This window comes from Aptenodytes patagonicus, chromosome 5 (genome assembly GCF_965638725.1).
Source record: "Aptenodytes patagonicus chromosome 5, bAptPat1.pri.cur, whole genome shotgun sequence".
Lineage (NCBI taxonomy): Eukaryota > Metazoa > Chordata > Aves > Sphenisciformes > Spheniscidae > Aptenodytes > Aptenodytes patagonicus.
This window is the reverse complement of record NC_134953.1, coordinates 15,351,139-15,563,550: the sequence shown is the minus strand read 5'-3', so window position 1 is coordinate 15,563,550 and position 212,412 is coordinate 15,351,139. Positions and strand designations below refer to the sequence as shown.

Here is a 212,412-nt window from a genome sequence, read left to right as displayed (position 1 = left end):
AATATAACAGCTAAATTGACCATGTATCTTCTTTTCATTAGTTGTTACAATAGTTACTAGATGGTAGAATTGATGCATCTTGCAGTAACACTGCCAATGCAGTTCTAGACCTATTTACATTACAGAATATACAAACAGCAGTATGTGTGACACTTACGCCTTCTACACTTACTGAGAGTAAAGCATGATGCGTTTAATAAAGATAGATGTTCTTAAGCCAAAATAATGAAAAACAAGAAAAGGCTATTGCCATGTTTCACATAAAGCTTTCAACTATATACTCAATTTTCAGTAGTACAGGAAAGCTTATTTGGCTTGCAGCTCCCACATCATCAAGCTGAGGAGACAATCAGACGAGGTAATATAAAAGAGAGGAGAAAATAAGAGTAAGTACTATAGATAATGTTGTTGCAGAGGGAAGAAAAACTTATGAATAATATTATGCTGTATGTTCCCTTGTCCTCTCAAAAGTTTATGCGAATCACACCAAGATAAGAAAGTTTACCTCACTTTCTGGCTATTGAGCAAAAGCAACAGGTAATGGCTAACAGTACGGTGAGTCCTGACAGCACTCTTTCTGCACACTCTGCCGAAATCAGCGATAGAAAAAAGTCAGAGCCAGCATCAGAGAAGCTGAAATAATTGCTGATGAGGATTACACATATCTTTGTGTTATCTCCAGAGGGAAAACAAAACAGATGTTCATCTGAGTGACGTGTTGTGAATTTTGCAGGTGAAGGAAAAATCAGTTAGAAGCCTTTTTTATTCTAGAAATTTGAGCTGAAGGAAGCTAGAAAGCACAGTGGAATGGGGCAGGATTCTCACCTCTTTGATTTACTGAGGTTCTGAGTTCCACTAATGCAGAACTAATTACAGCAGAAGTAACCTAGCTGGGTGATTAATTCATAGCAGGAAAGAGTTTGCTTTATCCAGCTGGATTTTTTTAATCTAAAACCACTCTTGACACAGTTTCCACAAAAGCATTCTTTCCATTTCTTACTGACTTCACCTATAATTTGGCAGCCGCCTAGAACATTTTTTATTTTGCAGTGTGGATTCGATGGCTCTACCTTTCACTACAATGAAAGCTAATTTTTTTCAACTGCATAAAAATTTACTTCTCAAAGCCACTGGCAATTCATTTTCCAGGCTAAATCAAAATTTGCTCCCTCGTTTCATCTTGCAGAAAATTCAATATTACTAAGTCAATTCAAAGTTGCAATAGGCCCTGCAAGGCCTGTCCCAGTGTAGCATTGCATACTTACTTAGCTGCGAACATGTTGATCGATCTTTATAAGAAAACCACACTCTCCCTAGATATATTTGAGAACACAGCCTTTAAAGCCTTTCTGACTCCTTAAATCACAGATGTAAATCTCATGCCATTATTTTATGATGCACACCTGCTTATTAGGATATTCAATCACAAGTTTTGACACATTTTTATACTATTCAAAGAGACAGTATAATTCCACCTAATTGAAGTACCTGTATTATGAGCTTTACTCCTCCTTCCCATATTTCTTACTGTAGAGAGGATTCAGTTTTAAGAAATTGAAGCTAATTTTCTGCTACATGAAAAGTCAGACTCAACGTGCTATGACAGAACTATGAATGGAGCTGGTAATTCAATAGTTAAGTGACAAATCAGAAGACCACACCATACTGAAGAACCTTCTGTCAACAAGACTCAACTTCTTTTTTCCACTAAGATTTCCTATATCCTTCTGGGTTTCTATTCCTGTGCTAAACTAATTATTATCATATATTATGAAGCATGACAGCAGGAAGGATATAAAGCAGGTAAATCTATTTGTGAATGCTGTTCTGTTACAACAGTTTACTCAAAATTTTACTACAGATACATGCTGTTTATCATTTAAAGACATTTTAATTTAGTCACTTTGCACTTCGTGATGTTATTAAAGACATAATTCAATATCATGGTTCTCTTTTGCTGTTGGCAAATCATTATAAGGCTTACAATGCCCTGGAATTCAAAATGTCATGAATACAAGCATGAGACACAGAAAAATTTAGCCTCTGTTTTGTTTAACTGTGTTGAAATATGTGGAATTACAAAGATGTAAAATCTGGCCAAGTTAGAGAAAAGAAAGGCCTAAATCCGGAGACTGTGCTAATTGTTATGGAGACCAGGTACCAGTAGACTCCAAAGTTATCACATAGCCAAGAACAATTATTTTGACAATATTACTACATATGTGTTTTCAAAACCCAGACAGCTTATTTCTAGGCTACTCTTCTACAAGCTTGATTCAAGCCCCATAGAAGTGATACCAACCTATCACCCAGCTTTCACTGTCCAAAGCAAATGAGTCAAATAGGAGGATTTAGAGAGAATCTCCTGTAGATTTTGGTAGTTAGGCCAGGCCACTGGCTTACTTGCATGAAGCACTGAGGAAAATAGTGCTTTTCCTCTCATGTAGTCTTACCCACTGGTCTGTGCTGTGCAGACTCATTGCACAGAACACCTGAATATCTCAACATAACATGCATGGTAATGGCACAATGGCCTTCAAAGAATGAAGAAGCCATGGGTATAACAACATACACAGACTACAGCTTTGACAGCTGTAAGTGAATGCATATCAAAATCATGTCAAGAAGAAAAGGTCTACAGAGGAAGATACTTCAACAGTAGTGAACTACTAAGATAAAAATAATGATGTAAGATGTAGTCATGCTTTTAAATGTATGGGAAAGTAGTCCAAGATGTCTCCCAGGTTATTAGTAAGAAAAATCTTATATAAGCAAAATAGGACATGATATAGAAACCACATATACAGGCTTTACTGAATAATTGTGACATATGTAAATGTCATAATCACTGAACCATGCAGTTAACCGATAAAATTATAATTTGCTAACAGTATGTTTTTATATCTACAGAAAATTTGGTACGTCAGTCCGTTATGTTGTGTAGGCATCTAATAAGGTACAAAATGTGCCATATTGCACAACCTGCAGAGGGAAAAATTCGTGTATATTTTCATACATCTGTAAATCCAGAAAAAAGTCTGTCACAAGTAATTATATGTAGTGTATATTTTCCCCTTTATGCAGGCTCAATGGCTTTCTGGTTACTTATTTCACAGGTATATATGTTACGTGAGTTAAAATGTCTTCTTGATCCTTTCCTCTACATTGTGCAGGTGTTGAAAACTCCAAGTGTGCGGGGGACGACTGTGGGTGACAGAGCTCAGCTTAGAGGGCTGGAAGACAAGGTTCAGACCAGCTTTGCAACAGCCCTTACTGTTCTGGTTGCATACAGCATCATGAAAGGAAACCAAACATAAATATTTCTTGATGAATACTGATAGAGGGAGGTTAAAGGAACTACCTAAATCAGACCATAAGAGCAGATGTTTCTGAGAGGGAATAAAAATTTTCACATTTGAGGGAGATAATATTAGAGGAAATATTATTCCTCACTTTGCTGCTGTGAGTGGAAAAAGATGGCTCTGTCCAGGAGAACCATTTCTGAGTAGGAAGGCTTTGATCATGGCAAGGATGTAGGCATATATCAAGCGCATATGATACAGACCATTAACAAATACCCTAAATAGCTATTGTCTGGTAGACGTTGTCAAATAAAAGTTGAAAAGTATCAAAAATATCTTCAGAGCATTTGCATTTAACTGTAAATTATGTATACATACATATATGCTGTATCTATACATACACATAATTTCTTATCTCTTAGTTCCATATAAAATTATTTTGCCAAAGTATTAAAGTTACAGTTCTAACAGTTAGATGTAGCAATTGTTGGGGCAAACACTCTAACTTTAGCAACAATTTATACATATTCTCTTCACTACTCACTGGTCAAAACCAACAGACAACAAAACGCAAACCCCACCAGCCTTTGTGGTGAGATACGAAGTTCTGGTGCGCGCTCCCTGCCGCTCCACAGCAAACCACCGCAGGATCACCTCATGCTACCTCCACAGCTGTGCTACCCACAAGCATGCTACAGCACAAATACCGGCATAAACAAATGGCAGTACAACGTAGAGGGTTGAATGTGAGGGCCAGAAATTGAGGATAACTCTTTGTTTTAAAGGACTAAGCAGGAAAGAAGAAGTAACTGACGGTACTTCTTCAGTCATACTCAGTCCTACTATATGTCTTTGGATTCATAAGATGTTCTCAAGGCTATTTTACATTGCTTGGCACAGCAATTTAGCAGATTCATTGAGTAAAAATGATTAGGAAAATAATGGAGCATTAAACTCGTAAAATTAAACTACTTTAAATATGTAGTACATATAACAGATGGAGTTACAATTTGTTACCACCTTTTCACTCACAACCCAATACTGTACATTTGACATGAAAACTTACAACTCAGCCTCTCTGAAAAATGTCTGAGCCAAAAGAAGTCGACTGCTGCACCTGACTCTATAAACCACCAAGTAAAACTAGAAAAACCTTGCTCTTGCAGAAGAATCAGCTGAGAAGGCACTTAATATGATGGTAGAGCCAGTTGCTTTATGACTTACTTTTTAGAAAAGGCTATACAGCCTCCTCAATCATCTCCAGAGCAAGCAAGAAAGATTTTAGCAATACATTAAAACAGCGATTGCTCAGGTTTTCTTTTCTTGTTAAATTTGAGAATATTTTCTCATTACAGCAATGATTGAAGGTCTGTCCTGTTGCTTTCTTTCCTGAGAAGCCACATTTTACAGGTATCCATTTAAATAGATACATTAAAAACGCTCAAACTTGTTAAGATTGCTTCAGTACTATAAATAAACTGGATACACCTGAACAGTTATATATCACTTTTCCCACTAATTCATGCTGAATATGCCTGAAAAGTAGTCGGTACTCTCCCCATTCCTCACATTTCAAAAGAGGCACATATGTAAATATAAGTGGCATATTCAGCGCTTTTCAGGTTTTTTATTTTCACAAGTGACTAGAAGCTCCAAACTCATTCACCTTCCATTTAGATCGCTGCTTCTCATTCTTTTTCAGCTGTAAGAACACATAACCGTTTTCCAGTACAGTCCTAGGACTCAAATACAGCAAGCTTAAGACCTACGCATTTAAGAAAGCCTATGTTGCAAATTATTAAACAGCAATCCTGTTACCCCCAGCTATAAGTATCTGGCCCCACAATCTTTTGAGATACTGTCTTAACTCTGTGACTGAAATGTAAACCTCAGCCCATCTGTATACAAACCTTGAACTGACGAACCGCTTTTATTCCCACTCTAAATACAGGGGAATGACCAAAGCAGTGTCAACCTGAAATCAAGGGCAATGGCTTCTACAGGATCTGATAAGGTAAGATTAGGACTGTACGTAGGCCAAATTTAGAGCTCTTAACATGAGTTTACCTCTTGGGCCATGATATTTTGGATAATAAATATTGCTTTTGCATGTTAATAGAATAGGATGATGTTTTGGATAAAGGTTACGGCGGTAGCTGAAAGACACAAGAGGGAATAAAAAGGGGTTGAGGTAGGTTCAGAAGTATATATTAGAGTTTAAGTGTGGTTTGTACTTACCCAGAAGAGGTGTTCAATATAGCTACAAACAAGGATAGTAAGAATACCTTGGACTTAGGATAGCTAAGAAAGCCTAAATTTGGGATAAGGGCTAGGGTCCAGATCAACAAGGTCAGATAATGTATACTTAGAAATCAGTATCAAAGGGGCCACCAGACTAGATTTAGTCTGGGCCAGCAGCCTCCATTTATTATGGGTGATGCAATATATCCATATCAACAGTCAGGTTAGGATAATTATTAGGTTTTGGGAAAATAGAGCTCATTTGCCTGTGTTTTAGACTAAGTCTAGAAATGAGAAAATTGATTGAGCACTGACACGAGCAAGGGTCTGAAACCTGTGCTTGGATTTTGGCTAAAAGGAATCATTTTTTAATATTAATGAACAGGTTAAATCTTTAGAGTTCAGAGTTCAGTAGAGTTAAGAGGAATTCAATAGGATCCCATGGCCTACGTCTAAAAGGACTCTTGGGCTAGCAATTCTGGGCATGCGGACAATATTAGGGTAGCAGGGGTCAGGATTGCTGGGATCATTTATCCACATTGCCAGATGGGTTTATGGTTAATGAATTCCTGTGCAAATAAAGCAACTTTCCTGTTTGTATAAGTGTGTTAGGTGTGGGGAGGTAACAGCTGTGTTTGGGCTAACAGTGCCTGACAGACAGACAGACCTGACTCAGAAGAAGCCACCTGGCTTGGTTTTGTGGTCATACAAGCAAAAATTTCCCTCTGCAGAACTCTCTACTGAGCTTTTGCACCTCTTTTCTATTTAATCTAACTCTAACTCTTTTCTTCATCCTGTAAAGTGACCCTATTAGGCCCCAGATTTAATATAGTTCTTGGGCAAATTAGCACATTCATGTTGGCAAGTGCTTTATACTGAATGCAGAGGAGCACATGTGGTGTAGGAATGCAAGCAGGTAAAGAAAATGTTTTCAGTTCATTTGCTGAACAAGTGTTGAAAGAAATATTTGTTTGATTGGAAAAGGCAGAATGTTTTCCATGAAATGAAAACAAAATGTTTCTCTGTCATTGAAAGTGTCTGTTCAACTGAAAATGAAACTTCTTGTATCGATTATCCAAAAATATCCACATTCAGTTTAGGTTGAACAGAGTGTTTAGTTTGATGTGAAGCCAGGCAACCTAAAATTATTTCAGAATACTTTTTTTCCTAATTCCTTATTTTATTTTTAAATGTAGGGTTATTTTTTTAACATCATTTTTAAATGAGGAGTAAAAAAAATCACAAAACTTAAAACCAAGGATTTAATCTATTTCCAGTTTTTTCCTCTCCCAGAACCATTTTCCAGATTTTTTCTGTAATACAGCACTGGTTTCTCTGCTCTGCAGAAGCTGGTATTATTATGTAGTTAGAATTCACTAAAAAAAAATGCCTCCATTCTTCAAAGGGTTATTAAAAGACTTAAGTCAACATAGAAGTCCCTGTCTTAATTAAACATTTCAGAGATAACTCTGCTGAATTTAGCAAAACAGTAGCACTGTTGGAGAAACATTCGTTAGATGCCATGCCAATAAGGATATGACCCCGCCGCTTTACTTCACCTCATTCTGCTGGTGACATTAACTGGTTTATCTAAGTTTTGTAAACACTGAGTCCCAAATGGGGATAAGCAACATGAACCTCAGAACAACCAGTGAGACAGAAAGAAACACTGGTAAGTTGGAGAAGCAAGCAGAAGATATCCACATATTTTATCAACATATCAACATCTCTGGCTTTTGTTAGATTTTCATAACAGCACTGAACAGTGTTTGAGGTGGGGGTTGTTTGTGGTTTGTTGGGGTTTTTTTAACATATGCTATTGTTTAAAGAAGTTGTAACCATTTCTTTCACTCTGATCTTGATTTTTAATAGTCATATTTTGGCATATCAAGACTAGCCATAATGAGATATACTTAGACTTAGATGTATTTACACCAGTATGGTGTAATATGTAGCTATCTTGATAAATTCAAGCTCTCACCAGAAATACATGGCAGATGTGATCCATTCACCTTCACCAATTTCTGTGCAGCTGGATTGTGGCAAATTTTCAAACACTGGAAACTCTTTTTATCAAAGCTGGATATTTTTTATGAACTATATGCTTTAGTTCAATCACAGTCATAAGATATAAAGCAAGAATTTATTTACATAAATCATAATTTCTGTTATGCAAAAGGTCACAGACTATAATGACTGTTAGTCACTTGTAACCTTAACACCTATGAATTTATGAATCACTATTTGAAGGCTTCATGAAAAAGAAGACTAAGATGAGTACTGTGATTTCTACACTGAGTAGTTTCCATTTTCATTCCTGGTTTAAGGCCAGCTTCTGGATTATTTCTGCTTCAGCTAGTATAACTACAACTTGAATAGATGGCAAAAAAACTTGTGTTTCAATAAGGGATTCATTTAACATTTTTCAGAAGTCTAAATAAGTAAGCAAGAGTTCAGTAAGAGCTAGGGAAGAGTGGTGCCCTTTACTCTGCAACTGGTGCAGAACAAATGTGCTTTGTACCTGCATACCGGTGTGTACACGTGTATGCACATTTCACTTCTATGAATGTTAAAAACATTTGGGTAGGTCAAATGCTTGAAGTTGAAAACATTTATGATTCAGTTGGTACTACTTCTTTGGAGACAGCAGTCCTATATTGCCAAAGATGCAGGACAGCAACTTTTTCCTGAAGGATTCAGAGATTGAAGGGGTACGTTAATCTGGGGCACATTTTGCTTTCTATTCAACTATTTATTACTATACTACCCAGGCAAGAATATTATACCATAATATCTTGCATAATGGTTGAACATGTTCCACGCTTTTTTAAGACATGACACTTGATTAAATTCCAGTCTGATTACTCGTATGACCCTTATGTGCATCACAGAAATGTTGGTACTATTCATAAATGTTTAATTTCTTTCTTCATGGGATTTGTTCTAGATGTAAATTCTTCTGGAACTAATCTCATACTTTTTATATATCTTGAAGTTTGTAAGCCAAGTCATTCTGTCCATAAGATGGAAATAAATCAAGCAAAAGACTTTTTTTTTAAAGCCAGATTCCAGAGTTAGATCTAGCAATATTTTATCCAGCAAATGTTTGAACAGTAAACTGAAATGGAGAAAGAATTGTTCAGTGAATGATTTGGATCAATTACTTCAAGACAAAGGGATGATTTTCCTATATGAGGACAATTCTGTGCTAAGAACAGGTCAGTTAAGTTCCCACATTTTTGTGATCACTGGTTTTGGTGGGAAAGGGAAGGAACGTCAAATACTCAAATAGTTCACCTGAGAAAGGAGTGTGAACTACTGACCCTGACTGGGAACACACTCCCCGTTTCCCCTAGACACAAACTCACTGGCAAGAAAAAGTAATCCTTTTAAAAAATGCAACAATTGTCTTTGGCTCATTGTTAAGAAAGAAATTTCTTTCAAGGTTTTGGTCACTTTCAGAGGTGGTTTGATGGAGATTAAGGTATCATTTCCAATATATTGTTGACAAATGTCTTTGAATTTGACTTACCAAAGCATGAAAATGTACCTGGAATGTCTGTGTTTGATATCACTTATTCCTAATTCTCTACCTCAGAAATCACTGTTTAATCAATCCAAAAGCAGAGAGAGAATCCATTAGGCTTACAATCAATGGTTGTATATCATCTTCAAATAAAGCCTTCATTTAAGATGTCATTTGAAATTGAACTAACATTAAGTCCTGAAATTATATCATCAGCAAACATCTATTCACCAGAAAGTGTATCAAAGCCAGAATTTGGCATATCATAGTACAGTTTCTATTTACAAGGTGATATATGCACATGGGGAATATCAGCCCTGGCAGACAAATGAGAAGGTGAAACTGAGCACTTTAATACTTCTCTCACTTTCATATGCTGGTCACAATAAAGAGCAGATTTTTAAAATATCTTCTAGAGTTACCACAATATTTTGCTTATGAAGGTACAGTGAGAGGTTATTGCACACCTGTACAGAGCAAAGCTCTGACATTGTATTTGTTGTATTTCCACTGCTGACAAATTGGGGAACATTAAGAATTCTGTCTAACTTCAGTAATTATGACTTGCTTAAATTGTGTGAATAGCATTTAAGAAGAACATGAAGATTCCCAAATAAAAGGCAAAGTATAAAATTTTCTTTCAATAGTGTGGCATTACTCTACTATTCTCTTCCACATAGAATTTACCAGGATAAACTAACAGCCAACTATCACGTTAAGCCCCCTCGACACCAAGTGTCAGTTAGCAAAAAAAATACAATTCTATATCTGGTCTTTAATCTGCACTGTTTTTTTATCCACAGATCTCAAAACAAGGCAATGAGCTGCCAACTCTCTGACAGCTGCGAATGTCTCCTGCATGAATGTATACTGTGGGCTAGATTCCTATCTCAGTTACAGTAGTAACAGTAAAAGGTCTCTTAGTAAACAACATCAATATAAAAGCAGTGCATCAACTATCTATGGTAAAATTACAGATAGAACCTGTGTTTAGTGCATTAATATGGGAAAGAAAATGAAACAGTAATTTTGTATATGTAACTATTCCCAATTTTACACTTAATAAATTAACCATCCAGTCAAATAAATGAAGAAACTTTCAAATTCCTTTCCAAGTGACCAAAAAACACCACTCCATTTTTGAAAACTAATTATAATGGTTCTGGTTCAGTAAGGCATTTACTATTCGATTTTATTTACACATGGAGTGACAATTATTTTGAGTCTGAAGAGCTGAAGAAGTCTTCTTTTAGGAAATTGATCGTCATTGTCAACAGGAGTTGAAGAGATTACCTGTGTTCAGCTGCCTTGCATTAAAGCTCCTGCTTTCAGTCTCTCTATTCCTGAGCTGTAACGATTCGATGCAGTTGTTAAGTACTCCCCCTTATGGTCTGTTACAACATGGCATTATAATGCTTTGTATTTCTCTTGATTAAATGCTAGCATCTCATATATGCACTGTACATATATCATCAGAGTTAAGCTAGGCCTACAGCATTAAAACTCACCTTAGAAAATGTTTCATTGAATAAATCTGTAATAACAGATATTTGCAATTGCAGATTGTCTGCAACTCCGGTTGATTGTTCATTGTTTTGCTTTGAAATGTGTTTTTGATCACCATTATTAAATTTCAGAATAAATATAAAGAACAAATATACAGAAAAATAATTTACTAAATCAGAATTGGCTGACTAGTGTCTTGCTCTTATTGGGATTTACTCTGGACTATAAATACATCTATGCATTGTAGATAAGAGATTTGCTACTGAAGTGAATTATTTGAAATTGCATTTGTAAATCCTGTCAGAAACAAATGTAGCACAGTGAAATGAAATATCATTAAAATGGTATTCAATAAATTTTCCCAAAGAAGTGGAAAAAACTACCCAGTATGTATGAGGCCACTGCCACTTTCACTCTGTTGCATGAAAGAGTATATTTGATGAGAATAATTTCCACCTCTGAGTTCACTACTCTTTCTTCAAATCAAGCAGTCTATTTCAAAATACTCATTTCATAATGTACAAAATGGATCTGCAGCTTCACGGCACTACTCTTTTAGAAGAAAGCTTTACTAGTTATCCATTATATAAGATTAGCTGCACTAGATTAAAAGCTGTTCAACATAAAATGCCTTTCACCATTCAGAAAGTCTTCTGCTGTTCCTGTCTTCACCCCAGTGCTGACTGAAAACACACCGGGCATCTCACCTGCTATAACCATCTGTAATATCTTATTCCTCATTGCAGTTTGTGCTACTGTACATTCCCTGTTCTACTATGTCCTCACCATGTTTCAGAAAGGGGGGAAAGAAAAAAGTATGTTGATATCCTTATCTGAAATATTATTCAAACAGTGAAATGCATAGTTACCATCAATCCACTTCACTTCCTTTTAGCTCCAACTCAGCTTCCCAAAATGTACTGAAAAACATTCATTAACAGTGACGTGATTTCACCACCGTTGTGCTGTGTCAGTCCAGCAAAGCGCTCTGCTCTCTTGCAAAGTCTTCAGAATTCAGTTGGTAACTTCAAAGAAAAGCAAGCACTAACTTCTCCCAGACGATCATGTAATGTTAAGCAAAGCACATTAAGGATTAAGATCCTCTCTGGAAATAAACAGCACTTTTGATTCAAGTTCTTCTCCCTGAACTTTGACTGAATAGTTCTGGGGTCATTTTGATAAAACAGTTTGCAAAAAGGCATCCTTTACTGACAGTGTTTTTATCTTTGCTTACTCAGTTTATAAAAATGAGTGGGTTTATCTGTGATGGATTTGCAATTTAGATCTCTAAACAAAATAATCAGATTAACAATTTTCTGCAGTATATTTTGTGAGAGTGAATGTAAAAAAATGATTTAGAACATTTATTAGAACACTCAAAGTGTGCGAACAGCCCAATGGATACAATCCACTGGGGAATTAGGCAAAAGCCTACTAAAATGTCCTCACCAAAAATTAAGCCTCAATACTGACATTCCCATGTAACATTTGATAAATAGTTCCCAGTACTATTTTAATCTCCTCTGGGAGCATAAGAGAGAATCTAAAGATCCATTCTCTACGAGCGCATTAAAGGATGCACAAAAATCCAACAGTGGGGGTCAGCTCCATTCAAGAAGCTCACTTGATTTTGCTTTCCAAGTTTCCAAACCAAGTCATACCCACAAAACAAATCCTTCTGTTAGGTAAAAATTTTACAACTAGGTCCTAAAGAAGGTGGATACCTTCTGAAGCAGGGAGGGTTATTCCTGTCAGCTTTTCTCCTAAATTCTTCTACTGTCATGAAGCTATCAAATATCACTGAGGCATTTTATATTAAATGCTACATTTCAACTTTGCTCTTTCTGAGATTGATTGCATTTGGACAGAGTCTACTTTTGTAGGATGGATGCTCTAGAATTCTTCTATATGCAGTTGCACAGAAATACTTTTAAGAATTTCTAAAACTGGGGGTAATAGTAGAAACTAATTGTAAAATTATTTTCTTACTAGTTACAGGTAGTACAGGCAGGGATGATTGTGTTAGAGGATTGAATGCCATAAATACAAAGGCTCTGTCTTTCAGATGGGGTGAGCAAAGCACCTTTTCCCTCCCTCCTCTCCTTAGCAGCTTGTCCACAATAGAATCTCCTTATTGTTGAGATGGTTCTAATCTTTCAAGAGGGCGACAACCCCCAACTCCCACAGGCAGTTTGCAATCTGAAATTGACAGAAACTCAGAAAAAAAGGGAAGTAGAAAGGCAATCCTTATGAATATATTGCCTCACATCAAACAGAGGGGTCTCTTTTTTTCCAGCCAGCTTTCTATCAGTAGCAGGGTGGAAGCCAGTCTTTCAGAGAGCCAGCCAAAGTTGGCCACCACATGCCTCCTAGGATGTTCCTCGCCCTCTCAGAGGTTCATAACCACACTTGTGCAGAAGAGAGGTGTTTCAGCTTACTTGTATTTCAGAGAGCCTCTTGATGAGCAAGTATCCGTGATCTCAAGTTTCCTGGGATACAGATAAGAAATCTGAAGGAGACTAATCTAAGAAAAACCCCACAAAAATATTGCATTCTTTCTAGCCTCACTCTCCTGATGTTCTGCTCTTACAGAGAGTGTTGACTCACAGGGTTTTGCGTGCTCTGAGACAGACAAGAGGTAAGAGAGCTGAGTGCAATTCATCTATTGTGAGAATGAGAAGGAAAATGAAAAAAATTATTTATAGCATCATGAACTTCCTGAGTTCAGTCCATCCAGAGCAGAACCTCTATTGACTCCTTCTCTATGCAAAGTAGTTTTCAGCACTTAAGCCTTCCAATACCTCAATTTAAGCATTGCTTCGACCTGCATTTTATCAACTTGTCCTGGTTTCGGCTGGGATAGAGTTAATTTTCTCGTTTCTGTGCCTGTAAATCAAACTAAACTAAGGTCAGCCACCCAAGTCAACAGGAAAGAGGAGAGACAAACTACGGTTAAGAGCAATTTTACAATGACATTAAATAATCTGTAATCAGCCATTCCATTTCATTTTGCTGATACAGGTATATCAGGGCCAGTGTATGCTCCCATAACTTTTGCACTCACGTGTGCCAGTCACGTATACAGCACATTGAGTGCTTTGGTTATGAACTGGGGCACAGCTGACCAAGAGGTGAGAATTCAATTGTCTGCTGTAGTCCGCCAATAATGGAGAGATGCAAAATTGCAAACAGAAATAATAGATCACGCTCTGGACAGTGGAAAAGATGTGGCAAATGAGGCATGGGATATTATGCAGAATGTGTAGGTTGCAGAGGACTAAAGTCATCACTGCTTCATCTGATTTGTAACTTCTGACCTCAGAGGATAATCACCTCATAGTTAAATCTCACTGTTCTGAAGGTCAGTGGTGAGGTTTTTATCAGCCTGACATTTATTGTCGACAATTTATTTTTTTTTTATGTTTAAGTTCTCATTTAATTTCTTTTTAATAACAAAGGAATGAGGACATGAAGGTTATGCATAAACAACTCCCACTGACTTTTCATAAAATACTTGAATCAAAATGGACTTCAATTTATCAGGAATGTAGGTAACATTATCAAGGTCTCATTCACATCATACATCCAATCAACTTTTGAAAACAGGCATGGAATTCTAAGGTAGGGCTGCTTTTGAGGTGTGTTCAAAAACATAAAACAAGCATATGGAAAAAAATTATACTCTTCACTCTAGAAGGGAAGAGAAGTTAACTTTCACCAGTTCTAGAGAAGAGAACATTTCTAGAGAAGTGAAGCATTCACCACTGAAGGAAAACAGGAAGCTTCTATTTCCACTACTGTTCAGTTTATTGTCTTGCAAAGCCCAGTAATGCAGTGCGTGGGAAATCGAAAGCAAGGGAAAATCTGACTAAAACCATAATTGAGATACTCAGTATCCACCTGAATAGCAGCTCATCCTCCTTTACATTATCTGAAAAAACAGCAGTGTTCTTAAATAAATCAACATTACATAAATCAATTATACTGGACACTGAAGAAGGCATTTTGCAACAAAAAGTCTTGCTGTAAATGAAGTTTAGCCAGTGTGTTTATTTCCCATGTTGCTTCAAAGTATATTCATCATTTCAGATATATCATTCCCATGACAATGGGATCACAAGGAATCATGGTATAACAATGGTAGACCAGGCAGACAGAATGTCAGAAGTGTCAAACTGGCAAATATATCATTTAACCAGAGATCAAGAGGGAAAATCTGAAGGTCAGAAATACAATATTTATAATACTCTCAGTAGATGGATGCATACTGAACACCTCATATCTAGATCCTTAAAAAGCTTATCAGAGGAATGTTTACAACACACAAAAGCAGCTGTTACTGGAGTTTTCTCCATTAGGTTGCAATATGCATGGATATTGAGCCCAGCATTCCCCAGTACATTCCCTAGAAACAGCAAAAATCTTGATATACTTTAACGGTACTGTTTGTCATGCAAGACACACAAGCAGCAGCCAGCTACTACCCTCATTCCCACTAATTCCAACTGGTACCACAAAACTGCCCTTTGGTACATCCCATGTCATTATTCACCCCCTACCTAATTATATTTAGTAGCCCCAACACTTTTCCAATATGCAACACATATGTCCTTGGAAATAAACTAATATGATTAGCATGGCTTCTGCCTTTGGAAGAGAGAGAAGAACAAACTGAAACAACTCTGCATTGTCAATTCATACTGCAACAGGCAAATTTGGCACTGTAAAAAGAAAATACCTTTGAGAATATTCACGGCTTTCCTTGAGTATCTCTATGACAATTGAACTGGAGATGCTAAAGCTATGGAAGAAGGGTTAACAAAAGCAAAAGCTAGTCCGCAAGAAAAATGGAAACAGAATGGACATAACCATACTAAATTCTGACTGTATTCAGCATATCACAATAGAATACTACTCCAGATTTGGTGTGGGGAAGAATCTGTCACTGAATGTTTGTTCCTTCCATACCTTTCTTAATATCATAAGTTCATTTTACCTAGATCTCATTTCACCTAATACCATGCTGATAGAGAGGTTTGATGACATTACCATTACCTAAATGATAAACAAAACCGAACTAATAAAAAGGAGCCAGAATAAAAGGTTATGAAATTATCAATGTTAAGTTGTGACTCAAATGAGAAAAATTAAAAAGTACTTTTTGTCATTTTTTTCTTGATAGTTCTTTCATTTAAGATTTATTATCATAAACATAATAACTCTTGAAATATCTTTTGAGATCTCCCCAAATACTGCAGTCAGAATAAAAAAAAAAAAAACAAACCTAGATCTCTCAGCTCTTAAGGTCTTTCTTATTTATTGAGATTTTATCATATTCTCTGTCTGCTGACTGTCAAATAAACTCCGCTCATAAAATTTTATCTATGTCAGCAGGCTAAGGACACAAGACATGTAAAAGCTCTATTTATGAGTCCAAAAACCTTGAGAAACATTCTCTATTTATACAGCTTGTCTCCCCATCACCTCCTTTCTCATTTTCTTTACTTTTTGTACCCTTCCACTTCTACACCCCCTCCCTTTGTCAATCTCTTCAATTTCTTTATCCATTTTCTAAGCCCCCCTTCCCCTTTTGAATTCCTTCCTTTCTTCTGTCTTTATTTAACAGGCTCAGAAGTTCATTTTTCCAACTTCATTTTCAGGGCTCTGTTGACTGGAAGTAGGGAGGAGGTCTGCTTATTTTTGGTCCAAACAACATCTGGACGCTGGCCAGCTGACACGTATGCTCCACCCAATTCCTCTTATCCATAAAAGTGAATAACGTGATTCCCTGAACTCTTTGGGCTCCCCAAAACCATTACTTTTAGCTTTCTTCCTTCCACGTGCTCTCTTTATGACAATAAGCAATAAACACCTTGTCCAAACAACTCTCTATCTCAGATTCTGTTCCCAGATCTTCCCTCCTTCATATGACAATTGACTGCAGTTTCCCTCAGACCTTCTGCTGACCTACAGAAAGGTCCTAGATTTTGCAGTGTCCTGTTCCCCCATCCAGTTATTTTCCCTGCCCAGTTTTATCTCAGTTGTTCTAAGTAAATAGAAGAACTAAAGCTATCACCTTTGTGAATTCACCTGGTACATGTTTTTGAATGAAACCTGCATGTCAGTAGCACAGAAACACTATATCATAATACTATACTACAGTGCTATAATACTATGCTATAGTACTATACTATATAGCATATATGCACTATATATACTATATACTATGTATACACTATAATACTGATGATACTATAACAATGGTACACTAACGCTTCACTATTGTTTTGATGCTTCTAAGTTTCCCAGCTCAGGAAGAGCATGGGAGAAATGCCATCCTTCTTCTCCAAACCTATATGTTAAGCAGGAAGAAATCCCTCTTCAAAACAGAAGCAACTCTGGTTTCCATGACGTACCTTACATTTCTTGTTAACAATGCATCCTAACAACAAATATTTCAGTTATAACTCCAAAGTCTGCTGTGACTGAAGTTTTTCTGGTTCAAGCCTCTATCAATTCAGTGAACTCGAGTAATACTAGTTCACTGTGGAAATCAACATAACTGCTGCTTGGTAGCTGGATGTACTGAAATATCAAAGGCTGTTCCAAAGGTTACAAGTGCTGTAAGGAGTACAGTGGAAGTGTGGGGCAAGTGGGGAATGGAGACATACCGCTGTGCCTGTACCTCAAAGAAATGAGTGGTATCCATAACACTTGAAATAAATGCACATCTTTGTGTATCTTTATTTAAATCTAGCCCTCTTTTGGAAGTCATACTGAGGCAGATTTCTCAGAAACATCATTTGGAATTTTCTCTAACTACAATTAGCTGGAGTTGGCCAAGTTCATAGCGATGACAGAGAACTCTGGACCTGGGAAGCAGATGCAGCAAAAACCCCCCACCACTCTTGTTCTTATACTAACTTCATGGCAGTCTTCAATACCTACAGGGTCAACCTTTTGTTGAGATATTCCACTGTAAAATACCATGAAATGATGCATTAGTACGCCCACTGGGAGTTGAAGTACTAATTTGACATTTTTCCATTTATCTCATATCAAGAGTCATGTGCATGGTGAAAGACCTTCTACACATATCAATGTACAAGCCTCAAAGAAATCAATAGCGTTTAACTAAGAATTCATTATACTAACAAAATCCATCAAAAGAACATAAACAAAATAATTTAAAATAAGCATCAGTTGCAGGTTTTCAAATTTAAGCTGCCTAGGAAGTTATTTAAATGATAGGGCAAGACACTGAAATAATAATATTTTTCTGTTTTGAAGTTTACTCACTAGATTTTAATGCGTACAAGTGTTGCCAGACAGAAATCTGTTCATACACATTTTCCTATATTTTATCAGAATAGTCAACACACAGATGAATTTCAAAGAAGGAGAGGTTCTATAAAGAAACAATATAAAATATAGTGCAAACTATACAAGCCAGCATATGAAGCTAGAGAAATAGACAGCAGGTTCTGCCAAGGTGTTCAAACGAATAAAAATCAAAGAAGTGGCTCAGTTAAACTGCAAAGAATACTGAGTACTTGCAAAGGATATCACAACCAAGCACTACGGCATCAATTCCAGCCTTCAAAAAAATCAAAGAGAATTTCTAATGAACAATGTCACTTTTGTAGCAGGTTGGGGTTTTATTACTGTTATATTTTATTGTACTAGTTAAAAACAGGAATTTTTGAAAAGATAAAGAAAACTAGGTGCAAAATTCAGGCTACAAACAAATACATATGAGAATAAGTACATTTTTAATGCATGGTTAGATGGGGGGAAATCCCTCTAGAATAATGGCTATGATTCAAAGAGAAGGTCAAACTAACAATCAAAAGCCATATAAAAAGATTTTAGAAGGCTGAGTGATAACACAAAGAGCAACTGTCCTTAAGACAACGGGTTTTATGCCACGTATCCAGTCTCTGTGACACAAAATAAGCAAACAAAAAAACCCTAGCATTTGGCAATAATTAAAATTCAGCTGAAATGACATGCCCCAGGAATGGGTTGAAGAACAAGTGAAATAAAGAAAGAGGGCATATTTATGCAGCAAACTGGATATAAAGGAAGTGATTTAAAGGTGGCAGATTTCAAATCAGCGTACAAACATAGTCTCCTTAGTATAGCAATGGTGCTAACCATTCTTAGCAAGGTTTTTTGGGTCTGGGGTTTGTTTTTTGTGGTTTCTGTTCTCTTCCATTTGAGGCTTCTTTGGGTCTGGGTCTTTTGCAATCACAAGAAGGAAGTGCATTTTAGCGTTACTGTTTAGGGATTCACAGAGAGATACTTCAATTAAGTAATGCAAATAGATGTTTTTCATTCTTTACCATGAACAGTTAATTATTCTTCAGTAACACAGTCTAGATGCCAGAATCCTCTGATAAATTTTCTGTTGATTTGTGAGATAGCTGCTTAAAGAAGTTCTAGATTATCGCTCTGTATTACAACTTAAAACAAACAGTACACAAAATGCATACAACATGCAGTTAGTAAAACTGAAAAGATACCATTTACTGAAAAAGAAAAAACAAAACAGAAGAACAGACATCTACAAAACCCACATGCTCATTTTATAACATGAAAGCTTTCATAACATTTGGGAAATCATTGATATATTAAGGCCCCCTGTGGTTCTCCCTGCTACAGTACTAAATCCTCTCACAGAAATAAGGATGGAAGAAAACACCAGGACAGAAAATAAGGTGATTTGCAAAGACCCATGAAGTATTTAGGCAGGCAGAGTTCCCTTTGGCCTCTGAAAGACTCCCTAATTGACTAATTATGATCAAAATCATAAAAAATTATCTACATCAGTCACAAAGGGAACCCAAGACTCTTGAACTCCATTTCCAGGCCTCATATAATTGGCTGGCATAGTAGGAAAAAAAAAATTAAAAATGCAATTACAACTCACAAAACAATACTACATGTTGCCACTGCTGGAGTATATGTTGTCATATGGAACCTGTTATAGCTCTTAAGCCCCACTTCTTCTGCAAAACCAGGAAAATTTTATTGAGTCTGCCATGTTCTTAGTTACAATCAAGCTCTGAGATAGGTCACACCATTACAAAAGTTGTTATGAATTTGGCATTACGGTTTTATTATTGTAAGAACAGATGTCAGTTTTAAGCAATACAGCATTGCTGTGTAAAAAGAAGTGATTTCAAATACCTCCATGTTGCATGATTTTTAGAATTTCAAGAACTTCCAAAACACAAATGTTGAAAACCAAAAAGCAATTTAATGATAAAGGCAAATGCCAGAATACAATTAAGCTAAACCTTCCTAAGTACAAAAATGTTTCTGCAGAAGGTAATTTTGCAAGAAACTCCTTCCCGTAGTACTTACCTGTGGCACCGTTGGAAAGCCTGTGACACTTCCCTCACTCACAGGTTCATCCAAAGTCCATTCAAGTCACTGTGGCTCCTGAAATATTAGGAAGAGAAAAACAGAGGGAATTACAGATCCACACCTTAGTGGGGAAAAAGAGAATAAATAACAAATATGAGAGAAAACTGAAGCATTTTATTAGTCTTCACAGAAAAGATTGTAACCAGATGCTTAATTTTGATAGGAGCCACAGCAGGATCAGAATATTTATTACCGATATTAAGGTGGATTAGAAAGTTAAATAAGAATGGCATAATGATATTCTCAATACAGATTATGTAAAGAACTAGCCAAAGCATTATCCTTGAGCTCTGAGTGCTATGAATTCAGCACATAATGTAGGTCAGTAAAATGACAGTGGCTAAAGAAGGGCAAACATCCGTCCTTTAAGATGAGGGGGGAAGGAGGACAGGGAACTACAGAACAGTCAGCCCAACTTCAATTCTCACAAATATACTAAAGCAAACATTGAGCTTCAATACACTTATAAATTGTTCTTTAATACTGCAGTAAAAACTGAGTTGTCAGGAACAAACTGTGTCAGATCAGTCTCATTTCCTTCCTCGGTATGATAGCTACCTAGTAGACAAGGGGCCCAAAGTACATATTATCATCAAGGCTTTTGATGTGGTCCCACATAAAAATCATCACACGCAAACTAGAGAAATGTGATGAAAGCACCGTATATTTTAAGTGCTCACCTGACTCACATTGAGAAGATATCTGCAAATCACTTTCAAACTTAGTGGGTATTTCAGGTAGCGTCCCACAGGAATTTGTTCTGGCCTTAATGTATTCAATATTTTGTTAATAACATGGATGTTGAATAACAAGCACACTTCTAAAGTACATTGGGATATCTCTGAGACAGAAGCAGTTACCACAGGATAAAGAACGGTATACAGGGACCAGTTTGGCCACCCTATTTTTCAATTAAGATGGAGCCAAACTGATGAGAGTGCTGAGAACAAAAAGACTAACCAAGACAATCATTACTTATGAAGAAATGCTAAGGAAACTGGGTTTGCTTCCTCGGGAAAGAGAGGAGGTCTAGGTTCAGCCCCTCCGGTGCTTAGACAGCAATTATCCTTACCAATGGGCACTTTCTCTTGCACCCTCCAGCAGTATAGCACAGAATTATTAGAGTTCTTCCTCCTGCTGTGCCACCCAAGGACACTGTGAACCTGATGCTACCCCAAGAACTCACAGTTAGAAAAAGGGGTTACCAAACTGTTTTCCAAGACTGAGGCAATTTGCTCTAATTGTATTTGATCCTGCCTCTCTGCTGAAGCCCTGCCTAGATCTCCCGAGGTCCCTTCCAGACCCTATGACTTCTGTTGATTCTGTTGTTTTTATTTCCTGTTAACTAAAAAAAAGACAAAACCAATTAGAATAATTTTATCAAACTTCTAGACAGATAGCTGTAAGTAAGCCTTCATTTTCCAATGTTCTCTGTGAACTTATTCAGACTATGACACTATTCCAGCTTTTTATGTTAAGAATGTTTTTCTCCCACCCACCATAAATGCCAAGCCTGTCAGTCACACTAACAACAACAAAATACATATGGGACAGTTTAAGGGGGAAGAGCAGACATGAGAAACTGCTCCTTTAACTTATTTGGAATCAGCTCCAACATGTGTGCCTGGGAGAAGAAAAATGAGTATATGGTAAGTCATGTTCCTTTCATTATTTTTTTATAAAATGGGGAAAGAAAATCAGTGACAATAGCTGATATTTTATATACAGTAATACTTTATTGAGCTATTTTGCTCAAGTATATTTTCCCCGAGAGCAGTATTCCAGTGTTATATCCAGTAAAACAAGTTGCATGCAGCTGCTACGGGTTTTAGCAAAGCCGAACTTGACTTTGAAAGTTTTGAAATAATTTAACACTTTTAGTGTTTATGTTCATGAAAATATATAGTTGTATTTAGTAACAAATGCCAGTGGTATGATCTAGGACTCAGTTTATACTGATTATTAACGATTTCTATGAAATTGCAAATTGAGAACTTACTTTATGAAACTCCAAGGAGCTGTAGCCTGTAAAAATACGCCTCTTATGTGGCTTGCACATTCCAGACTGTAGGAAAAAAATTCATCCAAATATCTACTGTAACGATGTGTTAACTCTGCTTTATGTACAAGTTATGTATGAGAATGACTTTCTGTTTAGAGGTCAAATTACCTGGTGTATAAAACGTACATATTAACTAAGATTCCTCTGAAATTTGGTAGTTCTCAAGTACCAGATGTCATTTTTGCTAAGGGGTCCAGAAAAATGAAATTTCTTAATATACAGAATCAGATTTCCAGCTTTTTTTGAGGAGTGAAATTGTAAACAGTACGGATGAAAAGTGTTAATGTCTCCAGTTAGAGACAAGTTTAAAATAACAAATTACACTCTGCACATGCACCCAAACACTTTTTTAAGTCTGCCAGTGTCCATGCCAGATCAAGAAGCTCCAGGGAATATTCAGTAGCAAGTGAGCATGACCTGCCCAGGGCTAGTGCTGGTTCTCATTCAAGTCTCTACAATCAGCTTGAAAGTTACGTGTAGGCACCTGGCCGTTTGGAAAGAAACAGCGTCTGCAGCCTGTCTTTATCTGGTGGATTCTGGAAGCCTCAATATTCTGCTCAAGGATCCCCCCACTGCAGCCCGTACAGCCCACATGTTCAAGTGCACATATTTACTTGGATTTCCATGAAAGGTGATATACTGCAGAGAGTAACTAGAAGTATGAGGGCACTAAGTAGAATTGGTAACCAAATCTGGAGTCCTCCTAGCCAACAATTCCTGAAATAATCCCCTTGAGGGTAATGGAAAGCAAGTGGAAGTGCATGATAACATTCTCCATTTTTGTTGCGCACACCTGAGGAAAGAAAACTACAGCATTGATCAAGCCAACATCCATATCAGCATCAAGAGACTAGCTGCAGGATCCCAGATGAGCCTCTCCATGTCCCTGTTTTTTAATTTTGTTGTTGTTCTCATCATTTTTAATCTGCCGAAAACACAAATGGCAAAATATTTCTTGGAAGCTACAGTCCCTGTGGTTCAACCACCTCTGCTACAGCCCCTTTGGGAACACAAAACTGAACATGACCTTCCCAAATAGATCTCTGTCTCACTCAGTGGAGAGAGGTGTCTCGCTCAGTGGAGAGAGGTGAACTGCATAAACATTGGCCTCTTGAGAGTACTCTCCTGAGGACCCAGAATACAAATTAAGGCAACGTCAACACAGGCAACGATAGGAGAATTAGTGAGAAGTTAAGTGTTGGGGGAGAGCAATCAGAGAGAAGCCAGGTGGGAGAAGAGGGAGGCCTGGGCACAGCAAGGTGGGTGAGCTGGCAGGGCAGAGCTTCAGCTCACACTGCAGACTAACAGGCAGTGTAGGAACGTAACAGCGGAGGGCAGCAGGCAGCAAGGAGCAGCTCCTTGCACGCCAGTACTTCTGAAAATGCTAGTGGACTAATGGGCAATCGTAGAAAAAGGAGCGGGTACTGATGGCAGCATGCACTGAATTGCAAAATCCTTAAAACACTATTTTTAATCTGCCTTTGAGATGTTCTGAACTAGAACTGCTTACACCTACTCAGTAACCAAACTCAGCCTGTACTGCAGAAATAACAGCATTGCTGCGCTTCACTTGACTCATGTTTCACACCTGATGCCATCTGTTATTTTGCTGTTTCCCCTAAGCAACAATTAAACCTGTAACTCACACATATCTCCCACCCAGCTGCTTCCCACCTCCACCATACATGAAGACCCTACTGGTGACACAATCACTCCTGCACTCAAACTAGGCAAGCAAAATTTCTTAAGGAATACATGCGCCTCTCTCTTCTGGTCCTGTACACAGTGAAAGTGAGTATCGCTCCCTCCCATCATCCAGGGGAATGCTGCCCCCCTTGGAACAACTCACAGCCAACACTACGAAACATTGAACACTATGAAACACTATGAAATTCAACATAATTTTTCTTATAGTGTGCCAGGCAGGCACTTGGAGATTGTTCTGAGGAGGCAAAGCTTAAGTTCTTAGGACTTCTATCTCAATTCTGCGTTTCTGAAATTCCAGGAGTTGAGTTTTGCCGGATTCAATGTGCTGCAAAGTCACAAGATAGCAAAGACTTAAGAGTATTCACTGGCAACAACTGACCTGTCAGTCACTCTAACAGCAAAAATACACGCAGGAAAACTTGAAGAAGGATAGCAGATGAGACATTTCAACTTAGCTGAAATCCATTTTAATCTTTGAACATGTGCCCCAAATCCATTTGACACTGGGAAATAAAACAGGAGGAGTAACTGGAAAGCAGAATATAATATTCCTTGTTCTCCAGCCTTTTATGGAAGCTTTCATATTTCTCCTGTTGTGGTGACTCAGAACTGCTGAGCAAAATAATCTGGGTTTGTTTCAGCAGCTGCAGCTGCATCTTTGCAATTTTATTGCCCATTCTACAAAGCAATGGCTCTCAAACTTTTCCCCCTTGCTCCATTTTAGAATACGCACCCCGCCCCCTTCTCCAATTTAAGAATTGCATATGCTGCTCCTCTCAAACTGGAAGTGTATTCTGTGTTAGAGGTGAAGAGGCAGAGAAGGGCTGTGAGTGGGGCAAGGATGCAGCTCAGAGGAGATGGCTGGACAGGGACAGGGGTGGGAAGGGGCAGAAGTGCCCATCCTGAGCCTCCTTGGCTCTGCTCCCTCTCGACTCCATCTGAGCCCCAGCCTCTACTAAAAACATCTGTCTCCCTCCTCCTGCAGCCCAGGAGCGATTCCTGGCTCTGCCTGCCCAGTCCATTGCGCATCTCCCTCCTTAAAGGATAACGGTCATGGCTCCAAATTTGGGAATCATTGGTGTAATATATATGATATATATGCATGCAGCATATGTAGAAACCATATCCAGACCAGTAAGCCCCTGAGTTCAAAATGGTTGGAGACTGGGAGAATACTACGGAAGTCTTACATGCTTGCCCTGTTTCTATACAGTTTCCTAGGTAGCTCACTTCTGACCACAGTCAGAAAAGAAGATGCTGGGCTGGATGAGCTTATAGTCTGACTCAGTACAGCATTTTATGTTAGGCCTACCTCTTGAAAAGATAATGTAGCACTGGAATGAATTTATTGACAATTTGTTCTTTAGCAGTGATAATAATGACGGGGGGGGGGGGGGGGGGAATCAACAAAACCAAAAAAAACCCCAAATCTTTAGATCATACATCACCTTAGAGTAATTGCATGATTTATTTAAGACCAAAAGTATGATGCCCAGACTTGCCATAAGGAATGAGATTATATGATGTGACAATATGGAAGTAAAAGTTCTGCAACTGAGCTCTATTTTTTCTGTCTAAACACCACAGCACAATATGACAAAACTCACAAGCAAGTCAAATGCAATCTGAAGGCAGATCCAAGCAGCTGGATCAAGTAGTTCAAGGTAGGCAAGAGCCAGCTATCACTAATTGTTTTTGTAATAGATATGAAAAATAGTTTCCATATTTAAACCTTTAAGATGCTGATGACTTAGAAATATTTTATACGCTGATTTTCTGCAGAATTTGTTTAACTGATTTCAGTAATGACAGATATTTGCATATGTTGTTATGAAACTTAGAGTTTCCTTATACTGGAAAGAGTCACTCACAGAAGAGTATTGGTACTTCCTAAATCACCCTTTATAGGCGTTCACTTTAAGTGAGCAAACAGGAAAAAAGTTGCAAAAAGGACTTCCTCCTAGGATTTCTACAGCAGCTCAGTAAAAACCAGTGAAGCAACAGTTCAGTGTTACTCATACAGATCAAGTCTTTCTCACTGGATAGCAACATGGCCACAAAACTACCATCTCAAGAGGAATTTGAGAACTGGACAGCTTTTCAAGTTGCAGATCTTCTAAGACAGGTACTGAATGTATATGTAACACTTTAGAAAGTCCAGTCTATATTCAGCTAGCAGAAACTCTTACTGGATTTATCTTTGAAAAACAGATATCTTATCCTAAATGTAGCACAGGTATTTAAAAGTACTGAAAATAGATGAGTTGGCAATTGTCACCCCCAAGAACTTATTCTTATTAATATTATGTGAGTTTCTTGGTGCTCTCCTGTTTTTTATAGAAATTTACTTCATGGCAGAAGCTGATAGCTAAGGTCTCCTACATGGCAAATCATAGAAAAATGTTTGCTCACAGGGATATTTCTTATAATAGAAAAGGTATTTCATGCCCCAATTTATTTCCTGCTGGGAAGAAATAACCATTTCACTGAAAGTGGGTCTAGATTTTATATTTGAATATTGCTTTAAAATTTACAGATTGTCAATAAGAATCTACTGTTCATCTTTTCTCCTCAATGCATATATAACCACAGTAGTTGCTAGATGTTGCTTAAGTTTAAGATACTTGAGCTTTTTTTTTAATCTTTCTTTTGTCTGCTTGTACCTTTCCTAGTTCTGCGATGTCCCTTCTAGTGTATGTAAAATAACCTGAATTGCACAAAATATTCCAAGCTTGTCTTCAGTCATCCTTTCATTACTTGAATAATCTCCTCCAAGATATATAAAATATATCCTCCATGATATATCCTTTTTTTGATATCAGATTTTTCTTTGTAAGTTACTGAATACTATGACTCGGGTTTTAGACTTCTACCTGTAACTTACTTACACAATAATGTCCATTCACTGCATTTTGATATATAGTGTCATTTTACATTCCTTTTGGTTTTTTTTAATGTACGTTTCTCTATATAATTTTATATATAGGATTTTTCTGTCTCGTGTTTGTCCTACTTCTAACTGTAGAAGCACCGATCTTTTCCAGCACCTGCTTTACACCAACAGTGAGAATTTATTGTCATTAAGGTTTCTCATCCTTTTCAATTGAGGGAGCATACAACCTTTCTCAAGGAAAATAATACAGTGTTTTGAAGTGTTGCTACATGTGTTCCATTTGTAGCCACATAAGAATTAGGCCAAAGTTTAAAATGTTCATTTTTTATTATTATTTTTCCATTTTGCCTTGTGCATAAATACATATGCTCATGCATGTACAATTTAAAAAAAAAAAAAACACAACGCTTTTGCAATGCAGATGTCTCACAGGTGGACCATTGTCCCCACGTTGAGAAAGCTAACCTGGTCCATGGAATCAATGCATACCATAACGGTAATGTATCAGCTAAACTGCAAACATTACTGTGAACAGCTACTCAGAGGATTAATTAGCTCAATGCCTTCCAGCTTAAAGGAAATCAGACTAATTAATAGAAGATATAATGATTTTAAAGTACCCTGTAATTCTACAGCAGAATAGAAGACAGAAAATTAATAGCAATTGTTCAACAACTCAGAGGCTTCCAGGGAAATTTCAGCAGGCATGCTGTAACTACTGGCTTCATACTTGTCAAGAGAGACTCTTCCAACCTTATAAAAAGCTGTTAATAACTATGCTTACACTCACATCACTGATTAAAGCAGCTAAGTGATCTAATTACTACAGTATAACCAGCATTAAGTGCTTGGCCATTCTGCGTATCAAAGGCTAGCACCGGGGAGTAGCAGCCATTTGCCTGCGGCCACCGTGTACAGACCTGTTCAGATCCTGCTACCAGAGCCTGAGCACCAGGTACTGCCCACAGTCAGCCAACGCACCGGGGTGCTGTGCTGGATCTCCCCCCCCGCGACTGGGCATACATGTACGTGAACCCTAAAATAATGCTGTTAAGGTTGCAGAAACAAGCACTCAATGTTAAAAGTGCCCGAAGTGGGATTACCTCTATAACCTGAATTTGCCCCCTTTTACATACACGTTATGATAGTCTGTAATTGCTTCTTTGTGTGCTACCTTTTCCATTCACAAAAAACTGCCTCTTTCAATGCAGAGAAACCTGTATGTTTTGTGCACTAATCTGGGCCGTTACAGAAATTGTAAGGTACGCAAGGCCAGGGCTTGCTGAAAGAGACAGAATTAATTCATGGTAATGTCGATTCAATTCTGCCTTGAAATACCAGATTCTGTCACTGCCCCAGCTCAGCAATTTTACCTGAAGCCATGCAAGTCACCCAGAAAATACATGACATTTCCTGAGTGCTTGACTTGAAATTCCAGGCTCTGATTTGCAGAAGTGGTGAGAGGTGAGAGTTGTACCCACAGTGGCAGCTCTGCTCAGAAGGTAAAAATGCCGAAATATTGAATATGCAAATATACACGTATATCTCACAGATCCTAAATAGCTCTAGTTAGGCATCCAAAACCACTGGATACTGTATGAGTTTTATTTCCCATGCACCTCAACTCCCCTTACTAATAGAGTTTTCATCTCAGGGTGGTCTTAGAAAATGCAGTTAATCAAATGTTTTTGAAACACTCAGACAGTAAAAAAAAATTACTATTTAGTTTCTGTCATAAAGAGATACCACTTCTGGACATTCCTGTTTCATTTTAATTTATAATCAGCACGAACTTTCTTAAAAAACACCACCACCACAACCTTGTTACAGAAAAGAAATCCTGTTTCTGAACCTAAATTCTTTCCAGCAATGCCCATCTACCATGGGAACTGCAAGACACACTTAGCCCAATCATCTGGTGCTGAAGCCAAGCAGCAGCCAGTGCGTACAGAGGATGGTAAACAGGCATGTAACAGAGCTTTCTGTTATATAGCCTTCATTTTCCAGCAGTTGGTGATATAACCATTTCCTGAGGTGATGGCACGGCTGCTGATGGTAGCTTGTGACATAAGCCCTTTTAACCTGTTTCTAATGCTGGCCTCCTATCCCATAGCAATTAAAGTTCCACAGTTTATTTCTGTCGGGCTCCTTGTTCTATTTATGTTACATTTCATGCTTCATAATTTCATCTTGTCTACTCCATTCACGATTTTATCAGCCCTTATCCCCTGTAATCTTTCTTCCTAAGAAAGAGGTAACACTGTCTTCTCTCTTACGTGGAAGTCACTACCTATTTGTAAGAATTACTGTTATTCTGTCCAATATTCTTTTTCTAATTAACCATGTCAAATACTATAAAGATTTCCACAACCCCAAGTATTTGAGCATAGAAATATCAATTAGTTGGCTTACAAATGTCAAGTTTCATACTATTGTAATAATTCTATTTTTTCTCACCTCAGTCTGGAATGCCTGAATCTGCTGTGGTTGTAGAAAAACTGGGCATGAATGGATCTCATTTCTTGGTAAGCAAATGTTTCGTAAGAGGTATCATTCAAGCATATTTCAGCATAAGGCTTGTATTCCTTACAGTGCCAGGAAATAATCTGACATTTTCCTTCTTTGTACACACTTCATCAGTTGCTCTGATTTCCCATTTTAGTGGGTTGACTTACATCTCTGACTCGAGGAACCCCCCTACACAACATAAATCCCAGCCAGCCCTTCTCCCCCTCCAGAGAAAGTGCAGGTATGTAGAATCAGCCATTAGCACACAACGGTGGCAGGGAAAGTCCCGTGAAATATCGCTTAGAGGGGGTTGGGGTTTTTTTAAGAAAAAACATGTATTTTAAAGCCATTGTTTATGTAAAAGCTTTTTCATAAAACTTGCACGATTAAGAACATTTACTAGTACAGAATTCTAAATGAATTTTACAGTAAAAGTTTACAGATTCCAGGAAAAATGTCTGAAAAATTCTGATAACTTCCTTTGTTGACGCCTGTAGATTTTTTTGCATAAGAGCGTGTTTAATTAATTGCAACTAATTAGAAGAGAGGAATAGAATAACTCCTTGAACTGGGGTGATTCCTCTGCCACTAATTCCATTTGTGTAGCTATTGAAGTAAAAGACCTTTAAGATCTATTTTAAAGGTAAAATAATTGTTATCATGTATTTATGCACTGCAGACAAATTATGTTTGCTTGGCACTTCATTGCTCAACAAAGCTGTTTCCTGGATGCATCAGGAGTTATATCTGCTGTTTATGTTAACAAGGGCTCCAATCCTGCAAAGTGATTCATTACACCACGGCTACTCAGGTGCACGCAGGTTCACTTTGTTTAAGACTACATGGCCACAGAGTAAAATTGGGTTTTACTAACAATTCATGCTAGCATAGTAGGGCTAACAAAGCTGTCAAATACAGACTGATTCCTGTCCCATTCACACATTATAAATTGAATCGCTAAAGTTGGTGTTTTCTCCATTGCTGGATGAGAGGGAGTGAAGTTAAAGCTAAGGGTGAATGCGTTGGCTTCTTGTGCCTGCTGCAAGTAAAGCTGTACAGCAGCAGTGGAAAGGGATATGAGAAATATGTTCAGACATTAGTGGTAACCTAATCAAAACACAAGTGAAAAAAGCAAGGGGAACAATGGATGATCTTTGGTGATGGTCTGCGATATGAAATTTTAAAGAAGCAGTATGATTAAAAATGAAAGCATTTACTAGTATGTTCTCCAAACTATGTATTCTCTTTAACACATCTTTAAAGATTATTTTGCACTGCAGAAAACATGGCAGTATATGTGTGATACGATGAGCAACATCCATTTTTGATAGCATTGTAGAGAAAATGAGACCGGTCTTGCACACCAGTAGTAACCTTCTTACAGCTTTCACGTGTACTTTAATTGAATTGTTCGGTAGCATTGTCAACATGATAAATCTGTAATAAGGTATGCTTGAAACAGAATTAATTATGACAATACTAAAAAAATAATGATTCAAGAACCTATATTTTGCTATCATTAATAGCAATATTTGAGTAACTACAAGATGCTGTTCTCCTATGTACAAACTAATATGTATATTAACTTGTAAGTAATTAAATCAATAGCCCACTTTTTTTATTCCAAGGTCCTAGCCTAGTATACAAGAAATCTATACTAGTCCAGGAATGAAAAGTCCCTTCTCTGTTACAAAGTGTCTGATTTAGAAAGCACACCCTTAGTAGATCTACCTTAACAATATATGGCAGAGTAACCAGATGGCTAAGGTACACACTTCCACTCAGAAAATCTGAGTTTCTGTCTACACTACTTAAAGCATGATTTCCTAACTGGATCTACTGGTTTGTGTGGAGGTGTCTGGAAATCCAGAATTCCAAAATCCTGATTCTCTTAGTGTGTCTGTTTATTAGCTTTGGCAAGAACCTTAGGTTTTGCAACTCACTTTATCATTCAGTTATTAGGGGCATACAATTTACTTCACTACGCTCTGCAAAGTCTTAACAGAAGTTCAATATCACCTTTGGACATTGATCTAAAAGTCACTAGAGAAAAGCTGGCCATCTATCACTAGACAGCAATGAACAAAAAAACCACACCACCATGAAAGAGAAAACACTTGAGCAAGTCTGATGCCATCTACTAGATAGGAGTGGCAGCTTTACCTTCACATATTAATAATTTCTAAAAAGAAAATACAAGTTTACCACTAATACGTGTGTGCATAGAGACACTATGCACATGTGTAGATCTCTTGTGACACATGTGCAGCTTTTCTATGTGTCTACCCGATGTTAGAGGCATATTTAGATACAGATCTGTTTTTGCTATGAGATCTGTTAGGTATCACTGGACAGAAAATTCCTTCTAGTCTGGCAGATAAAGAAGCAAGCAACTCTCTGTAGTGACTTCCATGTGAATTTAGTGAACTTTCCCCCACCACACATTCACACAATTTTCTGTTTTACTTTGCATGGTCTGAAAAAACCGCCCTCTGTCCTTAGGCGTTGCTGCAGAAAGCACGTAAGAGCGCCTGTGAAGGCTGAGAGCACAGCCTGAGCAGAGCCAACTCGATGCCTACCAGCCCTTCACATTTCTCAGACAAGCGCTGCTTTTCACTGTAAAACTCCTCCAGCCTGCCCCAAACCTCTGCTTCCCTGCCACGGCACTGACACCTTAAGCATATGCAGCACAGGCTTTTTGTATTAGTGAGATATGCCAAAATTTGGAGATGAAACGCCCCTCTGGGGCGGGCAGCATGCTGGTCCACTGGTGGGCCTCGCTGGAAGGTACGTTTCCTGGAAAGCAATGCGCGCAGCCAGCGTGCTGCACGTTTATGAGAGGATATAACCACCAACACACCAGATGTGCCTCTGTTTCCTGTGTGGTTTCAGCGAGGATGCTCATCTTTTTAATTTTTCCAAAGAAAGAATGTTGTCAAAAGTTGGGGAAAATAATTATCCTGCAGAAATCAATTATCCTAAAGCTCACCACTTCACTAACACAAAACTTCTTAGGGGGGCTTCCCGCACAATGTGTCCTTCATGTCAAATGCAAATTACATGTTAATTGAAAGTGAATCAGATGGATTTATCAATACTAAGGTCTTTCTGAAGTTTAAAACGTTCGAAGTCTAGTCATGCAGGCACTGTAGCCACATAATATGTGATAAGTTGGCCACAACACCTTAAATCAATTTTGACTGGTTTCAGAGCAGAAATAGAGTAATCAACATTTATATGGTCATTTCTCTGAATATTTCTTGTCTTTGAGTGGCTAAAAGACAACCACTTTTATAGAATATTATATTCTGTTTTATAAACATACTGAGTATCACACTGATCTTTTACAGGAAACAGAATTACACGCATTTTATACAAATTTAGAAGTAAAAGCTCCTCCTTTACACTTCTGTGGAATCTAAGAACGCAAAAGGGTGCTATATTAGATCTGAAGTGTACTGTGCAGTTTCATTTTGTATCAACAGTACTATACTTGTGATAGTTATTCAATATGCAGGTCACATCTGAATGATGCTAATCTAGTCCTAATGTGCAAATCAACATTTAGCCACAGCTGCTTTGCACAGAGCATATTATATTCTCTCTTGCTTTTTAATGTCTGAACTTATCATAGAATCATACAACAGTTTGGGTTGGAAGGGACCTCTAAAGGTCATCTAGCCCAACCCCCCCTGCAATAAGCAGGGGCATCTTCAACTAGATCAGGTTGCTCAGAGCCCCGTCCAGCCTGACCTTGAACATTTCCAGGGACGGGGCATCCACCACCTCTCTGGACAACCTGTGCCAGTGCTTCACCACCCTCATTATAAATAATTTCTTCCTTAAACTTGCTACACTGTACTCTGCAACCCTCTAAGAGCAGGTTGCTTGTTTGATGTTGTTTTTAAAATTCTGTTTTGAATTCCCAGTGAGAGATTGAAAAAAGATATAAAAAACAGTGAATTTTGACTTGAACTTCAGAACTGAAAAAAGGTAGACTTTCTTACTGGATCTGTATATAGAAATTTACTAAAAGAAATCTCGAACATAGCAAAATGGTAAGACATTGATTCTAAACAACTTTTGTGTGTTTCTCCTCTTTCTTGCTATTTCAAAATGTGTTTTGAATTGCATGGCTGGAGTATGAGTGCCTTGGAGAAAACCAGTCCCATTTTCTTCACCAATACACTAGTGGGGGTTTTTTGAGTAGTATTTAGAGAATGGAACCTGCGTCTTCCTGTGGGAGATTTGTGCCTCCCTGCCAGTGCAAAACACCGCCAGAGCTTGCCAGGTTCAACTCACCAAGGCTGTACTTTTGACATCCATTTATGTGAGCACTGCTACTGAGAAAAAGCAGCTATCGTCCCACTTGGATGCTCCTTCCCATCCCTGCAATGCAGAAGCAGCAGATGGGAAAGGACAGGAACCACATCTGCTTTCTCTAGTGACCACAACGACTGAACACACCACACCTAGAGCTCCCCTGTTGCTATGTGAATGCTGCCAAGTCCCACAAGACCTAAATAATTTCCCCAGTTTCAGCTAAGAGCGTGTTTCCCAATACTGCGAGTGGTATTTTAGCAGCATGGGGTAGGGGAATAGGTGGAAGGACAGATTAAAATTCGTTTTGGCTGCTTGGGTATCTGTTAGGAAAGAGCTAACCAGCATCAGGTTCTGTTCAATTGGATCTGACATCCATCCCTGTATACTTAGTTTTACAAATAAAATTTGGACCATGAATGCCTTGAGTTTCCAGAGGGAAAAAAAAAAATGTTTTCTAGGTCCTGCATAAACAACAGAAATAAGAAAATTAAACAACAGAAATTAGAAACTTCACAGAAATAAGAAGCTTGCTAAGTCCTTCTTTATACCTAATTCCTCTGGGAAAGGGCCAAAATACTCTTGCAGTGTTTTCCCCAGGTATCAAGCAAGCACAGAAAGCTTGCATATGAGTGAGATCCAGAGAAACATGATGCAAGTTGCAGGTACTGTTGAGTCACACTCTCGGGCTGGCTGTTGACAGCTAAATGCCACAATTCCATAGCCAGGGTTTAATAGTATACTGCTTATCTCAGAAAGCCGTAAATGCCACAATTCCATAGCCAGGGTTTAATAGTATACTGCTTATCTCAGAAAGCCATAAAAAAAGCTTTTTTACAATCACACAAAACCTCAGTACTAACATTTTGGGGTATCCAAGTGTTTTGTGTGAGTAGAAGTGATGTAGACATTGTTTGTCCTGCCTTTGGCAAGCACACAAGGTCCCCATGGCAAAAACCAACAATTGTTCACCACAGAAAAGTGATGTTACAAAAATACATATTTTTAGCTGCAAAACATGACCAGGCCATGTAACTGCATTAATTTAATTGCCTTTTTGCACAATTTCTATTCCTCTGACATTCCTTTCTCCTATTCACATTTATCTACTGTCTGACACGCACCCCCCCTCCTTTCCCCAATGCACTTTACAAGGGCTGAGCCCCTCTCTCTCCCCCCCTTCACCCATCCTTGCCTTCGGTGCCTTCCAGCACCTAGTGCTTTACTTCTGCTTGGCTTTTAGCCAGGCTCCTCCTTCCCTTTTCTCCTCAATTAGAATCATAGAATCATTAAGGTTGGAAAAGACCTCTAAGATCATCGAGTCCAACCGTCAACCCACCACCACCATGCCCACTAAACCACGTTCCTAAGTGCCTCATCTACACATCTTTTAAATACTTCCAGGGATGGGGACTCAACCACTTCTGTGGGCAGCCTGTTCCAATGTTTAACCACTCTTTCAGTAAAGACATTTTTCCTCATGTCCAAAATTAGGTCCTGTTGTTCATGAAAAGAAGTTTCTCCTGGTGACATTTCTCATTGATTTGCAGTCTTACGGGCTTTCCTCATTTCCATCCTTCTCAGCTGTGGTGGTTCCCCATCAGATGCAGCTGAGCTGCCTCAGATATGAAAGATATTTTTTCAGAAACACCTTCATTTCCAGGTATTTCCACAGGCTCTGGGCTCACCTTCTCGATGAAGAGCCTAGATAGTGGTAGAAGCCAGGCACCTTAAGAGCTTGAACTCTTTTGTGCAAAGACAAGCAATCCTGGCAGCTATCCCTATAGCAAGTGCTTTACAGACTTTGAAAACACTGTTAAAATAAAGCCGTTTAAAATGAAAGTTTCTCAGGGCAGGTGGAAACTGAAAATAGTTTCTCCTCAGGGGAGATGGATGCACAGCATTGAAATGGAGGGCAGAAAATGTAACAAAGAGCAGACAAGTGCAATCTTTGCCCCTTAGCAGTTCTTGCAGAGCGATGCAGGGGGGCTGCCAGCAAAGGGACAGTTAGCAACAGCTTCCTAGGTCGCCCTGAACATCATCAGCTGTCAAGTAGGGAGGGGTTTGGTTCTGTTTCTTGCTGTTTCTAACCAAATAGGAAACTGTTTCTAAAAGCAGAAGCACAGGTACTTACAGTCATTTCAAAAAGAGGAAAATTATAAGATACCACAGAAAGGAGGCAAATGTTGTTAAACATACAAGATAACTAGAATCAAAGAGTGACCTTAAAGAGACGAGGGCTAGAAAGGAGATATTTTACAGCTTAGCGCATCTGCTGCTTATCAATCATCTTCAATTAAGTAGTAAGGTACAAGGGCATTATGTATTCATGTATCTTCAACAAAGCGTAAGGCATCTGTAAAGTAAAAGGAAAAATTGCATATTTATCCTTATTCTTCAAAAACAAAACAAAAGATAAACATGAAGATAGGTTACTGAACGTAGATATAATTTCTGAAATCTAGGGCACCGTGAAGTTATACATCATTATAAGAACACATAAGAACACAAGTGATTTTAGCTATCAATTTATTTCAAAATACATTAATATTAGTAAAGAAAACACTCAAAAGAAAATATTAGACTAAGATACAAAGTCAAACATCATTATCACCAGATTTCCATGCATGTTAGCTTAGAAACTGAATTTGTATCCAATAATTTTGAATTATTTTCCTGCTAAGTACTTTCAAATATCTCCAAAGCAATTTAATAAAACTGTCTAATGCCATGATCTAGCAATGTAACCCTGTACTAAGAAATCCTGAGCCAGCGCAAAAGTATTCGTTGCAGGAGTGGCCCCTCAATTTTTTCTGTGACAGAAGAATGTTTCTATTCATATTCCAAATGCTGCTGTCAGAAATTATTGGACGTAAATTTGTTTGGTTTATGCAGTAGCTGCGAATGATGGGAAGTGCTTGTCTGCCTTCCAGTCTTTAAGCTCTGGCACACAACAATCCAATCACATTCTAAATCCCAAATTATTCATAATTACATTAAATATGGATTAAAGGAATATCTTGTGATGCAGAATTCTTTGTTCTTAAAGTTTATTGATAGTTTTAAATGTTATTAACTGATAATTTTAAATGTTATTAAAAATATTCTTCAAGTTTTGTGGACCTTTCAAATTCAAGGAACATGAAAAAGAATGTGAGATGTTGTGGAAATTTTTAAGCCACGGTGTCATAGTTTCCAACACTGACTTTGTAAGCCCTGAGCTGAAAAATAGGAAAACTCCACACAGTCTCAGGCTTTCCAGTTTTGAACTTCCTCCTGTTTCTGTTTTATTCAAACATCCCGGTTATATAAATGCACCCCCTCTGAGATCATTTTAGGAAATTGTCTTTAGAGACAATTTGTGATTTGAAGAATCTTCATTTTGGGTGCTTTTGTACTCCTTCCTTCCTGAAAAATCAGGAGCTTTTACAATGCATGCAAGTTGGAACTTCACAACACTGATGCCTAAAATCATTAGTCATTTTTAAAAATCTAGCCAGAAACTATAATCACTCTCCCATTGTTAAATACCAGCTGCTAACCATTTCAGAAATCTTCTAGAGTCCCTAAAATGTCACAGTTTAGTCCTTCTGCTTTCATATTAGCTGTTTCCAATACAGGGCTATAAATTCCTGATTCTCCACTCTTTATTTTATGCTTGAAGAGGTAGGTGAACGTGGGAAGCTGATACTAAAATGGCATTTTTTCACTGTTTATCTTCTGTACAAGACTGATCTTACAAAAAAAAAAAAAAAAAGAAAAAATCAGTAGGCAAAGGCATATTGTAAGTTACATAAAGATTATTTAATGAAGTAATTATAAGTTTCAGTGAGCAAGTCCCACAGGAAGTCAGCAAAATATCTCAAGCAGAGAAGACAGGTTTTTCTCTTCTCCCATTAGGTACTTTTCTTATTAAAAGTACTTATACATATATATGCATATATGAGTGGACCAAATTTGTCATTACATACCGATAGCTGCAGCTCTAGCAATGCAAAGCTACCAAACTAGACAATTATAGGCAGTTTTGTCTGAATGTCACTCAAGACAGAGAGCAGTTGGAAAGCATTAGCAGACTGTGGCTTGTAGAAGCTTTTGAGGAAGTTATACTTCATGCTTTTCTATTAACAAAGAACTAAACTGGAAAAATCAGTGAGAATTTCCCAGAGATACAGATTTCGATGAGGCCACATTTATGAGATGGGTACTCTACCCTTCTGGCAGAGTGGAAGGAAATAAAGCTCAGGAACACAAGTTCTGCAGGAGCACTTGGCTTTTTAAAGTTAAGTTTTTTAAAAAAGAATGAGAAAGACCTGAACTAACTGGTGGGAACATATTAATCAATTTGCAAGTAGCATTTCCTTCTGCAAATATGATTTCCTATCACCCCAAAATGACTGAAAGAGATTAGAGAATTAAAAAAAGAAAAAAAATCTTTTGCTCCTACTGTAAATCCACAGTAGTTATGTGTACAAGCCATTTTATCAACCACAGAGCCTATGCTGGTTCTCTGAAACGGTGTATTACATCAAAAATCGCAGGTACAAGAAAGCAAAGCTGAAGATAAATCAGGAGGCAACAGATGTGTCAATAAGAAGGGAAAGCCTAAGCCCATTTGATTTTTCTGGTTTCACATCTATATGACATCTCACATACACCTTTAATATAGTGAGGGAAACAGTAAAAATCTTATGTTCATTTTTGGGTTCAATTTCTCTCTCAGGAATCTTTTTTATTATTACAAATTTTAATTTATAAGAAAATTTACTCTTACAACATCAATTTATAATGGCTGTAGAGTTTCACTAGATGGTACCATTTTTTAAGAATAAAAAGAAACACTGGAAATCTAGTAATCATGTAACAGAAGAATAGCAGTGAGGACATTAGGTTATACATGTATGGACCTCACTGATCAGACTAAACTTGTAACTCTATCATTCCTTAACATTATGAAAATGAGAAAAGTTGACAATAAAGTCGAAGTAGATGCAATCTCAATCTAATTAAACCAGGAATTCCCAAGGATAATGCACTCACACGGATTTAACTGTCTTGATGAGGGGGACCATGGTGCTCTTAGCCTGGAAGATATTTCTGAAGGTTTCTGGGAAAATACTTCTTTCTGCAGCAAAGACTAAAACCAGCTGAATATTATTGATTCTCATGAGAAAGCATGAACAAGGTTAAAAATCAATGTTGTAAAGAAGTTTTTCTAAGATAGGGACAACTCTTTGGGCTCTGTCGGTTTGGAAAGGTGCATACATACAATTCCGCTGAAAACAAGGAAATCCTGTGAGAACCAGACAATATAGCAGGGAGAAAGAGCTCCTTGGGAAAAGACCAGTGAGAGCCTGAAGATGTAAGTTGTTTATTTCCATTGGGTTCAAGAAGGGAAGACTTCATCAGTTTTTTCTGCAGGATTGCATCAGATAAAATATCAGGCTTTAGCATAAGTTTCTATTCCAAATAGGGGGAACCTGGAAAGGCCCCAAATACTAACATGCTACTTGGGCCAGTGGGTGATGCTAGTGCCGAAGTGAGATACATAATTTCCAAGGAGATACATTTTGAGCTGCTTTCCTGTTGAATCAAAGCAGAACTAACTGCAGTCCTGATTGCAGAAATTAAAGATGGCTAGAAATCATTTTTTAAAGATAAATAAATTAAAGCAACTTGAATTTCCCAAAAGAGCAGAGAAAGAAGCCCATTTTTGTTGAAACACCTTCTAACTCTGTCTAGATACTGTAGTAGCTACTACAAAGCTACTAAGCGACATAAACTAAAGCAAAAGAGTACACTGTTTTTCCCAACAAGACATCCATAGGGGTGTCACATGAGGCTGATTATGCCAGGACAGTTCTGCTGGTAAATTTCTCACATAGAAGCGTGCTTGAAACTTAAGAGCTAGATGTAACCCACAATAACCTGAGCACATTTTGCTAATGCTGACTGAGCTGTTATGGCTGTATTAAAAGGCTTAACACAGCTAAAATGAAAATCCACAAAGTCTGCAATGCAAATTTATAAAAACAAGAAACACAGAGGCAGATAAAGACCAAGTTACCAAGTGTCAGGGAGTTTCCCTTAGTAAAATGAAGCCATCCTGTTTTCTTTTACATGATGCCATCTGCTCTGAATAAGCATGATGCTAGGGGCGGGGGAAAAAAAAGCAAACAAAACAGGAACAGCAAACCTGTAGATTGCTACAAATGTAGTGACTGCTAAATTTCAATGTAATATTGTCTTTAATTTAAAACGATCAGCAGATGGCTTGCACAACCTTTCAGTTATCAACATACTGTTAAGAGCAACGAAAGCCTGCAGCCATTCCTAGAATGGCTCAGAGGACACTTAAAATATTTATCAATCTTTCCATATGTAAAAACTCATGGAATTTGCCCACATTAAAAAAAAAAAACAAAAACCAAAACATACAAATACAATTGCAGAGATCTTTCATTAGTGAGTTTTCCCAGTGCCAATTCTGTGCATAAGCACAGACTTTAGCATTAGGGAATCTGGCTTCAAGTTTGGGTTGCATTGCTGAAAAACCACATCACACACTGGCACTCAGAAAGAGGCATGCTGGAAAGAAATTAGAATTCCCAGAAGTCCTACAAAACCAGTGCTTAGAAAAATAAGAATTTCAATCATTTCCTATATTTAAGGCCTCTGGAATACTGAAGGGCAAAATCTATGCAAAATTCACATTACTGTATCAAATCCAGAAGCACAGCTTCTACTTGTAGGGTACCTGGTTTTCTGTAGGTACTATTACCTGTAGTATTTGAGTTTGCATTAGTAAACAAATAGGCACAAAATTCCCACGAAAGATATTTTAAATTGCTAATTAATGTTTTTGAGACCTGCTGTAGAATGCTTTTATTTTGTTTCTATACTTTTTTTTTGTTTATTTCCTCCACCGTTCCTGTGTAGCTGGGCTTTTTGGCTTAAGAGTTTACCTATTTTGCCCCTTGCTACTTGAATGCAATCTACATTTTTAAAAGGTGTTATTGTCTGTATCCATTACAACATAGTCCTTGAAAAGCGTAAGATTGAGAACTATTAAAAATACCCAGGGCCTTACAAATGCCCTGAGTTGATTTGTCATGGTATGACCCTGATAGAGTAAAAACTTGATTTTCCATTCAACTTAATTAAAAGTCCCAGTATACTAAAAAAAGATCTGATCACCATAATACGAGTAGGCAGGGTGCTTAACCATTTGAATGTAGGATAAGATAGAAATAAATAACTATACAGGTTGTACACATTTTTTGTTATAAAAATTATACAGACACTACATTATGAATGTATATTTCATATGCATAGCTGACAACCTATTTTACTCACTCAGAACTATCCAAGGAAAATGTTGACATTTGCCCTGAATCCCTAGTTTCCTTTGAAGGGGGAAATGCAACACTTCCATTTGTGCTTTAGATTTATATACTACAGGACCCAGACAAAAGCAGGTTAGAGAAATGTCTATATGTGCCAGCACCACGTTGCAAGTGAAGGAGGCTCTTCACTGGAGCAAACCAAAAACCCTCAAAACCCCCAATTCTTACTTGAATGCTTTTGATTCAGATGGTTCACAGAGTATCTGAAATGCATCTCTACGAGCACAGCACTGAATTTTAGAGAGGCAATAGGAAGAAAAGCAAATAAAATCTGTAAGAATGAGGGTATCGTCCTCAAAGCCTTGGGTTATATTTGGTCATAGCGCATACACTCCCCCGACAGAAAGTCCTCTACCAACAAATTTTCAGTCTTTTCTAGAACTGTGCCATGCATTATTTATGGTGTTATTTCTTCCTTTTCCCTGTCCAATTAAGTATTCTTGAACTTTACAGTGTAGCACTACATTTTCTGTTGGGTCTTGAAGGATTTTGTGACTGTGCTCATGAATAAATTCAGGAACAGAAGAAACTGAGGAACTCAACAATTAGGTCGTAGGAGATTTTTTTATGTTTTCCTATGTTTTTCACCAGAACTCAAAGCACCACTTTGGTTCCAAATGGGAGAAATATCCATTTGGGCAACACAGATAAAATGGGTATAATCTGACATTTGCAGACAATAGTTGGATTTCCACAATATAACATGAAATATAGTTCCAAGGCCAACAGTTTCTTGAATATGATTTTCCCTTTGTCGAGCTTCAGTTTGAAGTAACTTATATTCATGAAATATTAGATATGAATTTTAATCAGCTAAAGCCAAATCGAGCCACTTTTGTCATGCTAAATGGTACTCAGATCCACAGATACTCCACATAAGTATGCCCATCAGTCAGAAGGTCAACAACTATTCCAACATCCATCATCTGAACGTGTGCATGCTCACATACACATCTGAATGGAGCTGCAGATTCACTCTCTCACATACAGATAATAGTGGGAAGCGGTATTCATTTTACAAATACGTAAGAATGGGAAATGCCAGGGTCTTTTACTTGACAGGTGATGCAATACCAGAAAATGAGGAAAAATAAATAATACTTTTAATTACTTTAGATGGCATCTAGTCATATTATGCAGGTATGTTACATGGTGGGTGATTAGAGTAACACGTGGAAAAAAAAGTAGAGGAAAAGAATATGGACTTTTTTTTACTTAATGTTTTATTCTCCAGGAGTAGAAATACAATATTTTTGTTTATATTTATGTAGGAGGTGCACACCATTATAGATTATTTCACTAATTTATAAGGAGAAATTTCCAAATGGATTTTGTTTATCTAAGTCTGCATGTCTGAAGTTTAAAACCTGTTCTTCCCTCCCTTCCCATACTGAGAAAAATAAGTTAATATAAAATACAGATTTAGCAACACCACCCGTTCTGTGGCCATCTTAATTTATTAAGGAGATGAGTTTTTACCTTTTAATTGCACCAGAAAGACCTACAAGTAGTTGTATCCTATAATTGAAGTGATCTGATCATTGCTAGTATCTTTAGTCACTAAAGTGAATTTGGAAAGCCATGCTGAAAAATAGTACTTACAATATTTATTGAAATATGAGGGCAATTTATGTAGTCAAAATTGACTGGTTTTATCCAATAAAGTTATTTTGTTTTGCCTGTGGTCACTTAAAGGACCGGATTCACATTGATATTGGACTCATTACAAACCTTTTAACACAGTGGTGGATTAACTTCTAATATACATGCAAAATATGTCAACATTTGATATTTAATTAATTGACCCATATCAAAACTCAAATATTTTTCTCTTTTTGTGTTCTTTTCCTGTTTTACATGTGTATGTGCCCAGTCATAAGGATGGCTGTTATATAATGTATGATCATTGTCCACTAATTGCCAGCTGACTTTCATGAATCCATCAAATCATTTAGAGAGCAGCATATGATTTTTATTAGTGCTCAATGTTCATTCAATTTCTAGTTGCTTCTGCATGTAGACAATAGTACATGACAGTAAATGGCACATAAGCAAAAAAGGAAATATTCACTCTAAGTTAAATTTCAGTATTAGTCAATGGTTGGGGGGGTGAGAAAGGGAGAGAAAAAGTCAACCGGCAGTGACTTTCTCCTACAAAGAAACTACTCCCACACACAAGGCAACTGGGGTTGGGAGACTAATATAAAATTAACGTATTAGTCTCTTTTGTGCTAGCATAAATATCATTGGCTTTCAGATACCATCATAATGACAGACTAATATTAGAGCTGGTTGCAAATACGTGTATTGTATCCCTGGGATAAGCTTATTTTTGAAGCCATGTGAATCTTCAGAAATTACTAGGATGTGAAAGGACATTTGCATGTACAGTTTTGACCTCTTCTCTTGCTCTTTGCCCATTAATGTATCTCAGCTGGTTTGTCTTTTAACATTCCAAAACTTTCAGTAGCTTTCAAAGCTTAACTTTTCTCAAAGAAAACATGCTGCTTTGCTTTTCTCCTCCCACTCTAAACTCTGCACAAGCTTGCTAATAGATTTAAAGATATACTGCTCCAAAACGGTCAGATGGTACCAGACTGAAATTCAAATTTTAATGTTTCATGAACTGCCAGGAGAGGAAACAGTGTCTGTATCTCAGTGGAAATTTGGGATTTCTTGTAAGTGTTTAATCTTGGTTGTCAACAACATGTTGGGTCATTGACTTGTAAAATCTTGAAACAAAGATATTTGTTTTTAGACATTTTAAATATATATCCTACTGTTTCTTTCACCGCAAGAACCACACTTGCTAACTACTGTAATTTAAATTTTAAAAATTGGTAGAAACAGTTTTTTTCTAAAAAAGATTAATGTATGCTTATATATACACTCTATATATAGTAATTTCAATGATATTTGGCATCATTTTTATAATCCACTTTTTAATTGCCTTGTTCACAATAACGCAGGTCACTTCAAGAAAGAGCCAAAAGAAAGTCTGTTTTATATCCATTCCCAAACAGTATCTAATGCTATAAAATTAACGCAGTACATACTAAAAGCAGGATTATACAGTCTGAATACTTAGAAGCTTTGAGAACTTCAGATGTAGATATGGACTTCATTGGCTAACATCAAGTGTCAAAGAGAAAAGACTGATATTTACATTTTTGAAGATTCATAGTGCTGAGAGGGAAGGGAATGAGGTACACACTGAATAAGTACTTGAACAAGTACTCAGATCCAGCATGAAATCCAAATAAATAAATGTTTGTGTATAAAGACCAAGCAGCAATACAGAAGTAGAAAACACACAAATACTATATTCTTTATGTACCGATATTCTGCAGAGAAATATACACGCACACAAACACCAGCAACTTTGTTTAATCTAACATGAGTCTTGTATCCCAAACCAGATTTCCTTTTTCCTACTGAAATGCAACTAATAGTTTAACATGTACTAGATATACATCACTTGACAAATGGGTCATAGAATCATAGAATCATTAAGGTTGGAAAAGACCTCTAAGATCATCGAGTCCAACCGTCGACCCAACACCACCATGCCCACTAAACCATGTCCCTGAGCGCCTCATCTACACGTCTTTTAAATACCTCCAGGGATGGGGACTCAACCACTTCCCTGGGCAGCCTCTTCCAATGTTTAACCACTCTTTCAGTAAAGACATCTTTCCTCACGTCCAATCTAAACCTCCCCTGGCGCAACTTGAGGCCATTTCCTCTAGTCCTATCGCTTGTTACTTGGGAGAAGAGACCGACAGCCACCTCGCTACAACCTCCTTTCAGGGAGTTGTAGAGAGCGATGAGGTCTCCCCTCAGCCTCCTTTTCTCCAGGCTAAACAACCCCAGTTCCCTCAGCCGCTCCCCATAAGACTTGTTCTCCAGACCCCTGGTCATTATACTGTTAAATTTCCATATAGGAACAAAGGAGATGAGAAACTTTCAACCTTTTCCTTTGCTTCTTTCTAACTGGCGTTATCTGTTCAGCTCATGACAGCTAAAGTAAAAGAAAATCAAACCTCTCAAATTAAGTTACTCTTTACCCTTGTAGCTGTCCTCACAACAATCTATCATCCAGAAGCATCATTAGCATCAGATATGTTGCATTGACAGAAGACATTGTTTATTGCATTGGACCAGAAAAGATTTTAATTAAACCATTTAAGCACACCAGCAAATCTAATGGCATCCCAGAAAGGCAGAAGATGTTGGGATGTGGGGGAGGGAGTGTTATGTTTACAGGCTATCTTTCAAATTTCCAAATTGGGAAAAATAAAGCAGATGTTTAAATCAAATGTCCTTAACCTCTTTGTAGCCAAGTACTTACCAAGAAAATTTCTAAAGCTCTTTGCATCACTGGTAAGCATTGATTAATACTGTACTAGTCTTTGGCTTTGCCCCTTCAAGAGGTGACTCTCACGATTTGGGGCTGCCCTGGCCATAAACCACTACGCAGCACTCTGCACAGCATCACGGAGCAGGAGATACGTTGCCGCTCCATGCTATACGTGTCTTCCACCGCATCTTAGAAGTCCTCATCCAACTCACCATGCTGTGACCCAACAGAGATGAGGTTCATGCTTTGAATGAAGGCATCTACTGACATAAACAACTACACGTGCCTTTCTCCAGTGGCAGAAATAGCTTCTTCTGTTAAAGTCAGTGCCACAGGCTGCATGCAGTATTGGCAGCTAGTCTCTTCAACACAAAACAGTCACGAAGGCTGAGCTGAATTTTGGTAATACTGCTGCTTACCTAAACTACCACAACTGTATATGGCATTCCTTCTTCTACTTGCCATGAACTGCCAGCACCTTAAAGCCTATCTTTTTGCAAAGTTATTTCAGCCATTGATATGGAGCAGTCATGACCTTGCTGATGGACTCAGTGATTACCCGCTATTAGTGATGTTTCTTACTGTGGCTGAGGTAACATGATTCAAGCAAATCAACTGCTCATTTTCAAGACGCCTAGAGATATACATACACAACATTTTCATGACTGTATGAATTAAAGAGTATCTATACCCGATAGCTATAACCATTGTGATTATTAAAATGAAGCTAAACAGTGGAACTAAAGCACTACCTCAAGAATATAAAGCAGTATCAAAGAAGGTACAGCAAATCTATCCCACTATCCAGGGGGTACTTTCAAAGTTAAGTAGCTCAGCAGATTTCTGGGTGGGCATATAAAATTGTTTCTTCAACTTAAATGCACAAGGAGCTTATGGTGTGGTTTATTTCCAAACAAAAGGTGGCCAGCCATCGGGGTGTTTGGAGCTGCCAGGCATGTACAAAGTCACATTTGGTTTCTGAGTCAGCAACGGCATTTATTCTTATCATTAAGATTAGCTACTCCTTGTTTCCTTGATGAAATTTAATGTGCTTACAATTACGCATATGATGTTTCTTAATCTTTCGAGAATACTCTCACATACAGGTTTTGCTTTTAAGACTGCTGTTGCAGTTTTGAGATTGCTGACCGCTTCTGCCATAGTGTTTGCTCCAAGAGGTGAGATGATTCTCACACCCCTTCTGTACAGCCTTTTCAGGCTCAGCTATTTCCCAGCACTTCTTGTTATAATTATTGTTTTTGTCCAGATGCAGGAAAGCGGAAGGCAGCTGCTTCTGCAGGCAGTGTCAGCAGGGAGCACTTCTGCACAGTTCCCAGGCCCTTGGCCAGCAGGGGAGAGCTGAAGGCCCAAGGTTCCCCCACTTTCTGGGATTCTCCAAGATTGATCCCATTGCTCCCAACAGCCTGAGAGACCTGTGGAGCCTCTCTATTCAATTATTTGTCCTGTATAGCAGCATTTAAGTAGGATTATGACTTAACTTTCCCCAAGCAACAAGGGTCCTTGCCAGTGTCACCTATCAGTGACCTGAGAATTGATTCCTGCTGTGCTATTTCCTGTTGTCATTTTCAGCCTCCCTCTTGAGAGCAGGATGGAAACTCTTAATACCCAGAAAATAGAGATAACTTTTGTTTTCCAATGTAGTGCACAGAGCGTCTTCCACCAAGACAGCCTCTGCCACTGTTCCAAGACAGTACTCCTCCTGCTAAGTCAATATTCAAATACTGAAAATGCCACCACCACAACCATTTTAGCTCCTGCCTCCCTCAATTTCCTCAGTAAGCAAATTAGATTAACTGAAGGGACAGTTTCATATCTGGTTAAAGGGGCAATGCTCCTCCTTCCACCTTTGCCACATGTTCCCATTACACACCCACACACACACTTTTGCTAGCACTGGCTCTCACTTGGCCACAAAGGTGGTGCATCAAGGTTTTAACTAGATGGAAACTTTTTTTTTTGTTGTTATTTTTCAGCCAGACCACTTCCCTAATCCAGCTCACCACACAACTGCTGGTGACAGCATGGAAGAGGTAGAGGAAGCACAGTGCCCAGAGAATACACCTCTCCAGGAGGTTTAAAGCAGCTGTGAAAAACACAGCTTCAGTGAGGGATTTCACACAAACCCAGACAACTGAAGAGGCTGCTGCCAGGGATGGGGGTGGGCCTCCTCACCAACAATTTTCCCCCCACCCACCCCTTTCTAGGCAGAAGCTTCCCTTGGTTCAAGGGAATTCCCTTGGTTTATTTGCAGCTAGTTCAACTCACAAAAAGGGCAGAGAAGCACCAGAGTCAGCACAGGAATGGAAGACATTCCTCCATGACAGGAGTCGAGGGAGAAGGGAGGGAGCAGGACCGGCCCTTCGGCAGCCACAAGCCACCGGGACGTTCAAGTGCCTCATACAGCTTCCCCCCAGCCCTGCCTGGTGGCACCTTGCTGGCTTCAGGGAGCGAGCACCAGAAGGGCTCTATGCTAGCTGTGTTTTATCAAACACCCCCCCAGAAATAGGATACGAGGTATTTAAAATAAAATTTGCTCAGGTTATCTAGGGGCAAGAGACTCTGTCAGAGGTAGGGAGGATCCTGGAAGAGCCCCTGTACTTCCACCTCAGCAAGAGCCTGGTACACAGGCCATGGTGGAGAAGTCTGCTCACTTAGGGATATACCAGGTAGCAAAACCAGATTGTTTAGGTAGGAAAAGATGAACTAGAAAGAAATTGCACATAACCACATGGCCAAGGGAGAGTCTTGTTTTCACAACAAGCTAGATGTTTTAATAAGCTAGATGCAGAGGGGCATCACTTGAGTCAAATCACCTGCATGCAGTTATTGGAAGGGGACTCAGGTAGCTGGAAGCAGCAGCTGGCCTTAGACGTGGTTCAGCCCTGTCGAAGGGCAAGATTATTAAGAGAAGCTGACAGTGTAAATCCTGTTAGATGTCACTATTAAACTGGGTCCAAAACTGGTCAACAGCCTAGTGCATTCCCCCCTTGGTCTGAGTCCTGGGGAAAGGTCAATTCCTAAAGCACCAGTTCTGCTTCCAGCAGAACCCCGTGCTGAGGACATTTCTGCAGTATGTCCTGTTTCTTGGAGATCTCAGGTCACTGGTATATGTTGGCTACAGTCTAGAAATATTTTCCAGGCCATTAATTCTTAGATGTGGCCAAAAATGGAACTTCTGACACTTCAATATTTCCCTTTGTTTTGAATCAGAATGAATAGTTGCAAGTTTCCCATAAAAGTAAAATAAAATGTTTTGGAACCACTAAAGCACTTTCATTGACACGCCTCATTTGTGCCTTCTATTAAAAACACAAAAATAAATTTATTCAACTTTGTCAAATTTTTTATACATTCTTAATCATTGATGAAGTGAAAGGAGTCCTGCAAAACAATCTGGTTTAATTGATGAAGCATTTTTAGAGGTAAATGGTTCTGCTAGAAGACTTTCAGCTGGCTCTTTTGAATTCTCTTTTCTCAAAAAAAAAAAAAGAAAAAAAATCAGACTTCCTAATCTTGCAGCCCTCAGCAGCAGCAGGCTCTGCTGGTTTTTGCTGAGGTTAAATTTCTAGTGGACATAGTTGTTACTTCTATATGTGGTGACGTGCTTCCTTTTTCAAACACTAAAACCATTTTAATTTGCTTAAGCGTATAGCAGTGCATTACTATAAAGATATGGGAAGTGGTTTTATTTTCTGTGTTCCAGTAAGTGTCCTTTCAATAAGGACATGCAAATACAGAGCTCAGCCCACAGAGCATTACACTGTCAGTGAGGAAGACAGTATAATTTTTGGAAGAACCTTGGAAGCCTCTCGTCTGTCCATCAGGTCAACCTAAGACTAATGGGGACACCCATGTTCTAGGAAAAACAACATGAACTTTCCCATTGCATGCACTAAAAAGACAGATTTATGTTGCAGATCAAGCTTTACTGTCTTAGACCAAGGCTATTTCTGCAGCCAGCTTTCAGGGAGGGGACCATTCATTCAGCATGTGAAATTGAACACGACAGGTTCAAAAAAAGTCTTGGATAGCCAAGTGTGAGCAAGCAGCTCTGGGGGTGTAGAATGGGCTGGAAACCCTAGGTTTAAACAAATAAATCATAGGCAAACCCACTCATAGCATGTACGAGAACAAAGCATCAACTAGTTTAATCTTTCATTGGAGCTCTTTCAAAGCAAAAACGGTTAACCTTAAATCTGTGCACTTTAGGTACTATTGCAAAAGGCAGTTTCCTCAAAATAATGTAAACCATAGGGATTCACTGAGCTACTATTGCAGGAAAATATCTTTCTTTCGAAGAAAAATCTAGTTTCTAACATCTCAACAGTTAAGTAAATGTGGCAGGGTATGCAGTACAGACTTCTCAGCCTTGGAGTTCTGGCAGAACCATACAGTAGTTCAATGCATATTAAGCCTAATCACATCATTCATAAAAGAACTTGGTTTTCACTTGAAATGATAGAGCAGCAACAGTACAAACAGATCTCCATCAATGGTGCTAAAGTAATCCTGATTGTCCTAAAAAATGTAAAATACTCTACCGTTCCTTCCAGCGTGACAGACATCTAGACCTCAAACTCCCATAACATGTTGAACACAGATCTTAGATAGTAACACAACATCAGATGAGCAGTTTTGTTTAACTAAAACCATGCCTGAGGACAAAATACCAGCAGCACTTCCTGATGGCTGACAAATCCACAGTGGACCAAGAAACCCATCCCCAACAGCCCTTAGCACAATTGGCCTCGTGTCATTGCAACTACTCCCACACTCAGACCTGAAAGGTCAAAAGCATATTAGAACTGTTAAGCACCTGCGCTGGATTACCAGCTCAGGACGATAAGACTGCATCGCCTAGCTCTGGCTGGCATGACTGTTAACGACTAATCTTGTCCTTTACAGAGCAGCTCTGCAACAAACAGGATTACTGCTCATCTCTGCTTTCACGTTAAAGCAGTAGGCTCGCCTATCTGAAATGACAGCAGCTGTTTCTTATACCACTTCTATAACTGTCACTTCAGTTTCATTGCAGAATATCAACATTTGTGTTCGACAAACTTTCAAAACACAGTGAATCATATAACAGAGATGGAATGATAGAGGCAGCATAGCATGATTCACCTCAGCCTTGAAACTGCATGGAGCTATGTTTCACTAGGATTATGCTATCAGCATTTTTTACCTCTGAGATATTGGCAACAGTTCTTATGAACTGAGAAGACCGTAAAATAAACATTTACAACCAAAAATTGGCCAATATAGTTTGAGAATTCTTGCCACAAACTGCCAACCCTGAAGAAATAAACTATGATTTTTTATTTTATTTTCTTCTTTTTGTCCACTTCTAATTACACTTTCACTGAAGCACATTTCCTTTCCTTCTTCCTCCAGATTTGTCTGTCTTTACCAAGCCTTCTGTTGCTGATCTCTTTCATTTATTATCTGGAAGACAGATTTGAGTGGTGCTTTTAAATTTTTCTATGTTCATTAAATTGCATCCTTTGACTATAGATATGGCAGCCCTAAGCCATTTTTAAAATATTTTTTAAAATAATTAATATTTCATTTTTGCATAACTCTGCTCTTTTTTCCTCCTTATTAGTAATTTATCCTTTATGTATATAATAGTACTGGGAGCAAAGCTAAATTAAAGCCTCATTGGGGTAGCTATCACACAGAGTTTGAGCAAGGGTTTTTTCTTCAAAGACGCTAAAATCTGAATAAGCTAGACAAAATGTGGAAGAAAATAGAAAAATATTTTTTAAAATGCTATTTGAATAAAATTATGAATGAGATATGAGGATATCAACTATGACTCAGTAAAACGCTTAAGCACAGACCCCAGCAAGCGAACATATCCTCTTGTCTTCAATGAGAAAGATTTAAGCACATGCCTATATGCTCTATTGATTCAGACCCCACACATCTTGCCTGAATTCATGTGAGATCTGAGTCTTGGCCATAAAGCCCTGCTTCTCCTCCCAGAGAAGCTTACACTTGTGAGTAATGCCACACCTGAGAGATGCATCACAGCTCTGAAGCCTGACCTCTCTTGTTTATTCATAACAGGTCTAAAATTGGTAGGTGCTCAACAATTTCCTCAGTGACTCTGCTGAGATTCTTTAGCCCTTATCCTCAGCTTTTTGGATTACAATATTTTAATCCTAATGCCCCTTCCAACCTTTTCCTCTCTAATGAAACTGTTCATCACATTGACACTGTAGTGTCATCCTACTCCTTCTGTAGTAGGAGTCCATGCATTCATAAAGATGAACAGACACCACCACCTTGCTTCACATAAGTGAGATATTACTAAAAGGAGTAAGATTTAATTTGAAAGGCTCTGTAACACAAAGAAACAGGATTTGAATTAGGCTGAATTACAGGGAATTGCAATTTCAGTATGTAATATAGTTACAACCTGTTAATCTGCTATGCAAACTGGCCTCACTATAAAGCCACTTCGCACATAAAGTGCTGTTGCTACCACTAGATGTCAGTTTTACACACTTTAAAACAGATAAATACTTTAAAAATAGTAATTCTCCGTTCACAATAGAAACATATTTCTTTATTATGCCATCCTTTCTGGACTGACCTTTAATTTTAAGGATTCCACATTTTATTTACCTTCTTCTCTTCTGCTTTTCTCCCCCTGTGGGGCACAGTTCTCCTTTATCTAAGAAAAAAAGACCTAAAAAATTTCCATTATGCATTTATTCCATGATTTACTCAGTCTGAGACACTCTGACAGTTTTTGCCAGATATCACTAGCAAAAGTCTATAGCTCAGGTTGTATTTCTAGAGGATAGCACTGACACCTTATTCTTATTCCATAAGGATATTTTTATATTCCATAAGGACATTTTTATTAAGAAATGCCATATCTTCATAGAATCATAGAATCATTAAGGTTGGAAAAGACCTCTAAGATCATCGAGTCCAACCATCAACCCAACACCACCATGCCCACTAAACCATGTCCCTAAGTGCCTCATCTACTCGTCTTTTAAATACCTCCAGGGATGGGGACTCAACCACTCCAGGGATGGTGACTCCACCACTTCCCTGGGCAGCCTCTTCCAATGCTTGACAACCCTTTCAGTAAAGAAATTTTTCCTTACATCCAATCTAAACCTCCCCTGGCGCAACTTGAGGCCATTTCCTCTCGTCCTATCGCTTGTTACTTGGGAGAAGAGACCGACACCCACCTCGCTACAACCTCCTTTCAGGTAGTTGTAGAGAGCGATGAGGTCTCCCCTCAGCCTCCTTTTCTCCAGGCTAAACAACCCCAGTTCCCTCAGCCGCTCCTCATGAGACTTGTTCTCCAGACCCTTCTCTGACTAATTACAGATAGTCTACTATGCCAGTTAATAGAGGATATCATTAACATTTATTATTACAATTCTATGATTTTTCAGATTTTTACTCGTATTGACTGCCTAAACGTAGATTATTTTTATTTACACTCCAAATTTCTGTCTCTCAGAAATGAAAGACATAGCTGTAGATTCTTCCTAATCCTGGCTTCTTGCAGGTCTTTTTGTCCATACCAAACAGATTCCATAAACATAAACAGGTCTTAAGATAAAGAAGTTGATCATACTGAATACAGAGCTTTTGTAATGTATTATGCATTTACTTTGCCATAACAACATGAAATTGCTTTACATCAAGGAAATCTGGGTCTTTACTTCCCTCCCCCCAAAAAATTGAAGAAAATTAGGAGGAAGCCAAATTCATTATACCATACCATATTCAAATATATATATATAAAAAGGTATATATATTAATAGATATGTATATATACACAGACACACACAAAAAGCAACAAACTTATTTCACAGCGAACCTCTCCAAACCGGTCCATGCTCAGAACTGGCGATGTTACAGCATTATTGTAAGGTAATGACAAGACTGTCACCTTACATGCAGCTTTACTGCTCAGATATTGACACCTTACCTAGCAACACAGTATGTTTGTTTAACATAAAGTCAAGGGAATCCCCTCATCCTCATTCACATAAAAATCTGACCTTTTCAGACTCCTACTGATCCTTCAGAGCTCTCCTGGATTATTCAGGTATTATTTACACCTGCAGCCATAACCATCTTATACAGGTGCTTACCTACAAGGAGGGGCTGAAAAGTAAGGAAGGGGAAAGAGATGTGCTTATATGAACTTCAAAATACAGTTGAAAAGACTGTATCATACAAATAACTGTATCAGCAACCTTCTTCAAAGACATCTAAAAACTTTTTTGAGGCAATAACTGTTAAAATATCCCTTAGCACAACCTCAGCTAGGAACTGTGAAAGCGTGACAAATCTCCAAAGCAAACCTGGAGGCCAAAACATGTCAGGTCCCATGACTGCTGACAGCCGCGTTTGTGACTTAGAACCCTTCCTTAGAGAAGTGCTAAACCTGGGGCAGGTGAAGGTGCCATGTAGGCTACATACTGTGTTACGTTTTATCCCATGCAAGAGCCCCATTCCCTTTACTGTCCTACCACACTTACTCAGTTTCCTCAAACCAGGACTCCATTTGCAAGCTAACTACCCCTTATCCACCTACTAGTCATCCTTTACATGTCCCCAAGTCTGCAAATGCCATTAAGTCCCACCCAGCCAAGGCTTATAAGCCACATGCACATGTGCTGGCCATTTGCGAAACACATGCCCAGAACCAGAGCTCCTCAGACATGCCAGTTCACTGTGCGTGTACTGCACAGTCCACGTGCATGAGCTGGTCTAAACTTTTCCAGACAAAAATGCATAAAACCTACTTATGGGTCTGCAGCTCCAGATTGTATAGAAATTTAGCTTCTCTCTGCTTTTGATGTCAGGCTTCCCCTTCCTCAGCACCCATGCTGGCAAGCAGCTACAGCAGGATAGGCTCAGATCCAAGACATGCCTCTGCAAGTAAAGGAGTGAGAGACACACCTCAAACATTTGCACCACTGCAGCGTTTCTCCCCTTCCATGCTGCGATCTGCAGAACAAAGCTGGCTGGCTTGATTTGCAAGCTAAGAGTTTTGGTTACTCTTAACTACTGAGCTAAGTGAGCTGCTGAGAAAGTTGATGTCAGGTAAATGAAGCAACCAGTAGAAAAGAGGAAATCAATAGCGGGTTTGAAGAGAACATAATTTTTTATATGCTTTCTAAATTGCACTCTAACATGAAACTGTAAATACAAAAAACCCAAACACTCCAATCTGTCCCTTTAGTTCCTCATTGTATATTTGGCAACTCATATCCCTCCAGGAAAGAAACTACTTTAACTTCTTCTTTATCACACATATTCATTTGCAATACATTCCATTCATGCCAATATGAATCACTAACAATGTATATCATAAGCAACAACAGGAGCAATGGATGATTAAAACCTGGAAGAATTAGTCATTTGCTTACAGAAGCTACCATGTAATTTCAAAAACGTTGGGTTTGCAAGATATTTTTGTATTGTTTCCCAAGACCAGAATTTTGTTGCTAAAATGCAGCAGCAGCTCTTAGTTGCAATCAATGGTGCAATTTACTGGGGGAAGAAAAAAAACCCACAAAATAAGAAAAGATAGCTTTCAGCTGGACCCATAGATGCCAATCTCCTCAAACTTCAGGGAGGCTTATAGCTCAGTCCCCTTAATGAAAACCATCTCAGAAGAAAAAAAAAAAAAAAGGGAATCAAGTTAGAACCCTCTATAAAAACATTCACCAGTATAGGAAGTGCTTAGATCCATAGCTTCCTCCTCTGTCAAGCTCAACTGCTAGTTAAAAAATTGCTTCATCTGACCATACACACAGCACGTGCCTGTGTAGAAAGAGCTGCCTACAGCAAAGTACTGCTTAAGCAGCAGATTACAGCAAACATCAGCTTGGAGGGGCAACGAGAATTACACAAGCTATTTGGCTGCAATCACCAAGCAATTATACCTCAGCAATCTTAATACACTCAAGAAAAGGTTTAAACAGTCTATTTTGCAAAGAAAAGGGGGTGAACAAAAATCAAATCCTTACAACAAAAAATGTAGCTACTTCCTCCTCTTATTCAGAAGGTGCAATAATAGGGGAGGAAATAGCCCTAATATTGCTGGTCTTTGATCTGCAGAGGCAATTTGGTGAGTCATCATTACAGCTGACAAAGTCTGAACGAGCCTGGATGGGTCTGTATGCCAATCAGACAACTCAATATAGTTTTAAATTTCCTTAGGAATTTGGTGATTTCTAGATCTGCTAGATCATCTGCTAATTACCATACACACTACATGTAGATATGCAGCTGCTTTTTGTTACAGTATAATTACAGGCTAAGTATTAAATGTAGGGGGTTCTCCAGTGTCTGAAATGGCATATTTTCACAACAAATATATCAAAGAACCTAAAGAAATGTAGAGATTCACTTGAATTTAAATACAGACTGAGGAAATATGTTTTCTCTGAGATCTTACATGTTCTCCACTTGATCTCCTTGTCTCATACACTCGTTATTAGTGTCTCATTTTGTATGCCTGATATAAACTCATCTATCGTGCTGATAAGACGGTGAGAGAAAAGGCAAAACAGTTTGGAATGGGACTGATGGCTGGGGGGCTATTCAGAAAAACAGATAGAGCTGGGCAAACATCAATCATATGACAATGAACTCAGTATCACTGAAGTCACTGGAAAGTGTTTCAGATATTTCACACTCATTATTATGCCTTGGAAGTCTCAGGAAACAAGAAAATTAATTTCCTCTTCCTGACACAAAAATAGAAGGACAGAATTGCCTCTATTAAATGGACACGTTTTCAGCCTGACCTATCCCCTGTTGAGATCTATGCTGAGAGAGGGCATTTTAGCGTTAGCAGGTTTCTGGACTGAAACCATGCAATCACACACTTGGTCTGGGTACAGTCCAGAGACTTGACTGGAAATTTTGCACTAAAGGAAGTGATAGATAAAAAAGGGTTTAATTTAGACTAGCTTAAAACTCTGACTTAAGAAGTTCGGCTGCAAGCTGCGCGCTAGTTTGAACATCAGAAATACTTCTGCTGCTTTAGTGCGGGGCATGGACTCTTTGGCACATTGAGGTGAAAGGTATATGGAGGTACACAAACTATTGAAATTATTTGGCTAACACTGTTTCCAGTACCCAAATTAGCTCGTGCAGCACTAGAATGGGCACTGTATGTGCCAAGGTGGCACACTAAAAATTCTATTTCTTTTTCATCTTCAGTTTTTCATGGGTTGAGGAGTCACACAGAAGTCTAGCACAAGAACAGACCAAACTGGGACTTAATAGTCTCCCAGCCATTGTTAAAGTAATCTTCCACTCAGCCACTGTTATCCTAATCTGCTGATTTCAGTAAAAAACCCCAAAGAAATTCTGTGGTGGAGCTGGAAAGAGACTGTATAAAATGGCTTATCACTTTTTGAATGATTCATTAACCAGCATAATTTAATCTGCCACATGCCCAGTTAAATTCCAGCTTAACAATGTAGTGTGTGCTACCAGCTTTCCAGAAATGTTACAACAGGCCAGTAATAAAAAGTTAAGCATTAACTAAGATGAGACAACCATGTAGCTACAAAACTAAAATCTATTTTTTAGGTCTTTGCTTATTTCACTATTAAAAATGTCATGCAATTCATGTAATGGATTGATCTTGATTAAATTGATCTTTATTTAAAATGCAAAACCTGTTTTCTCTCTTTTCAGAATGTATCAGATTATGAGCTAAGCCGATTCAAAATAATGCATCAGCCGTAAGTTTCTCATTATTTTCTGCTTCCCCATTAAATGACTAATACTCTGTTGTACTCTGACAGTTCCTCTGTTAATAAATAAGGAAAAATGAGAATTGAAACCTCCTGCTCATGTGAAGGGCATTAATTGATGGGGGTGGAACTTCCTCAGGATTAGGATCCTGGAAGGTTTACAAGAACTGTGGTTCAGATCAGCTGACAAGAAAGTCTCTTCTGCACCAGCTGCTGGGTGATATTCTTCCTCAGAACAGACAGGGACGATGTTAATATTAGGAAAAGTACAAATTCAACTTCTTCCAGAATATAAAAGCTCTTTACTTGTATAGTGTATGAGGCCAGATTTTCCGAATTGTTTCATCTGCTGCTTAGGGATCAATCTAAGTGATCAGATTAACAAAGTGCTGTGTTGAAAGTAATTTAAATAGAATTTAAATAGAGTACTGAATAAGAAAATACAGGTATAACAGTTAGGAAATACCTTCATGTAATTTGTGACAAATCAAGTTCATTTAGAAGGATATCCTTAATGTTCAAGTATATTATTTCTCTTGTATTACTGCACAGAAATAATATTACGGAGTTTTCTCTATAAGCCAATGAAACCAAGAAGAGTTCAGTTTCATATGGAGTGAGTTGCTCTGCTTCACCTAATGGTTGTTATTATTCCATGTAGCATTTCTTTTTTCCCTAGCTGGGAAAACACTGTATCTATTTACGAAACCAGAATTGTTTTTCGAATCCCATTCTATTGGTAAGAACCTGGAGGAACTTGGAGGCATTTTTACCCATTAAAATCCTATTCCTGTTGATAAGAATTTGATGAGAGCATAAGTTAACATTCTTTGGGGTTTGTTTTAATAATTAACTAGATGAGTAAGGAAAATATCAAAGGACTTTCTTGCAAAGTAATTAAGTCTAATGGGACATCATTTTGAGAGAAAATGTAGAGAGCATGAATATAAAGTTAATCAAGGGTGTGATCTCTGTTTCTGTGATATACATGAATCTGATCTTCTACAATATTGGGGCAAACAGAAATCTACTGAACTGAGACCAAGATTTGCACTTTTACTGATGTGGGCATTCAAGCTTTGGATTCTCAAATTGTAAATTCAAATAACAAAGGTGTTTTGTAATATGAATTCTGTTGTCAAGTATAAAACAAAAGACCAGAGTAGATCAAGTCCAAAGTAGTAAAATTCCTGAAATGCACAGTGTGGATGTCACATCCCTAGCACCAACTTTCATTCTAAAATCTGTTGTACTGTATCTGTAAGTACATCTTACTACTTGCTATTGCAAAAATTGCCTGAGTTTCTAGCACTTGAACAGTTTGCATGTTTTAACCGGGAAAGATTTACATTGATCCGCCTAAGCCAGATGCACAGGCCTGTTCAAGCCTGTTCATACAGCAGGTAATCCCCAATAGACCAAAACACTAAGGACAGATAAATGGAAAAATAGTAATTGCCAGACAAGGTGAGACCAAAATCCTGTGTTTCTCCTGGCAGTGGCCAGTGCTTCAGGTCTCTGCCTGTTACGGAAGTTTCTTCATGGGGCTTCATTAGACAGAAGCTAGTTCCCCTGACGTGCCACCATCAGAAGCTCTTTGCCTTTCCTACTCTAGTTCTCACTAGTGCAACAGTTGGTGTTCTTTTCCACAACAGAGATTTTGAGTCTAGAAGACTATAAATGCTCTGTGAACTAAAACACACAGTTATGCTACATTCTGCTAGGAAATCCCATTACAGATATACCAGGAGCAATCTGCAGCCATGCATAGGTATACTTCCCTGACTTCTGCACCAAATGTCTCCACTAACTCAATGGAAGGCTCTTTTCCCTCTAGTCAATGCTATACCCATTCTCTAAGGCAATTATCAAAGGTAGTTTATTATAGTAATTCTGTTTTGATACTCTGAAATAAACTTTCTTTGCCCTACACTTTTCATGAAGACTCTTATTATATTCTGTTAATACAATTAGCATTGGCTTTCACAGCCTAATGACAGCCTGATGTAAACTAGTTCTCATCAACACTTAAAGCCACAGGTCTACCTAGATTGCTTTTGAGCAGCTACTGAATATAGTAGTCAAATTATCAAGTTGCAATCTCTATTAGTGTCCTATCCTATCCCTGAAATGCAATAATGAAAGATTTCCTTCCCCACTTCCCAAAACAATAACAGAAGAGAGGTGCTACTGTCAAACATGGGACAGCAGAGTACTGAGGCACAAGTCCAAATGCTCTCTGGAGCTGGCTGCCAGGGTTGTGCAACAAACTGCTCTCACAGGTTTATATGTTTTCAACAGTCCTGACATCATGTTGAAATCTTGAGCTTTGCTTAAAGCCCTTCCTCCTGCAGAAGCACCATTGTATTTTTCACTCCACGCAGCAGACTCAGTTGATACACTCCCACCCTGAAAGCCTCGGGTCACCCAAAACACAGAACAAGTTCGCTCTGAAGAATGGCAGTACAACAGCACCTTCCAGATACTTCCGATCAGAGAAGTCTCAAACATCCCACTGATTACAGTCATGGGCTCATTTATTCAGTGTTAAAATTTATGCCAGGAAGAACACTATATAGAACATCACACTACATTCAGGAGCACTCTTTAAGAGAGCACAGATATCAAAATCAACCTCATATCACAGATATTTCAGAATACTGGAACTTCAGTGCTTTCCAAACAAGCTGTCTTGCTATCTTCACTTAACATTTTAATAAGCAGTGCAAATAAGATTGGTATTTATAACTGTATTCAGCAAAACTGGCATATAAGCTATAACTCAATTATAAACATCCATAATTTGGAAGCACGTCTTGAGAAAGAAATGTAATTACAGCTCAATCACCTCAGTGTAGCTAGTCCAAGGCTTACAGTATCAGATGTTTATGCAGAAGTTGTTTCACAATGCTTTCCGCTTACTCAAGTTTCACTTTCCCAGGGACCGTGAAATTAAAGGCCGCCTTTATAGCAAATGTGATTAGAAATTCATCCTAAATCAAACTCAGAATAAATTTTGCTCTCAACTCATGAACTCTAGGGACTGTTTTCCAAAATCAGGACTGGAATCTTTCCTCACAACATCAGCGCTCTCTGTCCCATGTACAAATTCAGAAGCCTGTTCTGGCTGTGTCGGATTGCTAGGTAAACGAGAAGTCTTCACCCGCCAATCAGATATGAGATGTCAAGTCTTGCGTTTATCATTTGTATATAGCAACACGCAGTTATGGAAGATCCTGGATAATAAGTGAGCTGTGATAAGGAACACATAATTACAAGCTTTGTCTAATTATGGTGTGGGCAGCATTTGATCTCCTTTTCTTGAAATAAACTTCTACCAATTTTCACTGCTGTGAAAAATGTTACTAGTTTATTTTACCAGGAATTTATAGTATATGCAGAAAAATTTGCTATTCATAAATCAAGTAAGTGTCCTGTAATTAAGATTGATTTCTAGATTAGTTTCTAACGTCTTTTTTTTCATTTGTTCATAATTTTTAATAACTCCAGACTGAAATTTTTCATCCTTGCTTTCCAAGCAAAGGAGATGTCTTTTCCTGAGACATGTGAATAAATTCCCAGTTGTAAGAGATGTTACATAACAGGAAAGTACCTTTGTAATGCTGAGATGTTCCACTTGAAATGTCTGCACTTGCATAATTCAAACTGCAAAAACTAGAAACATTATACATTAAGTCCTTTTTCATCCTCCCCCCTCCACTCGCATTTTTTCTTTTATTTCTTCATTAAGGAAGGTAAACAACCTAATGTGGAAAATTCATTTTTCAGCTTTTTCACAGCTATCAACATTTAAATCCACAGACAAGTTGTCCATACACCGCGTGCAAAGGCCTGGATCCCCTCTTAGCCCCTTTGTAGCTGGGTCACGAGAGAGTTCATAAGGCAAAATCTTTTGGAGTGATGGTGTCCAATAATCACTAAACCTGGATTTCATAAATGTGGATTTGAGACCTTGCTTTGCCTAAGTAAACTCAGCTAAATTATTTTAGCATTCCCTGCTTCCTTTCCCACCTGCAGTGTGGAAATAATAGTATTTCCCTATCTCACAGGGGTGTTATAATGGAAAAGCATCAGGAATTGCGATGTCTTTACTTAAAATAGTAAGGAAAACTGTACAACTGCTCTGCAGGTGAAAACTGTAACTTGCTTCCCAAGGTCCCATTCACCAGCTGTGATGCCACAGGGCCACGGGAGTTACATACATTGGGGACATCTGAATATTGTGGGGACTAGTGGCCAAGCAGTGGCCCATACTGCCATCACTGCAGCTGCCAGACCGACCTCTGTGCTGCCAGGGGCCGTTCCAGGCTTGCAGGCAACGAAAGAGGATGATGGTTCAAAGGGCAAACAGGCCTCCGCTGGCAAAATTAATTCTAGTCTACTCGTGACAGAGATTTACACCCATCTTTTCTCTACAATTTAGTCAGACACTTCAGTGCATTTTAACTCATTGTCCATTATTCTAGAGAGAATCAGTGTCTCAAACACTGGCACGCATAATGCATTTTCTTCCATTACATTTTTACTTCTCATTAAAAAGACAGGAAAATTGGAGCCATAAACATTAAGGCAATAGTTAAAATTAAGAATAACATAAAAGAGAAGTCAAAAAATAAATCAGTAGACTTCTAACAGGCTACAATGACGTTCAAATTTCACATGCAGAGAATTTTCTAATCCTGTTTGGAGGGGGGATTACATAGGCATTATTATTAAGTTTATTCTTAGGGTGTGCAACATGATACTTTCAGTTTCACTTTGAAATGTTTTAATTTCTTGCTCCTATATTTTTATTTCAGTAGATTACTTTGCCTAACCAAAGACAAATCCTAATAAAAATACTACTAAAATCAATGCGATTTCAATGAGAACTAGACTGTTTCCTTAAGAAATAATAAAGACAAAGAGCTTTTGCTTTCTCTTTAAGCAAGATGCAGCAGTACAGAAATCTTGTGACAATCTGCATTTGGACTTTCCCCACTCCAGAGAAAGCTCCAAGCTGAAAAAGCAAAGGTGGTAGATGACTTCTATCCCAATACTTAGAAAGCAGGAAAGGTTTTCCCCTCTCCTTGAGATATACCATAGTGGATTTTTAATTACCCTATGTCCTTTAAATACCAGTGCTGACTCAGGTTGAATGTTTTATGTCTAAATATGTAGATTTAGTTCCTTGCTCTCCTTAGTTTTTGATGTAGCTTAAAAACCACTTTAAAAATCTCCACTTATTCCCGAAACTGGAAAAGGCCAGGGCTGCAAATTCAGAAGATACCTCTCCATACAGTGACCTCCCAATAAAAATGATACCTAAAAGAGAGCAAAAAGAGGTTTCCAGTACATAAGCACTCTAGTGTCACAGAAATATACTACAGGACACTTCCTTGGTAGCTATATACACTCCAAAGGAAAAAAAAAACAGTATCTGAATTTGACTTTAAATCACATTTTTATATATTATTTACTCATTTTTAGCATAGAAAAGCTATGACAAAAGTCTACTCAGACATCAAATATTTACAGAGGCAGCCATTGCCTGCTGATTAGAATTAATTCTGGATATTCTCCTGTTCACAGGAGGATCTAGGAAATATTTGCTCAGCAAAGCAACACCATCTTGCCTCCTTTTACAGCAGCAGAGAATATTACACTCCTGCAGCAGAAAGGGGGCAACAGACACTTGCATTGCAGCAGTTTCTCTTCCATCCTGCCATCAGCAATCTAGACTTTTGCAATGACACCAGTTACTTGAGAAGGAGGAAAGACTCCCTCACAGCTCAGGAGAACATTGTGTTCCAAGTTCTCGTAGGAAGCTCACTTCTGCTCTTGTAACTAGACTGTTCACCGTGCTATCTTGGATCTAAAGCCAGGCAAAACTGGTATTCCAAAATAATTTTTGAAGTGTTTTGCCAAAGCTTAACAATGAAAGAATGGAAAGATCACAGCATTAAAAGCCTTGTGGCACCACCATAGACGGCATGGATTTGAACCCGAGACCACAGTTTAATCATAGCACCTTCCCCATCTCAGCTCCATGTCAAAAGAAGTACCTAGTCAGGCGAACACAGACAGACACATTCCAATACTATGAATCTATAACTGGGCATTTTTCTTAGTACTAAGGAAATCCAATCCAATCTTCTAACCAAGCTTTGCCATATTTTTGAGATTTGCCAAAAATTTATGATAGTCTATCTTAGCAAAATATGCTGTCCACTATTTAAGTCCAATAATATTTTATACTTTTCCATAGATAAACAGTGAATTTGTATTTTATGCATTGTTTTATACTGAAAATAATGCATAAAGAAAATGGTACAAGGGAGAAACTATTTCTGTACATCACATTCCTTTATGACTGCAACCACACTGAAGACATTTTCAAACAAACTATCTTTCTAAACTGGACATGGAGATGCAAGGTGGAATTACATTAATGGTGTTCTAGGTGGGATGAAAACCAAACCCAATATAGAAGCCATTCGAGCTAGCAATATGTGCTGCTGAAGAGCAACGTATATCACCTTATGTTCAGTCCTGTGCAGTATGGCTTTTAGATCATGAGCGACTCGCCTCCTGTCAGCCCACCATCTGCTTATAGTTCACAATTAAGACAAATTCAGAGATGCAGTACTTAGGCAACAGCCTTACCTGTCTTGCAGCATCCCTTAATATTTTAAATGAAGGATATTTTAAACAAACACAATGCCTAAAAAGCCCCTACTTCAGTGGCCTTTCTCACTAAACAATTTCTTCAACTGCAGTTGTATAAAGATACTAAGTGAAGTTGACAGGAAATAACCATGATTACAAGCCTGTCTTTGTTACCAAAAATAAAGATGTAGCTAGAAACTACATTTGGTAGAGCTTATAGAGAGAAAACAGACACCTGTATACAAAAATCATTGGAAGTTACTAGAGATTGTAAATAAAACAGCATTCAGTCTTTGAAAAAGATACTACAAATAGTAGCAATACAGTTCTCTCAAAAGTTGAAAATATACAAAAATACACAAAATATACAGGTTTGTATTTCCTGATCAAGTCCCGACATCCAGATATTTGCTGGGGTCTTACTACGTTCCAAATAGCAATGGTGGCAGTTCAGATGTTACCGTGCTACAGTACTGCAGCTGTGGTTAACGTGGAAACTAACTTGGCAATGTTTTAGTTCTTGTGGTTCTGTGGACTATATTCCTGCCCCTAGGCTGAGTAGAAAGAATATATAACAAAAGGCTTTCTTTACGCACATAATACTGTTAGACTGAATTATCACTATTGCAATGATGATGAATGCCTCAGGGTTACAGATATATGGTCAGAGTTGGAGGGGGGTTTCCATTTTAATGAAAATTACATCCAGAAACTCCAATGAAATAAAATAATTTTGTCCTTTTTCCCATCCTTTCTTACTGAAAATAATCCCATACTCAAACAGTTGAAATACCTGTTGATCTTATCTGGAGGTCACCAAAGAACTGATAGGATATGAAGATGTCAGAGGAAATCCCAATTTTTCTTCCCAACACCCTTGATGCCTGCAATGGAAACCAGTTTCAAGATGTCTGAGTATCTTCCATGGCACATTTTATCTTCCCTATCCCAGTTAGGAAAATACAGAGAGAGGCGCAGAGGTTGCAGTCTTAGCTGGCTTATGTCTATATATAATATATAAATCAGTACAAGCCTAGAACTGTCTCCAGAGTCTCCTCCTCTTCTTCAGCCCCATGATTTTCCATTACTCTGTGTTCTGGAGCCTGTTCAGGGCAAATTCTAAATTAGAAAATTTTAGAATTAGTCAACCTTGCCCAATCTCCTTTCATGGTACCCTACCATGCTCAGCCATCTATGGAATGCCATTTGGCAGGGGTTTAACGGTATAATTATAGAAGTGTTTCTTTAATACTGGAAACACTATGCTCATTTTTTTGGAGGTTAAGCAAGATAAATCACAGACTCTTTCTGATAACAGTGTGACAGACTAGCGCTAAATAATATTAGATGTCTATTAACCCTCTTTGAAGAGCAAGAGTGGATCAGCCTCTGAGAAAAAAGCATATGCTGGTCCAGCTGTAGGGAGAGCCAGGTCTGTAACAGTCAGCTTAATCTCACTAAGTTTTAGTGAAAGTAGAAACATTTATCTTTGTTAGTATTCTAGACCAGCCTACATAGTAATGGAATATCAGTTGCGGAGCAAAGTTGGGTACGAAAAATCAAAGAAACAAGTCACCTTTTTAAGACACAGACCCAAATGACCTCCTTATGTCTGTACACAAAGCCAGAAGCAGATCCAGAAATGAAAGCTGTTGCCCAAATCACAAACCGGTTCTTCACCATCATCATATCTGGATAGGATCTTTTTACTCCACCCTGTCAGTTGATGTGCTTTCCTTTTCTCTATTACATGGCTGTACTCATACCACAGAGAAGAGGTTGTTGTAGTTTCGATTCACTGGTTTTTCTTCCCTTTTAGAAAATCATATTTAGTAGTCAGAAAGTGCTGCACCTGGGACTCAAAACTCAGAAGAAAATAACTTCTGGCTCATTCAAGCAATAAAGTGTGAAGGACTATTAATTTATAATCTCATTTTAGCGGAATTCCACATGTGCCCCAGCTCAAGTACACACTGGGCAGAAAACAGAGCTGATGTCTTGGCTCATTTTGCTCCAAGCCTCCAAACTGGTGTCCTCTCAGTTTTTGAAAGAAATACAATATTTAATTTACAGCGTGTTTCAACACATATTTATGCTCTCTGCAGGAGAGACATTTCATTCTTCTCGCTTTAGACTAGCCTCTGTGAAAACGAGTGAAAACATAACCTCTTTTTGCTTTTGTATAAGCATGCAGAGCTTCATTCATTAGTTCATACATTTGTGCTGTGATGGCAGGTGAGCTATGCAGTATTTCTAAGATAATGAAGGACAGTATTAAACCTTTTCATTCAAACTTTCTTGAATTCAGAAATGAGAAGAGAACAGGTAAACGGTTGAGATACGATACTAAGCCATGAAAACTGCAGTGCTTAAAAATGGGGTCAGCTAGACGAGCAGGGTAGAGAAGTTACAAGATGAGCTGCAAGAAGTTAAGGGACTGTGGCAGGAGGGCCTGTTGCAGCTGCAAGCCAGACAGTTGGTGCTGTAGCAGCCAGTCACTTGAAACAGCTTCAGGAGAGGCTGTTCAGCGCAGCTGGCCTGGCAAAAGATGAAGTGCAGTTGGTAGGAATGCCACAGCAGCCCTTTGTGCAACAGAATTCAAGACCTGAAACCCAACAGCCTTGCACAGCTACAAGTGGCAACCCACAGAATTAATAAATTTGCCAAAAATATATATTTCAAAGATTTGCCCCAAACAAATGCAGGAATTGCATTCAGCATGCAAATAAATACCTCTTTACTAGCACCTTCCTCATAAACTCCCTTTCCAAGAGCAACAGCAATGTGAGGAACGTAGAACTACCTTAGTAACACCACGGACACTGGCATGATGGTACTTGTGCATATCTACATGACAGATGGCATTAACGCTCATCGACACATGATTCAGAACATCGGAGAGCCTTTCTGGATAGATCATCTGTAACCACCTAAACACAGACAGTATCATAATGCACATATTTATGAAATTAAGAGTCACAGGCAACCTCCATGCTAGCTTTCTCTAATTTTCAGTGCTTCAGAGCATCTGTACACTTGCAGTGGGTGCAGCATAGGGACTGAGGAGCTAGCAGCAAGCACAGGAGCTGCTCAGCTGCCAGAAGCAGGAAAGCTGCACTACTGGATGCTGCACGTGACCTGAAATGCCTTGCCTCAAGGTGCAGCTCCGCTACGTCTTGTTCCAGAGACTGCTCAGTTGTCACCAGCTCTGGCATCGTGCTCCACCGCACAGTGTAAACACACTTTGACTGTACAATCTTGATGTTTATTTACAATTCTTAGAAGTAAAATTCAGATATGCTCTGAATTCTTGAAGAGGTAAAGTGTTTTCAGGCCAGACTATGGCCAATCTCTTGCCACGCTAACAGCGGCGCATGCAGCTTCCCTGCAACATGCTACAGTTTAGCACTACACAGACCATCTCTCGCAGGTTATTTTATCAACCTTCTGGAGGACTGAGGGATGAAAGGACATTCTCCAGAGTAGGGAGGCATTTCAGTCTCCCTGCCCAAAGCTGTCTTGGTCTGGGCTGAGACTGCTGTTAAAAATTATAATGGAACAGTATTGCCTGATCTGTTTTTAAAAATATTTTATTTTATTCTTCCATAAGCTACGCCTGATTTTTCAAAGTCTATCTCCTTCTGTTCCTAATAGTCAAGAGTTCTGAGGGGAAAAAAAGAGATTTTATGTATTTTACAGTTCTTATACTAGCTTTCCTGTTTTCCATTCTCCTCCACCCACTGCCATTGCACATTTTAGGTACTCTCCAATGATATCCTTGACAGAGCATTAAGTTTCAGTTTCTTCTTCACAATTCTGGCACTTCAGTTTCCCCAGACACCTGCTACCACAGCTCTGTCATTTCTCCTATTTAGTTCCTCACTGCCCAGTTTCATGGCTTTTTATTATTTTACAAAGCTCTCAGAATATAGACAATAACCTAAAAATATCTTACCATTTCAGTTAATCTGCCTTACCATACATTTCATAAAAGCAATCAGATCCTTTTCTAAATCCCTGATCTGGCTGATAAAATTAATTACCTTTATCAGTATATATCTTCCTTATCTCTTTCCTCAGGCTCAAGCAATAATATTCTGAAGAAATACACGGGAATATAAGGCATATCCATGCTCTTGCTTTAATGAATAGATATTACAGTTCAAGATCACAGAAGTAAAAGGATTGTTTGTACTGCTTGAAATGTCATCATGAACTACCAGCCATATTCCTTTTACATTACTGGTACAAATAATGTTTAAGAAATTATTCATAACTAGATGGTTTTTGTCCACATATAGCCCACAAATAGATAGATTTAAACATACTCTGAAAAAAAATCCAAAGTCAAATATTTTCTGTCATTATTTTGTCTTTTTAAAGAAATAGAAGTATGATTCACATGTTCAGTCTTACAGGTATTCTCTGCTAGCTAATCCCTTTCCAGGGATTTATTGAAAATTACAGATAAAACCAAAATTTGAACAATTTCAGCTTTTAACCAAAAGCAGTACTAAACATGTATGATATACCTCCATCACATTGATACTTTGTTGTTTTTTAGCTTTAAAAAAAAAATCCGCTCTAAGAAAACACTGAAAAATAACAAACATAGCCAATTTCAGATCACAGACCAGAGCCCTTACAGATGATGTCTTTCCAGCAACACTCCTCTACCATCATCAAGTTGACTATAGTATCAGATCCTCTGTTAGCCACAATGAATAATGGGAATAAATTCTTCAGGATTAAAGATGTAAATGGTCCAGAACCAGCCTAAGTCAAAAGCAACATATCAGTACATATCTATACCTATCATGTACCTCGCAGAGTCCACAGGATGGAACACCAGTTCCTGGGAAAGCCCCACTTTCTGTACAGATTTGAAATGTTGTTCATTCACAACCAATGCACCAAGAATGTTTTGAAACGCAGCCCCATGGCATAGCTCCAGCAGATACCTGGGCAGGCTTAGGGTCTATGCTATACCAAGCTCAAAATTTCGCTGCTTTATTGTGGCATTTCTTTCTACTCTTAATATTCTTGAGTATTGGCTTACTTAAAGTAAAGCAATCCTGGATCAGATCAAAGGTCTAATTCATATGACATTCGTGACATTAGCCTTCATCAGGTGCCTAAGGAAGACAAGAACGAACAAATGGGTGTGGGTGGGTGCCTCCGTATGCATGCGTACAAACAGTACGTCACTTGCTGAGCTGGTATAACACCACAATGGACCATGCTGAAACAAATAAATTTACGCTGTGAATTCAGGAAAGTGTTGGTGGTATCAGTTCCACCAGGAATAAGAATAATAATAATAGAAATCTATAATTTCTTTAGAAGGTCATGATACTTTGAGGAGTCTTTTTCATAAAAGGGGAAATTTTCCTGTGAACAGAATGATGAAAATTAACCGACCTCGAGGAACGCTTAAGCTTGAAAGAAATCACAACCCCTAAGGAAGAGATACCTTAAAAACCAATAATTTCTCCCTGGAAGACTCTATTGTATCATTATTGTCTTCCTATATGCTAACTAATATGAACATTTTATAGCAAAAGCCATACGAATAATATATACCTTGTCAACAGTTTCAAATTACAAATAGTACATAGCAATCTAGTCTTCACTCATCAGTCTGTTTATAAACATATTCCCGACTCAACAGTATTGTGGCAATAACAAACAGGACAATTTCAAATGTGTAACATAACCCCAGGCAGATCTCTACAACATGGAGAAGGTTTAAGTACCCAAGTCCATGCTGCAGATGTTGGTAAAATCCACTAGTGTCCACTAGAAATTAAAAATCTCATAAGACTATCATCTGTGTATGTTATTTCTAAACTACCAGTCAGAAACTTTCTTTAATCCCAAAATACTTTAGATTGTAATTTCCTGAACACAGTGACCTTCTTCTTGTTCTCTATTAGAACAACATATAGTGAGCAGGGATAACTGTTTATGAATAAGATTACTGTGTGCTACTGCAATACAATGAATATTCAAATTTGCATATATGCGTTTCTTTACACGTAGATTTCTATCAAGTTTTCTTTCTTCTTTCACTTCTCCACAAGTTCCCTTTATATTTTAAATCTGAAGGGATGACCAAAAAAGTAGAAACAGTTACTCTGTTTCTACAGAATATGTAGAAACAGAATGTAGAATTTTTTTCTTCCAATATACTCTGAGAGTAGAAAGATGCAGGCTCTTATGACCACAAACTTATGAAATAACTCTTTTAAATGCTGTACTACAGCAATAAATGCTTCAGAATAGGATATATAAAAAATAATAACCCACTCTGATATAGCATGGCACTCCTATTCATCTACTACAGTTTTGTAGTCTTAATGCAATTAAAGTTACCAACTGTGTAAACATATTCACTGCAACAATTCACAAAATTTGCAGTCTTAGACAACAGAAAAATTTCATGACTATAGTTACAAGTCTGAGCAATTTTTCTCCACAGAAGAGAGTATTCCATGAAACACTCTAACTCATTTCACAGCCATATAGCACCTTTGGTCATAAAATGTTATCTTGTTACTATTTCAAATAGTAGTTTGCTACTTTTGTAATTAATAAGATAATAATTTCTTTCTTTAGAAAGTCCCCCATCTCCTTGATCACTTCACTGTTTTTTTTTTGAAGGCAGTATTTCAAATCCACTATAATTTTGGGTGAGAAGGACTTTCAGAACTTCTTCTGTTTGGTGACATTTCTGCTCCCAGAACATAGTGTTAGGCAATTCCAGTTATCCAAGAAACAGAAGAGAGCAGTCTTAAGAAGATGGAAACACACGAAAACAGAAAAGACTACAGACAAAAGTATTTTTCCTGTTCCTAAGCAGGAACAGGAAAATGCTCAGACAGCAATTGTTATGGTCAGTGAAGCAGTGCAGATTACCATATTGTGCCAGAGAAAAGATGCAGCAACCATTTTCCTTGGCTGTATGTATTACAGGCCAGTGCAGGAAAGAAGTGGTTTTAAAAACTATTGGGTTTTCAGCATTTTCCAGGTACTGAATGCATCAGGATATGTGTAAACAGTATCAGCGCTATACAAAAATAACCTCATTTTAAGACATCCCTTTCGTTTTGAAATTTGAAAACTCTGTGCAACCTTTTTTCTGTGCGAGTATACACAGCGATTTTGTCAGCAGGGACACGAACACGTTTAGACCGTTCACTATCTATGTCTGAATTCTGACTGATGCTCAGTAGGCACATGCAGAAAGGAAGGACACAAAACGTTTCTCTTCCCCCACCCTCCTCTGCCCCGTGCAAGTCTCATTCTCGGTGCCAGGGCCAAATAACCCACTCTGCTAAGCACTCCCACTAAGGCCCCTTGGGTCTTTCCAGGGTAAATCCACACCCCAAACTGGAGGACGGACAGGGAAGCCAACTTGTCCAAGATTTAATCCAGTTGCAGCAAGAGATGAGGAGGAAGGAGAGCAGGGTATACAGGCCCCGGAGAAAAGTCAGAAACAAGAGTGGCTTGCCAGTCTGCAAAGAAGCCCATGCCCCTACGCCCTCCCTTCGGTGGTTAGGATCAGATTAAAGCTGGCCAGTTATGAGTATCTCCGTTGCAGTCACTCTCGACTGTTGGAAGGGGATATGATTTGCAGACCAAGCAGCAGCACTATTCTTCAGAGTCACTGTAGCTGTCAGTTGGCTCCAACACAGGTCACTGCCTCCAAGGCAATCTGACCTCAAATGCTTTCAGTTTAATATTATTTAATTAGTCTGTCTGAAGGAGCAAATTTTGTGTTTCTGTGTGCGTGTGGAACAGATGACAGCAAAACTGAAAAGCAGAAGTGCAGCTTTTTACACAGTGGGTTTGTCCCCAGAGAAATAAAACACATTTTCTCTGCAGGTGCTAAAATGAGTTTGCTCAGAAGCCCCTTCATGAGAAAATCCTATTAAATTTACTGTTTTCACATCTTTGCCTACCCCACAGTACATACCTACACGTACAGCCTGTTTCCTCCAGTGAGCCTAAAAACAAACCCAAATCCCGTTCAATTAAATTTAGAGTTGCATTTTCAAATGCATGTCCTACTACTATTACTATATGAACAACTTTGAATATGCCATTTAGTATCCAAAGTGATAACAGATTAAAGCTTTAAGATTTCTAGGGCAGCTGCTAGGAGTCTTCCAAAATTAACACTGTGGCATGGAGCCATTTGAGCCACAGTGAGGAGACTAGAACTTCTGAAGATTAGTATTATTTAAAAATACTTGGGACAGAAAAGTACCTTCCTCTCCTCTGCTAAGACACAACTGCCCACATGTAACTTTTCCTGTACAAGTAGTGTTTTCTGGTTTAAAACAGCTTATATGCATCCTGGAAACAGAAAAAATCCATTCAAATAGACTAGTTAATGCAAGTCTGAGAGCAATGCTTGGAAAAAACAGAGATGCATTATTTGAAACATGAAGCAGCAGCGTTTCACCTGTTTATAGCAATCAGTAAGTAGTAAATACAGAGAATGTCATGAGAAATCATGTTCCATAAACTCATGGTTTCCAAATACCAGCTACAGGACACTGAACGGTAAGTTAAGTAGGCAGTATTATCAACCGAAATAGAAATCGAGGGGAAACAAAACTATGTCTAAATTGACATAGTTTTAAACAATAGAGTGTGAGTGCTCTTTTGGCCGGGTACCAAGTCCCACAAATTTGCATTCAGACCCGTATGATCAAGCACAAAACCCTTCCGGGTGGCATGTGACAGTCTACTGCTAACCCTCCGTTTCCCCTCTGCTCTTGATCCCCACAGCGTATTGCTGGCATGTCTTCCTACGGATATTCTGAAAGCAGAAGAGGTCAAATATATACAAAATACTTTAAAATAGCCGGTCTTTAGGAAAAATTCAAGCCTGCATCATGGCTACAGATTCCAGTTCAGATTCAGGTAGTATGAATTGGGGCTGTTTTCCAATTCAGATGTAGGTGGTATCAATTTGGGCTATTTTCACTAAACTTCCACAGCCTTGAAAAACAGAACTGTAGCAATCATTTACTGACTTTCACGTGAACACAGACTGATCAAGCCCAATTCCTGCTACTGACCAGCTACATTTACATTCACATTACACTGCTTCCATGGTTGGAGCTCTCACCTTTAGTGCTATCCCGGTACTAGCACGAAGTCAGAGCTCAAGCAGTAGCTACTCAAATTTTAAATAGAGACCTTTACATATGAATAAATACTCTTTGAAGCAATTATCAGAGTCTGAGAGAGATTTAAGACAGCATGTAGGTATAGGCAGGGAGAAGTACCTCTGAGCTAGGTGAAATACTGCGACCTCAAGACAGTAAAATCAGACAGATATTTTGAAGTGAATTTTCAATCATTTTACATATTGCTCAGGAGAGCTTACATTGCTGCTCTTTTGTCAGGACTTCCTGAAGGAAAAGCCAAGCAAAAGCTCATGAAGCTGTCTTTTAAAGAGTAAAATGTGCAACATCTTGTGGTTCCCCATATTCCCCAGAAGTGGGCAAGTCAAAATGAAAAAATACACTAGCTACTTGGCAAGACATGTTGTAAATGAAATCCACTCGAAGAATTCTTTCCTATAAAGAACAGTTGCATCCTTGACTCCCGAGTACTTCTAAGAAAAAATTTTGGCACGATCTTCTCTATTAATGTTGGAGACAAAACTTTGCTAATTGAGAAGGGGTTAAGAAATGGGTTTTCTAGCATGACTGAGAGAAAAAGTAAGTCTTATATGGTTATGCTATGAATAAAATTGAAACCTGGTTATCAAACCAATTGCTTACTTCAAATCAGGTTTCTCAGCTGTTTTATATACATTGAAGGCACTAGACTGTATCTATGAGCATTAACGTAATCTGTAAAATACAGCTTCCTCTTGAAATAGTCATGCATAGTTCATTGAGATCTTTTGATGCAGCACTGTCTCCTCAAAGCATAAAAATAAAAATAAACATTAAAAAGATTTACTGTAAATTGTTGTTTTAAACTAATCTATTTGCAGTTCTTTTTATTCACCTTCTCATTGCTAAATTTTTATGCTACGTGATACAGTTTACAATTCTCTGCTTTTTATTTCAACCCTGTGAAATCCTAGAAGTTCAGAAATGGCAACTGAGAGCCAAGGCTGTACCTACGCACTGGCTTGGACTTTCCATACTCTTTCCTGCAGCTTGATTGCCCATCTCTCCTGTGTGCCACAGGTCCTGCCTGGGCAACATTCCTAGGGCTTCTTGTCATGCAGAGGAGGCTATGGACAGCTGCTGTTGCATCGCTGAGCCTCACCCCGCCATGCAGCCAGGATGTGGCTTCAGCTGCCAACCCAGATCAGGAACTCAAAAAGGCCCCTAGGTTCCCTAGACTAAACACAGTCATAATCTGTAATCCACACTAAGACAATGGCATGAATGGTCTCCATAAAAAGGTGTCAGCATCAAAGCTTATGAATTTAAAAGGAAGATATGTACAGCTGATATTATATAATACTTAACATTGTAATAAGAATATTAGTGGTATTAGTAGCTTCATCAGAATCCCTGACAAACCCAAAATCATCATACAAACCATGTACTGGAAGGTATGAGAGCATTAATTTCAGTGGAAATTGGAAAAAGCAGTCATCAGAGGAGTCAGAGAGAAACCTTCAGCCAAGAAAAACCATCAGTCTTGTCAGTGATAGCAGTCAAACTCTGGATTTTGCCTAACGGTTTCTCTACAACAGTTGGCTTTGTATGAAGATGCTTGTTCTCATCTAGGAACACCACTTACCAAGGACTAAAATGCTTCAGACAAGTCTTCTGAACCCTGGTTTCTGTGCTACAGGAGTTTTCTATCTACTCAGAGAAGGAAAGTCAAACCATAAATGATCTTAACAATAGGGTATAGAAAACTCCCTGAGTGAACAGGAAATATCTGGCAATTCACAGCAAATTTTGACCAAATGAAGGTAGGATGCTCACAGTCTCAGACACAATTTGTTCTGGTTTTGACCATGCCTTGATGGCCTCACGGCTCTTAAATAGAAACCAGAACATGCCACCAGAGCGAGGCAGCATGTACGAGGAATGAGCCGGCAGGAAATAAACAGCAGAAAATAGCAGAGGGGGTAAGAAATACTTTTAGTTTCTGATAGTATACAAGATAAAGAATTTGCTTTTTTAAGTCTTTTTATTTATAAGCATAAATGGAGAATTACATAGTCATATTGGGAGAGGATCAGAGAGACAAACCCAGGCTAAGCCACAACACTTGCAGTGATGAGGAAATTATGTTGCAACAGTCAGTGGCATTTAGAAAACCTGTCCAAGCATTTAGAAGGTCTTTTCCAAAATTTCAAGGCATTTTGGGGATCAGAAATAAAAATAAAAAAGCATGCATATTCTGTGAACCATCCTGCCAAGGGAATTTACTGGCAAATCCTGCATTACCTGTGTTAAGTAATGGTGCCAGGAATTTATCCTGTATCTTTTGTAGCCATATACAGGAAAATAAAGTTAGTGGCTATCTACGTAATCACAAAAATAGCAGAGTCTGTGTGAATGTGAGTTCTTAAAATATTAGATAAGAAAATACCATTTAGGTAAAGGGCTTGAATGATGATGCTCCAGAAGACCAGTACTGTGGGAACACCTCTGCAAAAAGTCTCATCCAAGACGTCAACATATATTCTCCTGGGATACCATTATGCCCCACACCCCTGGGACCTGTCCCTCAGCTGGGCAGCACAGGCTGGTCCAGGCTGCCAGGCCATGTCTCAGCAGGCAGCAGCACTTGCCAGCTGGTGACCGTGCGTCCCACACGTCCCCACTGGTCCCAGATGTGCCAGGGAGCACGGAGGTGGCACAGGCATCCCTCAAAACAAATCCCCCTCTGCCAAGAACGGCACTCGTGGCTGGGGAGGAGGGTTTCATGTTAACCATCACTATGGTCAAGATGACACCCACGTGGTAAAACAAATCCCAGTTCCTCTTTGGCATTGCATGAGGGACAGTTGCTGGGGTTACAACTACAGAAATAGCATGACATTATGTTCGCTGCGTGGCTCAAATCTGCCACCGCCTCCAGGCCCTCCCAGGGCTCCTAAAGAGGAAGGCAGGGTGTTTCCTGGAGTGGGGGTTAGTGAGGCCTTGGCCCCCCTCCAGCCTGGGCCCCCAGAGACACCGTTTTGGGGTGATGAGTAACGCTGGAGGGACAGAGGAACTGCTGCCACTCACCTGCCCCGTCCCTAGTGCAGGTCTGCAGGGCCGTCCTCGCCAGCTGCAAACTGTGGTTTGCTCCTCTCCGTATGGACTATACAAAAACCCTCTTGACCACAGACAGGATCAGTCCCAATATGGGCCAGCAGTTTGGACTCTGAAACCACCTGCTGGGCAAAAAGAAGAGGCCTAGGGCTGTTTGGAGGGGCTTGGGTGTGTTCTTCTTTATTTAAGGTTTTTCTCTAGTGGTTGTCCTATCTTGTTGCACCCAACCAAGCCTCCTCAACACCAGGATAGATGGCCAGACAGGCTGATTTGGAGGCAGATCAGAAAGATGTAAGCGGGCTGTAGTCATTTTCTGGTGAGGCTACACTATTTAGATCCAGATGTTTTTGATGCATGTACACATTTAACATAGGGAAGAGGAGGAATTTCACTGTAACTAGAAGGCTTTGTTTGACATTTTGGTGGCTTCCTTCTCTTAATTTCAGGACTTTGCCTGCACTTGACTCTCCATTGTTTTCCCAGGAACAGCATATTCCAAGGTGGCCAGGGGAAACCACTCTCTCAGGTGCCTTGGGTTTAAGATAACTGTGGGCTACTGGGTCCTGTACATGCTTTTTGGGAAGTGGCTAATTTATTCTTTGCCCATGTTCTGCATGAGCAAAGACAGCCGGCTGAGGCCACATCCCCTGGTACTAATGACCTCTGCTAATTCTAAGCCAGGACTCTTTTCTCACCAAGAAAAATTCCCAGTGCCGGTGTGTCTTGGTAGGAGTGGATATAAAGGGAAGTACAATATGCCCTGTGTAAGCATTCAGAGGGCCAAGGCTGTGAGGACAAGCATTTACCTCCTTTCCCTCTACTGCTTTCCAGATAGGTAAAAACAAGCCCTGATGGTGTAGTAGAAAAGGGTTTGGGTTTTTTTGGCTACAAACTGCTCGTAGATATTAAAGTGAAGCAGGGCTGTGTATTGGGCCTTGTGTGCGCATGGAAGAAGCAAGCAGGTTGAGGTATGACCAGTGGACAGGCCCCACAGCAGATGCCACAAAATCTCACGAACAAGTCTTGTGCAGTGGAGACTTTCTTAGGAGTAACTTCCTGGCAGCAGTACCAGCCTAAGCAGTCACACACCCTATTCCTCCCACCCCATGCTGCACCCTCACAAACATCTGTGCACTGAATCAAATCAAGGAACCAATGCAGTTAAACCCCCCTTTTTTGTGACTTTTTGCTAGATCGTTTGTAGTGGACTCCTTCCCCAGTGCGTTTCACTGCACAGCTACACAAACACGCGAGCCAGCAGATCACAGGGATGAGAGATCCTGCATGAGCCGCACTGTCACCGAGCCCTGAGCGCAGGGGACTTGGGGACTGCCCTGAGCACGAGGCATCAGCAGCAGCCCCTTCCCGGGAGCAGCGAGCTGACAGCGCTGCAAGGACAGGCGTGAAAGCCCTCCACACCAGGCATTGCAAAGCATTAAAACTAACCCTGTAAACTGTTGAGTCGGGAAGAAACAAGGCGAAACCAGCACGGCAGTGCAAATGTCAGTCTGCCACCAAAGATCTCAAAGGGAAACGATCTGAGATTTCTGCGACAGTCAGGCAAGAGGCAGTTATGTGAGAGAAATCACTGCATGAGCCTACTGAGTAGATCCCGTATTCTGATACATGTTTAGGTATAGCGGGAAGATTATATAAGGAAAAAGTAAAGCGACACGGCAATTTATTTACACCCACTTCTTCACATTGCCAGAGTGTTAATTTTAACTAATTCGAAATTAATATAATTTTCAAAATAACTTTTAGGGACTAAAACCGCAAAGGTGTTGTCCAGTTCACAACCAGATACAATGCAGGGTGGAATTCCAAAGTTTTGTGCAGTAAACGACATTCAACATTATTATGTTATTCCTTAAAGCCCACAAACTTTATAAGATACCCCAAAAAGGGCAATTTATTCACTATAGGCCCTCCCTAGAGAAATACTGTATGCAAATATCGAGTGATTTCCATGTTGAAAGCTCAGAGACCAAAAATGTTAGGCATGCCAAGATCAGAGCAATATTGTTATCAAAGACACAAATCTCGTGGCAGGCTGTTTCCCCAGAGTCATCTGCACTAACCAGGAAAGTCTGTTTTGCTGCTACATTTTAACAAGAAAAAACTATAGTCAGTCCAATCTGGGGAGGAAACACATCCATGTGAAAATCTAGCCTAAGTGGCAATGAAAGTCTCCCCAAGAAACAACTTTGGGTGTCCTCAAAATATCTTGTACTCATCAAAACATTAACATGATGCAGATGTACATTTTTTAAAAAAGAACAAGTAGGTTTCCTGCCTAGAGCGGTCTTAGCTTATAAACTAAGCTGCAGACAGGCCAAAGATACAGAAAGAGAGCAACAAGAGTCATCCTCCAAAGGTGCAGAATTCAAATTAATCAGCACTTCAGGATAAAGGCTGAACACAAATGTCTGCTTACATTGCCCCTCAGAAGCAACCAGCTGCCTATAAAGTTCATCTTTACAGAGGAAAAAATGGTTAAGCCCAAGACTAAGCAAAAAAAACCCAGGCTGAGAGATATCAGAGCCATAAAACACAGATCAGCTGCCTACATCTTGGGTGGGAACAGCCTCGCCCTGTGTCCCTGGAAGGATCAGGGTTTGATCCTGCCTTAGTTTAAGAAACAGCGTGAGGAAACGTTTGGGGTTTTTTTTCCTTACAGTTATATTCAAAAGGATAGGGATAACAGGATGGTTTTCTCTAGCATTGCTGGAGAACCTCGGGGAAGGGAAAAGTTCCCACGGCAGCGTGTTGCTACCTGGCACATCTTCACCAGGAAGCGCAGAGGAGTGGGGAAGAGAGGGGAGGCAAGCGCCTGCATCGGTCCCCGCAGCCTGCAAAGTCACCTGGGGCTGGACACGCCGCTGAGCGCGGGTTACCTGGCCCTGCCACTGCCCACTGAAGCTTACCTAAATCTAACCCGCTGTAAAACCAGGGGATCCGAACTGCTGGCCCACCTTTCTCCGAGGCCAAGCCAGTGCTTCCCTAAGGCGCTCCGAAAGGTCTGACGGGAGGAGCGGATTAGCGAGGCCTCGCGTTTCCATTTCCAAAGGCTCCACCTCGGCTCCCGGTTCCGCAACCACCTGTGCGCGCCGCCGGACGGGGCGGGGGCGGGCGGCGGGGCCGGGAGGGGCAGGGCCGGCCCGGGCGCCCCGAGCACCGGGTCCCTCCTCTGCTAGCGCCTGCGGGTAGGACGGAGAGAGGCTTCAACAGCCCGGCACGGCCACGATTTAACCCAGCGGAGGCATTATTGGCAGACTCGTTTCCGTCGCGCTCCGAGTCACGGCACTAGGAGGGAGCCGTGCCGTGCCGTGCCGTGCCGTGCCGTGCCGTGCCGTGCCGTGCCGTGCCGTGCCCGGCAGGAGGAAGCGGCCGCGCCGGCAGGTGCCGGGTCGGGACGAGCGCAGCGTGTCCCGGCGGGTGCCGGCGCAGCGCGGAGCATGGACAAGCTGAACAAGCTGACCGTGCCGGCCGGGGAGAAGTTCAGGTAGGGTCTGGTCCGCTCCCGCTCTCCTCCGCGAGTGGGGAGCGGGGCCGCGCGGGGGCTCCTGCGGGCAGGGAGCCGGGCGGGGAGGGGTGACAGGGAGCCGCTTTCCGCGCGGGAGTTGGGGGGGACTGGGAGACTCCGAGGCACAAGGAACTTGGCAGAAGCTTTAGAGTAAAACGGAGTTATTACTGGTCGCCAGGGCGGCGCAGCGAAGTGCGGGAGGTAAATCCAGGTCTGGAGCAGTTAATCGGACGCAGATTTCAAAGCAACGTGTGTCTGTTTCATCTGCAGTGAAAAGAAGAGTATTTTTAAAGTGTCTGTTTTCAAAGCTGTAAGAAAATAGTCTGTGACTCACTAAGATGTATGAGCCTTATGCAAATGAGAAAAATTTAATTAATTGCTTAATGGCTTAATCAGACTGTCCTATGAAGATGGCTTTTGCAGTTAAGTTCTGTAGTATTTCCTAATCTTCGAAAGAACTGGTGGAATAGAGGGAACTGGAAAACGGGAAATGTTCCTAAGTAAAGGAGAACAATGTTAAATACAGGGTTTGAGAGAAAAAAAGCTGAAGCTGACCATTACTGAGATATTTTTAGTGTGACTTGATTGTGCTGGTGGAGTTGGCACCTCAAGGCTCTTTCATCGTGACTTCCCCCCCCACACCCCCCAGTTAAAAGAAGTCCTGTTTCAGATTAAAGTAGCATAGAAACTTTTTCTTCCCCTGAAAAATAAGAACGAAATACTGAAAAACATTTTTTCCTAAAATAACTCTTACTTAAGCAGTTGATACTAAGTTATAAACCGTTCTCAAGTCTCTCTCCCTCTCCCCAGAAGCCTTCATGCAAATCAGAATAATCCCTTGTAAAGCTAATTTTGATGGAATGGCATTTCTTGATATCTACTCTTTCCATACTGTTGAAATATTGGGGGGGGGTGTACTTGAAGAGCTGCAGTGACCCTTATATTCCTCAGCCAGGCACACCTAATAAAAGCCTAGCAGACTGCATCCTACAGCCCAGGCAAGAACTCTGTGGAAGGCTCAATGGACAGGGGGAAGAAGACAGTGAATTCCCTCGTGGTCTGCAGTTTGTCACCTTAAATAATCTAAAATGGTCTAAATGGTGTCAGGGCTCAATGTTGGTCTGAACTAGCTATCTCAAGATAATAAGCTGAGGGATACGATGGAAAGCTTGATGCCATCAAGACAGTTACTGGTATGTAAAGAAGTAAAACACACACTCTCTGCTGTGATAAAATTGTAGCTAGGATGCATCTTCTGCACTTTTGCAAGTGATTAAAGCAAGATTACTTTCAGTATACAGAGGGGGTCTGCATACGAGGGTTATAACGGTCCACAACTTGTTTGTGAACTGAATCAAAAGCCCTAAACCAAAAAGGCAGCCATCACACCCCTGCTGCATCTTTACACTGGCTGACACTCTTCATCTTGTCTGAAGTTTTAATATTGTTGTAAAATAAGGAAGAGGAGGAGGTAGCTCTGCTTTCCTGTATTATCTTGAAGTATTAAAAGTTACTTTTTCTCTCCTCCTCATGGCCAATTCACCCTAGTTGTGCGAGGAACGTAGGAGCACGCATTTCTCAACCATGTGAGTGTTCTCACCACATGCAGTGGAAATGCACGCATGCTTCAATTTGAGCATGTCATAATACCTCCTTAGACAGAAACCTGGGTATTTGGCTACATGGCCTTACTACAGTATCAGGATTTTAAAAGCTTAAGGCAGAGCTTTCCATGAGTACGTATTCATAGTGTAAATTTAGGAGAGATGTGCAAATATAGGACGAGACCAGCATAACATGGCGGCAGCCTTTTCTTCCTTCTTTGAAACAGCCGAATACCCCCCTGCGCTACATGACTTGTTCACAGTGCAGTGGACTTCCTAATGCAGCCTCCTATCTGCATGGAAGACACATAGATGGTTCACAGTTTGTACTGAATGTTACATGAACGAAATGGTTACGTTAAAAACCTACCTTCCTCCATATGCCAAGATGCAATGCCAAGAAATATTCCTACCAAACAGAGTTTCAATTGGTGTAATTATAGTTGACATTTTTCTAAAGGCAGCTTTCTTAAAATTTCTGCTTTGTAGCAGCAAAAATTAAAGTAGCACTGCTGTTGAGTGAGTGTCCGAGAGTAGGGCTTCTGATTTTTTTTGAGTGTAGACCTGAAAAACTAGATATTATGTGGTTTTGCTGAGCTCATCTATTCTCCATGGGTATATTTGAGCTACCAGACCTAGCTTTTTGTTGCGTTAGCAAGTCTTATGTCAGATCTGAATTCTTAAAATATTCCATTTGTTTGTTTATTGCAACAATAAGAACTGTAAGTGTTCTTCTGTGCCTCTTTAACTACCGTGTTGTGGTAGGGACATTGTTTGCAGTTAAGTCACTCAATTAACTTTAATATCAGTTGGACAGGAATGCTGGAACTTCATGGAATTCCAGTATTATTTTTATATAGTGTTTGGTATAAGGTAGGCACAGTATTACACAAGTATTCCCTCGGAGTACATCGTGTGTTCTGATTGCTTCCATATAGTCAGGAAAAATTAATTCCAAGGCTTGGTTATTTATCATGAGAAATTAATTTATGTGGTGCATACAAATAATTTGGTACTTTGAATGTTTTTCTAAAGTGTGGAGTGAATACATGAGCGATAGCCATGCTGCCATGGCAGGCTCTAGTGTGCCTTGATTTCAGCCTGAACTTCAGAAAAAAAAATTGTGCTGCAAATGTATACATAAATAGATGCACTCATAATCAGGGATGGTAGGTGGCAAAGGTAACAGGAAGTTAGCAACGCAAAAGATACAGCACTAAACTTGCAGACTCTTGTGGTTCAGCTTCCTTAGACTATGAGCCTATGATTCCTGGTCTTTAAATAATTTCTAGCTGCTATATATGACTGTTACTGCCTCTCTTCAGACTTGCTGCATTTTTTTAATTATGACCACAAACCTTAATAATGACCCTCTGCTCATAGCTGTCTTTAGCTGTGTATGACAAAGTCCTTTTCAAAGGCATCATTACCATCACCACTGCAGTGACGGGCAAACCATGGCACAAACCAGAAGTGCACCACATGCTTTCACTTGCCTAAGGTCATACAACCAACAACTTCCAGATTGTAAACAGACTCTTCCAAGAGCACAGTTTCATGTTAATTTCAGATGAATTTGCAGCATTCATTAATTCATTAATTTGCAGCAGTTCTTCCCACCAAAAAAAACCCCTTAAAATCACTATCTCCAACCGTAACTCCCAAATGAAAAGCAAGTGGAAAAAAAGCAACTGACTTTTTCTCTCAAAATGTGTCAGTTTATTTGCAATATTTTGTTTTAACATCCCTTGCTAAACAGGAGGGTTCAAGTCCTAATTCGATTAAAACCAAGAGGAGTTTCCTTAAGGCCTGAATGTCTCTTAGTTGTCTATCAAATTTGAAGGTATTTATGGTCTTTACTAATTTTCTACTGATAGAGATAGCTTGACTGTAACTACTAGGTCTTTTCTTTACCAGAGGATTTTCTGGTGCTGTTTCCTCTTGAAAGTGTATAAGCAGAAAATTAATTCATTTGGGAGTGTTTTATCATAGGGAATATTTACTTTTTGAGAAAATGAACGGGGAATATCTGAACATTAGTTTTGCACTGTAAGGAAAATATTTTATTACAGTAGTTCTACTAATACCTGTTAATAGTTAATTGTAGCAAACAGACTTGGAAACTTAATCTGTTTTTTCAAGTCAAATTTTAACATAGTTTATTGCGTCAATGGACTTGAACAAGACAAAAGAACAAAAATAAACTCAGGCAGGAAAGAAACTGGAGTTTCAAAGTAAGCTAGAGAATGCTCCCCATGACAGACCTGGGCACCAAAGTCCACATCCAACTTTAACATCTTTTCCCCTTTTTAGTTATACAGACTTCGGAGGAGAGGCTATGCAAATGCCCAGTTACCTGTACACCGCTCAGTGGTCTAAAGGCCCAAATCAGAATTGTTCCACATAGAAGGGGTTGGTCTGGAAAAATCTAGTTGTTCATCGCTCTCTCTTCTTCACGAGTCATGGCCCCCTCACTTCTGCTCTTCTACCTGCTCTGTTCTTCTCCTCTTTCTAGCAAAAATCTAATCTGCCTCCACCCTCAGGCGCTAAGGATGTAACAGCCGTGAAGGTCTTCTGGGACACCACCCGTTGCCACCTCCAGCAGCCTTCTGTCTCAGCTTCCAGTTTCTCCTGACAGCTTTCCACTGTGCAGAAACACTTTGTCACGACAGTAGTTTTTGTGGTGCACCCACATTTTATCCCAACAAAATGTAGGCTGAATGTAGGTCACATGAAATCACAGTGCCAACAGTGTGCAGTCTTTACAGTTGAGTTTCACAGGCACGGGGGAAAAGGAGATCAACAGCTACATTTGCCGTGCTGATGAGTACACACAAAAGTTCTTTCTGTAGGATTGTTAGGTCCAGTTTGCCATACAAAGCATGGGATTGTGATTAAATTATAAAGCTGTATAATCTCTCTTTCCTCTAGCTTTCTGTCAGCTTAAAGAGTTCATGAATCAATCTCACCTCTGGACTTTGGAATGGACTGAGATACGAAACGCAAACTTCCCCAAATACTGCTGTAAAAATCCCTTCTTTCACCCCCAGTGTGACTTCTCCAGTCAAATCCTCCTGTTGCTTCTCCCTTCGCCCTTGCTTCAGCATAGCGTAGCCTCCACCCCTTCTATATTTGTCCTCCTTTCTTCCCTTCTCTCCACACAAGCATTTCATGATAAGAATCCCTTTAAAGTTCTTTTTTCTCGCTTATCATCCTTCTTTCCAGCTATGTCATCCTGCCTGGACCAATCTCCAAGCTGCCCTCTTCATAAAAAAAACCCCAAAACAAACAAACAACCCCCCACCCCCCCCAAACCACTACTTTTTTTTTTTTAACCTAAATTGCCACATAGTAAATTATTCTCATACAGAATTTCCTGCCTGTGATGCTGTTTATAGAAAAGTGTGTTTAAATGTGAGTGTGATCTACCTATGTTTTAAATGAAAATATTGCAATGTGGACAAAATGATGCGGTGTAATATTGAAACTGTGGTGAAGAGCCCTGGTTCAATCTCTGTATGTAGGTCGCAGTCTAAGAGTATAGTCTGTTCACAAGATCAGCTATGCTTATATAGTACCTATAGTTTCATTCTACTTGTGCTGGCAAAGTTGTTCAGTTACTGGCATAGCTTATTCCACCACTGCCTCATATGCACACTCTTGCAAATAAAATTAGGTCTTCTAGTGATATTGCAGTTTTGCCAAAATAACTGTCCACAGTAGGAACATTTGCCAACTACAGCAATCACAAATCATATCATGTTAGGCCTGTGACTGTCAGTTATTCAGCAAAAGCTAGTAATATAGATTGGATCTAAAGACTAGCTTTTTTTTTTTTAAGTCAAATAATAAATGACCAATAGCCAACCAAATAACCCAATAAATTAATTTTCTTGGCCATGGAAAAAAAAAAACATTCCAGTAAACTTGGCGTAACCATTTTTCACTGTTAGTTTAAAACTATACCCCATACAGCTGTGCAGAGGGCTTGATATTAAATCATAATATGATGTTGCAGGTACCCAGTGATATGTTGATCCCAGAACAAAACAGTTTTGTGTAATACAGCATCATTCAAAACCTACGTACTGCACACTACATTATAATGTGATAGATGCTTTTCTTTTGGAAGGCAAATATGACAATCATAAAATGTTGCAAAAAAGCCCCCCACACCATTACGGCTTGTGTCAGCATATGGAAAAAACATTAGACTATCAAGAGGGGGGAAAAAAAGAGTTCCCACATTGGTAGAAACTGCTATAAATACCTCTTTATTTGAAAATAAGTATTGTTTTTTAGTGCCTTCCTTTCTCACCTTGGAAAATGCCTCTGCTATTTGATTATCTCTCTGAGAGCTGTCTGATAGTCTTGGGAAGCAAAGCTCCTGTAAGTCAACAGTTGAAAAAGTTAATCAAGAGTAATGGAATCACATTTTAGTTCTGCTTTTGGTGAATTTAGTTTTGGAAAACCATTTAACCTGATCAAAAATCCTGACTAACCATATTCAGGGTTGTAATAGGCCAGACAAGGTATAACTGAAATGTTTTTAAATATCCTAAGAATTCCATTATTTTTGCTTTCGGTTTATAGGGTGAGTGAAATCTGGAGTTTCAACACTGCGGGCAGTTCCAGCATTGTGACCAAACCTAGAGGAAAAAATAAGATTTCTATTATCTGCAGAACAGAAACTGAAAAAATCACAATTTGTAGAGCTGAGATCATTTTACTTAACATTAACAATGTTACATTAACTGAAATTTTTGACATTTAAAAAATGTGAATGTTTCCTTTTAGTTTGTTGGACCAGTATAGTTCAGGATTAAACTGTGCTTCTCCACTGTAGCACACTACTGTATGCACGCTGCAATGAGGGAAATTTGTGACCCACTCTATTTGACGTATTTAATGGAAATGCCTCAAAACTACTCTTTCATATGTAGAATGTGACTGCAGGAATCAGTCAAAAGTAATTTTTAGCCATCTTCAGATGGCTAAATCATCTTTTGCGGATGATTTATAAGTCCCTCATCATCAGAAAAGAAAGAACATATCTGCTTACTACGTAGTTTTTTTTCTTATACGTTTTGTGTGGTTTCTGAAATGATTGCTGCATTAGAGGATAATTTGGTTTTATAGTCTTCTAGTACTTTATACACTTTTAAGTACCCTAAAGCATGTTACAATGATAGATAAGCAAATATCTCTTTTAGAAAGCAAATATCACTGGTTTTATGTGCTCAGCAGACAAGAAAATTGAAAAACTGATGGAAAAGAATGGCTGAAAGTGATGGTATTTTCTCATTTGGCTTTAGGGAACTATCTTAGATTTTTGGTAGACTGTGGAGGACTTTACATACTATTTAAATAAGTTTGTTTTGTGATGGCCATATGTCGTGGTTTAACCTCAGCCGGCAACTAAGCACCACGCAGCCGCTCGCTCACTCCCCCCCGGTGGGATGGGGGAGAGAATCGGAAGGGTAAAAGTGAGAAAACTCGTGGGTTGAGATAAAGGCAGTTTAATAGGGAAAGCAAAAGCCACACATGCAAGCAAAGCAAAACAAGGAATTCATTCACTACTTCCCATGGGCAGGCAGGTGTTCAGCCATCTCCAGGAAAGCAGGGCTCCATCACGCGTAACGGTTACTTGGGAAGACAAACGCCATCACTCCAAACGCCCCCCCCTTCCTTCTTCTTCCCCCAGCTTTATGTACTGAGCATGACGTCACGTGGTATGGAATATCCCTTTGGCCAGTTTGGGTCAGCTGTCCTGGCTGTGCCCCCTCCCAGCTTCTTGTGCACCTCCAGCCTGTTCAGTCAGTAGAGCATGGGAAGCTGAAAAGTCCTTGACTAGTGTAAACACTACCTAGCAACAACTAAAACATCGGTGAGTTATCAACATTGTTCTCACCCTAAATCCAAAACACAGCACTGTACCAGCTACTAGGAAGGAAATTAACTCTATCCCTGCTGAAACCAGGACACCATAGTAAATGACTGAGGGGTAAAGGAAGCTTGGAAATTCTGTTAGCATCTTTATTCCTAATCTGTTAGTATATACATTTTGGACAAGTTCATTTTCCAGATGTAAGCAAAGCCAGACATACAATGCTACAAGTTTATGACCTCAGCATAAGTTATATACAAGACAGTAAATACTTTAGAAAGAAATAAAATAATGCATCCTGAGGCAATAATATGAAAAACATGAGTATATATTTTTCAAGCTTAATGCAGGGGCAACTAGGTGAAGTAGGCTATTAACACAAGTGGCTATACTATATGGCTAGATGGTTCCTTCATGTTTTAAAATACAGACACTATAGGCATCTCTGCAAGAAGCACAGAAGCAGCGAAGCGCTACTGAAGCTGTAGTTACGTGGCCAGTTTAACTTAGCATAAGTTTGAGTTGCTGCCAAAAGGGTAGGTCCCTTTCTTTCCACCCTCCCAATGCCCCTGCTCGCCCTGTCACTCGTCTCCGCCCTCACACTGGCACTAGGGTTCCCATGACCATGTGATGAAGCTGGATCTAATCCTGCTGATATCTAAATTGGCAAAAGAAAAAAGAAGTAGGTAGTTTCCCAGCTGGAAGTTCCATGATTCATCATAGCTGGGTAAGCACGGAGGGCAGAGAAGAGCAGAATTTCCCCTTTCAGTGGCAGCCCATGTGGGCTCCATTAAAGTGACTGTATAACCCTAGGGACCAAAATACTTCTCCAAAGTTCTAACAAAACTTGATAGACTTCAATACAAAATGAACAAAACTGATAGATCCATGAGTAACCTCTATTAGATCCCTGCCAGTGCCAACCCACATCCATGGTGGATATGACGCTTCTGTAGCTTGAGCAAAAACACTTTCAGCCTAAGTACAGCAGTGGTTCTTAGTCTTCATCAGATGTGTCAAAAATGTGTCCATTTCCCTGTACCCCTATCATCTGGATTCTAAACAGCTGGTAAAATCACTTCAGCTAAAGGGAATTTAATGCTGAAGGCATTCAGTTTAATAATTTATAATAATTTAATGCTAAAGGCATAAAATACAACATCTGTAGTTTTTGCTATAAGCATTACATGACTTGAGCAAAAATACACAGAGGAAATGAGTTGCTACACTTCAGTTGCTCATAGGTAAGAAAAAAATTGAAAGTCAAAAAAAAGTTACGCTTTAGAGAGGAAAAAGAGAGAGTTCCCGTCTCCTTCCAACTGGGGCATTCCTGTAGAGAAATTGCCTGAAAGAGGGAAAAATCTTGTCAGAGAATGGAAGAGGAAGTACTGGGCCATAAAGGACAGTAAAAACCATGCTGAAAGTCCAGTTATGGGGGGGTTTTCCTTTACTCTTATTCATGCTGAGCAAGTATGAACAGAACCAATAATGCAATCCTATTAAGACAAATTTTGGCTCTACAAAAAGCAATGCAAATTTATAAAAATCCTAAAATTAGTGATTCTCTTAACTTCTTACATCTACTCATATAGAACCTATATACATAAAAGCTACTGTCTTGGAACCAATCTTAGTGACTTGTGAACACTGGGCAGCATTAAGATATCTGGGGTTGTTTTGTCTCTAGGAGTAGGCTAATGGGAGTGTCTGAAGTTGAATGCCATACCTAGAAGCTCTGCTCTGCTTTATTTGGCTGTCAGAGCACTATTTGGTATAGCAAATGCAGACCATTATGCATATAAATGAACTTTTGGCTTAAGGAGAAGAGTTAGAAGCTGTTTAGAAAAGCCCCCCTTTTCTCTAGTGCACACGGCGCCTTGCCTTCAAACTATTGAGCTCAAAGTTTTCCAGCCCATTGAGAAAGCACACCCTTTTTTTTTTTTTTTTAATCCTTTCACAGTCTATGAACTTACTGGATTAAAAACACTATGTTAGAAATGTATTTTAGTAGCAATCTTAAATGACACAAAGACACTGATGAATACTGCACTCAGATCATGAAATAAATTTATTCATCTCGTGTCAGTGCTTATGTGCCCACATTAGCGAGACCTTAACACAAAATTTAAGTACTTATCTAAGTTTAAGGTAGTTGAAGTTAAATGTATGCTTAAATATCTGGCTAAATTTTGGTCAAGCCCGTTACATAGTTAGACACAGACTTTTTCAATGTCCTTCAAAAGGTGACCAGAACTAGAATGGCAGGTTTGAAATTCATGGAAGAGGTATAAGAGGAGGAAAAAAGAAGAACTCACTCTGTTGGAACACGAAATCAAAATTCAGCTTTCTGTGTTCAGTTCACTCTGTTTTCTTACTTGTTCATTTACTTTCATGCCCTTCATGTGACTGTAACACACTTTCAATCTACATGTCTGCAGGAGTGACAGAAATTTTATCTCACCTTTCAAAAATGCTTGTAAAATTGTGACTAAAAGTAATGTTACCACTGACAGGTGATAATTTTTTGGGTCTGTACCAAGTCCTGTCTTTATTCACTTCCCTGCAATGACTTTGTTCTTCCTCTTTTTGGTGAAATATAAAAACCACTTTACTCTCTTAAATTTCTGTCCTTGCTCTCCTTCACCTACCAGGCTGTAGGGTAGTAGTTCTTCAGCGCTCAGTTAGTTTTAACTGGAACAGTATTTTAGAGTAACCTAATACATTTAGTTTCCTTCTGCTGCTTGCAAACCTTTCAGAAAAATGGAGTAAGCCTTGTGAATGTAGCTTCTGTGTGGGTTTTTTTTTGTTTTTTAATGCATCATCTCACATCCAGACAGCTGGTGCATAAAAGGGATCAGTTAACCAAAAAGACTCAGAACAGAGCAGGTCAGTTACAGAACAGAAAATGTCTTTTAACTTTTTGTGTCAAGAAGTGATGTGCAACACTCACTTAGCATATCATAACAGCTAATTATTCTCTTTACTACTTATAGTATCACGATTATCCAGTTGAGAGAAAGGGGGGAGCAAGCTGGATAAGAGGGAAAAGGTGTCCAAACCTAAAATGCCTTCAGCTTTTATTAAGTATCTATGTTTAAAAAGCTATACTAAGAAGTGCCTGGCCATCACTGCTTTCTGATATTCAAAACCAGCTGTGAAGCCCCCACAAGCAGTAAAGAAAGATAACAGGAACCAGGTCTACTACTCTTTTCTGCTAAATAAAAGAAAAAAGTAATTGCAAAGAATACTGTACAATGTAAACATATGAAATCTTTGGTATTAATATATTGTCCATACATACTGAGAACAAGCCTCAGCCTTGATCTGAAATGAGGAAGCAGTTGCACCAAGTAGTTGCTGTCATTGATAGGGCTTCAGTTGTCTCAACCCCACCAATAAATCTGCATAGGTTCTTTCAATGCGCAGAATTCCCAGTCACCTCAAAGTAATTATACTATTTAATTTCATGTTAGGACTCATTTGTGTCAAAGACTTATTATGCCTTTACATGCTAGGTATTTTCATTTACTCAGTCTGTGTTAGTACTTACTAGTACAAGAGAGATTGACAGCTTCTTTGTGAAGATTACATAGAGGGCATACGAAGATGAAAAGTATAATCAATATTTAGCCTTTCTGTGCTTCTGTGTGTACCACGTAAACACACGCCTGCTCTAATTACGGGGTTTGCCTTTAGACAAAATAGTGGATGATTGAAAAGTGAGCAGAATAGGATGTTATTCAGACTTAAAAAAAAATCAACACGACGAAACTAAACTATTTATAGTCCTTTCCTCTTGTGCATCTCATGAACACAGCAGAAGACAATTCGTTGTTCCTGCTTCCTCTCAGATAGGTGTCTGTAACTGACTTCTCCCCATAAGCAAGCTTCTTTCAACTTTTCTTCACAGCTTTGGGATAGCTTTACAGATAAAGATCAAAGGCTCGATGCCTTCAGCTAATGGTTTGGTGTCACAAGTTACCACCTCCAGCTCCAAACTTCTTCCTCTCCCATCATGAAAGTCATTGCAGGGGGTGGGCTGCGATAAACCCCCAGAGTGGATGAGGGTCAGTAACCCCCTATCCTAGATCAGCAACAACTGAAGCAGTTTATCTGATTGTACCTCAAGAATTTAGCTGTGTTTTTATGCATTATACACACGTAGCGGCCATAGAAAACACCAGCTCCAACCCAGCCAGCTGATGCCAGCCTGCGTTTCCTTGCAAAGGAATTCCACTCTCGCTGTTCCAGGTAGCATATGATTTAGGGGTGCGTGCGTGTGGAGATCTGAAGCACCTGAAGGAGGCCTAACAAGAGGAATTAGGTGCTTTCTGTATTTGGGAATTTCCTTTTGCTTTCTACTGAGCAATTAGAAAGGGCGGTGGAAGGTGGGGGGAGTTGTATATAATTACTTACACAAAACTGGCAAGTAATACGAAATTACATCTTGCGAAGACACTCACCCAGTTCACTGAGATCCATGTTCTTCCACAAAGACTGTGTCAGGAGCACTGTGCGAATGGAAGCCTGTTGTAAGAAAGGTGGTGCTTTTCTTGTTCGTTAATTTAGTTTGAGAAGATAGTCCAAGATAAGAGCTTCAAGCTTTTCAAAATCTCAAGTGGTACTTTTACAAATCCCCTTCCAGGTGAGCAGATTCTGCAACCCCCAGCAAGCAGGAGTCTTCCCCTTTGTCCAGAAACAATAACTTTCTTTCTTAACTTGGTCACCTGCACACCTGTTTATAAAACTAAAAGCTAATAGAAACACAAAATAAAGACCAGCTGGGGAGAAAGCGGTGGAATAATTGTGCTGTGAGATGCAGTAAAGGAGGGGGCTGGGCGTGCTGTTCCTTCTTTAGTTTCATGTTTTAATGTGTTTGGGGTTTTTTTAAATAACAGACATAGCTGTAGTAATTTTTAATTTTCTGCTCTTTAATTTTTGTTTTTCATCTTCTAATAACTTAGCTTTTATTCTCCAAATTCCATTATATTCTTCCTTACTTTGTTTTCTTTTTTGTGGTTCTTTTCTGTAAAACTTTATAACTGAAGCAGGTGGGGGGGCTTGGGGGGGGGGGTGTTTTAAGTCTAAATTTGTACTTACTAAATCCCATTCTAGCTTTCCAATGCTAAGCATTTGAATTTGCCTGAAAAACAAGAAATTTTGGTTTTATGTGATCTGTTATGCTGCCTTTCTCAAGACAAAATGAGGGCTGCACTTACCTACAGTCTTATTTTAGGTGAATGGAGGTAGTAATGGTCTTTAGAAAGTGCCATTTTCTGGACACAGAACTATAGGGTGCCCTGTCAGTGAGAAACAGATGTACCCAAAAAGGTATAAGATCTGAAACTGGAGTGCAAACTGACTGATTTACAGTGTGATGATTTTTTTTTTTTTAATTATTATTATTTTGAAACCAGTTCAACTTTATCAGTTAAAGATCTAACTGACATTAGGAGGAGGAGAAGCAATATGCAGGTCACCTAGTATTGAGTGTGTCAATGTTGCTTACAAAGCTTCCCTTGCAGACCTTCTGTCTGAATATACCCTGTTCAAAATTCTGCCATTTTTCAACTAAAGAAACTGGTCCCAGAGCACAGATAGGGATTTTTCAAGAGGCACAACAGATAATTCAGACAGTCCTGTAAGCACCAGAAATTTAAGGAGGTATAATTCTAGTCCTCCAGATAAACAGAAGTAAGTATGCTTGTAATATAGAAAACTTCCTGTGATTCATTTAAGACTAGTTTTTATTTTGCTACCACTCCCTACTGACGCTGCAGTCAGCCCTGTTTCCAAAAACATTATCAGTACCACTCCCAACTGCAAGCACGCACATCTGTGCTCACAGCCAGATGCACTGAAGCAACTGTGCCCAGTCTTCCCTCCCCGGAGACCGTGTCATATATTCTTACAGCAGAGGGGTGTCGCTTGCTATGGGCTGTCCCTCGCCACGCGGTGTAGGCAGCTGTATAGCACTAACAAGCAGAGTGTGTGCTGAAGGTCCAAAGTACTGGATTCTCTGTGCACAAGTTGGTGAACCGTGCTGTTGGTGCACACAGGAGATCCCGCTCTGTTCCCAGGAGCAGGGGGAGGCCATGGCCACTCAAAAATTAGTCTAAATGGTGGGCGAGTTCCTTATTACACAGATCTGTCTGAAATTAAGACAGACTCCTCTTCCTCAAGTCTGGGGACTCTGTACCTCATCTGACATCTGAGTTGAAAGCTTATTACACGCTTTATTCTTCTTCATGTTGTTTATATTTTTCTTTTTTTAAAAATTATTTTAACTTTGGAAAGCTTTTGTGGGATAGCTTGTATGCAAAAGAGCTGAAAGCTTCCAGCTGTTTGAGAGTGTGGATGTGTCACAGGCCAGGCCCACCCAGCGCCCTTCACTTGACATACGTTCCTCATACGCTGAGCTGTGACCAGATCAAAGAGAGGGTGGGTTTGTTTCATTTTGTTTTATCTCAAGGCAGTTCTGCCAGTCCTTGAAGCACAGCTAGGTATCTTGTGACACAGCAAATCCTTCTGTCAGGGTATATTGTATTTGCAATGGTAAACCTTTCCACCTTCCTTTACGTATGTGTCGCAGCTAGTGACCCCGTTGTCAATACATCTGATAATCCTGATTTGCTGGAGGTCAAAATTGATATGAAAAAGCAACACAGGGTTAAAAAGTGTTTCCTTTTAGGATTCACTGAACAAGTCTTTTTTGTTATTCCCTCCAACATGTAGAATTTCTAATGTATTTGTTAGAAACCTAAAACTTTTTAGAAGCACCTAGAGCCAAGACTTCCCATCTTCTCATCTGCAGAAGTTTGAAAAATCTATTCTGTGTGCAGTGAGTTCCTCAAAGGGTCCCATCCAGTCTGTATCAGTCACAATTAAACTGGATCTCAAAATCGCTATCTGTTGCTGAAAAGTGGTTTCGGACTGTACCTTTATCGGCAAGTCTCATTTTACGTAAAAAGCTCTTAGCCAAGTTGAATGAAGAGTTGGTGCTTGTAGTTAAGAAACAACTCTTAAGTTTGACCTCTTAATTATCTTTAATTAACTGCAATGCAAGGTAAAACTAGCATTACTTATTATTTTCATTTACAATATTAGCTGATTGAGGTCTTTGAATGTTTCTATTATCTGTTCATCCCAAGAGAACAACTAGAGAATAAACATTAGTTGGTAATGACGTCCTGACTCAGATGTGTTGTGAAGAAAGAAGGTTATAGTTATGTACCTGAAGCAAGGGCTGTCTGCACTGGGCCACGGTAGCCTCCATTTCCTAGACACTCTCAGGGCTGCTGCTCTGATAAGTTCCTCCCACAATGAACCTCTTTACCTGGAGTATTGTCTTAAGTAAAGAAAAGTATTTGAGAGCCAGACAAAAAGTATTTGAGAGCCAGTCAGATACACAGATCCAGGCAAAATGTTAAGTGTATAAATGCTCTTCTGAGCTTCACTTTCCGCATCGCTCAGCCTTTGGGCTTGGGTTTGAGACCCTAAGATTTGGAGAGTCCTCTTGCTATAGGCTTTGCTATCTGCCTCTCATCTTTTCTACCGTCTCTCTAAAATCACAAGTCAGATAGACAGCTCTCTGTAAAACTTGTCAGTTGTAGCCTATTATATCAGCTGGCATCTCAAGAAATCTCAGCCTCTAGCTAACTGGACAGACTGGTTTTTGCAGCGTGTTCAACTTCATGGGTCAAAGGGGATTCCACTTGAACTGGAGGTCATCCATGCTTGATGACTTCCTACACTTACCACTATACAGCGCACTGGTTATCTGCTTACTCTCACAGGCTTGATACCAGTTAAGTTGTCCGGTGGCAACAAAGTAAGTATTCTAGCAGCTCCTACAATAGCTACATAACTTTAAAAATTAAAAAATTTACACAAATGCATATTAGATACTCCCTAATTTATCACAATTTGTAATTAGAAAATGAAATGGCTCCAGAAAAAGAATGAGGAACAAAAGAGGCAGAGATTTTTAGGAAACTTGATTATGCAAAAATAGGAATGTTTTGATTTCAGTCCCTCTACATGGGAAAAATAACTGATCGCACTAATAGGGGCATATGCAATTATCTCTAATTTAAATGCATCTTTTTTTAAAAAATGGAAATATGTGTTAAAATGCTCTTTTAAACTATAGACTTATTCAGTGCACATGGAACACCTGTGATAGTCTGAGTTCACCTGAATATGATCAAATGAAAAGCAAACTGTTCTGGATACTCATAGTTACAAATTTTGGGGTGGGTTTTATTGGGGGTGGGCTTAGAGACTAAAGTGACAATATCAAATAAAATCAGTCATGTGAAAAATGAAACACCTTTTTTCAAAATAAAGCCATAATTTTACCATTGTAAAGATATATGAATGTCAGAGATGAGCAATAAGCAATATTCAGATCTAAATCTACAGTTAGATTATATTTTGTTGTTGTTGTTTGGGTCCTATCTCTAACAAACAATAAATACTGGAAGAAAAATAACTGATGCTTACATGCATTTCTAATTAAAGGCTGGCAAGCCTTTTTCAAAAAGGACAAAAACACTTGCAAACAACCATTCTCCCCAAACTAGAACTAAACCATTTAAATCTCCTCTCATTCTTTTCATTCCTCATTACTTTTCATTTATAGACACTGGCAGGTGCCAGCTGGGGCACAAGACAGAAACAGTAAACTGCAGAAGATGGCTTTTGTGATGTTTCAAGCATAACCAGAAGCTGAATCTATTAGGGGGGGAAAAAAAAAACAAACCCCACAGAAAAACAGAAGTTCTGAGATCTTCACCCCCAATTTGCAGATGTAATGTATCTGATTAGTTTAGATAATAATCCAAGCTATTCTCATAGATGTAGTGCATTGTTGCAGGAAATCTCAAAACATTTTGCTGTGCACCTTTTCTCACGTCTATAAGTAATTTTTTTTTATATCAGCAGGTAACACTATATCCTTTTGCTGTAAATTAATAGTATGAGTTTTGAGCAAAAGTTAAAGATGTGCTTGTGAATTATTTGTCAGTTATTCTCATGATTCTTTTTTTGCTGACTTGAGAACCTAAAAAGAATAGGTTGAATTGTTTAAGTGAAATTAGGCAAAGATTTAGGCTCTAGGAATAGTCTTTAAGTACCAGACCCGTGACCACTAGCCTGTGGGATCAGGATGCTCCATGTTGTTGTATTACAGGGCTCCTGAAAATACGGAATATCCTTCAATTCCAGCCAACATAATGAAAGGATCGGATTTTTCTGTTCTGTTAATAAACATTGTTAAGACTAAAATTAAGCTTTGTTATTTATTTCAGGATTCCAAAACCTGACAAGTACTCAGTTATTTAACTGTCCTTTTTAAGCAGGTCTCGTAAATTGGGATTAATTGTCACTAATTACCACAGTTGGTCTAAAATCAGTAGCAGAAGTAGGAAGGTCCTGCTCAGCATAAGCCTAATACTCTACTGTTGCCTTGAGCGGCTACATGTCTGCTCAGCCTGAACGACGGACTGCAGGCACATAATCCCATAATGTTAGTGCAGTTACTTCCTGATTTTGTTCAGCTAATTCTCGTCTAATTCCCATTTCCTTTGAAAAAGTTATTTTAATTTTTAAAAGGCAGCTGTAATTACTAATGCTGAAGCTGGAAGATAGTTTCTTTTTAGCAAAGCTCTATACATTACTCAACCTTCTGCATAATAAGGTTTAAAGAAATCTTTTTAAAAAAGAGAAAGAATACTCTGTTTGTACTTGTCTTTGTAAGCAAAGGTTGCAAGAGTTTTGGTAGCCTGATCGTGCATCAGAGATGAGGTAGGCAAGGCTAAAATGTGGAATGACAGACAACTTACAATGAAGAATGGAAGGCAAAATTTTTTTAAGCCCTTTTTGAAAAAAATCATTGCTTTCCTTTATTGGTTGTGATAAAATCTTCAGCTCAGGTCTAATAAAAGATGCTTAGTTTAGGTGAACAGGAAGAACATACACTGTGTGAAGAAACTAAAAATATATATGCATTCTATAGAAGTTTCTAGTATGACCAGACTTCCAACAGGTTTCACCTGATATTGACTTGATTTTAGTGGTGCGGTTTTTTGAATGAGAAGGGAGGTGGGATTCTAAATGATACTTGCTGAGTGGAAAATGAAATATTTAACTTAAATTGCCTTGATTATGAGTAAAATTTTAATTAGGTCAGTGCAGCTAATAAATAAAAACAATCTTTGATTCCAGATATCAGTCCATGTAACTGGAGTCCTGAGATCACGAGTTTTTACAGCTCAGAGTCACAGATACTCTAGTGGTTTCTTAGATGGCCTGGGCCTGGGAATGTATCCTTCCCCCCACCGCTACCTCCCCAGTATAACTGCAAACATTATGGGAATGAGGTAAACTGTCCACTGATAAAACAACTCGTGTAACATCAGAAATCAGAGGGCATTCCCATTATAGCTATGGAGTGTCGTAAAGTCAGTTCTGAACAAAATGTTAACATTGAAATATTCTAAACTGTTAATTGAGGTAATGATGTTCTTTCCTGATGCACTTACTCCTAAATCAATTGTTTAAACTGCACTTAACTGTATTAAGGAGGATAACACAAATCACACCAAAGAGCCCTGTTAAAAAGGGAGGGAAACTTCATACACAAATGATTTAGCAACTAAACTACTTATTGAACATACATTAAGCATTTTTGATGTGTGAAATATTACTGGAAATGCATTTCCTGTATTTTTCTTAATTTATATAAATGGGTGTTCAATCACATAGTAATTTTAATGCTGGCTTTGTTTAATATCTTACAGGAAGCTTCAAAAGATGGTGCATGACATCAAGAAAAATGAAAGTGGGATAATAAACAAGTTCAAAAAGTAAGTTTGAAATGCCAATCCTAGCTTTATCAATTTGGGGAAGTTCAGATTGCTAGCATAGTGTATAGTACTTTAGTGATGGGACTGTGTTATTCTAGAGGCATGTGCTTCAGTGTATGTAAAGAGCTTCAGTCCAGACTTGAACATGCAGACTTGTCATCAGTATTAAGAGTATCACAAAGTAGTTGCAGAACTGGCCTCCAACAGGAGGTTGTGTTTGTAGCCCTGAAAAACAGTATTTGGGTAAAATGCATTTTTCTTACATAGTCTTTGGGAATGACCATCGCTGCTTGTTTGGGTGTGTGCCTTTCTCCTCAGGCCACTGTTTAGGCTACCTGCTGCAATTAAGTTTTAATTTGAGCTCCACCTTGAACCAGCTGGTCAGACATCATAGTTAGAATTCTCATAAAAATGCTAAGTCCTCCTGTGTTTCAGTCCCATACAACAAACCCCAGCATTACCTAACATCCTTATTCCAGTAAGAAGTGCTAAACAGCATGTATATTGATGTCACATGCATCATATCATAAAATATTCATGTGTATTTATACACAGAAAGAAATTCCAGTAATTCTGCATCCTTGTCAAATGAATACACCATTCACTGTTTCCAGTCAAACATCTATTTAAACCAATTAGCTATTTAGCACACTTTTTCTTTATGCAGTAGCTCATTTGCATTGAACTTCCATTTGGATGTGATTTTTTGCATTCAGATGTCTTTCTTTACATGGGTCATTGACGAGAAAAGTACTAAGTACTTTTAAAAGTTAAATAGTACACAGTATCTGCAGTATTTCCAGGACAACCATATTAAATTCTAGAAATTCAGCTTTCGTACATAAAAGGCACATATAAAAATTGTTTAAAATTGTTCTTAAAGAGTGACCATGATGGTTCAGTTCAAGGAAGAAGAAGGAAAAAAAAAGTGTGGTTTTAACAAGAGCTAATTCTAGGTATATACAAAGTGGTGAGTAGGTTGGTGGGAGAAGCAGTAGGGCTGTGCATGGTTTGGCTATGCAAGAGCTCCAGAAAGCCTGGCTGGCTACAGCTACTGCCCCTGCTGCCAGCCCAGGCAGGACTGGTGTTTGTGGGGCAGCTGCTATCCCTGGCAGAGGAGGGAGATACACTTCTAGGAGCAGCATCGACCACCTGGCTCACCCGTTCCCCAAGCAGGAGGGAGTAACCTTAGGTTGCAAGCCCTCCTTTGTGGCCTCTTTATCGCAGCTGTGTTTCTGTCCACAAACCTTGAGCAGGCTCTGACGGTAACACCTGATAAATCAGATAGATTCTTGAGATCACTTTTTTCCTTCACTCATCCTCTTTCGCTCTAACACTGCTGCAATTCACAGTAAATCACAGTCGTGTGGTATATGTACTAGTTATTCCCACACAAGCACAAAAGCAAATTTTCCCTTAAAATGACCCTCTTTCAACTACTTGGATCTTTAATTTAATCTATGTGAGGTTTTGTTTTTAACACAGTGTGTATGTAAATAGATCACTGTGCTCAGAGATCCGTCTGCAAAAAACTCATAGTTTCACCTGGGACCTGCTCACAGGGAAGAGCTTTTAGGCTGTAAAGGCTTTTGGTGGGTTTTTGGAGGGGAGGGAGGTGAGAGGGATTGGGGTTTTGGTTTTTTGTTACTTTTTAATAAAGGGTGGCTTCCTACGTCACAGTAGTAGTTTAAGTGTAGTTAATAACGTTGCAGTGGGTCCAATTCAAATGCCTCGGAGAGGAAAGCAGATGACAGAAATAAAAGCATCTCAAACCTATAATTTGAGGCAACAAATTGTCTCCCATAGTTGCCTGGACATGAGTTCTGCTGTTAATCAGTATTGGTCTGACTGTGTGTCCTTCCCTGAGAGTAAGGGAGGACAGACAAGGGAAAAATAACAAGAACTAAACGTAGCTGAAGCTGGGAAGGTCAGAGGTGCCATCATTAAATGTCAGATACAAGATTGCTGCTATAACGCTGCAATTCTTTGATTCTCTCAAGATTGAAAAAAATTCCACAAAAAAGAGCAGGCTCATAAAAACTCTCTTAATGTATGACTGCAGCACAAAGCTTACAGTTCACCTTCCCCAGCTATAAGAATACAAATTGAGATGTAAAAAAAAAAAAAAAAGGTAATAATCTTTCTGATACTTCTATGGTTCATCTGAGTCATATTAATCTCTTCTGCAATTATGAAGATCAGAAACTTACTCTTATTTTTTTAAAAAATCAAAGAATAAACTCTCACATTTGCACATGACTTGAGAACTCAAATCTCGAACCCAGCACATAATGAGACTTGCAATAAAAGCATGAGTTTACAACACTAAGGATATGTACAAGAGGTGCCAAGCTTTGCAGAATTAGAACTGGCTGTATTCCTCTAAATGTGCCCTTTGGGGGCTTTTTGTTTGATTTTTAGTAGATGCTTTTTCTAAAAAAATGCAGTTATCCAGTTGATCACTTCCTCCATTTCAGCTATAGGATTATTTTATTAAATGTCGAGGATCTAAACACGACTGAAGCAGGAAAAATTGTATAAAAAATTGGCTTTATGTAGCACAGATTTGGAATTTGTCTATATGCTGGGGAAAAAAAAGATCATTTTGGCTCAAATTCAAACCTATTATAAGTAGAAATAATTTTAGAGAAGTCAAATAAAGCCTAAAGTTGTCACACGTGTACTGTAAGCCTCTGAAACTGAAAGAATGATCAAATACTTATGAAATACATTTGACTTATTACCAGTATTTGTTAAGACAAGTCTAAAATCTGGATTGGCTCTTGATTGTGCAGAAAAGTAAGAAGTTCTTGCATCAAGTGTCTTGCTTTCCAATCTAGTTCATCTGCGGGGTGCAGGGGGGAAGGGTTATGTCTGCCATCCATCTGTGCCTTAAAGGTCTGTGGAAAGCAGTCTGAACAGTGGTGATAACGGGAGAGAAAACTACAGATTGTTTCTTCACTGCTTAAAAGTTCCTGTTGTTTAGTCCCCATCCTGACTCAAAATTTTTCTGACAGCAAAAATATTGCCCACTGTAAGTTACCATTCACCTGCTTGCCCTTAATCACATGCAAAACTGTTTACAATATTGGAGTCCCAGCTGCTGTGCGGATCATGATGTCAAAGAGGATTATGTACTCAGGTGTAGAAGCAATAGGCATAGCCAAAGTTGTATAAACAAAGAGAGCTGGGGGCTTTTTTTCATATTCACATCCTTCGTAATACAGAACTGGGAAGTAAGAGAGAAATCGTAGATTTCACTCTGCAGGATAGTTGCCTATGCTTGAAACACACTGTAAAGATGTAGCACTCATCTGTAAATCATAAGCTTTAAGCCTCTAGGCTTTGTTCAGTGGAATCCTAGCTCCATTGAAGTCGATGCTAAAAGTCATACTGCATATACAGCAAAGTCAAGATTTCACCCTAATATTTTGGTACGTGCTGACCTACTGTGTTCAATAAGAAACGAGAAGTTCAGGTTACTCACCTTGTAGCAATATCACATCCTATCAAATCTTCCTTTGCAAAGCCATCAGAAATCATGCACTTGTAGTTATTCGTCTAACTGCACACAACTCAAATACGTGCATTTCTTGAAATCACATTTGCCATGTTACCTGAAAAATGGAAAGAAAATACATCTTCATCTCATCTGCTTTACCCAGCTTTTTAGTTGGGTAAGTTTTTACTTCAGATTTGTCTGGTCCATTTTCCTATACCACTTATAACTTAGGCGGTAACTTCAGGCAGAAAAAGGAGTTGTGCCACTAAATGTCTCTTCAACCTGCGTAGCTGCAACTAGATGACATCCATGATAAAACCCTTGGCAGAGGGAAAAGTGGTATTTTATGGACTAAACAATGAGAGAAAAGTACTAAAATCAAGCTGTACCCCACTTAGAAAGGGAAACCAGGGAAAAGTATAATACCTAATTTTAACTGTATTCTGAAGAAATACTAATTTCGACATGTAACTGAATAGAATGTTTTGAGTGTCAGGATTTTTAGTAATATAACAATATTTCATCAAAGTAAAGATTAATAAATCACAACTGTATGCCATTTCACTGCCACAGCACATTATAAAGAAAATGTGCAAAAGAGTAGTAATAACACTTTAAAAAAAAAAGTTTCAGATTAATTTTTTGTACAATCACCAGATACTTCCAAAGCTATAACAAACTATTCCACTAGGTCATGAGAACACAGCTCAGGAAAAGTTTATCTGTCAGCTGGATTGCACCTGTTTGGAACTCTGAAAAAGTTTTCAGCAAAGTTCAATTAATTTATCTTTTAATCACAAGTGTGATGATCTAGTGCACTTAGGACTAATACATACTATAAATATTCAACTTAGTAAAGATGTCAATATAATTTTTGTAAAACTTAAGTTAAAATGCTTCCTAAGAAGGGAGTGGACTTTGTACAGAATTAACAACAGAAAAAGTGAAAGACTCTTGAAAACAAAGAGGTTCTAGGCACATCTTAAATGCTAGGAGAGTGAGCAGAAACACTAGTGAGGAAATGCATCTGTAGGAGAACTAAGTGCTACACGTAAAGGGCTACTGCTACGTACATTTGGTAACTTTTCTGGGTGTAGCCTGTAAAAACAAGTGTTGCTAGAGCAGAAAACCCAGACCTCTGCTGCAGTTTATTTAAAAATTCTCCATTTAGTGCAGGAAAACACAAAAATATGCTATGAACTCGAAGCATGTGATTAATATTTGCAATTCCTACAGGACTCCTTACATGAGAAAAGTTAAGCACATGCCTAAATGCTTTGTTGGATCAACCTCAGCATGCTATAGAGGGGAAATCTCGGAATACACTGTTTTTTAAAATGAAATGGTTTATTCTCATAAAAGTTATTGTGAATTTCTGTACATTGCATTCTGCTCTTGTGTGAGCAGCATCTAGACCCCATTACATGAAATGTCTCAAATGCTACCTGTTTATTTGTTGAAGCTAAAATGTATATAGTAAGATGTGTTATGTTGCTTTTAAAACCTGTAAACATAATCTCAGAAATGTACTTGGATTTTATTGAGTCCTTTAGAACTGAAATTTCTCAGGTATATTTCAAAATCTCCAGAAAATTACTTATTTTCTATTAAATTTTAGAAAAATACTGGTCCCATTAAAGTAAATGGAAACTTGAATTATTTAATTGTGTTCTATCACAGCTAATACAGAGATACTTCACCACCTATAACTTAAGTCCAGAGCGGAGTAGCACTAGAATATTTTACTTGGAAATTGCATTTGCTATAATTTGATATAACTCTGTTAAAAGATGGGTTAGGAAATCATTCAGTCTTCCACTGAAATATGTATGCTCAGTTGGATGGCATTTGATTCTTTCAGTCCTTTCTCATTAACTTCAGGGGAACGGGACGGAGTCAAGTGTCACTCTGCAAGCATCTATGTGGATAATTATGTCAGAATCTGAAATAGCTAGGTAACTACTCCTTGGCATAGAGGTTATGTCTTTTGAGTTTGCATTGTGGTTTGCACATTGGGTAAAGTTCTGGCTCTTGCAAAGATGAAGCTCCAATTGACTTCAGAAGAGCCTGGATTTCAGTTCTGGCACTCAGTAAATCATACCAGTACAGTGAGAATTATTTTTTTAAGTGGATTTGAGTTTTAGAATAAATAACATATTTGACGTGATTCTAGCAAATATAGATGTGGCCGTGAACTGTTTCAGCTCTGTGACAGAAATATTATTTCTTTTCTTCTATTGATATTCAGGTTCCAAAATGAACAAGTGGCCTTAATTTGCAAAACTGGGAAAGATACTTGGGATCGGTATGCTATTTCAGAGCTGCACAATGGCATGATAGGCTGCTTAGACACAGACCTCTGTTCTGTGCTTTGTATGCTGTCGTTATAACATATTTACATTTTCTATCGGGGCCACTGCCAGGATTTACAGGGCCTGGGACAAAGTGTTGAAACCTTCTGCTTAGCAGCTTGGAAATGTATAATGTGGCTTAAGCCACGTACTTTACACTGTGACCCAGACAGCCTCTTACTATTACATCAGTTCCACTATTTTCCAAGTCTCCACCGTCTCTGAACAACTCACGATAGACATGTTGCAAAGTATCAGAAATAGTGTGGCCAGTAGGAGTAGGGAAGTGATTGTGCCCCTGTACTCGGCACTGGTGAGGCCGCACCTCGAATACTGTGTTCAGTTTTGGGCCCCTCACTACAAGAAGGACATTGAGGTGGTGGAGCATGTCCAGAGAAGGGCAACGAGGCTGGTGAGGGGTCTGGAGAACAAGTCTTATGAGGAGCGGCTGAGGGAACTGGGGTTGTTCAGCCTGGAGGAAAGGAGGCTGAGGGGAGACCTTACTGCTCTCTACAACTCCCTGAAAGGAGGTTGTAGCGAGGTGGGTGTTGGTCTCTTCTCCCAAGTAACTAGCGATAGGACAAGAGGAAATGGCCTCAAGTTGCGCCAGGGGAGGTTTAGATTGGATGTAAGGAAAAATTTCTTTACTGAAAGAGTGGTGAAACATTGGAAGAGGCTGCCCAGGGAAGTGGTGGAGTCCCCATCCCTGGAGGTATTTAAAAGACGAGTAGATGAGGCACTTAGGGACATGGTTTAGTGGACATGGTGGTGTTGGGTTGACGGTTGGACTCGATGATCTTAGAGCTCTTTCCCAACCTCAATGATTCTATGATTCTATGATTCTATTTTAACAGATTTTGGTCTACCCTCCCTAAGACCTGAGATCTGCCCTGGCAGTGGCCCTGGGTTTTTCTTTCTAACGTGCCTGTGCTAACCTGGATGGAAGACAGCAGCAGGGCTCTTGAGAATGCTTTTTAATTCACTGTTTGTACACTAAGTTATATTATGCTGCAGGAAGTTAAAGACTCGGAGGAGGCAGCTATCCATCATTAGTGTTATTAGTAATGAACAAAGTAGGTAAACACGTCAAAAATAATGTGCCTAGACTGTTTTTCATTTGGGTTTTGGAGGTTTTTTGTTGTTTGGTTTTGGTGTGGTTTTTTTCTTTTTTTTAGCTTTAGCAATGCCTGCACCATTTATTCATTGATTCATGCATGTGCATTTTTTTTGTGACTATCTAAACAACAGAACTCCATGAATTCAACTCAAAAGTAGCCACAGCATTTCTCAAAACAAACAGGAAAAGCTTGTAAATTGATGTGTTAGTGCCAGCATGCCACCACCCTGAATTACATTGGTACCTGAACAATGACACCTAAGCAGCATGCTCAGGACCTAAATACTGACTGTCAAATTCTTGTGGTAAAGCAAAATTTGTAGACATCACTATTGCTCAGAGATCACAAGAAAACATTTTAAATTCTTTGTGGACAATTTTTTTGTAAATAATTTGCTTATTTTTGCAAATGAATTTGTTAGGACCTGATTGAAGAATGAGTGAAGCCATCAATTCAGGGGACAAAGGTTCAGGTCCATGGTGAAGTCCCATCAGTGCTACAGGGAAGCTGTCAGACAATGTTCAAAAGTCACTTTGAAGAGTCATTTTAATATAAATTGTGTTAATGTTTTATACGGCTACAAAAAGCAAAGGTGTTTTTTCTCTTCCGATCCATCAGTCTGCCCTCTGATGTCACACACGCACCATTTGTTTTGACTTTAAACCCAAATTCTTCTCTTTTTTTACAGGGTAATGAAATAATTGATGTATCAACTGACTGTAAGTCAGTGTCTTCTCTGGACAGCTGCAGTTTAGCAAACAGGAGTATACATATATATATATATATATATATACACAAATATATATGTATGAACAGGAGTACACACATACATGTGTATATACATATATTACATATATGTATACTCCTGTTTGCTAATTATGTATATACACCCACATACATATGTATATGTATAGCCACAAAGATCCTTTCAGTATTTCTACAAATTATCTTTCAATTCACTTGGTATTACAAATGCCGTTATAACAGTATTTACCAAAAAAGGGGCATAACAGCATAAAATAATAGTAAGTGGAAACAGAATCTGGCCCTGAGAGACCTGACATACATTTAAACATCAGAAAATAAAGTGCATGCAAAATGATAGTTAAAAAAATACGACTGGAGAGTGCTGCACCGCTTTTTTATGCCATAGTCTTAGAAGAGTCTCTGTGAGCCTGAACAGATTTTCATCTTCAGGTAGATGTGCATTTATCTCTGACCCCAGTGTTACCTGTTTCTGCATTGGAAATGAAGAGGAGGGTGTGTGGGCAAGGAAGCTGTTCTTTCAAAATATGTTCTTAGCAAAAAAAAAAAACAAAAAAACAAAAAAAAAAAACAAAAAAAAACCCCTCAGATTACATTCTAATTTCTTATCTGTTCCTAGCTTTTCAAAGCATTCTCCTGCAGCTATTTGCTAAGCATCTGTGATGGTAATCTGTATTTCTTCAGCTGCAGGTATCTTTTGTTATCAGCTTTTTTGTGTCTGCCTAATGCTCCCTTCTAGTGAATGTTACTTATTAGATCATAAATGTAACAATTATTGTTTACAGGCTAAAAAAAAAACCTCCACCAAGTCTACCACAACGGGATTATGCTTCAGGTAAGGCTGTATTAATGTAAATTTAACCTGCATGTCTGTGTATACTTGATACCTATACACCTAACGGTATTTCAGCTATACTTTTCCTCATCATTTGTTTTTAATGAGAGAACAATGTACCATTATCAACAACTCTGAAGGTAGTTCACACCTCTGAAATGAGAGGCAAGCAAAACTTGGCAATTTCATAGAATCATAGAATAGTTTGGGTTGGAAGGGACCTCTAAAGGTCATCTAGTCCAACCCCCTGCCGTGGGCAGGGACATCTTCAACTAGATCAGGTTGCTCAGAGCCCCGTCCAACCTGACCTTGAATATTTCCAGGGATGGGGCATCCACCACCTCTCTGGGCAACCTGGTCCAGTGTTTCACCACCCTCAGCATAAAAAATTTCTTCCTTATATCTAGTCTAAATCTACCCCCCTTTAGTTTAAAACCATTCCCCCTTGTCCTGTCGCAACAGGCCCTGCTAAAAAGTTTGTCCCCATCTTTTTTAGAAGCCCCCTTTAAGTACTGATAGGCTGCAATAAGGCCTCCCCGGAGCCTTCTCTTCTCCAGGCTGAACAACCCCAACTCTCTCAGCCTTTCTTCACAGGAGAGGTGTTCCATCCCCCTGATCATTTTTGTGGCCCTCCTCTGGACCCGCTCCAACAGGTTCATGTCTGTCTTATGCTGAGGGCTCCAGAGCTGGACGCAGTACTCCAGGTGGGGTCTCACCAGAGCAGAGTAGAAGGGCAGAATCACCTCCCTCGCCCTGCTGGCCACGCTTCTTTGGATGCAGCCCAGGATACGGTTGGCCTTTTGGGCTGCGAGCGCACATTGCTGGCTCATGTCCAGCTTTTCATCCACCAGTACCCCCAAGTCCTTCTCGGCAGGGCTGCTCTCAATCCCTTCATCCCCCAGCCTGTATTGATACTGGGGGCTGCCCCGACCCAGGTGCAGGACCTTGCCCTTGGCCTTGTTAAACCTCATGAGGTTCATACGGGCCCACTTCTCCAGCTTGTCCAGGTCCCTCTGGATGGCATCCCGTCCCTCTGGCGTGTCCACCGCACCACTCAGCTTGGTGTCATCTGCAAACTTGCTGAGGGTGCACTCGATCCCACTGTCTTATGTCATTGATGAAGATATTAAACAGTACTGGTCCCAATATGGACCCCTGCGGGACGCCACTCATCACCAATCTCCATCTGGACATTGAGCCATTGACCACTACCCTCTGAATGCGACCATCTAACCAATTCCTCACCCACCAGACAGTCCAGTATGTTGTCCCAAGTTGTCCTAGTATGAAGAAAGAGTAGCAAGTAGCTACTCTTTCAAAATCAGTATTTACCAGGGTTGTGCATGTAGGCTGCTCTAAAAATGGAGGAGAATTTGCATCCAGTCCTCTCTGCCAGAAATTGTGATGTGAAAGTAAATAGGGGAAAAAACATGAACAAATGGATCATCACAGATTCAGAACCTTAATACTATTAACGTGACAATGATGATGTCATGAATTATCTTAGAGGTAGAACTATATTTGCTTATCATACAGCATTGTTCCACAAACTAGTTCATGCCCATTTTTACAAGTTAACAGCTATCTTGTTAAGGAAACAGTGATATGAAAACTGAAGCAAAGAAGGCGGAGTTTGGAAGTTATCAGACAATTGTTCCGTGTTTAACATAAACACTTGTAATTAGTGAGCTGTCTTGGAGCTTTAACCAAGAAACAAGAAAGTGCGAGGCCCAGAGGTCAGCAATAGATCCATTATGTAGAAATTCTTACTCCTACTTAAAGATCAGATGCATTAGCAGGACACTCTGAGTAAAGTGCATGCTCTGCTGTTCAGACCATGTGCAGTTTGCCATTTTCTAATGCTTTTCCAACAGCCCTGAAACAATTTATCAAAAACAAGCAAGCAGGCATTTAATTTACTATTCAGTCCAAACTAGATGTGTTGCTGTGAACTGTTTAGGAAATTTTGACCACTCTTTTTTTAACTGAATATGATAGATTTTTGTTCAATCTATGCTTACGATAAACGTTTATGTTCACTATTGAATCTCCTTAAATAACTCTAATGTTTGGTTTAGAACATGCAGACAATGAAGAGGAACAATGGTCAGATGATTTTGTAAGTACATATTTTGGGGCAGTAGGAGGTTACTGTAGCAACAAGTTCAGCAGAAGCAATAATAATAAAAGTTTATTTTTTAATCATCTACTTGTGGTTGAACTTAATACTACTGAAATGTTATCTAATTTGTTACATCAGCATTATTTACAAGTAGCCAATGATTTTTAGCTACCTCAGTTTTTTTTTTTTACATTCAACTTAGAAGTACACTCAGAAGCACTGTCAGTGGTAGCTATGGATGCTAAGCTTTTTGGATAAGTAAGCACGTGGCATCAATTTGAGGGACTTCTCAAACTGAACAGTAATTTCAGAAACCAGTAAGATCTTGTATTTGGGGGAGGGACAGTGGGAGGAGTGAGGAGGGGAAAGCCGCTTCTTCCTAAAAATGAAAAATTTCTGATAAGATTTTAGAGAACATTAGAATGAAGCAAGTCATGGTCATCAGCCATGTAAAGTAATTGCCATAGTGTACAACCATCAGCCTGCAGTGACTAGTTTCCTTCTGGAGTTAGCTCCTGAGTACCCTTTTAATAGGAAATGGAGAGGAAGTGGCAGGACACATCGGAAGTCACAGTTGGAACTAGGCCTGTGAAGGGAAACAAGCTGTTGGTCCATAATTTGAAGACTGAACTCTTGGTGTGAAAAGACTCCTTGGAGACAGGGAGCAGGAAGCTCCTGGGAGGAGCAGTAGGGGAGGCAGGTGGGAGTACCGATTTGTTTAGAGAGGGAGCACTAAAAGGGAGTGTAACGTGTCCTTTCAAGGATACATTCTTGTAGTTTAGTTAATTGTACTCCTGCAAGGATATTTGTGTCATACACTGCTATGAAGCCCTAAGTATGTTATGAGATGAGAAATGGGAAGTTCTGTCTTTCTAGGACAGTGATTATGAAAATCCGGATGACCACTCTGACTCTGAGATGTATGTGGTCCCCAGTGAAGAGAATCCTGATGACAGCTACGAGCCGCCTCCAAGTGAGCAGGAGAAAAAGAAGATTCCTTCCGCATTCCCTATTTCTAGGGGTGAATACGCAGGTAGTTATGGACTAGTTGGCTATGTCAGCTTGATAATTGCTTATTTATCAGTACCAAAAGAGGATTGGCCTCAAATGGACTAACCTGTGTTCTCAAGAGTTTGCTTTTAATTCTGGCAATCAGGTCTTCAGCTTTCAGGGGTATGATTTGTTATTACAGCATGAAACAGGTTAGTATTGCTGCTAGTGATGTTTAGAATTTTAAAAAAATGTGTCCTAGAGACTTTGATAGACATCTACTAACCACAAAATTCAAGCAAAGGTATGGGAGATATCACTAACTTGGCTCCAGATTCATCTGCATAATTTAATGCAGGAATTCGTATTGAAGATTAAGCGCATAAGACTATACAGGTCCCTTCTTAATCTTTTCTGTATCTCAAATCAGTATTCCAAAAGCAGTAAAACAGAGGACAAAGCAGCCCAAATATTCACTCTGTATTGTCCTTCAAGATTGGTACAGGGGAGATTAAATATCCTGAAAAACAGGACAGGATAAAGGTTTTCTTTACATCAGTCCAGCATAAAGGCGTTTTTTTCTTCCTGTTTTTGATTCTTTTCAACCATGGGCAGATTGCACTGAAGTGTATGAAAGTTAGCTTTGGTTAGATGAAGATTTGGGCCATGGGGAAAAGCAACATTAGCATGATGCCTGCTTTCATTTTTGTATGATATAAGACTGCTACTGGTTATAAATAATCATCAAAGTGCTAAAATGCCACATACGTACTCATAGAAGTTTATCAGCACTTAACCTATGTGTTCTTTGAAAAGGGGAGGAATTTTTAAAATGACGCCCCACAGGACCTGGCATAACTTGTGTTGTAGTCCCACCCTTTGTACTGTAACAGTTGTTTTTCTCATATGTCAGATATGTTTTCTCACTTCCTATCACCGAAGTTCTGGTGGTAGGAACAGGACATACTGTTCATACTGTGCCATGACTGGCACAGGACATACTGACTAATGGACTATACCACCTAGCCACCACCTCTTCCCCAAGGAGTTAAACAGTTGTTCGTACAACAGTCAGTGTCTAAGCACCCTCTGCAGCCTTATAAGAGGACTAGGTTGCTACCTTGAGTGGTGAAATAGGACCAGTTTGCACGCAAGTCTCAACATCAGGACCAGCATGCACTCAGGTCTGCCTTTTGACCTGAGCTGCAGCCACAATAAAGACTTGTTTGCCCAGGTAGTAGGAGATGATCCAGAGACTAATGTGTAATTTTTACTAAGATTGTTGTTTTCTTCCATATTACAAGACAATCGCACCAGTCACCAGCAGCTTCCTCCCATCAACAAACCTCTCCCAAGTACACCCAGTCCAGCCATGTCCAGACCAAAGAAACCATCCGTGCCATCCCTGCCTTTGCCATCTCCTGCTGCAAAACCAAAAGTACCACCGAAGCCTAAGGAGTGTAGTGATGATGAGGTAATGTTTATAGATATACTTGTTTGACAGTTTAAATGACTGATGACCCCGCAGCAATCATAAGGTAGACTACACAGCAATGCCACGGCCTGGTCTCTTTCTTAGCCTCTATGGTATAAATGACTTTGTACATCGCAAGCAGTGACCTGCAAGTACCGTGCTGATTCCTAGGGGATATCTGCCTACTTCAGGAGGCTTTTTAGGCCACAGAATAGTTTCTGCTCATCTGTAACAAGCTGCAGGCAATGGGGAGAGCACAATCTCAAAGGCTGCCCCAGAGCCAAAGCGAAGGGAGGGCTTTTACCCATCAGTCCAGAACTGGAGTAATTTGGTAAAGGGTTTTCAGTCTTGGAGAATCCCATCCGCATAGGATGTTAAATGTCTGAAATAGCAGTCACTGTGAAATAGCAACTGTTATAAGCTGCTGCCAGGGCTTCGATCCCTACAGTTTATTGTTATGATGGAGGTTTAACTGGTAGATTTTTGTCCTGCATTTCTCATAGGATAATTACATTGTGCCAGTGGACAATGACGACGATAACTATATTGAACCCACAGAAAGCAGCATGTCACTACCTACGAGATGTGAGTTTTAGTCCTTTAAGCTAATAATTATTGCCTTGTTAGGAACAGCAGTGGAAAAATGGATCAAATTAATGTCTATTGCTAGGGTTTAAAGAGTGGAGGTGCAGCTATTAAAGAGAATGCAGCCTGCAAAAAGGCAATTGGCTCCTTTGGCCCATGACAAGGCCAAGGAAAATTATTTTTAACTTTATTGGAAGCCATGTTTAATTCCTGCCTCTCTCACTCAGCTGTTTCAAAGTCCAGCCCTTGTACAATCAGGAAGCCTTTCATGGTATGTGATCTCCCTCCTCATCCAAGGGAGCCACAGCATTAAAATTCTCTGTTTGCTGAAGTGCCTCAGGAGAAGAACAAGCCTTTTCAGGTTTTCAGTAAATAAAGGCAGACTTTGATTCTTTTTTTTTACCTCACTATTTGAAGTATATTTAGCTGGAGAGTGAAATTATTACAGTCCAAAGGTGAAAAGTAAACAGAGAAGAGTATGTAGTTCTGCTCTCTGACATTACTGACAGTATCAAACCTATTCAGCAGGGCATGAACACTGAATGATGTTTCCATTTTAAAATGAGAGCTGCTTTCTGCCTCAGTTGATTTATTCAAGGTCACACAAAAAGGCTATCACTTGGTCCTATTTAATATTTATTCTTACTGTATAAATGTTACATTGTTAGGTTTTTTTAATACATATGTGTATATATAAAAATGTATGTATATACACACACGCACAAGTATATATGTATATGAATAAAATATGGTTTTTAGCTCCTGTGAACAGATATATGAAGACAACAAAGTCAGCCCCCCCTACTTCTCCAAAGCCTTCTCTTACTTCTGATATGCAAGGTACGTAGAGTTTGTATCACTGTTAAAATAAATTAATCTAAGACTGAGGAATATTAAATTATGCTTGATGTATTCACAACACAAACCATATACATACTTCAGTAAAACAAAAATATGTTCCCCTTTAGGTTTTTCTGTGTTGTAGCAGTTGTTTTGCCTAGCTTAAATAGTAAATCTGTTTTAAGCATGAGAACAAGTCATTTGCCCCAAACCAATTTATTTTAGTCTTTTGCTCTAGCGGAGGAACGCAAATGGATCAATACAGCAAAACCAATTATAGGACTCAGTATGTTAGTAATCCCATTTCACTATAGGAATCAAGACGCAATACTTTAAAACCACATCAAGATTCAACCTCAAAGAAATTCAGTATAGGCTGATGTTTTGCATGTCCTGTGATAACAGTGTTCCCGTTCAAGTTCTATAAAAAGCAATTTATTTGGAAAAAAGAAACAAAAGCAGAAGCAAATAAGAAGAATCGTATTTGCTTTTGTAAGTGCAGATATACCTGCTTAATCTTTCTTAGCTGTGCTAACTCCGAGTTGTTTTGCATCCTTGTCATGTCATTAATTGCTTGGAATGTAACCTTTACAGACTGATCACACAGTTCTTTAAAAGTCTTTGCATATTCATTAGCAATGTGTTTAGCTTTCAAATTGTAAACTACAAATTTTTTTTTTTCTGAATGACTTAAGATTTTGTGACTTACTTTTCAGACATTTTAAAATGCCCTTTTCAATCTTAGCCTTTCTGTAAATCAGTGTCAAGCAACAACCAGCTCCTGACGGAAGTTACTAAAAAAAAAAAAAAAATAAAACATCTCCCCCTGGTGGGAACTTGGACATTTTTCAGCGCAATAAAAGCAATGAAGCCTGACACAAAATTTATTGAAATATAATTCAATTTTCATTGAAGAAACTGGAAGTAGATAAGGATGCTGGTGGTCTTGGCTTTTAGTATCTGTGAATTAAAATATGCCTATGGGACAGAGCTCAGGGATGGACACTGGTCATGCAAATGAGCCAGCTTATATTTATGATTCACCTGATCTCTTCCTCCCTGAGATTCAAGGAAAGGCTAAATGCTACCATAGGTGTGATAACACATCTTTTCCAAACTGTCCCAGGTTTACACAACACAAGCATTCATCTTGCGGGGGGGGGGCGGGGAGAAAAACAACAAAAAAAAGTTGTGGGGTGGGAGGGAGGTTCATTAATACAGTGACCGTTTATCAGACTTCCTGGGACTTTTCCTGAAGTTCCCACCAGAAGACCAGGGGTGTAGCTACCCCAGGGTTTTGGAGGCAGAATCAAGCTCTGAGCAGATTCTCCAAGTTATTTTTCCAGAGGCAGAAGTACAATTGATAGAAATTCTGATCAGTTTTTCTGGTAACACGCAGTACGTTTTTGCTAACCAAAGAACACGTTTTTTCCTCCCTGTCCTACAGAAGTCTACGAGGTTCCTGAAGAAGAGGTAAGGCCTTTCTATAGTTTATGACTCACGTTGCCCTCAGGCAGGGCACAAATGTGATTGTAAAAAAAAAACAAAACAAAAAAAAAAAAACCACCACCAAAAAACCCCAACAGTCTTTCAAAGGGGAAAAATGGGAACAAATCTCTATCTGCACTTAAAACTTTCTGACACTTACTTCACAGAAAAGCTGGCAAACCAATTCAAAATGTCTGCAGAACAGAGTAAATGGGAAGGGGCTGAAGTTTCCCAGTCCTGTGTGATAGTGATCCAGTCTGGGACGCAGCAGCCTAAGGGAATGCTTTCCAGAAGCAGCAAAGGAGCAGTGACAGTTCTGACACAGTAATTTTCTTCCCGCTCGCTAGTACTGACGTGACATACGGGCAAAGCAGCGTGCTCATGGCTTCACAGATTTACTGGTGGTGACTTCTTGCCTCTCTCATCCTAGTGCAGATTACCAGGCAGAGTTCTACTACAACGCAAAAATAAGATACTGCTGCGATAACACAAATAGGATCATATAAATGTATTTTATGAAATCAAAAAGTGACCAAATAATTCAGTGCATTTTCTCTTACAGGAAAAACCATCACCACCACCGGTAACTAGGTAACCCATTGCTATGGATGTTTGTGCATTATTTAAAACTTGTCAGAAAATATATTTTCTCGTCTAGATACTATATGTTTGATAATTCTCTCTCTAGAAGATATATATCTAGTAATTCTCTCTTTAGATTATCTACACAAAGATTGTCATCCACTCCTATGTTAATTTCAATAACCCAAACATAACACATATTAAAAAGAAATACCTCTTAAGGGTACTTTTTAGAATTTTGAGGGGGTTGGGGAGGAGAAAGAGAGTTTGCCTTTGTATTCACTGTTAAATATAATTTTCCTTTCTTAATGCATGTTTTATTACTAGGTTCACTAAGCCACTTCCGTCTATGCCTGCTCAGAATACGGAGCATTCCCACATGCACAACATGACCAGGGAGTCACCTAAGCTGGATACTTCCAGGTAAGTCAACAGCAGCTTATATCAATAGGAAATATTAGCAGAGACAAAATTTTCTCCTCTCTATTGTGTAGCCTTCAGACAATAAGCAATTGTCAGGACACACAAATAGCTAGGGATGTTGAGACAAGGTAAGAACGTAAGTTCTTATTTCCTTGCGAACTTCTGTATTCAAGCCAGTTTGCCAAATGGGTACTATTTTCTTGAATATCCCTTTAGGGATCCAGTGCAGGGGTAAAACATCTCTGCAAGCGAGTTTAAAGTCTTATTACCCACCTCTGCACCCTTGCAAATGAGATGTTTTTGCAGGAGATGGGGCACAGGATTGCTTGTAAAGAAGCTGGACACAGTAAATACATGATTTATATTCCAAGTCTCTAGAGGAAAAGAATCATAGAATAGTTTGGGCTGGAAGGGACCTCTAAAGGTCATCTAGCCCAACCCGCCTGCTGTGGGCAGGGACATCTTCAACTAGATCAGGTTGCTCAGAGCCCCGTCCAACCTGACCTTGAATATTTCCAGGGATGGGGCATCCACTACTTCTCTGGGCAACCTGTGCCAGTGCTTCACCACCCTCACTGTAAAACACTTCTTCCTTATATCTAGTCTAAATCTACCCTCTTTTAGTTTAAAACCATTCCCCCTTGTCCTGTCACAACAGGCCCTGCTAAAAAGTTTGTCCCCATCTTTCTTATAAGCCCCCTTTAAGTACTGATAGGCTGCAAGAAGGTCTCCCCGAAGCCTTCTCTTCTCTAGGCTGAACAACCCCAACTCTCTCAGCCTTTCTTCACAGGAGAGGTGTTCCATCCCCCTGATCATTTTTGTGGCCCTCCTCTGGACCCGCTCCAACAGGTCCATGTCTGTCTTATGCTGAGGGCTCCAGAGCAGGACGCAGTACTCCAGGTGGGGTCTCACCAGAGCAGAGTAGAAGGGCAGAATCCCCTCCCTCGACCTGCTGGCCATGCTTCTTTGGATGCAGCCCAGGATACGGTTGGCCCTCTGGGCTGCGAGCGCACATTGCTGGCTCATGTCCAGCTTTTCATCCACCACTACCCCCAAGTCCTTAAGAGCAGGGCTGCTCTTAATCCCTTCATCCCCCAGCCTGTATTGATACTGGGGGCTGCCCCGACCCAGGTGCAGGAAGAGGCAAAGGAACTTGAGTATGCAGTCTATTTCACTCTTGTGTCTCCAGAAGTGTAGGAAGTTGCTTCGTAACCACTGTCTCATCTCTAGGACATTGCTCTACAAAACAGGCCATATGCCCCAGGAAGAGCAGGTGGCATCCACAATATTGTGTGTGTTACAGTGTTTGGTGAGGTCCTGTGCACAGTTGCAGGGGACCCGAGGTCCAGGACAGAAGCTCTTCTAGAATAGTTCCACACTAAGGGCACAGCATCACCACAACCACTGGAGCGGTGCATAGCTGCAATTAAATCCATTTACTGCAGACCTCCTCATCTCTAGATCTAGAAATGCATATCTGAGCCAAGCAATTAAATAAGTAAATCCTACTCATCTTAACTTATTGTGTATATTTTCCAGAAATATTTTGCCTCTTCCCAGAAATCGTCTTCATCCAAAAGCAGTGAGTAATTAATGTGCCACTATAAAAGAATGTGTTAAATGTAGGCTGTTCTGTGTTTTATATATATACATAGAGATGGATGGATGCTTTTTTATTATCTGGATTAAATAACAGAAACAGATAACTCTGAATGTCAGGTTGATCTAATATTGTAATTGTGGCTATTAATCTTTTGGACATCTGTTTTGATCCAAGAAAAACCTCAGTGTTTCGAGGGATATATGTCTCAGTCCACAAAAGTTATTTCTTGTACTAAAAAAATACCAGTTGAACTCCAGGAACTTTACTTTCAGTAGCAATGGGCGATTTTGCCCAATCTGAAGCACCTTCCTTGAGCCTCATTCCTTTCAGATGATGAATGATTAATACTTTCTGAAAATGGAATCCTTCTAAAATGTCAGACTGGGTAGTAACCAGTATCACTAGATACTAGTAACCAGACTGAGCAACCAGTATCACTGGAAAATGCAGTCCATGAAGGAGTAATTGCAAGCTTTGGGTTCCTAAGGCTGTATTTAAGTCATTCTTCTCCTCTACTCTTGTCCCCAGTCTGTCCCTTCAACTGTGCTGGAACAAAGGTTTTCTGAAGTAAATTACTTCGAAACTTGTCTAACTGCAGCAAATGGGCAAAAGCAAATTCATAAAAGGTTCTTTTTCAGACAGATTAGTTCCATAAATTGTTTTGCACCATAGCTCTACTAATAGTTGTGCCAGCACACGAGAGGGTGCTCATGAGGAGCAAACTACGAAGAAACAGGGTGACAGTAACTGCATCAGCATCTGTGCCAAAAGCAATGTGCATCAAACTCTGTCTCAGCCCAGTGCTCTGAATTGTCCTTAAGAAATAATCAGTCTACCAATAACTACATAGAGAATTAAATGCTTAAAACTAGGAATTTGGGGTCATACCATAGCATTAGGTGCTATGGTAACATAATGCAGATGGTATAAGAACATCTTATAGTCTTACTTTCAATCCTTAAATTTCTAGATATACCATGTATTTCGGGGAAGGGGCGGGGGGTTGCACGCCTCTACATACAACAGCAGCAGCATTTTAGTTTCCCTTCCGCCTCATCACAACGTTCTGCCAATTTAGATCTGTATGCTGTAAGATGCTGAACAATTCCTGAGTGGTGCCAAGTCCAGGATTTCTCTTTTATGAAATGGTTTGATTTCTCAGCTTTTCTTACCAATATAAGATTAGAAAAAAAAATCCTTCTGAAGAGGGAATGTTGGACAGAAATTCCACTCTCTGATCAGCACTAACAAGAATACTCCTGCTTCAGAACATACTCAAGTGCCATATTGCAGCTGAAACCTCTCCTTTCATTCATTCTCAGAGCTTATCTCTAAGATAGATATCATCCTAGCTTTGCAGAGAATCAAGACTATTGTTTTGCTGGGGACCACATACTGAGTTAGTTACAGCACCAAGGATGGAGCTCCCAAACAAACACTCATCTGTACAATGGGTGTATTCAGCTCCTGGGTACTTGCAGTTACCCAGTTTGGCACAAGAGTCAGCCTAGGAAAGAATTACCCAGTGTAGTCCAAATTTTTGGGTCTTTTCTTGCTGTGTAAGTGGCCAGCCCTTACAGTTTTAAAGAAAAACATGGTAATGAGCATGATGTTTTGCCCAGTGCTGTGCTGTGCCTTTCCATCCCTGACTATGCACACTGACAAAGCAAAACAATAACTGAAGCATCTGTTAACTGCTCCCATTCAATTCATTTTCAACGCTAACCAGCACCGATCATGTTAACAGAACTGTAACCCTTGTTCCTCTCAAAGGCCTGGGCTGACTGGGAGAAAAATTTCTCCACATCTCACTCCCTCAACTGTTGGATGATGGATTACACCTCTCCAACCAGAGAGAGGATGCATTTGTAACCAAGATAGTGAAAAGTCATTAACCTGCTGGATGGAGATGGACAAATTAATAACCGGTGCCTCTTTGAAAGGTACTTACATATGGAAGTCTGATTCCCTAAAAGACAAGAAGCTGGAGCCGAAAGAAAGCATCTCCAAAAGAAGCTGGGAATCGGTATCCTCTGTTCCGTGGAAAATGTGTTCTTAATATATTCAAATCTGCTGCAAAATTTCTGCTTTCCAGCTCAGAAATGAAACATGAACCAAAAGGTCTTGCTGCAAAATTCAGGGCCAATTTTCTCAATACTACAGGCAATCCCAAGGTTATTAGAATGTTCAAAATTAGATTGATGTTTGCTAAAATTTTTCAAATGCTGTAATAAAAGCTGATGAAAAGTATTCTGGATATTATATGCGTTTTGTACAAATGTATCTTTAAACATTACTACAGATTACCAAGACCAGATTATTTATGCACTTCCCGTTTAATAATTCCTTTTTTTAATTGCTTCTCATCAAATCTAACATATTTTTCCATTACAGGACCATGAAGCAAACAATAATGATGGAAGTAAGTATTCTGTACTGAAAACATGGCAATATGAGTGGAATTTGTTGTCAGTATGTCACTGGTGACCTTAATATAGCATGTAGTGGAATGCGTCAGTGTAAATTTTATCCGTAACAGTCAGCGATAAACAAGAAATGGTACTGAACTGTTTTCTAGTATAATCAGAATGAAAACATGTCAAGACAAAAATTAAACCAATGGATATTTTTTACTTTTATTACATTAACACTGAAATGGCAGTGAGGAAAACCCTCTGTTCAGATACAGCTAATATTGCATACTAAATCTGTCATTTGCGTCTCTAGATCATAGCTTCAGTAACACACAAGAATCCAGACTTCCCACTGGAGCAGCTCCGTCTCCGTTACCGAGGGGCCTGTGAGTAAAAAAATAATAAAACTACTTCTTTGATAGGGATGGGGTTAATTACTAGGTGAATTAGGGACTAACTCCTATCCTTGCCTATGGCAATCAGAATTCAGGAGTAATTTTTATTGCTGTTCATGAAAGATACCCTGACTAGGTAAAGGTAAGCTATTCTTTCGTTATTTCTGGAGGAATACTGCTTGCATGCCAGTGCTACTGCCCTTCACTGTCTGCCACTGATGGCAGATGCTGGCTGGCATGCTTAATTTAGTCACATACTGCAGCAATAGCATGTGCATGCCTATAAATCCAGAAAGCTGTGTTTTTCATTAAAACTCTTCTGCCCCACCCAAGTTGTCATCTTAAGCATTGGACAGAGTGTAGCTTCCTTGCATATCGTAAGTACCTTTCCTGAGTACCCGCATTAGATCCGATACCCTTATTCTTTTCTTATTCCCTTTTTTTTTTTTTCCCCTAACTGCTACAGCTATCCGATAAGGAGATGCATCCCATCTTGGCCAGATATATTTTGGGAATCAATGAATCTGATGCTTAGTTGCCAAATGAATTCATGTATCTGCTAAGTAATCATACTTTTTTTTTTTTCTTTTTCTTCCAATCTGCAGAAAGAAAACTTCTAATGCAGTAAATTCACCAGTAAGTTGACTTATAATTGCATAATCAATAATTTTACATTATTGTAAATTATTTACATTAATTTTTAATTTATTGTAAAACTTAATTTTATCATGAGTTTGGGTACAACATAAATGCATAAAAAGAATAGGGGAAAGAGTTATAAAGAAAGGAAATGTTTGGGTGCAGTTATATGAAGTGAGCAGCAGTGAGAAAGCTCAAGTAGACAAATATTTTTCTTAAAGGGATGTTTGGATTCAATACTCTAGGATGTAACAATAAACACAGTGCAAGAATGGAATAAAATGAGAAATAAATGGGAACACAGGCAATTCAGAAGTATTCCCTGAAATATACAGAGCTGCATACAGGGAACATGGATTTATTGTAACAGTGATAGCTCAAGAAAGATGCGGGATTTTACCAGAATTTGTCAGAGGCTTTTCAGTAAGCATTTCATCATTAGAAAAATATCCCAAAACCTCTTGTGGGAGAAAGTGAGAGAACTGGTTGAAATTTTCAAAGAAATTCATTTGAAAAATGTTTTGAAACTGGTAGTTTATTATCATTGTTTCAAAATGAAAAAAAAAATTAAAACTGGAGGGTTGGGCGAGTTTTTACTGTGAGCTAAACTGACAGTTTAACTTTCAGTAAAAAGAAGTGTGTTCAGACATTTGTGAACATAGCTTGACAAAGAGGAAAATATTCAAATTTTGATTTACAAGTAGTTGGGATGGACTCTTCATTTCTGGACTTGAGATAAGAACAAACCATTTTTTACACCATAAACTTACTGATGGAAGTTAAAAAAGGGGGGGGGGGGGGGGGGGAAGTGCACGCATCCCTAGATTTTACTTTTGTAGATCTATTTATACACACAAACTGGGATTCTTTCCAAATCTACTTTGCAAAATCCCAAGCTTCAAGGTCATACAACTAGAGGCTCTTCACAGAATGGCCACATCCCTACCTCCTAATCACTCCAGGATGCTGTCAATTCTAGATGTAAACTAGTTCACAAAAAGTATAAAAAGATAAGCATTTGCTGTACAAGTGACATGCCATTTAATATTTGGTTTCCTTCTGTTTTATTGCAGAAACCGTGTTTACCTTCCAGAGAGACCTTAACTGCAAATGAAGGTAAACTATCTCCACTACGGTGGAAAAAGTTGACATTTATCAGAATTTAACTTTCTTTTTATTAAAAACATGAAACAAACACCACCACATTCAATTTATTCTAGGTTTTTGAAGGGGGTTTGGTTTTAGCAGTTTCAAACTGGATCCGGCCAGCCTTAGTTGCACTGAATATCATTGTTCTCTAAAAGCAGTCACAGTAAAACTATTGAGGTTACTGGCAGGGTAACGAACGACATAATGGACCAGCAATGTGCCATATAGTCCTCAAAGTGGAGAAGGGGGAAGGGAGACGAAGCACAAGCGCATCATTCTGAACGCTGCAAGAACCACCTCACACAGAGCCAACTCCTGGCAAGAGCCAGTCCCTCACACAGGCAGAAAACTCGTCTCGCCTCTGTGCAAGGCGGCAGCTCCTCCAGGCAAAAACTCAGCAGGAGCTGCTGTCTAACACAAGGGTAAGATGCAGCCAGCCAGCCGCACCTCCTCCGGCTGAGCTCTTGTAGGCAGCCTGCCCCAGCGTCCTCCCCTGTGTCACACAGCTCGCCTCTCAGAAGGCGAGTCTCCCACTGAGCTCCTGCAGGCATTCACAGCGCAGCTATTTGCCTAGAAATTTGGTGGTTTGCCACTAGTTAATAAAGAAAGCGGCAGGATGGCAAGCTGCCATGTAAAGAAAAAACCCAAAAGCTGTCATAATAAAAGAAACCCTCCTTTTCAACTACTGGGACTCTCTTATCTGGGACAATAGATTTCTGAAGAAGTCTTGACTCTACAATTTGTTTTCCCAAACTACAGAAAAACCTACAGCAGCAGAACGACGACGAGGTTCCAGCCAAGAGCTTCTGCTTCCACCTCTTCCAAGTGGTGCCCAAAAGTAAAATCCCTTTTCATCATCTTTTGAATATTTCAATGCAGCAGCTCCTACTGCTCGGTCTGAACACAGCTGTGAGAAGTTCAAAGGGGAGCACTGTTTTCTCTGTAGCCTTCTGTTGCTTTCTGAAAGTCATTTCTTGAAGCCTCACAGTAGCAAAAAATAAAACATGGCAAATGCATCCAAATATAGAACCACCACCAAAAAGCATGGGAGGATATAACCTCTAGTTAGGTGATGGAGATTTAAACCAGATGTTTAAATTCCTAATTGTCAGTACTAGCGGGATATGATTTTTTTTTTTAAACACCTGTATCTGGCCCTTATTTCTCAATGGACAAATGGGTGTGATGGAACACATTCTACCACTGCATGCTTCAAATACACAATTTTAATATTTTCAGAACTGGCTATATCTCCTCAGACCTTTCTGTAATCTCTTGATATTTATTTCAGGCCTTTGCTCCAAAAGTCCTCAATTCTGCCAAGTAAGTATAATTCAGATTTTGAATTAAAATGTGATTAACTTGTAATTTCAAATTAATCTTTGAATTAAGATTATTTCAAGATGCCATGCGTATTCATTAGTTTGGAATTAACTTTTGTCTCTGTAATGCATACAAAGAGGAGATCAAGTATCCAGGGGCTTAGCTCAGCTAGTAAATTAAGGGAGTATGTGAGGGTTATTGTATAAATTGATGGAAATTGGGTGCTTCACTCCCATTTGTGACTACTGGAAATTTCTACCAAAGGCAGTTTGGGTCAGTTCCCATCATAATAAAGATTCCATCAGTCTTCCTTCCCATGGAAGAACCCTAAATATGACATTTCTGGGCTGTTCCAGGCTTCTGTTGCCTAGAAGCCAGACAGGTTATTAGTGCATCCAGCAATTTATTCTTTCTTTATGGGGAGGGGAAGAAGGTATTTTTATAATGGCAAATGCTAAAGCTCTTCTGTAAGTAATATTTTCAAAGAGGGACTTTGTTTCAGTTCACAGTTAAAAACAAATTAGGTAATATGTATATAAACTCTCTTTGCACAGAAGTGTAAATTAGATCTAATATTTTTCTAGTCTCTTGTTAGCAGACATTTGTCTGACCTTCCTACAAGCCCTTTTCTGCACATATTTCAGTCTGAACATATCTTTCAGACTGTAAATGGATGATGAGAATTACACATAGGAATCTGCATGTGGTGTAGCTTAAACTTAGATGCTGTTATTAGTACTTCTCTCAATTTCCTGGAAATGTTTGCTTGATGTATGTTGCAATTATATCTCCTATGCTGTGGAAGTATAATAATGGTTCATATTCATACAATAGACTGATGCTCCCAAGTTTGTCTGCTCCTGTCGCACAACTGATGTGCTTCAACTTGTAGCATAAATTCTTACTAATCCCAAAAGTGTAACTATTCTTCAGGGTCATCTGGTGCTAAATGATGCTCTGATTAGTAAACTTTAACACACTCTTATTCTGTGCCAGGTCCAATAACAACTTAATCACAGATACCATTGGTCCCAATCACTAATGACCCTTCAGCATAAACTGCCATCTCTTCCTTGCCACTGTGGAAGCCTAGTGCTAACTTTCATCTTCTTCATAAAAAGTACTGATTTCCCATACGGCACAGTATCAAATGCTCTACTGAGGTCCAGATTAAGTACAGTACCATAATTCCCTCTTTGTAGAACTCTGTTATTTTATGAAAGGGCTATAACATTTTATCTACTTGGGTAAATTTCAGATTTTCTCTTGCTAGTTGTACCTTTACCTCCAGATCTTAATGTTCTTTCCATCAAATTCTCTCCTAGGGCCTTGTGTTCTGTGGAGTCAGACAAAAAGACCTGTAGTTGTTCAGGTCACTTTCTCCACTTTAAGTATAGCAATTATGTTTGGTATTCTTTAATCATATGGTACCACCCTAACTTGAAATTTATTTAAAATAATTGTTACCAGCCCTGTAATTTCATGTGCCAGTTTTTAAAATTTCTGGGATAAAGATTATCTGGGCCCACCAGTTCAATTGTAGTAAGCTATTTGAGTTTTGCTTCCAATTTGGCTGTGGAAATTTCCATTTCTGTACCAGAACTACTATTGGTTTAGTACCTAGATTATTTTTAAAATCAATAAAATTCTTACTGCAGACAGCCCCATTTCTCTTTCCTTTTTACACAGCTAAGGAATCTCTTATTACTTACTTTCGTTTCCTTTTGTAAAGTCTAATTCAGGCTGAATTCTGGTAATTCTTACTTTATTCATACAACGTACTTTTCAGCTGTAGCTTTTGCAGCTGGTCAGTCAAAATTTGACAGAAAAACCAAAATTCTTAATATTGAATAGCCTTCATCAGGTGATTATTCATTCATTGAGAGCTGGAACTGCTCCTTACAATGTCTCCCCTGTACTTGGAATGCAGCTTCCAGACAGTTGCATCTTTACTACAAAAGAAGTTCTAAACCTACTTCACGCAGCCATCTTTGAGCTCTCCGGTCCAATTGAATTTTTTAATTCTGAGACACTGTATGACCTCCGCTGTAACATTCTTACCGCTTTCTGAAACCAAAATCTAAATCAGAATTATATTAGTGAAGATTTGATAAAGCAGTCTGCAAAGTATCATGTCAAGGAGTGCTAACAATCCTAGTAGCGCTTTTTTCCCCCAATAAGTAAAACAACCAGGAAATAAAACCTCCCATAATAACAGAATAAGTAACATCTTTCTGCAATCATCTTCTCTAGTATAATGATATTGATCTGTACCCAACTCTGATCACAAGTACCTATAGCAGACACGTGTACTATCTTTGACCAATATTCTATTTTACCAGAAGACAATTATCTATACTTATTTCCCATATTTCTATCATATCATTACTATGCAACACTACTCACTCATTTCCCTTCTAATTTCTTAAACTCTTTGACATCTGTATTTCAGCCCTAATAGCTATTTTCTACTATACTTTGTTATTACAATTATAATTAAGCTTCATAATCTTTTCTACTAGTTCTGCTTCTCTGATTAGCTGCCTAGACTTCTTGCACACATATACAAACACTTCAGTTGGACTAAATTAGTGAAAAATTATCTCTGAGCGACATTTGTTTTCCTGACTCCCTCACCTATATGACTACTTCTCACGCTGGACTGAGTGCTTTTTGTGTTGTGTTCCTGCGTTTTCTTTTATCTGTTGCTACACTGATTCACTTAGGTGGTGGTGGGGGGGTGGTTCTTGCATTTTAAGTCTAGCTCTGGCTATTAACCAAGTTGTTAACCAAACTGTTATTAATGAAACTGTTTCTCTCTTTAGAAGCAAGGCTCCTCTTTTGAGCAGGCACGTGTCCCAGGCACTTATATAGGGCCCATCCGTTTGCAGTAGATAGCTTTCCTGAGTGATACCAAAGGTCAAGTGTTTCCAGATCTTCCAAAGTCCTTGTAACAAATCAATCACTTACAGCATAACAAACATACTTTGAAAACTTATATATGTTGTTCTTTCTCTTTACTAGAAGTGCCAGAAGTTGCAAACCGTTCTCTGGGTACTTCCCCTCACAGCAGCATTTCATCTATTTCAAGTACTGCAGACCAGGTATAACATTAGCTAAATTCACATTACAGAAATCTTCTTATCCTTTACTTTAAAGCAGTATTTCCACCCCTATCCCCTTTCTAAATAAAAATCATACTCCTTTTGTGGAGGGCATCCATGTCCCCTTTTGCAGTGAAGATTCTGTAGCACAAATAATCCGAATGTTAGCTTTCATACGAAAAATGCTTAGAACATATAGCATAGGAGAGCTTTAACAAACTGTAGAAAAATATGTACATAGCATTATACCAAACCTTGGCACTCTACCAGTCACTTTAAACAAAAGCCAAAAAAGCTTCTTAGTTTCAGGTCTTCCTGGCTCCCCAGTTCATAACACTTCGACATCATTTGAAACAAGGAAATCTGTGGTGATGTACTTAAGTCTAGTCTTTGATATAGATGGCTACAAAGAGTTTTTAATTGCCTACTCCTTTCTAATTTATAGTTGTATATACTGTGTCCTGAAAAAAAAAAAAATATGCCAAGCAGTTACAGTGGAGCCATCTGCAGCTATTAGCGTTAGCCTGCACTGACGTGATGTGCTAAGAAATCCCAGAAATTTGTAGAAGGAAACAGGGATGCTCTGCTGACTGGCCCAACACAGCAGGATGCAGGGGGTAGAATCACTTTTAAGAACGCTGCCCCATTTATTGCGGTTTGGGGTGTCAGCAAAATTTTAAGAACCAAGAAGAAAGTCACTGCTGCCCCTCTCAGAGGACACTGTGATGCCTTCCCCTGCACGTTTTAGTCTCTCCCAAGTCCTACTCCTTTCTGTTCCTTTAAACAGACCCCTTCTCATTACAGTTAATGCTGTCAGTTTTACGACAAATTCTTTTTTCTGTTTTGTTGCAACATTAAGCTTTGAATAATCTAAGCAAATGCAAAGTTATTTTCATTTCAGTGCTATTCCACTTACTCTCATTTTGGATGAAGGGAGACTACAAAATGCAGGAAGCCATTCTTATTAGCCTAGTAGTCACAAACAAGGTAAAAATAGTTCTGTTGAGTGCAAGACAAAGGCACTATTATGCAGAGCCAATAACATTAAATGTTCTAAAGCCTGACATGACAAAGATAATACAACAGTGAAGAACACAAAGGACTTGAAGTTCTGGAAAAATTTTAAGTGTGTCATACTGGATATTTATTATATAAAAAAAAAAAAAAAAAAATTGCTTTCAAATAAGCAATCCAGCAGACACTAAATAAACAGCTTGTAGCAATTACATTTGCAGCTTTTATGTAACAGCCATGGGCAAAACCAGAACTAATAAAAAATCCATTTTGGTTAAAAAAATATATATATATTAACTGTTAGTTAGTGTTATTTTCCCACCAATTGTGTACAGTGGTATCATCTGCTGTAGCATCCTGCACAATACAGGTGCTCGCAGACATGATTCATGCCCATAAGGTTCATTATTTGCTTGGTTCCCTCCCAAACTTTGGCAGCAGCTCTCTGCTTCCAGATTAAAAGCCACAGATAGTGCTAGAAGAAAGGTCTGGGGGCACTTGAGTCCTTGTTCTGTTGAACAAAGGTTGGTTTACTGGACTCATTCTCCAAGTGGCTGAGTACCTTGCATACTTTCAATTCCTTTCATCCTATCTTTTTTCCAATGAATAGCGTGGCTGGAGAAATACATGGAAGAACTTTGGAGGTAAAGTTATATGTTATGGCTTGAGCCAATCCAAGAATTTAGTGCAATGCCCCCAAAATGCAGGCTCTGCTCTCTCCTCGCTGTCAACTCCCCTGCCAGCTACAGGCTTCTCTGGTGTTCCTCTGATCCTGCAGTGGGCTGAGCCAACTCATTAAACTCACAGAAAACCAACCTGGCATTCAAACACAAAACAAGACAAAAGAAAAAAAGGTAACAAATTTTTTTTCTGCGAGATTACTAAAGTGAATTATCTCCCCGTGGGATCAGATGAGCAACAAAATGAGCACAGGGGATAAGCCAAGACATTCCCTTTTTGGCAGCGATAAGCCAGCTAGACCAGCTCAGCCATAATGTGCAACTTCATCTTTAATCTGTTTTGTACAGAGGTGACAAAGCTTGTGTGAAAACGAATTCTATCATTAAGCTTGTTACTGTACTGAGCAAAACTGTTCAAATGACCGGGAAGATTAATACCCAGAAGTATTTGTTAGGAAGTACTCTCAGCACTATTTCTATAGCCTCTCCACTCACTTGAGTTAGCTTTTGCATCAACCTCCTCAGCAAGAGCTCACTTTTTGTGATTGCTGGTTTTATAACCTGCTAGTTAATCTTCTAGCTATTGAAGTCTGATAATGCATAGGTCTCATGTTGCTTCTAATCCCTCATCCTGTCCTTCCCCTGAGTATCATTTCTTTTCATGCTTCTCTAAAATCCCCCATACCTTTCCCCTAACTCCACTCCTGTTCCCAAATGTACACTTAATCCTGCATGATATTACTACCCAGTTTTCTACCACTTCTTCTCTTAATCAAATTATAATCTTGTACCACTCACTCCCAACTGGCCTCACATCTTTTTTCATCTTTGCACTTCCTTTGCTGTAAGAGCTTGTATCTTCTAAAACAGAATCCACCTATCTTTAGGGTGCCAATTTTTCTACCTTGTATCTTCAGGTCTGCACCTATGCCCCCATCCGTGAAGTCCTTTGTCCCATGTTTTCCACTGGAAGAACAGGTTAAGTTCATTTACTGTACAGAACACTGCAAGCATTTAACAGAATGGAGAGAAGAAGGATGATCTTGGTGAGGTGTTCACAGGGAATAACATGCAGAAATGAGGCACCCAAGAGATACCTTATAAAATATAAGCCGCTCTTGTATTCTGTCACAGATTTAATCCTTCTCCGCAGTAAACATGGTTTTGTGCCTTTTAGATGAGAGCACTGTTTCAAATGTAAGGATATATTCAGACTCAATCCAACAGAGAACCGGAACTGAATACATATCTCATGTCTCAGGTGAAAGCACTGGGGGCTGAACTGCTGTATTAGTAGAGGAAAGACATTAATTATTCCTCTGTTTTGTGGGACTCTATCCATTTGTTGTTACTTAATAACAACAAAAAGCAAAAGATGCACTTATCCAATCTCCGTGCTATCCAGATGGAGGCAATCGTGATCATGTTCACAAATAGCATTAAGTATATGGGAAACTTCATTCCCAAAGCTTAGATGCCTACCAAATCTGGACATTTCATTGGCTAGCCCACAGCTGAGCAGCATTTAAATTGTTAATGGTCAATTTATTCCTCAACATTTCCTGGATATCCTCTTTAAAGTCTACTAGAATAGCTTCCTGCTTTAAAATGCCAAACTATCCTCCAGTTGAACCTGGCTACTTTCCTCAGGGTATCCTTCTGTCTTCTGTCATGTATCAGCCTTCTATCACGCATCTGTTACCACTGTTTTGACACACTAGTTTTTCTTTGTCCTACCTCTATCCAACAAAAACAGTGAGCTCCTGGCAAAGAATTTTCTAAATTCTGTTTTCTAAAGTGTTCTGCATTTGAGTTCTTCACATCTGTCATTATTTAGTAGTAACTCCCCTACAGGCCATATTCTTTATTATCATCATTATTATTTTACAGGTGAAACTGTTTCTTTCTTTCTAGGATGCTGGTGTTCATAGTAAAGCATGGTATGCTGCTACCTGTGATAGGAAAACAGCAGAAGATGCATTGTACCGATTAAACAAGGTAGGTCACTTTTAAAGAATGTCTATTTTATGAAAAAACTTCAAATAAAAAAAATCAAAAGACAACCAGAAATATTCTAAGAACATCAGTTGTATTCTGAACAGCTCAGAATACTGTGCCATGCAAATACTGTCAAACATGAAATTATTGTGGTGAAACTATTTAACTACGGTTTCCATCCCAAGACAAAGTTGCATTAGTGTAACTCAAAGACTGGTGCACTGCAGAGAAAGCTATTAGACCAGAGAGCTGAGGAAGACCTGATAGCTCACGTACATCCATTAAAATGGAAGGCAAAGCCTCATGACTTTTAAATGGTCTCCACCACTGTCCAGTGGCTCATGAAAAAACAGCTACTGTTTGGAAAGGCCGATGCTGCTATGCATTTTGAAATAGCAACACTATGCATTTAGGTATTTGGAGAATTTGAGTTCTCTCAACTATTCTGTGTACAAAAGCTAGCGTCACAGAAGGGAATAGTAACATGTGGAGTTGCATCCACAGCATCAGGTACATTTCCACTCTTGCCGAACTCCACAAAGCATGATAAAAGGGCAGAGCACTGGGGTTATCACCAGTGTAGGCTACTGCTAGCTAGTGAGCACTGGGCTACATTGTCAGTAGCTGTAGGTGCTCGTTTTTATCAGAGTGCTTTTTACAGCTCTGGAGAAACTATCTCCACCTCTCACTGCGTTCTTGCCTACCTTCTGCCACTCATAGTAACTTCATTTCCTAATAATCTGTAGACCTCAACAGGCTGCTGCCACTGTGTGTTTATTTCTTCTTTCTCTCTCTGGTTGAGAGAGAGCAGGCGGCAGCAAAGATGACTCTTAAATGACACCTCTGTAAGCTACTGTTAGATAGCAGGAACACATGCTACTTCTTATCTCCTGCTGTACGCTTTTTCTAATGGGAGAAAAGGGTGTAATGCTAATATAGGTGAAAATATTAAGCTAGCACCAAACTAAGTTGTTGGAAAAAATAAGCTGAATACACTTACTACTTTTCTCTCTTTAGGATGGATCTTTTCTAATAAGAAAGAGTTCTGGACAGGATTCACGGCAACCATACACACTGGTTGTGTTTTACAACAGAAGAGTATACAACATTCCTATACGATTTATTGAATCAACAAGACAATATGCACTGGGCAGAGAAAAAACTGGTGAAGAGGTGAGATGATGGCGGGGGGGGGTCCTAACAGTTTTCAGTTATATACGTTTAATAAGCAACGATTAAGATATATTGCACTATGACCAAAAGGATTCTTCATGTATCGAGATTAAGGTATACCCTATATAATTACTGATTTATCAAGCTAGAGAAACCAGTGTAACATCAGCTCCTGCATACTGTGAGTAATTAAAATCACAGATCAAGTTTAAAACATAATCATAGAACTGTTTTGAAAAGTTATCAGGATCAGAGCAGCAGCTGCTTAGATAAGTTCTCCAGCTGTTTATAGTCCTCCATTCACCTTCTACCTAAGACTCTAGTTAAAGTTTCTTGGAAAATCATAAAGGAAGAACAGCCATGCTCAGGGAAAAAAAAAAAAAAAAAAAAAAACAACCAAAAAAACCCAAAACCAAAACCACGACTCTATCAAAAATGAGAATGACAGTACTTTTAATCCTATTTTCACATAAAGAAAATGTTAAACTCTCGTTCTGGAGTGCAAAAATCACTGGTTGGCTATTATACCACACAGATAATTACTCTGACAGCAAAACAGAAACTTGGAACCCAAATACCAATAAAAACGGTTTGTTATCGCTGCATAGAGTAGGCTTTTCAGGGATGTGAAAGTAGGCTTGCCTTAGCCTAATTATCTGCCTCCCAGGCAATGGTTTTGAGGTTACAGAATAAATAATAGCCTCGAGCTCATCTGGCCTTCAACAAAGGGTCAAAAATGACCTCAGGAGAAAAAAAGAAAGATAGTCCAAAATCTGTATTTGACCAAAAGGAAAAGCAACAGACCTAGCAGATTCTGGATATTAATTTACAGTGACAAACATTAAAATTGCATAACTAAAACAGTTCTCATTGGCTGTCTGTACCATATTATTCCTGGAGATCACCTTCCCTCTAACTGAGGTGGCTGAACCAGAGATGAAGCAGCTTCCAAACTGCCACAGTCTGCAGCCTGGTATATACTAAGGTAAACTGAAAGCAGTGTCATTTTAATATGCCGTGTAACAACCTCTGTGGTTCAGTTTGTGCAGGTGGCAATCACAAATGGAAAGGAGCATGAGATGAGACAGCTAGTGGCCATAGTATCTTCTGTTGTCCAAATTTAATCTGTTTATGACTAGAATCAGGACTAGGAGCAGGATCAGTGCTCTTACTAAAAGGCAGAGCATCTCACTTGGTAACAGTCATAGCTCCACTCTCTTCAATGGTGGGAGAAGCAAAGAGAAAAAGATGATGCAGCGATTACTGTCAATATTAGAGCATTAAAGGAAGCCAGCACTAATTAATTTTTGTTTTCTTTATCCAGCGCTTTGACAGTGTTGCTGAAATAGTAGAGAATCATCAGCACACCTCCCTGGTTCTAATTGACAGTCAAAACAACACGAAAGACTCCACGAAACTGAAACACATTGTAAGAGTTTCTTAATCAAACCGAACTGCTAACATGAAGACTTTTGTAATCATTTCTTCCAACATCCCAAAACATGTGGATCAGGTATTAAAAGAAGAAAATCCAAAATGATGGAAAATACTCTTTAAGAGCACCTAGTAAGTGATGCAGTTCATAAACTTCAACCCCATGTCACTTTTGTTGGAAAAGCACTTGTATTTAACACAAGAAGCCAAAGCAGATATACTTTCGTCTGTGATTCCCATCTGTGACAACGTGGGTATTCAAAGTCACGTGAAGAACAACTGCATGCCACAGCCTGGTCCTTTGACTGCTATTTAAATATAGATTTCCTGTAAGACATTCTCACTTTAAAAATGAGAATACCCACAGTGATCTACTCTTTCCATTTGTTATATTTACCACAGATCACTGCTTTCAGCAATTTCTTTGTAAAGCTCCAGAAGTTAGAGCAACTCAACCTAATGTACCACTGTGTACAAGCTGAAAATAGGACTGTACTTCATGTGATTAGTGGCAATAAAGCTGTCTGAATGTTTTAGATTAATGGACATGTGTTGTCCTTTTCCTTGGCTTTACTCTGTTTCATTAATATTTTTGTTTGTATTTTCAAATGTGCAAATAAAATTTAAAATACTGTAAAGTCAATAGTGTATGGAAGCATTGCTGGATCGCATTTCTTAGCATCCTTACAGCAAGACAGCATCAATTCACTGTCATTGATGTTTTAACGTATATATTTGTATGTGCTCCTTTGCAAGTTCTGTTGTTAACGAAAACTATCACTCTCTACAGCTTTAGCATATATATAGCTCTCAAATCTTTTGTCTTCAAATTGCCTACTGTTGGTGACCCAAGCACACTGCTTCATTGCTAAACCAACTACCCACTCAATTCTTGCAGAATTACTGTTTACAGACACACATCAAAAAAAAAAAAACCCTTTTTTTTTTTCAAGCCTGTTCTATCACAGTAGTTTACTTGTATTATTGTGAACAAAGTAATTTCCACAAATGTTAAAGTGGTGAAAATTAAATTGATGAATGTATAAATTGCACCAATGAAAAACTTTTAGGAACAGTTGTTAATTAGTTCTAGAGGTGTTTGACTTCACTGGACCTGAAAACTCATCCATCTTAAAGGTATTTTTTCCAAAACTGACACTCTATACACACCTGCTTTGTTCTTTTTGTTCCAGATTAGGCAGTGTTCTCTAGGACTATCTGCAAGGCATTTAAGGCAAGATTTGGCCAAGACTTGCAAAGTCTCAGCAAGTCACTTAGAGCTATGTTGTAGCTGTATTCTGCAACTACTTCTTTGTGGTTTTGATCAATTACTTCTACAAGTAATACACCCGTCTTCTAGAAAGAACTGCTTACTGGTATGTTCAGCACATGGCTAGCTACCTTGCTGCGTCTCAGTTTCTTCCCTCTGCAACACAGATAATACTCACGCCAGACGTGAAGCAAATGAGACAATGGCAAGTAAGAATGCATACAGGCTTTACACAAGTCTGCCTGTGACAGAAGCTGTTCACAGTACTACATAAATGCTATGTTTAGTATGTTGTTCAGTTGGTATTAATTAGTATTGTACTAATACTATGCTTAGTACTAGTGTGATGTTTAGAACATCAGGATTGCCAAGTCAAGGCCTCAAAATTAACAAGTCATTAGTCTCTGCAAGCTTAATTTACTCCTATATGTGTACTCTGATATTATTTAGTTACATGAAACATCACTTAGGTTACTATTTCAAGCAGTACTCACAATGGAAAATACTAAAAAAGCAGCCATTCAATATTTAGCTTTCTTTGCATTCATGTAGAATCCTTGCCTTATTCACTCATGTACTGCACGGTATTTAAACTTCGTTCTTAACACAACTGTCTGTTTCTTGTTAACCTTTATATGTTGCTCCTCGCAAAAGTGTCTAGGTTCTTCAAACATTTCTTTCTGAGTTAAATGTGTAGTATCACCATCATTCTAGAACTGGGGAAGAAAAAGCCATGAAAAAGTGAAACTCAAGTGTAGCTATAGGCTTCCACGTGAGAGACTAAGTATCATTTTTTTTAAGGTAATTAGCAATACTGAGCCCTTTCAATACTCAAAGTGCTGCTGCTCCTGCTCCTCAGCTCTAAGTGCTCGGCATTACATGTAACTTTGTGGCTCATCTACAAGTAACAAATATGCTCTAGATAAACATTCAGCTACTTCATCCCCAAACTCTTCTTTTCTTTTTAGCTGTGTTCTACATCATTACAGGGGTACCGTACAGTTTCAACAACAAAATGAGGCAGGGATTTCATAGAATCATTTAGGTTGGAAAAGACCTTTAAGATCATCAAGTCCAACTGTTAACCTAGCACTGCCAAGTCCACCACTAAACCACGTCCCCAAGCACCACATCTACACATCTTTTAAATACCTCCAGGGATGGGGACTCAACCACTTCCCTGGGCAGGCTGTTCCAATGCTTGACAACCCTTTCGGTGAAGAAACTTTTCCTAATGTCCAATCTAAACCTCCCCTGGTGCAACTTGAGGCCATTTCCTCTCATCCTGTCGCTTGTTCCTTGGGAGAAGAGACCAACACCCACCTCACTACAACCTCCTTTCAGGTAGTTGTAGAGAGCGATGAGGTCTCCCCTCAGCCTCCTTTTCTCCAGGCTAAACAACCCCAGTTCTCTCAGCTGCTCCTCATAAGACTTGTGCTCCAGACCCTTCACCAGCCTCATTGCCCTTCTCTGGACACGCTCCAGCACCTCAACATCCTTCTTGTAGTGAGGGGCCCAAAACTGAACACAGTATTCGAGGTGCGGCCTCACCAGTGCCAAGTACAGGGGGACAATCACTTCACTAGTCCTGCTGGCCACACAATTTCTGATACAAGCCAAGATGCCATTGGCCTTCTTGGCCACCTGGGCACACTGCTGGCTCATGTTCAGCTGGCTGTCAACCAGCACCCCCAGGTCCTTTTCCGACAGGCAGCTTTCCAGCCACTCTTCCCCAAGCCTGTAGTGCTGCATGGGGTTGTTGTGACCCAAGTGCAGGACCCAGCACTTGGCCTTGTTGAACCTCATACAATTGGCCTCAGCCCATTGATCCAGCCTGTCCAGATCCCTCTGATAAGCAACACTACCTTCCACAAAATAATCCATTCATCCTGAGATGAGAACACCCCAGGCACAAAATAAGGCTCTGGCGGGAAAGGAACACAAACACACCAGTATGTGATCACCTATTTTACTACACTCACAGTTTTATACAGGAAGCAGACTAGTTAATCTGCTTTCCATATCCAAGCTAGATCTTTTATAGCTTGGGCAGACTGTGGCATAGACGTATTTTGAAACACAATTTTAGCTGGAGAAGAGAAAGATTTGAGCAAAGGAAAATACAAGCTTGCATTTTGTAAGGATATAAAACGAATTAGCACTCAGGATGTATCATGCTATGTTAAAAATCCTGACACTATTGATTCAGCAGCCAATACAGAATCTAAGAAATGGTAACTTGGTGCAACCTTATACCTGAAACTTTATCTTACAACTGTTGCAGTGCCAGCAGCTGCCACTAGTTAATGCTGTCAGGTGTTTCCACCAAGTAGCAGGTATGTCAAGTCTGACCTCTGACAGACATAGCAACACACCTCTCCCCCCATATTTCTTTGATATTGTTAGCTAATTTGTCATCCATATAATTGTCATTAACTGAATAGCTGGGGGGGGGGGGGGGGGGAAAGACGACCTAAAACTAGAACTAAAAAATTGACTTTAAAATGAAGTAAATTTTTTGTCTGAGAACTCAGGGCAAAGTATCATATTTACTAATGTACAACAGAGCGGAAGTGTTGTCTGCCTACCTGATACAGAAAGGAGAGTACAATGAGTACTGCAAATCATTCCTGACAATGTTGTTCCATGAAAGGAGTAAGAACTTGCATTCTCAAAAATCCAAGTGTTCAGACATGCAAGTTACAAAACTACATTCCTCCTTCAATCTAAACCACCAGCAGCAGGCAGAGGTTCTTAGGAAGTGTTGTAAAAAAAAAGGTCTCACATGACAACAGCCCTGGAACAAGCATTGAACACAAGTTTTTTGTTAAAACATTGGAATTACTGAGGAAGAGAAACCATGACTTACTAATTAATAAACATCTTGCAAAGAATACAGAACAGGATAGATTTTAGGCCTCTTTAAGGCCACTTTACACAAACACATGAACACTGTCCAAATAAGGCTTAGGCCAAGTATATATTTACAAAACATCTTCTCAGAGGAAAAACACTTGTGGACCCTGCTCTTGCACCTATTTCTGTATGTCACAAAATACTATAACCAGGTTAAGGTTTTCTTATCTTGCTACATGCGCAATGTTACAAGCTATCTTAAACTGTTATGGTTGCAAAGTCAAGCACTCAAAATCAAGACACTCTTCAAATCAGGTTACCTGTGCAACCTTAATTTGTCACTCAGATATATCCATTACAATGCAAGTATTAAATATACGATCATTGACTATTTTTCCATGTGGCTTTATATATTTCACTTGGTTTACATGATACTTCAGGGATAAATCGTAGCTGTGTAATGAAAGACTGTTGTTTGTAGGATATTTGTAAGATACCTTTCCCATTTACTGAAGATGTTGAGAAATGCGCAAACAAACATTGCAGGCGTCAGCCAGTAAAAAGGTAGCCTCATATTGTTAAAGCAGTTGAACATGTCATTGAAGAACTGTATATTGTCCTTGCACCTTCCACTGCACTGTCCACTGTGAGGCTGGTCAGATTGCTTAAGCCAAACTTTTTCCTGATGGTCATTAACTGTGATCTTAATTTCGTGGAAGTCTCACTTAAGATTCCTTGAAATCTGATCTGCAGAATTGCCAAACTCTTAGGACTTCAAACAAAGCATTATGGAAAAGCTCGTGAGAAAAAAAGAATTATATATTCAGAACAGTACTTGAGCAATATGCACTAAATAATACAAGGACATAATTGAGGGTGGGAAAACAAAATACTAAATCACTGCTCAAGAGGGAGCAACAGTTCTCTGCACTGAATGAGATGGATGCCCATGGACAGTGACACATGGCAACGAATTAAGATCATATAAAGCAACCTTATTTCAACATTTCCTAGCTTTACAATGTTCTTTTTCACAGTATTGTTTAAGGTTACCCAATTCATAGGAAAACAAGCTGGAGGGAAAAAAATTCCAATGACAGTTGTCACTCTCATGATTCATCAATCTAGAGAAAACCACGTAACTCTACAGCAGAACTTCCACCTCAATGCTAAGTAACTGTTAACAAAAATTGGTCATCCTCGGTGAAGTTGCACCAAGTAGGTTTTAGCAACAAACTTCACATGTATTTCTGCCAAAGGCAGCAATGGCAATGTCCAGAAGTCAGGGGTTCAATTTCAGGGTTTATAGGAGAGCAAGCTGAGGCAACCAATAGATCCTTCCAGTCAAAAAAGCTCAACACATTTTTGTCCTTTCCTAATGCTGTTTCTTTCTAACGTACTTCCTCACCACTACACTAGTCTTCTCAAAGTTCCTAGCCAAATTCACGTCAGAGCTCAAGCCCACTGCGCAGCACAAAATGATCAGATTTTGATACAGAACACACACCAACTGTACATTAATTCACCCAAACTATGCTGCCTTGACTGTCTCAGGTACTTCAGGTGACTCCCATACATAACTCACTAGCTACAAGGCTAGTGTGCATCTTCCTGCCAACAGACACATCAAGAAAAAAAAATGTATCTAGCTACTGAAGTAATTTTTTTTCTAATCATTTTCATTATAACGCTTTTTAAAACATAAGTCGAATTCTGTTACCAGTGACATCCATAAAAGACTTCTAATTGTTTCATTCGTAGCAAGTCAATCTTCACTTGCACCTTATGGAAATAGTCACAGAGAACTACCCCTGGGCTTGCATACAATCTAAAACCTCAGAGATTTAAATGCCCCAGTCCTCTCCAAGTCCAGTGTTCAACTTTGACAGTTTTTCCACCAGTACTTTGGGAAGCTGACTGACACATCTAAGATGTAATCTTCCAGTACTTGGGCAAAAGATGCCATATGGTAAGGGTACTCCCACTGAAGACTGGATCTAGCCTCTGGGTTCATTAAGAATCTGGAGGACAAAGCCTCTGAACATAGTAATTACTGTGGATAATAAGGGCCTTCATCTGTATACTCAATCACTATGGATAAGGTAAGGTCTTTTGTTTACATACCCTCACACAACATTAAGAAGCGTGAAGCATATTCTCCCTTCATCGTTATCCCTAAAACTGTAAGTAGGAAGCAAGCAGGCTCCTAGGAATACTACCCTACTAGCCAGTAAAATGAGGGAGGAATAACTTAAGCCTTGCTTTTGCCAAACCCCTGGTACCCTAAAAGGCAGTTCATCTAATAAGCAGTAGTAGAAAATACTATTTAGTCATTATGTGGACAAATTACATCCACCTGGAATAAAACTATAATGCAGTTACAGGCCTGAAATGGTGCTTTGTACTTCACCATATCCTGGCCTTCCTATAAAGTTTGTGGCATACATAGTATAAAACAAAATAGAAATATTTTCTATAAATGCTCACAGTCATATTCTGTAAACACAAGTTATAGCAAATTTAATAGTGACAGAGTCAATACAGATTAGGAATGTTCACCATTCTTAAACACCATATACATTATGAATATATATACTGTATATTTTCAACTGATTCCATTCTCAGGCTCACCGTATTAACACAATCGTAACATGTTTTATTAATTTATATGAAAAATACTTCACTAAGAAAGTAGACAAACTGCACAGAAATAGTACAAGTGTCATGTGCATAGCAATATAGCTTAAAGCATTCACATATGGCTTTGTTTAAATGAAACTATTGGGGAAATGGCCCTATATGGACCTATGGTTACACAGTTGACATAATGTAAACCGCTTCACATCTTTTAGGCACTTGCTAATAATAGTGTTCAATCCCTGAAAAACAAAATCAAGAGCTAACAAGTAAAAATAACAAAAATCCCAGGATAACAGCTGTGTGTAGTTGAAGAAAATTTAAAAATTGGTTTTAGTAGTGCATGCACAGAACTGAAAAATGGGGGGGGGGGATAATTTCTGTGCAAGAATTATACCAAATAACTGAAAAGTATAAAAATATTTACATGTTCAGGTTTTTTTAAATATGTACAGAACAAAAGCCCTGACGACTCATTCTATAGAATAAAAATATAGGACATGATAGTAGTAACAAAAAATAATATATTTTTATGGAATTGTATTTGCAGTTAGTTACAAGTTATCTAAACCACAAAGCTCCTTGATCTATCTCAAAGCTTGATGGCAATAGAGAATCTGCTCTTCCTTTTAAAATACAAGCACTTTGCATCATTTTTAAACTTCAGTTACAATACTGAAATACAAAATTTCTCGTGTATCCTAATTCAATTGATTCTCGTTTTAAAAAACTGTAATGTATGATATTTAAGGTTTTTTTCCTTCACTGGTCATCATTACATTAATGAATTCCAATCTCGAGTAGCCTCCATCAGATGCCTCTGTCCATGTCCTACCCAATTATCCTGATTGTCAAATATTCTACCGCAAAACCAGCAGCTAAACTTAGCTTTCAAGGTATTATCAGAGGTAGTTTTCACAATCTGGTAATTGTTTTTGCTAGTCTTTTTCAGTGTCAATTTTAAGACAAATCTTTCTTTTACAGGGCTAATAGGTTTTATTGTCCTGTGCCTTTTTTGAGAAAGATCATCAGTAGTTACATCCAAAGGATTGCAGAAGGCTGGCTGCAGAAGCGCTTCAATAGTTCTTTTTGACAATGAAACCTTAAGAACGTGTCCCTTAAACTTAGCAATGGTTTTCATTACATTTACAACTTCTGGAACATCTGCATCAGGATGGTTAAGCACAACAACTGGTTGATTTCTCCGAGGGCATTTTACAAGCTGTTTAGAATTAAAAGGAAGTAATTTCAAAGTCCTCACAGTTTCTTTTGATGCCCTCGGTTTGTAAGGGCCACCTGATTCACTAACAACTTCAGCTCGATTCTTTTCCTTACACTTTCTGTGCAACATTACTTTCTTTCTTGGAGGTTCTGGGCAATTATCCTTACTTTTCCGTTTGAAATTCTTGTTTCTTTGCACACCCACAGTTTCTGAACTTTTAGACCCAGTTTGTTTTAAACGAGGTTTTACTTTTGCAGTTCTGTTTCGAGTGCTCCATGTGGACTTCTGACTACCAAAGTTATTTCTGTTGTTAGCAGTTTTTACTTGCGTACTCTCAATAGAACCTTTTTGCAACCGTGTCCCTGCAGACTTAGTAGAATAAACAGGTTCTACAGGAGGAACACAACATGCTGGGTTAGAGCTTGCCAAAGAGGCATTTGCTGGCATTAACCTACCTGGTAAGATTAAGGCATCATTAGAAGTAAGATGAGTTTGTTTCTGTGCTAGTGCAGGAGTAAGGGACTGCAAGTTATCCAACTGTAGCGAGGGCACTGAGTTGGTTACTGACTGAGTGGTATCAGCCAGTGTATCTGAAGTAGAAGTCTTAAATTTCAGCAAAGGCTTTTCTTGCATGGCTCCAGTTTTCTTTGGTTGACAATTTTGATAATGAGCATTATTCTGAAAAACACTATGTTTATGAACTACAGGCTTGTTTGGTGTCATACATTTCAGAAAAACTGCCTGCTGTCCATCAGGCAAAAGTGCATAAACATGTTGTTTCTGTTTAATTTCCTGTTGGTTTACTGACTCCAAGGAACCAAAGACAGCATCTTGATGCTCCGATAACACCTTCAGAGAAGAAATTCCTTTCACAGATGACTCCGATGAGTTTGTAATTACTAGAGGTCCTTTGAATGGCATACTATTCAATGAGTCATTTGCTGTACTACATGCTCTCCTATTACAGGAACTTCTTACACTTCTGAAACTGTCATTTTTCCCCTCCACTTTTGAAGTTGGTATGGTTATTTTACCATATTCTCTGGATGCAACTCTCCCTAAAACCTGAGAACTATCACTAGGGACATTTGCAACTGTTCCAATTGCACCGCTAAAAGTCAAAATCATTCCAGGTCCTTTATTTAAAACAAAGGATGCAGGTACACCTTTAGTCACATGCCCATCTGATGAACTGGTTGACGGAAGAGATTTTCCTGAAACCACCTGTAGTCCGGGCTGGTTAGCAAGGTGCAAAGGAACAAAAAATCCTGATGGAGGGGACTGAACTAAAAGGGTTTTCTTCTGTTCCTGAAGAACTGGTGAAAAGCTAGTAGGATTTTGGGTTGTAGACAGTATTTTATCTCTTACTAACTGCTGTGTTATGATTGCATCTGTATGAGTTTTTAGCAACGTACCAACACCTGGAGTTCTGGACAATTTATCCATTCCCTGCGAATCAAATGATGTTCTGGGTTTCTGTCTTTCTCTCCCACAGTGTGTACCTTCATTTGTGCTACATCTTGTGTTCAACTCTCTCTTATATAAATGAAAGCCTACATTAGCAGGAGGCCTCTGAAAACCACATGCAGTTGACGAACTTTTTAAATGCGTAAAGGCTTTATTCCCTGTCTCGTGACTAGAAAGCAGCTTGTCAGAATGAAGTTTTACACAGTTATTTGACTTGCTGTGGGATTCTTGCTGAGTAGTTGCTTTCACTTTTAACACATCTTGCAGTAACTGGTTTATTTCAGGCGATAAATAATTAGCTGCCTGTTCACTCTGCAATGAGAAAACAGATGTGATTTTAGGCATTAAGACCGAGTTAACACAATCCGAGGCGTTTTCTTGGAATTTCTCAGCTACGTTCTCAAAGCCTTGATGTATGTTAGCATCCAAATACTGCTGGCCATTATGCTGGTCCTCCATAAAACACTCACTGCCAACAACATATTTAGATTGGCTTTTAGAAGACACAGAGTTATTCTTAGTGTTTGTATGTCCATACGTTTTATTAATATTTGATTGGGCTGATACAACTTTCTCTGGTTTTAAGCCTTTCATCGACTCTGAATATGAAGATGCAGATTCAGTTCTTCTACTGTTTTGAAAAGAAACTGTTTTGCTAGATAAAAATTCTTTATATCTGTCATCTGTTGACATCCAAATGCTACATGGATTATCTGAAGTGTCCATTTTGGAGTAGTTATGAAAAGACAGCAACCCTTCATTACAAGAATCCACTGGAGTTGAATAATAGAGATTATTAGTTCCATTACTTTTATTCAGGCTACCGTTTTGTATTTTCAGTTCAGGAAAGAAGGGCATTTTCATAGGGTCATAGTGAAGTGTATTTGTAATAGTGGGTGGTAATACCTGAGGATGACTTGGAGGACTATAGCTTCCCCACGAGACACTACTTCGAGTTCCAACTTTTGTCACCTCACCACATGGCGGTGAGCCCAACTTCATTGGCAAGTAATTTGAACTTTTTCCCACAGCTACATTAGAAGGTGCTACAGTTTGAGAAACACTCCTACCATACAATAAGGAGTTATTTTGTTTTTCCACTTTTGTTTTTCCAGAATGAGGAACAGAACAAGAAAATGGAGGGGAGGTTAATGGGTGAACAGAATTGTTCTTTAAGGTTGACTGATCAGTTACATGTGGTATAGCACCTGAAGACAAGCCACAGGGATCAGCAGTCTGTAGCAAAGGAGTTGTAGAACCATCTTTAATAGGATCAGCTTTCTGACCCAACAAATGTAAGTTTTGCTTACTTGTAGGTAATAATTTTATAACAATATGTTGTTTTCCATCTACCATTTTAAATCCCATAAATTTAGCACTGTAATTTGCTGGAACAGATATTTTATTGTTTTTGACCATCAATACCGTTGGCCCATGAACAGCATTTTTCAATAATCCCAGGCCGTAACTTGTTCCATCATCTGCTTTATTGTATTGTGCAGTAGTAGCAGAGAGCATTCCACCCATGAAATTATGCTTTTCTGTATATATAATTTGATCTTTTTCTTCATTTGCTTCCACATCTCTCATACACTGGTTCAGCTCCTCAGATTTTGTCTGAATTTTATTCACACTTCTTAGCACTTGTGCATGTTTTTCTCCAGTTCTGTCACTTCCACTACTTATTTTTTTCCGTCTCCAGAGTGCTTTTTTCGATGTTCCCATTTTATACCTTCTTAACACAAGCTTCAGTCCTGCTGGAGTCTTCACTATTCTTTTTTCACATTTATCCTTTTCCAGTTTTTCTTTTGCATATAAGTGGTCTCTATGCAAAGCTATGATGTGTTTTAAAAGATAATCTTTCCGTGGTGTGCTGTAACTGCAATACTGACAACCAAAAGGAAACATACTGGTATGAACAAGAAGATGTTTCTGGAACTCCTCTTTTGTAAAGCTTACGTGATGGCATTTTCCACATTTATATGGAATCTCATTATGTCTGTGAATGTGCTGAACAAACGTGCCCACATCCTGGGTAGAAAACCCACATTTTTCACATTGAAAGTGACCATTTACACAATGCTTTGACGTGAAGTGTTTTGTCAAATCCAACAAAGTGTACATACGCTCATCATTACAGAGCTCACATTTTACTAAAGTGCTACGATGGGTGCGTCTATGCTGTTTAAATGACTGAAAGTCATTAGCTGAGAAGTTACACATCTCACAAGGATACAAAGGCAACTCGCCATAGTGTAACAGCTGAAAATGTTTCTGTAGATCATTTGGGCTGTATCTAATGTTATCCTTGCACTTTGTACAAGTGAAATTGAGTATCTTTGCTGTAGTTTTCAACCCTTCTTCAAATTGCACTTCTGGTTTATTTTGCAAGTGGCTTCCCTCTGAACAACTGGGATTGCTTCCGTTTATTTTCTCTAGACTTAAGGACTTCCTTGCAGTTTGCTGTTTACACTGAAAGAGTTTTCTAAATCTATCAACTTCATGTTTCATTAATACTTCATTTGGAATGTTCACCTTGGGTAAATCAATTTTCACATTTTTTAGTTCGTAACAGAGATTGACATCTAAAATTGCTGGTTGAGTCATCATACTTAAAGGATCATTCACCAGTGCTTTTTCCAAAGTAGTATCTGTAGAAAAATTATTCGCAGCATTGTGTTTTAACAAATTAATTTGCTTCTCATCAGGAAAAAAATGTTCCTTTTCAGATGGCATGATTTTAGGTTTTCCTTTTCTTTAAGTGAATTTTTGAGACTAGTCTTCGTTCCTGCAGCAAACAAGACTGCTGTGCCGAGTTCTTCTCAAGGTTCTAGAACTTCCCCATTTTATTCTCCTGAAATCAGAAAACAAACAAAGCAAATATTACATTTAAAACTAATGCAATTAGAAAACTCATTACAATTCATCAATAAATACATGCCAACCTTGGAAGTTGTTGATTTTTATAATAGCATTTGAGAGAAAAGAGGATGAGGCAAAAAAATGAGACATTACACTGTGGCCTTTGTTTGTTTGTGTTTGGGGATTTTTTTGTTTCTTTGTTTGTTGGTTTGTTGTTTTGGGTTTTTTTTTCCCACCATAAAAAATACATAAAAGTTGAAAAATAAGCTTTAAAGGACAACATCTACTGAAAGATGAAAACATTGACATTCCATGCCATCAAATTTTGGTTTTCTCCCACCAGGACAGTCTGTAAGCATGAGAAATCCCAAGAGCTGCTTTTTTAAAATGAAGCTAGCATTTATTACTTATTCAGGATTTCAAGCAAATATAAACACAATACCTCCTCTGTGACATGGATCACTAACTGATCCTAGCTGAAGTACTAAAAACAAGTCAAATTCAGCAGCAGTTGATATTTTTCTTACTCAAGTCTGTTACTCTATTAGTAGCCAACTCTTGTGCTTAAAAAGAAAAGGAAAAAAAAACAACAAAAACTGACAAAATATCTACTTCACTAATGGAAACATTACCTTTATCAACACCAAAAAACCCACCACACTCAACTACAATGAATTTTTCGCATGCCTGCCTTTAGTATCACACAAGTCTGAAGTAGTCAACAAATAAAAGTTGACTTTGGTTTCTCACCATACATTCCTGGGTATAGGTTAATCTTTTCAGAACAAGAGCATGACTGACAACAGTACTCCTCTATGGATTAAGAGGTTCAAATAGGTATGGTCAGCATCATCGTCTTGCTACAGACTTAATGGCCATGTTTCCACAACAGGCCACACTGACAATTCATAGCAGCTCAAGTCTATGCTCCAACAATACTCCCACATGTCAACTTAAAAGCAGCAGAAATGGAATAGCAGTGAAAATCATTTGGATTTTGAAAAGTGAAACTTAAAAGGAACAAGAACTGTTTCTTCACTAGTGTATAATAATTTTCCCAAAAAACTTTTTCCATCGCAGAAGTCATAGCGTCACTTTCTTCTTTACCAGCAAAAGTCAGTAAAGTGTTGGCTGAAATCTGATCAGCAGCTCTCTCTCTCCACTATTTCCCTGCCCACCCTGAAGCAACACAGACTTGGAACTCATTAGATCATCCTATTTATTCACATTCAGACTGAAAGAATGATCACATCCTCTCCCTCACTGTGATGAAGTGCAAGAGCTGCTTCTAGCGCTCCAGGCCATCATAAGCATCACCACTAAGGTCTTCCAAATATTTTCCCATAGTCCTGTGAGAAGGAAGTATCCAGCATTAAACATGTAAATACCTGACAAAGAAAATGGAGACTGAAAAATTTTCAAGGCCATGTTCATATATCACGTAGCGAGAAAAGAAAAACACCTTTTTTTTTTAAGCATATGCTTTATTGCATTCCTTCGGAAAAGATAATAGCATTTCTGCCCAATTCTTGAAAATAATAAGTAAACCAGACTGACATTTTTTACAGATTCCAATATCAAATAAATTCAATTAATTGTGTTCTTCAGCTATGAGACCTGCAAGATTGCAACTATACATTCGACATTCAAAAAACAAACAAACAAAAAAAACCACAAACCACAGACACATACACTCCCTCCTTGGGAGTCTTTCCAAACTAAAACACTTTAGGTACAGGATTTTTTTTTTTTTTTTTTTAAAAACTCAATGATACATTCCCCATCTTCCACACAGGAAGGGGATATTACTCTACTTTGAGCCTTCAGAAGAGAACTCATCACATTACACTCCATTTTCACCAAGAGAGTATGGTATTGCAGTGCTTTCTCTTGTCAATGGTAAATCCCTTATTTGAACAGGAGCAAGCTGAACTCCCACATAAAGAATAAGTAACTAAAAATTAGTTGGACTTGTTTGCTGAAGAACTTTTTTTAATACACAGATGCAATACATGAAGATTACAGGCTGCATGATGCAATACATCATCCTGATGGCAACTGCCTATCATTCAGATTAAAAAGTGTTATACTGTCAAACACTGAAACCTGAAATATGTGTGCAATTAACACTATAAAAAAAATCAGAAGTGGATGCAGTATGCTGCAGAGAACAAACCTCAGGCTTTTAACATGGGGCCAATATGGTCCTCAACTGGGCAACATTTCACTTAACTGGATAAAACATTTAAGTTTCACAAAGAGTCTCAGCTGGGTATATTCAAACCTGATTTGAGATCTCCTTTAACTAATTAACCACACAAATTACAATTTAACTTTGTTATTATTGGGTAGCATGCAACTATCGACAAGCACCTGCAGCACGATAAATAAAAATATTTACTAGAAACAACCAACTAGTTAAAAAACAATCCCAGGGATCTTTAAATGTACATTATCAAAGAAGAAGTCAGACTTACACATTAAGAAAAGACTTGATTTCAATTCTTCAACAGCCTTTTTAACATTTTTCCACACGCACAGAAGAGGTAAACATGTAAGATTCAGAAAAGGCCACAGTCAGGAGGAACAGTGAAAAAAGGTCTGGAAACAAAACGAAAGATATTTTAAAAGGTGTAAATACAAGCATAACTGAAAGAATAAGCTGAAAAGCACAAATCCTTCACAATTTTACACATTATGTGCATTTTTAATACATTGAAGACAGAAAAACTGTAAATACATACCATGTTCTCTCCCAAAGAACACCATCAAATACAATACAAATCCTAAATTAATGAGTGCAGTCAAAAATCGCTAGTAAACTCCTCCTAACAAGGTCTATTTTAACCTTAGCTTTGTCACTACTTCTCAGACATTCTTAACTGGTAAGCATAAACTTATGATAACTTAAAAACAAGACAGAAAGCAGTAACTGGTACCTCAGTCCATCAAATTTTAACTCGAACTCAAAAGAAACATCTTTTCTTAAGTAAAAATTGTAATAAATTCTATAGCAAAGACCTAAATATAATTTTTTAGAAAGTTTTGCAAAAGCTGGGGGAGTGGGGGGGTGTAATATTACCTGAACAATATTTGAAACAAGTAGATTATAAAGCAGATATAATGAATACAAACCCTGAAAATATCTAAGCATGTGCCAAAGTTAACTCTCATGGAAAAAAAAAAAAAACAACACTAAGCACAAGCGTAAGTAACCACTTGAGGCTCTAAGCCTCAATTTTCTTCCCCCAAAAATGCTCCAATATGTCAGTATTTTTGTTTAAAAAAAGTACACATGGAGAAAAAAAAGTTTTAGCTATATACTTTAATCTAGTGAGAAATGACAGATAGGAGTAAGACACTCCTAAGTTAGGTACCTTTCAAAGTTTTTCCATTTAGAACAAAAAAATACGAATTCAAAACACATTTCCAGGCATGCAGCATTTTCAAGATTTCTGTAAAAGTTTTTTAAACTCATTTAAATTTTACTATTTAAAAACCCCTATGCTGAAGTATTTCCATGCTTGGTCCCATCCTACATGTGTCTGCAAATTTAGAGTAGTGCCTTCATCTCTACAAAGATCTGGACACGTAAGGAACTTAAAGAACTAGATCTTCAGGAGCCCATAGAGCTAGAGCTTCTAGCGGTCAGATACAATCTATCTGACACAGCAAAACGCTGCTTTTGTAAAAATAAAATATAAAACAAAAACAAGCTACCAAATCACTCTCAAAGCTAACAAACACAGACACCCATGCCACGCAGCAAACTTGCCATTTACGAAAACAGCAGCTCAACGCTCCAGTGATACACGGCCACCGCCAACATACCTGCGAACAACCGCTTTCTCAGCCCACACTTGCGATGTCCGGGGGACGCTCCCCGCCTCCCCGCTCGGGGCTCCCGGCACCACCGTTAATAAACGGCCGTCCCACAGGGCGCTGCCGGGGCTTACCGAGGAGCAGGGCCAGGGCGCGGGCTGTCCCCCCGTCCCCGGGACGAGGAAGCAGGGAAGAGCAGGGACAAAACACGACGCCGGTCCGGCGGGGGTCGGGGGAGCCCCCGGGGCTGCCACCGCCTCAGGGCCGCGCCGCGGGCTCCACCCGACCGCGGCGGCAGCGCGGGGTGCTCCCCGGAATTGGAGTGGGGGCCGGTGAGGCGACTCCCCTCCCCAGCTCCTCCTTGGGAGCCACCCGGCTCCTCGGGCGGCCCCGGTGGGCAGCGCTGCTCCCGCCCCGCCGGGCCGCCCGCCGCGGGGCGCCCACACGGCCCCGAGGGGCGCCGCGCCGCCCGTGACGCCTCGCCTGGCCCCGCGTAGCCCGGCGGAGGGATACGGCGCCACAGACGACACCGGCGCCGGCCACGAGGCATTGTCACCCGCTCCCCGCCGCGGCCGGGCGCTGCCCGCGATCCCCAGCCGCCCCGCCGCCAGCCCCGGCCGCCCCGCGAACTTCCCGCCGCCGGAGGGGGCGGGGGGCGCGGGACTATTTGACGGCTCACCCCTACCACGGGGCGGCTTCCTGCCCCGCGGGCGCTCGCACCTCCTGCCCGCTCCTCGCCGCCGCGGCCCGCGCCGGGCCTCCCGCTTCCGCAGAGCGCGGGGACCCCCCTTCCCCGCCCGGCGCCCCCCGCGGAGTTACCTCGCCCCTCTCCATAGCCCGGCGAGCCGCTGTTGGCGGCCATAACAGTTTCCATCCGGGGACTGTGGGGCTGCGAGCCCGGCGGTGGGGGCGGCCGCGGCGGAAGGATACGCGTTCACCTGGAGAGACGGACGGCGGCCGACAAGGCCCAGGGTGGGGGAGTGCTCGGGTAGGGGGAGGGGTGGGGCGCCACCGCCCCCCGGCGGGACGGGCGGCTGCCCCGCGGGGCCGGCCCCCGGTGTGGGCCAGGCGGCGGCACCGACAGCCCCCGCTGCCGCCTTCCTCCTCCTCCTCCTCCTCCTCATCCTCCTCCTCCTCCTTGGATGCGGCCGCGGGGGCTGGGGGCGGGAGGGAAGCACAATGCCGGGCCGCCCGGCGAGAGGGCCGAGGCCTCCCGCACCCCTTCCCCGGGGCCGCCGCGGCCGGGCGCCGGCCGAAGGCCTACCGCCGGCCGAAGGCCTACTGCCGGACGGCCCCGCCGGGCCTTGGCCGCATGGCCCGGCCGTAGGTACAGCCTGGCCGCACGGCCCATCGTTACCTTGCAGTGGTTTCGCGCTTCCCTCCGCCCAAGGGTGTGCGCGGTCCAATGGCCGTTAATGGCAGTGGGTAGGGAGAGCTGGCGCCCCATCATAAAACACCCAGAAAGAAAGGTCCCTGCCTAGGCTGGTTGTGGACCACCCTAGCCAAGGATTTGCTGAGCTGCGTAGGTGCAATATGTGGGGGGTATCTGTAGAAGATGGCAGCAATGAGAGCGTTCGGAACGTTGTACATGGATTAGGTGAGTTGATATGTTTTCACAGGACCAAATAACAAAAATGAAAGCTGAAAATCACTAAAAATAAATGTTTGCCTTGTTAGAGACACAATATCATTGTTGCTTAGAAGAGGGATAAACTACACTTCTTAGTAGCGTGCTCTAAACATTTGTACTAAGATTTAATGCACATGGAAGATCACCAAAAGTAAGAACGTCAATGAGTGTGAAGGCACGTGAAACGGGAAATTCAGATGTACCACGGCCAAAAAGTGGCAAACACCAGTGGCAGAAATAGGCTGTGAAGATGAATTGTGAGTGAAGAGGTCATTGAAAAGGAAAGCCTTTCTCCGCTTCTGAAATAGCATTCAGAAATGAAAAGCAAAGAGGAGAAAGGTTTAGGGTCCCAAAGGAGAAAGCTTAAACTAACTCATGAGCTATTTCACAGCAACTCAGCTAAATTTTTCTCCAGAAGCATTGTCGCATCTTAATAGTTGCAACAAAGTTTAAGAAATACACTTTTTACTCACAATTAAATTTGAGAACAAGGAGGAATGTTGCTGTCTTTGCGTGTGTATGTGCATGTAATATGAATCCATTTAACATGAACATATTTTTAATTCCTCGTTCAAACTGACATCATTTATTTCCCTTGTGTCCTGGACTGTAAAAGAAAATGAATAGAAGCCATTTTGGGGTGGGTGTTTTTGGCCCTAAAGAATATCTTCAGGACTAGAATTATATCATTGATGGTTCTACTACACCCAAATGAAACAATCTGTGCCAAAAGCAAGCAGAGAAATATACTGGTGATTTGTATGCAAATCTTCACATTCTTCTTCTGGCCTCTAGTTCATTACATTTTTCTAAATGGTCAGAAATGGAGTTTACAAATATGTGCCCATAGTTTTTGGAGGATCTGAAAACTTACTACAACTGAAGAAAAAAAATGAGAAACAGCATAGTTCTGGCTGCAGCCCTGAAGTCAGAAAAGATAACGGAAAAGAATTATCCATGAAAGTCGTCAGTCTAACAAGCAGCTACAGTATCAAATTTGTGTTAGAATGCTAGTATTCCTAATCTGAAATTAAAATCTACATCGTATTGTCAACTATTCATACCAACAAATTTGCATATAAAAAAGAAACATATTTTATCTGTAGTGTATCATCACTTCATAATTCAAATTTAGAACACATGGATGTCAAGCACAAGAGAGAAGAAGAAAACTTGTGAGATAACACCAACAAGGGAAAGAAAGAAGAAAGGCTAACATCTAATTTATCATATACATTGAGATTCTTTGCAGCACAGGAGGAATCAAAAAAGATTACATCAAAACACATACTTGTAACTATAAATTTATATTGGGATTAAGATTTGTATAGGAATATATGGAAAAAAGAAAGGTGGCAATCGGATGAAAAATTACAGTGGGCAAACCCACCAAAAAGATTGACATTATATAATAGCTTCTCCCAAAATTAATGAAGGAGCTCTTTAATCATGAGAGTCAGCATCCACAAAAACCCTCCCCAAAATTTCTGAGTCATAGTCTACGACGTTCCCATTTTACAGTACTAGGTACCCCTTAAAAACTGACATGAGAGGCTGCCTCAAAGGTCTTTTTGAATCCACATGCTCACCACTGAAGAGATGACCAATGAATGCAACAACTGCCATCCTACCATGCTCAGAGTAGAAACTAAACCGAAAGCCATCAAGGAAACCCAAGTGAGACCAAAGTCTTCTCTAGTGTTTCAGAAGCGAGTGCACAGAACTGGAGAGCACACGCGTTTTCTGAGCATCCTGATGCTGGCAGTTGGACCTCGTGGCATCGGGCATGAATTGTGACAGAGTGCATGAATGCAAACTTAGATATTTTTAAGTACTTTTATGTATCCGTAGAATATGATTTCTTTAAAGTAGCATCAGGCACTGTCCTATTTCAAGGATCAATGAATGCTGCATGAGGACTAGAATATCTTTGTATTCTTTTTCCTGAAGACAGAGATCACACATGATGCATCTGAATAGGCATGATATGTACACATCACTCTTAAATTCCCAAATTCTTAAAAAGCAAGGGCTGAGTCAACATAATACTCCACTCCTTCATTCTTTTCCAGAAGATAAATTTAATTTGGTCCACTTTACTGTGTGACATCCTGTGAAGAAGATATTCAACCGCAAGACAGTCTATGTTCTGTGAAACATGAAATATCCCACAGCAGTTTTTACTTTTCACGCAAAAAAATTGCTCTGACATCTGCAGTCAGTTTTTTTCCTGAGCGTCAGCTATTGTCTCCAGAAACATATGTAAGCCGTGTAGTATTTTGGAAGCTTTGTACACTCCCAGTGCGCATTACATCACAATTATTCTGTGCATCTGAAATAGCAAACAATGTCAGGACTTCCCATTACATTTGTCATTAGCATTGGTCTGTTATAAATTGGTAGGGCAATTAAGTGCAAATAAGTAGCCTTCATAATGCGATTTTTATTATTGTTGCTATTAGTTCTGTATATGTGATGTTTTAAAATTGAAACCTCAATGCTTTCCTCAAATACATGGGTGTCTCACAAACAACAGGAGTACTTCATCCCTGGTTTCAACTAGATATCCAGCTTATTTATGGATAGTGGGATGGATTGGATCAATTTATTGCATAATCTGCTGGACTATCAGAAATTACTTGTATCAGAAATGAATCCACACCAAATAATTGGGGCTGACTTAAGGATTTCCTCAGAAATACTCTGGAAAAAAAGATAATTCAATTTTCAAAAGTCTATGTTGAGGCAAATACGAAGCATGGATCACTGAATGAAGCTGAGGGACTCTTCATTTTTTAAAGACAACCACTTCTTTTTAATGTGAAGTTGCTCATGCATTTGCCTGAAATCATTGAATTTGTTCGTGGATGTGAAAGAGCTTCTTTTAGAGTTAGCAACAATAATGAAGCGTTACTGCTACTGTGGTCCATAGTTGAATTACAAAGTGGAAATACCTGGCTAAAAATTAAAACATTATTTCATTCAGATTTTCACATTTGTTGTTATGTGTAGGAAAATAGCCAAATCTCAGGAAGTTTTTTGATCTATGACGATTTTTAGTCTTGGTTCTCTCCCATTTTTTGTTCATTCTAACATGAATTTAAATTCATTTCTCTTTCTACAGACATTACCAATGCTGCTGCTGTTTTCATTTGAACCTTTATTCCTGCAATTTTAACAACTATGGTTTAGATAGCTCTAAGACTGATTGGCACCATGAAACCCACAAAAAAATCTAAATTATTGACTTCTTTCACTATTGCAATGTCACTGTAGATGTGCAGATAAATCCATAATGAGAATTCAGTGATGTTCTAATATTAATAATGATACCATTATGTGTCAGCATTAATACTGCTATGTTTGTAAGACAATGTATTGTGAAAAGGAAGCCCTGCCATTATGCTTTCCTACTGTTTTAACCAATGAAACAAAACCAGGCTATTTACCGTAAAAAAACCCCCAGAGATTAAAAAAAAATTAAGATGTTATTTTACCTCACTGACAGTTATCTATAGGCAACTGTACATTGCAAAATATTTGATCATCAAAGCCAATAATCTAGTGTATCAGAAACTGGTTTCTCATAAAAGGCAATTTTCTTATTTTCACATGTACTGATACTTTATGATACGTGTACTGATATTTTATCTTAGAGAAAGAGATATGGAGATATGGAACTTCTCTTAAGTCATGAAGCAGCTCATTCATACATGTATTGTTTCAAGTACACTGTACTTTATGAAAAAAATCAACTCTGCCTAGCCAATGTATTATTTATTTTAGTGACAAACACAGTTTGGAGCTTTTTGTAAGCAGATCGGTATGGAAATAATAGATTTGAAGAATGAAATCAAAAGGCCCCACCAAAAAGCTTTTATGTAAGAATACATTAGTAAAAAAGAATAATAGAAAGTCAAGTTAGCACCTTTAATGAGTGAACTGGTATGGAATAGAATAGATGTATTTTCTTTGAACCCTCCATTTACACTATCTTGTTGATCTGTAAGATTACACTTTCTATTTACCTGATCATTACAAGAATTTGAAACAACCATCTAGCAGTAAGATCACTTGACTCAGGCTTTTTGTTGGTGTCAGAACAGATCTTTCCTAATTCCTATGAACCAGATATTCTTAAAAGAAATAGCAGAGGCATCTCACTTCTTTTTTGCTTCTAGTTCAAAGACTGTCCTCCTAAGCAGTTGGCCTACCGATGCCAAGCAAGATCTGTCAATTCCTAATCATAATTTTCCTTCATTTAAGTATGTTTAGTCCATGGTTCCTTCCTCCGTGGATTTCCAGCCTCTGCTGACTGTGATATTGCCCGCCCAGTTGTACTGTGAAGATGGACATATTTTTTGCTATACTTTTCATGAACGTATTCAGAACTTGCTGTCTTCTGGAAAAACAGATAATCATTGGAGCTGTTCTGGTGATACTAAGTAGTAGCTGGTACTGCCAAGCAGTACATAAGAATATCATTTATAATCTCATTGCAGACAAGCCAGGAAAGAAATATCAATGGATTACATTTTATAAAGTATATATTTAATAAATGTATTAAATGCTGAAATAGACAAATGCATAAGATTAAGTTTTACTTACTGTTACTAAAAGCCACAAAGTGATTCAGAATTTTATCTGCTATAAATAAGGAATGATTTAGCCCACGTCATAATAAAAATATTAGAAACAGGAACTCTTCCAGAAAATCTGTACAGCCAGTAGATGAGCAAGGTATAAAATGAGCACTCAGAAGATCAAACCGCAGGAGAAAACCAAAATGAATTACTTGCATCTGTAAGAACAGACTTGTGGAAGTTTCTGCATTAGAACTCTTCTGTATGGAATATGTGTAAGACACTGTCTTAAGTTGTCTCAAAGTATCAGTAGAAAAGGTTATAGAACAAAGTGAATGGTAACAAAGTCAGTAAGACCAGAACCAGGAGTTATAATGGAATAAAGAATGAAATGGCTGCACGATTATGTCTGAGGTGTAACTTTTCAATTAAAACTGATGTAGATGGCGTATGGGACCCCAATTTTTTACAGGATTTATGAGGCGAACCAAAGAGCTATTAACTAGTTTTATGTCCATATAGAACAAACTGATAGAAATTCTAAAAAAAAGCATAGAATACATGAATGTATGGATTTATTATCTAGAATTTTGGAATGTAAAGTTGATTTTCTTGGAAGTTACCAGGAAGTCCCACAAAATTCTCTCTTAAGGCCTGCGCTGCTCAGTATATTGAGGGAGCAGAAGGGTGAAATAGCACCATGACAAAGTTTGATGATGACAAGTTACTAAATTCACAATTTTCTGCAAAGAGCTGCAGACAGTGTTCATGGTGCTGAATAACTGGGCAGTAAACTGGAAGATGAAATTCAGTACAGTATCAAGTTATATATACAAGGAAAAGCAATAGTAATTCTGTATAGAAGATTATGGGCTCCAAAATTACTAACACCACCCAGAAAAAGTACCTTTGAGATGTGATAGATGTTGATAAGAAAACAGTGTCTGTAAAAAAGTAGTAGTGTCTGTAAAAAAAGTTTTGTTCTCTACTCCTGAAAACAAGTAGAGGACAAAACAGTAAACATCACGGTGCTGCTACATAAATCCTGGCTATGGATGTATCTTCCACACTATATGCAGTTCTGGCTTCTCTTTCTCCATCGGGATATCAGAAACCCAGAAGGGTTACAAAGAAGGAACTGAAATGCATGGAATCGCTTTAGTAGAAGAATGAAGAAACTCAGACTTTTCAGCCATGAGAAGGGATAACTTCAGAGCTGATATGACAGAAGTGATATCAAGGAGGTGAGCAAAGGATGACTGCTCACCATTTCTTATAGTAAAGGAATTAGAAGGCATAAAATTAAGTTATCAAGAGGCCAGTTCAAAACAAATAAATGGGGTGCTATGTGCAATTAAGGGTTAAATCAGGGAACATACTCTCACGAGGAATGAAGGATGCTAAGAATTTACATGAGTTTGACAAGCTATGAGACAAATTCACAGAAGAAAAAACAAATTATTAAAATGAAAGGTACAGCCTCTGAATCAAGATGACCCTGAGCCTCAGATTGCTGTGCACTGAGAGATCAAGCTGGAAAAATAGCAGCATTTGCCCACCTCTTCTACAGCTCTGTTGGAATCTGCTTTTGGCCAGATAATGCCCTGCTAAATGGACTCCGTACATCAGTTGCCCTTGTTAATTATTTTAATAGACCCACCAGATGGACACATCCAGTTAAGAGGCCCTGTTATAACTGGATATCTTACATACGCTTATGCTCAGCGTAGCTTTTTCAAGTATAATTTCTGATCGCTTGCCTACAAAGAGTCTGTAGTACGAGTGAGGAAACATTCTTAAGAAGTTACTGAGTCTTCTTTGGAAACTTCTGGAGAAAGCAGCTCTCTGCCTTCCCATTACATAAAGTGAGTAAGAGACTTTTTTATTATCATTTGGGCACGGGGGAGTGTTGCCAGACAGCAGATGGAAAAGTCATTCTTAGAAATGTGTAAACAAAATTTTTAAAAAGTTTATCACTGTATTTATGGCTCTACAACATGTAACTCAGTTAGTAATAATCTGCTGAAAGATGAGATTCACCTTCATGAGTAGCTTGCCTTGGTACCAGAACTAGAATTTCTACATATCTATTTCTTGATTAGACAATACTAAAGCCACTGTCCTTAGAGTATGTTTTAGTCTCATGAAAACTAAAGTTTGCATGGTTAAGTGAAGATCAGATTTGGCTCGTTGTAATTTTAGTCTCAACATATGCAAGTGCCTTCAGCATCAGGAGTAGTCATAGCTGAAACAAGGTCAGGCAAGCTAACATAAAGTAGAAACTAGGGCTGGAAAAGAAAGAGGCAAGGGCGAGGAACCAAGGCTGAACAGATCAAGGGCAGGATTAGGAACTACCACTCAGTAGGAAGAGGAACTAGGACAAGGTCTAGAAAGCAGAAAATTGGATCAGGATTTTAGACAGGAACCAACACTCAAGAGCAAGAATCTAGAGCATAATTACAACTAAAAGGCATTAACCCAGCCAGAGCATCCCGTCCCATTTCCTGTATATCAAGACAGGTTACACGAATCAGCTGGCTCAGAGGTGAGGCCATTACACTTTGGAAAATAGTTATGGCCAGATGACTAAGAGAGAGATGCCTGAACTGACTGTGGGAGACATCTTGACTTTGCAGCTTTCAGTGACAGCTGAGCTAGCAGGATGTGCTGGGTGACATGAGCATCTTCCTCATCAGCAGATACTAATGCAGGGCCCCTACACCCTTTTTGTCAGTAGTGAAGCCACATGTGAGCAGTGAGCTGGAACACAGTTGCCCAGATGAGATGAGAGGGACTGGCAAACCCATAAAAATTTGAATCAAAGCAAATTGCAATAATCTGTTGATGCACAGAGATGCTGAGAAAACAAGACAATCCTCAAGCCTTCCTCAAAATGGGGAAGATTCTACTCTTGGTGGCAAACAAACTAGAAACCACACACCATTGCATATACTGTCTTTCTGATGCAACATTACAAAATACATCCTGAGTACTGGTCTTGTTTTCTTTAGCAAGGCGAGTGCTAATTTCCCTTTTGGAAGCTACAGATACACAAACTGAAATAGTTAAAATCACTAAGTTCTTCTATGCCGTAACATAAGACATGGCATTATGTATTCTGTAACACCATAACTTCTGTCCATTTTTGCATTTCTAATAGTTTTGCATATCTGTCAGTAGAGCCCTCTCATGTGTTTTACCGCCTAGGCACACATGTCCATACCTGCACACTTCAGGTCAGGTCATTTAACCTCTCTGCCTCAGTTTATCCATCAGTTGGAGTGAAGGTGTACACTCATGAGGGTCCTAAAAGAATTAGTTCTTTATAAGATCAATTTGTTCTGCAGCAAATGCTATTATATTAGCTTAAAGTATTTCTTTGTCTTACTCTGCAGACCAACAACTTTGTACCTTCCTTGATATCTATTAGGAAATTGAGTTTCTTTTTCAAGAACTGGGTGACATTTCTAATACAACATGTTTTTCTCATTAATATCAATGTGACTTCCTGCATTTTAACCTTAGATACGTACACACACTTCAAACCAAAATCTAATGGGAGAAGTAAACAACGTTCAGGTATGAGTGTTTGCTTCCTGTTAAATTCTGTGGAAATTGTGAAAATATCTCTGTGCAGAATTGGACATGACTTGTTTCCTCCTTGTTTCCTTTCCTGCTGCTTGAACAACAATAACTTTCATTCCAGTCACTGCTGATAAACCTCTCCTAACGAATCCCTACCAACCTTGAATCTAATGGGAAACAATTCCTTTTTTTACTCAGATACCTTTGTACTTTTTTGTACATTTGCTGTATCACCACATGCTGAATTTTTACTGGGTCTTCTAGAAATTGCTCTGAAAAAGTCTCCAGCTGATCCAATATCTCATCGTGGTATCAGGTTAGACATTGACAGAAATCTCTCCAGTTTTATCCAGTTTTAATCTGTTTCATTGGCTCCCTATGAAGTTTCAAATGGATTTTAAAGCATTATTCTTACACTAAAATCTAATAATCTGTTGGTTCAATATAGTCAACAATTCTTAAATTTTGAGTCATCTTGCATTTTGAATCTTTAGCTAGCGGATCCTCTACTGTACTTCAGGTCTGACAAAGGCAGCAGCACAACAGAAGTTTCTCTGCGTAGCCCCACAACCATGTAATTGCATTTAATTATCTGTAATCACACTGCAAATGAGTCCCACTTCCATATTCATTCATCTTTGGCACTTTTTCTGAGGTTATTAATATCAAGTGATAACTTTTGAAGAGTGGAGATAGAGATCAAACTCCCTTTATATAGGAGTCCAGTCCATATAGTACTGGGATAACTTTGAAGTAGGAACCTACCATAGAAACCCCTTCATATACCATCCTCAATCCCTTGATAAGACTCATAGTCTCTTTCTAGCTATTTCAAAAGGTGTAATGGAGACAGCAGGTGCCAGGTTGCCTTCTAATTGTGCCCCGCGGCTTTGGATTTCACTGCCTAATGGCAGCAGATCAGTTACACTATGTTGACGTAGTTTAACAACAGGCTAAATAAAGACATTTTTGTTTTTCTGGCTCCTTAATCCATGTGAGATGTGTTAGCTATTATTTTAGTTCTGTGCCCCACAAGGCTTTCCAAGCAGTTCTCCAGACATGCGCATTGTACTCATTCCTGTTTACAGAAACAGAGCAGACTACTGGTGTGAACGTGTTTGTTGGTTTGTAATGAAGTGTCTTTCTATTGGGGAAACTAAGCCTTTAATTAAAACCAGCTGGCCCTATAAACTGTTTCATGCTCCATAATACTGACCGTGGTTTTCAGTTAGAGAGATGGAAAATCAGGGGGTTTCCTAATCCTAACTAGAAACTCTGTTGCTGGTTTTCCTTTTAAAGATGGAGTACTCCATCTCACACAAGAGATGAGTAAAACAACTACATTTAACAATTTTATAGTCCCAAATGCTGCAGTGTTTGCATCACAGAGAGTTTTACAAAAGGACAAATAAACCATGTGACAGCCACCTTGTTACTGTGTCTGCATTGCCAGTCAGCTGATTTCTTTGACTTATAATAAAGGTAAATACAGACTCCAAAAAGTTCAGGAAATATCATGCTCCTCAATAGTGTATGTATTGACAGTTGATAAGGGAGAGTGGCCAGATGTGCACAGTTTTGAGAAATAAGAGATCAAGAAGAGAAGTACAACATTGCCATTAAAAAAATAGCTCCCATAAGCAAAATCCAGTCTTAATTATTTTCCATTTCAGTTACGAGTTAGCTTTGCTAATGCTATTTCATTATCTGCCTTCTCATGAAATCTATTCCCCCAAATTAAGTGAGTTTGCCCGTAACATTGTGTTTGTAAATCTACAAATATGAACTTGTTAGGTACTTGTAGAAAGAGACTACAGTGATTAATAAGGCAAAAGATTAGGAGCAAGGACAATCTGGGTCCTAATCCCAGCTGAGCCACTTACGGTGTAACCTTGGGGAAGTTACTTGACCTTCATGTTTCTCAGCAAACTCTGCTGGAAATTGGATACCAGCTGGACCTCGGAGAATACCAGACACGTCTGCCGAACTCCTCCCAATTAGCAATGTTAGAATAATGGTGAGCAGGCTTGCATTATGATTGTGGGGTGCTATGCACATAAATACAGTCAAGGATTAATGACCCTTCTTCCCTTTCCTGGCAGGGCTAAACTGATGTTAAAAGGTGGCCTACGCACTACACGCCCTGTCCAATTGTCAGCTATATCATGAACGAAAATAATGGTGCACATGAGGCAACTAGACTTAAAAAGGATTCCAGCTGTTCCCTTCCACCCAGCATTCGCCTGCACTTCCAGCAAGGACATTTATCAGATTACCTGTTTAGAAAGATTAGATTTATGGGGCCAGACTCTTAGCTGCATCCATGATGAACTAGCTGCAGTACTTTAATATGGGATCAGTTCTACGCAACTTGAAAAGGCAAGTCCAAGAGTTGGTAATCCCTAAGGTGAAGTATCATTCTGGCCACATTTACCCCAAACACACCTGCCAATGATCCTATGCCAGCAACTTTATATCATCAAAGAAATTCCTCATGTCAAGTCTATCCCAAAGTCCTTTCATGCAACTAGGGGATTTTCCTGAACTGGGTCTAAATTTTCTTCTGTCAACATTTGTTGTATCCACAAAGAAAAAGAAAGAATGAAAGAAAAACAAGAACACAGGGCACAGTGAAGAAAGGCTCAGCCTTTAGTCACTTTGGCAATAAAATGATACAAACCCACATCATCCTCAGACCTCACAGTTCACTGAAGGGAAACCGGTGAGAAGAAAGGTGTACTCACATACGACTGCCATTATATATAGTTCAGACATGGTTTCATGCAGGTATCAATAAAAGAACATAAAATACTTAAAACATCACCATGGAAGTAATTCGAAAACCCAGATAATAAAACAGCACCATATTATCATACGAAATCTTCCATACTTGCTACAAGAGAAAATAGTTTTTAATAAGTAATTAGAATGGAAGCTAATATAGCACGGTATAATAACTAATGCACTATTTCAGAATGATCAAATTGCGAAGAAGCTGTGATGTGCAGGCTTAAGTAATATGTCCGTTACTTTGCTTTTATTGTGATCCTCAGTCAGTATGTTTGTTTCTTTGTTTCTTCATTCACTAGGGTATGCAGCTATACTTTCCAAAAGAAACATGCAGTATCTTTCATACAAAAATGTCTGAAACTCCTCTGTGTGACAATGCATGCCCCATTTAGCCTTGTGGGGCAGGGAGAGTAGGGATTTTTGACAGGTAACTGCTAATTTGCTGCAAAGTTCTCCACCCGTTATTTATTGTTCTATTACTTTACAACCAATTTATTTTTCAGCAGAGCCATGGAGACACACTCACATGCCCTTGAGTGCAGTCTTGTTGGTAGTGCTTATTTGTCTGCTAAACAAAAAGCTAAATACATCTATGTAACTTCTTTTAAGTCCTCTCTGTAAAGGATTGTGTAGGACCATATAAGACCTCGCAGTATTTGGTCAGTTTAGCCAACATGTGGGTTGTCTAAATATGCTGCAGACGTAATAGAGCTGAAAATACTACACTAGCAAAGGAAAAGCAGGGAAGAAATTATGTCCAGGTGTCCACTGTCTGATAGGACTTTTTCTGGAGTTGGTACAGCTCATGCCTTATCAATTTTTGCTCTATGCCAGGACTACTCAGGTTAGTTGGGTCTGCTGGCAAATTTTGCAAGGATCAGCTCTGCAGGAATGCACACATCATCTCAAGGTTTGGCACTCAGCATTGCATCTTCTTAGATGGGAAATGTGCTGGCACATTCCCACTGCTTCCTGAGAGACCTGGGGAACAGCTACAAACGCAGGATCTCTGCAGGAACAGGGGAAACTCTCACATTTCTGCAGTGTTGTGGAAGTCCTAGCAAAATGTATCCAAGCAGATAAACCAAACTTTAGTCCGTCTTCTAGGTGGCCCTGCTCTGCAGTGTCCCATTGTCGTGATCTAGTTCACAGCAAATTCTGATGTTTTGTAGGCCCTACATTGTCTGTGTCAGAAAATGTGCAACTGCTGTCTATTAAGTTGTGATAGTATTTATTCCACCTTTCAGATTCATAGTTTTCCACCTTGTTCTACACCTGACTGAGAAACTCTCAGAAAGAACTTGTGCCTTATTCCTAATCCATGTCCCTGATCAAAGCAAGGAAGAATTTTAGCCTTTGACAATGCAGCTAGAAAAATTATATATGTATACTGAAATCTTGTTCTCATTATCACCAAAGAGTATTTTGTGCTTGAAGTTTAATTGGGTAGAATTGACCCTTAAAGACATGGTATAAGATTTAGAGAATTAAAAGATACTAAATTGTCATTCCCTAGGACACCAAGGGTAGAATTAACCCAAAATAAGTGGGATGAGTCAACTGGAGATGCCTGTCTTTCTCCATTAACTATAGAGGGAATGTAAACAACTATTTCTTAATTACATATTTAACCGTTACATTGCTAAAGGTACATGGGCTGAATACCATCTTTAATGGGTTAAGAACACTCTAATGCACATGTGCACACACACACACACGTCACATACTGATAGCATCGCTTGTTACAAGCCATCTTCCATCCAAGGCACCAGATTTCAGTTGGTTGCAATTTGACAAACTATGTTTGATGTAAAGGCTTCAGTCTTTGGCTGAATGTCTTGCAAAAATTCAGTCAGAAATGAGGATCAGGTTAGGGAACATTTAAACAAACTGGACATACAGTCCATGGGACCTGATGGGATGCACCCTATGAGTGCTGAGGGAGCTAGCTAAAGTCATTATGAGGGCACTTTCAATAATCTTTGAAAAGTCATGGGAACTGGGGGTTTCCTGTCACTCATCTTCAAGAAGGGCAAGAAGGAGAATCTGTGGAACTGCAGGCCAGTCAGCCTCACCTCAATCCCTGGGAAGGTGACGGAGCAAATAATCCTGAAAAAACATTTGCAATATATGATGGACAAGAGGGTAATTGAGAGTAGTCAGCAGAAATCATGCCTGAACAACCTGATGGCCTTCTATGATGATGTGTATGTTGTTTATCTTGACTTTAGTAAAGGCTTTCAACACTGTCTCCCATAACATCCTCATAGACAAACTGATGAAGTGTGGCCTAGATAAGTGGACAATGAGGTGGGCTGAAAACTGAACTGCTTAGAGGTGCAGAGGCTTGCAATGAGTGGCGTGAAGTCCAGTCACTAGTGCTGGACCCCCGGGGTCAATACAGGGTCCAGTACTGTTTAACCTCTTCATTAAAGACTTCGATGATGGGGTGGAGTGCACCCTCAGCAAGTTTGCAAGCCATACAAACTGGGAGGAGTGGTTGATACACCAGCTGGTTGTGCTGCCATTCAGAGAGACCTCAACAGGCTGGAGAAATAGGCAGACAGGAATCTCGTGAAGTTCAGCAAAACAAGGAGGTTGGACTAGACGATCTCCAGGGGTCCCTTCCAACCTCACCAATTCTGTGATTCTGTGAGCCTGAACAAAGCTAAGAAGAAAAAAAAGAAGATTATTTTCCTTACACTGAAAATAGATACATTGGCGCTTTTTTGACAGAGCTATCTCCTCCTTATCTGGTTTGAAGCAGCAACTTGAAATTTGGCAGAGACATGGGTTTTGTATCAAGGATACTCCTATTGCCTTTCTGATCAATAGTCCCCTAGAGATGAACAATTCATAAGCTTATGCAATATCTATTTTTACATATGCTCAGTAGGAATTTATTAGAGATTAACAGCTAAAATTCCAAAGATACTGTTATCCCTGAGCATGATAAAACTTCCTTACAGCTACAGATGGAAACAGTCAAGGATACCTCTTTTCACTTCTCTCTGAAAGGCTATTTCACTCCATGGATAGCCAGAAGCCTTCTTCTAGTTCCCAGTCTAATTTTGCTCATAGAATCATAGAATCATAGAATCACTGAGGTTGGAAAAGACCTCTAAGATCATTGAGTCCAACCGTCAACCCACCACCACCATGCCCACTAAACCATGTCCCTAAGTGCCTCATCTACTCGTCTTTTAAATACCTCCAGGGATGGGGACTCAACCACTTCCCTGGGCAGCCTCTTCCAATGTTTCACCACTCTTTCAGTAAAGAAATTTCTCCTCACATCCAATCTAAACCTCCCCTGGCGCAACTTGAGGCCATTTCCTCTCGTCCTATCGCTTGTTACTTGGGAGAAGAGACCGACACCCACCTCGCTACAACCTCCTTTCAGGTAGTTGTAGAGAGTGATGAGGTCTCCCCTCAGCCTCCTTTTCTCCAGGCTAAACAACCCCAGTTCCCTCAGCCGCTCCTCATAAGACTTGTTCTCCAGACCCCTCACCAGCTTCGTTGCCCTTCTCTGGACACGCTCCAGCACCTCAACGTCCTTCTTGTAGTGAGGGGCCCAAAACTGAACACAGTATTCGAGGTGCGACCTCACCAGTGCCGAGTACAGGGGCACGATCACTTCCCTACTCCTGCTGGCCACACGATTTCTGATACAAGCCAAGATGCCATTGGCCTTCTTGGCCGCCTGGGCCCACTGCCGGCTCATGTTCAGCCGGCTGTCGACCAGCACCCCCAGGTCCTTTTCCGCCAGGCAGCTTTCCAGCCACTCTTCCCCAAGCCTGTAGCGCTGCATGGGGTTGTTGTGGCCGAAGTGCAGGACCCGGCACTTGGCCTTGTTGAAGCTCATACAGTTGGCTTCGGCCCATCGATCCAGCCTGTCCAATTCATGATGAATTATAACCTTTCCCTCTTACACTGATACTGGTATTTAATGGTGAACATCTTGTTTAACTTTGTAAAATGAAAGTTGAATGGAAAATAAAGATTCTGTAAATGCTTAGGAGAAGTAGGTATCAAGGAAGAAGCAAGTTTGAGACAAAGGGTGTGGCAAGAAAGATGCAAAAGAAGAGGAGGGACTGGCTTGGCAAGGAGATTTTGTTAGGAGCTACTGGCGGCAGAGACAAACTAGGATTGGGAATTGTTGAGGAAAATGCATGAGGGAAACCACAAGCCATGGGCAGAAGAGATGGTTTGTGTGATGGGGCATTGTGGCTAGACAAATAACTGAGGCAAAGGTACTGAGACAAGAAATCAGAGTTGAGGAATATGGGAAAGAGAGGAAAAACTTACTGACAAGAACCTGAGGGTGGAGAGTCAACTGGAATGGGTATTGAGAACAAACTGAGGGAACAAGGAGAGGGGGGAGTCTGAGACACAGGGAAGAGTTTGTGTGTGAGACACAAACTCCAAGCTGATGACACAAGTGAGTCAATACATTGCTATCTGATAGAATCACTCATCTGGGGAATTTTTAATAAAACCGGGAAATTATGTTTTTAAAAGAGTTGCTAAGTCAAAAACTTAAAGAATAACAGAACTAACATTGCCCCTGAAAGCTTTCATTTAGCTTCTCTGTGCATATGCCCAGTGATGCAACCCTTGCTCCAGTTTCAGAGAACTCACTATGGATTTGAATTGGGCTGTGTAGTGAGGCACAACAACATCTGCGAGCCAGGAAATGTGAAGTGGGCAGGGCAGGGGATTACGGCAATAGTAAGAACAGCTTTGCACAGTTAATGCAGCTGCATGGTAGGCTGGAGAATACAGTTCTATCCCTGCCTTCTCTAGAGGTCCCCTGGTATGCTGACCAGGCCACTGAAACACCATTTTACATTTGTTCAGAATTTCAGTGCCTCTTTTTCTGAATAAAAGCTACTTACAGTCCCAATGTGCAGAAGTACACAGCAGTTGGCTGTGCTACCCACGCCAATGGCTGTCAATATGCATAGCCGAAGTATCATGCTGAATTCTCTGAAGAATTACTTTCCAGTTTTCTTAAATCGGGCACCCAACACTAATTCCAGTTTTATTCTCCTCGTGCCCTAGATCCACTTCTGTAAGGGGAAGACAGCACTTACCTCAAAGAGATTTTGTGAAGACGGGTATTAACAAAGAGACAGATATCCTTGTAACCATCACACACACCCATGAGAAAATTCATACTTATCTTTTCAAAAGGGGTCTAACTAGACTGCAGTGAACAAGGTATAGGTACAAGCTTCATGCAGAACAACAAGAAACAACATAATGAATAGCTATTCAGTAAGTAAACACTGTTCTTCCTGTGCATTGACTGAGGCAGGAATCCTGCAGGAAAAAAGCAAGCCTGTTGGGGATGTGTGGTCTGTCCTGCTCCAGGCTGCATTGATCAGGCACAGGGCTGCTCAACAGGGACCCCGCAACAGCCCTGTCTGCTTTATTTTATATTCCTTCTCTACCACCACCCTAAATAAGCAACCCACCCTGTTTCACTCTTTCCCCACTGGCCTCCATTTTGCTGACTTTACATCCTTACTTGGGAATTTCGGCCTCAGCCAGCACATCCATGCCACTGTCTTTCTTTGGAAATTTTTACCCGAGGGAAGTTCCCCACACTCCCTGTTCACATCTTTGTCTGAGAATCAGAAGGGTAAAAGAGAGAAAACTCGTGGGTTGAGATAAAGACAGTTTAATAGGTAAAGCAAAAGCCATGCACATATAAGCAAAGCAAAACAAGGAATTCATTCACTCCTTCCCATGGGCAGGCAGGTGTTCAGCCATCTCCAGGAAAGCAGGGCTCCATCACCCGTAACGGTTACCTGGGAAGACAAACGCCATCACTCCAAACATCCCCCCCTTCCTTCTTCTTCCCCCAGCTTTATATGCTGAGCATGACGTCACATGGTGTGGAATATCCCTTTGGTCAGTTGGGGTCAGCTGTCCCCCCTCCCAGCTTCTTGTGCACCCCCGGCCCACTCGCTGGTGGGGTGGGGTGAGAGGCAGAAAAGGCCTTGACTCTGTGTCAGCACTGCTCAGCAGTAACGAAAACATCCCTGTGTTATCAACACTGTTTCCAGCACAAATACCATACCAGCTACTGTGAAGAAAATTAAATATCCTAGTCAAAACCAGCACACAGAGATGATGTAAATAAGTAAAGTCTGTATCATAAATGAAATGCTGAAAATGTGAGAATATAAAACCAGTAATAATGAGTCAGATTAAAGGACCACGTAACCCAGTATCTCCAACACTGGCCAAGTAGGGAGAAGCACAGACCAGAGGAAGATGCTTCCCAAAAAAATCCCAACTTCTAAGGATTTGTAGTTTACCACCAGCTAATGGTTGTATCCTTGCATGTTATAACTCTTAACAACTTTTTAATTCCATTAATTTCTCCAATTCCTGTTTGAAACTGGATCATTTTTAGCATCTAACATGGCATCATGTTTCCCAGCGTAACTATGTGTTACAGAAAAAGTGACTGCTTTTGCCTGTTTTGAATGTACTAGTTTTGAATATGAGAAAAGTTTTATTTTTAGTTTTATTTGATGTCACCTAGCTGTTGGATGAGAGGACACAGTAAGCAATCGTTTTCTGTTCTTCTCCTGTGCTACTCATGTTATTAACATATTCTTCACCTATCTGTCTTTTTTCTATGCAGAAAAGTCATGGTCTATTTAATTGTTCTTTATATTCAAACCATCCCATATATTCCCATATTTATCACTATTCTCTGCTCTTCTTTGAGAGGGGAGAGCTGAACTGTATCCAGTATTCAAGGTGTGGGCACACCAAGAACTTCTACTAGCAAAACTATGTTATCTCATTTTCTTTTTTAGTATTCTCCTAATAATTCCTAAAATTCTGTCTCCTTTTTCAGTGGCTACTTAGCATTAAGTTTACATTTTTATGGGCTTGCCTGTTAAAGTTTCTGAACAGTACCAGCTAGTTCAGTATCCATCACTGTGTATTTAAAGCTGAGATTTTTTTTTTTGCTATCTGTATTATCTTTACCCATATTTACATGAATTTCATTGACCGTTTACTCATCTGATAATAGCATGAGATCTTTCTGCAACTCTTCAGAAGAGTCTCTGGTCTATATATATTTTGTTTTTTACTCAGTATCACCAGCAAACTTTACTTTGCAGCCTCAAATATATTTTTAGGTAATTGATATGCTAAACGTATAAACATATACTTAGAAACAAACAGATTTTTTTCTAATAATACTGCTAAAAGTTCCCCAAAGATTAACAGTGCTTGTGGCATGCATTTACCTTCCTCAGTTGAAGTTCATTAATTTTGTCTGTATGAAGAGTTCAAACCCAGATTCCTAATCTTTCATAGGAAAGTCAGCAGAAAATTTTATCTGAATAAGAAGTGCCACAACTCTTTATTTTTTTGTTGTTCCCATCTTCAGGCATTTCTCTTGCTCTTTCTCCCCCTCTCGTATCTTCTTCTGCAAAATTTCTCTACCTTATTTTGTTACTTCCCATCTGTTCCTGTTTACATTTTTCTCTTGAATTTTTTTCTTCATTTCGGTGTTCTTTTTTTTGTTTATTCTGCTTCTTGAGTTTCCCCTTTTTTCTTTTTTTTTTATTTGCTTGTTTTGCAGGATTCTCTCCAGTTCTGTACTTTTCCATTACTATGATTCAACCATTCTGTCATTTAATGCTTATTATTTTTATTGCAGTACTAAATCAATAAGCATTCCTGTTAGCCCTTGTGGACCTAACAAAAAGCTGGTCCCGGTCCCTGAACACTTAGCCTAAGTTAGTGACAAAACGTAATGGAGAAAAATAGTGGATGTGGAAGCGCAATGTAACAGTGAAAGAATTAAGGGGAGTAGGCTGAAATCATGACGTGCCGGTTGCTTGGCTCTGTTGACCAGAGATGGTACAGAGACAGTGTTTGAAAGGCAATGTGGGAATGTCAAGGAGCTGTTAGGTGCTCCACCAGTATATAAAGGACACTGAGGGAAAAAACGTACTTGTAGAAAATAAGTTACTGAATAAATAAAAAGATCATAGGAGAAATGGGGAGTGATAGTTGATGGGTGATAGCAGTGGGCAGTGGTGAGGTATGCAGATCTAATCGTCGTCTATGCTTGATACTATGAGAAAGGGGGAAGACAACAGGACACTCAGATTATGACTTTCCTTCTCCAGATCCATGTTTCTGGCCATGTTTCTTCTACTCTGTATCTACAGCACTGGAAATACCGCCTAGCAACTCTCAACGGTAAAAATTCTCATGTTTTCAACAGGAGCCATGATATGTTTCACAAAAAAACAAGAAAACTCACTTAGTAAAGTGGGATTTTATGCTTCAGAAGTGTAACTCTTGGACAGGTCAAAGCTAACATATCAGCTTGGTGTCATTCCCACCTAGCCCCGACTTACTCTGATATAATTGGGGAAAAGGGACACACATGTTACTCCTCAGAGATGTGTTCCCAGCTGCCTTTAGGACTTATTATGGAAATTGGATGTTGTCCCCTGATATTAAATCTGCCCTCAAACCTCGAAAACAGACTTTTTAATTACAGCTAACATTCTCTCCTTATCCTAGTTACTTTGTCATGCAGATACCTGGGCCTCTGGAGTTTCTCAGCCAGACTATAGCTCACTTCTTACATTTTTACCCCCCAACACATGATTTCACTTTCAAGTGTTCACTGCTTTCAGTGTAATTGTTAAAAAAGGGGGGGAAAAAAGAAAAAAGAGAAGAAAAAAAGCTGACTTGGGAACTTAAGTAAAGTGGGGAGTCTGCAGGCAGCAGATGAAAAACAAGCACAGAGCGCTAGGAACAATGTGAAAACAGGGTCAGCAGGAAACATCGAGTAAACATAGCTTCCTCTGTGGAAAATATATTTGCATTGATTTCATTAACTCTGTATAAGAGAAAGGGCAAACTTTAGGCTGCAGAGTTCCTTCTCCTTTCCCTTGAAAAGTTGGCTTATACAGATTTAAGGCATTTTGTAACCATATAGTTTAAATCAATGACAAACAAATGGAAAATTAAATGTACTATAACTCTTCGAACCCTCTTCTCAGCCTGTATCTATACAGTACCCAGCATAACGGCATCCTTCTCTGTGACTTGACGTGGCTTCCCATGGCACCTCTCTGTTACGAACAATAAATAACAAAATAGAAAAGTGGCTTGTGAACCTGTCCAAAATCTAAATTTAAAAAGTAGGGTGAAATTTTACAGGGTGAAATTTTACTCCTCTTGCAAAGTTAACTGGAAGCATTTAAGCCCCCCCCTCCCGCTGGTGTTACTGTCTGTGTGGCTGAACCACTAGACCTGACCGATTGACACTCACCTGTGTATTTTCTGGCACCTCAGTTCTGGAGGTGAAACCCTCTAGGAAAGAAGCAGTAACCAAGGGTTAATAGCAGTAACTGAAGGTGTGTCTATGAATGAAGTCTGAATATTAAATATTATCAGAGTGCTTCAGATTGTGAGCCATTAATTTTACTGGAAATAAAGCATTTACATACCTTTAATAGCTATAGATCTCAGTGCCACAGTCAGTGGGCCTAGTTTTAAGTCCCAGTCTACTTTTGCATACTGGACAAAAATGGACATGAAATTACAGTAACATCCCCTAAATTCTTTCCTTTCTGTGAAAAGGAAAACCAGCAAACCATAATGTAATCTGATTTCAGGCAGACATTTGCTTTACAGGATAATAGACACACTGGATTAAATTCATCCTAGAACAAGTATGAAGAGTATAAAGTAATTTAAAGGTGTTGATGTAGATGCATGCATTTTTATTACCAATGTTAATGACTGTAGAAGGTGAAAGGCAGTGAAAACTCGGTATCACAGAAACACATTTACCACAGACAAAACATTGCTCACAACACTGGATTTTTATTAGTTACAAGTGTGGTTCAGAGTCTCAAACAGATAGCTCTCAGCCCTATAAATCCCTGAGACAAGCCACTGCACTTCTGCAGGTTGGCCGATACTGATATTTACCATTCCCTTTAACCCACTTCAGAACTGTAGAACCATTTTTCTTTCACTCTGGAGCAGTCTGTACTGCATTTCTCAATCTGCCAGCTAAATCCTCTAGAAACAGTCTTGCTTCCTTCTCTGAGTTTGATGGGAGTGGAAGAGCAGAAGGGAAGGAAGCAAACACAGCATACCAGCAATAGATACATCAGGTGTTTGAGACTTGCAACATTCAGTTAAGCTCTAAAGATCTGACGGACGTTTGAGCAGAAGCCAAGAAACAGTTGAGGTAAGTATGCTAATTCTTGTAACATCTCTGCAGAGGAAGAAGAAAAAGGGGTCTGAGGATGGTGACGTGATGCATGAGGCAACTAGATCGAGGTTGCTTCCAGTTTCAGAGGCAGAGAGAGTAAGGATCCTTTTGGAAGGTTAAAAAAGTAGCTACAACACAACTTGTGGGTAGAAGGTTCATCACATTCCTTATCCAAGAAGTTAAAGTCAACCTTATTAGAAGAAGAATAAATTATGGGAGACCTCATCCTGTGTAACATGGAGGACTTCTCCACAGCAGTAACAGGTTTTCTTACCCTGGATGGGGGAACCAAGTTTTCAGGTACCTTTGTATTTGTCCTCTAAATTAAAAAACAACAACAAAAACCAAACCAAACCAAACAAACAAACACACAAAACAGAAAAAAACCCAGAGCACTTCAATCTACAGGAAAATTAAGTGAACCATTAAAAAAAAGGAGATACAGCAAAAACCTGCATATATTAAGGATTCCCTAATCCCTCTAAAGAGGTCTGTGTATCCAGAGCAGAGCAGCAGAAGCACTAAAGATGGAAGTTCAATATAAAATAGGCAGTTCTTGCGAGCAGTAATCTTATAGAATCATAGAATCAGAATAGCTTGGGTTGGAAGGGACCTTTAAAGGTCATCTAGCCCAACCCCCTGCCGTGGGCAGGGACATCTTCAACTAGATCAGGTTGCTCAGAGCCCCGTCCAACCTGACCTTGAATGTTTCCAGGGATGAGGCATCTACCACCTCTCTGGGCAACCTGGTCCAGTGTTTCACCACCCTCAGCATAAAAAATTTCTTCCTTATATCTAGTCTAAATCTAGCCCCCTTTAGTTTAAAGCCATTCCCCCTTGTCCTGTCGCAACAGGCCCTGCTAAAAAGTCTGCCACCATCTTTTTTTAGAAGCCCCCTTTAAGTACTGATAGGCTGCAAGAAGGCCTCCCCGGAGCCTTCTCTTCTCTAGGCTGAACAACGCCAACTCTCTCAGCCTTTCTTCATAGGAGAGGTGTTCCATCCCCTTGATCATTTTTGTGACTCTCCTCTGGACCCGCTCCAACAAGTCCCTGTCTTTCTTATGCTGAGGGCTCCAGAGCAGGACACAGTACTCCAGGTGGGGTCTCACCAGAGCAGAGCAAAGGGGCAGAATCACCTCCCTCGACCTGCTGGCCACGCTTCTTTGGATGCAGCCCAGGATACGGTTGGCCTTTTGGGCTGCCAGCGCACATTGCTGGCTCATGTCCAGCTTTTCATCCACCAGTACCCCCAAGTCCTTCTCGGCAGGGCTGCTCTCAATCCCTTCATCCCCCAGCCTCTACTGATACTGGGGGTTGCCCTGACCCAGGTGCAGGACCTTGCCCTTGGCCTTGTTAAACCTCATGAGGTTCATACGGGCCCACTTCTCCAGCTTGTCCAGGTCCCTCTGGATGGCATCCCGTCCCTCTGGCGTGTCCACCGCACCACTCAGCTTGGTGTCATCTGCAAACTTGCTGAGGGTGCACTCGATCCCACTGTCCATGTCATTGATGAAGATATTAAACAGTACTGGTCCCAATATGGACCCCTGCGGGACACTACTCGTCACCAACCTCCATCTGGACATTGAGCCATTGACCACTACCCTCTGGATGTGACCATCTCACCAGTTCCTCACCCACCAGACAGTCCACCCATCAAATCCATACCTCTCCAGTTTAGAGAGAAGGATGTTGTGGGGGACCGTGTCAAAGGCCTTACAGCGGTCCAGATAGACGACATCTGTAGCCCTTCCCGTGTCCACTGATGTAGTCACTCCATCATAGAAGGCCACTAGGTTAGTCAGGCAGGACTTGCCCTTGGTGAAGCCATGCTGGCTGTCTCGAATCACCTCCCTGTCCTCCATGTGCCTTAGCATAGCTTCCAGGAGGATCTGCTCCATGATCTTCCCAGGCACAGAGGTGAGACTGACTGGCTTGTAGTTCCCTGGGTCTTCCTTTTTTCCCTTTTTAAAAACGGGGGTTATGTTTCCCCTTTTCCAGTCAGTGGGAACTTCACCAGACTGCCACAACTTCTCAAATACAATGGATAGTGGCTTAGCCACTTCATCCACCAGTTCCTTCAGGACCCACGGGTGGATCTCATCGGGTCCCATGGACTTGTGCACCTTCAGGTGCCTCAGATGGTCTCAAACCTGATGTTCTCCCACAGTGGGCGGCTCTTCATTCTCCCAGTCCCCGCCTTTGCCTTCTGCAGCTTGGGCGGTGAGGCTCGAGCACTTCCCAGTCAAGACTGAGGCAAAAAAGTCATTGAGTACCTCCGTCTTCTCTGTATCCCAAGTAACCAGGTCTCCCGTTTTGTTCTGGAGAGGGCCCACATTTTCCCTTGTCTTCCTTTTATCCCCAACGTACCTATAGAATCTTTTCTTGTTGCCCTTGACGTCCCTGGCCAGATTTAATTCTATCAGGGCTTTAGCTTTCCTAACCTGATCCCTGGCTGCTCAGACAATCTCTCTGTATTCCTCCCAGGCTACCTGTCCTTGCTTCCACCCTCTGTAGGCTTCCTTTCTGTGTTTGAGTTTGTCCAGGAGCTCCTTGTTCATCCATGCAGGCCTCCTGGCGTTTTTGCCTGACTTGCTCTTTGTTGGGATGTATCGCTCCTGAGCTTGAAGGAGGTGATCCTTGAATATTACCCAGCTTTCTTGGGCCCCTCTTCCCTCCAGGGCTTTGTCCCATGGCACTCTACCAAGCAGATCCCTGAAGAGGCCCAAGTCTGCTCTCCTGAAGTCCAGGGTAGTGAGCTTGCTGTGCGTCCTCCTCCTCCATTTCATGGTCACTGCAGCCCAGGCTGCCCTTGAGCTTCACATTCCCCACCAGCCCCTCCTTGTTGGTGAGAACAAGGTCCAGCATAGCACCTCTCCTCGTTGGCTCCTCTACCACTCGGAGAAGGAAGTTATCATCGACGCATTCCAGGAACCTCCCGGATTGCTTATGCCCTGCCGTGTTGTCCGTCCAACAGATATCAGGGTGGTTGAAGTGCCCCATGAGGACCAGGGCTTGTGAGCGTGAGGCTGCTCCTATCTGTCTATAGGGGGCCTCATGGGCATTTTAGAGTTCAGAAACCCCTGCAGGAAAATTAACCTCTACAAAGTGTTCTGTAACAAGGAAATTTAAAAAAAAAAAAAAATTGTCTGGGCATGCTGCCTGAAAGATTACAAGACTATAACATTAAATATGAGAGCAAATAAAATTCAAAGCAATCAAAAGTGCCTACATGTTTTTTCTTCGCAGAAGCAATGAGAAATCACATCTTGTGAGCATATAACTGATTTAGAACCTAATTCTGCAGAAGCTTCTAAGAGTGTAGAAGCTGACTCACACAAGTAAAAGCTTGCATGAGTTGCATGTTCAGCAATGCAGGTAATAAATTCAGTGCATGATAATGAAGACTTCAACCCTGTTGGGCAGTAGAACAGGTTATTTTGGCATCATTAAATCTCATTCTATTTTGATGTGTTGCCAATGATGCAGTCACAACACCTTTCTGAAGCTGCTGGTTGTGGTACCCACAATTCTGTCAGCTAAATGAGTGTAATGTCCCTTTGTTTAAAAATAGTTGAAACAATGGAAAACCACTGGCCCCAGAAGAGGTCACAGGTCAAACTGGGACAGTAATGCTGTCTGTGGGCTTTTCCGCAGGTCTGGTAAAGGTGGGAGAGGTGAAAGACTGGTTTATATAGCAGGATATGATTGAGAGAGAGAAACAGGAGAAATACCCAAGGAGGAGTCCAAGAGAACAGCAAAGCCATTACAGAGGGCTGTCTCTGCAATTTTCTGCTACTTTCTTTTTGCGTAATATTCATAAAAGAGACAGAAAAATGGCATGGTTGCCATGAAACTACTTCCTGCTGTTTGGTTACTCTATATCTACAGGATGCAAGAACAGGATGTCACCAAAAAAAAAACCCCAACAATCATCACCACTGTCTTCTCCCAAGAGTGACAACCTGCAGTACCCTGACTATAAGCGAGCTGTAGGAACATGAAAGGGTGCCATGGGGAAGGGATGAGGCAGTTTTCAAGAAAGAAAACCTTGAGTTGTTCTTATAAATTAGCAGGGGGAAGACTATGGATGCTTGCAAAAATAAGTCCCTTGGGCATTATGATCCGAAGAAATTAAAGTGAGAGCTGAATACTTCACAGAAGGAATTAATCAATTTCAAAGGTTTCCTGGAAAACAAATCTCATTCCATGATGGCATTGCTTGCCAGAAAGGAACTGCAACCACCCAGCCACGCAGAAGAGCTGAGTTGCATCACTCGCTGTCGGAAACAGCAAGACAGACCAGCAGGGTGGCCAGTAATCAAACTATGTTGTGTAGAAGAATTTCTATTAAAAAAGGAAAGTCAAAAAAAGTTTTGGCCAGCTTGAAACTTGCTAGCCATTCTCCGTTAACTGGATAGGCAGCTACACCAACCAGAAAATATCAGGAGTTCAGCATTTCTCTGTCCCATGTGTAATGCACAGATACCCAGGGGTCAAGAGCAGACCTGTGCCATGACACAAGAGCCCATTTCTTTAAGTGCAATTCTTTAAGTTGCCTTGCAAGACTATTTCAGGCAATTCAATACTACAGTTCAAATGAACGGTTTTGGAGAGAGACAAAATAGGAGAGAGAGATACTTTTGTGAAACCTCCTGCTCTTTGTTAGTGCTGCAAAACATGTTGCCAGAAGAGAGGACTGCTCCCCAGATCCTTTTTAAAGGCATCTGTCAGTCTGAGTGAGCCAAGGTGGCAGTGGGAAAGAGGAGGCTCTCTCCAAACTGGCAGGGGACAAACAAGTCTTTACCCTGGGTAGATTCACATTCAGTAGAGATACTAAAGATTAACTGACAGCAGACTGATTTATTTTGCCATGAAGCATACTTTGCATTGGAACTATGAATTGAAAGCAGCCAGCACTGAAGAATATTAAAGCCAATCATTAGAAGAAAATAACGATGGAAACATTAATACCCTTTTGTGAAAAGCAATAAAAATGAGCACCCTGTGAAATAGGCTACAAATGGAGTTTTCAATGTGCTTCAATACCAAGATTTTCTGAAGTGCAAGGAACCTTTGCACTTGCCTTCCCAGAGTCTTTGTATTTCATCCTATAATCTGAGTTCACTATCAGAAAAAAGCCTCAACTGCTTTTCAATCATCTATGCACCTACTACGTTTTCCTTAAGCATCATGGCCTTTTTCTTTCTGTTTACTGAACACACAGGAAATTGTGCTAAATAATCCCCATCGTTTGAAACTGGCTTATTGCTGCAAGACAACTACTGTTCCATACTTCTAAAACAGACGAATTTCTTCAATTCTCCTTCTTTATTTCAGGGAAACTTTTTAAATCTTGTAGTGAGTTATGATAAACACACAGAGATCTAAGTGCAGTATTTCAATTTTTGAATGTTGTTTGCAGATTAAAGCCTCCTGTTCTTCTTAGAGGATTGCATGAAATACTCGCACCTTCACCAAGTAATCATTGAGCAGGATTTCTGATCTCCAGCTTCTGCCTGGAAGGTGAAGCATGTGCTTCATGATCATGGTAGCTAAAAGAACTCCAAGAAGCAGAAGGAGCAAAGGAGACAAAACTGCCTTGTTATTGTCTAAGACCCATAGAAAAACAAAATGGCTATTAAACAAGGTAATTGGAGAAGGAACGAACGAACGATTAGCCTACTTTTCCTGAACACTGAATAACTACTGTTAGCACTCTGAAAAAGGTGCTCTTCAGTACCTGTAAACTGCTTCCCCGGTTCTCTGTTCAAAAAGGACTGCCACTGTGGCCAATCTGGGTGCAATTCTCTCTTTTAGGGTTCAGTTTATTGCTCAAATAGAAATCTCGAAGTAGGCACACCAGTGGTGATGCCAACTCTCTCCTGCAACCACAGACAGCCCCTTACTTCATGTAACTGTTCCCTCTCTCCCTCTTTGCCCCTTTCCGCTGAAGAAGAGCTGAGAAGTGTCTGATCAAGCCCCAGGGAAACACAGCCCATTCCCCTAAAAGACCCCCAAGAGAGGGTTTTCCCAGGGATGTGAGCCAAGCTGGTGAAAGCACATGAACTTCACTATCTAGAGCCACAGATGTTGGAGCACCTGTTGGTCTTTGTTACTTACACAACAAAATCTATGGCTGGGAAGTCTCCTGAATTTAATATGGGTCTGGCGTATTTTGCAGTTGGTTTGTTTCTGATCATCCACTTTGCAACCAAGTGGTATTCAGCCCGCTGCAGGCAGCTGCTCACTTGCCACATTAGGCTGTTGCTCCACAAACTTAGACATCCAGTGAGGGGAGATGGGAATAAAAACATGCCAGAAAGTCACCTTCCCTCCTGTCTTTCCATCCTCCTCCAGAGGTGTAGCAGAACCACATAAAGCAGACCAGGGCTGACCAGTGAGTGCAGCAATGCCCGTAGTGTCACACCAGCTCAAGGTTTAACAGTGCTCAGAGCTCTACAAAGCAGTAGACAATCGGTACTCTGAAAGCCTGCCTAAGTAGACAGCAGAAAATAAGCATTATTATTTTCATTGCAGTGATGGTAAATGGAGCCTCAGAGAGGTTAAATGACTTGCCCATGGTCAGATAAGTGATATCTTGCAAAGCTAACACATAAATCCAAATCATCAACTTACCAGTCTAACACCTTAATAACAAGGCCGTTCTTCTTCAGTTCTTTCAAGAGTTTGTCCCTGAGAACTGGTGTAGAGGAACTGTAAAAGTTTTCTTCCATTTTTTTCCAGAATGTCCCTCACTCTTTTCCAGTCTGCTGCAGAGAGGCTACAGTCAACAGACTATCATGAGGGCTTGCAGATACATATTTCAGGTAAACTTAAAGAAAGATACCTAATCCGGGCTTTCCATATGAAGAGAAAACAGAAGTTTCAACTCTCGAAATATCAGTAACAACAACACTAAATCATCTTAGGTAGAACGCAGCTATGTCAACAGTCAGGACAGAGCAACATAATTAAGAAAAATGTGCATTGCATGGTCATCCAACCATGACCCGGAGCTCTGAGCTGAAGAGGAAGGACTCTGCTTATCACAAATTTCATTCAACTTAATCTTTTAACTGCCTACACAGTGTTTTCATATGGATGTCTTCTATATAACTATATTTGCATACCTAAAGCTTTTTTTCCCCATTTATGGAGGTTTAAGATCAAAAAGCTGAAAATGTAGTCAAAGCATTTCACTGCAAGTATTTATCAAAAGTAAATAAATTAGATCATGGAGACACACTTGGCAACGAGTAGGAGGAAACCATGCAGAATTTTGCTTGAAAGAGCGTAGTCATGCTGAAGAGCAAGTTCAGACTAGTTTGGAGATATGGAAACAGGGAGACCATGTTCAGCTTGATGTATGCTGAACAAGAAGCCAGTGAGTGATTTCTCATTTTTAGTGAAAGTGCTAAGTTTTCTACCCTAACTGGTCATAGCAGAAATTTCACAGTGCAACTGCTTAATGCAGAGACACAGAGACAAAAATGCTACAGGGACGTCCAGACATCACGTAACCCACAATTTTCTGAGGGCTCATTCTGCCCTGGCTGCGGTGGAAGAGGTCAGACTGGAGAGGGACACTGGTTCAAAGTGTTTTGAACTGCAACTACAAATTATGGAGAGTAATAACCCTAACGCATGAGTACAATCCTCTGCCTACACTGTCCTCTCAGGGGGAGGAAGAAGAAGAAGGGACAGTGCAGGAGACATCCGAGCACTGCAGAGAGGGATCTCTCACCACCCTGAACACAGCCCAGCGCTCACAAGCAGCACGCTGCCGGTGTAATTCCTGTCAAAATTTCACTTCCCGCGGTTCCTCTTCTTTCACTATCTCATTATTATTGATCTGGTAAAGCCTGGAGCGCTCTGTCTCCAGGCAGAGCAGGTGAGGAAGAGCAAGGAGTGCGCTGAGCTGATTGCCAGCTTGTGGCAGGCTTCATCTCTAATCCTGGTGGTCCCTCTAGAGGTAAAAAAGCAGTGCTGTTTCCAAATCTATTTATTCCTAGACATCCCTGCCGAGTTGGCAAACTAGGATAGCAGAGTGAGTCCTGAGACGCTGCATGTATCCAAGCAGGCCTCAGGCTGAGATTCATCTACTACAAATTACCGGGTTGTAGTATGCATCGAGTTGTACCAACTTAACATACCCATCAGCTGAGCATAGGCTCTGGTGCTGCACTCAGCTCTGACTCGTTTCCAGCTCCTTAAACCCCGAGGCTGAAGACTTCAGTACACTAAGAATGCTTATACTTGACAGGTTTCTTGTTCTTTTTCCATACATTCATCCCTTTCTCCCCCGTATTCATGTCTTCATTTTCAGGCACCAAAGGGAAAACAAAAACCACTTGAATGAGTAGTTACCCAAATAAACAAAACTTGACATTATCAATGTTTATGGAATTATTTTTTTGTCATCCAACTTAAGTTTAATTACAGTCAGGAAAGATACCCAGCTCTGTTACTAATGAAAATTATATATCTATATATTCTAGGAGCATTGGATCTTCTGCTTCTTTCTCACGGTGATTACATACTGATCACAAGATCCTTGAGAGAAGAGATAGCAACAAAAGCTCTTTGTCCAATTGCGGTGCTGCCGATTGGCAGCATTTCACAGTATGCATACCCAATTTCACACACACATACACACACAAATACGTATGCCTTCTGCTCTGCAGACGCGCACAGTCAATGGAGCTCTAAGCCACCAGCTTGTCAGTTACTGTTACCAGGTGAACTGTGCGGTTCAAATCAGCCGGGCACCCAGGGGAGTTGCAAAGGATCTTGCCATTGCACTTCAGGGGAACTGAGCTGGATCCTTGGTGAAGAGTACAGAAAAAAATGTACACGTACAAACCTGGAAGCCAGAGCTGACGCAAGCCTGAGAGCAGTGCCTTGCACTGTGCTTCCTGAGGTTGTGGCAGACTATCTGGGAGTGCAGTTACTTAGTCACAGGCTGCATCACTCCAAACCTGAGTCACTGGTATCAGCACTAGTTTCCCACCACAGCCCTTCACTAGAACCCAATCAACCTGGGCATCGTGGGAGACTTTCCAAGATAACTGTTCTGGAGCCAACTGGTTTACAGCTATACCAGCCTTCTCAAGCCAAGACATGATTCATTAGCTAGCAAAATCAAATATTTGTGCATATAGCTTAAGTGTTAAAAAAAGCGCCTCTTTATCTAGCTTGCCAGCTTTCCCTGGTTCAGTATGGTGGCTCCCTGCACTTTGCCTGGAGTGCAGATACAAGTTTTCAGTGGCAGCCCCATGCCCTCAGGTCTGATAATGGGCTCACCCAACGCCAAAGGAGTCTCCCTGACCAGTGACCATTAAAAGCTTTAAGGTGACCGAGACGTTAGTCTCCAGAGCATCCCACAACCTCTCCACTTACATGCTGGCAGTTCTTACAGTCATTCCTGCCAGACTAGACATGATTCAGTGATCCTCATCCAGTCCATTCAATTATCTGGGGAGAGGACAAAGCACCAAGACCAGGAGTCAGCAATTTTTAATTCAGTGGGTATCTGAGTCACACACCATTTAAAAAAAAGAAACAAAACAAAAAACCTGAAATTTCTAAGTGCTGACACTGAATATGGTACCAGCTCTCACTGGTCTCAGGCAGGTGCGTCAACTTTCTGCCTTGGTTTAATTTATCTAGGAATTGAAGACAATAATTTGTCAATAAGAAAAAAAGATGTCTTTAAAATGCTTGGAGATGAAAACTGCTCTGGGTATTCTGGCTAGTATTGGATATTAGAGTAATAGCAATGAATGTATATTCTTGCCTTCAATTTGGTTTGAAGAATCCCAAACAAACAAGACTTCAAAATAATCCTGACAACTTATGAAAGGTATCTTCGGTAAAGTATTCCTGGCTTCCACGGATTAAAAGATGCACACAGGATACAATTTCAACACAGGCGAAGGATTACCAAGATTACAGATGGCTAATGCATCTACTAGATAAATTCATAAAAAAGGAAATTCTCCAGTGCCCTTTAGCTGAAGTGACTAATCACAATGGCACACTCAAGATGTCCACGAATGTCAGGAAGGTTCTGTAGCTAGAATGACACAAGATTCAAGAATCAACCAATTCACTCATATATGAAGATGATCCTGAATCTAAGGCACTCCCATGCATTCTCAGAGTTGAAATTACTTTCAACTTGGGAATACTTAATCACTTCCATTTCTTTTAAAGTAGCCAGAAGGTACCTGCCTTTTCTTTTACACTAGGGCAAGCAGTTTCAAATCACATTGTATTATCAAGAGCCTGCACAAACTGTTATTACAAATTACCTGTTATCCGTCATAGTTTCCTATCAGCAGCTCCAAGCTGAGCCTTGGAACTTAAATCCCTAAGAAGCATACAAAAATTTTGTCTTCAGTTTGTGGGTGTGTGGCACAAATGTCAACATCAAATTGCCATGAAGTAAAACTTGCCTGCTTTTGCTGCTCTCTCCTTATTCTCATTACAAAATTACTCTAAGACTGAGTGGCTTTGTTTTCTGCATGTAACATCTTCATTTATTTGAAACTATTACATACACATATTCATTTGCCCAGATATTTTTGCTAACAATATTCAATGCCTTCTTTTAAAATATGTGAACATGGCTAGACTTTGAGATAGAATATAATTCTAGATATACGCCTCAAAAGGTTCTGTTAGTAGGAATAAACCTGTAGCAATGGATAAAGAGAGTTAGGAAGAGGGCTTGGGTTTTGTTTGTTGTTTTTAATAAATTGTTTCCTTCCTCTGTTTAAACCAGGACATTCTGTGAATATTACTGAAAGAGCAACATCACTAAATATTATTGGAAAATTAGAAGGCAAGTGGCAGTACTAGATTTGACAGCTTTATAAACAGAAACATTTCATCATCAGGAAAAGGGCCATGGCAAGTTCAGCAAATTTCAGCCCAGTGCCTCCATCATTCTTGGCCAGGGTTTCACGAGTAGAAATCACAACAGTTCTCACAGCAGGCCATGTCTATGCTCTTCCCAAATACTGGTCCTCAAAGTAGCCAGGAGCATGACGTTCTAAATCCATTTGCTTCATATTGCAAAAAGCCTGCAGGCAGTTAGTGTGACGGTGTTTAGGAACATACTGAGAATGTAAGAGACACTAAAGCCATAAGCCACACTGAGGCAAGCAGCATCCTTTGGGCTTCCAAAGAGCTTCTATTCCTGTGTCAGGTGGAACAGGCTCAGTGCTTGTTCAGGCAATTAATATAGTCTCTAGGCCCTCAAAATAGCATGTATACATAACCATTCAGTCTTCTGCTTCTGAAGGAATTTATTTTCCTCAATTATATCATTAATATCCCAGGTAAATAGGTTCTGTGAGATAAGAGAGCTACTCACTCAGATTACAGCTATTCCTACAGCTGGGAACAGGAACGGTACCAGAACTGTTTCTGGTGCATGCAGCACTGAAAGTAATAAATTATTCAGTAAAGACTGTACAGATTTTGACAACTTAAGAACAGTAATTTCTCGGTATCAAAACTCCAACTGACTTCAGTGGGAACAGAACCGAGCTGTTGCAGTAACTAGCATCAGATTTAAAAATCTGGATTATGGAAAGCCCTCAATTAAACCTTGGTGATGATATGCTTATGACATGTTTAAATCATGCTAATGCAGCCTTTGAGCGTTTTATTAATTCCACTGAGCAACCTGGCTGTTTCCCAGCCGGTTGGAAGCAGGTCAGTTAGACAATGCTTCCAGGGCGGGCCCCTGACAGACATGCATCTGTCATGACCCTGGAATCTTACTCCTGAGAACTCTTTCTAAATGACTTGAAAAATAACCCACGTTACACTGCATTTTCCAAATTGACATTTTCTCTCCCTATCAGGCTTTTAATTAAGTAAGCAGTTCAGGTGTTCGTGAGGAAATCCTGGTTGGTATTATGCCATTTATTCCTCTATTTCAGGAAGAAGCTAAAAACAGGAAGGCAGGACAAATGCTGTGTTCTTCTGCAATACTGCTCAGCTCATTTAGCTGCTCCTCATGATACAGTTAAATTAAACAGTGATGATTCCATGACACTATAAAACTAATCTCAATACACTATATAGATTTATGCTGCAAATAATCCAAATTTGAAAATAGTTGAAAACAGATGCATGCACTGCATATAACTTCCCCTACATCCATGTATCCACTTTCCCTACTTCATGATCCATGGAGTATTACAGATCCATGGAGATTTCTCTGATCATATGTTGCTGGCTTGCTCCCCTATTTTCTCTGCCTCAAGTATGTCTTAAGAAGTGAAATGTACATTGCTGCTATTAAATTTTACATCATGGCTGAAGTAGTTTCATGGGAAATGCAAAATCCCAGTCGAAGGGGATGGGTACAGTGAAAAAATGTTTCTCCTGTCGTGAGGAGGATGTTGTAGCTATGCTGGAGAGCTCTGTCAATTCACTTTGTGTTCTGCAACCTCAGAATATTTCACTGCTTGCCCTCATTTAACTGCAGACCATTAATCAGCCAAAAACGTATATTTTGGCCTTGGGAAGTACTCACAAACCACTAGAGAAAGGCCATGAAATAATATTCAGTATGACCTAATCTGAACTCAGAAGCAAAAACAGTAGATTCTTTTATTACTTCTCCTGTGTTTTTTCTCTGAATTCAGTCAATCTGTATCACAGTTCCACAAAGTTGAGCAAGAAGGACGTCATTCTATCTTTTTAAAATAATTTCAGCTTTCAATCTCTTCCATTGATGGTAAAAAAATCAAAGCCTTCATTGTCTTTTTGTTTCCAGTAACTACATTAATAGTTGTTCCATCTTATGTACTCTTTAAGACAAAGCTGACCACCTCATCTCATGTTACTCATTTGATTACAATGGAAGCATTTAGATGAGTTAGATTTGCAGGATTATTTGCATCCAGTGATTGCATGGCACGACTGTCACTCTTACTTGGGCCACGGCTAATTTCTTTACAGAACAAGGAAGTGAAACTCAGGAACACAGAGGATGCAAATGTTCTTATCCATAGGTAAGACCAGGCTTCCATAGGCACTAATACCAGATCTATGTGCTGTTGGATCAGCCAGCAGTAGAAATTTGATCTATATCAGGATCTATACAGATCACATTTTGATGTGATTAAAATAGTAAGAGTATAAACTACAGAGCTTATACTGGCGTTATAATTTTATGTGAGCTTTACGTTGGCTGTCAGAGGACGGGTGATTCCTGTTCTTGTATAAAGTAACTGTAGCACTGAGACAATTGTTGATGTAAACAGCACAAGCATAACACAATAAGTGTTTTAAACAAAGCTGAACTATCAGAGAAACTTTATGCCAGATCAAAGCTTTGGGTCACGCAGCAACACATTTTTAAACCACCTGTAGAAGTCCGGAAGTTGAACTTCATGTTTTGTTAAACCACAGCCCAAATTGGTTCCAGCATCCGTGGCTCTGTCTCTGCAGCATTATATCTCAGATTTTCATAACAAAATTAATAATTTAAATCTAAGTAAAATTGGGGGGTGGGGTGTGTCATTTCAATTCTAGATCATCACTGTGGAAATGTTTATCTGAAATCTTTAATAAACATGGTCAGGCAGTAAAACCTAACCGTTGGAAAAGTCAGTCTAATCTGACATGCTTTTTTCCATATTTAGCCCCTGCGACCTAACATACACGTTGATCTAGCAATGAACATCTGATGTTGTTTGAAGAGCCAACTTTTCCATGGCGACCCCAACCAAGCATATCAGTGTTTGAGCATTGCTCTGAACATCAGTCTCTAAGGACTTACCAGTTCACGGTCACTCCTATTAATCACCTGCTTCTGCTCTTCTGCAACTCCTTCCCACCATATGCCCCCCTCCCTGATCAATCACTTGCAGCCACATATTCACCCCAACGTTACTGAGATGCATTTCCCTTCACCTTCTGCAGTCCAGAGCTCTTGCTCCCCTGCAGCACCACATAGACAAAAAAATCCAGTTTTCAGCATGTAAATACACTGCGCATGCAACAGGATAACTTTAAATGGCACTGTTTATGTTGATAAAACTTTTAAAAGAGGATCAGAACTCAGTTCAATTCAATTCCGGTGGTTATTTACAAAAAACAACCAGGAACCAACAATAATACCACTTGGCTTTTCTAGCTAAGTAACACAGTAAATCGCAAACTGCAGATGGTAAACTCAAAAGAACTCTACAAGCATTTTCAAGCAAAGAGTAATTTACAAAATGTAACAAACTTCCACAAAACAAACACCCAGCAGTATCAACCAAATTATTTCTTACAAGCAATACCTACTCTAATCACAATCACATACTAAGCAAAGCAATGACTCAAACACAAAGATTGACTTTTGCCATCTGTTTTGAAATTGTTAGACCACCATGTAAAGAAAAAACACAATCTGGCATTTCTTAAGACTGAGGCCATTAGTGAGAGGAGAAACATGAAGTGCTAGTTTATTTTCTTGCCAAAGAGAATCTTGTACAAATTTAAAATATGGTAATGTATGAGTGTTTCACAGATACTGTTTATTTACCGTATTGATATCTCTAATTTCAGTCTGAGATTTGTATCGTTTTTTCACATGCAGTGGTTCTCACTCAAAATGCTAAGCAAATGTGACTCCATTTTGCCAACAGCGCAAAAGAGATGGTTCTTACACATTGTCCTCAAAGTAATTCTGAATGGGACAAGAAAACAAACATATGACTTTATTAGAAATTGCGCACACGATCACATCAATGCAATGTGCAAAGCAACTAAATAGAGCCCAGTCACAGATGCACACTGACTCTTGACGGTACTTTTCCTCCAAGTCTGAGGCTGGTTAAGGTGCAGAATGAGCAATGTCTCACCAGTTCCTCCTGTCTCTTACACAGTGGTGGTGGAGGTTGCCCTTTTCTTCCTAGAGCAGAACCTATCTTAACACTGTCTCCTTCCTCATTGTTAGAGAAACAGTCAGTGCTGATTAATTTAAACAAAAAAAATACTACTGAACCCTTCCTCCCACGAGGTGTTAACTACCTGTTCGGGGCACAGCCTTTATACAAGTCTGCATAGAGGTTCATCAAACAGTCCCAAATGGAGACCCTAATACAAAATGGGGGTCACGGTTTCAGATGGGAGTACCACTGGCAATGAGCTCTGAAACCAAACGTTTGGGTTCATTTTACCCTTCCATCCAGATATCTTTTCAACTGGATTGTTCATTTAACACACTTCTTAAACCAGCCATCACAGTGCTTTTAACGATATCCAAATGGAGGTATGTTTCTGCATTTTTAATAATGCAGTGGGTGTAATGAGTCACAATGCAATGAGTGAAAACAGAGTACTGACTCACGTCTATTAAAACATGTCTCAACTAGATGTGTTGTGACTAGATAATTATGCACTGAATAGCATAAGAAGACATTAGGAAGCAGAAGTGAAGAGTCTATTTGTCCATAAAGCTTGAGAAAGGTACATCCACACACTAGCCTGATATGATATAGTTAATCAGCTCCTTTAACACATGACCATGTGCCTGGCAGTAAAATGTGTCCCAAACATATAAAAATCTCAAATTCTTTCAGCATAGTGAGACGTAAAGATTACATTAGGAGCCCCTGGGCTCTGACTATCAGATGCAGAATTGGCCATATCCATCAGACACTGTTGCAGAACCAGGACCCAGATCTCACTGTGATCTATGATCAGATTAGGATACACTATTCCTACATACTGCAACACCAAACCACAAGCTCATCACTACCAACACAACCGAATAAGGTGCAGCACTTCTAAATAACGGATCAAGGAGCACACTACTTGAAACACACATAAACCCTGTGGGATTTGGCAGGATTTACCCCAGCCCCAAGTGTGCTGAAATTTATCATTCTTCATTTTTGTTTTTTTTGCCTCGTGGACACAGAGTAAACCATGCTGTAACCCTGGCAAACATCCTGGAAGAGAGTGCAACATAGACCAGCCAGCACTACAGGGAAGCTGAAGACTCCTGCAGTAGCAAGGTGAACATGAGCCAACAGTATGCCCTGGCACTGAAGACGACAAACAGCATCGGGCCTGCATTAACAGGACCACAGCAAGTAAATCAAAAGAAGTTATTATTACCCTCTACTTAGCACTCATTTGACCACATCTAGAATACTGCATCCAGCTTTGGGACGCCCTCCTCCCCCCAGCACAACAAAGACATTGACTAACGAGAAAATTCATCGGATGGCCAACAAGATGGTTGGACACTGGAGCACTTGCCCTTTGAAGAGAGGCTGAGTGATCTGAGCTTGTTCAGCCCAGAGACAGCTCCAGAAGGACCTAATAGCAGCATTCCCTTACCTAAAATAAAAGTACAATGCTCTACACATCCCTGCCTTACCCCTGTGCATGTAAATCAGGACAGACTCGAAACAAGCTCAGTAAGTCCTCTGAACAAACAGAGGATATTAACGGTTACCTTCAGTAGTAGCAGTTGGGTTTTCATTAGCAAGAAACTGGAAGTGTGAAGTTTTCCACTTGTGCCTGGCTACAGAGCCGAAAACCTACTAGTCAAGTATTTCAACAAGAAGCACCGCAAAGACCAAGTCCCCCTGTGGATGTGAGCCCACGTCTGCATGCAGCTCTCCTCCATGGCAACCACTAGCAGACAAAAGCATTAACTTTGCGGTACTCTGCCTGGGCTGGCTCCTAATTTGGCAGCCCTGGATATTATCTAAAAAAAAAAAAAATCTTCTTTGTTGGACCTTAAGTTTGAAATGAAAAGGAACAGGCCACTTCGCACCACTTAAATTCTGTGGATATAACTAAAATCAAAACATGTTTGACAGGAACAACAACATATCACTAACTGCTCTACCCCTCCATCCCTGAGCTAACTGCACGACAAGTAACCTTTCCTAAATTCCAGTCAAACGAGCTGAAGCCTTCCAAGCAGGAAGTACATATGCTTTAGATGCAAAATTCCTCCAGTCTTTTTAGTTACTGACAAAGTTATTTCCTAAACCGAGAGTGAGACTTACAGAAAAGAAGAACCCCTCAGTACAAATTATATCCACCAACACTCTTCCACTTATACGAATGATCCCTTCATCCAACACATTATCAAAAACATATACATTTATCCTAATGCCAAATAAAACATTCATGGGCACACATTTTTATAATAGCTTCCCAGAGGATGGGAAAACACTTAAAGCCAAATTGTTTATCAAAATGCTTAGTGAAAACCATGTATCATTCAGGCCAGAGCATTCTCGGGTGCTTTCTCTCCTAATAGCCATATTAACAACTAAAGTCAACAGTTCCAAAGGATATTTACCAGCTAAGTTCAAATCTAATAATCACATTTTAGTAGCTATTCTGGGAATCCAAATCCCCAGACAACTATGAAAAACTTACCAACAGAGTACCTTTAACATTCAATAAAGGCATTTACAAATACAACCCGGAGTACTTTCAGCAGGAGACCACCCTCGCTAATGCTTCTGAAGCGTTATGACTCTTTTTACCGGCATGCCACATTTCATCTACCACCATGCTGCAAAACAGCTCTGTGAGCAGTTACAGTCCTGTCTTTAGAGTGATTCATTCCCTTTAATTAAATGCCCTTGAAATATTACTGCTACGAATGTCATCAGATGCAGCCTTTGTTTGAAAATAAGATCAACAAGTACAGTAACAAAAGCAGAGCTAACTTTCTCAGCCCTAAGAAACACAGGAACTAAGTTTGAATGACTTTTTTTTTTTTTTAAATAATGCTCAGTTCTACAAAACTGAGATTCTCCTACATTATAACTCCAAAAATGCAGTCCTTCAAAAATGCCTTTTACGGAATTACCATCTCATTATTCAGATGAGAACGACTAAGGAGCATCAAAACAAAAGCAAGAACCAATAAACAAAACAACAATTAACATAGTGATTGAGTCGTTATTTAAGTATTTCTTTCAGTGCTATGTCACGCCAGAATTCAGTTTCTGTCCTGGACTCTGCTTACGTAGCTGAAGTGACTGATTCATCTAATTCTGCCAGTCAAGACAAATCCAACCTTCAAAGATGTATCTTACGACAATAGGCACAGAAGGAAAACAATGTGTCAGTCTTCAGGAACTGTTGTACTCTGTGGTCAATGTACCATTAACACTAAAACAATATACCAGAAACGGTATAGGAGGAGGAGAAGGTTTCTAATGTAGAGAGATGGTGGTTCTCAAGATCAGAGTATTTGCTGTACTTGGCAATTACCTGCAAGTTCTTCATTTGTATTTTAAAAACCACATTTCTTTTTTCACAGACCAAGAAGAACCACCATAAGATTAGGGGAGGAAAAAGCACCTTAAACACATAAATACACGCATCAACTCCTCAGATACTCTACAGAGTTACCTACACAGATAACCTCCCAATAACTACAAAGAGAAGTCAGCTCACCCACCATGTCTGAAAATGTGTTAGGACTATAACCTGTGAATTACAGGTCCATAAATTGTACGACTTCAGCAGCATCCTCTTTAGAAGATTCCACAAAAATGTTACAAGCATTTTAGTCCAGATTTCACAGGTTACCTTCTAGCCTGTTTTAGATGTAGTTCAGGGTCATATTTTTTCTTGGGGAATTCCAAGAATAACGGCGCTTCTTGCTATCTGGCACCTTTTCAAAGTATGGACAGCAGCTCTCAGCCAATCTCATTTCCCACTTGAGACACACGTATTTGGTGAGGTGATTCATGACCATTCACAGAAAGAGGATACCCATTTCAAAATGGTTTCATAACATTTAGTTCTGCTTTCTGTTCTCTCAGGTTCCATATACTACACCTAAGTGGAAAACTTCACACTTCCAGTTTCTTGCTAATGAAAACCTAACTACTGCCACTGAAAGTAATCTTTAATATCCTCTGTTTATTCTAAGGACTTACTGAGTTTGTTTTGATTCTGTCCTGACTTACACACAGGGGACTAAGTCAGGAATACTTAGAGCACTGTACACAGCCTTGACCACCAAAAGTAGATAAAATCTGCACCGGTTAAAAAAAATACCAGTGGTTATTACTTTTAGGACTGATTATAAGACATGCAACGAAGCTGTATTAACCTATTCTCATTACAGTTACACTACTCTCACTCCCATTTAAACCCCTAAACTCTGATCTTGGAAACTCTAGACTCTGGAAGCAACCAGCTTCAGTTTGGAGGCTCCAAGACTGTTCTCAATTCTTCCAGTCGGGGCTAAGGCATAAGCTGAGATGTATGCTTCCTGCAGATAACAACATAGCTGTACAGAAGTGCTTTGGCTTTTTCAATAGGATGATTTTCTGGATGTCTCCAAGATCAGAAAAATGCATGCTAGGAGCAATCCTGGCCTTGAGCAGGATGATGAGGCTCCTTCCAAACCTATCTTTTGATTGCATGAAAAGCAGACACACATGTAACTGTTCACAAGATCAATAACTTGGTTAAAATAGGTTGTAATGGGTGTGTAGCAACTTGGAAAAAGGCAATGTAGAAGCGTTACAAGGATCTGAAATAGGTAGTTCCACAGCTCAGTCATCTTTGTCATGTGACAAGTAACTACGGCGTAATTGTTTTTTCTGATGACTAAATGTAAATAAAATAGCTTTCAGAGCACATAACTTTATCAGGATGATGTTTCCTATCCAAGTCAAACAAGCTCATCTGAGAAATAAGCCAGCAAGGATCTACTCTTTTTTTTTTCTCCCGCTTAACAGTTCAGCAACAGACTAATCCACATGGTGGTTAAAAAGCTCTAAGGGGAGGCAGCAGCGCTAATAGTAAATCCTCCCAATATGTAAGAGCAGAAACGTCACTTCCCTGTTTGGGCCCATTGTAACAGGTTTTTAGCATGTTGGTGTTCAATAGCTTCCTTCTCTTCAAGCAGGCAACACATTTTTGAAGGCCATAAAGGTGTTGTGAATGACTATGTCTCCATTAGGAATCTGTTTTTGAGATTTATCTTACCTTTGAAATACAAAAATTGGTATTACCTTTCTTCAATAATAAATAATTTTAAAACAGTATATCCGCAAATATCAAAATTAGCTTGAGCATGCACTTGTCTATCAAACAATGTATAGAAACGAGACTAAAAGCCACTAGAACAGGAAAATGCTGCATTGTCAATAGCCCATAGATCTCAAATAGCTAATCTAAATAGTATTTTGAAGCATTTTCTCAATTATGTATGCACAAAAATTACGAATATTTTTTCCTCTCAAACATCTTCTTCAGAAAACTATCTAGCATTACATAATGAAACCTGTCATAAATGGAAACTGCCCAAGAAATGCATCCTCAGAAACAAGGGCTTCCACATATGAGCACACCTCCTCAGGTGAAACGGATCACTGAAGTCCATAGGACTACCTATTAAAGTTAGACACGCATGTTTACAGGAACAGGCTTTTATAGCCCTGGCTACAGAGTCATTAAACCGGTTATGTCAAAAAGTTGGTTTCCATTTTCTTAATTAAAAAAAAAAAAATCATGTCTGAGCATGGGTAGAAACGAAAGATTAAATATACTCCCTCAACATAAATGCATCCAAAGCACTTCTTCTCCATCACTTTGCATTGCTTGTTGTACTAGATTTTACATTCTCATTAGCTAGTCGTTTGGATGTTTAGGAATTCAAAGATGTAAACCACCAAGTATTATTTTGTAAGATCTCCATAGCAGGGGGTTCCCAACAAGGGGAAAGCATCTAGAAAAAGGCCTCCTGAATACAAGACAGGTGCGCGGCACCTACTGCTCAACCAGCAGCACAAGTGGGAGCTCCTTTTGGTAATCACCTGTCAGGAGGCAGAGGCCTCTTCACCCAGGTGAACAGCACAGGCTATTTAAAAGGAGGCTGCGTGCTATTACAAACGTTCTCCCTGGAATTCAACTAACAGCGAACAAGAGCTCACCCACGAAATAAATCTCATACTTGAGCCTCATGGCCTTTGCAGCCCAAGAGGTGTACGTCCCTTCCCGCTGAAGGGAAAACGTGTCTGAAGCGTAAGAGCTAAATGAGATGCAGCTCCTGACACGATCACTCCACGTGTTAAAAACCGCACAGCTGAATCAAAAAGGGAAAGAGACAGGGGAAAAGAGAAAAAAAGAAAGGAAAAAGGTGCCACCGGGTGCTCGGGGGCCCAAGCACGGCCACGCTCCGGCCGGGGAGAGCCCCGCTAACCCGGCTCTCCCGAGACACCCGGCGGGAAGGCCCCACGGGCCCCGCAGCCCCTGGTGAGGGTTACACCACGCCCGCTGTCCCCGCGACAGGCCGAGGCCGAGGCCAAAGCCCCGAGCCCTCCCCGGGCGCGGCGGGGCCGCTTCCAGCCGCACCTCCCGGCGGGGCCGCCCCCTCCGGCGGCGCCCCGCCCCCCCGGGCCTTTATCGGGGCGGCTACGGCAGCTCCGCGGGCCCAAAGCCTTCCCGCGCGTGGCCGCGGAGCGCGGGGCTCGGCCTGCCCCGTGAGCGCCGCGCCCTGATTGGCGCCCGGCGGGCGGGCCGTGCTGTAAGGCGGCAGGCGATTGGCGAGCGGGCGGCCGCGGGCGGGCGCTGCCTGGCTTTGTACACACGCCGGCCCGCTCGGCCCTTTAACAATGGGTGAGGCGGGCGGCGCCGCGTGATGGCGGGGAAGCCCTCGGGACGCCGCGCCGCGCTCAGGTGCCCCGGGCCAGGCCCCGCCGCGGCCGCCAGCCGCGCCGCTGCGTAGGGTGAGTGGCGGCTTCGGCGGGGGGAAGCGCCGCCGGCCTGCGTCGGGGCGCGATCGCCTTCCCCCCGCCCCCCGGGGGCCGCGGCCGCCGGCTCCTCCGCGCCCCCCTCGCCCGGCCGTGCCCCGCGGCGGGAGGGGGCGGCTTAACGAGCCTCACTTGTGCCCCGCATGGCGGCCAGCTGGGCCGGGGGGCCGCGGGGGCCCCGCGGCGCGGGCGGCAGCTGATCGCGTTTAACTGGGGGCGAGCGAGGAAGGGGCGAGGGTGGCGCTGCCCGTCCCGTCCCGTCCCGTCCCGCCCCGCCCGCGCTCAGCGAGCGCCGCTTCCTCCCCTCTGCCCAGGCCCCGGCTGCCGCGCCGCCCCGCCGATGGAGCTGGAGGCGCAGTGGTGGACAGGACAGCTGGCTGCCGACATCCACCAAGCGCTTCGCTACAAGGTAGCCCGGCGCGGCGGCGGTGGTTGGTCTGCGGGGGGGCGGCGGGGAGCCCGGGGGGCGGCGGGGGGCGGAGGCCGCTGCCGGCCCCGCGCCGCGGGGGAAGCGGAGGGGTGGTGGCCCCGGCGCCTTTGTGAGGGCTCCAACAATCGGAGCCGGCCCTTCGGAGGGGAGCCGGCGCGGCGGCTTGAAGCGGGCGGAAAGCGCGTGTGAGGCGGGCTCGGCCCGCCTGGGTTTTGGTGGAGTTTGCTTTTCTGAACCTTGAAAAACACAGCGTCTTCCCCTCAGTTAACGCTCAGGCTGTTTGTCCTCAGTCTTGACAGTTTATCTGGCTGGCCAGACTGCTGTCTCTCTGCACTTTAAAAAAGCAAAGGGGTCACGGTGCGCTTGGGTCTTCCGTTTGGATGTGTAAGTGGGTCCAAGTTTAACCTCTGCAGAAAGCATTGTGATGCTATAGTAACAAAAAAAACCAAAACAACCAACCAGCCAAACACTAGGTGCAGTAAGAATAGTAGAGTTTAGGCAAAACTGCTTTGAAGTTGCTTCGACTGACTCAAAGTTGCTCTTTGGGGCTACTTTCATAATAAAGCACATCTTGCGCTCAGAGATGAAAATCAGTTTACAGTGGCTGAACCTACTAAAAATGTGCTTTTGCTGCCTGATAATACTTGATGAGTGGATTATCTTTCTTGAAGGTGTGACTGCTAAAGCAACTTTTTTTTTGTTTGCAGGGGCGGGGGGGAACACAAGAGAAGGACAGGACAATTTATTTGCTACCAAAGTTACCATCACTAAATCTAAGTTAGTGTTGTGAAAGGTGAATTCTAAAGCTTAGTAGGTATGGGTGGGGGTTTTGTTCATTTGTTTGGGTTTTTTTTTTTTTCACTTCAATAGCGTGTTTCAGAACTTTGAATTGACCTTAAAAATTTGACAATTTTGGGCGACTCCATTCTAACTTGATGTCATCAGACTGTCCTGCTGGAAATTTAATTGTACTCAAAATCCTACTTAATCTGGGCTGCACAATCTAACTCATAAATTTATTCATGATAACAGAAGACAGCACTGCTGTTTTGCTGTATACAAGAGGAGATACTAGCTACTAGGCAGGAGCCTGGGGAACATTCTTTCTACCAGTCTAACTTTTGTATTCAAAACAGATCATGCTACAGATTTTTCTGATCTGTGGTGTTGGTAGAGCTTTTGTTTTGTGGGGTCCCCCCCCCAAATCTGAGACCGTGTGAGGTTTATGTACACTTAACTAAATGCCTGAGAGCACACTGTAGTCAGTGTCAGTGCAACATCAATCAGATCGGATTAAGTCAGGCTTTAAACTTATGCATGCAGCAAACGTTGACACATGCACACCCCTTTCCTCTTCCTAACGTTGCTACCTTCAGTTAGCTGTTAGTGCACTTCGCCTGGAGGCACCTGCAGGAGAACTGGCAGCATTGGAACATGCAAACACTTAAGTACAAAGTCTGATTGCTCGGATTGAGCTGTAGCAGGAGGGGGTTGAGTTAAGCTGTTGGACTTTGCATTGAAGCAGCTCAGGAGTAATGGCATACCCTTGCTGTTTCCCTCCTGGGAGGTACAGCCTTTGCAGTAGAGGTAGTACAACAGAAATGGTAAAAGCTAAAGTCACGCTAGCCGATTGCCCAATGAAAAGATGTTAAATTTTAAATTATTATACTAATGTTATGCAGAAGCAAATTATTTCTTAGTTCTTCTGTAATACTGTAAAGTAGATTTTGTTCTGTGAAAGGGGATGCTGGAACGATGGGAACAGAAGGAAGAGGGGAGAAATCCTTTGAAAATGCCATGATAAATTTGAGAATATCAGCTATATTAATCTGATACCAATGCAAACTAAATTATGGTTTTAATAAAATTACATGCTGCTGTCCACTAGGAGCTGAAGCTGCCCTCCTACAAAGGCCAATCTCCCCAGTTACATCTGAGAAGATACTTTGCAGATCTGATTGCTATTGTGAGCAATCGGTTCAGACTCTGTCCTGCTGCACGACATCTAGCTGTGTATCTGTTGGACCTCTTTATGGATCGTTATGACATATCTATACAGCAGCTGCATGTGGTTGCTCTTTCCTGTTTACTTCTAGCAAGTAAGTATGTAGCACCAAACTTCAACTAGAGCAATATAGGTTCTGCTGCCAAATACAAGGCGTGTCTTGATGGGATATAGCAGATGGGGGAACAAAGTGATTATAAAAGACAGACAGATTAGTGTATATCAGTTTGGCCCAATTGGTAGAGCCTTTCTTTAGACTCTTGTTTTGACTTCTGTTGGCACCCAATGAAATTGAGGGGAGAGAAAACAAACTGTGATTAAAAAAACAATGTTTATGCTTGGAAACAAATTATTCTAAGGTGAACTTTCAGAGCTGTATTGTAGGAATAGAAAGACTGTCTTTCTGAGGACATCTCAAAATAGGCAGATCCAGTGGTGGAAATGAGAAATTTGCATACCTGTGATAAAAGAAGAAATTAAATAAACCATATGTAGACTGTACTGCACCCTGCTGATGGTGCTGTGTGGTTCTGGAATACTTCAGATTTCATAAATTGCAATGTTCTTTAAGCAAGCTAAGGCTGACGTACATCCTGTATTGTCACATACAAAATGTAATACTGGTGAAATATGTTGGTGAATGCACAGTACTCCGAAGACAGAATTAATTACAAACACTCATTATGAACAGTGCTGCTTATGTTGACTTCTGCTAGATTCTTGTGGTGTGTATCCATCTTTTGACATTTGTGGACCCCTTTTAGATGTCCGCAAAGAGATATGGGTCTAGTTTGCTGGGATACCTGCTGGCACTTGTTCTTAAACCAATAGATTCAGAGAAACAGGTCCTGGCAGCAGAACTAACTCTTGGTTCGGTTTCTGCTGAAGTGTTTCTCTGAATCTGTTTTCATTTTCTCAGATAAGATATATTGCATTGTAGCTCTAGGCCTTCTTCACTAGAAAACCAGAGTGCTGAGGTATTGGCTATTTTTGGTATACTGCTTCCTTTCACTGCATCCCCTGTCTCCACCAATACAGCTATTCAGTAGAACAGTTAAACAAGAAAAGGGTTATTTCAGATTCTTCGGGAGGTAAGCTTTGACTGGATGCCACCAGCCAGCAATCTTCTCTTGGCAAAGATGAGGTGCCGAGTATGAAAACCTTGCCTCAGAAACCAGTGTACTCCATTTAGGAAAATGGATTGGCTTTGTACTAATGCCAGATTTTTCAAATGAATTCATGTTCTGAAGAGAATTTTTTTTTTTTTTTTTTTTTTTAAATCACCTCTGCCATCTTTCATAACAAGCTGCAAGTAGAGCTCCGAAAGCCTGGAGTACTCACTCTTCTGAGAAGCAGTGTATGAATTGGTTCAGAAAGCACAAACCAGAATGCTATTTTAAACTTTTGCCCTGTGTGACTTAAACAAACAGTTTAATCAGTGGTGCAATAAGTTGGACAAATCACACTGTGATATATCTGATAAGGTTATAGAAGTAATAAGAGAAATTATTATGTGACTCCTGAAGCTTTTATTTCTGTAATTACTAGAGTATGGGAAACAAAAAGTAACAGACTGGGACTGGTGTTGGATTAAGTCCTGTATAAGTACCTCCATTGCTGAAAAAAAGCAAACATTCAGTATGTTCAGTCCTGCAAAACTCTCTAAAAATGTGCATTTACAAGATACCATGTAGTACTGAATAGAGAGTGTAAGATGGAAAGAATTTGCAATGAAACTGAAATAGCACAACCATATGGCAAACTGTATGGAAATGTGACACTTGTTTCTCTTATTAATGGGTTTTCTACATATACAGTTTTGCTTCAGGCTAAAAACATACAGGCCTGACAAGTTAAAGACCAAGGAAAGCTGAAGCCACCAGCAGTGTTAAAGTTGAAACAGTATGTATGGCAGTGTGGTTTTTCAGATGCACATTGCTGAAATCCACTTGTTTGAAATGCTGGAGCGGCTTATCGATTATGAAATCTAAAAACGTACCTACCATAACAGGCATTAAAAGCAGCCACATTGGCTAGAGCTCTAGCTATATAATGAGTTTTAGAAACAAAAAGGGGGGGAGGGCGGGAGGGTGATTAAAGCCAAATGCTGTGGTGTTGTGTATGCCAAGTCACATCACAGTGGTATTTCATTGATGATGGGGGCACATTATACAATAATTTGATGACAAAAACTTGCGTATGCAGTGCCAGTGATGTCCTCATGCCGCTTACTTCTGCTCTTGGCAACCAGCTTCTGTGTGCCAGGGTGGGAAAACCAACAGGAAACATGGCACCGCACGATATCCTACATGGTGTTTGACATTATCTGCTGAAATTTAGCCCTTCGTAGCACATACCCCTTTTTGTCTCTCGAGGACATCCTCCATTTGAGCTTTGCATCTGCAGGAAAGTTTCAAGCTTGTTTGACATAGTAGAACTGAAATATGACCAGCACAGACATTAGATACAATCTGTTTTATAGTTCACTCGTGCTGAACCTTTTTTTTTTCCCCTCTTCTTTCTGTTCACCTAAAGGTAAATTTGAAGAAAAGGAAGACAGTGTTCCCAAACTTGAACAGTTGAACAGCTTGGGTTGTATGACTAACATGAATTTGGTACTAACAAAACAGAATTTGCTTCATATGGAGTTGTTGTTGCTAGAAACATTTCAGTGGAATTTGTGCCTCCCAACTGCTGCTCATTTCATCGACTATTATCTTTCTATTGCTGTCCATGAGACTGATCTTCATGATGGCTGGCCAATGGTTTGCTTAGAGAAGACTAAGTTATATATGGCAAAATATGCTGATTACTTTCTGGAAGTATCACTGCAAGGTGAGTTACATATTTCAGGTAATGAGTCCTTTGTTGTCTTGACAAACAATGTCCAACTTAAATGAATCTTTTTCTTAATTCCTTCTTTCTAGATCATGCATTTTTAAATTATGCCCCTTCTTTAGTTGCTACTGCGTGTGTAGCTTCTTCAAGGATTATCTTGCGTCTCTCACCAACATGGCCTACCCGACTGCATCATCTTACTGCATACTCCTGGGATTTCCTAGTGCCATGTATTGAGCGACTATTAATGTAAGTTAACCACAGCAGCTTTTTTTAAGCCCATTTCCTCATCTGTTGGTATGCTTAATTGCTGTTAGCACTGAAAGTAAATTTCTCTTTGAATTTCAGTTTTTCTATTCTAAAAATACTTAGGTAATACTGTTAGGTAATTACTGTTTTGTTCTTTCCAAAAAAGAAAACCTTACCAGGTCTAACCTCTTTCCTGTTCTTTCAACAAACAAATCTCAGGCTTGCATTTCCACTGAACATCTTTTGGCATGCTTTGAGAATCTGTTAAATAACTTATTCCCAATCTCTGTAGTCTACTCGGAGAGGAAAAAGAGATAGTGAAGAGTACCAAAGGCATAGGAGCTCCTACTTACCCTGAAGACACTATGCCTTGGAAGTTCAAGGGATGCTCCAAACAGATTATGAAGTTTGCTCTTGTGCAGATCTAAATACAGCTGTGCTCTGTAGAAGCACAAGAATAGCTGTATCTGGAAGAATCACATCTTCCTTATAAGTGTGACGTTGTCACCCGTGGTGGCCTCTTTTGGCTTCACTAATGTGTCTCATGAAAGGGATAGTACCTAAAGCATGCAAGTGCTGTTGCAGAAGTGTTTTCAGTATTGCTCTGAAAGACCTGGGGGGGGTGGGGGGGTGGCGGGTGGCGAAGCCTTTCAGTCATCTTTGCAGTGCACCATAAAAAGTTAGCAATCTTTTAGGAAAAATTGGTGAGGGGTTGAACCCCAACTGTCTTCAAGAGATCTGCCCTGTATAGGCAGTACCAAAAAACTGAGATGATTTTAGGCCTGACTGAAGTTTGTAGGTGGCATCTGCTTAACCTCAGCATAAGAGCAAGAGAAAGAGTATGTCTAAATACATTTGAGATAGGTGTAAATCAAAGGGAATTCAGGTGAGCTAAACACAGGTGTAAATCAAAGGGAATTCAGGTGAGCTAAACTCTGTAACTTAAGTACTGGGTGGGCTAGAAAAAAGGTGAGAGGAAGAAAAAAAAAAAACGCATTTCCATTCACCAAAGCAGGATCCAATATAAATATTCATATGATCTTTAAGTACTGTAATGTAGATCTTTTAAAAACCCTCTGATATCATAGAATAGCTTGGGTTGGAAGGGACCTCTAAAGGTCATCTAGCCCAACCCCCCCTGCAATAAGCAGGGGCATCTTCAACTAGATCAGGTTGCTCAGAGCCCCGTCCAGCCTGACCTTGAATGTTTCCAGGGATGGGGGATCCACCACCTCTCTGGGCAACCTGTGCCAGTGCTTCACCACCCACATCATAAAAAATTTCTTCCTTATATCTAGTCTAAATCTACCCTCTTTTAGTTTAAAACCATTACTCCTTGTCCTATCGCTACAGGCCCTGCTAAAAAGTTTATATCGTGTCTTTAAAAACCCTATACTCTATTATCCAACTTAAATGAGGTAGAAGCAGCAAGTAAGTTTTAATTTCAGGTTCTGGTAATCTGGCACTTTATTGGAGTACACTAGCAGACCTTATTGCACTGGTAATTTTAGATACTGCTGTATTATTTGTATTGGCATGAAATGAAGTGAAATGCTGAAAAGAAACTCTATCCCAAAGAAACAAATTTTAAAACCTTAGATGATTTTGAAGGGTAGGCTAAAATGATTTTCTCTTTCTTTTTTTAAACACTTTGGAAGCTTTCAGATAATTGCATCATTTGTTAGAGTGCTTTCAAAAGTTAACCGAAAAGAGTTTTAAATTATTTTAATATCTATTTTCATGTATTCTGTCTTCTCAATTTGTTTTAGTGCGCATGATAATGATGTGAAGGAAGCAAACAAGCAAAAAGGACAACATGGTCAGTCTGCCCAACATACTGTATTTCAGACCCCAGCTCCAACTCCCCAGCAGGCTAATGCTCAACAGCACATACCACAGTATCTCCAAGCTCATCAGTCTTCATTACAGTATCACCATCAGACATCACAGCAGCAAAACTGTCAACAGATATTATCATCTAATCATACAGCATCTTACCCGCTCCAGACTTGCCCTGCTGCCTTACAGTCCAGTGTTCAGGCTCGAGGCCATGTACAGACTGGTGCTGCAATGTCACTAGCTGTTCCGCTAGAAGTGAAGCCATGTATAAGTGTCTCCTACAACCGGAGTTATCAAGTGAATGGACGATATTCCTGTATTACTCCCTGCTTTGAGAGGTGATAAGTACAAAATGGTTTTGTGCTTGTTTGTTTGGGGTGGGAAGTTGTGTTGAGGGGAATTGTTTTGGTTTTTTGTTAAACCTCAAATAAGTTTGAGGGCAACAAATTGAATAAAAAAAAGTCTTTCCAGAAAAAAGTAACTGGATTGGCAACCAGTACCGTAGCTCAAATACAGACTGCAAAAAATAAGCACACAGAACACCCTCTAAAAAGAATGTGTATACCTGGGGGTAATAAGTTCTTACGCTGGCACTCAGAATTCTCTGTGCTTCTAACGCACATCTTTGAAATACTAGTCAAAAGAAAAATAGCTGTGGACTAACTACAGATTTACTTTTAATGAAGGAGATATGCAGTATTATTTTGAAGACATTTATGTAATACCACCATACAGTATTAACACTTACTTTAAATTTACTGAAACTTACAAATCCATTGAATGCCAGACTTCTCCAGATACATGGGGACCACAGGAAGAAACAAATCTCATCTGGCTAACTCCATACTCTTGCCCCTTTTTCAGCACTTGTGTTGGATATTTGCTTTAGGCTAAGGCATTTGGTATTTTGGCTAGTTTTTAAGTTTTGTACCTCACAGGATAGACACTATGTTTTTCCTTCTTTTCTCCTCCTTATCCTTTTTATGTTTAAAGTAATTCTTTCATACTAACTCAGGGAATTTTCTACTCATTACTCTGTGCTGCTGGTTTGTACACTTAATTGGGTATAAGTTGAGAGAGGAAGATAGAAAGGGAAGAGACTGTAGCAAGTGGAGTGGCTTTTCTTCAGGGCATCTATGTGCAGAGTACCAAAGGGATATGTTAGTGTTCACAGAACGTAGGTGTGAACTACTGCCCAGCAGTGTGGCATCGAGTAATTGAAGAAAAGAGAAAGTTTCAGCTGAACTGGTACTGTACCAGAACTACTACAGTGGCTGTGATTCCTCTGTGTACATACAAACACACATGTATTATTAACCAACAGAAAGCATCCTCCAATTGTACTGACAGTATCACTTGTACAAAAAAAGTACAGTTAAATGCTTATAGAAATCCAGTTCTGTCAGGCTTATAGTGGAGGAAAATTCTCAGGTAATAGTGGGGCAACTCTTTCTTCTACTATTTGGGAGTTCCAGAAGAAAATGCAGAGATTTACCCTTCTAAATGGGTGGGTCAAAAAATATATTGCAGAGCAAACTGCTTTATCACAATTAAGGTGCTAATTGCATGACTATATGGAATTACACTCTCTCCTGTGGAGTGGATAGTCTGAGGGTAGAAAGCTTCACTCATCCAACTCTTGGATGAAAATGGTGGTAGAGATATTAATGGAGGATTTTTTTTTTTTTTAAAATACAAGAAGATACCTGACTTTCTCCTGTGGTAGAATATGGGAGGAGGAAGTATGGATGACAGGATTCTTACTACTTTAAAATATCTTTATAGTGTGTGGGCTTAAGGCGCTTTTGTTTTATTTGTTCTTTTACCACCTTCTTCTCCCCTGTCTTAGTGGCAGCACTTAAAAATGTGTACCATCTAATGACACTGAAGTATTGTGAATCTTCCAGAGACTGTTTTGAAAGTAGGGGTAATTAAGATACATTATCAATATGAAGATGAAGGCTTTATCACAGGAGAGGGGGGCCTTACCATAATGTTCAGAATGGAGGGAGGACAGCTGTGTTCATTCTTTCTGGGGCTGAATGATAACATGCTACAAAAACCTATTTATAGTTGAGGAGAAGAAATCCTATTTCTCTTGTTTTGTTTTTTTGCATAAATCCCAATTTTTTTTGTGGGCTTTTGTAGCGTGTATGTACAAGTCAAGAGGGATAGGAGGGTGAATGAAAGAGATGACCCTCTCTGCTTTATGCTAGAGAATCAACTTTGAAATAGCCATAGTGTGGTCAATTCTTAATTAAAGTGCAAGCTGGTTTGGTTTGGGGGGGAGGGGAGGGGGTTCCCTCCTCTCTTCATCTCTTAATGAATATTTCCCCATGTCTGAGAGTAGTGTTAAGTAGAGACTTTCCACCTCGTAAGATGCCATGCTTTTTATTCAGCATTGTTACCCATTTAAGAGGGAAATGGACTTCCTTCTGCCGGTTTCATTTTGTTGCAATGCTATGTCCGAGTCCTCAGTGCTCTAACTACCTCTGATGCTATGAATGTACAGTCTTGTAATAGACCATGACTTGAAATAACAGCAGATGCCTGTAGCTTTTTTTTCTGTAAAATCTTTAAATCGGCTAACTTGTCATCTTTAATTAGACACAACAGTATAGGCTCTTCTTTTTTGGGGTATTAGTAAATTTATCCCATAGGCATTTGATATATAAAAATTTAACTAATACTTAACACTGGAATTATAATGGGCGGGGGCTTATTCAGTTAGTTAATACTGCAAATTTACATTTAATAGGGTATTTTTTATTTGACTATTTTAAGACATTAGGTCAACTGTAAAAAGATCCACTACATGCTGTTTGTTTTTAATTTATTACTTAGTCTAAGTTTTGTTCTGACACTACAGCTGCATAATGACTACAGAGAAAATGTACACTGAACAGTTTCAATATATTATTTAAAAGGGCTTTACCAGTGTACATTAAAAATACACTGTTCTTACTATTAGAACCAAAATGTGTTTTTTATGGCATAAATAAGAATGGTGCTCCTAAATGCAAAATGTCCAAAACAATGGAATCTTTGTGAGTGCTATGCATTCAACTTATTTTTAAAAATAAAACTAGTTTTGAGTAAGAAGGCTGCAGTGTGTATTATGCTTTTGTGTGTGTGGTTTTTTTAAGTATGTAAACTGACCCTAATCTGTCTTGCATCATCCTTGTGCATGGGCTGAAGATATAAGGACTTTCTTCTTTCTCCCCACCCTTTCTGTGACACTATAATAAGCTTCAGGAACACTGACTTTACAATTAAAAAAAAAAAAAAGGAAGGAAATCATGCAGGAAGGGGCTTTAAAACTAATTGCACCCACAGCATATGCTAAACACTGTACACTTCAACAGTGTGGCTAGTGCACAGCTGTAACAAAGAAATCAAGAACAAAAGAACTGTAGTAGTTCAAGAGCAGGGGGGTGAATTCCTTTTGTTCTCATTTTCAAAAAAAGTGGTACTGGCAATCTCTTACTTCTAATACTAGAAATCATTTAGGAGAAGATGTGGGAAGCCTTTTGTCAAGAGCTACAAGCACTTAGGTTATTTACAACAGTTGTGAAGGTCTATTGTGGTGAAGGCAGCATAAAATCATGTGATGCACCTTAGCAGAAATATTTTTGGATGCTTACAATTTCTGATAACTGCTCCTTACTAAAAGAAATTCTGGTTCTTCCTAATAATGTGCACATTTCACATTTGTAACAAGGCTATGTGATTATGGCTAGAGCTCCAAAAATTAAGTAGGTTGCATAGCATTTAATTCTTCTAAAGTTTTAGAGAATGAAATTTAGCTTGCACCCATCCATTTAGGAATAAACTCTGATTGTGAAAACCCTTCTAGAAGGCCTAGAGCCAGAGGGAGAGCAAGCTCTACTCTGTCCCGCTAAGGAACAAAGGCAATACTCCAGTGTGGTGGTGGCATGCATATTACGTGGATACTTTGATCTGGAAAGTTTTGCCCTCACCCTTAGGGCAGCAAAAGTCAAGTCTGTCTAGACCGTCTCCTTGAAATCTCAAATTTTTATGTGTTTTACTGTAATTACAAAATAGGAACTAGCCCTGACCTTTATGAGTCTTTAACAACTAAAAGGACTGCCAGCTACTTTTCACTTCCAATATTTCAGTAGAAGTCTCAACTTCAGATTTTAATTGCAAGCCTGAAGCTTTTTGTGTTTGTACATAACAAGAAAAGCTTTATCTCTGCTTCCCGTGACCCAGGTTCATTATCTACATTAAATATGAGGATATTTATAGTCTTCCAGGTCTGCAAATTTAGCTTAAAAGATGAAATTTAAAGTTAACATTTTAGTGACTGGCACATCACCAGAAATAAAGATTTTTTTGCAATTGTAATACTGCTGTTAAGAATATATAAGTGCCAGAAAGTAATGTAGCATCCTCCTTTAATAATTTATTAGTTCTACATTCTGAATGTTCACAGGAACAAAATATCTTGAGTAGATGAGGCCTTATCTGACTGAATACAAATGCCCAAGTTAGTCTTATTTTATGACAGGTTGTCAACAGCGATTTTTTAAAACACCAAGTAAAGCGGCAATAACAAAATACACACTTGTTTTTAGTCCCCATTACAATGATATTTTAGAAGTTATGGCACAAGCACATACATTTGTGAAGTTTACATTACACATTTTGCTCTTTCCCTGTAAATAAATGTTATGTAATAAATTTCTGTAACTTCAATAAACAAGACGTGCATTCTGACAAAGGAAAGCATTTGCTACGAAACATTCCAAAAAACCCCAGATAACTTATAACTGAGTAATTAAAGAGTAACTATATGTAAAGTAGCTCCAGGTTTTAAAAATTCTCAGTGCAACCGAGGATGTGGGCTTCTGCTGCCAGTCCTACCAAGAGAAGAAGGGAGACTTAAGGAAGACTTACAGGTGTTAAAACTGCAAACCTGAGATTCAGTGTCTAATGTTCATATTCACCAGTGCAAGTCAGTTAAATTGTTACCGCACCTATTAGCTGGTATATGCATTCTACAGCTGTTTAGAAATACTGCTTGCTTTTCTTTGAACATTTGAATTTACTCTCTTGAAACGGCAAGATAAAAGAACGCTTCCATAGAACAACCCATTAAAGCTCTCTTAAAAGAAAGTATGCATTTTCCATATTCTATGAATCATTTAAAAGACCACTCTAAGACTATATATTCTATAGGAATTTTTTCCTGCTAATCAGTCATTAATTACTAGGGGATTTACAGCCATTAGAACGCAAATTTATAGTTTATTCCGCAGATAACGTATAGTTAGAATCTTCCTATAACAGCTAACACCCTGGCTTATTTCTTGCGGTACTGAAAAGATGTGTTATGGACTTGCTACATTTTGCAACCAAAAAGCTTCATTTCCTAGTTTTCATTCCTTATCTAGATGATTGTTGTAGGTCCCTTTCAACTGAAATATTCTAGTCTATTATTCCATGAGAGGTAAGCAACAGTAACTTTGTTTTTAAACATTATAACTAAAGGAAACTTATTCATGATCAGAGAAACTAAGTAGACCCACAAAACCAAAATATTATTTGGATATGGATGAAAATACACATCAAGAGAAAATTCTTTGCTGGGAATTTCTGAAAAATGAGTGCCGGTTTGATACACAGCTTCAATTACTAACTGCAAATGCATGTATGGCATCTGGATACGGTATCTGATAAGTAGGAAAAAAAAATATTACAGCTGGAACTGCAACTTGGAAGGATTATTTAAGAAAAAAAATTGTTACATATCTTTATCAATAACCGCTCTCTAGTTAAAACCTTTTAATATATAAAAAATGCTCTACTATATGTGCAATGCTTGTAGTTTAAATGAAGCATTTTACAATTACCTTTTATGGACTCAATCAGTTGTTCTGGTAACCAAGCTCTTACTTGTCAAGAACTATTTTCTCCTTAAAGACCTTTTTCTATGCATCTTCAGGTATCTAGGTATCTTTATCATATTTAAGAAAGCAAAGAAAGATATGTAAAGCGTTGCTTAGAAATTTTCAGAAAATCAAAACAGACAATTGAATAGGAGTAACTGAAAATTATTGTATGTGTATTGACACATCGGCGCAGTTACACTATGGATGTTCCAATACTCGAGCCCATCAGACTGGGTACTTTTAAGACTTACCCTTCTTTCAGTTTGACCTGCAGCTTTATTAATGGGACTCCATAGCATAAGAGACGGGCAGACTGCGAATCTGCCTGTTGTCAGCACAACGTTGTGAAAGATTTTGCCAAATGGTGTTCTGCTTTACCCTTTTCTACAGAGCTCAACTATATGCACATTTGCATTCCAACCACCTATCAACTGTGTTACTTAGAGAAGAGTTTTCTAGTTGTTTTGTTTTTAAAACACTGGCAACAGTAACGTTTTTCTAAGTAAGTGTTGCAGTATGTTTAGACGCATGGATTTTGGAGGAGGGTAAATGGCACCGCAGACGGCATCGCTGCAGATCTCCAGAGATGGAGAAATTTTTCAGAAATGCCATGGAGACTGAGTTTCCAGGGAAAGGGCCTGTAGTTTGGAGAGTGGTTCTATGCTTCTGGCCTTGCATCACATCTCAGTCCTCGTATCTTATCTTCTTAGTGTTGTTCATTGTGGTGCAATAAGGACAATCTCCAAGGACTTGGATATTGCATACCCTTCTAGCAGAGATTATGAATACCTAGAAGACTATCTTCATTGACAGATGAAGGAGTGGGTGTGTAGCCACGCATCCAAAAGGCTGTTGAATGACAGATGTGAAAATAGGATAAGATCCTACTGGGAAACAGGTTTTCTGCTAGTAGAAAAGTCCCTATCAGGCTTCTATACCCGAGTTCAGATTATGTGGTCTAAGGGGAGCCTCCCTCAGCAGAGAGAGGGGTGTAAGTCTGTTTTCAGACTTTCTTGTAAAGTCTCTTAAGACTCATGAGAACTACTTGGTAAAAAGGTAGAAAGCATGCAGCGCTACACCTAGGAGAAACCACAAAGGCTAAGATGCATCAAGACTTTTTTCCACTTCCTCGATCAACTAGATGATTGTGAGAACACAAAGTAGCTTGGAAGCACTTCCATCACCGCTTTCTCTTCAAGAATGCTGCCTGTTTTGTTTGTTTCCATAAGCTATTCCCTGTTTATATATTACTGTTTATACTTATGTTAGTACATGCATTGGTGTATATTTAACAGGAAACCATTCTATCTCCTTGCTGATTTAACTCCACATTCTTACATTCTCCCCGTTGACGAAGCAGTCAACATTCTGGAGGGGATAAAAATGTATCGAAATGCTTGTAACATATCCCCTTGCAATACAGCCCAATTAAGAGATTCCAAAAGAATTTTTCCAGAGTTAGTACAAATGTCATTTTTTCCCTTATATCAACACAAAATAGGTATCAGCAATGACATACACTTCCAGTGGAAAAGTAAGTAAAGAGGCTATTTAGCTTTCTTACATACTCGCAGTAAGACTATAAAACGTAGATTTAAAGCAGCGCTTTCTTCTGCAACCTTTTACAAATTGTTCTCTTTCCTTTGAAAAAGGTGCAGGACAACTCTGAATAAATCAAAATCTTTCATATGTCAAAGGAATAATTACAGCTGTCTCATAAATACTACTGTATGTTGAAAAAACAGGATTAAAGGCATCAACTTTGATAAGTATTTAATTTTACCTCACATCCAATTGCAGTGACTGCACTGACAAACTGAAAAAATTGGTATTGTTTAAAGAAGAATCTAGTAAGAACAAACAGCAGAGGGGTGCAAAATAATAGGACAGACAGGGTAAAATTAGTGTTCTTACTCATCTCTCCATTATTTAAAAAAAGAAAATCAAGGAACATTTAGTGGAACTGAAAGGCAAAGTATTTAAATACAAAATTAACTAGAACAAATTATCACAGCTTTCAATGAGGGCAAGAGCTTAGCAGGATTTTCAAGAGATTAAGCATTTACGTAGCTAATGAAATCATTCAGGATTTAAGCCAAATACTAATGGAGGTAAGGAAGAAATATCTCTTAATGCAAATTAGTCAATAAGTGTCTATAACAGGATTTCTTGCACCCTCCACTGAGTGGGTCTGACTAAATGCAGAAAGCAGAGGACCTTCTTAGACTTAAACAGTAAAGCAGTTACTTTTCAATAAATTTTGGTGGTATAATTGATGTATATTTGGTTCTGCTAAGCACTTCATTGCTGTATGCTCTTCTTAGGCACAGAAGTAAAAATGTGCAAACATTTATTGAATTAAAGACTTGCCTCTAAAACAGGCATTCCCAAAAGCACCCATGCTTTTTTCCCCAAAACACAGAAAATATTTACACAAGAGTACTGCATGTTGTTCTTATTTCCCACAGCCAAACTGATGCAATACTATATGCAAAATTACAAGGAATAAACTGCCAGAAATTCTGTCCCCTCTCTGTAATACTGTTTGTCTCCTAGATACAAAAAAAAATTGTGTGTTTTTAAGACAATGCCTTTCTTCCTCTGCCCCACACACTTCCTCTAGAGCTCTTTGAGGAAAGAGTTGTCAGGGTTTGCATAATTCAGCTTGAAAACTCTCCTGGAACTGTATTATCATATGGTTATTTCCATACACAGGTTTGACTATCATAGCAAATCATATAGTCTGTATTTAGCTAGCAATTAAAGATTTTACTTTTTTTCTCTGTTTATAGCAAATAATTATTCTGCAAGAATTTAAATGAACTTAAAACATTGTTTCAGTAATTTCCCACCTTGTTTACATTTATTATTTATTACGCCATTTTTACTGATGTCCTCTAAATATGAACATCATTTTCATCCAGTGTGTTTGATCCATAAGGTATTAAAGATACAAGTCAAGAAAAAAGGAACCACAAAAATTAAAATATACGTAAATAGAGTATGCACGTAATAGTAGTGAATGAACCACAATCCACGTTCTTCAAAAACCGTCTATAGGAATTATGATAAAAATTACACTCTACTGAATTAGCTTCCATAGCCACTACCAGCAAGTTACCAATTACAGTGTTAAATTGTGAGTCAAAGACTAATTGCACAAGTTCTGGGTTTTTTTACTGGATGCTAAAAAATAAACTCATACTTACTTAAGTTAGGATAAACGTCCAATAGCTCTTGTGGCAGACTCAGCACCTTTAACACGGTTCATTACTAAAACTCTTCTTTCTTCGTTGTTAAAACCACAAGTTATTATTTCTTCTGTTTGGAAATTGTGCTTTACATTTCTTTTAAAAATACATGCTCTTTAAAGAATTATTTCTTTTTAGTGTCCTGTAAACTCAAACATACAAATTACTTTGATTTGTAACTTCAAAGCCTGACTACAGAGGAAAATCACATAGGTAAATAATATTGTGTGCTCCAAGGCATTAATCCATCCTATTTTGCAATTCTTAATGAATAAACATACCTACTAAACTGATATTCAATTTAAATTATTTTGAACTATTTTCAGTGGATGATAGTTGAGGTTTGATTGTTGCAACGATGGTTAAAAATTGTATTATCTTTAAAATTCTGTCCATCACACGCTTCTGTAGGAAATAAATGTCTTATTCAAGGTGTATCCAAGTAAAACGTGTGGTATAGTCACATGAAATGCACTACAATTATGTATTTTTGCTCACAGGTCTGTATTACATAAAGTCACTTTAATACAGTATAAGAGATGATATTTAAGGTATTAAATCCATTTGATTCAAATTATATCGTATGAATTAAAAGGAAATAATAATTGTTTATATCTTCCTCAAAGGATTCTACTCACTAAGTTCTGGAAAAGGACACGAACACGTGAAGAAAAGAACAGTAGTGGACTTCTCCCAGCAGGACACATCCTGTGACAAATTCTCTTGGGAAACAGTCTTTTGCTAGTCTTCTAGTCTCAGAGAAGTGGAAGAGAAATCTTGGAATGATGCACTTAAACATTAAAATCTAAGGAACTTGTACAATGAAGTTGACTCGGTAGCATTAGGTTTACGGTTGGACTTGATCTTAAGGGTCTTTTCCAACCTAAATGATTCTGTGATTCTATTCTATGATGTTAAGACCTCCCGTATTCTGCAATTCACTTTCCATGATCCTATTCAAATTGACAAAGGTAATTTAAATAAAAGGAATCTGTAAAATAGCCGATTAAAAATTTTATTGCAAACACAGCTATATTCTAAATACCCCTTAATTCACTCTTTTCTCCCAAACTTCCTACTGTGTATGTTCTCATGATAGGCATCAGCTATGGCTGAATGCAGAGTCTGGAGCTTGAATAGAATAATCCAAATATTGTGACCGAAATTTCTATTCTTCTCTGAATTCTTTGTGTTGCTCAGACAAGCTTCATTTCAGTTCCTCCTTCAGGCCTTCATGCTCTCCTCAAGAGGGAAACATCCCCCACCTTTCATTGTAGTCACAAATCAGACAAAAGAAGCACTTCCTTAAAAGGTTTTGGGAAAAGGCTATTTTGGAATCACAGTAGCAAAGTGGGGGGCTGTCTTCACATCAGCTCTAAGATGCACAGAGACACAAGAGTACTCACAAACAATAATACCCACTGCAGTAGTTGTTGTAATATGTACTACTGGACACTGTAGAGTATCATCACTCTGAAAATTTAAAAATCTTATCACCTTGCTTTTATAACAACCAAACCTCCTATGGAGTTTTGTGAATACCATAGGCATATTTTATATTTAATTTTATATTACTTTCAATTGCTCCAGAGGAGCTGAGAACAGAATTGTAACTGATCCGAGCCAGTTCTTTCTCATATGAGTGGCCACTGCGACATAGCAGATACCTCATATTATCAATATATTTTATGTCACTTGTTTATACTTCATCATCAATATTTGTGTCAGTCATTTATACCAATCATTTTCACAGGCTTTATTTCCGTATATGTTCACTGTATGACTCAGGAATCCACACGATTTTTTTCTGACCCTAAGGGCAACAATAAAGAAAAACAAACACTGACAGGAAACTCTACAGAAAATCTCCATAAAAGTGGACCTCAAAAGCTAAATAACTCTCAGAATAAACTCTTTCATGCAGAGAATGGGTGTAAGAACCAAGAATTTCATTGCTAATCTTGGCATAAAGACAGAGTGGTATGAAAATATTTACTACCAAAAAAAAAATCCCTGATTTATGAATTTAATGAATCGGAAAGCTTCAGAAGAAGTTGCAAGAAAAATTTACACGAAAACTTGCATTCTAGGGACAGACTGAAGAAACTCAACATAATAAATACAGAGAGAGTTACCAACAGCCTATCAGTGTCTGCACAAGAACATATCTAGTATGGGGTCCTAAACTAGCAGATATGGGCATACCAAAACACAGTTCCACAAAGTTGAATCTTGATAAATTTAAACTGGGTGTATATGGCAGAAATAAAACATCGTGAACAACTAATTATCAGGACAACTCTTCTATGGGTGTGATAGATATTCCATCATGATATCCAATTCTTAAAATGACTAACTGAAAGAGGAGCTGTAAGACTTTTTAACAAAGGAAAAGACATAAGTTTGTGTCAGTTGGCTTGTTGAAGAAAGTCAACCCAGACTTTCAACAGCAAAAGTATTTCAGAGAATGTCAGGTTTCTTGGGAAATTTCTAATTGTAGCTGAAAAGTTGAACACTTTAAAGAACCCAGAATTTTTCCAAAACCAGAAACATTTAAATGGAATAATGTCTGTATTTCTTTAGTGCCATTGCCTTTGCTGGGTGTCTATCTGCCTCAGAACTTCATCTCATGATAAACTGTGGCAGCTCAGTATGAGGGCTCACAATGTTTCATGGGATATACAGTCCCATCCATAAAGAATGTGTGAGAAGTCTTCCAGTCTACAAAAATCAGCATGCTAGATGCAGTATCTAAGCAAAATGCTAGCTTTCAACTATATTTTAAATTTTTTCCCCAGAGCTTCACTTTGAGGACACTGAACAAAATAAACTATTTTTCCCTCAACTTAAAAGTATCATAATCTCTAGCCCTAATACCTGTGAGTAAAATTTTGCAAGCTATAATAAGTTTCTTACTGGATTTGGATCACATAATTTGTACTATTAACTAATATTTCTAATATGCTTCTAATTACAGTTAATCCAAATGTGTTGAAAGTAGGAAATAAAAGAGGTAGCGTACACAGATATGCATCAGGACCTAAGTTGATAATGAACTAAAGGAACAGGAAAGCTGGATTCAGAAAATATAAGAAAAACGTCAGAGATTAAAGTAAATACAATTTGTCACATACAAGTTAAAACAAAGACTGTATCTGAAATACTAAATTCCTGAAATATTGTATGTGGTATATCCCTACAAACAGAGGTACTTGTTGAAAATAGCAGTTTAACTACTTAAAGTTGTA

The 212,412-nt window shown here is 39.6% G+C and overlaps 3 protein-coding genes across 8 annotated transcripts; 2 read left to right on the top strand and 1 right to left on the bottom strand.

Moving 5' to 3' along the window:
- The first annotated feature begins 25,799 nt into the window (after positions 1-25,799).
- BLNK (B cell linker) lies at positions 25,800-132,501 on the top strand. Of its 4 annotated transcripts, XM_076338811.1 has the most exons (25): positions 25,800-25,901; positions 29,132-29,194; positions 56,988-57,034; positions 97,792-97,857; positions 103,608-103,664; positions 106,379-106,428; positions 108,507-108,547; positions 109,427-109,583; positions 110,845-111,014; positions 111,518-111,599; positions 112,359-112,439; positions 113,887-113,912; positions 114,490-114,518; positions 114,837-114,932; positions 116,472-116,514; positions 118,930-118,957; positions 119,263-119,335; positions 119,950-119,980; positions 121,057-121,099; positions 121,892-121,970; positions 122,424-122,455; positions 125,480-125,559; positions 129,168-129,251; positions 130,269-130,424; positions 131,749-132,501. In XM_076338811.1, the coding sequence occupies exons 1-25, from the start codon at positions 25,827-25,829 to the stop codon at positions 131,866-131,868; spliced, it is 1,809 nt and encodes a 602-aa protein (XP_076194926.1). In that variant the 5' UTR covers positions 25,800-25,826; the 3' UTR covers positions 131,869-132,501. The 4 variants fall into 4 exon arrangements, with proteins under 4 accessions (XP_076194926.1, XP_076194924.1, XP_076194925.1 ...); XM_076338809.1 differs by lacking the exon at positions 103,608-103,664 and having other exon boundaries at positions 25,841-25,901; XM_076338810.1 differs by lacking the exons at positions 25,800-25,901; positions 29,132-29,194 and adding an exon at positions 29,368-29,418.
- ZNF518A (zinc finger protein 518A) lies at positions 101,392-148,924 on the bottom strand. 3 transcript variants are annotated; one of them, XM_076338806.1, is made up of 4 exons: positions 148,814-148,923; positions 146,650-146,773; positions 140,299-144,164; positions 101,392-101,474 (listed from the first exon to the last, which is right to left on the bottom strand). In XM_076338806.1, the coding sequence occupies exons 3-4, from the start codon at positions 144,044-144,046 to the stop codon at positions 101,434-101,436; spliced, it is 3,789 nt and encodes a 1,262-aa protein (XP_076194921.1). In that variant the 5' UTR covers positions 144,047-144,164; positions 146,650-146,773; positions 148,814-148,923; the 3' UTR covers positions 101,392-101,433. The 3 variants fall into 3 exon arrangements, with proteins under 3 accessions (XP_076194921.1, XP_076194919.1, XP_076194920.1); XM_076338804.1 differs by lacking the exon at positions 101,392-101,474 and having other exon boundaries at positions 138,490-144,164; positions 148,814-148,924; XM_076338805.1 differs by lacking the exons at positions 101,392-101,474; positions 148,814-148,923 and adding an exon at positions 148,004-148,414 and having other exon boundaries at positions 138,490-144,164.
- Positions 148,925-192,970: 44,046 nt separating this feature from the next.
- CCNJ (cyclin J) lies at positions 192,971-202,587 on the top strand. The gene is made up of 5 exons (XM_076338803.1): positions 192,971-193,046; positions 194,956-195,166; positions 197,608-197,907; positions 198,000-198,159; positions 199,929-202,587. The coding sequence occupies exons 1-5, from the start codon at positions 192,978-192,980 to the stop codon at positions 200,338-200,340; spliced, it is 1,152 nt and encodes a 383-aa protein (XP_076194918.1). The 5' UTR covers positions 192,971-192,977; the 3' UTR covers positions 200,341-202,587.
- The last annotated feature ends 9,825 nt before the right edge of the window (positions 202,588-212,412 follow it).

What these genes read in the sequence shown, in the direction of transcription:
- BLNK (XM_076338811.1), top strand. Translation starts at nt 25,827, where the DNA reads ATGGCCACAAAACTACCATCTCAAGAGGAATTTGAGAACTGGACAGCT. An exon ending in AAAGTCCTCAATTCTGCCAA is followed by an intron (nt 122,456 to 125,479) that starts GTAAGTATAATT and finishes TCTCTTTACTAG; the next exon opens with AAGTGCCAGAAGTTGCAAAC. An exon ending in GAGAAAAAACTGGTGAAGAG is followed by an intron (nt 130,425 to 131,748) that starts GTGAGATGATGG and finishes TTCTTTATCCAG; the next exon opens with CGCTTTGACAGTGTTGCTGA.
- ZNF518A (XM_076338804.1), bottom strand. Translation starts at nt 144,046, where the DNA reads ATGCCATCTGAAAAGGAACATTTTTTTCCTGATGAGAAGCAAATTAAT.
- CCNJ (XM_076338803.1), top strand. Translation starts at nt 192,978, where the DNA reads ATGGAGCTGGAGGCGCAGTGGTGGACAGGACAGCTGGCTGCCGACATC. An exon ending in TCTGGAAGTATCACTGCAAG is followed by an intron (nt 197,908 to 197,999) that starts GTGAGTTACATA and finishes CCTTCTTTCTAG; the next exon opens with ATCATGCATTTTTAAATTAT. An exon ending in TGTATTGAGCGACTATTAAT is followed by an intron (nt 198,160 to 199,928) that starts GTAAGTTAACCA and finishes AATTTGTTTTAG; the next exon opens with TGCGCATGATAATGATGTGA.